The sequence below is a fragment of the Zosterops lateralis genome (assembly GCF_965231275.1).
Source record: "Zosterops lateralis genome assembly, chromosome: 8".
Lineage (NCBI taxonomy): Eukaryota > Metazoa > Chordata > Aves > Passeriformes > Zosteropidae > Zosterops > Zosterops lateralis.
Genome location: NC_139768.1, coordinates 9,244,902 through 9,533,259, shown reverse-complemented (window position 1 = coordinate 9,533,259; position 288,358 = coordinate 9,244,902). Strand labels below are relative to the sequence as shown.

General features: G+C 44.3%; 1 protein-coding gene and 1 long non-coding RNA gene across 11 annotated transcripts; one reads left to right on the top strand and one right to left on the bottom strand.

Annotated features, from left to right (window-relative positions):
- Positions 1-59,329: 59,329 nt before the first annotated feature.
- LOC310912214 lies at positions 59,330-113,004 on the bottom strand. Of its 2 annotated transcripts, none has more exons than XR_014590632.1 (3): positions 112,108-113,004; positions 66,349-66,647; positions 59,330-59,382 (listed from the first exon to the last, which is right to left on the bottom strand). It is a non-coding gene; the product is annotated as an uncharacterized lncRNA (long non-coding RNA). The 2 variants fall into 2 exon arrangements; XR_014590633.1 differs by lacking the exon at positions 112,108-113,004 and adding an exon at positions 71,483-71,542.
- Positions 106,595-209,122, top strand: PAX2 (paired box 2). 9 transcript variants are annotated; one of them, XM_083866571.1, is made up of 13 exons: positions 106,595-106,723; positions 108,175-108,323; positions 120,815-120,925; positions 124,827-124,995; positions 126,359-126,556; positions 154,981-155,066; positions 157,279-157,398; positions 178,493-178,668; positions 180,495-180,621; positions 193,030-193,239; positions 196,930-197,031; positions 202,863-202,949; positions 204,925-209,122. In XM_083866571.1, the coding sequence occupies exons 2-13, from the start codon at positions 108,299-108,301 to the stop codon at positions 205,044-205,046; spliced, it is 1,533 nt and encodes a 510-aa protein (XP_083722697.1). In that variant the 5' UTR covers positions 106,595-106,723; positions 108,175-108,298; the 3' UTR covers positions 205,047-209,122. The 9 variants fall into 9 exon arrangements, with proteins under 9 accessions (XP_083722697.1, XP_083722698.1, XP_083722695.1 ...); XM_083866572.1 differs by lacking the exon at positions 106,595-106,723 and adding an exon at positions 107,716-107,772; XM_083866570.1 differs by lacking the exon at positions 106,595-106,723 and adding an exon at positions 107,893-107,947.
- The last annotated feature ends 79,236 nt before the right edge of the window (positions 209,123-288,358 follow it).

The window sequence follows — 288,358 nt, the reverse complement described above, 5'->3', positions numbered from 1 at the left end:
ATATGGAGCATGTGTGAAAGGGCTGGAGCCCCATTCAAGCTCTTCCTCCACACCAACTCAGGTTGTAGAGAAGAGGGTGCTTCTTGGCCTTGAAGATCCCTCAGAAGACCAGACTCTACTCCTCCAGAGGTGCTGCATATGCAGTGTTGGCAGCATCCACTTTGGGGTACAGAGCTCTACATCCAGCCATCCATGTCAATATACCACAGTTTATCCAGCCCTCTACAAGGAGGGCTGCAATTCTGGTGTCAGGCATGCTACTTAGTTTTCATTTCCATTTTTGTTCAGTCATTCACTGGATATGGTGCTTTTCATCTACTAGTAACAGATGCATTCCTCTCTGGGCTGTGCAGCAGCAATTACCTTTCTCTTTGGAGGATTCATTTTCCCCTTTATTCCCACCCTGTATAAAGTCCTTTATCAAGCATACCTTTTCCAAAGATGCACCATTTGCCAAGTGCATCCTCCAGTGATCTATTCCTATAAAAAGAGGACTTTGCTGCAGGACATAGCCATTTGACATAATCCAGTTTGCCTCCCAAATAAGATCCCCCTCCAAAAAGAACATTCTTCTGCAAGGAACATTTTGTTTACAAGGTTTATTTTGTTAGCAGGTGTATTCCCACTAGTAACTTTTCCGCTGCACCATTTTTTTTTTAAAGGTCTTGTTTGGTAGCCAGATAGCCGAGACTGCCTGTGATAAAGCCAGCACAAGTGATTAATAGCAAAGTCTCTGCCATTTTATTATTAATAGCAGTGTGTTGACTCAATTAAATCCAGCCTGCTTTTTTTGGCAGGCCTTCGCAATTATACATATCATTATGGGCTGCAGCCCAAATGCATCCTGGGAGTAGACCAGAACTCCACATTAACTTTTTCTGGCTCTCTCTTTGCAGGTTGGCCACTGTAACATGTGGGCTATAACCAATCCAGGCTGCTTCAGGGATGGCAGAATAGAGGAAGAAGGACAAATGGTGGAGGTGAGGATCACACCTAGAAAGGGCACAGTACCCTACAGCCATAAACAGCCTGGCAAGGATGGCTTGTATCCACCCCTCCACACTGAGCCTCATAAACACAATGTAATCTGTCTGGACAGTACCTGTTACCAGCAGGGGTGATTTGCCAGCACGCTAAGGGGTGTGTTCAGTAATCCCTTCCAAAACAGACTTGCAAGCAGCTTGGCCTAGCTTGAAGAGTCACTGAACTGAGGTTCAACCCTTTATTTTGAGAAAGGTTGCTGTAGATTGTGTTTCCTGGTGGTGAGAGACTGATCTCCTAGTAAAGCTGGAATAGCCTAAATTCAAAGTACCTCCAAGCATGCAGTAGGCATATTCTAGTGCTGAACATACTTGCTGCTACCTTTTGAAAAATTCCAACTAGACTGTTGGGAGGAAAGCCAGTCACAGAACTAAGACATAACACTAGGACCGAGTTAAATTCTCAGCACTGATACTGACTCCATGTATGATTCCAAGCAATCCTATATATACGAAGTCCTGGGGCATTTTCTTCAAACTCAAGAGATCCATGAGTTATTCAGGTCAGTCATTATTTGGGGGCACCAAATTTGGTGTACCTAAATGGTCAACAGAGATGCACAGATGAGTAGATTGCCTTGCCTTGAATTTTGAAGAGAGCTGGAGTCTGGGGACCCTGAACAGTTGGTGAAATTAAGCCTTGTGGTTTTCTCACAGCCTTTTGAGATAGCCCATTCATAAATCAATGTTCAATTAATGGGAGAAAGCTCCTTTTGGACCTGAATCTCATCAGACTTGTACATAAACACTTAGCACAAAGATAGTTTGATCTGAGTTGTAGGCCTTGCCATCATCCAGATAACAAATCACAGACATGAAGTGCTGGAGGAATAGCCAGGTCTGGCCCCTTCAAAAGCAGCATATGTTGATCAGAAGCACTGACCCATCAGTGTCCTGTGCAGACTGGGTGGGCTTTATCTTTCTGCAACCTGCTAACCAGAACAGGCAACTGCAGTGATACACTCTAGCATGCCTATGGTCTATGATATCTCTCACTATGACTGCTGGACTTTTTCTTCCCAAACCCACTGCTCTTTGCAGCTGTAGATCTGGATTCTTCTCTCCAGTGAAACCTGGAAATATCCCACCTTTCTGTAGGCACCTAGGACATTGCCCTTCATCCTGTGCTGTTAGAGGAGATCTCAACAAGCCACATCTGAAGTCCCACAAAAAATGAGTAGGTCCTGTTTCCCATTACCTGAACTTTGCAGCTTAAGGCTCTTTTCAGCTTGTGCTACTTTCATCTTTCAGAAGCCCATTAAGACAGGAGGGCACACTATGCTTTCCATCCCAGCTTGGCCTGTCTCCATCCCTGTCATCCATCTGGTTTATTTGCTGGCATCAGACAATCCACAGCTGTGGGGCTCTTGCTAACCAGGGTGGAAGAGTTTAAGTGCTTGGCCTACAGTCTCCTCCCAGTGCCTACAATGCAGTTCTGGAAATAATTCTGCTGCTGGGCAAGGAAGTGCAGAGGAGCTATGCTGTCTATATTCCCCTGTACAGCTCTCAGCAGTGCAGAGATGACTTTGTTTGTACCCAGCTTCAGTCAGTGATGGAGCTGTAGCTGCAGAGTGGTGCTGCAGCACTGAATATGGGTAACAGACCACACTCATCCCACAGACCTATAGATCTAACAGATCCTCAAGGAAAATTCCCCTCCCCACTCTGTACAGAGGCTTAGCTCTAGAAGCCATCCCAAACAAGGAACAATCCAGTTGGCCCCCACAACTGAATCTTCCTTTGTGAAGGTGGGCGTGTATTGCTATTTTTACAGAGCCAGATGGTGGTGGCTTCCCACCAACTCCTCCCTTGCTTCTTCCATCCTGGAGGGCCAATTTGCCAACCCAAGGCCAAACTTCGGAAAACTCTCACCTGCTTTTCTGAGGACCAAAGTGGAGCTTATGACAAGTGCTTCCCTGAAGAACCTCAGCAACATAAGCAAAGCCACTTGTGACAACACTGAGTTTAACTACCCTCAGTGTGCCTGGGAAAGAACCCAGGGAATTCTGTCAGATACCATGAGAACCACACTTAGCAGTGGGGAAGGGGGGACCAAGAGGATTGATGGAGATCTTTGAGGGTTGTGTACAAACTTGGTTTCTTCCCAGACAAAAGAGGCTGCAGATCCATGGCTGTGACTTACAGAAGTGCCTGTCCTAGTAGAATGCCTGCTTGGCTAATACCTAAAAGTGTAAGAAAGATAAACATAACTGGATGATGGTGTTCAGAAATTTGCTTTAAAATAATATGCCTTTCATGAACTAGGTGGACACATCCACAAACTGGCTGGGCAATGTCACTTTCTTTAAAAATTACATTAAGAATCTAAGACATTTGTTCTCTTCTTGTTTCAACAAGAAGCACAACGAAGGGCTACAAAGATGGTGAAGAGTTTAGAGGTGAAGCCGTATGAGGAGAAGCTGAGGTCACTTGGTCTGTTCAGCCTGGACAAGAGGAGACCTCACTGCAGCTACAACTTCCTTATGAGGGGAAGAGAATGGGCAGATACTGATCTCTGGTCTGTGGTGACAGTGACAGGACCCAAGGGAATGGCCTGAAGTTGAGTCAGGGGAGGTTTAGATTGGATAGTAGAAAAAGCTTCTACACCTGTAGGGTTATCAGGCACTGGAACAGCTCCTCAGGGAAGTGGTCACAGCACCATCCTGACAGAGTTCAAAAAGTGTTCGGACAGTGCACTTGGGTACAAGGTATAACTTTTGGGGATGTCTTGTGCAGGGCTTTGATAATCCTTGTGGGTCCCTTCCAACTCAGGATATTCAATAATTCTATGGTATATAGTACTGACCATCTTATGAAGCTGGACAGAGGAAACTGACTTTTTATTGCAGGATATTAGAAGCAGTACTCAATTCCCTTCCAAAGACAAATGCTTTCCCTATTGCCCTATAAACCAGATTTGACCCACATCTCAAATATGGCAGAATGGCACACAAGCATTATTCCAGGGAACCCAGCCACCATTCAGTACAAAAAAGTTTAATTATCTAGAACAACAAACATCACATATCCTGTTCTAGAGATGGGACTACTGACTTTCAGGGTGATGTCAGCAGTTCCCTCACTTCTATTTCTATTTCAAGGGTAATCCCAGACATTTAGAGAGGCCAAAATTCTGAAGCCCACTGGTAACAATCCAGCGCTTATTACTTCAGCGACTAAGTGTGCTTTCCTCTGAGATTTCCCTTAACCCCAGGATGAGTGACCACCCCAGAGGAGATGGTGACCTTCTCTCCTGAGAGAGATGATCAGACATTTGTAAGGCTTGTGGCTGTCGCCTCAGGACCAGTTAGTGGGAACTGAGCTGTTATTGCTCCCCTGTTATCAGTTACGGCAGGAGATTCCTTGCCTTGTGGCTGAGACTGCATTGTACCAATGACTCACAGAACATAACTAAACCATGTAAAATGTCATCCTGTGTTTGCCATTAATAAGCTTTCAATTAATAACACAAATTTCCAAGTATACCCCGAGCTTGAAACTCCACACTGTGCTGCCTGGCAGAGCCAATCAGGGTGCTCTCAAAGCCAAGCCTTAATGAAGCAATTTTGCTTTCCAGGAAAGATCACTCCTTGCTGCTGCAGCTGGAAAACCCCAGCTCATGTGCATATACAGACCATACTACCCCATATGGGAAAAAACCATCCTGTTACTTGGAGGATTGCAGGAAAACCTTCAAACTGAGGTGCAAAGCTTTTCTTTTTAAATATCACAAGACCTGATTCTGCTTACTTGCTTATATAAGTTACACCCTGAGGTACATGGGGTTGATCAGCTGTACTACAAGGAAGACAAGAACTGGAGTTGTGTTTAGAGGGCCATAGTCAAAATCACATGTACTAATGTGATGCCAGCTGACACCAGTTTTCCACCACATGTGCAGTTTTTCAATGATCATTGAGTACACAAGAGCTTCTTCCTGTTGCACAAGTACACAGGAAACCATGGTCAGGTTTAGGCTTGTATTAAACACATATCAACCCTTCTGAAGGTAGAACTAAAAGCCTGACACAGTCTGGCTATGCATATGTCCCTCACACAAATAAAGCAAAGACAAGGCATTGCCACCTACCCAGGCCCTGCACCTGTACACAGCTCACCCACCTGGAAGAAAATATTTCTCTTTCTGGAATGCAAAACCACTCAGCATCCCCAAGGGCACTCTCTTTCACTGACACGCAGAGCAAGGCATCTTCCTTATTTCTGCATTATTTGTGCAATTCCTTGCCTGTATCTGCAGTCAGGTACAATCTCTTGCTGTCTGTACACATCTGTGTCCAGAACATACCCTGTTGATACGCAGGCACACAGACAGACAAGCTCGCTCGCTCTCTCTCTCACTCACACACCTCTCTCACCCCCAGGAGGAACTCCAGGTATTGAGAGGTAATCCTCCCAGCTCACAGAGCCTGCTGAATGGAATAATTAATTTTCTGATGAGCATGAATATCACGCAAAGGCAGCCACACGGATATGGTGGAATGCTTCCAGCCAATATCCATGCAATCCGGATATTTGGATTCACCCATCCTCAGCCTCTGCTCTCAGCAGTGCTGACGGCAGCAAAGCTGAGCATGCTGTGCTGATTGGGAAGGCCTCACTGATCTGACTGGCTGGCCTGGGTGGTAGAAGACAGCTGAATTGTCGTGCATAGCCTGCTCCTGCTCACTACCAAAGACAGGGAGACCTTGCCAGCTCCTGTTCCTTAACCTACTGCTCCAACAGGAAGTTGGCACCAACTGCCTACCAACACCCAGCCCCTCTCTGGTCTCTGGGGCAGGGGAGAGAATTGCAGGGGCAGCATCAGTCTGCTCAGACCTGACAGTCCTCCCCAGTGGTAAATTAAGGGCAAATCCCTGATGCAAGGACACTAATTCTCCAGGCTACAGATGAAACTTCTCCCACCTCTAATCTCCACTCATCCTTAAGTCAACTTGTTCTCCTCTGTTTTACAGTTAAGGGTTAAAAATGCTAGTAGTGAGCAAGTGCAGACACTAACTGTAGGGAATAGAGCAACGGGGAGCTTAACGAAGAACAGGGGATGCTAGGCAGAACAGTATTCTTAGACAGCAGTTCAAACTGCACTCAAACCCAGAGGATTCCCAGTTACAGAGCTATGATACTCACAGAAACTAAGATATACAGCTATTTGCTTCTGTGCAAATGTTCAGCAAATGTTTAGATGGGAATTTGCTGAGGATTTTCACAAGAGTTGAAGTCTGAGCTAAACCTCAGTGTGATAAAATCAACTTTCCATTGTGTAGGTTTGGGTTCTATCAACCTTGTGGCTCTGATCCTTCCCAGTACAGCTGGTTATTTGAATTTTTAAATCCATAGTCATGATGCTTAGAAATAGTGCTGGGAAGTGGCAAGTCTAACACTTCTTTGTAGGTATGAGAAATCTTGTTATCTTCTCCAATTTTTCTCTAAGAGGAGCTAGGAGAACAACCTAGGGGAATTATCTTACTGTAAATTTGAGGCTTACAAGTAAAAGCAGAGTCATGAAATGAAAAGGTAAAGGTCCTTAGTCATGCTGAACTTGCTTTTTCAGCTCCCAGGACTGTTGCCCATCCACAAGAGCTCAGTATGTCACTATTTATATTTGCTAATAGGTCCCACAAAAGAGAGAAAGGATTGCTGTGTAAGCCATTGCCCCAGTCCAGAATACACTGGGAAATTCCCACGGATATATGCAATACAGAATCAAACAATGACATCCAAATATCTGCCTAGGAAAAGATGCATCTAGCTTTTCAAAGGGCGACATACCAAAGTGATGAGGAATTAGTCAAAACTCTGGATTAGATATGACTTCAAACTCCACTATCCTCATGCTAACACAATTTCCCAACCTTGTGTGGATGGTCTTGCCCTTCCCAAGACACTAGGATTAAAAACAAAACAAACACAAAAAAAGCCCAAGCAAGCAAGCAAACAAACAAACACACACATACCCACATATTCCCCCAAACCCCACAAAAAAAAAAATCAAAAAAAGAAGGAGGAATAAAACCCCACCAATTAAACAAACGCCACAGAGGTGGAGTTTTCAAGCATACCAAGAGGGCTTAGGAGTGCAAGTCAGTCAGATGCATGCTTCTAAGTCCCTCCACTGCTTTGGAAGACTTCCAGCCCTAGGAGTAAAATAAAAGGCAGGGGATATATATGGCTGCTAGGCTAATGAAGCTTAATTTTATCCAGCTTCTATTTATTCTTTGGTTTCGCTTCAGAGCGTTGATTTCACATTCCTGCACCTTTTACATATGCATATATATTTCATAAATAGGCAAATGTATATACACAGACTTGAGCATGGGAGTATGTTTATACATGTAAAGCAACTGGGTATTTACAAGCTGTTTCTAAGGTTATAATATCCATTGCTATTATGAACTGCTTCATTAACCTGTCAATCAGATTGCTTTCTCCCTTTCAGCCCTCTCCCGTGTTACTCTATGTGTTGGAAGTGAAGCATGTGTGTTTGTGTCAAGTGTATTATTTCAGGCAGTACAGACACACAGACACACATGGACGCACGCCCAGAAATTGATATGGTTTCATTGCTGCCTCCCCAGAAGCCTGGCTCTGGCTGACCCTCTGGACTTTGCCAGCCATGGAGATGCCTCACGCTGTCATTTATCACCCAGCCCCTGGCCAGTGGCACTGGGTCCTGGCTTTGCATCCCCAGGCAGCCTGGCTGCCGTGCAGGAGGAGGGGCATGTCTGCAGCCTGGTTGCAGTTTGGAAGCACTGCTGATGGACTAGTCCCCAATAAACCCCCCAAAAGTGCTGATGTGCTGAAAGCAGCTGACACTGATGGATCTGCTCTCATCTTGCCTTTCAGTCGGCTGCAAGAGAGAAGAGAGAGGGGAAGAGAAACAAAGGCAGAGATTAACTCTTTTGTCACAGAGCTCTGCAGTTTTACAAGGCAAGATAAAGCTGCTGTCCAGGTTGGGTGCAGATGGGACCAGCTCAGCACAGTCTGTCTGATTCTCTATGGACTCCACAGGGGAAAAAACAGCCTGAACTGCACAATGATTTACTGACAGGGCCTGTGCTGCCTAACCGAGCCTTATAACTTTCCTTGCAGTTGCAGCCACATCCAGGGAAACCAGCAGGGATGCCTGGACATGGTCCTGGGCAACTGGCTCTGGGTGGCCCTGCCTGATGAGGGGGGCTGGACAAGATGACCCCAAGAGGTCCCTTCCCACCTCAACCATTCTGTAGTTCAATGATTCTCCCAGACCTGCACACCAGCCATTAAACCAACACTGCTTGCACCAACACTGCTTTAAGCACCACACATCAGCACCAAGTCCACCTGGTGCAGACCCCTGAGGAGTGACACAAGCTGTTCAGCCAGCAAGGCACACTCTTGTGGATGCAAGCTCAATAAACAGAGATATCCAGGGGGATTAATACACTCCTGTGTATGAAATCATGGGGTGGATTTTGTCTGTGATGCCAGGCATTGGAATCCCCAGATCAAGTCTCAAACTGCCACATGTGATACTCCTCACTAGAGCCAGTCAGAATGTTTTCATATAATTTCATTTAATCAAACCAAATTTTACCAAAATCGAGCTGCTTGGGGGGTTGGATCCATTTAGCTTAAGTTTTTCTCGAGAATACTTTGGTTCCAAGGGGCTCAGATATGAACCTCCAGTCTGCATTGCTATGTCATTCAACTGCACAGGAAGAATTTTGAAGATTTCCTTCTTCTATCACTGTGCCAGAAACTTCTACATCTGCCAAGGCACAGGACTTTGAGCTTCCAGATCTCATCTCTGAAGGACTAGCAATGTATCTACATGGATGTGTCTCCACACAGTCATATACAGAGTTTAGTGTAAATACAGGCAGAGGTTCACCCCCCTCTTTCAACACCTTTGCACAGTCGTGTTTAACACTGACAATGTCACAGGTACAGCAGGACCCCAAATTCTCACATGCCCAGCTGTAGGGCCAAATGTCCTCAGAAAGGCAGACTATGCTTCATTAAGCCTAAGCACACAAGGAGATACATTTAATAATACTACTAACAAGAGGGTAACAACAATAATACTAATGCTAATTCTTATTAATAAAAATGTTGATAACATTCTTGTTCATATGCAAATCTCATTTTATTTGTAATCCTAATTTTCCTCGATTTGAAGAGAAGAGGTAGGATCTTTCTCTAGGTAATTCTAAAAACATATTCCTAAACCTATATTGAAAACTTGATAATTTTCCAGTTTTAACAGAAACTTCCAAATAGCTTATTTCAAAACCAAAATTCATATTTTTAATCAAGAAAAAGAAGGACACCTTGTCATGAGAGAGCCATTTTACAACTGGGAAACCGTGCTGACCTCTGACTCTGCACACCACTAATGCTTGCCTGGATTTTTTCAAGCCTGGTTTATCGTGCACTTGTGTGGCAGAGTTCACAGTGTTCCCAGGTAAACCAGCCACCAGGTGAAGTACAAATTACCATGAATAAAGGCAGGAGCCAGCCCCAGCTGGATGTTAAGGTTGTTCCAGGGTTTTTGTCAAGACTGGGGTCTTCTAGTGCTGAGCCCTATGCAGCTTTACAAACACAGAGAGAGAGCCTGTCAGATCTGCAATCCACCATCATAAAGCATATCAGTAAAGACAAGTACATTACACTTGGACATGGACACACTCCGAAACACAGACACATCACCACAGCAAAAACTCCTGCTCTCACATACACTCTGCTGAACATGCAATCCTTCCTGAAATACAAACAAGATCTCCAGCTCAACAAACGGAAAATGTGGGGCTGGGGAAAAGAGTTTTCTCTCTTTTTTTTTTTTTTTCTAATTCCTAGAGAATTAGAGTTTTTCTTTCTAATTCCTAGATAACATTCTAAATTTTTCTTTCTAATTCCCAGAGGAAAAAAAGGGCCTTTTCAAAAAAATTAATAGCAAATGAAATGTTTCCTGAGGAAATCTTGATGTGTTTTTTGCCACATCATTTCAGTTTTTGTCTATTGCCTCCCATTTCCTTTTAATGAAAAACTGTAAAAGCTAAGTCAGACTCCCAGAGTCTAAAATGGGCTCATAGAATACTGTACCTGTCCAGGGGATGATTTAAAATGAAACCTGGAGTAGAGATCTGTTCTAAAGTCTGAAAACAACTTTGAAATTTAAAAGTTTTCCACCACACACAAATAACAATAATAATGTCACCATGCCAAATGCAGACAGTCTTAGAAACAAACCCACCAAGGTATTATCGATCATCTCTTCATATGTCCTTAATAAAATCTTGGTCTAACATCTATCCACAATATGCCATCTGCCACACACTGAGATGAAATATGGTGTGTGCTCTTGGCTCTCTAACACTCTGATGAACCATTTGTGAAATCTCTGCAGAATTTCACATTCTCAGTAGCACACTTTTCTAGAGAACTGATTTTCAACTTTAATTTTATCTGTGTGTTCCTAAAAAAATATATCTGTCTCTGAAGAGCCAAAAAGACAATCTGTAGATTGTTATACAGCTGGTTTGAGCTTGCCTCTCTCAGTAACTTTTGCAGACTCACTTAGGAACAGCTCAATTTCCCCAGGAAGTTCTGTGGACCCTGGAACCAATATTTGGTGCCTTAGGGAAGGCTTACATGGACTGCCTAAATTGAGGTCATGGAGGCTTCCAGTGCCAGGGTTAGCCAGCTCCTGGCTGTAAACACCTCTGAGCAAAATCTGTCTTCTCCTCCATCTCAGAGTGCTGACAGGTGCTGAGAGGTGCTTAAGCAGGACACTTGAGCAAGTCCTTGCTTTCAAGCACCTGAGGACTGCTGGTGGAAATCCTCATATGCTGCAGGTCAGGCACATGCACAGCTGTGGAGAAGTGAAGCCCTTGGCAGCCACCTCAAATCTGCTCCTGCTGGTGAGAGCTGCCCAGGCACCTGAGCTCTGGGTCCAGGGAGTGCATCCAGGCAGGAGAGGACTCAGCCTCCCAGCCCATGCACCCACCTCAGTGCCCTCCACTCCCAGCAAGACCACAAGGGCCCATTTATTCTAAGATATGAAATTCGTGTTGTTTCTTTATTGTTCTTTAATGAAACCCTGTTTATTCTAGGCTTTTAATTCTTTCCATCTATTATGTTTAGACAACTCATTAACAATCATTTGTTATCATTAGACTTCAATTTTAAGCTCCTTTTCCCAGAGGAGGCAAGGCAGTACTTTTAAACATATTTGCATCATAAACAATTTCTGGGCCCCGTGTGCCATCTATTACCCCAGCCTTTCCTCCCTTCTTACTTGTGCTGGAAGGTGCTGAAATAGCCTTAGCAAGATTTTGGCTGAGTCCAAGGTAATTTGTGTTTCCTCCCAGTCCTGGAGGCATGGAGGGTTCTGCAACCCAGTGCATTAATAGCAAACTCTTGAAATCCTAGGTCATGTAATGGTGAGCTGCTCCTTCCACTGGGATTAATGACTACATGCTGCAGCTGAATTCATTAGGGCCTGCTAAAGATAGCATGCTAGCCTGGGATAATGCGTGGGCCTCATTCTGCTCATTTATGGTTGTTCAGCTCCACTGGATTTAGTGAAGTCATTCCTGATTTGCAGCAGGGTCCCTCGTGTGCATGCTAGATAAGCACTACGTCACACTTTGCATTCATTGACAGCTCCCAGTGGGCAAAAATCTGATCCCTGTTATGTCGGTTAAATCCAGATCAACATTCACTGAGGCTGCAAGGCATCCCTTGGATATGAAGTAGCATCAGCATGCATGGAGTGTGGCTCACATGATGTAATTTGCTCTGGTAGAAGGGAGGTCCCTTAAGTTGCACAGAAAGCAGGAAAATAGTTGCTCTTCTCCTCATGGTTTTGCTAAGTTTTGCTTGGTGCTATATTCATCATATACTGGTCAGCAAAAGAGAAATCACTAAGCTGGCATCTTTTAATGTATGTTTTGATCTCCAAAAATCTCATTCCAAATTAAGCTCAAAAAACGTTGGATGTGGCAGCCATGTCTCCTGTTTCCCACATCCCTGTGAGCAAGCCAATGACACATCTGTTCTGAAGAAGTTTAGCTCTTATTAGTAGCATTGCTAGATCATCTCTGTCAGTGCCAAGTCTTGTGCTGGTGCTAATGCATTGTCCTTGTCCTGAAACTCTGGAATGTGGCTTTTAAAGTTCACCTGGTGGTGCTGCCCCAGGCCCAGTAACATGACAGGAATGCACATTTTGGAGCTGCTGTGTTTCACTACAGCCCTTGCACCCTTGAATGGCAGTAAAAAACCAAAATCCACTGTTCAAAGGCTTCAGTTCTGCCCAGCTCTGAGCTTGTGCTCAGCTTTAGAGACTTGGAGGCCTTTCATTCACAGGCCTTTCACTTGTCCAAAAGCCCTTTCACAACACCAAGAGCAAAGGAGGTATTACATGGAGCCAAATTTTGCTGGCTAGAGTACACACACAGGAGAACACCAGGCTGGACCACCACACCTATTACAGCTTTCCATTTGTATGCTTGCAGCTTATAAAAAGATGAAAAAACTTCATACATATTATTGTGGACTGTTCATGGAGTTTTTTACACCTCTGATGAACTCTACAGCCTCTACAGGGCAAGAGATCATGATGATCCTTGCTGCAAGTCTCCACTCTGCATGCTAAGTAAATTCCTGTAATTTTCTATCCTTCCTTTGTTATTCTGATCCAATTAAAGTCACTGCAGCTAAGTGAAAAGTCATGATTGGCTAATTGGATTTGGGAAGGCAGAACACCCATCAGGAGCCAGGTTTAATTTAGGTTTCCTCAAAAATTTTAAGACCACTGGTAGGCTAGAAGAGGCAGCTACACCGTTGATTGGCTGCAGCTCAGAGAAAAGGGATTAGTTGGTTGCTGAGTGAGCTCCTGCTGCCTCGTGTCCATGGAGCTCTCCCATTCCAATGCCTGTGCCAGTCTTTTCTTTTTTTTTAATCCAATGCAATGGTCCTTTATATATCTCTCCCATGCCCCTTCTCAGTCTCTTGTCCCCAGTCTCATCCTGCACCAGTCATTACTCCACACATTAGTGCAGTCCCCTCCCCAAAAATGCACTTCCCTTGGTCCTGAGGGACACTTCTGTGCAAGGCACGTACCTGACCAGACCTGCCCTCCTGCATGTGGTATGGGACATAAACTTCTCTGAAGTCAAGTGGAAGTTTTACCAGTAAGGTTGAAGAGATTCAACACATGGAGAGCTCTAAATACTTCTCTAAACACCAAGTGGCCAACTCCCTCTGGCTGCCCTGGCTGCAGACCCCCTGGGATTCACACAGTGAGATGAATACAAGAAAAGATCCATTTTCATGAGCATTTTTAAGTGACCAGAAGCCTATCTGTGATATTTCTAACACAAGCCATTTAAAAATGGTGTGCCATATCTGCTAAAACCAGAATGTTCACTGAAATTCATTAAAATAATCAATGATATCATGGATTCTGAGTACCTTCTGACTTTTAAGCTTCTAATAAATTCTTAGGTTATTTATTCTGATTTAATGCTCACCTTGGACACAGAAACATTGAAAAGATAACAAACTGAATGGATGACTAATATTGTCATATGCTTACCTGATTCTAAGAGCTTCAGAAACTTCTAGAAACATGTAATAAAAGCAAGAGTTACTAACACTACTACCCAAATGCACAGTAAGCCACTTGCATATGACCAATAAGAGTCAATAAATGTATCCTAACATGCATTATATAAAAATAAACAATATTCAAGGTGGACTCTAAATTCTTGGGTTTGGAACACTTTCAAAATATTTTATATTTTTGGCTTGGCCATTTTGCTTTTCTTTCTTTCTTTCTTTCTCTCTCTCTCTCTTTTTTTTTTTTTTTTTGTGCTTTTTTTTTTTTTTTTTTTTTTTGTGGTTTTTTTTGTGTTTTTTTTTTTTAATAAATTCATGCCTGACAATTTAGAAAATCTCAGGTATTTCCAATCTTGCACCTAAAATACAAGACTAGCAAGGTTGTTACTGGGTTTTTTTGCGGGTTCTTTTTTTTTTAAGGAATCATTATTTTTATTTTGGTTGTCAACTGCAGTGGAAATATTCTCCCTGTTCCACTATTTCTAGCCCCACTGAGGATTTTTCAGGCCCAATTTCAACTGAGACCTTTTTTGCAAGTCTGACCCTTCCCCCCAGTAATGTTGCTACTGAAAAAAAAAAAGTTGTATCATCACTGGTTTTACTTTCCCTATGGTCTTGTCAATTCTGGACCACAAGCTAGAAATTGCCAGGACCTGAGTTCCCAGTCCCTCCAGATCTTGGCACTGACTGCCTTTCAGAATCTGGCCCCTGAGGCTTTGCAGTTGGCTCATAAAAACAAAAAGGGCCCCTCCTTAAAATCACAGTCCGTGCAAGTTTGTGTCTTCCATGAAAATTAGCATGCTGGACAGCAGATGGGACAAACACATGCTAGAGGCCAGATCCTTATGCTGGTTACACCAACATTGTCTGCAAACTTGAGGGAACAAGGGCAAACAACAGAACTAAAGCAATTTACATGAGCAGTAGGTCTGCCTTCCTGCTGGCTAACAGTTACAGTTTGGATTTTTGGGCAGGAGCAGGGAAAAGAAGAGAGAAATAACTACGCTTAACAATATTTCAGCCCACTTCAAAGATGTCCTAAGAGGACCCATGCTGTGACACTTGAGATCTGATTGAAATGGTTTAAAAAACCCAAAGAGCAACACACCACCACACCACTTTGTCAAGCAACAGGCTTCACAACTGCCTTTGGAGAGACAAACAGCCCCCAGGGACACAAAGCTGGCTTAATCTTCTCCCAGTCCCTCACTTACAGCTCTTCAAAATACCTGCTTGTGGTGAAATAATGACAGTGCAGTCTCATGGAAGATTCTGGCAGCATCCTGCAAAAGAGCAAAGCCCATGGTGTTCAGACAGTGCACGGAAGAATGATGTGTAACACTTTGCAAAGCACTACCTCCTTGGAAAATGTTGACCTTTTTGAATTGAAGACCCAGATCCTGAACCAATTTTATTCCCCTGGCCCAACTGTCCACTTGATTCCTGGCCTCATTGATTTGAGGACTCTTTCTTGCTTACCATTCCTCTTTCCTATCCTCTGTCTGGTCACACTCTAGGCCAGAAGGACCATGAAATATTATGGTTCTGCTCGAGTCTTCCGTTTCTGGTAACATTTTCACACATCCTTCTCTTCAGGATACAAAGTTCCTGCCACTAGAGTTACACAGAAGCAGTATTTATTCCATTGTTCTTTTCAAAGGGAATTGGCATTTGACATCCTGAGGATGCTGTGAAAATTCCAGCTGAACCCTAGGAGCAGCAGGGATTGTGAGTATAGTCAGACCTAAAAGATGCTCATGGATTTCTGACAACAGTAAATTTCAGAACGAGCACCTCTGCTTTTGGATCCTTCAGCAAGTATAGCACAAAGATTTCTGTGCTCCCAGGTCAATTGTGTCTCCTTCATGGAAAGCCTTTCTGGACACATCTGGCATGTTATCAGACTAATTTCCACTGGGCTTGATCCAGTGTTCATCAAAGTCAATAGTGACATTTCCTGGGTCATGCCAGAGGTCCAGTAATACTCCATACCTTTCCATATGTAATCATTTAATTACCTCCCACTAATTACTTCTGCAGGGAGCTTTAAGATTTTCAGTTCTGCAACACTTTTTCTGATGGTCTCTGGATCAAGCCTTTGCCCAGGAGAAGGTGACTGACTGACTCATGTTATAGGAAGGACTCTGCAGGCCTCTCTTTGACCCACAAGAGGCTCAACAACAAACAAGGGAAAATATATATTTATCATTACTTCTCTTGAGCAGGATCTATTTCCTGCAGGACTCAGAATCAGGAAAGTCCAGTCACATCTCTGTGTATACACATGCATGTCTGTACATATGTGCAAAGACAACCAACCCAAAAGGTCAAACAGGACTGCCACTCCAAAATACAATAAGGCTCTCAGCTTAACTTCAAGGAAGAGAAAAAGTAAATTATCAGAGAGAGCAAGAAAGCAAGAAAGACAGAGATAAAGAGAAAAAACCAAGGGGAAGATGATTTTCTATCAACAAAACAGCAGGGACAAATTCTAGTTCATCTCATCGGAAACATCTCCTTCGTGTGCAAACACTGCCTGGAGCCAACACTAATCTCCCAGATTAAAGCCTTTTAATAGCAATTAGTCCTCTCTGCACTAACCCACTGGACACTCCACTGCATATTTGGGAAAGGGGGGAGGCTGGAGGGAGTGTCACTAACAATTTAACTCGTAAGTGCCCTGATGTGTCTAAATCCTTATCTTACACACACATTTGTGGACAGGCCAGGACACAGTGGCAGTGAAACCTGCTTGGATTGCAGCAGAGAATGGGACCAGACAGCTAGGTGTGGGTGTTGCATGTGTAAATACTTGGGTGAGTTGGATCAAGCCCAGATCCAGGAGGTGGAATTTCAGAATGGCATTATGGCAAGCCAGAAGCATTAGCCAGCTACAGTCAAAAGCACTGACTTACCACCAGCTCCAAGAGCTATCCCAGTTGGCAACAAGAGACAACCACAGGCAACAAGATGTCCTTAGAGCTACCTTCATGCTACCAGCCTGCTGAACAGCCAGGCTGTACTGCTTCTCCCTGAGACACCTTCCAGCATCCCAAGAGAAAAGGAATAGGAGAGAATTTTTAAAATTGTTTTTGGTTGGTTCATCTCCATATCCCATCAAAAGGTCTTGTGTAATCTCTCTGTGAGTGTTTACAGGAAACACGAGCTGCTGCCCCATCTGGGTCTGGCAGAGGGAGCAGTTCCCACCTCCTGCACAGATTGCTAAACCAAGAAAGGCAGATCCTACAGAAAAGAACATCAGATTGCATACGAGTCCCTATTAACAAAGTGAGCAGCTTGGCTGAAATGGCTGAGAGGGGGAAGAGGAAAGTAGAGGACACTGGTGCGAAACAATAGTCTCTGCACAGAGACTCTGAACTTCCCAAATGGCAAGCCAAGCAGAATTTCTTGGAAGGAGCCACATCAGCTGCCCTTCGAGCTATTAGACCACACAAACAGGACAGAGGAAAACCTTCCATGAGGTGACTGTAGAGAGAGGAGGAAAAACTACTTTGAGTGGCTATTATCCTTTCCCCTTCTATTCCCAGCAGCTGGAGGGAAAACCCCTGCCAAAACCCCTGCACAACCCTGTGGTGCCCCCCACCCTGTAAAACACACACACACACACCATCCACAGGGGTAGTGCAATTACTATTCAGGCTGGGGGCTGAAGATAGTCTCCTGGCCCTTCTTCTAATGTAAGGTTATTGTAATTGATATGAAGGTAATTGATAATGTGTTACGGTGAATAATGTCTTCAATTTTCTGCTAAATCCCATTTTTGTAGCCATCTGGGCTCCTCCAACTGCCCCCCTGGGACGCAGAGTAATAGATAGTAATTATTCTCAAGTCATTTACTTTTTCAAAGTGTTTAGTGCTTATCTGTTTTACAATTAAAATGGAAACGACCCTGATTCACTTCCTTTCTTTTTTATTTAAATAGCATTCACACACACACACACACACACTCTCCTACACGCCCTGCAGCCTGGAGGGTGTGTGCCTGTATGTGCATATTTTTTGTCATGCAGAAACACACACGACAGAGGTATGTACTTCATCATGCACCTTCACTCTGAGGCACTGTGAAAGCACAATCACACAACACTAAGAAATACAAACTGTATTCCTTTCCACCACCACCCCACCCCCCTTGTCCCCATGGTGACGAGCAGAGTGAATGCCTCAAAACACCCCACAGAAACACCCCCAGGGAGTGATGCATCCAGCACACAACAATGCACACCTCAACACACCCAGAAAGTACACACGACACTACACACTTACCTGACCTTATCTGGGAACAAGATATTTCCACAGGATCAGCCAGTGAACAAGAAATCAACTCTAAGTACATCAAAGTGATAGCAATTTACTCCAATACTGGTAATTTGTATGAAGATAAACCTGCAAGTTTTAAAAACACACACACAGTTACACCTAGAAGAACACAGCTAATCATATAAATGCAGGGACACATATTCATATACAGTAGATTCCAGAATGTACATGCAAACAAGGTAATGCAAGCTATTAAGGGCACCACCAATGAAAACCCTACTTTGTGCAGCAGCTAAACCTATTTCAGTATATGATCTGAACCTCCCTAGTGTTAGCCTCTTTGAGCTCTGCCTCAGTTTGTGGTATGCCAGGTGAGACATAAAGGAACAAATCCACAATGTTCACGGGGATCCACTGGGCTACATTTAAGGATTTCTGCAACAGTTGTAGCCTAAGCCTTGGTAACCGATGCACAGGAACATCTGCAGCTACACACTACCTCAGTGAGAGTCTAACAAGGAGGGCTAATAGGAAAATGGTCCAGGAGCTTTCCTGAGGCCAATCTTTGGGTGAGAAAATCCAACTCATCTGAAGCATGCAGAAATAAACCCAGGGGAAATGCTGTTGTTTGTGTGATGGTTTGAGAAGGAACCTGAACCAGTGACTGTGTCAGACCCAGGCAAGTGTGTGCCCTGTAGGGCTTCAGAATGAGATTCTTCAACTAATCTCTGCCAGCCTCTCCCATCACCATCTCTGTCCCCAGCCTACAGGCCACTCTCACTACAGCAAAAATTACCTCACTGCTATCTTAAAGTTTCTGCCTTTGCCCCAGAGTCCTAAAAGGACATGTTCAGGCAGATACAGGCTGACATTGAAGCAGAAGGAAGTGAAGATGGTGAGGATCTTGGGACAACCCTCCACAGTTTTACAGGTTCCAGGTTGCAGGCACTAATCCAGAACTCAAATATGAAGCCTTTTAAAGGTGATTGACCATGTTCAGTCATGATTCAGAACAAATGAGTGGCTGGCCTCTGAAAGAGCCTACCCTTCTATATTTCAATACAAACTCAAAAATTAGGCGACTATTTAGGGAAAACCTTTATGTTACTGAATCTAGATTATAAACCAGATCTTCCCAGAGCAGTCACAACCTTGGAAGGCAAATCTTCCTGGGAGACAGGACAGGAGAACCAGATGCTCCATCCCATTATTTTGCTCCCCAGAAGAGTTGCTAACAGAGGCTGATACTTTCCCACAGCAAACTGGAGGACAGACACTTCCCCCCAGGATGGTATCTTACATATTATTCCCTCTCCAAAAGCCAGGATACCAAGCCAATTTCAGCAGATGGATGGGTCAACCATGTGTAATTAGTTTAATTCTGTATATATATATTTTTCTCCCAATCTGAGCAATCAGCTGACAGCTTTCACAACCAGCCCCACAACCCATATCACCACCATCCCAGCAGAAATACAGCCAAGGCTTTCTTCCATTCTCCCAGTAAGTCACTGGAACACTGCTGTCCTGTGCAGTCAAGGTGAGGGTGGCCCAAGGCTTTGAGCAGAAAGATCCTGATCCTGTTGTTCTTTTGTTCAAGTTTATAACTGTTTGGGGCTGTGTAGGGGTTTTTTTCTCCCTCTTCCGTCTCTTTCTGTTTCCTTTTTAATTCTTTTTAATGACTTTCCTGATGCAATCGGCAGAGGACCACGCAGAGACTGCTTCCCCCTGCTGAGAGGGAAACAAGAGTGAGGGAAAAGGGCACCAAGGGAACTGTTCACATCCTCTATTCATCTCTGCCAGCCTCTTCTCCCTGGTGACTAGCCCTACACAGCTCAGCTGTGTGGAGTTAGCATGGAACAAAGCAGAACCTGAATGAGGAGAATCTCATCCAGCATGACAGGATCTGGCTGTGTCAGCCATGTGAAAGAAATCCGGGGTATCTGACCCATGAGTGTGGCTCATAAGGGCCTACCACAAGGGCAGCAGTGTGGGCTGAAGAGAGGAAAAATGTGTTGTGGTTTCCATGAGTCCAGCAGAAGTCTCCCAGAGAGGGAGAGTGGCTGGAGCCCACTGCTCATCTATCAGGGTACACACATGAGAGCTGCAGCTTGGGAAACCTGCTGCTGGGAAGCCAATGAGCATGAAAGAAGCAAGCTTAAGACTCCTACAGTACTCACAAACTCTCAAGTCCAGGCACTCCCAAGCAATGCCATCCTTTGTTCCAGCAGCTCTCCCGGCTCCAGCCTGGGAATGAGCTCGGTAGAAGCCAGATGGTACTTCCTCCATCTGCTCCCTGGCACTTGGCTGCATATACATCAGGGAGCAGGGTGACTAGCTGGGCAGGCAGGACTGCAAGGTGGAAGCACTTTGCAAGGAAGCAAAGTTTGCTCCAGCTGGTTGCTTTTGGTGAGGACCTACCCCCTCTCCCACAGGCTCCATCTCGGCGAGTTGCAGGGAGGGCCTCACCTTGGCCAGCAGCCTCTGGGCTGCACTGTGTGTGGGACAGCCCTGGAAAAGCAGCTGCTGCCATAGCAGGCTCCCCAGCTTGCCAGGCTGCTGCTAACGAGCCATGCACATTCCAGGGTTGCAGGGAGAGGGGGAGAGTTCTGAGCTGCCAGTGGCCTGGGCTGAAACACCAGGAGCTGGTGGCTGGTGAAAGCATCATGTGTTTACTGTACTACCTCTCTGCAAGAGACACCTGTCCCAAAGCATCTCTCCTCTAGGAGGTGCACGTTTAATCCTTAGTTTTTCCAACACCAAAAAGGAGCTATGACCTCTGTTGCACAGTATAACTGTTGTTTGATAATTAATTACCTTCCAGTAAGGAAATTTCAAAGCATTTTGAGTCCAATAGCTTGTTGCATTGCTTTCTCTTGGGGTAATACACAGCATATGCTTTATTGTTTTCATTGATTTTGGAGGTTTTCCATGGGGAAAAAGGAAAAACCTCAAAGTACAAATTCCTTTGAAGTTCCCACTGCCCTCCCAGTTTTCAGGCAGATGAAATGGATGGAGAGAAATGTACAAATGCAGGCTGGGAAAACTGATGCAATGACCCAGGTACATCCCTGTTGAGACAGACACATCCAGCCCATCCCTGTCTGAGGTATATTCTGCAGCACTTCCAGCCAAGATCCCAGCAGCTGCATGGCGATCTCTGCTGGTGCTTCTATGCTCCGTGAGTTAGCAAAGGCTTTAACTACATCATCTCCTCCATTCTAGGGATACTTGTTTCTTTCTGTTTGTTAGCACGTGGGCACAGAAAATGGCTCTTTACCTGCTCCTTGACATAATTTATTTATACACTGAGAAACTGAGCATTTTGGCACCCATAGTCCTCTCTACTTTCACATAAACCAGCTCCTTAACCTTTCCTCACAGGCTGTGGTTTCCAGCTCTATGGCAGCCTTCACAAGTCTCCACTGCAGTAGGCCAGAGAGCTGCTGGGACCTCTCATGTCTCAGCAGTGACTCTGGCATTGATGAAAAACAGACCCAAACATTTTCTTACTCCAAGGATGCAACATTACTGACTCCCACTCAGTTTGAGATCTGCCCTCCCTCCCCCCTAAACATTGCACTAGTTCCTCCATTCCTTAGTCACACTGAGCCTTTGCATCTACTGAATATTACTCACCTAAATTTAGTTTATTTCTCCAGCACACCAACTTCAATGTTTTGAGTAGTAACCTTAATCTGCAAAAGACTTGCAACCTTCTTCCAGTTTTCTGCCTCTCTGGTTGTTTTTTATTTTACTGTCAAAAAACTCTAAAATATTGATCAGAAGCAGTTTCAGGCCAGTTCCCTGCAAAAATTCCTCTCTTTTCAAGCAATAACTGTATCATAGTTTAGAGCATGTTGTGTCCAGACAGCAGCAACCAGCACAAGTGGAAACATCTCCTGTGCTGGGCCTGACACAACCACACCCCAAATGCAAAGGAGGCATTATAAGGGGAGCGAGCAATGGAAATAAGCTCTGGAAAATCAGAATATAAGTTCAGTCAAGAATGACTGATAGCTGGAAACTGGTCCTAACCTCAAGCTGGGGTAAAAATCTAGGGAAATCCCAGGGCTACACTTCCAGATGAAACACTTGTTGATAGCCATTCTCTTTCTGACCTAATGGACTGGAAGAGAGGAACAGAGAATCTGAAACCCTCAGCAGATTGCTTCCAGGTCTTGCTTTTCTCTTGCAATACACAGTATGTGTGGATGCCAAGCAGCAGCAGGGGAGAATCAGAGTGGTTAGATGATGTGCTTTCCTTCTGCTCTGCCATCCTACAGCAACTCATCCTGGTGAAGGAAACCAAGAAGGAAAAGTTCTGAGGTTGATAAAAGAAGACAAAATAGAAATGGGATATAGAAAAAGCTATATTTCTTGAAATATTTTTGAATAAAAGTTTTCTTAACACTTGAAAAAGACATTGGCTTTATCAGAAGCTCTCTTCACAATTTCTTAATTAATAAACCACATTTTTCATTTTTAAAAGTATTGGAAATTTCAGAGGAATCCTCCATAAAAGCAATTCAGGAACTGCCAGATGTACAGCAAGGAAATACCTTGAAAAAAATTTCAAGTGTGGAACTCTCTCTGCAAAGATAGTTTAACAACTGGGTAGAAATAGCAGCACCACAACAAAACATAGAAGAGTATTTTCAGCAAGTGACTATTTTCTGCTTGCTGCAGTATATTTATCAGTCAGTCTTTTCCTTGATATGTGATGCAATCTCCAGGTCTCCTGCAGGAGTTTCAGGGTTGCAGATTGACAGACTGTTCTAGGTGCAAAGCCAAAACAATTACGTCCAGGTGGACGCTGCACAAACTCAGAGTTGCACAACCCCATGGGCCTGTCCAAAGGAAGCAGAGACAATGGCAGTACAAATGTCCCATGCATAAAGCAGCAGGGAGATCTGGCAGATACTGGGGCAGTGACATGCTGGCTGCTGGCCAGAGGTGAGCCTGGCAGCCCTGGTCTGTGCAGTACAGCAGTGACCACCCACACCCACAGAAGTGCTGAGGCCTTTGAGCCAGAACAAGGCTCTTGGCATAACTGTTGGTCTCAGTGCCCATGAGCAGAAAGTAACACCAAAACCTGAGTGTTCTCAGCCCTGCACCTGGACAAGTCAATCAGGACTGCTGCAGACCACTGCACAGCAACCTTGCCACTTCCAGGTGCTCCAGACCCATCCTAAGTAAAACCATCCCACATCTTTGCTATTCTTTCCACTGGAAATTCCTCTAGTGAGTAACTTCTGTTTTCAGCATGTCACAGACCACAAGGCAGAAGCAAAGTCAAGCTGAGAAGTCAGTGCATGCTTTGACAACTGGATTAACAAGACCCATAGTGGGTACAACAGTGGCTGATCCACCAAAACCCACTTGTCCAACATTACAAAGTCAGAGGCTGAAGGCCAATGGACAAATTTAAATAAGCCTTGGGCCCATGGGTGGAGGTTGCAGGAGTGAATGCTCAGGCTGGTGAAGGCCTACAAATGTACAAAAACCTTTACTAAGGGTAGATACCTTTGCTGAACTTTACCAGGAATTCAGGTGAAACTCAACAAGGATCAAGAAACCTGAAAGAGATTATTTGCTTTCTAGTGGCAAGAGCTGGACCAACAGATATCCACCTTGGAAAGTACAGGGAACTTTCAGAAGCTGTGAATTAATCACAAAATACCACAGCAGTCCCCAAGATGCCTAAGTTTTGGGCACAGTCCCATCTTTTTACCTGTTCTTTGGTTTCCACAGCCTAGCAAATGGGCTGCTACCACTGACTTTAGGGGATGCTGTTAGAGTTCCCCAATCCTGCTTCAGAGAGAAATGAATGGTAACCCCGTGTGCCAAACTGGACCCATACGGCCTAGGAGGGATGAAAATCTTGGCAATGCCACCTGCCCCATTCTGGTGGGAGAGCTGAGGAATAAGGAAAGCTGAGACAAACTGCAGCAGTGAATTTGTGCTCCTGCCATGTCTCATTCCACCCAGGACATCTCCCTTCTGTGTTCCCTGAGAGATGGATTGTCCACTGAAGTACCTTAATGATGAAGGGATGGCAGCATGAACATAAACATGGTCTCTCTTGTTGTTTGTTAAGACCAATGCATTCCTCAGAGTTATGTTCAGCTCTGGAGCAAGATTCAGAGTCCCCCCTTTGGCAGTATGATTCCAACTCTCTCCCTCGGGAGCCTAATGAAGCCCATATTGATGCTGGGAGCACATCCCAGATCCAGCTGCAGGCCACACCTTCAGCCCAGCAGCACCTGATGGAGCAGGGCAGCCGTGGCCAAGAGTCACTGCACTGGGGTCAGCCGAGGTGAGGCAGGAACCGAGACAGAGCAGGGCCCCCTCCCCTGCCAAGGTCTGCAGGCTCTGCTCTCCTCCTGGCAGGGCAGCCCCCAGAGGTCAAGGCGCTCTCTCTCAATCCCTTTTCCCTGACCTCCATCCTCGCACGGCACTGGACAGCGGCAGCGCAGGGTGGGGACGTGGGGACGGGTCCCGCTCCTGCAGCCGGGGAATCCCGCTCCAGCCTGCCCAGTCATGGAGCTCCCGGGGCGGGGGCTGAGGCGTGTCCCCCCAACATGACTTCAGATGCATTCCAGCCAGCCTGGCAACCTCCCGCACACACAAATAAAAGGAAATGAGAAACTTGGCAACAAAGAAACTGGCAGGGAATCCACAGAGGCACACAGGAACGGGAAAAGAGATTAAACACAGGCTCAAGAGCCCCAGCGTGCTGAGCCTTCCTCTCTAAAGCCTCCCTTTAACTCTGATGGGGGGGCACAGGACTCTTCTTTTCACTTGAAAGGGCAAGAGGAGGGGCTGGATAAAAGGGGTCCAGCATTATCCGGAATTGAGAGCACAAGAACGCCGTACAAAGCTTAGAAAAAGAAAAGTGCAGGCACACAGCTTCCCTATATACTTTCCTTGGTGGAAATAAGGAGCTGAGATCTGAATCTGGCAAAAGAAGAGATCAAAGTGGAGATATTACAGGAGGGAGTTTAATAATGCAAAATAGTTTGATGAATGCTCTTCTCAAGTTCCTGCTTTTTTTTTTTTTCCAGCAATACAATAACATGTATTTGAGGCCTTCCAATTTATAATGGCAGACACTGACTTATATTGATACTACATCTAAGAGTCTTAGTATCTTATATTGATACTCCATCTAAGAGTCCATCCCAGTATATTAAACCACATAATTGTGTTTCTTTGCATTAGAATAACTCATAAACCTCCTGTGGTGCTTAGACTTTTGTCTGGTAATGGAACCATTTAAATCAATCCACTGCAACACTGAGACAGAATTCACCTGCAGGTTGTACCCCAGAGGCTACAGGGGACTTTGACATCTGCGTTAAGACCAAGGGAAAAGCCCACGCTTTGTCCATCATGACCTGTGTGGTTTCCTGTATGGAGTATATATGTTGTGACGCTGGCTGATCACAGATCTAACATCTACCTTGCTCTTCAAGTATCATTAAAATTCAGGCACTTAGCTGGATCTGGAGTGGGGAAGAAGACAGCCCTTTCTATCAAATGGATAGAACCTTTCAGCAAGTATATGGGAAACATCCACAAAAGCCCCACACAGCCCCTTCTCTCTGGATGAGAAAGGACACACACTCTCTATGCAGCCACAGCAGTACAGGACAACAGGCAAAGTATTTGTGTCAGACCTGAGAAGAGCTCAAAGCAGTTGTTCCTCCAGACTTAAAGTCTGATTCCTTGGATGAGATAGTTTCCTCTTCTGGAAAACACTGGGATGTCAAAGGATTGTCAGTAGAGAATCAGCTCATTCCTTACAGACACACACACATCACACAGTTGGGAAGATTATCCTTTTTCTTATTCCTTGAACAATCACAGCAGGTAGAAACAAAATGTCAAGGGGATCTATGTGACTCAGAGCCCCTGTCCCACCTGTGAATGATATGGCTGTATAAACTACCCTGGCCTGTGTCACAGGAATCCAGGAGCTACCTTGGAGGGTCTTCTCCCAAGCAGACACCATCCCCCACAGACACACAGAGGTCTTAGTTCAACAGCAGTCCAGCACCCCACGTCCCTGACTGAGCATCCACATACCATGAACCACTAGTAGGTGAGCTGGGATGGCAGTGAGAAAATGGATTAAGATTAAGACAGTAAGCTCCAGTGGGACTTGAATACTGGAAATCTTCTCCACTGTCTGGGTCTGCGAATCAGAACCAGTGCCAAGAAAGTGGGATCCCAGTGCACTGGGAAAAGAGACCCATCCAGGATACCTGCCTGGTGATAAAGTGAACCATGGTGACTGCAAAGTTTAAAGTGCCTGGCCATTCTGCCCAGAGGAATAGAAGGCTGCTCAGATATCCATGTATCCTCTTCTAAAGGTGGATGGCAGGTGCCTGTTCGCACTCCCCATCACAATTGGTTCAGACAACATGTTCAGAGGTCCCATTCTTTTCAAAGTGCTTGAGGTCCAAGCTTCTGCTGAAAAAAAGGGAAAATGAAGCACAGAGAAGCAAATTTTTCAGTGAGGTCTGCAGCATTCAACATCAGCATTCACAAAAAGTTAAGAAGTCCTGCTGCTCTTTTAAATCCATAAACTCTGAAGAGACAGAGGATTTCCTAGTCAAAGGGATGGATTCCTGACTATATAAACACAGTGGTTCCCAAAACATTCTTTAGCTGCATTAAGGGACAAGGAACATTTTCCAAAATAGCCATACATTGGAAAGTTCAAGCAGTGGGACAGTCTTTTTAAGACACTATGAAGCAATCAGAATAAAGCTGAGATATTTTGCCTATTTCAGCTATGGTATTTTAGTACCTCCTCTGGACCTGAATTTCCCCATCTGCAGAATGGAAAATAGGTTCCAGCACTTTAGGCTTGGTCCCTAAGTCTGTTTTGCTCAGATCCCCATGAGAACTTTCATCCCCAGCAAGTGGATGCCAGTGACTCTCCACATTCACACCATATTCCACCAGAACCCATGTGCAGGATGAGTCCACCTCCATGTGGTCCCACCCTCCACACCTATGCCTGAACCTGTGTTCAGGACACCTGAGCAAAGAGGTGGGAGCATAGGACAGAAAAGAGGAGCTGATCCTTACCTCTGGCTTAGGTTTTCTATGAGATGTAGGGACAGGGTTCCAAAATGCCCAGTTTTCCTTTCTGTGGAACAGATGAGCTATATTCTTAGCCTCCTTTTGCCAAGGGGGTAATGATTCCTCTCCCACCACCTCAGTCCCCATGGCATGCACCAGCAGCCAGAGGAGTTGAGAATTGTGACCACCTTGTTCATGGCTTCTGGCTCTCTTCACATCTTACTGAATCTGCAAAAATCCCGACCTAAAGCTGAGCTCCCTGGCCTGGAAAAATGAGGCTATTGGAGCTGCCCTGGCAAGGCTGTGTGGCAGTGCTGTGGCATCACATCCCTGTCCTTATAGGATGTGGGCTGCAAGCTGACTCTGCTTTGAGAGAACATTAACTACACCTCTTTATTATTGAGAAGAAATTTATTGGAGACATCCTTCCCTCTCTCCAGCTTCTCCTTTACCTTCGCAGAAAAGTAAACATTTAATTTTTTTTGTTGTTAATAGATTTAATGTTCATTTGTCGGTAGCCTAGGGGCAGGAACGCATGACATTTCAAATAATTGTTGTTTCGGGGGTATCCTCTGGAGGAAAATGCTGCAAAAGTGTGGAGAAGATTTAAGTAAATTACTGTGTCAGCTTCTATTTATTCCTTACATGATTGCCAGAGGCAGGGCTGCGAGATAACCATTAGACGCCCAGCCATAAAACAGAGAAGCAGAATTTCAAAAAGCCAGAGTGCCATTACTGGAAAGTTAGTGTGTAACATGTTAAATTATCCCCAAAGTAGGGGGATATAGGAGGGGGGAGCCACGTGTCTAAGAGTGTGAGAAAAGAAAAAGAGAAGAAGAGAGACTGTGTAACTGTAGGGAAGGAGTTTCTCCATGAGGAAGGAGTGAAAGATTAGATAGATAGATAGATAGATAGATAGATAGATAGATAGATAGATAGATAAGGGAGGAATGCATAAATGCATACTTGGACAATACTTAAGTCCAGCTCTGAGGGCCTGCCATGGTGCTTAAGGACCTTTGGAGCAAGTGAAATGACTCCTTTTCCAATAGCCAGAATAGGTTGCAGTCAAGGGTGGTGATTGTCTCCCTCTGCTCTGCACTGGTGCAGTCTCACCTTGAACATTGTGGGCAATTTTGGTCACTGCACTATAAGATAGAGATTAAGCTATTAAAAAGTGTTCAAAGGAAAGAAACAAAGCTGGTGAAAGGTCTTGAGGAGGCTTAGGGGAGACCTCACTGCAGTTACCACTTCCTCACGAGGGGAAGAGGAGGGACAGACATTGATCTCTGCCTTAGGATCTTCTCCATGTCAGCCAGAGGATGCCCAGCAGGTAACAGAGGCTGTGGAAGGGAGAGTGTTGGGAATGTCTGGAGCATGCTGGGGTGAGCAGGCCGATGTCCACATGTTGGGGGAATGCACAGGCATGGGACTGAGGGGCTGTGGATCTGACCCCACTGATCTCTACTCTATGGTGACCAGTGACAGGATCCAAGGCAATGGCCTGGAGCTGAGTTAGGGAAGATTTAGGCTGGATATTAGAAAAAGGTTCTTCCCCCAGAGGATGGTCAGGCACTGGAACAGCTCTCCAGGGAAGTGGTGACAGCACCAGCCTGACAGAGTTCAGGAAGTGTTTGGACGACACTCTTGAGCACATGTGTAAATATTGGGCTGTTCTGTGCAGGGTCAGGTGTTGGATTTGTTGGTCCCTTCCAACTCAGCATATTCTGTGATTCTGTGACAGATCCACTACCCAGAACAATCAACTTTAAGTTTTCCCTTATCAGATCCTTTTCACCTCCCTCCTCTCAACTGTGGCACAGTATATCACCCAAAGCACTGGTGAGGACTGGAGGGAGCCCCAGCTCTGCCCAAGACCATGAACACTGCTGCAAGATGATGCTCAGGCTGAAAATTAAGCAAGTCTTGGAAACAAAAGGAAGAAACTCTGTCTGGGAGGAATGGGAAATGCTCAGGTTCTCTCATGGAAGCTAACAGAAAGGGACTTGCCCCCCACACCTAACATTCCTTGTTGTGCACATTTGTGCTGTTCTGGATAGATCCTGTTTGTCCTGTACTAGCTTCTTTATCAACCTCGCTCCACTCCCATTTATTACTCACACTCTACAGCTGAACTCTGCCCTCTGACTCAATGCCCAAAACCTGACACTTCTCCCTTTCTTTCATTGTAATTTATTTACATCATGAAAAACAGTGAAGTTCCAAAAATTCTTATTTATTCCAGAGATCTGGTTCCCAGATTTTATCTTCCCCAGAATCACTCTTTCTTTTTTTTCCTGCCACTGCTACATTTTTCCTCACATTTTTGTCCAAGGAAACCTCGGCTGTGTGGGAGTTAAGGGGCTAACAAAGTTCAGACTCAGGCCCTGTAGCCCTAGCCTCTCCAAGCCAATGTCTCTGCTCCCACCCTCTCACATATGAGGGTGGGAGTCCAACCACATGCTCAACAATAAATAACCAGAGAGATTCTTTTTTTTCTTTCTTTCTTTTTTTTTTTTTTTTTTTTTAATGACTCACAAGGAAGACTTGCTGGTTAAATCATTGCTAACTCTCAACCTCCTCAATATTTCTTTGCTAATAGACTTCAGGTTTAATTGAAGGATCTTCTCTGGACTCTGTCTAAGGCACCATTTTCTCTTTAACCCCACCGCTCACAGCTTCACAAAAGCCAATCCATTAAGGGTCTTCATTAGTTTGAGCACCAGCCAACCACCCAAGCGGCAAAGGTCAAACACAGTCACCTGTCACAACATGGCAGTAAAACTACTAATTGTATGGGAACAAATGAGATAAAAAGATGGTACTATTATGCTATTTGATTTATTTTGTTTCCAAAGAGTCATTTAAGACTAATTTACTTTGCAAGCTATAGAGTGGGCCCTGCGTGGATACAGCTTCTTCTGTGGCCAATGTGGGTACATGCACGTGCACACGTGTGAGTCTCTCTCTCATGGATGTTCACACGTGTGTGCACATACAGAGGTCTGGAATTCAAGTCTAGGGAACCACAGAGTCATGGCACCACAGAGACTTACATTTAACCCTTCACGCAGGCAGAACTCCACGTCACACCAAGACAGCTGTGCACACTGCAGTAGTGGCTCAGCCACATCAGCCCTGCTGCTGGCAGCTCAGCTGCTCAAGCACGATTCCTCAGGATTCCAAGTGCAATGGGAACGGCCAAGGCAGCCAGTGCAGAACCCCATTTTGGAAGGGCACTTGCTTTGGAAACCGTTCTTTACCTTTTTGTGCACAGGAGGAGAAAATGTCCCACATGCCCTCTGGTGGACACGTGTCACGTAGCAGCTCCAGGCTCAAAATGGGAAGCTGGAAGAGGCCATATTTGTAGATACAGAAAGAAGTCTCTCAGAGGTGTTTAAAAGCTTGCTTTCTCTCCAGCTTGTCCTGGGAATCGTGTTCCCAGTACATGTCTGTGGTTGCCAACTGAAAAAATCTGGGCTTTCTGAGACACAAAAAAACACAGCCCAGCCTCACCTCTTTGTTGTAGGTACCAAACCAACATGGCCATCGTCACTACCAGTTCCCCATTTCCAGATGAGGGTGTCATTTTTCCTGGAAGAAGACATAAACAGTACTTCTCCTGGAATAAAGGCCTTATTACTCAAACACAGGACCCAACCTCAGCCTGTGCAGCCACCCTTCAGCACAGCAGACCAAACATCACCCGGGATCAGGACAAAAGTTTTCTGTGGCTCCTACGCATAATGCTGATCACAGCTTTGATATTGAATGTAAAATCACCAAGAATTCTCTAAGTAGAGATGAAACATTCAGGTACTTTTCAAAGAACAGATCTTTACATGCTCAGGCATTAGGGACACTGCCTTGGCTACTTTGTGGTTCGGATCAACTGCTTCAGGGCAATGCAGGGAAGAAAGCAAGCTCTTGCAACATCCAAATGTGGGGAGACATGACCTCCTCACAGGAATGAGATAGCTCCCTCCTGTGCAACCAGCTGTGTGGTGTGATACATGTCCAGACTTGATGGGTGCAGTTGGCCAAGCAGGAATATTTCCATGAAGGCAGAATTGTAATCATTGTCATGTAGATCACCACAATTAATACATGCTATCCCTCTTCTGTTCTGGGTCTCTCAGAGTCCAGAGTTGATATTGTCCTATGTTTTCTATTCCTGCTGAAAACAGGAAGGACTTTGATCATAATTTTGTGTGCCTATGGTGAGCATTTACATTAGCCAATACTATCAGTAGGGACCAGAATTGCACGTCAGCTGTGCTTCTGCTCCCTCTTCGCCTCATCTTTTTTCAGTTTGTCCTCAACCCCTTCCTCTTTGCTCTGGCCTCACTTCACAGCTCTCCCAGTGCTGAGATAGCCATACCAGAGTGCTTGTCTTCAGCAGCCATCAACATGTTACAGAGGATCTCACCAGCCCAAACTCATTAACCCCCAGCTAACGAAGGGCTCATGAGGAAGATGAATTCCCTGAGCCTGTATTTAGAAACAGACATTGCCTGTCGTGGGTGAGAAACAGGCTCCACCAATCTTGTGACACACCATCACAGCCAGCAGGACCCCATAGTGGAGCTGATTTCTGTGTAGAAGGGAAAATCAGAATTTTTTTGCTGGCACTGGGCCATTTGAAGCTTTTAAAGGAATCCAACCAGTTCTAGATTTGCTCTGAGCTGGAAGAAGGGGAAAGGAAGGAAGATGACAAGAGCCTTAAAACTCTTCTCCCTTTTCTTGTTGAAAGAAATTGAAAGATTATATTTCAATTCACCTTTTCTTCCATCAAAATTTGAAAAACAATAAACCCTATAGAGCTTTTTGATATTTTTTCCTCCTGTTCCCCAGATATTCCCATAACATGAGAGGGTAAACAGCATTTAACAGCTCCAGTGGAGTCCAAATTAGTTTTTCTGGCAACAAAACGCAGTGTCTCCTCCACTATGCACACACACACACACACACACACACACACACATCACTGCCTAAAGCATTAACAGATCCTGACCAAAGCACAAAGATAAGGAACCAAAAGGATGCAATGCTTCATAGTGTTAAAGCCCCTAAATACACATTACATTATTTTATCAGCTTCAATTACACAATTTCAACTGTATTTCAAAGGAAATGACTCCTTAATCTAATGCTCAGGATGGTGTTTCCTAAATAAGTGGCTCTGCCCTTATTTTATTTTGTCTTTGCTCACTTAGGTGCTAGGCACTGCACAAACCTTTTTTGAAGACTAAGCTGTACCTTTCTTTCTCCTGTGGTGTTTTTTACTGGTGTTCATGATGAAAGTGGCCAACTGCCTTTCTGAGTTGAACCCACTTTATCTTCCAGAAATGGGATTTGTTTTTTCCATTCTAGAGACAAGAACTAAGTACACAGGAATTAAGATCCAAAGGCATCTGATGAATTTTGGAAACCCTTTATGTTTTCTGTGCACTTAACTCACTCTGCAAGCTCCACAGCTTCCATTATATCCAGCAAGGACATCTGTGACTCAAACCCACACCTCAAGACAAAGCAAGGGAAAGCACAACCCTAAAAATTAGTGAATTATTACTGGGGCAAAGTGACTCATCCAACAGCTCTTTGGAACTCCCATTTCAATAACCATGCAATGAGCATTTCTTCACCAGACCCTGACTCATTGCAGATTTAGTAAGTAAAGAGGCAAAGGCCATAAAGATAAATGTCTTGCACCGTGCTCCCCTCCCCAGCACATCCAGGTTGAGAAGTGTAGAAGCTGGGAGTGTTATTTAAAATGCTTGTGGCAAAAGACTTGTCTATAAGGAATAGACAGATATGCCAGACAGAAGTAATCAGATCTTCACCATATTAATGCTAGCCACATGGGAAAAAATGCTGGTTTGATGCTACTGCAACTTTTTATGTAGGGGGGTGGGGGGAAGACATTCTTAGCTTGCTTTTCCAACACATCTGAAAACTACACACTGTCCCTCCTCAAATCAAACCAAAAGAGAAAAGACCAAGCACAACACTGTCAAGAATAATTTGCTATACAAACACAATTTACGAAGCAGCAGATTTGCAGAAAAGTATCTTGGAGTGATGATGAATCACATCTATGAGTCAACTACATCAAGCTTTTCAGGGAAAAAAAAGCAGTCACCACACCAGGAATATGAACAGCAGTGTCCTTTGCCAGATATGTGAATTATTCTTCCCACAATAATCTATCCCAGAAGGGCCTCCTTAGGTGGGCTGCTTCCAAATAGGGCAATCTAAGCAACATGTAAATTTACTCAGGACTCCAAGCCCTCAGAGTGGGGAACATATGATCAGACATCTGTAAAGATGAGATGGATGACTGAAAGAACAGGAATTGTTTAGTGGGAAGAAAAAGACTGAGGAGAGACATGGCAGCAGTTTACGAGTAGGTGAAAGAGGGAAAGAATAAATTTTTTTCATGTCACTGACAGATACAAAGAGAAGTTATGGACTTAAACTGCAACGAAAAGAGATTTACTCTGGACATTGGCAAGAATGTTAGAGGAGTAAGTACTGCAATAGATTTGCCTGGAGAGAGGAGATGACTTCACTGGAGGTTTCCAAGGATGAATTAGACAAACATCTGTCAGAATTGCTTACATAACTGTGATCTCTCCTTGGGACCAAAGACATAGGCTAAAGATCTCCTAAACAGAGCTCAGCACTCATAAAATTCCAGCACTGTGATCCAGAGCATGGTGTGCTAGCTCTGCTTAGAGAAACATATAATATGAAATTGTTTTTAAAAATGTATTTTACCAGAAGATATAAATTAGTTAGTAAATTTAAAACTTCAACTAAGCACCTAGCCTGCAAGATCTGAGGCCTTAGGGTTAGTGCTTGACAACATCATAAGGAAGAGAAAATAAGGGTTGATAATAAGAAGATTGGGCAGATCCTACCAAAATCTGTTACTTTCAGTCTCCATTGTAGCCCACGAGACTTATACTGATTAAAGAAGCAGTATCTTGGGGAGCTGATGAGAAATTCCTGGAACTACTTCTCACCAAAAAAAGCTGAGATAGGTGAGAACTCCAGTTAGGGGCCAGTTCATCCCAACAATCCCATGAATTCTGACCTGATTTCCCCGTATATCAGTGGCCTGGGGGTCTCTCTCACGGGCTTTTTTATGCTGTGATGTTCCAGACATCGGAAGGCTGACAGGGAGGGCACTCTCCACTCTTTCGCTGTGGCCCCGCGCTGCTGTGGCGAGACAGGACGGGACAGGACGGGATGGGAACGGGACCGAGGCTCGTTCAGCACCGCGGAGAGCGGCCCCGCCAGCAGCCCCGGCAGCCGAGCGCGCCGCATCCCCCGGGGAAAGGGGCCGGGCTCTTCCTCGGGGACACCTCCATCCCAAACCGTCTCCCAGGTTTATTCAGGCTTACTTCTTGTGGCTAAAATCGGTTCCAAGGAGACACCTAAATAGAAACAATGACCAATTCCAAACCAGAATTCTAAGTTATGGTTTAACCTTGCAACGATTTTGGATCTAGAATCATTATATTGAATAAAATTGTTCCTACCAGTCATTGTCTTAGAGAGACAAAAAAAAAAAAAAAAAAAAAAAAAAAAAAAAAAAAAAAAAGAACCACCAGAAAAAACCCAAAACAAACCACAAAGCTCCATACTGCTGAAAGGAAATGTCCTAGTATGATTTTTTTTTTCCCATTGTAAATGGCAGCAGGTCATTAACCAAGCTAGTTAAGTAACTCACCAATTTTCTAGTCACCCTGCCAGCCAGAAAACCAGCCTGTTACTTGGACAATCAGATAATTTCATTTTACATTTTCAAATAACCTTTAACAACTGGGAACTGATTAATGTCCATAACACCTCACTGAGCTAGGAATGTTTACTTCCAACTTACTGATAGGGAAACTGAGGCAAAGATCTTTGTCTTAGAGAGCAAAACTCATCCAGGGCAAAGAAATAGATAGAAAAGCTTCTTTTTTCCAGCCTTGTATCTGCTACATTCCCTTGGAAACATATGAAGGATGCTTTTATCCCTATGATGAAGCTACCAGCAACCACTGAATCATCAACTAAACCATCAGTCAGCCTAATAATTAGCCAAGCAATTAGCAACCACACAAAGCAGATTCATTTACTCAGGGTGCCATCCAATACTGTACTAGCAGGAAAGTTGGACGGCAGAATGTAAAGAAGGAGTGGGACAATAGAGCTTTACCTCACACCAGGCCCTGGCCAGCTCTGGGCTCTGGCATTGCAGCAAAGCTTCTTGGTGGCTGATGCACAGAGGACCACATTCCCATGTCTTGCTGGAGGAGAAGGGGATCCTCTGGCTAGGGAAATGGAAGACTGAAAAGCCAGTTTTGAGTCCCAATAGTATTTTCAGGGGGCCAGGAGCAACGCACACCCTTTGCTGTGTACAGGGAAAAGGCAAAGTTTCAGCTGTACCTTCACAAACTACATCCAAGTGGTTCACTTCCAGTGTTGAGAGCCTGTATAAAAGATATCTATCTTTACTGCACAGGGCTCAGTGTATTCACCATCTTCCTGTTCTAGTGCTTCCTACTAAATCCATTTTCCCACATAGAAACTATCAGATCTACACTGAACTGAGAGGGATATAAGAATATTGAGAGCAGGGAGGGAATCTCCCAACAGAAAATGTGGCAAAGTTGAGGAAAAGTTGAGCACTTGCATTCAGAGTGGCTGGGGAATACCAAGTGCCCAGGATTAGTCATTCAAGCAGTCTGGAGTCAGAAAGCAGCTGCAGTGAAAAATCATAAGGTCTATATCAAATAGAAAGGTTTTCTTTGCAGGTGAAGTCTTTAGTGTGAAGCACCTAGAGATATTTTATTTTTTTTTTCAGGACACAGGACTACTATTTTATTTCTTATTACAATTACTAACCTCTGAACTTACAGAGTAACAAAATTTGTATTTTCAAGACCACTCTATCCATTAGCCAAGAGACCTCAAATGTCCAGCTAAAAATGTTTGAGCCTAGAATGAAGTGAAAAGAAAATAGCAGTTCAATTTATATCTAAAGCCATTTTAGATCCTTAACTCACATCATCAAAGAAAGAAAGACTAATTGGTAGCACCAGGAAAGAAGTTGCTAACCCTGAAAAAAGTGCGTGAAAACTCACAGAATCTTGTCATCACCTTCGTGTAAACTTTTCCTCAGCATTTGAGGGATTTCAGTACAAATTTCTTCCAATAGAGAAAAAAGAAAACTTAAATCACATGGACTTTTGAAAGACTAAGGCCACATCATCAATAAGTCTGCAGGACAGAGCAAGGTATAGGATGTTGCATATTTTCAGCTTCCCCCTCCTGAAAATCAGTGAATTTTTCCAAGTGCTTAATGCAAAAAGATTTTTTACTATGCTAATCAGCTGAATCAAGCAATTGTTTTCCTCCTTTCAAAGCAAGATATTTTATTAAAGCGTTTTGATCAGGCTTGAAGATGTAAGTCCTGGCTCATAAAAAGATGTTGTAACTATGCCCTGACCATTTGCAATGTGTTAGCTGAGCTCTGCAACCCACTTTTAACTCCTGTGAATTGCAGAGGACAGAGACTAAAGGTGGGGTAAGCTGGTTCATTTTGCCTCCTAGCTGAGGCAGGCTGCAAGTGGAGCTGGGAGCAGCTATGTAGGTTTAGCTAATGGGAGATAACTTCTTATATTGTGATGCACTTGCAATAGTGACTCCAAGTATTTGCTTTAGGCTTACCCTCATTCTAATACCATTAAAATGGTGTGGCTCAGCAGTTCCCAAAGGGATTATCATGAGCCTCCGTTTGAGGAGCTCCTCATTTGACCAGCCTCTGAGAATGGGTGTTAGGCTCACCAAGTGCCCAGTGGACTCATCCCCACTCTCCAACTCCTTCAGCCTGTTTTGCAAGAGACAGTGAAAGAAATATTGACACAGATTCTCTCTCCTTTTCGGCATGCAAAACTGCCAGGACTCTCTTGGGAAGCCCAGCAATCTCCCTGCACCTCCAAGGCCCATAGAGCTGTTTGTCCATAGTGCATGAGGAGCAGGCTAGTAGGGAGGCCAAGAACCATGAAGTGGGCTCCTGCAGCAGGAAAACCTGTATGAGGATATGTGAAAAATAACCCTGACTCGCTAATCCTAGCTGTGAGCAAACAATTAGCAGGAAGCAGAGGCAAACAGGAAAGCTGATTTAATTATGTGACACTGATACAGCCAGTGAACTGGAGGGAAGGGAAGGGGGGAGGCAAGGGGGGGCACCGGGGATGTGGGGTCAAAACAGTTTGTAAAAATCTGTTTCACAAAAGCTGTTGTTCCCCTCGGGGCAGAGAGAGATTACCGTGGCTCAGTGTCTATCAAACACGGGAAGAGAATAGGGCCAGGGGCAATGAGACAGCTTCCGAGTATGAAGGGCCCTTCTTCTTCTCCGCAGCAACCAGCAGCCTGCCAAAGAATTCCTGTAAGCTCTCGGCGGCTTTGTGTGCCTGCCTGGGCTGTGGGCAGCTCTGCAGCAGGCCTGCCTATTGTCGGCAGGGCTCAAAGGGAGCAGGGGAGAGAAAAGGGGAGCTGGGGGGAGGAAGAGGGTTTAAGGGGGCTTGTTGTTATCAAAGCCATAGAGGTTATTGTGCTGGAGCAGAACCACGCTGCTTCTGAGCCCCTTCAGTGGGGCTGTTAATGGAGGCGCTGCAGGGAGACAGAGGGTGGGATTTGCTCCGTGTAAACTCGCTGGGGTCTTCCCCTGCATGCACTCTCCTGCCTCACACCTCTGGCTCAGAGCAGGCATGTGTGGACATAGGTGAATGGTCCTGCAGCCTCCTTATCCATACCCACCAGCACCCACAGACACCTGCCAAGGGAGCTGGGCTCACATACACTCCCCCTGACACACCTGTGACAGGCACACACAGGGCACAGAGCAAACACCCCTGCTCTGCACAGATGCACCTACCGGCCACTCGTGGCTTCAGAGATAAATGAACACCTCTTCATACCTGCAAGGGCAACAGTTCATCACTGGGGCAAAGAGAACAACATGTGCAGCATCTACAGCTGGACATACAGATACACCTGATGGCTCAAATACATACCCTCAACATCTGGGTCCTTAACCCAAACACACAGTCACATAAAGGTACACACCAATACAAAGGCATGATTTTCCTGGCAGGCACAAATGAGAAAATCTCGGGGCACTGCCTCAGAGATATGAGCACATGGAAGAGTTAGCACAAGGGATGCTAAACCAGGTTGTTTTAAAAGCTCCATCTGCATCACAGGAAGAGAAGCTGAAGGCCCTTGGGGAGCAAAAGCCTCAGGAAGGAGCATGTGAGCAGGGGTCTGTTGTCAGCAGCTTTGATGCCATGTGTAACAGAATCTCCCAAAACACTGTGCTCAACACAGCCTCCATATTCCATGACCAACCAGAGGAAGGGTCTGATCCTGAGACTGGGACATGCCCCAAGGTACCACAGAGTCAGGGTGAGCAGGATGGAAGAGCTTGGTCCCTTCTCAAACTCTAGTCTGACTTGGATCAGGACAATTGAACCAGGCAGTTCCGAAAGCCTGGCACACTCTTGCAACAGAATCTATGACAGATCTAAACTCCTGCTGAGGGAACCAAGACATCCAACAAGAAATCACAAAAGAAAATTTTAGTGGGAACAAGAGTCTCAATCTCCTTATCTCCTTAAACTTTCAGAGGAGAAGTAGCAATCAAAGTCCTTCCAAGGCACAGAGGGAGGTTTCACATGTGTATCAGACCCACAGCCAAGACCTTGATGAAAATGGGAAATGACAGATGTCTGACCCTTTTCTTAATGTAAGTTTGGCTGTAAAACTTATCCCTCTGGAAAAAAAAAATCAACAAAATATTCTTTCTGCATCAGGAAAGCTTCTTCATGCTCATGTCAACCAGATGGGTAGAAGCTTTACTCCACAGTAGCCAAATCCACACCTGACCACAGCTCAGGTCAGAACAGCCTTCACCTGATGAGTATGGATAGTGGAGAGTTGGTACATTACACAGCAGCCGGACCCTCTCCTATTCCTGGGGTGGCCCCACTCATCAGTCCCAGAGAGACAATTTGTCTTTTTGCAGTTTACGATGTGGGCTGATTCACCACATCGGTGCTAATCCTACCTGCCCAGGCTCACAGAAACGCTCATAGGTAAGAGACCCCTGCACACAAACACAGACATGCATGTGAGGGGTGAGAGTGATTCAGTTGCACCCAGAACCTTCTTCTTCCCTTCTCCTCCCACTTCCACCCCATTGCCCAACAGATGCTGCTGAGCCAGCCCAGAGAGGCAGGAGGGAAGATGGGAAGAGGGATGAAGAGGTACCCCAAGAGGGAGAGCAGCAGCCTCCAACGACCATGGTAGGAAAAGTAGGGGGGCTGAGACTGTGGGGGAGGGGATGGAGGCAAGGCAGGGAGGGCTTCTCATTGTGAGGGAAATTTTATTTTTAACAGATGCTAAGGCAGATGGCACAGAATTAACAGAAAATGGGAGAGGAAAAAAGAGGAAGAACATTACTGGCTCCAGAGAGAGTGGACATTAAAAAAATAAAGAATAAGGGAATGAAAACAAGTTTAAGTACTCTCTCCAGAGGAGGGGGGGAGGGAAAGCGCGAGGCAGAGCAGGGACGAAGCAGCGTGATAATAACCAAAGGCGTGAAATTGCAAAAGTAAAATTTGTGGCACTCGGGAGGGGCTGATAAGGCCCCAGCTTCATTGCAAAACTCACTCAGAAATTACTGATGTGATGTTTTAGCCTTTATCATTAATAATAATCGAGAGTGGGAGCGGGGTGGGGGTGACTGAAACAAAGAGGGAGAGAGATTGCATGAGCATCTGAAACCTGGGGAAGGAGGAAGAGGACACAAGAGGAGAGCTGGGGGAGAGGAGAGGTGGTAGGGGGGAGAAAAAGGAGTCCAAATGAGGGGAAGAAAAGGATGAGAAAGGAAAGTTGAAAAGGAAGCAATACTGGCCAAGGAAAAAAAGGAGGAGGAAAGAGCAAGGTTAAAGGACATGAGGAGAACAAAGGGAGAAGGCAGATAAACAGGAGTTGGAGAAGAAAACACCAAAAAGTGAGAGGGGGACAAAAGCAGTCAGGGGGTGAGAAGAGGGTGAATGAATGGAGAAGTGACAGCAGAGATGAAATAGTGGGAGAAGACAGACTGTAGGACAGGGATTAAGAGAGGGGGAGACAAAGAGATATGGCCCTGCCGCTCTCCTCCCAAATTAATCGAGGATACATCAACCCAAGCCACTAAAACAGAGCTATTATGAATGGGTTAGTCACAGGTGGAGTTAAAGGCCTACAGAGGGATATTAGCCAAAATTGAGTGGCTTTTAATTTCTTTCTAACGAGAGATTGTGGCTGGGGAGCCAGACACTGCCTCGGCTTAGCTAGGCCTGAAGGCAGCTAAACACAGGAGCCGGCAGCTTCCCACAGCCAGGCTAAACCACAGGCGAGCTGACCTGTGCCGTGCATGCAGCGAGCTGGAAAAGGCACACAGGAGCTGACCTGCCTGCCCCGTGTGACAAACGGCAGAGACACACACCACGGCATGGGACACGCACAGCAAACCTGGCAGGGTTTGCTCCAGAGCCTCCTCTGGGCTCTGCTGACAGACACACGGACAAAGTTCCAGCGCCTCCCATCCCATCAGTGAGCTGAGGTGATTCACCCTGCCCGTCAGGGTTTGGATTTCTACTGGAAGATCCCCCGGCACTGCAGCCTCCTCATTGCCCTCCTGGAGAGACCAGGGAGCTTCGACACAAGACCAGGACATCTGGGTTCTATTTCTGGCTCTGCTGCTGGCAATTCACCACATTTCTCCATTTTCCCATCTGCTATCTGGGAATAATGCAGTATTGTTAAAACTGAGCACTTAAAAATGATGAATAAGACCATCCCCTCATCCCAAAATCATGAGATTGGTTAAAAAAAAAAATCATGACTTCTTCTAGAGGGATAGGACCACGTACTTTTGACAGAGTACACATCTTTGGACAACTCAATCTATTACACTCCAGTTTCATAAAAGATTTAGAGAGAGTTTAATTTTTTCCCCTTAGCTTCAAGGTCACAATTCATCAGGACACAATATTGGGGGCAAAAAAATGTTCAGAACTGCTGACACTACGTAACATAATCTTTTCCCCCTATAGCTGTGTTCAGATTTTGTATGAGAACCTCTTGCTTCTCAAAGTATAAGTTCACTAAAACAAAAGGGAGGGGTCAATTTCTAACAACTCTCTCTCTGAAGCAAATTCAGAGGAGACCACAAAAAAAAAGCTGTGGAATCATGGCAACATCCAGCTCTAACATTTTATAAACAAAAACATTTGTTTTATGATTGAAAATTACTTTCATTTTAAAGTTCTAGACCATTTAGGCTTAAAAGTGACTTTCAAATGGTAAAAAGTTGCACTGGGAACAAAATATTTCATATGCTCCAATACAAAATTTTGGGACTAGTGTATAGGAAAAGGGAGATAGGTTCAAGATGAGAATGAAATTATTCCTTTGTGAAAACATTATATTTTTTAGTTCTTATGCCATTTTGGAGCAGAAGTAACTGCAGTTTACTAATTGTCATTGAAAAAAATTTTCCTGCCTAGATACAATTTCCATCTATATGGAGGTGTTCTAAGGGCAGCAGATAGTATATGCTAAGTATTCTTAATTTATGTATTTATTTCATTCATTGCCAATATGTCCCAGCCAAAATAATCCACATACATACCTTCATCTCAGTGCTGTTCAAATACTCACACATCTTCCCCTTTTTTCAATCTAAACCCAGGCTTGCTCATGATGGTTGCGGAATTTACTCAGAAGTGGATGTGCTTCCAGCTGAAACACACAAATCAGATGAGCTGGAAAGTGTGTGTGACCTCTAAGCCAACAAAAACACTTCTGCAGAATATACATGAAGGCATCCCCACAAATCAAGGTGAACTCGCATGACACTGGCTTAGGAGCACAGTGGTACCTGCTATGATACAGGGCGTGCTGTTCATGGAACAGGTATCACATGTGTGCTAAGTCACAAAACACCAGAGAAAGTGCTCTTAGTGCATGGAACTTCCCATGAAACCTGATAACAACAGCCATGTCTAATGAGCAGAAGTCACATCTGGAAATCACCTGCTAATACATCTGAGAATAATTCATAAACTTAAGAGACAAACAATCTTAGTGGTGAGGTAAATCTGCATCTTCCCTGGATCTTACCAATACTGGAATGAAGCAATGTTATCCTTCTCATGAGAGAGCCTGTGAAAGAGAAGGGACAATGTTCACAATGATCATCATGAGGATGTCACTCTCTGCTGGGGCAAAGGACCCAGAGGCAGGGTTGCAGTGTTCTGTGCTTAGCTGATCTTCAGCACTTTGTCTCCAGCTCCACCAGAAAACAGGAGTAGCAGTCAGGTGCCTCTGGTTTGAGTTTTCCTTCATTTGGAATTCTGCAGGCTGGTTTTTCTTTCAAAGACACAAGAGAAAGATCCTGTGCATTCTTCTTTTACTCAAATAGTGAGTTCAGCTGGGAGAAGTCAGCAGTGCTGGAGTCTGGCTTGTCCATCACATCCTTCTTTGCATCTCCAGCTGGAGAATTTCTTATCTGCCCATCAGGGAAACAATCCTGTGGCACAAAGTTTAGTCTTCAGGGATAATTTACTTTCTCACTGAGATTGAGGGGACCTCAATAAGTATCTTTATATCAAAATATCCTAGAGTGAGAATGTTCCAGGGGGCAAAGAAAAGCAGACACAAATGAACAGACAAACATGGAAAGTACACATGAAACATAGAGGAGGGGACAGGGCAGCAGAAATCGAGCATCAAATAATGCCAGTATACATTCTTATTCAGAGACCTCAGACTTTCATGTGAAAGTTTTCCAGCTTTCTCACTCATGCAGGAGCAGTGTCTGAGTTCAGTGTTTCCTGTTGATAATTTTTCTGCCTCGTCTGTCGGCACGGAGCAAGACCATTCCCCGCTGTCGCAAAAGCCTTTTTCAATAGGCACCGTCCCCCCTGGGCTGCCAGCTGAGGCTGCTCCCTGGAGAGCTACACCCCTCTCAGAGTCTATTAAAGCTCAATTACCCAAGGCTGACTGGCCTTGTTGTCTGGCAAAGGGAGGTAGGATGTTCCTCTCCCTCCCAGGTTCGGGGCTGCTTTACTATGGCCCAGCCAGATCACATCTATGTATCAATTTAATAAGATCAAATCAAGTACAAGATGTGAGGGGAGGAAGGCAGTGAAAGGAAAAGCTGTAAGAAGGCAGCTCAGAAAGCCACCAGTGCCTGCCTAGGCAAGACTGGCTGGCCCAGTGATGACAAAGGGCACATTGCTGATTTACGCTGCAGGCACAATGGAGCGTCTTGATTTACATCAGCATGGACCTCCTGGCCTCACCAGGAGGACACCCTGTCCACCAGCATCTTCCTGTGCCAACCCAGCACAGCATCTGAGTCACTGGTGCTTTCTCAGGGACCAAAATCATTCTCTCCTATGTCCCACTTCCATTCTGCTGCCACACTGTTCCCCAGGAGATTTTGCATCTTCAGCAGTCAAGTCCTGGCCTTCCCCACATGCTGGGAAAGAGCTGTCATCAACTTCAGCACAGAAGTTTCTATCAGCGATAAATACCTCCCACCTACACCCTCCCTCTTTGGATGTGTCTTCTGGGGTCTGAGTCCACAGACAGAATTATACAAATAGATCAGTCATACAGATAGCAGTCGTGTTTCATTTATTACTCAGAATCCTTATGGGCAAAGAAAATAAGAGAAGCTGAAAAAATGTAAACCCATTTATTTTGTTCTTCATCCCTTAAGGACCCTTATTTTCCAAAGCCACTTCATTGGCACAGAAGGTGGGGGTGAGGGAAAGGAGGACACAATGATACATGCAAGGTCTAACTTTGGGTTAGCACGTTTCCACCATGGTCCACAGGACTCTGAATGTCACACAGAGATCAAGAGGTAGAAGTCTCAGGAAAGAATCCTTTATCCTCATCACATAGACAAGGAAACTGAGGCAAGGGAGAAGCCTGGCAGCCATTTACAAAACCTCTCAGAGATGTGCCTGAGTAGTGGAGACAGGTGAAGCTGGGTCCCCCAAGCACCAGGCTGCCTGTCTTCTTTGGTACACTGTGACACATGCCACCAACAGAGGAACAGGGGAACAGAAGAGAAGAAACTCATCAAATGCAAACTATTCACAAGTGTCACATAAATTCAGTCCAGGAGAGTCTACACATTATCCCCTCTCCAAACTGCAAATCACCATTTCCCTCCAAGACAAACCTGAGACTTCTGGTAGAAGGCATATATCAAGCACATTGAGTCACAGGGCAAGAGTAGGCCCTGCTAGAACCTCCCTGTTCCCTGTTTCTGGGTAGAAGTCAGAATCTGTGAGAATGCACTCCAGAGCTCCTCGTGAAAACTCATTTCTAATGCTGAGCAGGAAGAGCACCATATAGCAGTGCGTGGAAACACGGATAGCCCGGCCTCTCCAGCCCAGAGGTGCACAGAAGAGCAGGACTGGTGCACTCCTTGTGCATCCACAACACAAGACTTGGGTGCAAAGTTGAGCTGACAAGAAAATGCCTGAACCCCAAAGCTTTTTCCTCTTGCCTTAGCAGTATACCATGCAGCATGAAGCAGTGTCAGGACCTGGCCAGTTTCACAGGGCAGGAAGGGGAAGCCTGTGCCCTGCTACCAGCTGTGCCAAGCTTCCAGCTTTCTGCCTCTTGGCACAACTCCAGAACATCCCTCATTCTTCTGCAGGACTTTCCTCACTGGGACTTTACAAAAACCACTAATTTTCTCACCTAGAACAGTGAAACCATCAAATGTTTCACTTCAGAGGAGGGATGCAGGACAGAGGAGAGATGTGGGTGAACACTTGATCTGGTAAAGAAAGCATGAACTGGATGACTGTCATTGTCCATGAATGGAATGGAACAGATTGAAGAAACAACATATATCCCATGCAAGCTGGGCATCGATGATGGTGGCATCTAATCAATCAGACTCTACTTCCACTGGGATTGTGCCTCCATGATACATTTTCCAGGAGGGCCTGCTGTATATCCAGTTCCCTTCAAGGTAACAGCTTGAGGAGGTGATGGCTGCATGACCACATCTGAGGGAGCAAATGGAGCTGATGTGTGCCCTGCAGTTTGCACAGGCAGTCATGACCAGAGGTGCTGGCAGTTTTCATTCCTTGGCAGCACTGCTGCACTGGGCACCACTACACTCTGTCTCCCAGGCACAGGTACACACAGCCATGAGACCCAAGTGAGACTGCTGTCATCATCCCTCCAGACCTGGGAAAAAGCTGGGTTGCTGTCTGCAGATGCCTGCTTTCCTAGCTTTATTTAGACCTTTTGATACTTGCTGCTTCTCTTCAGACTTCAGCATCTGGAGTCATAACATTTAGGGGATATGAATTTGAAGGGGAAGGGTAGAGGTTAGCCATTCTTTAGTGGAAGAAAACCTAACAGATTCAACAACCTCAAACAGCAAAAAAAAAAAAAAATAATAAAAGAACAATTATAACAAAGCCAATGGGGTTTTATTACATAATTTACTGGCTTTGGCTCAAGACATGCTGAACAAAACCTCCCATCAAAAAATCAACCCAAACTTTGCACCTGCACAAAGAGCATGAAAAATCCCATCTATGCCGAGGCCAGGGACAGTGGAAACATCTTGTTCCCTTTCCATTCAGAACAAGCCCAAAGTGAATCCCTGCAGACCAAGCTCACCCTCAGATACTTCAGTTAAGAGGAATTGTACCAGTCTGGTGATTCAGAGGAAGATAAACCTTCATTTAAGAAGATTTTTGGCTTTGTGCTGTCTATGGCTTAAAAACTTCAGAGCCTCAGAGGTGAAGATGTTCTTGCTGGTAAAAAAGAAGAGATACGGCCAAAAGGAACAGGTCCAGCCTGCCACACAGTGAGGAGGGAGACTTCCAAGGAGACAACATGTACCAACAGAGCTGCCCACTTCAAACAGCCCCATACTTGGTGTGTTGAAACCCTGCTGAAGAGTGCCTCGACCTGCAGTGGACTTGAGCAGTGGCTGGGAAGCTCCAGCAGAACAGCAGTACAAGAACACTCTGCCCCACAGTGCAAGAGGCAGAGTGAAAGACAGATAAAGTGAGGTGAGGTGGCTTAGGCTGCCCAACAAGCTGGTGGAAAAGAAGGACTGAATATTCCCTCATGTGCTGCCCATTCCCATTGCTCCAGCTGCCTCCCACTGAGGAAGCAGGATCTGATGCCACCAAGCACCTTATCCCTGGCATTGACACCTGACAAAATGGGCATCAAATTTATACTCAGCTAAAACCATGGAACAGTGCACTGCTCAGGAAGCCCTGGGTGTCACAGTCCTAGATGGAGCCTAAAGGCAGCCTCTTTCCTAGAGAACCAAGCAAAATTACCCTCCCTGCCCCCATCCCCAGACATCTCTCCCTGGAGCTTTACACCAGGACCACAGACACATGAGGGAGGGATGGGGACACAGAGAGACAATCTCCCACAGAAACTGTGTGGGGAGGACTAAAAAAAAAAAGGAAAAGAAAAAATATGGAAGAGAGGCTGTGAGCAGAGACAGAGAAAGACAAAAAGAAAAAAAGGAGTGGGAAGGGAGAAAGTGAGAAAAAGAGAGAGAGTGAGAAAAATGACAGGAGCTGAATTTTCGGCGCCCTCACTTTAAATCAAGATAAAAGACTGAAATGGAAAATAACAGTCCAGAGAAACCCCTGGACGGCTTTGGGCGTTAATGGAAACACATGGCTGAAGGCTGTAGTGTTGTCAGCTTCCCCGTGCTCTGACATTCCTTTCTGATAATCCGGCCTGCCATAAAATTAGAATAGCAAATACCTCCTGACAAAGATGCATGTTTCCCTCTATTGTGCCATCATAAAAAAAACTCCGCTGGTGACTCGAGGAGCCGCAAACTTCAATTTAAATTTACAGTGCGGCGGAAGGAAAGTGATATGCACTCAAAAATTTTAATAACCTATTAAGTTACGACTTCAATTTCATTTTATGAATATTTTCCTTGGGGAGCAGTGCTATCACAGAGAAAGATAGAAATTTAAAAAAGATAAATAGTGCCATTAATCTCCAACATTTCTCTTCCATTATCCTTGAAAATTAGGAGTTATTTTTGTTCAGATCTTCATGTAATTAGCTCCCTACACTTGATTCACTAGCCAGAAAATGACCATGTTCAGAAAATTAAAAATTTGTCATTAAGTGGAATTTAACATAATATCATTTATCTTTATCTATTCCCCAGCTGACAGCAGGAGCCTTGGAAGTGATACAGGCTTCTGTGTCAGAGAGTAGAGGCAAGTCCTCGACATGAGAGGGAGAGTGCAGGAGTGTGGGGGGAGGCTATAAGGATGTGGGAGAAGGGGAGCGTGTGAGACAAAAAGGAAGCAGGAGCTGGAGTCACAGGAAGAGGGGGAGAAAAGGAGGAGTGGGCCATGGGAGGAGAAGGAAAATGCAGCAAGCAGGCAGAGGAGCAGGGCAGACAGCCAGGCAGGGTGAAGGGTGGAGGAAGGAGCGGGGGGGATGAGGAAGAAGAGAGCAGGGAAGGCAAGGTAGAGCTATCTGCTGAGCTCAGTGGCAGAGCTCAGGAAGTGCCACCATGAAGCCAGCTGGGTGTCACTATGAAAGCAGAATCACTGGCCTGGTGAAATCCGGACCTGGCGGGATCCCTGTGTGTGTGCACTGGATGAATATCAAGGCACTGTTTCCTGCTGATGGCTTTCTCTAGTTCTTCCCCTGCCCAGCTCCCCATGAAACACAGGACAAGACCCAGGAGAAATCCTCATCAAGGTCAGAGGAAGACTTTTGCTGCCAATTAAAGACCTAAAGCCTATCTTGGCAACAAGATCCAAATGAACACTGGCTGTTACCAGACCTCATCCTCTTCAGGTGCTTCAGAGTGATCCACTGAGTACTCTCCACCACATCACTTTCACGTTGTAGGGAAGGCAAACTGAGGCATAAGAACAGGCTTTTGACTTGCCCAAGGTGGTGAGATTTGAAGCAGAGCTGGGATCAGACCTTCTGCTCCAACTCTTACTTTACACTCCCTTCTCTCAACTAATCCTGTGTGCACACCAGAAATGCAACAAGAGCAGCATGGGCTGAACTACAAGAAGCCTCTTCAGCTTCTGAATCCCTCTCAATGTCCGAAAAGCATTAGCCTCCTAACCATCTCATTTAATCTGTCTCTTCTACTCTCAGTGGCGAGATCTGATAAAATACCTCTCTGGAGAAAATGAAAGAGAGTAGGTGGAAGGAAGAAGAACACCATAAAGCAAACACTATGGGCAGGAGCTATTTTAAATAACTGGCTAGCTAAAAAAGCCAAGGACATTAGCTACTCAGCAGTTCCATCACAAGAGCTTGTGCTATTTAAAGCAGATCTCTTTGCCTCTCTATTCTGGGTTAAAGTTTGGGGATTTTTCCACTCGTCTCAGAGAAGTTTTGGAGAGTTTTATTTAGCTGGGTTCCCTTGTCCTATATCTTAATTTTCAAACTTTGTGCATAATTTTGTTCTTACTTTGTCTAAAAAAATACAATAAAGTGTATTGGACAAAAGCCATAAAGATTTGCATTTCTTCAAAAACAAGCTTAATGACATTGTGCTCTCTTCTGTGCTAAACATGAAAAGAATTTTGAACAAGCGTCTACTGGACAGTGTGTAGTATGTCACAGATCTGTACAAGAGGGCATAAAACAGCAAAGGAACCTTCTAGTTCAGACACTTATCATCATGCTTCATGGTTGTGATTTTTTAATGCAACCTAGGGAGTTATATACAAAAAAATCTCCTCACGGGTTTCTGTGAGCCACAGTTGGCAGCTACAAAGTACCAGCCCATGTGCATCAACCTATTCCTTTCTACCTATAAAAGGACTAGATAGATCAGGATGATTGTGCTCATCCTGTAGCAGGACACAGAGGAACTGAAAATACCTTGGGTGCCACAGCAAGCCAACAGCAGATCCAGGCATGGGACCCAACCATCCTGCCTCATTTCTACAGGCAACTGCACACTGACAGCTTTGAAGTTTCCCACTCCCAGCTGGGGGATGCAATGCTGCTTTATACCTCAAGCAACTTCTGTATTCTGGTGCCTGTGTAGCTGGAGTCAACAGCAGGGCTGGATAAGCACAGGTCTGTGTACTGGTTTTTGTGAGGTACTGGGTGTGGCTCTAGATCAGATCTTAGCTCTAGAGTAAAGGAAAATAGCAGCTACTGCAGCACTTGCCCCAGTGAAGTGGAGTGCTGTCTCTAGGGATCTGCTCTGGGACACATTTACTCATCCTAAGTGTACTGCAGCCATGTCTCTGGTCTAAGCACTGACTGGAAGTACTCAGCACTCATCACCTGCCATGTCAACATGGCTGCAGGGTAAACTCTTTCCAACCAGAAATGTCAAGAATCACCTCATCCCTTCAGCAGGCCACATCCACAGTTAGCTGGGACAGTCACCAGGCTGGAGGGCCCAGGGTGAAAAGTAAGGTTCCCTACATTGCCATAGGAGGGAAAAGTTGATCTTTGATCTTTGTGGAGCACCTCCCCATGGCAACACAGATCTGACCCACAGAAAGACCCACAAAGCATTTCCTTCTGTCTGTGTTGGGATGGGTTTCTGACAGATGCAGAAATCAGGAATGTGATTTCCTCTTACTGCCGTGTTGCCCAAACCATTTTGTTGTGCATCCCAGGGCATGTTCTTTCCACCCTGGATCTCAAACAGCCCTTTGAGGGAAAGGTCTCCTCCCTCCCACCCTCCCACTCAGATTCATGTTCCTCCTCTCCCATCCCTCCACACACTCTTTCTTTTGAAGTTCCCCTTCATTTTCTGTCTTTGCTCTGTTTCTGCCCTCTATTCTCCACTACTAGAGCTGTTTGATTCGTGGTGATCTCAAAGCAGAGGAGAAGGCCCCTTCTTCTCTTATCCACTTATATGATTTACTAAAGTGCCTTCAATTTGTTTCCCCACACCTTGACTTAGAAGCTATCCTTGCTGGTCCCCTTAAAATCAGTTATCTTCTTCCCCCCACTGTCTTCCTCTATCCACTTCAACCCTTTTTTATGCCCTTACAGTCTAAGCCTGACTGTTCCCTTCCCCTCTCTCCATACAGACTCTGGCCCATCCCCTCCTACTTCTCCCATTCCTTTCTCATGCTCCCCCTCCTCAGCAGAGCTTCAGCACTGCAGCCTTAAAGCAGGATAAATGGATATGGATATCGTACAATAAAACCTTCAGAATGGAGAGTTTTGTGCAAGTGAACAGCAGCCAAGCCTGAGAGACTGAAAATTGGATAAAGGGATTAAAACAGTAGCACATTAACAGGAGATTTAGAGTGTAATAAACTCATTTCATAATAATATGTGCGTTGGGGCTGGTAATAAATCATCGCGGGATCCCTGCCTTCCGCAGTGCCGGAACGAGGCAGTGACCCGAAAGCAGGGTAGGATTTCAGCGAGATGTGGATTAATTTCACAGGGTTCTTGGCCAGGAATAGAGCGGCTGTGCCATTCCTGTACAGCTGCTGCTGTTACTGCTGGCTTTTGGAAAAAAAAAAAAATCCACAAAAAGCAAACAAATGAAACCAAACAAGAGGACCTGCCAACACTGCCTGGCACACATTTGTGGAGAAGGGTACTCAAGTGGCCTTCACTACCATCACCCCAGAGGCCAAAACACTTCTCAGCCACCTCCCTGGACAATGTCCTGCACCCGTTCCACACAGACCTGTGGGGTGAAGATGATAAAACAGCAACAGGAAAGAAGCCAGCTAGACAGAACTGCTAGGCTAAGTCACCACATTAATGGCCCAAATAACCTTGTCTAAGGCACTGAATTCAAAAAAATCTAATGACCACATGCAGTAGATATTTAAGCCTGTTGGGCAGCCCAAGATGCAACCTTAGGACAGGTGAGGATGGGGAAAGGCTGAGACTCCCATGTCACCTCTGCTGCACAAAGCTCATGAAAATTTACAGAAGTGGTGAAGCCCCAAACCAAGAAAGGTAGGAGAGCAGCATGCTGGAATGTTCCCAGAGAAAGAATACAGATGGAACTATGCCATATTGCCATTAGGTGAGGCAAGGACTTTGCAGCAAGAGGTAATAAAGGAATAAAGAGCAGGAAAATGCAGTACAAGCATCCTGAAACAAAGGACTTGTGGAGGGAACAGTTTGATGGTATCTTAAGAGCAGCTGGGAAGCAAATAAACCTCCCCAAAAGAGAGGTACAGAGAAGTTCACAACAAACAGGGCACTGGACCCAATGACGTGGAATCTGGGCTCTACTTCTTGCCACTGCAGCCATGGATATTGCTTAGAACAGAGAGTGCTCAGGGAAAGTTCTGCCTTGCTTTACCATAAGAAATAGGAATGTGGCCCAATGTGTTTGAGAAAAATATGAATTGGTTGACATCTAATACAACATTGACACTGTTTAATATAATTGTACATGAAAACAATGATCTGTATTGAATAAAATATAGGATGGGCCAATCTCCAAGGAAATTCTCTAAACATAAACCAAGATTAGACTGGCATGAAGATGGGGAGGGTAAATTTAGGTGAGCAATATGGAACACTGTGAAGATTGAAGTGAATCACCAGCAGTGCAAAACTCAAATCTCAAAAGCAGACTTAAGGGCTTGGAGACCTACAGATTCACAGAGATTTCTTTGCTGCTATTGCTAGGTCAGAACGACAGTGCTTATTTAATCAAGGCCAAAGTCACAACTCTGGACTTCAGAGAAAATATTAACCTCTATCCTATACTATCCAAAGGCAGTGGTAACAAAAAGTCATCAGTTCACAAATCAGCCATCTGCCTTCATGAGCAGATGAAGGATGCTCAAACCAAACAAGCCATATAATTGTTCCTCAAATGAAAGCTTAAGCCTTGCAAGAGGCCTGGGTCTGAGGAAGAATGCTACCTTCATAGACAAGTTTTATTTACCATGTCTATAGTGGCTACTGACAACCCACCTTCTATGCACAAATCCCTCAAGAAACTTTGTTTCTTCATCAAATGGAGTTCTGCAGTACATACAGAATCATACACCTATATTCAGAAGACACAGCAAATACCTACAGCTTTTACAGACCAGATTGGAAAGTAGGCTAAACTGGCATGTTTGGATTTTAAAACAATTATTTGACATCACATTGAAGGGTGGATTAAGAGGAAATTCAAAACAATGAGAAAGGCAAGACTTCAGTAAACCAGGAAATGAGACTCAGTAAGATAGAAGGGCTGAATGTCTCAGATCTCCTTGAGATTCATTTGGTCATGGGACAAGGAAGGGTCCCCAACACTGTTTGGAAATCCATGTCCACAGGTCTACAAGAAGAAAGGACCAGAAAGGAATGACAAAACATCAGGTCCCAGCAGAATGTGTCCCAAACTCCCAAAGTACTTCCTAGGAAAATAAACTACCAGGTTTACAAAATGTTCCAAGGTTTGGAGAAAAGCAAAACATTTCATAGTCTTTACAGTGCAGAGCAGCACAGGTAGCCATTACCAGGTCACAGGCCCAGCTCTAACCTCATCATGACTTCTGGACAAGGGACCTGCACAAGGCAAATATTCCAACCTCACCTTGGGCCAACCACTAGTCACTGACACAGGCTGGAACAGGTCTAACAGAAGTGATCTGTGTCTCCACACTGGCTAAAGTGTCCACTTGAGATGGAGGAGGTACGTAGCCTTGTTCATCTTCTGAATCCCTCTGTGCAAAGACTGAGTTTGACTCTACCCTTGGCCTCTAAGTTCCCAGAGCACAGATTTATTAACCATACCAGGTCACATTCTGTCCTGCTAGTTTAAATCAGGCAGCTTAACTTCCACTCAGGAAATTCTCATCATATGGTTGGAGACTCTCCTGTGCTTCCACCAAGCATTTTGATGTCACTGAAACTACTTGTGTTTCAAGGAAAAAGATTCACAAACAGTATTCAGGCCAGTCCAGTCCTCCCAATGCCCTGCTTTACACTGTGCTAAGGGCTAAGGGGAACTGTTGGACAGCCCATTTTTGTCATGACCTGCTGTTCTGCACAGCACTGAGCTCAGAGGTTCAGCCAACACCCCAGACAGTCTGAGGTCTCAAGACCTACAGCTGAGGTCTTTGCTGTCTTTACTTCTCCCACTCTAAGCAATTCTGACATATGGTAGAGGTTGACTTCTTACACTTCAGCACTAGATGTGACAGACAACAGAACACCACTCAAAGGTAAAATGTGCATTAGCAAACAGTTGGGGGGGGGTTCCTCAAAAGAAAAAGAACTGATTTTAAAACACCTTTTGTAAAAACATATTTCAGAGATCACTTCCAGGCTATAAAGGCTATTTTTGGCTAATAAACACAGAACGAGTACATCTATGTTCTGAAAACGCATTGGTTAAAACAATTCTAGCAAGTCCCTTGAAAATAAAAAGCAACCAATTTGAAGAAAAGTCTTAAGAAACCAAAATTTTAACTCAAAATTTATTTTATTTTTTATAAATACTGGGAAACATGATCAAACCCCCCCAGCAGGTTAGCTTGACTGTCAACCTTAGTAGTGGGGAAAAGGGAAAACAGGAAGGAAAATTTCACTCTGCTATTTCTTTTCCCCTGGTAGTAAGGGATGACCCCAGCTCAGCAACACCACACAGTAAAATAGTGGGAACCCCAAAATGCCACTCAATGAGGTCAAACAATGCACACCAAGCTACCAGTGGTACATCAGTGTCACAGAGAGTCACTGAGAAGTGACAGTCCTGGAGAGAAGAGTGCAGAACCTTTCTGATGTACCAGCACAGGGTGTGGCACTCGTGGTGTTTGAGCCAGCTAGGAGGGTGTCACAGTGGTAGCAGCAGCAGCAGCACTGCTGCTCACCTAAGCTGGCTTTCCCTCATTACCACAGCTCTTGCCACACCACTGAAGTGTAAATTCACTCAGTAAATCACACCAGCTTCACCGTTGCAAGACAGTACTCAAGAAGCACTAATAAAGAGGGAAAATTGGATTTGCATCGAAGTCAACCTTAAACTTCATCTGTCAGTCACTGCCAATCAAGGCCTGTAAGCTCCAGCCAGAGTTCCCTGGTAGTAAACTGGCCATGGAGACTTGGGGAGCCAAGGCACAGAAGGGAATATACTCAGCACAGGGCCTTCATATTCTTTCACCCCACAAGAACCAACAAGACCAAGCCCTTTCTAATAAAAGGTGGTGGACAGCGAACCACAACAGTAAGTTACCCTGAGTAGTGAACTAGAGAGCCAAGGGACTGTAAAGTGCCTTGATTTCTCTCCTGCTGAATTCGAGGGAGGTATTTCTTCCCACTACCCCTACTAGGTGATATTTAAGAATAAGAAGAAAATTCCATAAACCCTCCAATCAATTTGACAGACCATTTCAGCTGGAAAATACAGGTAGCTCTGAAATAGCTCTAAAAATGCTGGAGGACCCAAATTCAGTGTCCTCCAAACACTACATCACAGCTATCAGTCAAAACTATTTCTTTTGTGTGAAAAAAGGACAAATGAAAAAAAAAAAAAAAAAAGGCTGAACATGGCTAAAACAAAATATGTCTTTTTTTTTTTTTTTTTTTTTTTGCTAAATACAAAGGCTTGGGTTGTCCCAAAATGACATTTTCATGAGAAAGAAAAAGAATGAGAGAGATAATAATAGAAGAAAATTCTTTTTTTTTCTTTTTTTTCTTTTTTTTTTTTTTTTTTTTTTCTTTTTTTTTTTTAATAAAAAACATTTTTAAAAGGGAAGAGCGAAGAAAAGCATAAGGGATTTTTCTACATGAAAGATTGTGTCTGTTTCACAACATCCCCCTTCTTTACTAAGATGAAAAATGAAATTAAAGCCATCTGATTCATTTCCCCTCAACTGGTGCATAGTTCCACTGACCTGCAATAGTTTTAGGTCTGTGCTGCTGCAGAGGACCACCACCTTCCAAGGCACACTGCGGGTATATGGCTGGTAAGTTAAAGCATGCTGTTGATTTTTTATTTGTCACAAAATGTCATTGCAATGTGGTTGCATGATATTGTGCTGACCAGAAATCACCTTCAAGACAGTTTAGTGGTATGACATGCTACACTGTCAACAGTAAATCTGGGCTGGAAGGCACTAGCCCATTCCAATGCTGATCATTGAAGGCACCAGAAATAATTAAATGCCTACTGTTAATCATGCTACCTGGCTTACAGGCAAACCACCTTGTTCTGTAACCTTCTATGATTTTATTAGCTCAAGAAGCTCATATTAGGTTGGTGTTTTGATAGGAGACCTGCAAAGACCATGCAATGCTGGCAGAAGTGGCATGGCTGTAGTGAAATACTGATGCTATTCACAATAGATGGACCCTGAGCAGTTCTAGTGAAGGCTGATCAGGTGAGCCCTAAGCTCAAATATGATCTTTATAGTCATAACACTTCCTATTGGAAGGACCAGTCACACTTACCAACATTTCCAAGTTCTGGACAGATGATTCCTCCCTATTTAAATTCCAACTGGGCAGCAGAAGTGTCTTCTTCAATTCCACTGCAAAGGAGTTATTTAACATTTCCTTGGATGTAAATAAATGCAGACAAAAAAAGTCACCTCACTTTGGCAGAATAATCGATAGCACAAATATGAGATCAAGAACAGTAAGTGAGGCAAAAATTCTGCAGAAAAAGCTCAAATCGATCCAGAGTCATCAGTGTAAAGCAAACCAAATTCACTCTGGACACTTTCAAAGAGAAACACAGATGATCAGGTATGTCAGATGTCTCTGTGTCCATGGAATTTCAGATGGAACATTAAATTTAGGCCTGGATCCCAGATCCAAGAGAGATGGTGGCAAATAAGAGCCCTTCATGGAGATAAGTATGACTGATTCAAGACCTAGAAAGCATGACCTGCAAAGGTAAAAATAAATGAAAATGTTCAGTCTAGAGATGTGAAGGCTTAGGAGAAACACCTTTCTAGCAGGTAAAATACTGAACAAAAAGGAATTTAATTAGCCATTTTCCATGCCAACATGGAAAAGAAAACAAGACTTAAATTGCAGCAAGATCCAGATTAGACACGAAGACCAAGTGTCTAGTGCTGTGAACTAGTGCTACAGGCTAGTGAAGTACTGAAACAGATTGCTGAAGGAAAGATGGGATGTCTCCATCACTGAAAGCTTTTAAAGACAAAATTAGCTAGAAAGTTATAAAATACTCATCTGAGGTAGAATGGGTCTTGCCCTAGGGTAGGGAGATGGATTGGATCATCTCATGATGCCAATTCCAGGCTTAATTTTTCTGATAATCATATTCAAATTAAAGAAACTAATTCACAGTGTAGCTGATTGATATGTCCAGTGCCATATATTAGACCAGTAGCAAGAGAGTATTAAGATCACCAGTGACTGGTATATGCACATCAGTGACATTTGCTTCAATACTAGCTGCAAAAAAATTTGAGAAGAAAATGGTGAGAAGAGTAATTTACTGTGATTTCCCTTCCTCATGTTCAAAAATATTACCAAAATAGCCTAACCAAAAGGCTGTAATATGTATATCTATATTTCCATAAGTAGAAAAATTCTCTATTAAAATTGAATTATTTTTTCTTTAAGTTCGAGGGTGGGTTAATGTTAAGCATTAAAATTATCATACTTTTCATTAAGTAATGCAGGCATTTTGTTAAAAATAAGAGAAGTACAGAATTTAGATTTGTTCAGAACTTTTTTCCCTGAGAAAATGCAATGAAAGGCAAATGTTTTTCAGATCATTCCATATCTACCTTGCCTTCAGAAAGAAAAACAAAATGTTTTAAGCAAATTACTTCCCTGCTTTGGCATTTTTGAGTCCAGATTTCATAATCAATTGAAGCACATTTGTGTTGCTGTCTTATGGAAGGTAGCAGCAAGAATTTGGTGTTCCTTAGATATGTAGAGACATAGTGTCAATGGTCTTGATGACTTTTTGGTCAAGGAGCAGCAACACTGGTGATTAGGAAGTTTGCCTGGTTACCCTGGGGTTTGACTCTGATACTTTCCCTAAGCAGGTCCCTGTGCTGCCTTCCCATAACAAGATAACTCCTGAACTGCATGTGCAGAGCCATGTTTTGGGGAAGGGACCAGGACACCCCAGTGCCCCAACTCATCCTGCTGAACTCATTCCTTATATAACAACAACAACTTTACATAGTACAGTGTATTTTGTATGCTGTTTGACAGATCCCAACTTGGCCCATGTGCTCACTCCCTGTCACTCCACTTCCAGAGTCACACATCACAAAATTAGTTCCTTCTCCACCTGAAATTGCAGAATCTGTTTATCCTTCTCTCACAGGGCTAAAGACTCTGCTGGTAGAATTTAGTGGGATCCAGTGCTTTTCACTCATGCTGCCAGTTGTTCTGCATGTTCCTGTTACATTGACAGATTTTATTTATTGTATGCAGCTGGTATAATATACCCAAATCTACGTGGCTATTTCCCAGGACTGTGTAACCAGGACAGCAGAATAATTGTTTCAGAGCATGGACAGAGTCCACCCAGATTCTTCCACCAGATCATGAGCAATGGTCTATAGTGGACTGCCAGTGGCATAAAGAGAAATTACATAAACCGAGTCATTAAACTGACAGCCTCCTTTCAAAGGGTGAAATGCACACATGTTCATCCAAACACAACATATATGCTTCACTACAAATGGGACTTATGCAGGGTAAACTTTACTTCTGTGTAGGACCAGTTGTCTCTTCTGGGCCACATTCTTACCTCATGTAACTTGGTGTCCACATTATTCTCCCAAAGCCCTGTTGAGCTGAAATCTCACCTCCTCACCGCCCCCCCCCCCGCCCCCCCCCCCCCCCCCCCCCCCCCCCGAGCTACAGATCTGGAGCTTTCCATCCAGTGACAAAAATTTCACATTTTTAGTACTGCTTCGTTGCTATCATCACCAAATAAGAGTCTGTTCATCACATGGCCTGCCCTGTATTTTTGTCTAAATAGAAATACAATCACTCTCATCTCTCTCAAAGGTCCTGTGAATAGGGTTCTTGCTGTGAAGTAGGGAATATAGTTTGTCTGAATTTCACTTGAGTATTGGTCATTTTCAATATGTTTCTGTTGCATTAGTGGAAAAATATGGGAGCCCTCCTGGTGGTAAAAATAATACCTTTAATTTCCCACAGATAATAACCAGAGTCTGTAACCTAGCAGACAAAGTGCCTACTTCAGCTTTCAAAGGTGCAGCTGTGAGTTCAGAACTGTATTTTCAGTACCTTTTCTGTTCACTTTTTTCTACTCATGCAGTTTTAATTTAATACTCATTGATTAAGCAGAACCATAAAAATCATAACAACAGGTACCATCACCAGCAGGTCAAATTCAGACATGCAGTAGGGTGTGCAAATGCTGTAGGAGGAAGGACGCATGAAAGGATGAAAACTTGGGGCTTGTGTTAAAGAAGAAAAATCAAGGTATCAATACATCTTTTTTTACCAGGGGTCAAGCATACCTGATCACATTCAGCTGACATAATGAAAGCCTCAGCTTCAAAGAAAAGCTTTATTCCTGATAGGAACAGTTTGAAAAGCTATGAATGTCCAACACTGAACTTCTATCAGCTGTGAAGACAGGAATGTAAAGAAACACCTCATTAGATTCATTCGAGTCTATTTCTTAATGGTTCTGGCTGTCTCCCCCCATAAGTTTCAACTGTAAAACCACACAATTATCCAAAAAATAGTATCCTGGAAATGGGGAGAAGAAGGAAGAAGGATCAGTCTGACAAGTATTATCTTGGTAGAATGAAAAAAATGAAGAGTTTCACAGCAAACAGAATGCACAGTTTCACTCCAAGCTAGTCCGTGTGATACAGTATTAGATTTTTCTTTCTACTACTTTTTAGAGTTGCATTTAAATTTCAAAATAATCAATGTAATGTGAAAATGAAAGCTTATTTTGCTCCTAAATGTTAGGGGAAAAAAATCCTGAGTTTCCCCACATCATTGTTTTTGGTTAAAAATTTAGTTTTCAGCCAAAACAAAATTTACCAATAATGACAGTCACGGAGTCAGTGGTAAGAGGCAAAAGAAGGTATCATACAGCAGAGGTGTAAAACCAGTATTGGGATTTACTGCTTTATTTGGCTACATATGTGGAACTGAATGTGAAACACTCACAGAGCTGCCTCAAAACCTTTCCTCTGATGTTCATAACTGCACCTGAAAGGCACAGAGAGATCCCTGTGATACCAACACATCATTTCCTCATTTGGGAGACAAACCAGCTGTCTTCTTTCATCACCTGAAATAAAGCAGAGACCAGGATGTTGGCAGTGGGGAATTCTCCAGAACTGGCCACCCCACCCTGCAGGTACCTGCAATAAAGGGCACAGGAGAAGCTCATGGTCGTGGCTTGGCCAGGCCACATCACAGTCCCACAGACCTGCAGTGCTAGAGCACAGCTTTCCTGCTGATTGCTCCTTCCTGGCAGATGTCAGTCCATAACACCACAGAGCAGGGTACATAACACAGCCCATGATCAGATGATCATCCATCACATTTACATCTCCCTGTTTCTGATCACAAGGACCAAAATCTCTGAGCCAGGACCCAGCCTCACATCATGCAGCACATCTTCCTCACTGGTTTCACTTTTGAGTTAGTAATAGTTACAACTACAAGCTACAGCTGTAGCTCAGAAATCCTTTAGCACTTTGTCCTGGGCAATGCAGGAAAAGAAAAGGTACTTTGGGCCAAATCCAAGAGTAATAGATGCTCTGGGAAATCCTATTCGCAAAAATAAGAGGCTCATCTAAAGCACAGAAGGGTTAAAGATTTTCTTTACCCAGCATAGAAGCTCACAGTTCAGAAAGCATGCTCTGAGAGACAGACTTGCCCCCTCAGACATGCAAGGACCTCTCATCAGGAAAACAGAAGGCAAGATCCACAGTGCAGATCTGAGAGCAGAAAACAGCAGTGGCCCTGTGCGGCAGCTGTTCTTCCCGCTAGTAAATGGGCTCAGCTCACCCTGACTATCTTCAGAGCCAGTTGCCTGATGCAAACACCGTAATGTTTTGCATTAAGGTCTTGCTTCTGTACTGTTCACAGTGCTGGAAAAGGAGCTTTCCAGTTCCCCTCTAGTCTTTTCTATCTGTGCATTAAGCACAGAAGAAAACAGAGTAAAAGATGCTGAGAGAATTTTTAGGATGCATATGCCACTTTATGAATTTTCTTTTAAATACTCCCTTTGTCAAGTGGTATCTTGGATGGGAAGATCAGGCTTTCCACCTGTCCAGACATCACCTGTTAGGTATCTGAGATAAAAGTTGTCTTCTTTAGACTTCAGAATTAATGTGTCTTTGAGATGAAAACAGTTCACAGCTATATGATACATTAGAAATCATCATTCTACTTTTGTGTTATTCTGGATTTACAAGCCTGGAAAAAAAATTAACATTATTAGAAGAGGACTCTCCAAAAGAAAAAGATATATAAATGGCCTAGAGTTCATAGCGAATTTTCAAACACCATCTTGCATAATCAAGAGTGTAGCCCAGGAACCAGTGCAAGGTAAAGCAAAGAAGAAATTTGCCCTACACACTATTACATTGTAGATAGTCTTATTCATGGAAAATGCTCCCAGAGCCAGTCATGAATCACATCCAGTCCTCATCTGACTCTCCATGGATGGGACAGAGCTGTGAGTTTGCTATCTTCAATCTTAAACCACATGCAAAATGTTTCAGAAACAATCTGGGCTTCCCTCTTTCAATCTCAAAGACAGATTTCCTCAAAACTGGCATCAGTGTTGACCAAAAGGCAGCAGCAGAGAAGGAAAATATTTCTGAGGAAGCAAGATCTCTAGCTCACACAAAAAAATCTTGTGCTGATTTCATCTTCCTCAGATCCAGCCCCACATTTGGAAAGCCATTTTTAATAGCAGTGCTTTTAAGCTAATCAGATGAACACTACACATGCTGCTGCTTAAGAGCAGTCAAGCAGAGCATGAACTTCAGAGTTTTGTGCTATCTACCCTACAGCATCACCTGCTAGCACTGGGCAAACACAGAGAGGGCCTGTCCACAGGGAAGACCCTTGACACTGACTGCATGTGGGCATGGGTTCTCTCCACTCCTCATGGTGCTTGAGAAAAATGTGACCAGCTGTAAGGACAATGCCAAGTATAAGCAGAACTTCTTGTGAGCAAATTAGCTGTCTCCCCTTCAGAAGTTCAGATCTCTCAAAATCCTTATTTATCAGAATTTAAGAAAAAAAAATCAGATGCAAACAAGTGTCTCTGTGTCAACTTTTGGCACTGGAAATGGGAAGACTAACCACAAGTTTTCCTCTCCACTTTATTTCCTTCTGTGACCGTCAAGCCAACGACACAATGACCTAAATCAACATGTCCCTGGTTCCATCCTTTCTGTCATTCTACAATCATGTCTATCATTGGGATCCTCTATTTCTATTATGTCCACATAATGGCTTTATCCATTTGGAAGATTTCTATGGGTGGCTGTGTAGCTTTGAGAGTACTTGCCAGTAATGAGAATAATGTCCAGCTTCCAGTGCTTGTCCCAAACCTCATCTTTAAAGCCCCACAGAAATAGCAGGAGACCACTAGAAAGCAGCTGTGTTGTTCAAAGACTGTACTCTATTGTTTCCTAAAGGCTTCCAGCAAACACACTCTTCTGGATCTCTCAAACATGCTAGAAGATTATCATCCATGTTTGTAACGACCCAATATTCCAGCTAGGGATTTATTTTGTTCTCCCATCTCCCTTCTGTGTTTTTTTTTAAAAAACAGCATCACAACATAGCAGCCACCACTGCTGCAGCAGCCCTGTGCAAGTCACATCAATTCCATTCCCAGGGGTGCAAACCAATTTCTCTTGTTTTTCCGCCCGTCTCTCTGGCTGAACCTCCAGCAGCCTTCAATCCCATTAATCCAAGCACTGCTGGCGATGACGAAGACTGATTTCACCGGCAAACGATCAATTTGTATCTCCCCCCCTTTTTTCTTTTTTCCCCTTTTTTTTTTCTTTTTTTTTGGTGCGATGTACAAAATATCATGAAAAAGGCGTTAGTGGTGATAGTTCCACAACAGTGAAATAATAGAGTAATAAGGCAATCCACTTTTGACCTTGCAGGACAGCTAATTCATCTACCCATCTATCTTAATTATTCCCTGGGTTACAAAAGAGAAACTGTACAATTCATTCATTCCACGGTGACAATTCCATTTTCCACCCCCAGTAAAGCACCATCCTTTCTCTGCAGTGATCCTGCCATAGACCACATCCCTTCTCAGCCTACTCACACCAGCCCTCATGCAAACAGTCACTAAAGGCCTGATCCAAAGCCTGTTGAAGTTGGCCAAGTCAGGCCCTTGTTGGCCCCAGTGCACTCCAGTCCATGCCCTGCCATACTTGCATCTCATTTCTAAGCAAACAAGGAGTCAGCCACCTTCACAAGCCATATTAAAAGTGGGATTTCTGGCAGAATAGACAGGTGTGCAGACAGGCTAACTTTGCCCTGGGAGAGTGATCTTTTCAAATCTTCTCTCATGTTTCTGGAAAGAAGGTATCTCAAATGTACATATTGTCTCAGAAAAGTCTGTCTGCATTGGATGAGAGCAATATAGGACCTCTGAATTTGGAGGGCACATTATGATGAGTGTACAGAGAAGACACAGGCCAGACAGTGGAGAAGAGTCAAAGAGCATTTTCTGATGGCACTGTTTTAAGTTTTGCTTTGCACCATTTGTTGAATATTAATTTGTCTTGCAATCTAGTATCTGAGTCTTAAATACCTTACAACCTGATTTTCCAGCTGCTTCCCCTCAGAGGCTGAATACAACTTGACCACTTTTAGACATGGCATATACAAGTAGACTGCACACGACTCTCCAACCAGCAGGGAGAGTCTGGTGTGACTCCTATGTCTCCTACCATGCTCTGAAAAAGCCAAAGTTAGTCTTCACCTCCAATAGGAAAAGGGGTCTGCCGGCAATTGCAATGCCAAAGTTTGACAACATCCCTCACAGCCTAACAGTTGCTAGGAAGAAAGTGGAAAACTGTCCACAAAAGGAGGTAAGGAGGATGGTGCTTCAAAGGGAGTTGGAGTAACTGAGACAAATCCCACTGACTCTTGGTTGTTCCTCCTGTGAGTAAAGTTTAAAAAAAAAAAAAAAAAAAAAAAAAAAAAAAAAAAAAAGCAGAGAAAATACCCATAAGGGAAGCTGTTTCCAGCCAGGTTTGTCCTGCTGAGAATAGTCTTGACTGAGGATATATCCTTGAAGACTTGCACTTTCCTAGCATCTGACTTCCCTGTTTTTAAAGTAATCTTTAGAGTACAGCTCACTGTTATTCTACTTAGCATCTTCATATTCCCTTTGGACTTTGTAGCAAACCAGACTCCTTTCCTCTCCTCACCCTCATCTGTCCCCCTTCCCTCACTTTACTCTCTTCTTACTGCTCAAGCCTGTATCTCTGCTTGTCTTTCCAATACCCAATTCTCCTTATCTACCATATTCACTCCTTTCTTCCTTAAAGCCACTAAACTCAGCACTTCATTTCCTCTGTCTGTAACAGGTCTTTTTAGCTTCATTTCCTTTGCTGCCTGATTTCTCCACTTCTGTCACATTGGTCTCCCTACCAACTGGCTGCCCTACTGTAACAAATTCATTCTCTTTTTCACATCCCCCCTCTCACCTCTTGGACTCCTCCACTTGTCCCACATAGTCCATCTACACTTTTGATTCACATTAGTAAAGCAACTTAAACTTCCACAAACTTCCCTCTGCTGATACTTCCTCTGCTCCCTTCTATCTTTTCCCACTCTTACCTTCATTTCCCCTTATTATTGTTTTTTATACTTACTATGGTCCTTGACCCACTGTCTCACCAACCTACTCTGCTTCCTCCTCCCCATAAACTTTTACAAGAGTGCATAACCTGTTTTCCCCTTCATCACATCTAATCTGAGATTGTACTCTCTTAAGAGAAGTAGGCACATCTTCTTATGTGACATTTATACAACACCTTGTCAATGTGCAGTGCTTTGAATGACTATTATTAATACATTAGTAATATAAAGACACCACCTTGGGGTCAGGTATGCCAGAGACACAGATTGCTCCAAGCATCTAAGTACATCAGGGTAGTATTAGGGCTGCTTTCCCCTTTCTTACAGTTTTACCCTAAACCTGCCCCAGCAGTTCTTGTCAGGAACAAGATCCTGGGCTAGAGCGTAAACTGAGAGGAAAGAAAATACCCTACATCCCAGAGAGCAGAATTGAGGCCTAAAGTCCAGTGTTCACAGGGTTAGCAGAAAAATCCACCCCAATGACAATAAATACCCAGGACATTGCATAGATGTCTTCAAATCCCTTAGTGAAGAGGTGCCTACTGACATCAGATCCTCTGAAGACCCAAAGTCAGTTGATAGGAGCCTGGTACACAAATGTGGGCAGAACTTAGGCCAGCTGAATACAGACCTGGACACCACTGAGCAGTGAAAACAGCAAAGCAGAAGGCAAAGCCTGGACCAGTGATGCTGCTTCACTGCCACATGAATGCCATTGTGCTCTGTACCTCAATGTGACTTTCAACAGAACCTGCATAATAAGTCCAGGCTTTTTGGAAGCAGCAAGTGGATGCAAAGATGTGGTCTACAGTGTTACAATGTTATAGCAGGACATAGACCATGTATGAGTGACACAGGTTGCTGCAAGCTGATACACTGGAAACAGCCTATACCATAACTATTCCAAGTCCCACCAGAGAAGCTGTACAGTATCACAGTGCAGATAACACAGAACTGCTTTTCCAGTTAAGACATTGACTGAGGAGGATGGATTTCAGTCACTGACTGACGCAGGTAAGGTACTCTTAGTTGGCCAGCTTCTCTCTGTTAACATATTTACAGGATGATAACAGTGATGGCCCATGAGCCATAATGCTATTTTTTTCAACAACTCGGAATTCATACAGGATAAGTATCATGCTCCCCTCAAGAATTAACCTTTCTGCACCTCCTGCCACGCTGGTACTTGTGGTATGCAGGAACATTTCCCACCTCAGGCATAGTTACTACTCTCCTTCTTGGCATTGGATATGGAGTACAGATAGACAGCTGAATGCTTTGATCTTCTTGATGGCTGGTGCACATATAAAGCTTTTGGAGCCATATACTTCCTTGTTCCCCAGGAGAGCAAAGTTTCTTGCTCAGCTGAAAATTAACTTCTGGAGTTTGTACTTGCTCACTTCCTCTTAAATGGCCTGCAAAGGAGCTCTGAAAGCCAAGTATTGCATTCCTGGGATCCCACGACTGCCTTTTCCCAGGCACTCTTCAAAACAAAAGAAAGGGAGAAAGGTGAACAGAATATTAAGAAGAACACTGATGCTGGCCAAAGAAGTTTCAGAGGAGAGAAAAGAAAATGGAACGAGAAGAGAGTGAAGGAGAGAAAAAGGAATGGAGGGAGAGAGGGAGCAGCAATAATAAGGTCATTTGTTACAGGAGCTACTCCTAGTCTGTGTGTATGTAACACAATTTGAGCTAATTGTATTGCCCTCACTTTGGGGACGTTGCTGTCTGTCTCTGAAGCTTTTTCTAATTTCCCCCCTTAATGTACGATTTCAGAATCTTTCATTCTAATGATTTTAATGCAATCAGCAAAACTATGCATGTAATTGTCTTTGGCACAGCACTCGCTGGAGTGGCACTCAGGGACAGCTCCCTGAACCCAGGACTCCGACAGGAGAATGCAAAACAGGCCTGTTTTCAATCACCGCGGCAGAAGGCAGCCGGCAACGTCTGCGAAAGGCTGCCGAAAAAAAACATTTGTCGGAAGACAATGACAAAAAAGGGGGTCTCAGCTCGGTGCTATTCAGAGACAATTTGTAAGCACGGCTGTTGAAGTCGATCCAAAGGCTCCGGAACAGCTGGAGCTTTGCAGTGATTGATAAGTGCGCCCAGGAGAACTTCATTTCTGCCTGAATGAAGACAAAAGCCCCGCGATGCTGGGCGGATGGGTAATGTCACTATCATTAAGTAGTGAGAGTGGATATGCCAGACCTTCAGATGGGGACACAGTCAGGGCTATGAGGAGAGGTCAGGGCACCCTCCCTTCCTTCCCATCACCGCCAGCTCTCTCCCCTCCCTGGCTCCCCCACTCCTCTCACACACACTTTCTGGACAAACACCCCCTCTATTAATTGTATATAATGCCCATATAATAGAAGTTCCCCCAGCTTATAAGTACAGACCATAGGTCTCTCTTCTCTTCATAACTACTCTGCACACACTCCTTCCAGACCTTTAGAGCTGATTCAGACTGAAAGTGCTCCAGGCCATCCACGTGCACCTTTTCCATGTATAATGTCACTGTTGTTCATGATCTCACACTCAGAAGACACCACCCTTGAGAGCCATCTTCAGTACCCAAACTTGGGTGACTCCCATCAGAGGCTGCTTGTCTCCTTCGTCCCTGTATTCCTCACCAGTATCTTCTGAAATCCAAAGTCAGCATTTCTAAAATCAAGTCCAAATGTTTGGGGAACCCTGTGAAAACAGAGCATCAGCACATGAGAAGAAAGCATGTAAAATGCAAAGCTGATCACAATGGAATTGAACTGGCACCTATGTGCTCTGCACTGAATCTCAGCTGCTTAAGGTTTATCTGATTTGGGATGTTTGCTGACACAGTCTCTTTTTCCCTGCAGAGTTACCACATCTCACATGCAGTCATTATGAAGAGCACTGGAGACAAGTAAATAAACTAAAACCTCAGCTTTCACTTTGTGCTCTTCTCACGGTGAAGAAAAAGCTTGAAGATACAATACAAGTTGTTCTGAAACAAGCACCAATATTAAAGGACCCTTTGCATATCAAATTACCTTTGGTGCTGCCCAGAACTACCCAAATTCAAGAGCTGGCTCCTCAGTTTCTACATATTCTGTAACCAGGATGTTGGACACCTCTGAAACTCTGCAGTACAGCTGGGAATCAGCAGGGCAACACAGAAGCCATCAGAAAACAGTACACAGCAAGGGTGGCATTGCTACAGGAAGGGGAACAAACTGCCTGAATTTTCTCTAAGCCTGGGTCCAACAAATCCCCCGAGAATTTAACAACCTACTCAAACACTTGCTTCTTTCTCTTCCAAATAGTGAATCCAGCTCTTTTCTCCTGCTGTCAATGGCCAGAGCCTAGGTAATGCTAGAGAGAAGACAAAGACCTCTTCCAAAAACCCTACAGTCTTTCCTTCAGCAAGAAATATTTGTCTGTCACCTTTTGGGGTGGTTTAAGGAATGTGAAGGCAAAAGAAATAGAACTGGAGAAAAAAGGTTCTGATGGGCAGACAGCCCATCACTATTATACTTCTTGCTGATATTTTAGGCCACCTCTCTCAGACATAATGCAGTTAACTGCTATTTAGATGACACAACCTAAGAACACTACACTGAGCTACAATTGCTCAGTGGGGATCCCGGTACAGGATACTCTCACCCAGCCACAGCTGAGTGACTAATCACCAAGGGAGATGAACCTGAAGAAAGATGAGAAGCTTAGAGTCAGGAGGTCTGGGACTGTTTCCAAACTCTATTACTGACCTGGACCAAATCACACCCACTCTGTAGCATCTTTTTTCCCCGCACTTTTCTGCTCAAGAGTTCTGCAGTACAGGATCCAGGCTGCTGTTCAGCTGTACAGTAACTACAGCAACAACATCCCACCCTGAGCTGAAACTATAACCTGCCTCAACAATAACTTTTCCAAAAATCCCAATCTACCAGCACCCAGCATATCCCTGCCTTGTTGCCACCATGTCAGAGGCCATAAACCAAAGTTACTCAGGGAAAGCAAAAACATCAGCTATCAGATTATCACTTCCCCTCTGCAGTGCAGCTCAGATCCATTTGAACCTTCTGTGAGCACCACTACCATCACTCTCTTTATTCCCACACCCTTCACAGGTATTGTGCTGCCCTAAGGGAGGGAGCTGAGAGATCCAGAGATGCCCTTTGCCAGAAATGATCACTAGTTGTTCAGTTTTGTCAATTAACTCTTTAGAGCCCAGGAGGCATAAACTCACTATTCTCCTACTCATTCAATGATACTATGTCATCAATCCCATGCCACCTCAGACTGTTAGTTCTTTGGGCAAGGGAAATCTCTGTACAAAGCCTACCATATGCCCAGGCCTCTATACCACCACAGGAAGCAGCAGCAGCCCATACAGCTCCAGCACACACACAGAGATGCCAGCCACCCCTCTGTGCCTTCTGTGGGTGGTGAAAGAAAGGTCAGCTGACATTACTCTCAGTCTTCCTCCACTTTCCAAATTCTAGAAACCTCTTGCTGAAGCAACATGGGGGGAGGGGGAGTTTACTGTCTTACACCCAGCCAATATCTTGCACTCTCTGCAAGATGATGGAATAGCACAGGCCAGTGATCAGCAGGAAAGCCAGTTCCCACTGGCCTGCAGAGGAGCACCAGCCCCACTGCTATTTGTACATGTCCTCTGGAATCTCCACATTCAGCACTGTTCTTGCCAAAGCCACCAGGAAAATGTGCACATCATTCCCTAACCTCACTGTCCCCAGAGCTGGCACTGGCTGCTTGTTCTGCTGGCTGGTTGGACAGCTAAATAGTTATGCAGAGCACTGCAGTGCTGGGGGATCCCAGGCCTTTGGCATAAGATTTGGAGGGCCCCTTGTGGACATCCTTCCTGAGCTGGCACCCCACCTTGGCTGCAGCAGAAGAACATCTCTTGTAGCCTTTCTGGAGCAGGGAAGTCACCACAGACCCTTTCTGGAAAGGGAAATAGAGGCACTCAAACAGCTTAGTGATCCTTGTCAACTAGGGAAAGAACAGAATCCCAAAGGCTCATTGGCTTACAGCTGCTGTCTTCCCCTGAGCAATGCTATTTCAGTTTCTGTACCTCCACTCTGCAGGCAGTTGTGACAATACAGAACCTACTTCTGCAGGCAAAGGTGTCTTTTCAGGGCCTGCACATCCAACACGAATGCTACCAGAGCAAAACTTTAGCAGTGTGAAGAAGCAAGACACCCAGGTTTAATGAACTAATCTAGACCAGCAGAGACTTTATTACAACTAAGACCTTCAAAATCTCCACTCAAGCTCAGTCAGTTCTAAGCTTCCAGAAAAGTGACTTGCCATTGCAGTAATATATTCCCCACAAGACACTCCATTTGTCATAGCTACCAGGTTCCAGCTTCTGGCAGAAAAAATTGCCCAAGCATCTCACTGCTGTAAGGCTTCCCATTCCTGATTTTTGTTCCCAGAAAAGGATTTGGCAAAGTTTTCAATTATATTTTCCCAGATTCTTACACCAGTCTGGCATGTCTGTTTAGCCTGATCCTCCCAGTGACTGTCATTCACCTTTCAGTTGTCACCTGTAGCATGACTGACAATACTGTCAGGTCCAATATAATCTTCACATGCAGGTAGAGCAACAGTGAGCATTAAAATCCTCAGATATGTTCATGCAGTCAGGTACAAGACTCCAAGGTCACTCCTTGGAAGTGCATAGCCTGCATCACATCTTTTTGAGCATAGGGTAGCCAAGAGCAGCAGCCACAGGAGGTCATGGCCACGCAGACCAAGACAAGCTGTTTGCAGCCCACACACAAGGCATTTAGAGGGAGAGTCAGGAGGTGGTCTGTCCTTTCAGACCTGTACAGATACACCCTCTATTACCACCATGAGAACACATGGCAGAACCAAAAGCAGACCACTCTTGTCCCCACTCTGATCTGTGAAGTAATAAATAGTGATAAATCTTGACAGAGAGCATCCAAGTGTCTGGCATGCTGTGGAGGGTGAGGGCAAGGCAGCTTCTGCTACAGGAGATGATCTCTGGCCTGCCTCTCTTGATGACCCCAGAGAATTCACACCGCCCTGCTCCCTCCTCTTGAAAGGTGATAACAAAGGTGTGAGTTTCTAAGCCTGACTGGCTCATGGAGTTAAAACCCAGTGAACCTGACCAGATCAGTGATAAAGCCAGAGCTCTGCTGAATTGGTCATTCTCTTGCTCTCTCCTTCTCTTTCCTGACCCCTCTTTTGCATGGTTCATAGAATCGGCAAAACTCCCTGACACAGAAACTGGAAGACACTCGATCTGTCGGTAACAATTTCCAGCAGCTCTGACAGGAACAGGCAGAGCACAGGAAGAATAAAAAAAGGGAAAAGAAAAAAAAAAAAAAAAGATAATTCTGTCTGCCTAGCATTCTCCCTTTTGTTTTTCCTTTGGCTACCTCTCTTTCCTTGTGCTGTGTGTCTCCTTTCCTTTGTCTGCAGCTGGACAGATGAAGACAGTCCATGGGCTGCAGGAAGCATCCCAACTAGAGCCACAAAAGAGAGTAACTCATCCCAGAGGAAAGACTACATAGAGAAGGATAGATTAAACCTCTCTTACTTTAAGCCCCCTCAGCACCTGCAGCATGGTGGTTCCCTGTCCTGGTTGCCCACACTGGCAGGGAGGCTTGGAACAGGTAAGGAACATCAGTGAGGAAGATGAGGCTGGCAGTGATTTATATGCACACAATATTTACATTTTTCAGGTCACCTTTGCTGGGGCTGAGGGGATGCTTTCATTAATTTTATCTTGCAGAGTTAAGTGTGGCCTGAAACCATCAGTGTGTTTTTACCCACTAGATGCATGCCTCTGTCTTTGATCCTTCCTTCTCTTGTCACTGTGGCTTCAAGCCTGATCCACAGTAGGCTCCACAGAGTATTGGGGGTCTGGGAGAAGTCAAGGCACACAGACTGAGATTTCTGCAGCCCCTTCTGAGCTGTACATCTGACTCACAGACTGACGCTGTCACTAAGGAGACTGGAGTCTGAAACCCAGGTAGTTCTTGCCCATGCTGGAGTTCTGATGTCCTTCACTAAGCAAAAGTCATCCTGGCTAAGTGTCTAGGGAGAGGCAAGTGTGATGTCTACAGTATGATGCCTACCTTTTTAGACAACACCCATCCTCCTAGCCAAACATTAGATCAATGAAAGTTATAGATAGTGGAATCTGTGTTGTATCTTCAGAGCTGCATTTTCCCCCTCTCCCATCGAGAGAGGTTTTCCAGAACAGGTGATCTTTTGAAGGAGGTATGTGAGATGATAGGAAGGAAAAACCATTGCTCTGATGGGCCAAAGGCCTAGAAACAATAGTATTTATTACAGGACTAATCTCTACTATGATAGAGTCAGACTATCATATCATCATACAACCTGCACCTTCAGAAAATACACACCCTTGGAAGAGTCTGGCTTGAAAATAAGACCTTACATGATACAAGTCACCTGTATGGAGGGAGGAAGGGAGAGCACTGGAGGAGAAATAGAATGGGTGACAAGCAAAAACGCACAGAACATACCTGATTACCAAAAGTCATAGCAAGTCAGGATTTCACATTTAGCCCAGGCACCACTAGTGATGTACCAGCAGGACACGACACAGGCTGATATCACCAGCAGGGTGTTACACAACATGAAGCTCTTTCCTCTAAAAGAAAAAGCCCATCTGGCTCAGAACCTACACAGTATTTCGTGGCCTAGGTGACACTGGGTCCATGAGTCCAAGTCACACATATTGATTTATTTTTAACTCCTGACACAGGCAGAAATTCAGAATAAAAGATTTACTCCTTCCTCTCTGGTAGAAACATCATCTGTGTCTATCGAATTGGTCCCAGAGTTGAAGAGAAGACTGAAATCTAACTTTGGAAGTGATCAGTACTTGGATTCTCCCCAAAGGCAAGAATTTGACTCCCTGTCTAGCTCTTTTCTGTGCCAGGATCAAGCTTTTGTGGTGCCCAGCCTCAGTTGCTCTGATTATCATGGCACATCAACGAAAGGTAACCCAACATATGAAGTTTCAATTGCCTTTCCTGTCCAAAACAGCTGATCAGAGCTGTGCCAAAGGCTGGTGCTTGTTTCCTTCTCAAGAGATAATTACAGCATCTAGAAAACACCATTTGCCATGTTGCTTTTAATTCATATCAAGAGAACAGACAGCCACTGCTACACTCACTCAGGGACTGCAGGTAGAAGTCTGGGAAGGATGGAGGTGTTCCAGCCTCAGCTGCAGAGGGCTGGGAGACTTTCAGCTCTCACTGTTGTCACCCTTTGCTTTGACCCACAGTCCCCTCTGCTGTGTCTGCTCCACAAACCATTTAGGCAGCTGTAGTCAGAGGTTGAACCCACTGCTGTGAAGGGAAGGGTGACCTTGTGCTTGAGACGCAGGTGCTGCCTGGAAGAAAAGGAGTTCAGGTCTGCTGCAAGCTCCCTGACCATGTCCTGGGGAAGTTGTAAAAACTCCACAGGCTTTTGGTGTTTACTTCCCCTCAGGTAGCCAGAGAAGTTACCATAACCTGGCTGGTGAGGCAGGTGCTGCAAACTGACTGAATGCTCCAGAAACTGCTAACAGGGGTATTGGTGAAATCTGGGGCAGGAGGGACAAGGGATGGATGTCACACACCACAGGCTAGAAGCACATGCTGCTTGCAGGTGTGACCAAGGGAATCCCAGAAGTGGGATACACAGATTAAACAGCTGAATAAAAGAAAGAAGAGAGGCAAATTAGACACCTCATAGGAGTGAGCAGGAGGACACTGTAATAGCCCCCACTTGAGAAAACCAGAACCCTCCTTGCAAGCCTGACAGCCATGTCCTTTTAGACTAAACAGCCCTCAGAGCAGCTGTTGCCTCCCACTGTACTTTACACAGCACCCACCACCACAACCCCAGCTGAGATTTGGCCACCAGGCCATGAGGAGCAGCAATGAAAATAGAACAGACAGACTCAGTTCATGGAACATCCCTCAAGCACAAAGCACACACAGTGAGCCACAAGTGCCTCTAGTGAATCTGAAAGCAGGTCCTCTTTAAGGTCAGAATTGGCCCAAATTGCCTATAATTTTACAAACTGATGAAAAGCCTGAGTGACTCAAAACCTAGGGAATCTCAGCCATAGAAAATCAGGGCAGGGAAAGTGAGGAGGCAAATCAAGCCCTCCTGGTACAGCTGCAACCTCTTGCAAGTCAGCACCCAGTGGGTTCTTTAAAATTCTATCCACCACAACCACACCAAATTCAGACTGTGCCAGCATGGCAGTTTGGAGTAAAACAGTCAAGTAGCTGGATACCAAGGATAAATAAGATTTCGGCTAATCCTGCTTTCACAGCAGGATACTAGAAAATTTAGCTGACCTTTGTTAAATAAGCTCAATGGGTCCCTTGAGAGATGGTGAATTACTGTGAGTGAGCAAAGAATGTCTGCCCTGGGCTATAGCCTGCAGAGAGAGTTTTTTCTTACACATGAGGCTGCAATCCACTCCCCCTCCCCTGGGGATGCTACAGGGGATAGGCCACCCCAAGCTACTGCAAGGCAAGCCAGGTGTGCCACATCTGTAGAACATCTCTCAGTAGCATAGGAGACACTGTACCACACAGCTTTTCAGCTGCAGCACTGGCAACTCTCACCAGGAAAGCTGAGCTGCCAACAGAGCACTTCTTGCCCCAGAATGTCACTGCCATGGCTGCTTGTTTCCCTGCTCACAGGTTTGCCCTCTGGACTGCCAGCATGTGCACCTTCTAGGGCCCTCAGGAGGACAGGCAGCAGTTTGGAGACAAGCCCATCATAGATTTCAGTGGCACAGGGTCCATTTACTAACATACTATGAATCCATTGGCACAATATGGACCAAAATAGTACCACAGCCAGATGCAACCAGACTAAAATTTCATTGCTACACACACACTTCCTTTGGGAAATAAAAAAAATTTAACACCTGTCCACCTGTTCCAGCTTGACTAGCTGGGATTTAGACCACCTTATCTGACTGGCTGAGGAAGCAGATAAGGCAGAGCAAGGTAACATGAAGCTTTTTCATCTGTGTTCTGGCTGAAGCAGATTTGATGAGACACAGAGGTCACAAAGGGTGACATCAGTTGGGACATTAACATGCTACAGCAGGAACTGCAGACTATTTCCTTTCCAGGCATAATAAGACAGGAAACAGTATTACAAACCTGCATCTAACAGCTGGATCAGAAAAACAATCTGGGCCAACCTCTTTAGAGTGAACTAAACTAGGAAAAATCCCACCTAGAAAAGGTATGTCCAGAACTATGTATGATTTCTGGGAATCCACAATTCCTCCAGGTGCCACTACTTTTTCCTTTCACAACCTCAAGTAATAAGAAGGAGTAGGGATGGGAGAATTGCAATCAAACTATTTTTTTTCTGTTTCTCATTCTTTAAGCAACCCCTGGGTACCTGGATCGACAAATACATGGACTACTCACTCATGGTAAATTAAAAACAAAAAGTATGCTTCAGATTGTTGACCTCCCTTTATTTCACTCTCTCTCATGTCCTCCCAACTCTGACCTCTCTAAAGTTCTCAGCTGAAAGAGATCACAGATTCCAGTGTCCATAAAAACAGGAACATTTTTATTTTAGTTTTGAAGCCTATTTCAGTGACCCTGCTAAGGTGGGGGTGGGGGGAAGGGGGTAAGGAAACAGGATCATTCATCGTGGTTGAGCAGTACAATTCCATTTGCCAGGCTCTGAAATGAGAGACACTGCTGATGAAGTCAAAAAAGGAAAATGCTCCCCTGTGTCATTTTTCTCCTTTTCCCCACCTCAAGTCTTATATGTCTTCCCCCCTCTCAACCCCCACAGTCTCCCAGCAGACTCTCTGGAGATAAAGGGGGAGAGAAGCAGAAAGATTGGTATCTCAAGGGAAGCCCACACCTCTCAATATTCAGAATATTGAATATGAAATGTCAGAGGAGTTATCAATCTTACTTTGAAGGCACGGGGAGCTTAATTTGTTAGTGCAGGATGCAAAAGGGGCCTTCCAGAGCCATTCACTGACTCTTCAAAGCACGTTTCACTACTGGAGGTTTTGTGATTGCTCACTCTACACAGTGTCCAAGTAGGAAAGGGAGACTCATTCAATCCTGCCAATCCTAAGCTGCAAGGGAAGGTGCAGACAAGTAGAAGAATAAACAATGGTAGCAGTGTTGTGCAGAGGAGCAGCATGAGGTGAGAGCTGGTGGAAAGTCATATGCTACTTCAATCAGCCTCTAAGATATGATCATGCAGCTCAAAACACATAAGGGAATTAAGCAAACTCTCTGCTGATACCAATGACCACGGCAACTCTGAAACCAGTTAAGCCTAATCCTTTCCCTCAACCATAGGCTCATCCTTTGTCATCATCAAGATATCAGCACTCTTCCTTACCTCTTCTCTAACGTAACTGCATGCAGGCAGAAGCCTCAGTGAGGACCAGAGAGAGCCTGAGATATGACAAATAGCCCCAACTACAAAGCAGTATGGAGAACAGGATGCTGTCTGCCTGACAGCAGAGCAGAGGGAGAATGGGGTTTAGGCTCCAGTGAGATCAGTAGAAAACAATACTGGTAGGACATCTCCCAAAAAAGAGATGTGTATTTATATACACACACTGTCAGTACAAAGTTTCCAACTGAAAGACAGACCAGCTCCATGACAAGCAAAGACAGGGCAGGACTGTTCACTGGTGAAGAAAGATAACGCTGGGGCCATGGACTGCAGGTTATGTGTTTTGGTCTGTCTGGCTTCCCATCTCCTTGTCAGCCCCACAGCTCAGGAGGCTGACATCCCTAACCATCACCTATTTTCTACATTGTGTGTGATCCACAGCCTTCAAGTCTGCACACCATCCCTCTTCAGGGCAACCAGTAGGGAGAAGTTTCAGTCTTCCCTTAATTCATCTCTCCGAGTACTCCCTGACTTTATTCCGAAACATCAGTGGTTGTATATGAACCAGATAATATGTGACCCAGTTCTCTCTTCACTTGCTACCAAATTGTAGACAAATCAGGTATGTGCTAGCTCCAGGGACCTACAAGAGATCATGTGTGTTGTTCTCTGACCAACATTTTCAAGCCTTGAAAATAAAGGTTGGATTCGTAGTTGTACATTCTCTTACTACTAAGAATGCTCTGCTGCTCAAAAGTCAGTGTAAAGTAGCACACCCATTCAGGGAATGGGATAGGAAACCTGGGCACCCCACAATGTTCAGTGCATCCTGTTTAAGAACCAGCTTGGGGAAACGAGTACAACTCCCTTGATTCCTGAGGAGCTACACTGATTTAAGCTGAATAAATGTTTGGACCCTAAGTTCCATACAGGAAAGTTTAAAAATGCTGGACGGCTGCTGTTTCTTGCAGAGCCAGCATGTGGAAATGAGGTGCTGTTGTTTATGACAGACCACTGTGCAGAAAAAAAATCTCCTGGTCTCAAACGTGACCTTTGCATCAGAGGTCACCAAAAAGTCATCAGTGATTTCATCAGATATCAACCAACTCAATTGCCCTTACGTGCACACACAGCAGTAGCAACGTACAGGTCACACTCATTTCCTTGTGTGAGTCAGTCACTCTGAGCCCAAGGCCACCAGTTAGAAGAAAGAAAGATCGTCTGAGATCCTGAATTAGATTTCTGCTCTTGGCTCAGATCTCATTCTCAGAAATATGCCTACTGAGTGATTACAGGAATAATACAACCAGTTTAGTGTTACAGGAGGGTGTCCTAGGGACAAGGGGGCTGCACAATGGCATCTACCAACACCCCAACTCAGCTGTGGATGTGCTCTGGCGTATTTACTCAGTGGATTTGTGTGGCTGTTGCCCAATGTTAGTTGGGAAAGACAATAAAGAGATGAAAGAATAATACAGACATGAGGGTGACTATTTTCCAAAGAGGAAACACTTGCTCTAGCTGTCAATGATTTACAGGGTCATGTTGTTCATTGTTGACATATTTTATTGTCATTATTTATCACGCTCACTGCAGGAGCCCTAAGGAGCCCTGCACAGGAACTTGGGCCATGTAGCGCAAGGTGATGTACAAATACAGAAAACTGCTGGGGGGGGGGAAGGCACCGGAGTCCTGCCAGCTGCTGCCACTGCAGAAGATACTGCAGATTCACAGCAGGACATAAAAGAGGCAGTAGGAGGAAGATGGCAGGTGTCCAGAGTGCCAGAGTATTTCTCAGCTCAGCACAGAACAAAAAGATTCTCTTCACTCCATCAAGTTTATAGAGTTAAGTTCACAAATGCTAAATGCTTGCATCATTTTTAATGCTTTCTTGCTGGCCACAAGGCTGTCAAAATGCAGAGTAACTGCCTGCACAGTCAGAATCCTGAACAGGAGATTACCCTATCATAATAATTATTATTGGTATTATTACTACAGATTTATATCTCTATCATGATCTCTCTATCAAGAGAGACGTTGTACTCTCCTTGTGAAATAACATTTGCTTTGCTCTTCACAGAAGAATCAGAGGCTTTACAGGCAAAAATACACTGGCAAGTTACTCCAAAAGCACTCCAAGAAGGCAGAGGTCTACATCAAATATGTACATTTGCACCTGCTTAGTCTATGATCACTTTCGTAGTGGTGTAAATCAGGAGCAATGCTCCAGACACTCCACTAATACACATCAGTGCAGTTCACTGATTTCATATAAAAACCCCGCAGACATTAGACATGGAGAGAGTGCAATCAGACCCTGTCCGAGATCACCCCGTGTCCATATGCTGTTATTCATTACAAAGTATGATCTCAGTGCCTAGGGGCTCCTAGGAAGGCCAAAGTCCCCTCCACTACATTCTGCACTGATCAGTAATGACATACAGCACCTGCTTCAACAATTTGCAGTGAAAGGAGACAGAAACCAGGTATATTCTGGATACATTCTCAGATGATGAAAATACTGCCAAGTCTTGCAATTACATGGTGAGCCCATACAAGTCACAATTTTTCTTCAAGCCTCAGCTCCCAGTCTAGGGAGTTGATGAGATCTTGGAGAAAAAGGCTACTCTTTTATTTAGAGAAGCCTCACAACTCAGACCTTCAGGCTGGCCTTTCTGCCCATTTATGATTTCCAACTGCATCTTCAGTGCATGGCTGAGTTGGCTCTCAATTCTATTTATGCTAAATCAGTCTAGGAGGAACAAGAAGTCCAAAGAACAAAACAATGGGATAGAAAGTGGTTAACAAATGCCACTACAACCCTTGTGAGTCAAAACTGACACAAACTTTCCAAACTGAATTTTCAATGTGCCTGAACTTGAGTCAGAATTTCCATTTCAACCTGCATATTGATTTTACTTACTTATTATTCAGATCTAAAGAAATCATTTATCTTTGTCAAAAAAGAAAAAAAAAAAAAAAAAAAAAAAAAAAGAAAAGTGAAATACCTAGACACACTAGGAAAGAAAAGAAACACACCACTGCTTCAAGACAGTTGTGGGAGCTATGCAGAGCTGGCAGCCACAACCCTATGAGAAACAGTGTGGCTCCTCCCTGCTCTGGTGAGTTCTGTGCTGTGTTATTTTAGTTAAAGAGAGTAACCCGAGTGTCCCAAAGAGCAGCTGCTGCTCTTACCCATACACAGAGCTACTAACAAAATAAGAAATTACATAAAACCTACACAGGATAAGAGAATGTGGTAATCCTCCAGAGGGCACAGTACCTGCAGTCCAGATGGGAGGAAAGCCATGGCTGTTAGCAGACAGCCCAAAGGCCTCCCTGAAGTACAGCATCCTTCTTGGACCATCCTACAGGTCCCAGAGACGTTCACAACTCCACAGCACTGCCAAGCTCCCCACATCAAAAGACTTTCAGGGGGTTACTGGGAGACTGCTTTGGAACCCTGTCCCATAGTGCCTGTACCAGAAGAAGAACCCCCTTTCAGGACCTTTTTCCAACTCAGCATGAAATCACTGACTAGCTGAGGTCAGATGGAGTTACAGAGATTGGTCATATTTGGCCATCCTGTCCAAACCAAGTTCAACAAGAGGAGGTTGCTCAGGGCTGTGTCCAGTCAATTTTAAATATCTCCACAGATGGAGACCCCACAAGCTCTCTGTGAAACCTATTCCAGTGTTTGACCTACAGCAATTATTGGTACAGGGCTCACACGTGGAGATAGTCATCTCCTAACCTGATTTTTTCACTATGCACCAGAAATTAGATAAAATAACTCCACTGTCCCTAGTCAGCATGTTACTAGTAGTTTAAGAAACCCATTGCACTTGCACTTGGAGCCCAGCTGGAGTTTGGGGGCCCGTATGTTACATCTGTCACAGCATGAACAGACCAGACACAGAAAGAAAGAAGAAACAGGTTATAGAGAAGTGGCGTGGTTCAGCTCAGCTCATACAATAGACAGGACTAAACCCAGGGTCTCTGAATCCTCTGTTCACTTCACAGCATCAGGAGAACCATGCTAACATATCCACATTAAAGCATTTATGTTCTGCTTCACCACCAACGTTGGTGGCATTTTTCATAATAAGTACAAGCTGTTACAAGTTTAGCCTTTACCTTTTCCCATTCATAGATCCAAAAAAGGTTTTCTAGAAGACTGTTTCTTGTTTGAGTATTCCATACATAAGAACATGCTCAAATCTCAATTGCAACGTTTCCCCTTTAGAAGAACTTTCATTCCTATGTAAGACATCTGAGGTCACTAAAGATATCTGCCCTTACTACTACAACCATGGAAGGAACAAAAATAGCCACACAGCAGGAATTTTCTTATGGACCAAGAGATACACGTGTCTAGAAGCCTTTTAGAAGGCCATAGGTCTTCTTCTCATTAAAACTGCCAGGTGCAAACACATATCCCCTGTGCCATGGTCTGTGATCTCACTGTAGGGCTGTGCAACTTTTCTGTCCAGGGCAGGGATACATCTGCTCTGAGAAGCACCATTTTTCACATTTGTTGCCTTCTGCCAGCACTTTTCTGGTTAAAGGCAAAGCTGAGAGAAAGTTAAAAAGCAGCAACAGCTGCTCCGGTGTCTTCCCCAGATGTTCAGCTATGTTCAGCCAGTTAACTGTTTGAGAAATCATTCGTCAGCAAAGGTTTTGCTGCCTTGCAGGCTTCTCTCTGAAACAGCATGGTACTTACAGAAAAACTCACTCTCACCCTGCCACAATTAGCACCTAAAAACCCCTTGTCATTTCTTGACCCACCACACTCTCTTTGAGTTGTAGAAATTGTTCGGTGCCTTGATGGACAGAGATGTGAAGAAGCGCCCACCCAGTAAAGACTATCTGCATGCATTCACAAAGGTTAATATGAATGTTTCATGAATTTTAAAAGTTCACCCAGTTTTTCTAAATCCTGTGCTTCAGCATGTCTCCCTGGTAGAGTGCTTTCTTCTGCTGATTATCATTCAATTACTGTTATGATTCTCTATTACAGGGATTGATTGCAGAGGTCAGTGAAAGGAAGATTACAAGGAGTGTTAATGTTGAGATTAGGGTTTGGTGGAGATCAGGGTGGGGCAGAGTGGCTCATGTCCAAAGTTACAGCAGGTCAAATTACGAACAGCAAAGGGCAGTTTGAGAAGGCCAGTGTTAGGATCTCTTAACTCCAGGTATCAAGGACTTGGAAGTGACCCACAGTGACAAGAGCTAATTGCCAGCAGGATACAGTCAGGACAAATTACAAGTGTTAACTGCCAATTAAAATGACAGGGCCAATATCAGGGCCACTACAAAGATCAATTATGGGATTACAGCAAAGGTCCACAAGTACATAGGAACAATGCCCACCTGCAGCCACACAGAGAAACTCAGATGAGGAGCTTCCAAAAGTGGGAGAAGACTTTTTTTTGCCTTAGGCAGCTGAAAGACAGAGGCTCAGTTGCTCACAACTGCAGTTCAGGGAAGTTCAGGAAACAATGCTGGTTTACTTCAGCTGGGGTTTCAGCTGTGAGGTCTTTATTGGTGGTAGGAGTAAGATATGACTTATCTTCATGGTGTTAACAGCCTTATGGTTGTAAAAGTCCTACCAAGAGGGGCAGGAGACAGATGTCTTTACAAAAGGCTCACTGGAAAAAGAGTACAGCTCTATCAGCCTGAGGGACCAGCCAGGTGTGAAAAGCAGACCTGCTGTACTGCTTCTTTGCTAATGGTGACACCAGTGAATCTGGGATCAGAGGTTTTAAACTCACCCTTGCTCTTTCTGTGCTTAATTAACTGCCCGTCCATAGGCACATTATGTAGTGTGTGAAAGGGCTCCTCAGACCTCTGCTGCACACTCCAGTCATTTCAGAGCAACAGACAGAGCTTTATGAATAACTATAGAGATTTTTTCTCCCTCTGTTTGCAGAATGGTCTCATTGCACTTAGGACCTGGCCCATATTCTGAACTCACATAGACTTTTTCACCCCCTTTGAAGGCATCTAGACATAGCTATTGCTCAGTCAGGTCAGGGGTATAAAAATGCCATCTCTTCTTAGCCCTCCAAAGCCATCTAGGTGAGGACTGAGGACAGAGCATAATGTGGGTAGGTAGAGAAGCCACATTGAGCTGGAGGAATATATGTGTAGATTTCCCTCCAGCCTGAACTTCGATTTGTTCAAAGAACGATACACTCGTTCAGGCTTATTCCAATTGCAAAACTCTGTTCCAGGTTTGCTCTCGCCTTGTATCAACCCACCAACACCTCAATGATCCCAGCTTGGAACAAAATTGCTTAGTGCAGAAACTGACCACATCCACCTTTGGGGCAGGACACGCCACTCCAGAATCTTTCACATGTAGAGGAGACAGTGATTCTCTGCACACCAGTCCTAGAAAGGTCAAATTACACAGCCCTAAATACCACAGAAGCTGCCCAGATTTCTCTGGAGCTGCAGGATCCACGCAGAATTTAACTGCAACCCAAGAGCACACCTGCCTTTGCAGCATAACCAAGATGACACAAAACCCCATCCCAAAAAGCCTGGTGTTCTTATCCAAGCCTTGCACCTGCCCTTACACTGCCCAGCTCCCAAATTACACTGGAGCACCATCTGCCCAGGCTACCAAACAGTGTCCCTTTTACTGCCTGGACAAGATCCCCTCGGTCCTGTGCTGTGCAGAGGCAGCCAGTCAGAACTGCCCTGCCTCCTCAGCTCACCTCCAAGATGCTGCTGTAAATCCAAAGAGAGATTATCTTACCTGCCACAGTGTTACCTCCTTGACTGCCAGCAACGGCAAAGGGACTGGTGAAAAATGCTGTAAATTAATTAACATCAGACCTCTTGTAGCTGTTTGTTACTGTAAACAAACATTTTAATATGCAGTAATTAATTAAATCTGCCATGCTGTCCCCCTCCTCCCATTGATCTTTCTTCAGCTTTTCTTCTGCTCTGCCTCATCTTTTTCGCTTGGTGAAACAGATCACTTGCAAACAGAGACACAGCTTTCCCAGTGGTCCAACAGCAGCGACCCAATTCAAAGAGATCACTTTCCTCTTCTTAATCAAATGTTGGGCTCTTTTTTGCCCACACATCTGGGGTTTTCTCTCCCAGAGAAAAGAATGTCTGCACATTCTTTTCTCTCTCTGACACTTTCCTTCCCACTATCAAATGCAAATACAAAATTATTTTTTTAAATAAAAATTTAAACAACATCCCAACACTTATCAGTTTTTCCTCAGACAAAAAAAAGAAAATACATATATATATAAATCAGATTATGTATCTTGACACAATGCATTTCCCTTCATCAGAATCTTTCCAGCCCCCTCCTATTACAGCTCAGCTTTTTTCTTCTCTCAGCTCTAAACTGAGCCCTAAGTTTTCTCTTAAGCTCTAGGCAAGCTGTACTAGGCACTGCTCAGAAAAAAACATGTCTTCCAGTTAAGTTTTCCTGTTAGCTCCAGCTAACACTCTGGCAAACCAGCAGAAAGCTCAAGCCCAGCATTCCAGTCAAAATGGGTGGAAAAACATCAAAAAGCAGGAAGAGCAGGGCTGCTCCATGACAGAATATAAACCAAGACTGAGCAGCAGCAACACTCACCAGTTAGAGTGCAGTTTCACAATATCTAGACAGGACTGCCAGAACAGCATCCATGAGCATTCCCTCGCACAAGGCGTGAATTCACACTTTACAAAAACCTGGGTATTGGGTGTGAAACAATCTGCTTACTCTGGGTTGGCATTGGGCTGTTTCAGGGGCACACAAACCCCTGGCACCACCATGGCACAGGAAGGTGGCAGCTAAAGTAGGGACATGGAAACACAATAGAGATGTGATGGGAGGGACTCCAAGGACACTTAGGCCAGTGCCCTTTTACACTATCACAGCAAATACCATTTGAACTGTGCCTAGCCCAGTCTAAGTTCCATTTGGCATGTTCATGTCACTGCCACAACCCAAAAATTACAGTAATATTTGAATAGTCAGAGTGCATAGGTTTGTTGGATGAGGACTGGGATTTAGGAGCATCTCTGCATGTGCATACAGATGGAGGTAAGCATATGATAATGAAGTTACAGAAAGGTGTGCTCAATGAAGTTACAGAAAGGTGTGTTCATATAATAAATGTTATGGCAATGCATGCTCTTTGTGGAATGAACACTCTCATTGATAGGTTGTAGCAGCTTCATATTCAGACAACATTTCCAAGACACTCAACAAAATTTTATTCCCATGGGAAAAAAACTGCTGGTGTGTGTGGAGCTAAGGCAGCAGTATTTGAAGTGGGAGGCAGATGGAGCAGAAAGGAACTACAGCTCCTTACCAACACTGGTTTATACTGCTACTGAGAGAAGTTGCCCTTCCTGGCAACCACAACTACCCAAAGAACTGAGCTAGGGTCAGGAACTGTGAGCCACTTTGTGCTATCCTGATCATTTGATGTAATCCCTAATCTTTCCAGAGAACAGATTTTCTGCAGACCAGGCAGGTCTGCCAGGCAGGAGACCACCAGCTCTGTTCCACTGCAGGGGCAGAGTGCCCTAACCTCCACAAGGCTGCCAGGGTGTGCAGGTCCTAAGGTGGCCTTATACTTTTAAAATTGCAGGCTTCACCACAAAAGCTGGCTCCAGTGAAGCCAACCACAGTCATGAGTACCGAGCCCCTCTAAGGAGCAGGCCTTGTATTTGCAGTTTTATTATCCATTTTTCTTTTAATGTCCTGCACACTTGAGAAACCCTGTGTGAGAGTCAGAATGAGAGAGGGAGAAAGAGAGAGAGCTCATCATGCCCATAAAAGGGACAGATTCTGATTAGCTGAAGTTATAAAAATGATTTATACTTGCAAACATTATTTCTACTTGTATTGTTTGCCTGCAAGCGTTAACATCACGTCATGGACACTGTAGCCAGACTCAGTCATCCCTTGAGACAGGACAGATGGCTAACGTCCCCTTCCTATCAAAGAAACCCCAGAATGCAGAATTGGGGTGACCAGAAGAAAGACTTTGCTCTGGCTCTTGGCACTTCCGAGCCTCATGGGAACATTCATCCTCATGCAGCCAAAACAGAGTCCCAGGCATCAAGAAGAGCAATCCTGATGTCAGCTCCTTCTCTGTGCTTGGCATTTCTCAAACAGGAGAAGCATGCTGAGTCCTGCCTATATTGTGTGCTTTCCCCGCCTCCTGCCAGCCCAGATCTGGGTTTATTTCCTCATCCGTGATTATTGTAAAGAGGAGCAGAATGAAATGCAGATGCAAAACATGCTCGTAAGAATTTCCTCTCTCTCTCTCCCCCATCTGCCAGAGAATAGATTTTAATCTTTAATCCATGAGCAATCAGCGAACACTAGCGAATTGCAAATTACAGATGTTTTACTGTCTTTGGCATTTTTAGCTTCCTCGCTTCCCCACTGCCACTCAGTGTCTTTCTCACATCCTCCCCTCTTCTGCATTCATCGAATGCCACGCGCCATCACCAAAACCATATGACACTGTCATCATTTGGTAATTAAACCTTTACTCACTTTAAATACGCAAAGCTGGCTGGGGTAAGCAGCACTTAACCCTTTCCTGACAGGCTTTATTCATGTCTGGAATGAAGGGAAGGGGAGGATGGTGGACAGAACAGTAAGCAAGAGGAAGCCCAAAGTTTGAAACCGTGTCCTAGTGCTGATGGCTTTCTCTGAGAGCATCCCTGGTCTAAGAGAGGCCAGAAGAGATGGCAAAGGTCTCTGCTTGTTTCCATTTACCTTCCATCTGGACTGTGTGGTCCCACTGACAGAGGGGAGCACAGGCACCTCTGTAAAACAAACCCCATGAGCTGCTTGAAGACATGAGGCTCCTGGTAAAGGACCTGCTCACCACAGCTATAACCCTGCACTACACTTTCATACTAAGCAATTACAGGCTCAGCCCTGGCTGCTTCGTTTATTAGCATAAACTGTCCCAGTCTGAGGTTCTTGGTTTGATTCTTTGCTGCCTCAATGGAGATTTCTAAGGAAAATCAAGTGCAAGGACAACAGGCAGATACAGAACAGATATAGAAGCACAGGCAATCCCTCAAGAGGAGTAAAGAGTAGGTGTGTAATCACCCTTCCTGGAAGTACATTTCAGCTATGAAGGACAAGGAAGAACTTTTATACTGCCTCAGTTGCAAGCTTATGGAGAAAAGACAGAATATGGTATAAATGCTTTCAGCACAATCTGCTGCACTGGCCTGGGTCTCTTGTCTTAGGGTGGCTTCCAGCAGGGCTCACAGCAAGGTCCCAAGCACAACTGAGCACTCAGCCCTACTAGTCTGTGAGAGATCTGAATTCTCAGTGGAGGTTAAATCACAATTCATTATCAAAGGAGTCCAAGGTAAATCAGAGCTGGAGAGAGTAAGACATGGCAAGAAGGGAGGGAGGGAGGAAGGAAGGGAGGAAAACGTTGCTGCAATTATTTTGCTGTAGATTGGCAGGGACTGCTTTCCCTGTAAGAAGACTGCAACATTTGGGGAAACATAAATAACAGTTGACAAGAGACTGCACCTTAGAGACAGGCAGTAATTGTTTCACCTCCCTCTGTGCCCTGTCCACTGTAGGCTCCCAAGGAACTACCTTTGTATCTTAGCTTGAGGCAGCAGCTCAGGGCCCCTCTGGACTAGGAACAGCCAGAGCCTTAATCATTTTCTACAAGTTTGTCAATTTAACAAGTGTTTGCCCAAGGGGCATCTGTCTTCCTGCCTTCCTTTATTTCTCTCCCTGCTTGTTTGTTTGTGAGCTGGTGCATTCTGGCCGCTATCACCAGCTTCACATGAGCCTGGCTCTAAGCAGGATGTGGCCCTCACTGGAAGCAATATGGTTAACCCTAGTTTCAGAGGTTACTAAATGGTATCCTCTCCACTTTCTGCGTTCACTTATTATTTCCTCTGTCTTTCCTTCCTCTCTGTGTGGGGTGCAGCAGTCACACAGTGATCCTTCTCTCCTGCCTCCCTTGCACTAGAGACTGACTTTACCCCATGGCAGCTGGAATTAAATTCATCAAAAAGCTGAGCACTGGCTGTTCTTGAAAGCAGTGTCCTTCATCCTACAGGCTGTGGGGCAGCCCCCAGGGAGCTCAAGTTCATCAAGGCATTTTAGAATGGGATCCAGCTGATGGGTGCCTAAGCTGAAGGTCCAGCTGTGTCAGGTGAGGAAGAGGAGGAAGGTAGGAGTGAAGACTGCTGATGGGAAGGGGGTGCGCTCCCCTCCCAGTGCCAGGTCCCCAGGCCCTCTCAAATCATGACAGATTGAAACACAGAACTTGGGAATTTTCACAATACTTTGGACAACTGAAAAACAGAATTGTTTCTCTTTGTCTTTGAATGAAGCAATTAGAAAAAAAAAATACCATAAGAAAGTTTTCAGCACCTGATTTTAAATGTATAAATTTGTTTCAGATTTCTAAGGGTGGGGTCACTTTCAGACACTGTTCCTATTAGCCATAACTCTCAATATCATCGTAACATGCCATTAGAACAACTTGGCATTATATTAAGAAAGCAATTTACTCTCTCTCACATTACTCTAAGCTTCTGTTCTCAGAGCATTCAGCTTTGGTGCCCATGATTACCAAGATCTGGTCTTAACCTTAGCCCAAATCCCAAGCTTCAGGGTCAAGCCACCCATCTCTGCAGTAAAGTAGAATGAAGGACACAGAAATCCAAAAGCACCAGATCACTTCCTTGTCATAAAGGCCCAGCAGATTCTGATAAAAAGAGTAGAGTGCTCAACCAAACAAGTGATAGCCAGAACTGTCATCCTGCAGTAAGAGAGAACAAAGTCTTGATGAGAACCAAACATCTCTCTAAGGATAACAACCCTAAAGAACATATTTATTTTGAATTCCTCAACCTAAAACTTCACTTGAATTCAGTCAAGAAAAATTTAAGACTCAGCAGCTGTGAAAATTCTGTAATGGTTCTAGTCTTTTGGACAGAGATGAACCTCCAGGCTATATTATTGGCTGCAATCAGACTTCTGTTCTAGTTTGGCTATGGTACTACAAAGATTGAATCTTCCAGCTCGATGCCCCATAGGGCTGCTATCTACATCTATATAGTGCTGTGCCACTCTCTCTTCAACAGAGGGCTGTGTTTGTCTGGAACTTTTACAGTATTTTTTCCTGAATCACTTTTATGGATTTGATTGTTCTAGTATTTCAGTACCAAGACATTTTGGAGATCTTGCACAGTATCTCCAGGACAGTTATTGCTGTCTTAAGGACAGGGTAAAAACACAGCATAAATTCAGCCAGTATCTCCTACAACACTCAGTTAAACCACAAATAGGAATACGCAGGAGATTTGGATCCCATCCTAGATTTAATTCTAAGTATTAAATATGTGACCAAATTGTTTAAAGGAGTCATTAAAGATGGGGGTGAAAGGAAACTGCTGGCAATTACTCCCCTGTGAGATGGAACAGGGAAGAAAGGATTGACTGCAAAACACATGTGTTCCAGACATGGCTTTTATAATGGAACTGGATGATAAGAGCTCAGGCAACATGACATTACTGCAGGCAGGCAGTACAGCAGTCCCAGGAAACCTCCCTGCCACTCATCTGTCAGTATTTATTTTTTTACAGGGGGGGCTGGCCTTGAGCTTTGTACTTAGGTCAGACTAACTGATTACAAGGGAAGACTTGACCATGATCCCTTTGAGAAAGGTGAGCAAAAGAACATCCACTTAAACACTTAGATTCATGGCACATTGCATCTCACATAAACCATATGAGAGGCAAAAAGTCTCAAGTTCAATGAGAACTCTACCAGGATGCTCACTTGTTGGCTTTTCTTGATCTTTGAGACAGCAAAGAAAGGCTTCACAAGAGCCAGAAGTACCACAAGAACTATTGCTGGGATTGTCACCTCCAAGAAGGTATCAGTGGGGATAACTATGAACTACAGATTGCAGTGTTTCACTTCAGCTGCAAGAAACCTACAGCTGACAGCAGAATTAGTCTCTGGAAGCTGCCCTGTGTTCTCTGTATGCTTGGAACTGCATCACACCTTCTTTAAGGCTTGCTGCCCACAGGCCCTTCACATGCCTGCAGTGGTTTATTATCTCAGTCTCTTTACCACTGACAGGCAAATCTTTAAGGAAAAATGGGTGAAAAACCCAGGAAATGTGTGTCCTTATTAATCACTGTTAGGGCTGACAAGGGGGAAGCAAGTCCTGGACCGCATCTGGATACAGGAAGGAGAACTGGAAAGACCACTTCCCAAACAGTAAACAAGGCCCCAGAGGCAGAGCCCAAAATTACTCAGATGCAATCAGAGATGCTGGAATATGTTTACAGGTACTCTTCAATCTGACATGAAGATGGACAGGACCAAAGCAGACACACCAGGGCACTTTCCACCTGCCACTTTGATCACGAAACGTCTCTTCTGCCCTCCCCACCCACTTCTTGGTGATAAACATCTCCCTAGATCACTTATAATGAAGATGATGGATTTAAGAAGAGATGAGCAAAACCACAATACATGGAGCATTTGCCAAGTCCTGATAATAGGCCAGAGAGGCAGAAACAAAGCCAGCCTTCCAATCAGTCTCAACTCCTTCTTCAGTGGCTATTGCTACAGTCTGTTAGGTGCCGGAATGTTTTCCTCTGTGGCACACTTCTCTGCATGGCATTGTTTAATATTAGAGACCCCAGGCAAGACAGAACAGAGATGGGATATGCACTTGCTCAGCACTGACCACTGTGGAATTAACAGGGAGATCAGTGAGGAGTTTCTAGGAAAGAGATCTGATTGCCCATGGTCTGTGCTCCCCACCTCCCTTCCACAGCTTTGTCTGACTCACTGTCATGGTTCCCTTAAGTCTTCTCCAGCCCCTCCACTCATCTACCCTAGGCACCTCACTGGCACACAGTCAGAACTGCTCCAGAAAGGAACTTGAATCCTAGGTCAGATCTTAGGTTGCCTGACTACATCTCTGGCTCTGCTAGCAATAGAAGTAGCCTCAAATATCCAGCATTCTGGGTGAAAAGATCCAACAAGACATTTTGCTGGGGTGGGGCAAAGAGCTGCAGAATAAAAAAGGAGTGGGAGTGAGTGCAGCAGAACATAAATGCACTGTACTTAGAGGGATAAATGATGACACGGGAGAGGTGAAACTAAAATACCACCAAACTTCAGAGAATCAGTATTGACATATACCAGTCACAGTGTTGGGGGGGCCTCATCTGTACTGCCATCAGTTTCCCCAAGCCAAACTGGAAAGTATGTCACTTCCTGTTTGATACCAGAAGGTAATTGGAGTTTTTCAAACTTGCAGGTTACTGTGCATCTATACCCTCCCCTCCAACACACTAAAAGATCATGTGAAATAATACAGCTTCCTCTTAGCATAGTGCCCAATAATACTCACAGAGCAGCCTGCACTATGAACTGCAAGGAGAGATGGAGACTTTAGGAGATTACATGGACATGCAGTCCAGATGACTGCCATGGAAACAACTTGGCTAGCCTGGCTCCATCAGGAGAAATACCTGCCCAAGGCCAGCAACCCAGCAGGAATACTGCTCTGTTGAAGAGAATAGGAGCCCGTTTCCAGATAATTTCTTCCATTCCTCCTGCCAACATCAGCTGTTCCCCTATTGTCAGGCTTTGGCCAGGTGCTTTCCATCAAAGTATTCTCACGATCTGCTTTCCATTTTCCCTAGGCCAAAGAAGCTGAAATTACATAGGAAGATCCCAGAGTAGACAACATATTGTTAAAGAGCTTCAGAAAGCAATGGAAGTATTTTATTCTGGAGTACTTGATTGAAAAGAAGCAAGGTAGGAAAATGTTTGGAAGTATTTAACCTGGCCTTCTAGCAAACAAAGATGAGAAACTCTTAATCAGAGAATGTTAGGGGAAGCAATACAAGCCTCTTCCATTCTCAGTGCCTGTTTTTATCTCTTCTCAACTTTTCCCCTCCAGCCACACTCACCTCAGTGCTTTTAGACACATGCTCTGCCTCTACCACACCTTGCACACAGCCCTTGGCCTTACTGTGGTAACAGTGACAAACTCCCTTGGCAGACAGTCTACTGGAGAAGCTGGGAAAGATCTGGGGCACAAATGAACTTGTATCAATACAGGAAAAGAGAGTGAGAAGTCCAGCAGTATTGTCATAGCCTTAAGAAAAGGGCCTGGCAAAACCCTAGTAGGAAAGCAACACCAGATGGGCTTGCACAGAGCATCATCACATGGACAGAAACCTGGCTGATGGCCCATAAAACAAAGGTATGGTAACATAATAATGATCAGCATGAGGAAGGGAATAGCTGAGTTTCATGTCAGGCCAATTCACAGGTTTGTTAATAACATAGAGCAAAGGATATCAAATTTAGTAGATGATACCAAGTGTTCTCCTTTGTCAGCTCAGCAATGAAGACAAGGCCGAGTGAAGACTCTCATTTTATGCCTATGGCCTAACACAAGTTCTCCTGCCACAGTTATGGTCACAGCATCCACCCTGTGATGATCACTTCCCTTGTAAGAATGAAATAAACCCCACTCTGTTCAGCGTCCAAAAGGAAAAGAGATCAGTCTGCCTAGCAAAGCTGGAGGCAAGCTGATGTGCTGGGGGTTACCTGAATGCTTGATGGTTGAGTTACACTATACTTCATCATGATAAAAACTCAATATGAAAGCAGACAAGATGTGAACACCAGCTATATAAAACAACTACCCACAGGTGCCTTCCAAGACCTAGGAAATTCATAGTGGCTTAGACTTTTTTTTTTTTTCTTTTTTTTTTTTTTTTTTTTTTTTCTTTTTTTTTTTTTTTTTTGTGAGAAGCATTAAGAAATAAGGAATGTTTGTTCTGGATGACTTTGCCCTCATATGGAGTGCTGCAGGACAAGGACCTGCACAGAACCTGCCTGAAATATGCAACAGTCAAGGCATTCCCAAGGTCATTTCACCCCATGGTAATCAGTTTGGTTGAATCTAAAGCAGCTACAGATGAGAATTTCTTGTTTCCTGTTACTCTCTGAGAACATTTGAACACCATGGCAGTTGCTCTAAGAAAGTAACTATCAGGCTGGTGGTGAGGATCTGTGCAATCAGCACTTTAATTAGTTTGGCTATAGGTCTGTGGTACACACATGCCAGTCACAGAGCAGGCAGATACCCTCCCACACCACTCTGGTATCATTAGAGAATCCAACTAGAAAGAAAAAAAAAGGAGAAAGGTGGCTTTTCAGCAAAGTAAATGAGAAAATCATGTTAGAAAAGACAGTGAGCTGGCCCTCAGCTGCAATAGACAAAGCTCATAAGCAAAAGAGGAGGTTTGTTCATGAATGAGAGAAGGAAGAAGCAGTACTTCTATAGAGCACCACAGATAGAGGAGATCTCACTAAACGTAATGGAAATGAAGCAAGCAAAAGTCAACTTGCACATTATATGGAAGTGCCCCAAGAGACAGGATGAAAGCATCAGGTTTATTTAGGTCACTTGAAACTTTCGTGGATAAGGAATCCAATCACACGGTGTGAAGAAAAACTTCTGCTCACTGCCTGAGGAGGGATACCCAAAGGACCAACCCATATTCCCTATGTTTCCACCAGAACACGACTGGTGAAGCATCCAGCTATCCCAGAGCATTACCCAGTGGTTAGTATTGTAGCCAAATGCAGGCAGAGCAATACTGAGGGCTCCTTGCAGGCTCCCGAAACAGTATTGGGAAGTTTGGCTCATCATCAGCCCCTGATGCGAGTTCCTTCCTTTGCCCAAGCAGACTGCTGATTAACTAGGAATTAAGCTGGCATGAGACAAGAGCTTGTTGATGTCTCTATAAAGCTTCAGCTGATAGACAAAAATAACTTTCATGTTGTCTATTCTGCTTCATCTTCTGTAATCATGCCTGGTTCTGCCAGACTGTCAGCCAAGGTCCTCCCCATACTGCAGTTTTCTGCCTGTACTCAAGAGGAGGAGATGTGCAGGTCGCCTGTGCTCCCTTACCCACACATCCATGTTCAGCCATGTGCAGGCTCACATTCACTGTGCCCCACACATTCCCACCCATGACTCAAGCACCTGCACATGTGTTCACATATAAGAATCCCCAGGCTGCCTGCATGTGGGTGTCCACCAAGTGTTCCAGGACACACAGGGGAACTGACATCATCACATAGGCACACACATTTTGTCACCTCACTCTCAGGCATATTGTATCCATTTAAATGTGTGTGCATGTTTGACAATGCCTTCACCTGCAGAGATACATTCCATCTCCTATTCCTTTACCACCCAAGCATTCACCACAGCACAGATACCATATGCAAAGCCCATACCTTTTAGACATGCCAAGGCAAATTAATACTTACTCACATACAAGACATGCATGCAACATGCACATTTGAACATGCTTGCAGAGACTGCAAATACACTGCAAACCTACAGAAAGAAATAGTTTTAAGTCATGTTCATTTATATGTGCACAAAGCAACCTCACTGAGAAATGAATTGCTGACATTTCTATAAGGGGAAGAGTTGCTCTCTACTAAAGATTAAGCTCTTTTTCTCTTTACAGTTCATCACTGGCTTAGAAATATGGAGCAGTCCTAAACTGCAGATATTTGTTACCATAATTAATATTAAAGATTTCACACAAACCAGTTTAAGAGAAAAAAATTCTGCCCTATTCCCTGTGCCCACCTACTACTTGTACTACAGCAGTACCAGGTCCCAGGCAAGGGCTCAGGAGCCCACAGTGAGCTGTACAGAGTGACCTTACAGCCAGTATCTGAATTCCTTCCATGCAGCATGATAGATGATGCCTGGATGAGCACTACCTGCTTCCACTCTGTCCCCTTTCCCACCCTGCACAGCTCTATGCCTCCAGCTCCCTGGCACACACACAGGGCTTTCCTCTCTGGAGTCACCAGCAGGCACCCAGGTGAGAACCAGCCCCTGCAGAGAGTGACGGGATCCATGCAAGCACTACAACAGGCAGCCAGGCAGCTGTGACAGGGTGAGGACATAATGGTCTCTGACACACACATTGACATTGTCAACACAAGCATGGATTTGAAGGTGAATTCTCACCTGCATGGAAGAATGTTTTCCTTCCTCCAAAGGTGCTAGTTCATCACTGATCTTTCCAATGTGGATTTTTTTTTTTTTTTTGAAAGTGTATTTTCTTCACTCAGTGATCTGCTAGTAATAGAAAAGATGCATGTATGAACTTACTTGTTTCAGAATTATGTCTTTTCTTCTCTTTTCCCTAACTCTACCCCCAAGAAGTATGAGGTCCTAAGTCCAAAACTGCCAGCACTTACACAGAAGACCCTTTGGCATATCTGTCTCCAAATCACTTCAGCAATCATAAGCTAGCTTCAAATTGTGTACAAACTTTTTCAGAAGAGAAGCAGTGAGTTTAAAGAAAAAGAAAATAATTATGAGGAAAAACTCTGCTGTATTTTTATTGTTAAAATGAAAAAAATCAAGTTAAATTTGTTTCACATCCAAAGCAAACACGTGGGGGCTACCAAATGTAAGCACACCAAATGTAAGTCAAGGCTTGCAAATTTTTATATGGTTTTTTGGCCATAAGGGCTCACACAAGAGCAAACATAGTCATATCAGAAAAACATCTCCCAATACATTCTTGGAGTATTTTCAAAAGCTTAAGGATAAAAAGGTACTGGCACTAAGATTTCCTAACACAGAGGTTAAGTACAAGAAGAGGTAGTAAAAAGAAGCTTAAAGTCTCTATAAGGAAGAATCAGAGACTACAAAGGTTTTGAGCTGAAAAAAGTATCCAAACTGTAAAGGGAAGAAGAAGGGGAAAGGAAATGTTTTAAATCTCTCCATCAAATTTTGTCTGACCAGGAATCCTTCACTGATCCTAGGAAAGGGTTTTGAATATTGATTTCACAGACAACAGAAGAGGGACACACCTTAACTGCCAACATTTCCCAAAATATTAAACTCTTACCTTGCAAGTATTTATTGAGCTCTCATGATGAAAAACACTGAGGAGTATAGGCTTTTAGATAATCTTTCTAATTCTTGACTGCAGCCAGGATACAAACAAACAAACAAACAGTATCAAGAACCTCAAGTAATCCCTTGATGAAACCTTCAGGCCTCTGTTTGCAACATCAACTCTCAAAAAAAATGCAAACCTCCAGAGGAAGCATAGAGGTCTGCAATAGCTCTGTGGGATAAGCAAGGACATCTGCAAGGGAAGAACAAGGGCCAGCTGTGCACTCAGGGGGAACAAGCCAGAGGCTGAGGGCAGCCCCAGCACAGGCACACACTGGTGGGGCAGCGTTGCACAGTGCCTGAGCACAGCAGGCACGGTCAGGAGCTGCCAGCAGCCTCCACAGACAGGGTCAGACAGGACTGGGAAAAACCTGCAACATGGGCCTAAAGACCATGCAAAACTCACAGACATAACTGGAGGCAAACTGTAAGATGTGTAAGAGGAACAGCTAGGAAAAAACTACCTACAATGCAAGGCTAAAATCTATACAATGGGGCAGGAAAACAGATCCACCTACTGCATAAACAAAGCAAGGCTCAGGTCTGAGCTTAAATAGACCTCCTGGGCCCCAGCCCATGGGATGGAGGGTGTGGGGCATGTGGAGGCTGCAGGTGAGGTTGGTCAGAGCATTAAAGTCCGCGGGGACATTGGACACCATTTCTCAGGAAAAGGCACTTTGTCCCAGTAGGGTGCAAGCAGCCCAACATCCAAGCCCTGCTCAGAACAGGCTCTACAGCCTGTGCCACTCCACAGACATCCCAAGAAAGAGCGCCCCAGAACTGCCAGAGTGCTTCTGCCAAGAGGAGCTGCTTCTATATGGGATTCAGGAAATCTGGTGTGACCTGCTGATCTCTAAACAAGAGAAAATCAAACTTGGTCTTGATTTTGCCCAAGCCTGAGGAGGCAACTTAAACACTTTGTTTAATAGTTCTTTGCTGCATTAGCAATAATCTGGTTCCCAGATCTGCTACCCTTTTCCTCTATACCATCCATCTATTTTTGCCTTTGCTTCTTATCAATAGCACAGAAACATTGTATCTGTTTTTCCTACTTACCTGTTCTAGGCTAACTTTAAAAAGCATTTATGAAAAGCATCACATAAGGTTCTCAGATAGGTGCTTTGAAGAAAAATTCTTTCCCAAATGAAGATTTTAGAGCAAAGACTAGTCTGTATCTTTGCCTTCCAAGGTGACACCTGAGTATTAAGTAGCTAAATAATGACATTTCTGTTAAAATAATCTAGCTTACCCGAACCATTTTATTTTTGAAGAGAAGCTTGCATCTATTGGACTTGTTCACCTTAAAAAATAAATAAATTTTAAAAGGAATAGTATAACTGAAAAATAGTTTTTAAAAATTAGGGAGTTATTATTTGTGTGTTTTGGTTTCAGGTTTTTCTTTAACACTGCACCATATGAATTTATGTGTTTACCCAGCTGTAGACTTCTAAGAGAAAAATTATACTCAGAAATTACTAGTAATCTTGTTGTGTGTTTTTAAAGAAGAAAAATATTTTGATTCATAAAATACACAAGATTCTCACTGTCATCCCCAAACCCTATATCAGTCATGAAGCAGTTTAGCTTGAGATACAAACAAATTTACAAACTTTTTACATCCTTTTCATTTTATTGCTAAGGTTTGAGCTGGACTTTTCCTCACAACTGTATTAGTTGAAAATACATCAAAGCTGAGAGTTGCATTTAAGCACTTGACTCCAGGAGATGGGACTGAGCCAAATTGCTGTGAGGGTGGTCATTGGGACAGTATTCCAAGAGCTGCCAGGGCAGCTTCTGAAGGTAGCTAAGGCTGAGAGGCAGCCCTCACATACACACTGCAACGAATACAGAAACTCCTCCAATATTTCATTGACACAAGACTCAGGCTGAGCCTTAGACAAAGTTCTTAAATGCTAGCAACCAAGGGAAACAACTGCATCCAGCCCTTGTTCAAAATGCAGCCCCTCAGCTAACAGGCACTCAGTTCATTGGTACTGCATGAATCCTTTTTCTGCTGGTTGGTGATCATTTCTGCTTGCAAGTCTGATTAATTTTTATTGGTATCTAGAAGTTGGAGAGCTTGTGGGGGCGAGCGGGAGGTGATTTCCAGCTTTATTTACATCCAAAAGGATTTATTTCATTAGAAGACCATCTGAGTGCATTTTCTGAATATGCTAGATGCATCTCAGACTACTCAGCAAAACAGCCAGGACTTGGGCACCTCCAGCCCAGCTGAGGTCAACAGAAACCAGAGAGCCAGTCGAGCTCAACTGACTGACACCAGCAGGACTTGCTCTAAAAGCTGCTGCTCTGTGGAGCATCTCAATCAAACCACAGAGAGAATTATGGTATAAGAGGGAAAATAAGTGCCTAACTTTCCCTTCTTGTGGACAGCCCTGAGAAGGCCTCCTGCTCACACCTGCTGCACTGCCAGCTTCCAGGCTGTCAGCAGGATACAGCAGCAAAGGAGGGCATGGGGGACAGAGGGAGCAGAGCTGGGCAGGCTGTAGCCCCATCCCCAGTGAAGTGACCAGGGCTGGGTGATGACCACCCCTGGCCCATCTCCAGCTCTGCCAGAGGCACACCCAAGGAGCAGGGCAGGGGGCAGGGGCTGGGGACTCCCGAGGCATCACCCCCTCCCCGAAAAGGGAAACTGAAATAAAAGGCAGAGGGAGCCTTGTGTGTGTTTTTATTATTATTATTTCTGATTAAAGAGGAATTCATTTCATCTTTGCCTCCTGCCAGGGGCTGAGGTGCCGCCATTGAGGTTAACGGTGCGGAAGAATACAAAAAAATTTCATTGAGGAGGATTATAAAAGTTACTAGCTGGAACATTAACAGAAGAGTAACTTGTAAAAAATGCAATATTACAATATTCACAAGGACGGTAGAGCGTGGTAAAGCTATAAAATTCAACATTAAAATCTTCTACAGCCTAGATAACCTAGTTAACAAACATTGTATTGGAACTACTTTTTTTTTTTTTTTTCTTTTTTTTTTCTTTTTTTTTTTTTTGCCGAGGTGTGCGGGGCCGGGGCTGGGGCTGGGGCCGGGGCAGAGCCGCTCCCCGAGCGCCCGCAGCGCATCCGCGCAGGGGATGCACCAAGGCGTGCAGCCGGCGCCGCTCCAGCCCCTGATTCAGCACTGATGAACTTTATGTCATTAGCAAAGCGTGGGAAGTGATTTGTCTCATCCAAAGCCGCAAAACAGGAAGCACGGATTCGTGTCATTTGTCAGCAGCACCTAGTGCCCCACACAAATAGCAGGCAGTATCTTTCCCTGCGCTGATGGAATTCTGCAAGGGGGAAAACACCAAACCAAAAACAAACACCCCCCCCCTCCCCATCAACCACACAAAAAATAACCCCAAAAAGATCCTCACAAAATCCAAAAAAACCAAACCCCAGAAAAAAAACCAGAAACTCCCACCAAACTGCCCAGGATCAGAGATCATTATTACTATCACTATCCCTATCACTATTACTATTACTATTATTACTAATATTCTGCTCCTAATAATGGTCTCATGCAAAGACATCAACCTCAAAGATAACCCGATGCCATTCTCCCAAAATCAGCAGAGAGAGTTTTTTATCTCTAGAGTCTCCCGCATCAGGCGAAACTTATTTCTCTTGCAAGAAGTAGGGACGCATTTCCCCTTGTTGTGTGTTATTTTAATGTTGTTTGTCGCCGCATCCTTCTCCCCCCACCCCCTTCCCTCTGCGTCCTCGCTCCCTCTGTTCTGGGGGCTGCGGAGTCGAGAGAAGCAGATACTGTGAAAGGGCCGGGAGAGAGGGAGAGGGAGCGAGAATTGCTCTGAGCGACTGCGGAGTGGAATTCAGTTCCCTGGGGAGTTAGCAGACAGTTTGTGGAGATGTTACTCCAGAGTTTCAGACTATGATAAATATGATAATTTGTATAAAATTTGAATGGGTTCTTGTTTTCAGGGAGAATGCCTCCGATGATGAATGTTCATGATTTTCAGATAGATGGCTGATAAAAAGTGTATTGAATTGTTGAAAGCGATTTTAATTTTAATTCTCTACCTGCAGATGTCTGATAATAATAATGTCTCCTAATAAAATAGGAAGGTGTCAGTTTAAGCAGCAGTATTTCGCTTCACTTCATCCTTCCCATCCCCAGACTGTGGCAACATTAACCTCTTCTTATAAAAAGGCACATAAAATTATTATAATTACAGAGTTATTAATTTTAAAAAGAGGGTTAGCAGGATTTTTTATTATTATTAATAGAGCTCGCAGAGAACCCCTGCAAGTAAATCCCCGTGTGAAATGATGGATCCGATTGCTAATTCTATTATTAGGTATTGCCTAGGAATTGCCTTTCGGGTTTTTAATTAGAGTAATTGAAACTAGAAGAGGCGGGGTTGATTATTTTTATTTTTCCCCTTTGTTATTATTTAAAAGTCATTGATAATGCTCCCTGCATTCAGATATCGTCTTCAGAAAGAGACTTACAACAAAGCAACAAAGGGAAAACAGACAGACCCGCGGGTCTGGAGCTTGGAACTCCCAAGCCAGCAGTGTGCGTGTATTAGGTTAATTGGGTTTTGCGGGTCTGGGGGATCTCTGAGACTCTCCCCAACCCAGCTCTTACTGCCTCCGAGCTGGGCTGATATTTCATGTGTGGAAAAAAAAAAAAAAAAAAAAAAAAAAAAAAAAAAAAAAAAAAAAAGGAAATAAGAAAAACCAACCAACAACAACAACTCTGGTAACATGAAATCAATGACCTGGCAGTTACACTCTAATTAGCGCCTCCTGCGAAGCCGCCCAAAGCCAGCGCAGGCACAGCGCGCACAGGCACAGGCACCGCACGCCGGGGAGCGGACGGAGCGGGCGCGTCCTCGCCGGGCTGCGCCTCCCGGGGCCGGGGGCAGCCTGAGGAGCTCCCGGCCGAGCCTTCCCGAAGCGTCCCCCACCCGCGGATCCCCCACCCGCGGCCGAGAATCGGGACCGGCTCCCTGCGGGGCAGCCGCCCATCAGCCCCCGGCTTCGCTCTCCTTTGCTTGCCCGAGCTATTTTTCTCTCGCCCTGAAAAGAGCAGACAATATTGTCCATTCATCAGAAAGGCAGGAATTTGGTGCTTCTGGTTGACTCCGAGACGGGTAATTCAGGGAGAAATGAAAGCTGGATAAATGACTCGGTAGTGTGAATTAGTACGGAGGGTGCAAGGCGCCTGGCAGAGAAGTGCGATTTTATAAACAACGGCATCATCTGGCAAAAGGGTAAAGAACTGTGCAGGGCTCGCAGCTTTTCTAAAGCATCGCATTGATATTTTATAAATGGAGAAGAGGGGGGAGAGAGATACATGTGAAATATGTCCATAAGCACAGGCTGTGCAAGCACAAGGGAACATTCCCGCTCAGATCCCCACGCAGGTGCCTCTCGCCATGTGCTAAATGCTCCCTTGCTGTCTCCAAAAGAAATAGTTATATGCAATAAAATACATATAAATTAAAGTCTCCTCGTTTTGATATAAAGATTCGGGTTTCTATTATACATTTCTTATATATTGCCACGCATTCCTCTCCACAGACGAATCTATTTCAGATATGCGCGAATATCAGATATAGTTGTGAACATAACATATATACTTATAGTTACACGGGGAATCTGAGAGTTGGCAATACGTCTGGCAACGAGAGCGCTCGTTATGTATATTCTTGCATAAAGGATCGTGTGCAGTTACATTAAGTCTCATTAAGACAGTGAATAGTCGGTCCACACCGTTTCGCACACAAAATTACAATTCCAAATTCCTGATAAAGAGCAGGAGGGAACTGTCAGGAGCTGGGCTGGTCCGGTCCCCCGGCCTGGTGCCTGCACCTCCTTCCCACTGGGGTGCCACTGGACGCAGGAAACTGGAGATGGGGAGAAAAGTATTTATTCAGGGCAATTAGAAAGCAGGTACCGCTTCAAAAAATGGATTTATTAAGGGGAAAAATAAGTCGAAATTATTGTTTAAAAATGCGCATAAACGAGTCTAACAAAGTAGGGAAGCAGAAGCATATTGGCGTGTAAGGTATCACAGTGGAACTGCTTCCACTTCAGACCTCGGGATTAATCAAAGAAATCGGTGCGGCTGATGAGGAGTTATTCAGCAGCTGAGCTCTGGAAAACTGCATCCCTGCTTTCTTTATACATTTTATTATTTTCAATTGGTTTGAAAAATTAGAAGTGTTTAGAAAAAAGAAATACACATTTCTTCTTCCACCGGGCTGGAAAGCTTTGATTTTATCCCCCTCCATCCCTTCTCTCTTATCTTTTCTTCCCTTTTTATTTTTTCCTTCCTCTCAAGTTTGTGATGGGGACGGCAGGGAAGGATGCTTTTGAGAAAGAAATTGGAGAGCCTTTTTGGAGGGCACGGCTCTCCTTCGCCCCACCCTCAGCATTCCCAACTCCTGTTTTTACGGACAATGCCAGCCCTGGAAGGCAGCAGCCCGGGCGTTCTGTAACCCCCGACGCCAGGCAGGGAAGAGACAGATCAGGGCTTTCTCTGATGGTTTTCCCTTCATTGTGCTTTTAAACCTCCCCCAGGCAGGGCTCGGCAAACGCTCTTTGTCCGCTTAGGAGTGGCCGGGGCAGGGAAAGGCGAGTTCTCCCCCTCTACACGGACACCCCTCGATGCCAAAACTTTCTTAGGAAACTTGGAGGAAGACTCGGCTCAGCTTCTCACAATCGGGTAGAGATGACAAGTGCCAGAGATGCCTGTGACCATCAGCTTTAACTTTCTCTGCTTTCAGAACAGATGGGAGGGAAAACGCCTCTTTTCAGAACGGCCATCTCCTCCATCGAGTACTCTTAAGTGCAAATATTTAATGCTGTTGAATCAGAACCTCTGTCTCTTGGCTTGGCTCGCAGGCAAAGTTAAGACAAGCTGAGGGGACGGTGGGGAGCGAAAGTTCCTGACTCGAGTGGGACAAGTGGCCGCTCCCCTCCGCACTCCCTCGCTGGGCTGTCACCCCTGGCCCTGTCCAGGCACACACGGACCGCTCGGGAAATAATCCCCGGAGAGCGATTCCCATTGATCCCCGGGCGAAGGGCAGCGGATCCCATCTCTCCCCTGACGGCCGGCGGCGTGTGACGGCTGAGGGTACAGGGCGGGGGGGGAAGGGGCGGAGGGAAACAGGGGAAGAGTGGAAGAAGGACTTCTTGGGCCAATTTATCAGTTATTAAAGGACCTTTCCTGGACCTACAGAGCCCAGGGGCATTTCTCATCTCAACTCCAAATAGAAAAAAAAAAAATTTAGTCAGCTATCTTTAATCATTGACTCGAGGGCACATTTCACATCATCTCTCAAATCTGCATTTTTTATGAAGTGGCCAAAACGTGTGCTGTGTGCCTAATTTTCTCTCCCTTACAGGCGTTAAGAAGAGTAATGAGAAATCGGCTGGAAATTAACTTGCTTCTGCCCCTGCAGCCTTCTCCCCTCATGAGAGACTGGAACTTTTATCCCACTCACACACACTTTTATATCAACTGGTTCAGAGCCCGGGGGCTGCCGGGGCTGCGGGACAAGGAGGGGAGGCGGGGGGAGCTGCCCGCAGCAGAGTTGGGAGCCAGACCTGCAAAGTTCCCTTTTCTCTCCAGCTCCCAGACCAGAACAGAGATTCTTGTCACAAGGACAATGGTTGTGTTCCCGGGAAAAGGTGAAAGGCACACGAGTTACATCTCCCCCGGCTTTTACCCTTACACTCAATGTTCCTCTCTCAAACCTACTCCAAAATACTGAAAACTCAGCGCGTTCAAGAGATCCGGGGACCAGGGAGGCAGCGGATGTAGGAGGATATTTATTTTCTACGCTTTAATATACGGAAACACATTATCATTGTTGTCATTATTGCTCCTCTTATCATTACTAGTGCCTGGAGTCTTGGAGTTTTCCACCGAGGTTTGGAGTTTTCCACCGACGTGGAATACAGCGTGTAAGGGCAGGCTGTGGGGGAAAGGAGGAACCACTGCTGCCTCATTTCTTGCACCTCGAGGTGTATTTTTTGTTGCTCCCCAACAAGGCAGCTCAGCCGTGCGGCCGCTCGCTCCCTCCCCGTCCTGGGGAAAGCCGTGCCCCGGGGAAAAGCGGCTTCTTCCCTTCCCTTCCCTTCCCTCGACGTGCCGGGGAACTGTTGCTCCGGCCCACAGCGGTGCCTGGGAGCCGCTCCTGCTGCTGCCCCCGGGCTGCCGAGGGTGGAGGGGCTGCAGGGCCGGGAGTGGCAATGGAAACTGGAAGTGAACCTAAAAAAGAAAAGGGCGGCGGAAAAATAATTCTTACAGCTCAAAACAGCGTAAAGCTGAGATTTAGGAGCTCCATAAAATGCCAATGGGGAAATCACCTCGGCGCAGGCTGCCATAAATGTTTCAGCTTTTCTGTTCTAATTTTCATGTCTACCAAGTGTTTGACGGCTCTTAAAAACCACTTTACTCTTTACTTATTTTCCTTCCTTTTCTTTTCCTTTTCCTTTTATCCTTTCCTCTCTTATCCTTTCTCTTCCTCTGCCCCCTCATTCACTACTTCTGTCCACAAACGCTAGAAAGGTGTGTGTGTGGGGGGGGGGGGGGGGGGGGGGGGGGGTGGTGTTTCCCTCTTCCCATATTTTCTATTTTTCTCCCATCCTCTCCATTTATCCATCCATCCATCCATCCCCCTTTCATCATCAAATTAAACGTCCCTTTCTTTATTCAGACTTTTTTTTTTCTCTCTAATATTAGTAAAGATCAATGTCTGTCTCTCTGTCTGCCCATTTATCCCGATTTCCACCTTCTCACTTAGTTCTGTGCTTCTTTTATTTTCCCCTTCTTTGGCACATTGGCACAGGGCGTGTTCTGCTGCCGCAGTCTCTCATGGGTTTTTACGTGATCTTCCATTTTTCCTTTCCTTTTCTCCAATTCTGGCAGCGGCGAGGGGAATTCTCCCTCCTACGTGTCCCAATCCAGGCTGGGACTCCCCAGATTCCCCAAACCCTCCAGATCGCCCGGGCCCTGCAAACCCAGGCTGTCCCTAAGCACAGTGAGCCCGCAGGCCCTTTAGCTGTCGGAACCCCTTCCTTGAGATAGAAACTTGTGTTGAACTGCCTGGAGAAGGAATAAAAGGTCACAGCGACGTCTCCCCAGCTCTGGGGAGAGCATTGCCGCCCGCCCGCCTCCAGCCCCGGGGAGATTCTGGTTTTGCCACCGCCTCCAAGCGGGACCACCAGCCGGGGGCCGTGGAAACATTCTGGGAAGCGCTTTTGAGTATCTAGACGTCACCACGGGGCAGCGAGGGATGAACATTTCCGGGCTCCGGGGCTGGGGCAGCACCCCCGGGCGGGCCCGGTGCCCTGTGCCCGGCACGGCCGATCTGCACTGCCCCCTCTGGCGGGCCGGGAACGGGCCGGGCCGGGAGCCCCGAGGCAGCGGCACCGCGCCCTCCCGCCGGCTGCCCCCGAGCCGCTGCAGGGGCTCCCGGCCAGGTCTCGGCGGGGGATCTGGCTTCCCGCAGCCGGCCTGGTTTTGTGCACCGGGGCGCCACCGGAGCGCCCGCCCAGCCCGCTCGTCCCGGCGCCGCGTCCCGGTCGGTAACTGCACGCCAAGGCCCTGCACCGATGTCCCCTGGGGCAGCAAGCCCTGTGTCCATCCCTCCCAGCCCCGGCAGCACCCGGGCACCCCGTCGGACAGACCCGAAGGCAGCGAGAGCCCCTGTGGTTGCGTCCCGCGGGAGGCCGGGAGGATCCCATCCCAGGACAGCCCCAACCCACCGCCCCCAGGCATTCACCCCACCCACCCCAAACTGCTCGCAAACCCCTTCCCACTCCGCTGCTCTGACACCAGCTCAGCCACGGGAAAGGCAGCCTTTCCCCGTGCCAGCAGCATCCCTGCAACTTTGGCAGTTCAGAGAACTCCTGCTCATCTCACAGGCTGTACGGACAGCCCCGGAACAGGGGAGAGGCTCACTCCTTGTCCTGCTCCTCTCACCTCTCCCTTTGTCCTCCCCCGTTCCGCCAACACCATGAAAAAGCACCAGGTGGCCACTGGCACTAAGGGGACAGTGCGGGGCAGAGCGGCAGCGGCACGGGCATCCCGCAACTCTGGAGTCACCCCCAAACTCCCGGGAAAGGGCTGGATCTGCCTGGGCACTGCTGCGGCCGGACGGACCGCAGGGCCGGGGTCCAGCCTCTGTCCTTGCCTCTCCCCTGCCCGCTCCTCCACAGGTCCTCTTTTTTAATACCCTCTCCACCCTTCTGCCTCAGAGACGGGGAAAGGAGACCTTGGACAAGGGAAAGGCACCCATTTCCTTACAATGCTCTCAAGACAAACAGGCGAGCGATGCGCATTTCCCCCGCCACTGGAAATCGGCCCTGCTCCCCGTGTGGCTGCTGCCTGCCCTGTTACCTGTTGCACCACTTTCTGTCTCGGACTATGGGGAAAGAGCCTGTCAGTCTCCCTTTTGCACACCACAGCCCCATCAGGAGTTTATTCCTTAAACCCCTCCGTCCTGGTTTCTTTCCTAAAGGTGCGGGCAGGCAGAGCCCGAGCCCAGGGAGGAGCGGGGAGGTTTTCCCGAGGGGTACGAGCGGCCCCGGCCGGGGGGAAGAGGCGGCCGGGGCTGGCTGGGAACAGGGAGAGCCGCGCTCCCTCTGCCTCCGCATTTCCCTGGGAACTTTCTGTTACGGAGTTAACTATTAACCGCAGGAAAGCGGGCAATTTTCTCCGGAATGCCAACTATTTCCTTTATCCAGCAGATAGATGTTTGAGGTGATTGATTAATATGGAAATTGATATTAAAATATGTGTCGCAGAACACTTTCCCCGTAGCCACAGCCGCACGGAGGAACGGGCGTCCAGGGCAAACACCGCACCGAGCTGCTGCTGCCCAGGGTTCTCCTGGTCGGCCGAGAAATGTTTTAATTGTGAAATACATGCGGCTATAGTTACAATAGCTCGCGTTAATACATTTAAACTGAGTGAAAGGGCGCACAGCAGCATTCATGGGGGGGAAGACACGCCGGGGGTCCCACCACAGAAGGGGAAGGTGTTAGGATAAGGCTTGGGGCTCCCCTCGGGAGCAAAAGCCAGGGTGGGAGACCAACGTGTGGGAGGGTAAAGAGCACCTATACAGAGATTGTGTAGAGCCAAACAGGTACGCTGTAACCATTCGTGGAGCACCAGTTTGCTGCAAGGAGAAAAACAAGAAATGTTAACGGGGACGTCTGTAATTCTAGACTCGCGCTAGGTTGTACTCCAGCACAGCTTTAATGTGTCGTGTGTCCATTGAGGTGCCCGTAATTGTTCACTCTTTTTACCCTTAGCAGCACCTGCGCTCCTTGGTGAAGGGTCGCAGCCAGGAGCGCTGGCACCGAAGAGGACTGTCACACACCGGGAGACCGGGAAAAGTCCGCTTCCCGTTTATCCCCCCGGCCCCACCGCGTGCTGCTGTTCTCCCCCGGCCAGCCTCGTGCTAATTAACCTGTGCCCCTTTTAATTAAGAGAGAAGTCTCTCGGCGGTGCCCCCCGCTCTGGCTCTGCCCGACGGCGCCCCCGCCGCCCTTGCAGGGGCTGAACCCCCCGGGCAGCCCCGGCTCCGTCCCCTGGCCCGCCCCAAACTCCCAGCCCGCCCCAAACCCCCGGGCCGCCCCAAAGCCCCGGGCCGCCCGCCGAGCCGCCCCACAGCCCGCAGGGGTGGCTGCCATGGGCACCTGCCCTTCCCGGCCCGCTCGCCTCAGCCTCCTGATGATATTTTTCATCCCTCGCCCCCCCTCTTCTTCTCTCCGCCGATTCACACAAACATTTTATACAGGGAAGGGGGAATTTCCCAGTCTTTTGCTGCTTTTCCCCCCCCTCTTTCCTGGGTTTGCCCCTCTCCCCCTTGCTCCTTTCCCTTTCTGTTTCCCTGCCCCTCGCCCCCCCACCGCCGCTTGTTTGTCCCAATGCCCGGCCGATGATCGCGGTGTATGAAGTTCTAACTGGTTTGTGTCAGGCAGCGCTCTCTAAGCAGTCTGGCGTGACGGATTAAACATCAACTAGTTAAATAAAAATTAATATCAACTGCCTCCTAACTTCTAATGTCATGTTGTTTATAACTAATGAACTGATTAGGGGATAAACACATCAGGAAGACATTTCTGCTTCCCTGCTCTTTCGAGAGAGATTTGCAGAATTCAAAGTAAATCTCCCAGAGTCCTTTCTGGGTTTCTCCCGCACCAGGCTGGGGAGGGAGGACGGGGATTCCGTGGGGTTTGTTGGGGTAAGGTCGGGGGAATCCGGTGCATCTGTCAGGGTTAGCTGGACTTATTTAAACATCTCACCGAGGAAGCATTTCAGCGCGGCTGCGAGCAGGGCTCGGGCTGCAGGAGGTGAGGAAACAACCCCAGACAGATCCGGCGGCTGCTGCACACCAGGCTGGGGACGGCATCCGAGACAAATCCTCCTTGCTGCAATTATTGACTTTTGGTGCCCTGTTTTAATATTTAAAATGAAACTTTTTTTTCCTCTTTGCTTGAAGTGGCAATCGATGATTTTTTAAGTGATATGAAGGAAAGCGTTCTCTCCGCCTTCCTTATTTTTCCAGTTCTCCACTTGTCTGGGGCGTGCTTTTCGCCAGTCCGCGTTGTTAACATTTTCCTAAACACTTTAGAAAAAGAAACACATGCACACACATAACCCCCAACAGCCTCATCTTGGAGAGGTCCCAAGCTTTTAAATACTGTTTGCCCAGCACCGCCGGCTCTGACAAGACAATAATAACAGGGGAAGCTTTTTAAAACCAATTTAGCAAATGCAGAAATGTAATTTTAATGAAGAATCGATAGCAGAATGGTTCATTTTTCCTGGGACTCCTTGTTGGAGCTGAGAGAGACTTTCAATCAATGGGGAGATAGAAGGGGGGGAGTAGAAAGAGAGAAAGAAAAATATTCGTTCAGTGATGTCTTTAGCACTGGGAATTTTTCTTCTTTTCTTTAGATCTTTGTTCTATTTATTATTTATTTCTTCTCAGTCGCAAAGCCTTTATCAAAACGTGGCCGTAAGAGCAAGAAAAGAGACGAGTGGACAGATAAATGGATGGATGGATGGATGGATGGATGGATGGATGGATGGATGGATGGATAAATAATCTCTCAGAGGCGAAAAGCTAGGCTCTCACAGAGGTAAACTTCACAGGGTTGCCTTCTGTCTCCTCCAAACTAAACGGCGGGATCCCCGTCCCCCGCCACCCCACCTGGAGCGTGCCCGGAGCCCGAGGTGGGCGCTCCCGGCTCCCGGGTGGGCTGCGCCACCATCCACACCAATCCCCCGCCCCTCCCCAGCCTGAGCCCACCGCCTCCCTTTTCAACTTGGAGGAAGTTCCTCCTCTGTCCCGCGTCCCCCTCTCCCTTGCCAGCCCCACTCCGAGAACATTTTTATGGTAATAAGACAACAAATTAATCTGCTGTTGCAACAAGGCTTCCCTACAGGTAGCCAGCTCGAGGGAGGGGGGCAAGGGGAAGCAGATTCAAAGTGCAGGCGTTGTCCCCCCCTCCCGCAGGATCCCCCCCAGCCCCTTTCCTCCCTTCCTGCACAGCCCTGGTAAACTGGAGCAGGTGAGCCCCTCTCCAATTTTATAAGCAGCAGCGCTGCATTTGCTTTGATTGTTGTTTATTTTCCCCTCCTTTTAGCTTGTCCCGGCTCAGTAGAGCGGCGTTTCTTTCTCTGTGGCTTTTTTTTTTTTTTTTTTTTTTTTTTTTGGTGGTGGTGGTGGTGGTGCTCTGGTGTGTGTGTGTGTGTGTGTTGTTATCTAAACCGTTTAGTTTTGGGTGGTTGCGCCTAGATCTCGAAAGTCAGCGGGGGAAAGCAAGACACCCAAGCGGGGAGGAGAGAAACGAAGAAAAGGCCGCGGCGGATCTACTGGCTCGCAGCCGTCCCGGGGAGACGGGCCATTAGGCAGAGGAGCCATGGCTCAGAGCTCAGGGAGAGCAGGTAAGGCGGGGGGGCGCTGAATATTCAGCAGGGAGGGATGAGACCGTCACCCCCAACTCCCTCCTTTGGCAGGAGGCAGCCTGTTCCTGCTCTCCTCCGCGCACCCTCCTCGCCTTGCCAGGTCCCCCTCTAACGCTTGCCATCTCACCTGCTAAATGCCCCTTTTCCTTACGGGTGTCCGCTCTAGCACCCCTTGACAGGCCGAGTTCCCGCCGTGTTTGCCGCGGGAGCTTCGCCAGGAGCCGCAGCGGGGCCCCCAGACTCGAGTGAGAGCCGGGCCAAGCCTCGGTCCCTTCTCTTCCCTTCCCTCCCCTCCCGGCCCGGCCCGGGGGCTTTGCCTCGCCGCCCTCCAGGCGCCCGAACCGGCCCCTCCATCGGCCTTTGTCTATTTGCCCCAACCCCGGGGGTCCCTCCCGTCCGCAGAAAGTTCAGGGCATTGCTTAAACTCTCGACTCCCTCCCCACCTCGGGAAACTTTGCTGGCCGTGCCGGCTCTGGATGCCCCTCGGGCAGCCCCGAGCCGTGCCCGGGCTCTGAGGGGACCAAGCCCGGGCTCTGAGGGGACCAAGCCCGGGCTCTGAGGGGACGAAGCCCGGGCTCTGAGGGGACCAAGCCCGGGCTCTGAGGGGATGAAGCCCGGGCTCTGAGGGGACGAGGCCCGGGCTCTGAGGGGATGAAGCCCGGGCTCTGAGGGGATAAAGCGCGGGGCTGAGGCGGGCGGGGGCCGGGGCTGAGGCGGGCGGGGGCCGGGGCCGAGGCGGGCGGGGGCCGGGGCCGCCCCTGAGCCCCCCAAACCTGCCCCGCCGACGGACGCGGCTCCGGATCGCCCCCGTCTCCCAGACAGCGATTTTATGATTTGCAAACAAAGCTTCAAACAAACCCCACCGGAGAGGGTTTTTTCCTCGGCGCTGCCGCTCGCGGTAAAAGCACAATTACGCGGTTTGGTTCCCTCGAATTAAGTATATAAACAGAGCTTTTAATTTAGGGATTTTTTTTTTTTTTTTTTTTTTTTTTTTTTTTTTTTTTTTTTTGGGTGGGGGGGAAAGGATACAGAGGTTTAAAATACAAAGCTCACCGAGTGCCAGCACAGAGCCGTGCTGTGGCCCCGGCCGCCAGGCGTTTGCTGCAGGGGAGGCTTGGAAAAGAAAAGCTGCGGCGGGCGCTGGGAAGCGAGGCTGGGAACCGGAGCGAATAGCGCTGCTTTTCCTTTGTCATTTCTGCTGGAGTCGCAGGGTGAAATATCCCCCACCTAGAGAGGGTTTCAAGTGCACAAAAACAGAGAGACACGTACGGGAGGCAAATAAAAATATTCGCCCTTCAGAAAAGCACATCTCTCCTGTCGATAGTTTCCCCGTGTATAAATGTGTGCGCACCACCTCTGTAAATCTCAATATTAAACACGTTGTGTGGGAATGTATATATATGCATATACACGTGCAAGCTTATGTTTTCATAATCGAACCAATTAAATCTATTATATATGCTGTATGCTACATATAAATATGACAAAGATTCACTAAAACGTAAAAGAAAATTACAAAGGCAACGAAAAAGGCCTCCTAAACGAAAAGGCCACAGAGGCAGGTTTTTGCTATTCTGCACCGAAAATCTTCTAAGTCAAAACCGAAAAAAAAAAACCTTCAGAAAGTTTGCAAACCCCTCTGTTCCTTTTCCCTTCTGTGTTTTTAAAGGATCTGCCGAAGTCCCTTTGCATCTGAGGTTTAAATAGGGAGATCAATAGAAAACAGTTGTAATGATCTAATTAATTATGGCAAAATTAAAAGCGAGTAGAAAATCAATCTCTGATGGTGTTGAAGATGGAATTAAATTGATAGTCCATCTGTTCACCTCCTAGACCGTATAAATATGCAACCCAAGGACGGAGCTAATGGGATCGAGCTGCCTGGGAGACTCTCTCATTCCCTCTCTCTTGTTTTTTACTCCATTCCTTGCCCAAGTTGAGCCCCGTAGCCCCCGTGTTCCCGCTGTTCCCCCTCTCGCTGGAGACACGCAAAACGCTGCTCGTGTCGGGCAACTCAAACCGGCGGCAGCAGCAGCAAACCTGAGGCTACAAAGCTCTGTGGTTGGGAGGGAGAAAAAAGGCAAGCTGAGGAGGACAGCGTTCAGTGAGTGTGTGCTCCCTTAACGGGCTCTTTTTAAATCGAACGGACAAGATGATGATGACGGTGACAACGGAGTAGTTTGAGGATGTTCTCCTCCTTCTAAGCGGCTTTTTTACATTGGTCGTGGGTTCGGGAAAGTCAGCCCTTTCTGTAGCCGGATTTCTATGAAATACTCTGTGTGTTCTGTCAGGGAGAGGCGACACATTGAATTAGTTTTGTTTATCCGGTTTTCCTGACTGTGAAGCTCTAAGGGCAGAGACCCAACGGGAGGCCGGCGGTGCCGCCCTGTCCCAGCTCTGTCCCCCTTCCCCACCCCTGCCCTGTCCCCGCCGGGCCAACTTTCCCCAAGTGTGGCATCCTGGGGCTGCCACCCGCCTGCCCAGCACGGTGACACTCTGCTGAACGACCAGCGCCACTTGAAAATAAAGGAGAATCGGTGTAATTGCTAAATTACATTACTGAGTAATGTAAGAGGCATTGCTGTATTTTCCCTTAAAAAAAAAAAAATAGTAATAAATCCCCTCTTTCCCCTCTTTCCGCGGTAATTTGTAGGTGCAGAGCTAACAGCAGGGAGAGCTAGGGCGAGCTGTCAGCCTTGGAGGAGTTCCCCGCCATCCCGGCCGCTTTTTAATTGTGAAAAATTAAAGCTAGGTGCTGCGGTTCCGTTGGAAAATAACCAATGAAACCCATGATAGCATTGCCCGGCTTAGAGCTGCGTGGGGTGGGACGGTGGGGGAGGGCCGCTTAAATAAGTGAAGCTTAAATATAAATCAACTAAGACAGGGGGTCTCGGGCCCAGATCTAACCGCGTGTGCACACCCCCAGCGCGGGGGGCGAAAAGAATTGACCGCATCTCACCAAGTTGTGTCAATTTAGCTCTGCCAAACCTCGAGAGCCCACGGAGGGAGTCCCGCCGGCTTCGCCCGCCGCCCCCAGCGCCGCGCCCAGGCTGGAGCCGGTCCCGGAGCCCCGAGAGGGGGAGAAGGGGAGGGGGAAAGGGCGGGTCGGGTCGGGCTCTGCCTGCGGGGACTTCCCTCCCAAAGTTTGCCTTCCCCTCACACTTCCCCATCCGGCCAAAAAGAGTGCCCCGGGGGCGGGGGGGGTGAGCAGCCCGCAGTACCAATCGGATTTATTAATTGATGTATTGAAAAGAAAGATTGATTGACATCTCCTAATGGAAATTACAACCTGACTTCCCTGCTGCACGCTGCCCTCCCGGCTATCCCTTCATAAGGAAACCCTTGAGGCGAAAGGTAGATTTTCATTTAAAGTGCCCCAGTCCTCAATTTCACAGATTAGATACATTTTAAACACAGACGCGCATATTGCAAATTAGAAGCTAATTTAATTATAAATCAAAACTGGGCATAAATCTGCACTCACCACAAAGGATCCATTTAGCAAAACGCAACCACCTCCCCTAACCCTGGAAAACTGCCTTGCAGAAATAACACTACATATACATTGCCAAAGTTATGGATTGTGCACGGTTTAAAAACATCCACGGGACATATTTTTTTCCCCAAGCTGGGGGAGGGGTAAAGCCCCGTGTGTCAGAAATCAGCCCTTCACATGGTGACAATTTCCTTTTCTCCTAGAGACAGGAATTCTCCGACAAATAAAAGTTTGCATAGATGTAGAAGGTTGTAATTCTGAACTTACAGGCTGGGAGGGAGTCGGAAGAGGCAGATTTTTGAAGTCCAGCAGGTCAGGATCAACAGCCACGCTCACACACGCACACACACACACACACACACACAGAGCCGGGGCTCGGATTGATTGGTGACGTTTGGTTTGCAAACCTCAGAGAGGAGAGGAAGGAGGAAAGTACCAGGGTCCGAGTGAGGAGGAGGAAAGGCAGGCACCCGGGAACAACGCTCCGCGCTCGGGAAACCTCCCTCCCTGTGTCCGTCCCTCCATCCCGGATCCGCCCGTCCTCTCTCCTCTCCCGGGCTCTCCCTGACTCCGCATCCCGCCCGAGCTGCCCAGATGAGGCAGCCAGGGAAACTGGAGGGATTTGGTGTCCGCTCACAGTTCAGTCCTTCCCCGCCCCCTCCACCTTCCAGCTCCTTTTTATAAGTTAGAATTCTCCATTTCCCCCACTCTTCCTTCAATCTCTCTTTCTTTTCCTCCACTACGCTGAGAGACCCCCTCAGTTCTTTCAGCCCCTCCGTTTCCCCGCACACTTCATCCCTCTGCCTCTCCCTGTGTGTTTTCCTCCTCAGAGGCAGTAAACTCCGAGGTCATTAACAGCTGATGTTAAAGAGCTATGAGTCTTCCTGCCACTTTTTTAATTAGTCGCCTAACTTGAGTTTTGGCGGCTCCCAGCCAGGGGAAGGGAAGGAGCGAGCCCGTCTTTGCGAACGGCACAGGAGGAGAGAGAGCTAAATTCGCCCGTTTTCCCGGCTTTCCCACAAAGAGGGGAAAGGAGGAAGAAAAGTTTCCCCACCAACTTACGACCAGTTCCTCCTGAAGCCCTGCAGACTCGCATTTTCCCTCCCGCCGCCGACTGAAGCCCCGGTCCGCAGGCAGGACCCCCCGCGTCCGGCCGGGCGAGCCCCAGCCCTCACCTGCGGCTCTCGCACGGGGCCGAGGGGCCGCGCCAGGTCCTTTGTTGGTGCGTTTCCAGCCTTTGTTTAGCGGTGGAAACGAGCCTGCCTTCCCCAACCCAGCTCCCGGCGCATCCCATCCGACCGGAGAGCCTTTCCGTGGCGGAGAGAAGCGTGGGGCAGGGGCAGGGCTCGCAACAGGGCTTGGGAACCACTGCCAGAAACGCGACCGCAGCAACTTTCTCTGGAGAGCTGCGTTTGTGTGTGTATAGAAATTGCTCGGGCTCAGCTTGGCTGGGAAGGAGAAGAAGGAAAAGAAGGAAAAGAAGGAAAAAAAGGAAAAGAAGGAAGGGAGGGAGGAAGGGAGAAGGAGGAAGAGAGAGAAGGAGGAAGGGAAGGGAGGGAAGGAGGAAGGGAAGCGAGGGAAGGAGGGAGGGAAGGAGGGAAGGAGGGAAGGAGGGAAGGAGGGAAGGAGGGAAGGAGGGAAGGAAGGAAGGAAGGAAGGAAGGAAGGAAGGAAGGAAGGAAGGAAGGAAGGAAGGAAGGAAGGAAGGAAGGAAGGAAGGAAGGAAGGAAGGAAGGAAGGAAGGAAGGAAGGAAGGAAGGAAGGAAGGAAGGAAGGAAGGAAGGAAGGAGGGAAGGAGGGAAGGAGGGAAGGAGGGAAGGAGGGAAGGAAGGAAGGAAGGAAGGAAGGAAGGAAGGAAGGAAGGAAGGAAGGAAGGAAGGAAGGAAGGAAGGAAGGAAGGAAGGAAGGAAGGAAGGAAGGAAGGAAGGAAGGAAGGAAGGAAGGAAGGAAGTCCCGAGGCACATCTATCACTCTCTAGTGCATGTATGAAGAAGTCTGCTTCCAGCTTCCCCCACCGGCCCTACGGAGGGAGTGGAGCGAAGCGGTCGCCCCTCTCCCCGGCGGGTCTTTTTGTGCGATCATTTTTGGAGATGTGAATCCCAGGCAGTCATTACCACACTTTGGCCCCTCTGACTGCTGGAATTACCCTTTCCGGGGACTTTAATGGGCAAGCCATAGGGTTTTTCGCTGATCCGCAGCAGTTTTCGCTGCCTCCCCGTTTTTATGGGTGTATTATAGTTAGGGGTTATATAAATGTTTTTGCGTGTGATAACTGTAAATCCTAACATTTGCAAATCGCCCTGAGGCAAACTAACCTTGGACGGGCAGATAGAGGGAGGGAGGATCTCCCACCACTGCTGATTAAAAGGAGACTTTAATAAGCGTCTAATTCACTCATCGGGAGTTTTATGGAGAAATTAGAGGACAAAAAAAGAAGACATCTCCAGCGTGGGGGGGAGGAGGCAATAGAGGGGGGCTCCCACGCCTCTACCCCAGCGGCAGCCCAGGGCAAAAGCAAGAGACAGCTGGGCCTTGCCAGTGGCACAGTCTCCTGTCACCAAGGAGGGAAGGTTCATCTGGGCCAGCTCGGTTTTGGGTCAGAGGGGCAGCACGAAACCCCCCCCTGCCCTCAGCCCCGCTCCGGGGCACAGAAATGAGCAGGCAGACGAGCGGAGGGGCTCTGGGACTGCGGGACAGACAAAAGGAGAGGTGGGTGCCAGGAGTTTTGTGGCGAGCGGGTGAAGCCGGCCCGCGGAGGCCGCCCCGACAGGAGACAGGTCTGGGGATCCCACCTGCGGCGGGGGCTCCTCCAGCCCGCACTGGTGCGATGTTCTGGGGCAGGGATGGACTGAGGATCCAGCTCTGTGCCAGGAGCCGTGTGCCCCCTCTCTGCCTGTCTCCTTAGGGTGGGAAGGGCAGCCTGGGGAGGCCTGTGCCTGTCCCCATGTGTCTGTGGCCCGGGAGGTTTGGGGACTCGCCCCAGCTCCGGCCGTCCCGGTGCGCTTAGAGGCGGCTTTGTTGCACAAGTGTCTCTTCACATTGTTGGCTCTCCCCCCCCTCACTCTTTTTTTTTTTTTTTTTTTTTTTTTTTTTTTTTTTTTTTTTTTTTTTTTTTCTTTCCTTTTTATTTTTTTTTTCTTTTTCTTTTTCTTTTTCTTTTTCTTTTTTTTTTTTCTTTTCCCTCAATGAGGCTGCAAAAGGTCTTCGGCTTGTCTCGTTTTTGTGGCAAACGCTCTCTTGTAAAGAGGAGAGGTTAAAGTGTCGGTGACTGAATAAAGAGCAGCACACGTGGGCTATTACCATTCAGGGCAAACAAATGCAGAGAAGGGAAAAGCCAGCAGCAGGCAGGGCGAGGGGGGAGCGCAGCCCCCCCGGTACACACACGCAGCCGCCCCGCTGGCAGGGCCCGGCCGCCGGCCTCCTCTCGGCCCTGGCGTCCCCCAGACATGCAACCCACCCATGGCTCACAAAAGAGCCAGAGAAAGAGAGAGGGGGAGACATGAGGGGGTCTTAGATGGGAAAAAAAGAAAGTAGCTTTAGGGGGAATGTGCTGTGGAGTGTGAAATTGCAGCCCGTGGTGCTCCATATTGTACCAGAAGCTCTCCAAAAACTCATCCTCCAACGTGACCAGAGGTGCTTAGAGGGGGAGAGAGAGGGAGAGGGGAAGAGGGGCTCGGAGACACAGGGGGAGGGGAATGATGGGGGTCTTTTATTCTTTTCGCGCCCTCTTTCTTGTTAATTGTTCGTTTAAAACCTAACTTTATGTTTATTTGTTAAACTCGGTGACCAAGAGCAGTCCTCTTGGCAGAGCAGCTGGGGGGACGGGGAGGAGCAGCTGGACTCTGGCTGCCTCCCCCCCCCCCTGCCCGGCCCTGCCCGGCCCTGTGCACCCCCCAGAAACCTCCCACAGCCTCTGTCCTGCACATCTCCACTACTGCCCGGCACCTCCGCCTGCCCCATCACCCGCTATCCTCTGCTGTGACCAGACCACAGCACCCCTGCAGCGGAGATGTGGATATTCCCTTCATCTGGGTGCTGGTTGGCGAGAGGCAGCAAGAAATCTCAGGGCAGAGATCATTCTGTCCTCAGACAAACCACCCCAAAAGCCGTCCAAGAATGTTTTATCAAAGCGTCCCCTAACTTGAAGGTCCCTGTGACACTCACACACATGCCGATCCTTCCCTTAAATGCTCACATCTTTGTGTGGTGTGTGTGTGTGAGGGGGGTGTTATCATTTTTCCCCTCGGTCTTTTCACAGACGGGGATTTCGCCACCAACTTTCTCATGCTGAAAGTTAAATTAGTTGACGCAGAAACAACGCGTCAGAAAAATACAACTATAAAGTCAGCGTAGATTTATTCTGTGAATTCATAAATATGGTGCTGAGAATATTTAAGGTTGAGCTAAACCACCTCCAAAGTACCAACATTTAGGCTGCAAGCGTTTGTGCACTTGACAGGGGGAAAAACACAGGGTGTGGAGCCGAGAACTGAGCGACATCTCTCTGGTGTATAAACCCAAAACTTCTGCACCGTCCTGCATCTTATAGTCACAGACCGCGTTTAGCTGTTTTCCAGCATAATTGGCTACAGACGACACACAGAAAACAGGGAACCAAGGTGGACGCAAGTCCCGGCTCTGGTTCCCTCCAGGCCGGAGCCCTCCCAGGGGCTCCCCCGCCCGACCCCCTTTGTCCCCGGGCACGGAGCCCTTCCCGGGCGGGCAGAGGAGCAGGGAGCGGCTCCGGGAGCAGCGCCTGTAGAGCCCGCTTCCCAAGGACGAGGACAGGCGGCAAGTTAGGGCAGCCAAGGCAGCAGGGAAGAACTCAAAGGACTTGGAAGGGAAGCTGACGGGGCCCTCGAGGTTGTGTGTATTGGAACCAAGGGTGGGAAACAGGATCAATGGAGGAGATTTCGACCTGATCAGCTGGAGAAAGCCGGCTAATGAAGCAGATCGAAAGATGGCTATCATTGCAACTCCCCCCAAAAAGTTTATTTTTCTTGAAATTTCCGCAGAGAGGCGGCCGCCTCTTTTGAAGTGTAAATGTTTCTAGCTTGGGGGAAGGCGGCGCGGGGAGGGGGGGGAAGGCTGGGTTAAAGAAGAAGGGGGAGATTCTCAGATTCTCTTTGAGAAAAAGAAATAAAAGCAGGAGAGAAAAAAGGAAAAGGAAAGCAAAGCAAAGCAAAGATTAATCTAAAGTGGGAGAGGGAAATAAGGACACAGGGCTCGTGAAGTGGAATAGACGCAAAGCCATGGGAGTGGAAAGAGGCCCGTGGTGTTGGCCTCGCCTGGCCCCTCAGGGCACACGGCAGTGCCCGGGGAGGGCGGACAGCTCGGGATTCTTAATTTGGGCTGGCAGAAATTGTTCAGTGGATTTAAATGTTGACAAAGTAATACTTCCAGGAAGCCTGGTGTGGGAAGGCGCACCAGGTGATATTGTGGGATGTGTGGTGGAGGAAGGGGACAACAAACAGAGAGCCTTCCCTTCCCTTCCCTTCCCTTCCCTTCCCTTCCCTTCCCTTCCCTTCCCTTCCCTTCCCTTCCCTTCCCTTCCCTTCCCTTCCCTTCCCTTCCCTTCCCTTCCCTTCCCTTCCCTTCCCTTCCCTTCCCTTCCCTTCCCTTCCCTTCCCTTCCCTTCCCTTCCCTTCCCTTCCCTTCCCTTCCCTTCCCTTCCCTTCCCTTCCCTTCCCTTCCCTTCCCTTCCCTTCCCTTCCCTTCCCTTCCCTTCCCTCTCCTTAGAAGGCTGCCTTGTTCTCCCAGCTCAGGGCTCCCCGGGTTACTCGGGTTACTTCCGCGCCGTGGGATTGAGGCTTCGTGTCGCAGGGCGCTCATTTTGTGTATTTCTCGAGCCTGCTACTCCTGTATTTCTTCTCAGTCATATGAGAAAATAGTGAAGAAACTAAGGCAAGATACATTATTGGGAGGAGGTTTGGGATTCGCCGGCTGCCCCAGCACCAAACAGTTTTTTCCTAACCGTACAACTGGCCACAAAGGCTCAGAGCATCTCTGAGAGAGGGTCCATGAGCTCACCAAGTGTTAGTGCAGGTCAGGGAGTTCCCTTCCACCCGGCACTGCCGGGGGCTCCGGCCCGCACCTCCCGCTCTGCCCTCGGGCTGGGCTGTGCCCGAGCCCGGCCCCAGCGCGGGGGCAACCGGGGCTGCCTGGGGCGGGCGGGAGGCCGGGGGAGACCGCTGGAAGACCAGAAGCGACCTAGAGCGGTCAGTGACGGGGAGTTGTAACAGGGAGCTGTAAGAGGGACCTTTCCAGGCACGGGCAACGGGAGTGGCGGGAGGGGCTCCCGGCAGCGGCCACAAGCGGCATCCCGGCCCCGCCGTTGTCCCAGCGTTGCCGTGCCGTGCCGTGCCGGGCCGTGCCGTGCCGTGCCGTGCCGTGCCGTGCCGGGCCGTGCCGTGCCGTGCCGGGCCGTGCCGTGCCGGGCCGTGCCGTGCCGTGCCGGGCCGTGCCGTGCCGTGCCGTGCCGTGCCGTGCCGGGCCGTGCCGTGCCGTGCCGGGCCGTGCCGTGCCGTGCCGTGCCGTGCCGTGCCCGGTATCCCGGCGGGATGGCGGCACTCCGGGCCCGCCGCCGGCCCCGCTCCGCTCCGCCAGGCGACCGGAGGGCTCCATCTAGAGGCCGCGGCGGGGAGCGCGGCCGCCCCGCACCTGAGCCCGGGGCCCTGAGCGCTGCGCGGGGCGGTCCCGCCGCGGCCGGGCCGGGCTCGGGGCTCGGGGCGGGAGCGCCGATGAGGGATGAGGGACCGGCCGGCTGGGCCAGCTCAGAGCCATAGAGCGCCCACGGTGAGCGGGGCACCCGGGCGGGCAGGGGCAGCCCCTCAGCTCGGCGTGCGGGGAGAGTTCCCGGGAGAGACGGGCGGCAGCGCGGATCCCGAGCGGGCAGCGCAGAGCCCCCCGAGCCCCTGGAAAATTCACCGTGTGCGGGAGCTGCTGCCAGGGCCGGCCAGGGCCGCCTCAGCCGTGCCCGCCGCTCCTGTCCAGCCCCGCAGCCACCGAGCACTCACTTCTATGGAGTCCCGGTGGTGTAACAAAAAAAAATTATTTTTCCAAATCATCTTTTTTTTTTTTTTTTTTTTTTTTTTTTTTTTTTTTCACACAAGGGAAAGAGCGAGAGAGAGGAGAGAGAAAGATAAAACATCAGCTGAAGTGCCAAAATGATTTATGAGACAGTGGAAAATATTTCATAAAGATCTCTCAGACATTCTTTACTTAAAGCGGTTAGAAGAAAAAAAAGGGGGGGGGGGGGATGTTTTGTGGTAGATAAGCAGAGGGATGGGGAAGGATGAAGGAAGAAAAGAGAAGGAAATACATTTCAGGTGATGGTAAACTCCCAAGTCTGAAAATCAAAATTGAACTCATAGCGATTTCTGTCCTGCCTTTTTGCCCCTGGTTATTACCCTAAGAAGGTGATTCTTACTTGCTCTATATTGCTCTGCTAGGTCAAAGCCATGTCTATTTTAGCAGTAGACTTATTCATAAAATACTTTTAAAATCCTGCTCTAGCATAAGCGAGGAAAAAAAAAAAAAAAGGAAGAAAAACGCCAAAAAAAAAAAAAAAAAAAAAAAAAAAAAAGACAGAGAGAGAGAGAGAGAGAGAGAAGCAGCACAGATGTGGAAAGTGTGAGGTTGGATTTGCTGCTATTTCCCCAAATGTATGTGAGGGAAAACTTTGCAGTGACTGAAGTGGGCCTAATCTCTTGGTGTGAAGAGGTGCGAGAAGCTTTGCTTGCGCTTTCCTTCTCCCTCTGTCTCGTTCTTTCGTTCTCTCCGTCTGGCTTCTATTTACTTTTCTTTCTTTTCCTTCTTTATACATTCCTCCCTTGATCTCTCTCTCCTCTGGCTGCCTCTCTCCTTTTTCTTTTCCTTCTCCTCTCTCCCTCACCTCCTTTTTTCCTTTCTCCCACACTAAGCCTCACACCACGGGAGCCTTGATGTGTATCGAATCCCCCTCCCGTCCCGCTTTACCCCGAGTAAAGTCTCCGCTTAAAAAAAAAAAAACAAAAAAAACGCGGAGCGTGAGAAGGAAGGCGAAACTAGCAAGGCGTGTGTGCCTGTGCTAAATAAGGGAGTTGAGGATCCCGAGTGACAACAAAGCGGGGCTGCGGTGTGTTCCCGCGGGCCGGGCCGGGCAGGGCCGCACACACGGCCCGGGGCGCTCCGGGAGCGGGGCCGGGGCTCCCCCGCGCCGGGTCCCGCAGGCAGCGCCCCCCCCGCGCCGAGCGCCGCCGGCCCGGCCCTCCTCTCTCTCCTCTCCTCTCCTCTCCTCTCCCCTCTCCTCTCCTCTCCTGGCCGCGCTCGGCTCGGCGCGCTGGCGAATCAGAGAGTGTCGGAATCTATTGCCTTTGTCTGACAAGTCATCCATCTCCGGGGAGGCGGGCGGGGGGCTGAGGGCGCTGCGGCTTTTAGAGAGACACACACCGGGAGCGGAGGCTCCAGTCTCCGGCCCCGGCTTCTCGCAAGCACTTCCCACCTCGGGCGAAAGTCCGCCGGGCGCCGGATCCGCCGCCCGGCCGAGAGGAGGGGTCGCGCCCGCCCGCCGCTCGCCGCTTTCCCGGGGATTGCTACTCCGCTTTGAACTTAAATGAACTAACCCCGGATCGCGGGAGGAGGAGGAGGAGGAGGAGGAGGGAGAGCCGCGTCCTCCCGCGCCTTGTGCCGCCTGCCCGCCGGCCGCACCTTGCTCCGGCACCCCCTCCCCGCCGCCGGGGATGCTCTGAGCCCTCCCAGCCATGACAGCCACCTGCCCCCCGCCGCCGCCAGCCCCTCGCTCCCGCGGACTCTGCTGACTCCCCCAAGGCCGGCTCAGCCCTCCCGCCCCCCGGAAAGTACTTGGCTGCCCGCTCCGCCGGGCCGGGGGCCCCGCGCATCCCGCCGCTTCCCTCCCCTCTCCTCCTCGTGTGCTTTTTTTGTTTTGTTTTGTTTTCCTTTTTTTTTTTTTTTTTTTAATTTTTTTCTCCCCTAAGTCTTGAAGTTGAGTTTTAGAGGCGACACGGCGGCTTCAGCCGATTTCTTCCCCTTCCTTTGCCTCCCCATGGATATGCACTGCAAAGCAGACCCCTTCTCAGCAATGCACCGTGAGTACTGGAGCCCGGCTCCTTCCGCTGCTCTCCCTTTCTCATCCCTCCATTCCTCCTTCCCCAACCATCCTTCCTTACCTGATCCTCCTTCAGGTCCACCTTTTCCCCTGGCCGATGCGGGGTTTAGAGAGGCGTTCAGAAGGCAGGAGGGACGCTGCAGCAGGGCAGGGTGAGGATGCCGGGCAGGCTGAGCGGAGCAGAGCCCCGAGCCCGCAGCGGGGCCGGGAGCCCCAGCCCGAGGGCAGGGGACAGGGACAGGCTGTGCCCTGAGCGCGCCAGAGAAACCCCCCTCCGAACCAGAGCTCCGCCAATACACCTTCCCCGCCGCCCCTGAGACAACAAGAGTTTATTCTGACTCGTGTTAACCCCTTTCCCTGTCCGTGCCCAGCCGGGCCGGGACTGGCCGCAGCCCCCGAGGCTTTAACCCCTCACATTTCCCCGCCACCCCACGCTGTTTGCGCTTTGATTTCGGTGGCAGAGAGGGAAGACGCCAGTTTCGAATTAATGGCGGGTTAGTCCTGGTGGCTGTTCCGTGAGTGGTTTTGGTTTGGCGAAAGGTTGGACTGCGGGGAAAAAAATAGGACAATTGTATGGCTGGGAGATGAAGTGGCTCCCGAGAAGTCACGATCCCCCCTGGTTTATTTACCAGATACCCCGTGTGAATTTTAAATACTTTCCTGGCACAGAGGAAAGGGCATTCGGGCTACATTTTCAATTTTAAAAGGCTTTCTTAAGAGGGGGACGAAGGAAGGCGAAAAGCCCCCTTTACCAGGGATTGTAAGAAGGAATTTTCAATGATTTTAATTAAACCGCAGGAGAGAAAATAATTCCGAGATTTAAATTGAAGAAGAAAAAAATACAAATAGAAAACCGAGATTGAGAGTATGTTGAGTCAGGAAATGAATAATTAAGAGCAATTTGTAACTTTTGACACCGAAACTTTTTGAGGACACGCCCTGCCTGCTGCATAAAACACAAATCGAAAAGATAGAAAATGGAAATTCTCGAAGTTTAAAAAAAATCCCTGTTTTGCCTTGAGAAGGAAGGCGCAGAAATATAAACCCAGGATTAAATCCCCAAACGCGGGTGTAGGCAATGCCTGTTTCCTGGTAACTGATTTCCAGAATACATTGCTTAAAATGTCTTAAAGCTTCCAGAGAGCTTTAGCATCAAACCCTCCTTTACATTAGACATTATTTTTAGTTTTCGGCGGTGCGATCTGTTTCCAGGCGCGATGTCAGTAATTCCGGCTCCAGCACGATCCCAAACATGTCAGCAGATGAAAGAGGCATTTCACTGTCGATGATTTAAAAAAAAAAAAAAAAAAAAAAAAAAAAACAACTCCAGGGAGATTCCTGACCAATTTTTGGCTTCCGATTCGGGAAAAAAATAATAATAATAATAAAACAACAAACCAAAAAAACCTTAAAAAAAAAAAAAAAATAAAAAAAGCCACCAAATCTAAACAAAACAAAAGACCTCACCAACATTTGATTCGTTTCATAAAGTGTATTTCTAGAGCTGCAGAGCTGGATTTTATTCAGCAATTATACAGATGCGGGAAGGGGCTCCTGACACACAGACACACAGACAGACAGACAGACAGACACTCACGATGGGTACGACAGCGGCACGACCGAGTCTGTGCAGATACAGATGCCGGCACTTTACACGCAGATAAATAGACCTAAATATCTGACTGCTCCGATAGAAAGAATCTTAGAAAACCACGGGGCAGAACAAAACAAACTCGTGTGAAAAAAAAAAAAAATAAAATAAAAATAGCCGGACCGCAATAATTTGAATTATTAATTTTTAATCTCTTTGCATCTGTTGCCTTTTAATACTTTGTAAGGCGAGTTATAATAGGTGCTCTGAATTATTTATCGTGGAGTTGCCGGAGAAATTGCTGTCTTGTAACTTTAGAGGCAACATGTGCAGAAGGGGTTCTGAACAAATGAAGGGAGAACACAACAAAATACCCGCGGGTTTTAGTAGAGGAAGATAAATATCCCCCGTCCCCTCTGAAACCTTAAATATGTTTTTTAAAAGAGTAAGAAAAGAATAAATAAAAAAAAAAAATAAGCCCGGTTCAGCGGGGAACGAGGAGAAAGGCAGCGGGCGCCCCGGCCGATGGGGCTGGGAGGGGACGTGTGAAGGTGTTACTGGAGGGGTGGGGGAGATGGGAAAAACTCTATTTGTGCGAAAGGACTTGGATCGATCGCAGGGCAATGAGAGTTTCCACTAAGTTCAGAGCCAATAAGTCAGTGTCAGAAGCAGGAGAGAGAAAAAAAAAACCTCAACGAAAATACAAACAGATCATTTTTCAGCAAACAGCGAAACGAACTAAGATCTCTCGGCGAGGAAAACACGGGAGGTTGGGGTTATGTGAAAGGAAAGCTTTAATACAGAGTGACTCCACAGCTCTATCAGCGGGGTATTCCGGGGACAGGGGCGCTCAGGTAGCAGCGGGGCTGTGACCGCCTGCGAGCGGCATCTCCCCGTGCCCTGGCAACGGGAGCTGCTCTCGGCTCCAACGCAGACCTTTGATTCACCACCAACTGTCTCGTTGCGTCCCAAAAGGAGATATTTCCCTTTATCCCCGTCATTCCGTTTCTCGTGCCCACACTTAGCAGGTGCATACTTTTTTTTTTTTTTTTTTTCGCCCTAAGTTATTTCTAGAAATGGAGAAAGACAGATCCGGGTTTAAAAAGCGATCCTAGCAGTACTATATGAGAGAGAGAAGGTTTTTTGCCTGGTAAAGGGGTAACAGAGGAAAATGGAGAATTTAAATTGTCCCTGATTTAGATTTGTGTGGTGGGGAAAAAACCCAACCCGGAACAGTTCTAGTCTGTGGGTTCGGGTTTTTTTGGTTTTTTTTTTTCCCTGGAAAATTTTTCTTGTAAAGATCGAAAGCTAATGAGAGAGAGGCTCTGCCTGTAAAGGAGCACCAGCTGCAGCACTCAAAATATTTTCTTTCTCTCTGTCTGTCTCTCCATTTCTTCCCCTTTCTCTTTTTCTCTGCGAGTCCTTTCAACTCGCATCCCCAAATAACGGGCTGGGGCTGCTCGCATGGGGGACACGCCGCGGGGCGAGGAGGGCGGAGTTCGCCACGAACTGTAATTGACAACGCGATAGAAAATCCTGGAAAGAAAATGAGAGAAAAAGCCCAGGGGTAAAGAGAAGGGGGACTGCGGCAGAGTCCGCCCGGAGCCTCGAAGAGGTCGAGCTCTGGAGTTTGGGAGCGCATCCCTGCCTCGCTCTGGGGAGAGCAGCGGGCGCTCGTTCCGTGTTCGGCCCATCACAATGGCCCCGAGAATCCTCCGCTCCGGCATCCCCCAGACCGGCACCGCGGGGCCACAGCGGCGCGGGGAGGGAGGGACACAGCCCACGGGAAGGTGGAGAACAACCTCGGGAAAAATCATTCTGCCTTCCCTTTCCATTCTTTCTCTTTCTCTCCATTTCTTTCTTTCCATTTCTTTCTTTCCATTTCTTTCTTTCTTTCTTTCTTTCTTTCTTTCTTTCTTTCTTTCTTTCTTTCTTTCTTTCTTTCTTTCTTTCTCTCTCTCTCTCTTTCTCTCTTTCTCTCTTTCTCTCTTTCTCTCTTTCTCTCTTTCTCTCTTTCTCTCTTTCTCTCTCTCTTGTTACCTCTTTCTCCCATTTTCTCGTTCTCCCTGTTTTTAGTTCCTTCTTTCCCCCTTTCTCCCTGTTTCTCTTCTCTCGCTTCCCCACGTCCTGTTCCCCCACTCTCGACCCCCCGCCATCCCCTCCATCCATCTGTAATGACTGGAGATTTTTTGCAGTGCGAGCGGTAAAGAATCCACGACTAACGGTGTGTTTCTGGTGTGCGTGGGTTGTTGTGTGTGTGTTTTGTTGTTTTTTTTTTCTCTTTCCCCAGCAGGGCACGGGGGTGTGAACCAGCTCGGGGGGGTGTTTGTGAACGGCAGGCCCCTACCTGACGTGGTGAGACAAAGGATAGTGGAGCTGGCTCACCAGGGGGTGCGACCCTGTGACATTTCCAGGCAGCTGCGGGTCAGCCACGGTTGTGTCAGCAAGATCTTGGGCAGGTAAGGAAAAAGAGGCAGCTCCTTCCCCTCCCCTGAGACCGCAGCGTTGCATCCTTTCCCCATTCCAGTGTGACCTCCCGCCCTCCCCGCGGCACCGGGCTCTCCCCCCACGACCCCGGGGCACCTCGGCTCAGGGGGAGCCGCGCTGAGCAGGGCCCCCTCCTCCAGCTGCCAAGGACGTGCTTCTCCCCCGCCTCCCCCCTTCCCTCACCGCCCGTGTTTGAAAACTCCTGGGAAGACAAAATATTTTGAGAAGGGTGGGTAGGAGGGCGGGAAAGAGAAAGAACGGGAGAAAGAAAACGAAAGAACGACCAAAAAAAAAAAAAAAACCCAAAAAACCAATCCAGCAAGAACCGAAAAAAAAAATCCTAACTCACAACAAGCCGTAAGCAGCCTTACCAAATACACGAGTAAATAAACAAACAACAGGGCAAATAAATAAATAAATAAATAAATAAACAACTGCCCGCGGTAAGCGATCATCGCCAAATGAGGTGTGCAATACCCCCAGGGGCTGCTCGGGGATACCGGGCCCTGGCCCGGCCGCTGGGATGCGGAGCGGGGTGAGCGGCCGCAGAGCCCCCGCGGAGCCGCCGGTGGGTGCAATCCGCGCTGCCGGGCCCGCAGAGGCCGGGACAGAAACCGGCAGCGCAGCTCATGCACAGCGGGGAGGGGGCTGCGGCCGCCCTGAACGAGCACCCGCTTTGGAGAGACCCCGGGGATAACCCGTTCTCCGGCATCCGCCAGCGCCCCGATGGGGGAGCGGCGGGCTGGGAGATCCGGGCGGGGAGTGCGAGCCCGACACTGCCCCTTCCCCACGGCCCCTCCCCGCCCGCCCGGGCCCATCCCGCGCTCGGCGGGCTTCGCCTCCCCGGCTGCACCGGGGACAGGGTTTCTGTTCTATTTCCCGACCCCAGGGCCTAAAAGAACTGTGTGCACGTAAAGCGGGGGAAGGGGGAGGCAGCGCCCCTCGTTTCTAGCACACATACATACACCAAAAAAAAAAAAAAAAAAAAAAAAAAAAAGGGGGGGCGGGAAAAAAATTAAAGAAAAAGAAACAACAACAACAACAACAACCACCAAAAAAAAAAAAAAAAAAAAAAAAAAAAAAAAAAAAAACCCAAACGAAAAGGGAGAGCGAGCCCTAGAGAGGCGAAGGGATGCCTTAGCCCCAGGTCAGGCCGCCCGGCGCCCCGTGGAGCGGTGAATGCAGCGCCCGAGCGGGCACGGCCCGATGCCGATGCCGAGAACCCGCGGGCCGAAGGCGAGGTGGGCACGGGGCAGGGCCCGAGGGGAGCTCTGAGCGACACTGGGGCTCTGAGTGCTCCGGGCACGGCAGGCCACTGACCATCTTTTTTTGCAGGTATTACGAGACGGGAAGCATCAAGCCCGGCGTGATCGGAGGCTCCAAACCCAAAGTGGCCACCCCCAAAGTAGTGGATAAAATCGCCGAGTACAAGAGACAAAACCCGACAATGTTCGCCTGGGAGATCCGGGACAGGTTATTGGCCGAGGGCATCTGCGACAACGACACGGTCCCCAGCGTCTCCTCCATAAACAGGTAAGAGCAGCCCCGCAGCTCGCGGCCCAGTCGCATCTTTACGGCCCCATAAAACCCCGTTCTAACAGGGAGGACGGCCTAATCCTCCCTCGGTCAGGGTGGATCCAGCTTTTTCCCTTCCCGTGCCCGCGGTGGGACCCGCCAGTCCCCGGGCCGGTGCAGCGGGCTCTCCCCATCCCCGCCGTGACCTCCGAGCGCGGCTCCGGGCAGCGGTACCCAAACCAGCCGCCGGTTCCCGCAGCGCCCGCGGGGTCTGTCCCGGGGCTGGCCGCAGTCTGTGCCCGCCGCCCGGCCCGGGGGCAGCCGGGGGCCGGGGCAGGGCTGCAGAGAACCCCTGATTTCCCGCCGAGCAGCCGGCACTGCAGCGAGGTCTGGGCGCTGTTCAGGCTGCAGGGTGGACGCGCTGCGGAGCCGGGGGTTCCCCGTGTCACTCCAACTCCCCTACAGGGGTGTAGATGACCTCCAGCCTTGCCGGGGTGTCAGAGCTCTGAGCCGAAAGGCTGCCGTTCTTCCCCTGCCAAGCCGGGCTCACAGCGGCTGAGCGCGGGAGGAAGGATTCCCTTGCCCCACTCCCCCGGCTCGCTCCCCATCCTCAGCCTGTGGGAAGGGCTGAATTTGCCCGGCGGTTCTTTACCCGGCTGCTCTCCGCGGTGCCCGTGGCCCCGGCTCGCTCTGAGCCCTGCCCTGGCAGCATCAATTTCGCACTAGCGAAAGCCATTTCCCCCCTCCTCCGCCTTCCCCATTTCCCCACGTCTTCCCCCGGCTGCCAGAGCGCAGATTTGGTTGATTTTGTTGTTGGAGGGACTCAGATTTGGTCTCAGGTTTGAGGTGGCAAAAATAACTGTATGACAGGCAAAAAAAACCCCGGGATCGATGCAGGAGAAAAGGGGATAGATGTAATCAAATACTGACAGACGTCAAAGCAGGCAGACTGTTCACATGCCTGCACGTTCAAACACAACGCACAGCACATCTTCACACTTTGGCAATACAACACTCTTGTGCACACAGTAAAAGTAATTACACTGTTTTAGTGTTATGTATGTACAGATACCCTGAGTGTGCCCACAGAAATAGAACCTCTAGGAACAGAGCAACACAAAGATATTCGCAAAAGGTACATGCATAGGCGTGAAATACCTCACCAACAGAGTAAAAATACATGAAATTTTGGATGCGATTCCAAATTTATGGCTCTTCCCAATCAAATAAACATACACAGGGTATGGGTAAATAACCATGCAGGCTTTTGTAGTGTCTACTTAGATAAAATGCACAAATCAGTATACTGGCCCTTTTGATATATAGCAAATTTAGCCAGACTGAAAAAAAAAACCAAACCCAAAACCTGGTGTATTTATAGCAAGGGAAGCAAAAAATAAATAGCAAGGAAAACACGGTGGTATTTTTTTGTCTTGCACTTTTCATGGCAGATTTATCAAAATATGCCTAATAACTCAGACTGTGTATTTCTAAATCTGGCATCCTATATAAATGGGTTTTAATATTTTGCAAATGATATGGAATTATCCCAAATCATCTTGAAAACAGCAGGTAGAATTAGCTAGTGGAATGTACCTTGGCTAAGAAAGATTCCCTCAGACACACTGTCTCTGTAATATACTGCTAGGCTACCCTAGGAAATTATCCCTGTGTGTGCCATCTGTATTAAAATGGTTATTAAGTTATGAACAGGGTAACATAATACTGATCGGCTAATTATACACCCTCCTAAAAAACCTCCAGGTCTCTGTTACTCTCTCAGTCAGGTATTGAAATAATAACAGTTTGACATTCAGACACCTTACAAAGGCAGCTGTGGAAGGACAGACAGCTATCCCTGTAAGGAACTGAGTAGGTGGTATGGAAGTCCAGAGGAATGGCCACAGGCTCTTTGGAGAAATAGCCTGTATGGACCCAACCTATATTTATACTTCAGCTAGCTTAAGGACTCTCAGCATCCAAAAGTCACTGAAATCTCAGTCTTACGTTTTCTGAATCCAGTGCCTCACATCTGGGTTGTGATGCCCTGGGCAGAAAGCTGAGCACCAGACCTGCCTCCCACCACTCTGCGGCAGGGTTTGGGGAGTTTTGTACCTCAGTTTCCCCATGCTGGAAATGAAAACTGATTTTTCTCAGAAGGAGGTGGAAATAGATGTCAGTTAGATTGTGCTTATAAAATACTTTGAGGACAAGTATTTTGTAGCTGCTAAGTATTATTATACTAGAGAGGCTATATTATTATACTGTGACCCACCATGGCAATGGCATTTGAGTGTGTAGTCCCCAAGGCTCAAGAATGTTTTAGCTTTGTAAGATTCAGTCTTTTCCCATTCCTTTTAAAAATTCAGACCCAACTTCTCACTGTTCACCTTTGTATGAGGTTCCTCAAAACTCACATCTGTGAGGAAGTGAGCCCATAACACAAGTAATAAAATTTGAAAGTCAGTCCTAGACAAGAACAGGACAGCGAACAGGGAAAAATTGCAGAGAAATAAGAAGTACTGAGTATATTAGGGGCCCAATCCTGGTGCTATGGAGAGCAGAGTGAACTTCATCACTCCAGTGACTTTCATGACTCTAGAATTCACAAAACACAAAGAAGCTCAAAATTTAAATATACATTTTTCTCTCCCTCATTATAAAAATTCACATTGGGTGAATTCTTTGTAACAGATTCGGGTCAGTCCTTTGTAACAGCAAATCCCTTACCTGCAGTAAATTGTCATCTCTCTGAAGCTGCTCAGAGACTAAGTGTTAGATTAACTCCAATTTGTGATTGGTGATCAGAGAGATTTTAATTTTAAAACCTAGCCATCAATAAATATCTGTCCTCTTACTTCTGCAAAATGTGGAGTTTCCAATGCAAAATCTGGTTTTGTCCAACGTCTAGAACAGTTAGAGCTACATCCAGGACCGTTTTAACATCTTAAGGCAACTAGCATCTACATAAAAAGAAGTTACCTATATCCTTAGATAGGATGTGAATACTGTGCTTCAAAATGGAGATGTCCTCGTACACAAAAAAAACCCCCAAATTTTGGTTATGATAAGATATTTTTAAAATGTATTAATTACATTTTATTTTCTTTCTGAGAATTAGTCTAACATCAAAGTCTAACAGTAAAGGTCTTTGGGCAAGACACTACAGAACAACTACTTCAATTCAGTTTTAAAAGTCTCCATCAACACTTTAAAAATCCTTTTTTTCTTTTTTTTTTTTTAATTCTTTGTGCCTACATTGCGCTAATCTGTCACTATTTCACTGAGAATAGGACACATTTGGGACATGTTATTTAGTTCTGAGTTTTATCAGAAACTTTTTTGTACCAAACTCATGCAGGCAAAGGGTAAATACAAACTCTAGTCAAAAAAACATGACTTAACTACCCTATCAGGATTCAGGAAAAAATACTAAAGTGTCCTGCTATGCAGTAGATTTCTTTTAAATAGGGAAAAAATCTAGACAGAGTATGAGTTAATAAGCAAAGTGCACCAGAAATTACAGGATTGAGATCAGTTATCTCTATGCTAACAGTTTTCCTGTTCCCACTTCGTACAGTAAGTACTATGCAGTAAAAACCAATTGTGTATGTGTAGGTACACACACACACATACATACAAACGTGTATATATAATGCATGTATGTAAACTCACACAGGTATATACAGTGCATGTAATTGAGAAGTAGGCAAATGACAGATGCTAATTCTTCAGTAAGCAATTAATGCTTTAAGTTGCTTCAGCACCTTGCTGCCAGCCCAAACTTTTCCATCTATCGTATGACTATAAACCAGTTATCTTTGGTCATTTCAGGTTAGACTATTTCAATTGAACTTAGACACTGCTAAATTTAGATGCTCCTTGTGGCAATCTCCTAAAAATGAACTCGGAGGCAGATGTTAGTGAGAACTTTTCCTTTGTTTAGCAGAACATACAGTTTACCTAAGAACATAGGTTTCATGAGATAATAATCATCCCAGAGAAATTTTCTGAATTAGACAGTGTACATTAGCAGGAACAGGATGGAGCATACCACGGACATGCTTACCGTAAGGCAAGTTATGCAATGGACATTGTTGTTTAAGAGCTATTTCCTGCTTCTCTTAAATTAATGAATTATCTTGGATTAATGAATGAGGTCCAGAAAGGCAAAGTAAAACAACCTCCCCCTGATTTGTACCTCTATCCCAGTTCTTGGGTGGCCAGGTTCAGCAGTGGGAACTCCCAGTTAGCTCTTAGCCAAGGCATGCCAAAGGTAAAGATTTCAGAGTTCAGTCAGTCTTCCGGATACACTTTGGACCCTGAGTTCCTGAGAGCTGACCTAACTAATATCCCATGGCAGAGAACAGAGCTTAGTGGATATATTACCTCAGTCAAACTGCTGGATGCTTTTTCAATCTTTTTTTGGTATTGGGCATCTATTAATTTCTAGTGTTAAGCATATGGTTTAGGGAAATGTTTCCATTTTCACGATATAGCAATTGGCTAATGATGCCTAGTTAAAGTCTCCAATTATGATGCGCTTTTAAAAAATACATATGGAAAGACACATACATTGACTTGGGTTAAAAAGACCAGTGAATATACTTGTACATTGAGATATTATTGAGCATATGGCCAATTTCAGTGGCTGCAGGCAGACCTGTAGTTTAGAGCAAAGAATGGCATATTCAAAGATCAGATTCCTCTTACCAGTTCAGACATTAATTTTCTGACTGATCTTAGGCAGGTCACACGGACTCCTTAGAAGGCTATTTTGCCATCTGTAAAATGAAAATAACAGCTTTTAGTTACTTTTGTAAAACTCAGTATGATCTTCCACAAAAAATGTCCATTGAGTTCAACACATAACGAGAAAAAGTTCCAAACTGGAGCTAGGTTGTTTTACATCAGCTGAGGCTTTAGCTTGTGCAAGTTGGCGTACATAAGGTTTTGAGACAATCAACTGTCAGGCAAGAAACAGGCACATTAGGGCAGGGGCTGCATTCTATGCAGAAGAAATCAGTATTACGCAAACAGAGCTTTCTGAGCCACCCTCGCTAGCTGGCAGCACTTGAGAATTTCCCAAAGGACATCCCAGCCAAAGTCACTGTGAATCTCTTCTTGTTTTTCCTCCCGAGCAAATCTGGAATTCTTGGAAGACAGGTAACGAGCCTAGGGAGAAGCTGGAAGAGTACAGAGTACCTCTAATGGCAGCTTGTTCATAGTGATCAAAAGCAGCGACAACTGCATTGTCTGCAGTGAACTCAGGGTGAACTGCCCGAGTTTTAACCTGCAAGTGTGTGGGGGGGATGTGTGTGTCACAAAAACCTATCATCACTGCTGGTATTTAGTAGGCACAAGTCGGTCTTCTCAAGATAGAGACCAAAGAGTTGACTTGTCATATAGATTGGATTTGCCTCTGTCTGACATTGCTTTGGTGCAAGGGAGGGGTGAAGAAAACTTGTCCAGTGGTACTCAACGGATATTACCAGGACCTGGCACTTCCTAGCGCACACAGAAGAAACTCAGGGATCTAGCAGGAATCTTCTCTCCCAGCTGATGCTGAGTCTAAGGATCCTATGCAGTTTCCTGCATCAGGGCATGCTCCCAAGGTAAAAGACTTCTACTGCCAGTTACTTTCAGCTGAGCAAAGAATGTAATCGGGTCACACAGGGCTTCATTACAGGGAATATACTCCTTTAAATTCAGACTCTTTTCCATCAGACACAAACCTGGTATTATCTTCTTTTTATCATTGCAAATAAAGGACAGGCTCATAAAGCAGAGGTTACAGACAATGCTACTGCAGCTGAAAGAGTAAATGAATGCTCACCACATTTCTCTTTGTCTTATTCATCCTATCTGGCCATTGGAAGGTTGTATGGGGGGGAATACAATAAGCTAGCTGCATTTTTTCTAATTTTCATATTGCAGAGATATTAGCTCAACAGAGCCAGTCAGCAAGTAGAATTGGTTGTGCCTGGGAAGTTTTGAACTCCCTCTTGTGTGAACCTTGAAGTTCAGAACCGTATCGGCCCCTTTATCACCAAAAAATCCCAGCCCTTCCTTTTTTTATAGATGTATAAAAAGCTTGATTTTTGCTGGAAGTTAAGTATTTTCAAGATTTTGCAACTGCTGAATTATTGCTGCATTCTGCCATAGAGGTAGCTGCACTTCTGCGCTGGGTGAGTGAGTCCTATGGAGCTAAACCTCATTTACCAGAATCAGTATTATGTGAAAAAAAACTCATTTGACTTTGGGAGAAAAGAGGAGAAAATATAAATGGCTTGGCCAAGAAATGATGAAGGGGTGAGAACAATATAGTGATCTGAAGGGCACAGTCCTTCCAACAGGAAAGGAATTATTCACATTTAAACAAAGCACTATAGGCAGGAATGAAGGGAGGGAAATAAGAAAGGAAACATTTAAATGGTAGCAGAAGGTATCCCCTGATAGGGAGGTCCATTAAAACGTGGAATTGCATCCCATAGGAATTCCTGATTTCTTGGAATATATATAAATAGGTGGCATTAATAACAAGCAAATATACAATAAGAAATAATCTTGTGTTGGCTAAAGAGGCAGATAATGGTCTAGCAGGCCAGCTGGACCTTTTATGACATGACATGGTGCATACAAAACAAAGTCATGTTTTCAGACATATATCAAATGTCGAAAACTCCCATCTCTAACCCCAAAGCCTATTAAAAAAAAAAAAAAAAAATCATATTACACTATAACACTATATTAGTTCAAAACAGTTGAACAAGGTTGAGCTTCACTTAGATTCCATTGCCCTTAATTAAGGCATGGTGAAATTCAAATGGAATTTAGGCTCTCCACTTAAAATCAGCAAAATATTTAGAGATCACACTTTTGGTATTGGTCTCTATAAATGGAAACCTAGAAATTTCTAAAAGCATTTGCCATTGGTCTGACATACACATAGCTCACTGGAGGTTTAGGAAATCCCATCTGTGTGTAGATGACTCAAACAATTATTACTACTCATGAAAGCATCAGCAAGGTTTGAGTTCTTTTCCCAAATGATTATTTTTTTTAAACTGAGACTAACAGGAATGAGGATTTCCCCCCACTGTAATCCAAACTAATTTATTGGAGCCTATAGCTGCATTGCCATATTTATCAGTCCCAACTGTTTAAAAATGCCAAGGCAGAGCCTAAACTGTGTAATTGGCATAAGAATCATGAGCACTTGTAATACAATGTAGGTTTGTTTTCACTTGTTTTCTCTTTTCTACTCTAAATTTTAAAGGGGATTTAGATATCTGACTCCTATTAAACAACTTTAAAAACATCTTAACAATGCAGTCCTTTGAGTCTTCTGAGAGCTGACAGGTCCCTTTTCAAGCCCCCAAAGCACTGGCAACATCATTTATTAAATGAGAACTGAAATTCTCATGCTACCACTTGACTAGAGGAGCTGGAAAACCCAAAAAAACACAGTTAGGCTTGTGATGAAATACTAGACATTATGATATTCAGCACTAGCCTCCAATGTTTTATATTGCCAGTAACTGAGGGCTGATTTTGCAGCACTTACATGGCTATCTACCCAGCTGAAAATCACAAATCTAATCACTTGGTTTCCAAACTCCTCAGGGCGCACTTACAAATATTCATTTCCAATCAATTTACACCTGCTAATATTTCTCAACGCTCACATCATGATCACAGAGTCAGAATTAATGCCAGTGCATACTGTATCTATTGCAATAGCATAAAGAGGCTCTGTGCATAGATCACAAACCATTGTCCAAAACAAGCACAGTATAAATAGGAATTTCTTTCAAGATGCACTTTTAGAAAATCAGTATATACACATGTCTTGGCTTACACCAGACCCTTAGCTTCTGCTAGGCTCATAATTCAGACAGTCCTCAAGGTTTCAGGGGTCCTGAAACAAACATCTTTGTCTGTCATAGGAAATGAGATATGTGGGAAGGGCTCACTCATCAAGTCCAAGTCTGGGTAAAAAGCAGAGTAAAAGTGGAGAGTCCTTTTCTATGGGCTCATATTTGACAAGACGGAGGCTGAACACCAGCTAGGCTGAAAGAGCCTCCCCCCTCTTCCATGATAAGTAGGCATATAAATAAATAAATAAATGGCATCCTAACTGCACTGAGAACTCAATAAAACAATCACATCAAATATGGGGAGGTATAAATCTCATGTCTGCACAGGTAACCCACTCAATTGCTTTTATTATGGCTCAGCCTGGCTCCATTTATTACCATCCGTGGCCTGGGTGAAGGATGTTTGCATGGAGGGTGGTCTCCTGGTGAAATCCTATCCCTGGAGCAGTGACAATCTGCCCATACAGAGGTGGATTTTGGTGGGGAGACCAAAGGCAGATCCATCTGTCTGCATGAAAACTAATCAATAACCCTGTAACTAGACCCCTTGTCACTGGGAAATGGACAACACAATAGTTCAATCCTGGAGCCATAGGAGAGGAATAGCTGTGGTTGGGGTATGAAGAATGACAGGATATATGCATGAAATGTTTGAGACATATGGAGAGAATATGTCTGTCCATACAGACATTGAGGAGGAGTGACGGTATAGAAGGAGTGTAGAGGGCACATTAGTCATATGGTAGGCAAATTTGAAAGGTTGACGTACTCAGAGGTGGGTATGCGGAACAAAAATGCTGAACTATACTGCATTTTTTTTGTACAGGACATTTATATAGGGACTCAAAGTGCAAGGCAGATAGGTACCTTTGGTGAAATGTGCCTGCTGGTTGGATATTACATATTGGTGTATGGTAGAGAACACATCTCTGAGCAGGCATGGAGAATGGAGATGGTGGCACAAAATGCAGGTACAAAAAAGGAAGCATATGCAGGACTTCAATGCAGTCGGGGAAGGATATTCCTTTGTCCTTTGTCTGCCTTGGGATTTATGTGTATACTAGTTTTGACAGAGAGGAGGAAGAGTGATGTGCCAAAAGCCTGAGCTAACGGACTGTGAGTACACAGATGCACTTCCCAGAAAATGTTATATAGGAAACATTTACCCAAACTTCACTGTTGATTCAGGAAGGGAGATTTTGGTGGCTTGTCTCTGTCTCTATGAAAAACAGAAATAGGAAATTTCTTGCTTTTGTCATCTCCTAGCTCTGCAGTTCCTGTAGAATTTCTAAAACCTGCACAACATGTTGTTCCCTAGGCTTCTACCAACTCCCTAACACATGCATACATACACACACAGGTAGGATGGAGTTTGTCTCTAATAATTGTTCTCTCCTGGAGGCAAATTTACTATTCCTACATTTAGCTCCATTTTCAACATATCCTCCTCCTCCCAAGGTAAGAATTCTTCCCTCTCTGTATGGGTCCAAGGCATAAGGGTTAAATAACCATCTCTGCTTGGAAGACAAACTGCTTCAAGATCAGTGATCAGCTCTGCTCAAAATGCCCATCGCTGTATTTCATTTGAGAAGGGTGGTACCCATGTTTTGCAAGGCAGGCTGATGTCTGATTGATAGTTTACACAAGGAAAATCAGAGACTGCAACTAGACAACAAAGTCACAAAAGAAACCCTCACATATCTGTTAGATAGGATGCCCTATACCACCTCTAGTTCCAGGGTAATTTGCATAGTTCCAGCAACAAAAAGAGTACTCATTTCATTGGTTAGGAAGGATTAATATCCTAGCCTTTTAAGTCCCAAAACCAATCCTCATTTGTTCTAAGCTGGGCCAAAATACAACAGCAACCTCATTACCCCACTGCCCACTTTCAAGCTCTCACTTTAAAACTGCACTGGATTCTTTGAGCACTAAGATTTGGGCTCTTCTTAAAGGGATTTCTATATTTCAATATACTCATGTTTCTCTAAAAATTCTTTTAAGAACAAGTTTCGGTCATCTGTCTCTAAAAAGAAAGACCACAGCACGACGAAGCTAGGTAATAGTGCCTGCTGTTAATATTTGCCTAAATTTAGGCCACTTCTTGGTTGTTTAACTGCAGACTTTTAAACTTGAAAAATTAAATATCTATACACAGACATACACAAAAATACATATTCATTTATAAAATCAATGTGAACAGAGGAGATGTATAAGAGAAGAGAAAAGGAAGGAATAATGTTTTTGAAGAAAAAGATATCATGTTTCCAAACTGAGTGTATGGGGAAGTGTATTTCAGGGATAGCTACGTACAAGCATGCCAAGCCAGTGCAAGCAGAGGCAGAGTGGAAAATGTGCAATGTCCCAAATTCCCTTTCTCTATGGAACAAAAGGCAAATTTAGAGTTTAAAAGAGACAATGTCTGTAGTGCTGACTCTGACAGATGAGCCACAACATCAAGTTTCCAGAATAGGAAGAGACCACAGTCGGGTGGGCTTGGATAAGGAAAGGGCAAGAGATAAGGATGGAGTGAAAGGCTAAAGCAGATTTAAATTGTGTACTGTCAAAATCAGACCTGCTGTGGCTTTACAGAAGGCAGTTTGGGCCACTGTGCCAAATAAGATGCCGAGTCATTCAGTATTAACATCCAACTCCCTTATGTGGCTTTAACAATTTCAGGCTACATGTGTGCCCAAGTTTAGGGTCTGTGAACATGAAGGCAGACAGGATGGGGACAGAGTAAGTGGGTCTGACTGTGCGCAGATTCTTGTGAGGGGTGCAGGCCAGAGAGCAGAGAGGAACTGCATGGATGAGTTTGTATTGTTTGCACATGAGAAAGCGCATACATATTTGTAAAAAGATGAGTGCTATGATTCTAAAGCCCCTTTGCAGTTTACATGAGTTCTTGTGACCTGCAAATATTTAAAGAAAAATACATGCCTATGGCATACCTATGGCTCTTCATGCCCCACAAACAGAATTGGGAGAGCTGGTGGCACAGGGAGACATGAAATGGGAGTGTGGCCCATTTCAGGAGGGTGTGTATACAAGGAAATGCCCCTGGCATAGTGAAAGACAAGGGATAAAGTGATCCTGGGGAACACAGTCTTTTGAAGCATGCATGCATGAGGAGGATGCCAGCCCTGTAAATGGAGCCTTAGCACTGTTCAGAGCACTATCTACCAAAATGAAAGCACTTTCTGCACCACTTGAATATGCTCCAGGATCACTCTGTGCACAGTGAAGTAATTTGAGCATGGAAACCTGGGTGCATTTGTGCAGATAAACCTTTGAGTCTCTATTGTTCCACTAGACAATCTTCTCTGTAATGGATATTTGGGCGAGACATGCCCTATACCCCACGACATGTGTACAAGGAGGAGCATGGGCATATCACTAGGGCAACATGTCCAGCTGGGAGTATAGACTTTTAGCAAGCATGTATTATTGGTCTGTGTAAGAACTAAGAATAGTCTTATCCATGGAAACAACGTCACAACTCTGCAGTTACATGCAGGGAGTCACAGTGGTGAGCAAAGGCACAGCAATACGTGGGACTCTGCACGGGATTCTGTGCCACTGCTTCCCAAGGGCCAGAGAGTCTTGTAAATGCACTGATGAGCTATGGCTCTAAGCAGATGCAGGAGAGAGTCCTAACAGGGCTCATATCTTTGCCAGAATACTTTTGGACAGATGTGGGGATAAGGTGCTTTGGCAGCCATACCAGTGTGCTGAAGAAACACAGCTGGGGAGATGGGCAGCATCAGTAACACAAACGTGTGCAAGCGTGTGTATGACAAAGTGGCATCTGCTGAGATGTGTGAACACAAAACATGTATGGCAGGGCAAATATGTATATACAAAAAATGTCATGCACAAATGTAGGGACATGTGCCTGTTGTGGGTACCAAGTGCAACCGAGGGAATTAGGGGCATATATGGCATGATATATTTGTCAGGGACCGGATGTGTGGTAGCTCACCTGATACATGATGCAAGAAGAGGATACCTGGGGATAACGGGGGCAGAGAAAATTACACCAAAGGAGATATTTCTAATAATAGCTATAGTTTAATGCACTGGACTCTGCCCTTCTCTCCTGTCCCCTCCCCTTGCACTCTTTTCCTCATTACCCAGGTTATCTTGTTTGGGTTAAGAGGCCAATTTCAACAGACTATAATTGAAGAGTGAAGAGAATCTGATAAGATAAGGAAAGGACATCATTCCTCAAGGGATCAATAGAGGTTTCATGTTCCTCCTTCCCCTGCTGTGTCCCTAACAGGCTAACACTCTGTGTCCATGGGCCTGGTTTATTTACTCTGCTTGTCTGCAAGACTGGAAAGGAAGTGTGGGAGTAGAGGGGGGCTGTAGCCCGTCTGTCACACAGCCAGAGCAGGGAAGGGGGCATAAGGAAAGGACCATAGTCTCCTCTGGGACTCATGAAGAGAGAGGGAGGTGACAAGCCTGATACCCTTCTCACTCTGGTAGGGGCACAGATTAACAGGGGAGGTGTTCACCTTTGGCCTTTTATCTCATTGTTGTGCTCTGCAAGGAAAGGATATTGATAATTTTTCTTGATTTAAACTTGCTTTCCCTAACATCCATGTGCAGACAAGCTCAAGCTTTTTATAAGCACTCACAGGGCAACCTCTCAGGGCCCCTCAGGGTGACTGAGGCATAATTACCCCTTCCACAAGGAGGGCTGGTAGCTGCTCCTGAGTAGGTTTATGTTTATAGCATCTGAAGTTCAAGCTTGACAGACCCAGTATCCCACAAGCTGTTCTTAGTCATTTTTGGACCAAACTGGCCTGCAAGGATCCCCTTAAGAAACATGAAGCTGTCTCAGCAGTAGATACAGGTCCTCATGGCAGGGCTGCGGGGGTTCCCACACTGCAAAGGCAGAGTTTGTTCCACTCCTGACTCAGGCTCTTTGGCAGGAAGATGCATATCTCACAGAAGCGATGGGAGATCCATAGGAAGCCGTGCCCATGTGAGATGTATATGAATGTGCAGGCAGCAGGGGCACTGTAAAGAAGTCCCTCCAGGAGGCCCAGTCTCTCACATCAGGCAAGCTCTGTGGATGTTCCCCTGTCCCTGCAGCCAGAACAGGAATGCTGAGGCACAGGGAGATGAGCTGAGAGGTCAGCACAGTACAGGATACAATCCAGATCCCATACAACAGGGCTGGGCAAGTTGCTGGAGAGACTGAGACATGGAAGGGTCTGGGGCTGAGATATCTTCTTCCAGCTGATTTCTCTTTTATTTTTAACACCCAGAGAAACAGACGCTGAGAGCAAGTCAGTCATGCAGTGAGCATGTGGCAGAGTTGGGAATACAACCCAGATCCCCTGACTCCCAACCTCAGGCTTTAACCACTAGACCATGCTTCCCTCTAAGCCACCTTGAACTTTCCTCAGTGAGGATGGGGGCTACTAAGCCTATGTGGGCTGCAGTTTACCAAGCTGTCAGGAGTGTGCTCACTGGACCGCCTCACCAGAGACAGCCTTCCTCACGCATGCTAAAAAAGTTGAAAAGAAATTCATTTCATGGCCGGTGGTTGCTTAAAAAAGGCGATTCCAGCATATGTATGTGATAAATGTTAACTGTGCATTAATCGCATTAAAGAGGACCCTATAAACTTTTCATTTCTAATTAAATTCTGGCCGGTGATTCTGGCGAAGCCAGCTCACTCCGGGCCTTTGTTTATGTGGAAAATTAAAATGCAAATACAATGGAATTTATTTCCATTACTAGAGTGATATGCTGGGCTCCTCTGTTTAACAGCCTCCAATTATTTTTCAAACAGGTCTCTCTCCCTCTTTCCCTCCCTCTCTCCCTTCCTCACTCCCTCATTTTTTTCTCTTCTCCCTATTACCCTGATGCTGCTACCCCAGTCTGAGGGGTGAAATCTGGTAAAGGAGTGGGTGGGCTAAGGATCATGTAATCTTTCAAGGTCAAATTCAGACCAGAACACAGAGGAGAAAGTGGGGAAAAGAGTGTGAGAGCACAAACAAGGGAGCAAGGGAAGTAACAAGGCTTGAGCTAATGCAAGGATGAGTAAGGAGTTACCTGTTAGCAACTTCACTGAAAAATATAATCTAAATAGCTTATATAAGCTTATATATTTAACAAGCTTCACTATAAGCTTGCTGAATTCCAGCCATACTGTTGGCCTGACAGAGAGGTCATAGACCTTTCCCTGATGAGATATTTTGATGAGAGGGTACAAATGACAACTCTCTCTGCAAGTTTTCTGGATCTTTCACAGCCTTTTTCATGGACTTTGTGAGTGCTGCTGGGCTAAATCCTGATGGCTGAGGAAGGATAGAACAGGCCCAATGCCAGACACATTGCCTGTGCAGAGCAAATAAATTCATGCAGCAATGACACATAATCATCAGCTGAAAAATAACTGAACTCTCCTGTTCATTTCCAAGGGACCAAATGTGGCCACATTGTCTTAAAGCATTATTGCACAATACCCGCACAAGTCAGAAGCCATTGCACCAACCCAGAGATTCATTGTACGTTTAAAATTTCTTAACACATATATTTACTGCTAAATGCTGCTGACACAGAATCCCATTCTTTCTTACATATATGAGAGACCCAGGTCAGTTCAGACTGGGGAACATTGCTAGTCAGTCACACACAGATCAGAGGCATCTGTTAACTGACACAGATGCCCTTCTATGCATTAATGTAGAAAGTCATACAAGAAGACCCTTGCAAAGGCAAGCGTGCACTTCACTGAAAACACGTAGTAATTTATAGATCCTTTCACAGACTCAGTCAAATCCATTTGAAACTGCACAGAATTGTCTTGCAGTAATTGTGAAGAACCTTGTCCAAAAATGTAACTAAAAGGTCTCAGCAAAATCCTTAAGTACACCAGAAGACACACACACACCTTGAAGCATGCAGCTGGGAACCACCTCATGTGTCACACATGCACAAGAGACATACCTTCAGCATGCCCCGTGGGCAGGGAGAGCCTGTGAGCCAAAGGGATATACTTTTAGTGCATGTGAGCATCTTAAGGAATCACCTAGTGTAAATGATCCTGCCCCAGCCGAGACAGGGAAACAGGAGAAGGACACATTCACTTACAACACTGAAAAGAGGCCATTACCCAGTCAAACAACCCAATCCCTGACATCATTATTCAATACACAGGAGCCCTGAAATGCACACTAACTCAATCACACGATTACAAAATAATACTGATGGAATCAATGAGACAGACATGCGGTCATACAAAGCACACCCAGCCTGGTGTTAACACACAATAACAGCCGCCCAACAAGCGAATACAAAACAGCCATTCACGACCACAGGGCAAAACACCAAAACATGGGGCCACATTCTCAAAGGAGTCTTGAAAACTCTGGTAACAAAACCCACCCTTGCCAGAGGGGTCTTAGGGTATGGGCAAAATCTGGCAGATGTCAGTCTAGTGAACAGCAAATAGTAAAAGCCTTGTTGAGCAGCACAACTGAGCACATTCATGTCCTAGTGAGGATGGTGGACTCCCAGCGCACTCAGAACCATTCAGGATTGCACCCACAGCCTTGAAATAGACTGGTCTAGTGAAGTAACACCTGCTCAATGACCAAAAGTAACATGCAGGCACTCTTAACACAAGAAGGGGTGCATGACATTCAAGCCTCACCAAAACACAAGCCATTAGAAGAAAGGAAACCCTACAGAATATCACAAACAAAACAAATTACACTGTGGACAGATAAAAATACTGTTCAGCACCCAAAGCCACAGAACCATCTCACAGATGTGCCTCTGCAACACAGCCAAATCACAATGGCATCCCCAAGCCTAACACACAGCACTAGTGTCTTTCCTCTTTAGAGAGGAAAAAAGCAAAGTGACACATAGAACAGGCTCATAACAGCACAAATAATCAACCTTCCTTGTGCCTTGCAGATTGTGCCAGACCATGCTAACCCAAGGGCCCAACACACTGCCCAAACAGCCAGCTTTTGCAAATCCTGCATGATCTTCTTGGGAGGGAGATGGGGGAAGTGGACTGCAAGTCCTTTCCCTGGCACAGCAGGCAGCAGCTCGTAGCAGGCTGCATGCACAAGAATATGCTGTTATTGAAAGAGCCAGTGAGGCTGGGGGAAGGCTACTGTTGGTTGTGTATGCCTGCGTGTGTTGTGTGTACAGGAATTCCCCTTCCTCTACCCACTGCCGCTGCTTGTAGCCATTAAAAAGCCCAGGTCCTCATGCTGGATGTTCAGTGAGTATTGATTTGGTCTGCAAGCAATTTTAATATTTCTTCAGGGACTTTCCAGCAACAGCACAAGTCATTAATTCACCCTCCCAAATTGCTTATTCAATAGAAGGAACATGGCTCCTGAATAAAGTCCCAGAATTTATGTGACTCACATGAGTCAGGAGGTCAAACAACTGTTATGGAGCGAAGTTAAAAATCCAAATAAAATATTGACACTTTTTTGGGAGTGAGAGGAGGGGGAAGGGGGAAGGGAAAGAAAAGGTATTTAAAATAGGGTTTTGTTGCAATGCCCTCAGGATAAAGAATGGAAAGAGATTGAAGACAAACTGGAGTTTGTAAAATCAATGGGATTTATTGCATATCCGCTTGGCATTTAATAACTCCTTCCTTTCCATCTTCCCCTGCTCTGTTTATACATGGGGAAGATAAAAACTGCAAATACCCAGCCACAAAGTGCACAGATGGTCACCCCAAACACAAACACACAAAGGCAGGTACATGCAGGGATGAATGTTACTGGGAGGCAGTGGCATAGCATCAGAAGGTCCTCTCAGGACTCAGTATCTTGACTGAACTAGATTTGGCCATTCACACAGGGAATTACATTATACCCATATAGTAGCAAGGAGTGTGTGTCCACAGTCTCAGTTTAAAAAAGACTGGGAGGGAAAACTGAGGCACAGAGTGAATTAAAAGACTGTTCTCACTCACAGAGCTCATCGACAGGGATCCAGATCTCCTGATGCCCAGTTTGTGTTTTTGCTGCTGAGTGATGGTGCCTTTTACAGGAATGAAAACACTCACAGTGACCGAGATCAGGCCTCAGGAAGGAATCCATCTCACAGGAGGGACACACAAACCACACAAAGAAACAGATCTACAGACACCATGCAAGCCCATCCATATGCAGATAGATGCACACACAGATACAAATATATACATGCTTTTACTAAGCTCATTGATATTCAGAAAGCAGCGCAGCCAGATCACATACAGAAGTAGGAGCACACCTGCAGACAGACAGACCTGCAACACTCTGTGTGTACAAACCCACAAGCACACACATACACACACTGACACATCAGTACAGCCCTGTAGGGCAACACAGTCACACTGAAAGTCACTGCTTCTTGCAAGCCTAGATTTTACTCACAGCAGTATCCTCTTAGCTAGCTGCACATAAATGGATGCCCACATACACTGGAGCGCATTCTGCACAAGCATATTAATATATAGGACTGTCTCCTGATTGCATTATACCGTGGCTCTTTCAGTGAGACCATGCTAATTTTCTACCACTCAAAGATCTGAGACTGCTGTAGACATTGAACAACACTATTCATAAGCAATAATTCCATTAAAAACAGGACAAAAAATACTGCCAATCCATCTAATCAAACAGTACTGGATAGCTTGGGACATTTAAGTGGCTTTCTTTGGTTTCTTTGGGGGTTTTCTTTATGGTTTTGGTCTGTTTGGGTTGTTTGTTTGTTTGTTTTTGTCTGGTTGACTTTTTAGCAAAATCTTAGGACAGGTGCTTTCTGAGATAAGATTTTCCAAAAGGCAAATTTTCAAGGGCTTTTTTTGCATTTTGATAAAGATATCTGACAGCATTTCCTTTCTAAGCTATCTTTTGACCAAACACATAGTATGTTTTAAAATTAAGGAAGGTAATGAAAATTTTGAAATTTCTATAATGATACTCTAAAAATATTAATATCCTTGCATTAAAATACGCTTCTGTCTTATTTCTAAGGTTGTTTTGTTCATGACTGATTTTGCAACTGTCTTTTAAAAATGACATGATAGAATCTTTGGTTCACCTTATGCTACCTCCTGTCTTCTTAGGCTACAATACATTCAAGAAAAATCGTAAAGGGAGTATAGTTTTTTTAAATGCCATTGCCTACGTCTCCTCTATATTCCTCTGCCTAAGAATCCTGATTGCATCTGATCTTGTTGAATCTCAGTTAGATTTAAAAAATTAAATACATGCTGATTTATGCTGGCAGCATTCTGATTTATTAGGTGAACAAGTACTTAATTCAGATTAAGGGGACCATGTTTTTAAATAATGGAACTGAATAGAATAACTAAAATTCTCTAGAATATCATGATTTGCAGAAATAATATATCGTAATTTGCAATATTGTATTACACTGCAAAATCCTAAACTGCGAAATTAGAATAATTCAATATTTATAACTCAGGCCTTCAGATAGTGCTAAACAATTGCTGCATCTCTTCTGTGTTTACCCCCAGCTAGTGCCTGGTTCAGCGAGTCAAGCTCTAGACAAATCAGTCTTAGAGATCACTAAAGCTCACTGGGAGAAAAGTTGCCTGCATGGGGATGTAGGGATAAGGAAACACTTGTGCGTGTGGGAGGATCATTTAAACTGCTCCTCTTGGGAGGTTGGTTGTCAATTCAGAGTTGTTGAAGGAGTCTCAGCTGAGATGGTTTCATTGAGAGGGAAGAGAAAACAGGCTTGTTTACAAAGGGGCAAACAGGAAAATTAATCAGAATTAACTTTGCAAGTACATTGGTTAAAAGCATTAAAACATTGTTCAGGTGCTCATTCAAAATTTGAGTGTCCTAAATTGAATTTAGTTCACTTCATTTCCAAAGTGAATTAAGCTAAACTAAATTAAAGCTGCCTTAATTCTAAACAAGGGAGTCAGAGGTGTAATGCAGTTTAACTAGACCACTTTAATTTCACACATGCAGTTAATTCAAATTATTTTGCAGAGCCTTATGTAGACAAACCCTTAATCTGCTAACTCCTAGGGAGAGAGACTCTACTTATCCAGGAGGCAGGAAAAGGGGATCCAGTGGCTCAGGGTACTCTACCAGCCACTGCAATTGTAACAGAAAAGGATGGATATAATAGGTTGGTACAGGCTCACAGAAACCCACAGTTCTGCAGTTAATCAGATGGAAGCCAGATATGTTTGGTTTTTTTTTTAAGAACAGAGCAGTTCTGCATTCACAAAACTTACACAATTATGCAAATGTACACACAGGTATGGGCCTTACAATACAGCAAGGTTCTACATAAGTTATGGATCAGTATTCAGATATGTTAGATATTACATCATAGATATTATAGCCTTATTAAAGACTAGTGCTAGGTGGTTGTGACTTATTATTGTAATAAGTGCGTGCTGTACAAAAACATCCATATAGACAACTGATGATAGTTACAAGTCACACATCTGAATATTTTCCCATAAAACTCTGTTAAAACGTGAAATGGTTGAAAAAATATTTTTTAATTCTTTGTGGGACCTGAATATATAATATGTGACCCAAATGTCTAACTCCATGTAGCCACAGTTATAAATGCAGACCTATGAGTAAAAATAAACAACTCTGCTGGCTGTGTATTGCAAGTATGCTGTGTGGTGAATTAAAACATACCACGAGACAACCACTAATGCATTTGCCAACACGATATGGACACATAAACATACAGCTTGTATCTCTAAACACTAGACCTGACAGTGAGCCAAACAGACTGGTTACAGATTTATCTTTTCACTATATAAAACTGGCTTTGTCCTGTAAATATGAAAACTAGACAATTTTCTACAGAGACAGGTACCAACTTGATGCTGGGTGTCTATGTAGCACCCACACCCTGAAGTGCTCACTTGTGCCCAACTGCTTTGGGTGACATGATAAAGCAAGGAATAAATTATACCAAGAACAAAAAGGACTAGAACAGGAAGGGAAAGATTCTGGTTCTCTGTGAATATTTTCTATGTGTTTTGGAATCAGAACTTTATTAAAATTCTACATTTCAGTATAGTTGGAACTTGCTTTTCCAATAAAATTGAAACATATTATTTTTATTTTTCAGCATAGTCACCAATTTACCTGAAAATGGTGATTTTAACGGGAAACCTCAATTTTTTTCCATTTTAATAAGACTTACATTCTTCTTACAATTTTGTTGATTTCTTTAAAAGCTGAGGTAAAAATAACATTAGATTAAATAGACACATGTGGGGTTTTTTATTTTGGCAAAAATCTTCTAATGGTAAAGGGTCCACTCTGAAAATTCTCCCCAGTGCTGAAGAGTGCAAGGGAGGCATACAAAATGACATCCCTGTAAAGGGAAACATTTACTTATCCAACACATGCAAGCACATACTGCAGTGCAGCACTCTGCAGGATACAGAGATAATACACAGCTAATACACAATGCTGCCAAAACCAAAAGTTAAAAAGTCCAGAGTCAATACCCTCCAAAATGAAGAGACTGGCATAACATTCCCAATGCTGTATATAGCATATAAAAGATTTTTTTTCCCTTTGCTTCCAGTTCTGGCCTCTTGGGAGGCAGCCAGGTCCCACTTCCACCTGGTCCTTGCAGTTATAAAAGCTAGAAATACCTTGGTATTAAATGAAAGCTGACCTAATTGTTTATCTTCAAGATCTGAGGCTTTACCCAAAATACCAGGTATGGCATAACTTGCAAGAGGGCTGAGAATGTTATCTACATTTATCTGATTCCTCCCAGTTCAAGACTCCCTTCCTAGCACACACATGTCTTCTGTTAATCAAAATGAATGTCCACAAGGAATTCAGCACAGACTCCTGAATTTTAATAACTGGAAATGGGCTCAAAGCAAAGCTTTCAATTAAAAGTTCCCATACTCCAGATTAAGATATTTAACCTTGGCAAGCCCATGTGTTTCTGTAGGTCTTCTTAACTCTCCTGCTGGCACAGCCGCTGTTGTGACAGCTCCGGCCCGCGCTGCGTGGCAGTCCCTGTGTGCTGGCAGCTCGTGGGGCTGTGCCCTATGCCAGCTCCATGCTGCTGCAGCAACACTGCTGGCAGCACTTGAGCTGGCCAGTCTAGAGGTAACAGAAGATGACACCCTGAACTGCAGAGCTGACACTCTGAACTACACATCGTTGCAGTGTAGGTGTAATCAGAAAACAATTCTTAATTCCTAAGAGGTCAAAAATAGCTGGGCCTTTTCACGGCAGAAATGTCTTCCTAGTGAAAGGGACTTCAGCAATCAGTGATGCTTTTCTCCTGTTCTCTTCCTGTGGCTTGTTGGTTTTATAGCTTTTGGTCTTCTGTTGCAGAGATTATGAATTTGTTGAGGGAAAGGTAGATCTGCAGTTGCTTTGATGGATCCTTTGATGGATGCTCTGAGTTGAATGTCTGCTCCATGGTTGCTTATGGTATTAAAAATTGGACTCAATGACCTAGGTCCTGTGTTTCTACATCCAAGACCAGTAGAACTCTTTTTGTCATTTAAGATTTCCTTAATTCACCTTAAAACCAGGATGTCAAAATCCAGTATCAAGTATGCTTACAATATTTTGGTAACTATATGATATCTTCTAAATGTTTGGATTTTAATGAATTTCTGGAAGAAAGACTTCCAGACATGAACTGAGCATAATAAAAGTAGAAACATCTGCCTGAGGACAGTTCTACATTGCAGTCACTGCTTCAGTGCAGCTTGTGTAGACATACTTCAGCCACCTTTAAGCCAGCCAGCCTGGGTCCTGATGGCCCTGGAGCCACAGCTTTGCATAACACAGCAAATATTCAAGCATACCTGTTTCCAGATGGGCAAATGGTTCCTACAGCCTCATGCAACAATTCATTCTAGGAGGTCAGGCTAGGCAACCTATACACGTGGGGCTGACCGTTGTCAATCATCAGTACCAGGGGCATGATGTTGCATGTTAGTGCTCAGCAGAACGAGGTGGTAAGCCAGCCTCCTGCCTGGCACAGCTACTCTCAGAAGGCAGACATCTTCCCCTTTCTTTCCTTGTACCCCTCTTCCTTATCTCTGCACTTGTACCATGTAGCACAGCAGAGCTGGAATGGGTAGAGATCTGCTAGAAGCTGAACGTTAATGCTCTGCTCAAATTAAATTAAATAAAACCATATGGTGTCATCATGGGTCACTGATTTAAAAAAAAAAAAAAAAAACAAAAAAAAAATCCTGGCTCCATGCTAAGCCCTTCAGATAGTAAAACTGATGCTGTGAATTGTGCGTCTTCTTAGAGGGCAGTCAAGAAATGCAGTGAGAGAAATGGGCACGATTGGGCTTTCTCTTGTGTGCATAGTGAGCAGGCTAACCTGGAAAAAAGTGATACATTTTCCCCATGTCTGCAGGCATGGTGTCAGTCTAGCCCCAGTGAAATTGATGGACCTACACAGATTAACAGCAGATACAGAGTCAATTCTCCTCAAAGAGGGCTGGGATTGTGTTTTGAGATATGTAAGGCATCTCCATTTTGACCTCTCATCTATTTGGAAGCTTTGGGAAAACAGAAGCACCTTTCAGGACTATCAATCTAATCAATCTAATTAACACATATACTAACATAGTACGTGATCACCCCTTTTCTCTCTCCTTTTCCAAAAGGTAGGGAGAAGAAAATGCAATTTTCACTATAGAAGCAAGTTTGAATGTGTGAATATTGCTTGTGGCCCCTGAATATGGCAGAGTTTGAAGGCATTCTGCTGTCTTGGCAGGGAGTGCCAGAGCCCCAGGCCAGCTAGCGAGGAAGCTGCTCCTGCCAATGTCAGCTGTTTTTCTGAGGGTTCTAAGTGTGGCAGTAGATTTTGAGAGCAGTAGCTTCTACTGCTCCCACCCTACTTCCTATGAGAAATTATGTTGTGGCTTTTATGTAGCAACTGCAGCTCTGATCTTCCCAATTACATCTGCTGTTGGAAATTCAGACACCACCACGGAAGCTTGTGCAGCTGAAATAGAATTCCTGTTGCCTTTGCCCATTTCCCTTCACATACAGCCACTGTCAGCAGGGTACATGTCACTTCTGCTTCAAGCGGGAGAACGAAGCCAATACTGTGCTACAGCTCGCTGAAGCACTCACTTGGCCCCTGTTTATTAGAGAGTCTGAGCCCTTCACTCCTCCTTCCAGCTGTCCTCACTGTGCCCCAGGTGGCACGGCAATGCTCCTATCTTCACACTTCAGGCAGGAAACAGAGCACAGAGAGAAATGCCATTTGTCCAAACTCTTGATGAGAGAGGTCCATGACAGAGCAAGAACTGAAGCCCTTCCCTAAATCGGATTAGGCTCTAACTATCAGACTTTTCTATTTCCTTTCCTTCACCCCCAAATCCCTTGGCTGTTTTTCCTCACCATGTTACAAAGCTTGTTTTCCATTTTGAACTTTGGGCAAACAAGATTTTTCCCTCCCCCCTTCTTTTTCTCAACCGTGAATTCAGCTGCGTCTCAACCTATGCACAGAACCATAGGGATTGTCTCCTATTTGAACCTAAGCCACCTTCAGAGAGCTCTTCATGCCCCTGCAGCACCAATATGCAGGTGGGATATTGTTGGCTCCAATGGGGGCTTTCACCAAAAGACCCCACAGCTGCCTCTTCTCATCCCGTGTTGTCCCTCTTCACCAGCATCACTGGGATGGCCACAAGCCCTGTTGTAGGAAGGCATATGATGCAGGCAGAGGAGGGTTCTCTGTCTCGCTCGGCCCCGCTGCCGCTGTGTCTCGGCACTACAGCCCGGCGCTAATTAAGCAGCGCGGCACAGCAGGGTGTGTGTGCCTTGGCCATCACAGCCTCCCCTGGACACAGCGCACAGAAAAGGCTGAGGCTTCACAATGTTAGCCTTCCAAGAACCGCTTTAATTGCCCAGTAATGCACACCCTGGGGTCTTGTAATGTGCTTCTAATATGGAGCATTTAAAATATGAATACTCCAAAACAATTACAAGGAGTTTGGTGCTCTGCTGAGTGTATCCTTCCACTCTCAAAAATAATCCACGACAAAGGAATATGATCAAAGCGAGGATACCAATGCTTTCTGAAATCTGTCAGGGTCTTCTTGAGGCAGGAGGACACACCAATCTTTCCTTCAATTCAACTTCACTCTGTCCTTCCAGGATTAAAAGAATGGCTAGACTGTAATCCCAGATTCTCCAGTGCTACCATATCTCCCTCTGATCAGCCCTAGTATGATTTTTTCATTTGAGATGCTGTCAAAGTACTCTGCCTGCCATAGTAAGAGAGAAGAAACCACAGAGTATGTTAGGCTATAAGAGAGTTTGGATAGAAATGTCAGAGAAGCAAAGCGAGTTTTCTATGATCTGTTGTTCTTTTAGCAGTTAATTTCTGGACAAGTTTAGAAGTGATTTTCTACATGCTTATTTACAAGGAGTGAAAGTTCTTCTCAGAAAGCACTCTGACTCAGCTAATTTTAACTTCTAATATTTCTTGTTACATATCTAGATTGGAGCTTCTTAAATTGTAATGCTAGAAGAGAAGATTTTTGTCTGTCCATCTGTATTCAGAATCAGGAAAAGGAATGCCATTAAAACTGACAAAAATAATGAAATAGAAATCAAACATCAGAAATTGATGATCTAATGTTGAACATTTAAGAAAGTCAAAGGTATTTGGAAATAAGCAGTTGGTTTCAGCTGGTGCTGTATGTAATATTAAGTCTACAAGGAGTTACTACAAGCCAACTATGGCAACTCATGAATTCCAGGATGGATGTATAATTCACAGTATGATACTATTTACTGTAATGACATTATATGCCATCACTTAACATAATATTGCATATTAAATTCAGATTGTGAAATGAAGTTCAGTTGCTTTACTGCAATCAAAGATCTGTAAATGTCCTGTTGCTGAAACTTCAGAAGGTTATGTATTAAATCTGTTTATATTATCCAAAATTCAAAGTAGTCAACTTGTGCAAAAATCTCCCACTGGAAAATGAAAAATGGGAATTTACAATAAGTGCCAGTTTATGTTCCTAATTAAATACAAATGTTGTTATTGGAGTCACTGATTGTAATGGAATTAGAGCAGGAATGAATTTAGTCCAAAGGGTCAATTTCTCTTGGAAAAAGATGTTTGAAAATATTGGCATTTATCTCAAGAAATCAGCACTGCTACCTGGTGTGCCAAGACTTATGTCCCTTCTGGTTTTGGGAAGGGCTGAGGATGTAATCTGCAAGACTTGTCTTTCTCCAGTGTCTGAAGGCAAGAACAAGCCTTCAAAGACACCAGGAGGTGATGGAGGTTTTGTGACCTCTTATACAGCCCTAATCCAGAAATCCTAGATTTCAGGCAGCAGAGCTGGCTTAATGCGTATTTCCATCCCTGGTAAGGGTGAGAAGCTTTCAGCAACACTGAAGTTTAAAGACAGCATTATTATGCTGCATTTGTTGCTACGGGGCCAGGTCAGCTCTGTTCATCTTTCATCTGCTGTTTCATTAGGTGGTCTTGTGTAGGACAGACTCACTTGAAGCCTCTCAAAGCAGCAGCAGTGCTGCTTAAACAGCTATTCTGCTGTTTATCACTGTCCCTAAGTGAATCGACCCAGGGGGATGCACTGCTATATTCTGTACTGAGCATTAGGATCCTGAATTTTCCCCTCTTTCCTTAAAACACTGGAGTTCAGTCATGACTTTAGGGCAAAGGAACACTGCTGGGGAGAGTTTTTTCAAGACCTGCCTCTTCTTTTGGCTATAGAAAATATGTTCTACCAGATATCTATTTAGGTTCACTGTGCATTTGATGCCAAAAATTATTTGACCCAAGCCACTGGAGGCAGCACAACCAGAACTGCTCCCCTCTGCTCACAGTTTCCGGACACTTTCTTTTGACATAAAACCAGTTTCATTCTTGGGAAAGGAATGTTTTTGAACAGAGCCTTTCACCTCTAGGTCACTAGCAGAAATCTGGCCCTGCTTGGTAGTGACCGAAAATCATTACCAGCTGACAGCTACTTGGTGCAATGAGCTGGTGAGTCTCATTCCAGTTCCTAATGGACACATCTCAGTAAACACAGTCACAACTGGCACTAACTGGTGTTCTCAGCCAAGAGACCTCAAACTGAATGAGGAAGGAAATTGAACCTTCCTCTTCATCCCCTGCCTGGGTTTTGGAATATTATGGACAGGCATTTTATACCTGCAGTGTTTCACAGGCTGTTTTTACTCTAAATGGGTTTTTGAAACTTTGCAATTTTCATGCAGCATGATTCAGCACAGCCTGATCTGCCATCTCAGTATAATTAGACTCATCTTATGGTTCTCCACAGTAGAAGCTGAGCTGTCTGGTGCCATCTCCCAGTACAAATGGTAAATCTGATGTCATATCTCAGTATGAATGGAACCATCTGATGTCACCTCAGTGCTAACAGGACATTTTATAATATGTCATCTAAGGCTGTGGGGGAAATCTTCTAATCCATTCACTATGCTACACTACAATAGAACATAACACAGTATAATGTGTAGGTTAACTTAGACACCCTCAGGCAGATTTTGGATAGACGGATAGATGGATGGATAGAAACATTTATACAAAGTATACATATATTATATCACTCTATTGATTTTAAAAAAGTTCCAGGACTGCCTAGCTATAATGAGATTTTTGAACTTTGTGTTGCGATCAATGAGGGGAATATTATTGGCGTGGAGAATTGATATACCTGCTCTCTGTGGCTTGTTCTGCTCCTGGACTGCCCCTGCCCCCAAGGTGTACGATTCCATCAGACACTTAACCTCTTTTACAGTGTCATCAGGCTAAAAGGAATCTAATAGTGACACGGGACTTGTGCTCAGCACTCTGGCACTATTGCTTTCCTGTCACAAATAATTTATAGCTTTCTATTTCCATCCCTTTGCCTGCACCCCATCCCCTTTTTCTGTTTCTCTGGGCTGGGGGAAATCAATAAACTCACACAACCAGAGTGGCACTTCAGGGGGCTTTAGGGGGAATGTGAGACAAGAGGGGAAAAAAGAAGAAAACAGAAAAGAAGAAAAAAAAAAGTTATATAATTTGCTGTAGCACACTTTTCAGATCAGCTCTTCACCTAGTACGAATAGTGTGACCTCAGAATCTGGCCCTGAGGCCTTTAGACACTTTTTGTAGAAGTTCTCAGCAACTACAGATTAGGGCATCTAGTACCACTGATCTATATGGAGCGAGGATCTGGATCTCCATCCTCAGCTAGAACTTTGATATTCTCTGTCTCCAGCTATGTCCCAAGCACTCCAGCTACTGGTCAGACTTTATCAAGCACGTAGCAGAGTTTTCTAACTTGCTGAGGTGAGATGTTCTCTTTCTTTTCCTAAGAAGACTTCACTCTCAGAAGCTGTGGTTTTTAAAAATTGCCCTCACAATATCTCTGCCTATCTCTATCTATGCCATACCACCCACTAGCCACACATTTGCTCTTTGAAGTTTTGCCAACTTATTCTTTAGAATAAATTTTTAAAGGAAGCTCTCAAGTGGGCAGGAAAAATCTATTTGCTTTCACTTTCTGGAGAGATTTTTGGGTAGAAAATAAAGCTAATATAATGCAGGGCTCAGAAGTTCCAGAAGTTCAGACTGAAGAGAATCTGCAGCCTACACCCTAACTGGAGTGGCTGAAGAGAGGAGAGGCTAGTTCAAATCTCAGAAAGGAAGTTGGTCTCCATGGCCTTCACAGGTCATGGCTTATTTACTGAGTTCCTTGGTGGAACAGCTGTTCCCAACACACAGATACCCAATATCTTCCAGTAGTCAGGGACCTTGCCAGGCAGGTACTAGGTACTAGTGATTTTCTTTCACCACTGACCTCAGCTGGATTTAAACCAGTGACCTAGAGGTAAAAGATTTCATGTAACAAGAAACAGAGCACTGACAATTACAGTTCAGTTTGTTGTTATTCTGAGCTACATTATAAGCTTTGTGATGTCTTTTTGACTTACCATGCTGTGTTCATTCACCACCTGACACAACAATTTTTGCCCTGTTTGATGGACCTTTTTCCCTGGTGATCTATATCCCACCACCATTCCCTACAGATGCCTTCTGCTTTCACCTCATTTATGAAGGACAAGGGCTTTGGGCAAGCCTTCCACACTACAAAGCATTTAGTTGGTCAGAAGGGTATTTTTCAAGGGTAGACAACAAAATTAAAGCTACACCATTTGTAAATTCAGCAATGTCTCCATTAGCTGCAAAGACTGCATTGTGATTATGTTCACAAATCATACCAGAAGTGACAATGCAGCTGTTAACACACAGAAGATCTTAGCTTGCTCACTGAACACCATCCTTATGCAGTGAATACCCAAATTTGGAATAAAGATGACAGAGCAGAAATTGGATGGTTCTCTGAGAGCTGGACTATTAAAGCAGTAGAATCAGGACCACAAGGCAAATGAAGCCCCTCTGCTGCACCAAGAGCCCAGATCAAGCCTTCAGATTCTGATAACTGGGACTGTGGGTCTGCAAAGAAGGTGCATTTCTGAGTTCTGAAAGTGTTTCAATCTTTTCCAGGATCATCAGAACCAAAGTTCAGCAACCTTTTCACCCAACACCAGATGGGAGTGGGACAGGTGTGACTGCACCAGGACATACTATTGGTAAGTAGACTGACATGAGGGGTGGTGACAGGTCAAGTGGAAATGGGGATGAAGCTTAGTTGAGGGAACAAAGTCTGACAAGCAGATGCTAAGCACAGCAAAAGGGAGGGGGGGGGGGGGGGAAAGAAGCCTCCATGGAAATCAGAGTTTTCTATTCTTCGTCTCCCCTGTTGCATTGCAGAGAAGTGAATCACACAGAAACTAGCCCAAAATAGGGGTTTGCCCAAGTGATTCTGCCTTAACGTCCATTTCACATTCATGCTCTCTCCTTCATCTCCCTATAGAGAAGTATTTACTGCTGTCCTGTCTAAGCATCAGTCTTCACCTTTTCTCTTGTTCTTACTCTGACTCTCTTTCCCCTCTTACCAATTCTTCTTCTCTCTCTTTGCTGGAACTGGTCCATTTCATACTGCTAGTAATACACAAACATGGGTAAGATATTCCAGCTGCCTCACAACAAAGTTCTTCATTGGTCTAGCTCTGCAGTCAGGTATCCCATGGATGTATTTTCGTTGAGAAAATGTTTTGGGTGGTTTTTTTGTTTGTTTGTTTTTTGGGTTTTTTTGGTTTGGTTTGTTTTTGTTTTGTTTTTGTTTTGTTTTTGTTTGGTTTGGTTTGGTTTTGGTTTTGGGGTTTGTTTTTTTTTTTGGTTTGGTTTGGTTTGGTTTGGTTTGGTTTGGGGTGGGTTTTTTTGGTTTTTTGTTTTGTTTTGTTTTTGTTTTTCCTGGGGGAGTTGTTTTGCTGGTTTGTTGAGGTGAGCAGAAGATGGAGGCTGTAATACAGTGACCAAATGCCTCCTAGTCTCTTTAAAGGTACTGTGTTAAATGTGTGATGACATACTTTTTAATCTGTGGGCTGTGTGGTAGATATGTCTGCTCTTGCTAGCATAGCTTTAGTGATAAATTAGAGCAGGAAAACCCTGCAGTAGTCAGGGATACTGTGAAATACAGTGGCTTCTTTGTGGCCTAAGACTTTCTTAGATTCTGTTGGTTATTGAGAATCTGCTGCTACTCAAGGATTAACCAGAAAATGCTCATCTACATGGGACACAGCTGGTAGACATAATCCTGTACACAAACTGTATTCAGGAGTACAATGGGCCAATATGGAAGAGCATTTCTGGATGCCCTTTTCATATGGACCTGCTCACTGGACTGGCAATCACTGATCACAACAGATGGAGCTGGCAGATATTCCTTCTTGGAACAGTAGTGTCATGTCTAGGGAATGCAATGGCTGAGCTGGGATACTGATTGTGAGTGCTTCTAGTGGAGTCTCTCATTGTCTGTCTTTCACTGGGAAGTGTGGGTCTACATTGGAGAGTGTTGCAAGGTTCTGTTCCACCCTGAAAGGCTTGAGTTGGACATATTGATCGCTTCAGGTCAGTGCTTTACGAGCTGAATAGTGGCCTGTAAGAGAACTGGGATATTCTTTTCATTACTGGGACACAATAGATATGCCTGCTGGATGCACAGGTCTATCTGTTCTACTTTCTAAAGACCTGATTACCATGAAGGCATCATTTCTAACCTGGATTTCTTGTCACTTTTGGTATTTTGGAAATTCATGAGCAATCTTGGACAGCCAAATGGCCAGAGCATTCTGTCTATTGATATCAGTCAGTACAAAAGGAAGGCACTAGATTTTCATTAATCTGGGTGGTACCTTGTATCACCAACCAGTCATTCCAGTAGGGAACTGAGTTTATTAGTGCAGCACTGAAGTGCTTCTAACCTATGCTGAGAAGGTAGTTTTTCACTAAGTGTTTAGGGTGGGCATGTAAGAAGCTAGTCTGCCTAAGACAGAACATGTGCACTCCCGGTGAAAAAAATAGTGAGGAAATGATCTAGTAAAATATGGATGGACTATGAAGTCACTAGAGAATGTGGCCTATACAGTACTTCACTCGATTACCTTGAAAGCCTGCTCTGAACTGGGATGTAACAACCTTTAGCTTCTTGATGGAAAACACTTGCTATCAATGGCCCTGTACTGGAAGGCTGCGAAGCTTCAGTATAGAAGTTGACATGCAAAGCTGGGATGCATCTTTGTTGGGATACAGTAGAGTAAGTCCTTCAGCGTGAGGGACTGGGAATCTGCTTAGTGCCCAGGCTTTCCTGTTAGACTGGTGGCATGCATAGCTTTCAGCTGGGGATCCCTGAGTGCTGTGCTGCTCTCCTGATGGCCCTTTTTCCCTTTTCCTTTCGTCCAGTACCCAGCACAGCATCCCCTCCTGTCTCCAGTGCCTCCAATGATCCAGTGGGCTCTTACTCCATTAACGGGATCCTGGGGATTCCTCGGTCGAATGGCGAGAAGAGGAAACGTGATGAAGGTAGGGGGAGGGGAGAAGCTCATCCTCCCTTTTATATTCTTTGTCCCCATGTACAGGCTCCAATTTCAGGCCAAGGTTTGCAGCTGCTCCAGGGGCTAGATCAGTTTTAGCAACAGAGACCAGTTCCCCACCACTGCCCTGCTGGCTTGGAATGCTCTTCTTCCGAGGCCCTTTCATGACAGGCTGCGTCTCCAGACATCTGCTCAGCAGGCAGAGAGCCGTCTCCATTGCTGGAGCTGATCCCGAGTTCATTCACTGCTGGAAATGGCTGGAACTGAACTCCCCAGGTGCCAGCAGGTGCCCGGACTTTGAACTGTGGGTAAACACGGTTTCCCTGACTCACTCGATTTCAAACTAAATGCCATCTTGGAGAAGCAATGTGGGAGTTGTCTTTCATTCCCCTTGCAAACAAGCTCCTGCCCTGTGATGTGCCATGAGCTACATTAGCTGGTGATCACAAGGGCTCAGTTTTCAATGAGTAGCATCTACCACAGCAGAACTGTCATGCTTACAACAGTCTGAAAGCAGAACAGGAGGTCTTCTGAGTACTGTGATCCTAAGGTTGTTTCTAACCCTTTCACTAAAGCTGTAAGGAAATAGGATTGAGCTGTCTCCTTTTGCTTCCTACTTGCTGTGAAGTATTCAGGGCAAAGATCCTGAAATTAATCAAAAGCTGGAGTTTCAGGTCTAAATAGACTGAGTCAGGAGAGGTGGGCAAGGTCTTGGTGTTCTTATGGTGGCTTTCAAACACTTTTCCTTAAATCTGTCCCTTTTAATCTGATTTGTTCTAAAATTTGGGTCAGGAGGTGAACTTTTTTAAGAATACTGACTGACCAGTTTGTTGGGTTCAGCACTGACTTCAGTATGTTGTGTTGCTAGTTGGATGGAAAGACCTCTTAGGACAGGTGGCTCAGTGTGCTGTGTGTGCTGTAACCCCAAGGCTGTGTAGTGCAAGAGAACATGAGAGTTCTCTGTGATATGAGGTGAGAAGAGAAAGCTCTCCTGAGATAGATGCTGTATTTTGAGGTTTTGTTAGTAATTTTCTCAGCATTGATTCTGGTGAGGTTCACATCTGTAAGTTTTTGATCCAAATAAGAATAAATCCCTTTCTCCCTAATACAAAGTAAAACTAGATGCAAGGACCCAATCCAGCTTCTGTTAAAGCAAATGGGAAGATTTTTGCTGATGTCATTGGAAATTGGATCGGGCCCCAGAGGAAGATCCATTTCCCAGCTAGATGGCAGTAGGGCCCAGCTAAGAGAAAAGTGTAGCAATGGAAGGGCTGAGTCAATGCCTCAAAGTCAAAAAATGTCAGGAATAAATATTGCAAACCTTTCCAGCATTTGCCATCATATACAGGAAATAGTGACATTTCAATCTGAATGACACGTCTCTCTAATGGTTGTGCAGATCTCCTGGCAGTTATTTGGGGATTTTGTGAATCCCTGTTCTCATACAGTCCAACGTGGTGATCACCAGCTCTCAACATGGTGCCTCCACATCTCATTAGAAATGAAGCTCTTCAATCTGGCTTTAGCTACTATTCAGGCTATACCTGGAAAGATCATCACACTTTAGATGCAGCCACATAGCCACTTCCAGCCTCAGAACTTGAGGTTTTTTTGGAACAGTACAATTCAGCACAGAAAAACAGAGCAGCCATCTAAGAGCATGACACTTCATAATGATATCTTGACAGTAAGAACTATTCTTTGTGTCTGTCCTTAATTCCTTGCAGACTTGATTTAGGCAAGTGACACAATGCAGCTCCTTGCTTTTGGCCAAGTGCCCACATATCCTAGTAGGAATCAAAAAGGTACCAACCAGACAATCCTGCAGATGTTTCTTGTCTTTAGCTCTCAGAGTTTTGGGTGGCAGTTACATGACATGGTTGCAACTGCCTTAGATGCCTTAATCCTGCCATCCCAGATATCTGCTGCAGGGACACATTGTGCTCCTGATCCAGAGAAAGCTCACATGGGGCCCCCAGCTGGCTGCTGAACATCTCTAACCATGAGTTGAGTTATCTGGGCTCACATTGGCCTTCAGAAATGCTGAAAAATATTGTCCCTTTGTAGGGCTGGGTCCTAAGGTTAGAAGGGGAAGTTTTGCAAAGCCAGTAACCTGCACTCATTCCTAGGCAGTCTCCTCTTAGCTCTGAACATTCTGATTGTTTCTAGTTGAGATGGGAAGTAGGAAAAGTTTGTCGAGAGATACAATGTGAGTATTTCTTTCACGTTCATGCTGGATGCATATACCTTCTCAGTATTTCCCAGAGCTTCTGAACACTTTGTTTTAGTTTCTTTCTTAACTTCAGGTTTTATTCTCACATCGAAAAGCCCTTGTGAGCTTTGCACATCTACTTTCCAAGCATTTAGGGAGTGGTTCTTCCCTAAAGAAGGCAGAAGAAGCAGCACTGCTCTCTTTCTTTCCGCTCTGTTGGACCAGCTCTGCTGCAAGGATTCCTCTGTGAGGAATGCAGTTCAACAGAAAGGGGAAATACCAAGCTATTCCTGAATCACTAGTTCTGAAAACCTTGTTAGCAAACTCTGTGATGGCTGGGGGGAACAGGGTGGGAGACAGACAGAGAAGCTTCTATGTGAGCACACCCCCTCCCCCAGGTCCTCCTTGCTGCAGCTGGTGCCTACATTAGACAGTAGCACAGATGATTAAGAAGAGGAGAGATAATTATGTGTCAAGATGATGTAGCAGAACTCCCGAGTTGGACAGAAGGAGCCAGACGGATGCATGAGGTGAGCTCAGAGATGGACACTGACAGCCAGGTGTGTCCCTCACAGAGAGTTAGAGGGAAGAGTGGGAATCCCAACCTACCAAATACACTGGTTGCAAGTGCAAGGGTGGCCTGGGAAATGTATGGCATTGAGAGACAGCTAGCTGGGAAGGAGGTCTGAGTGTCTACTAGTTACAACAAGGAAGTCTGGCCATGAGTCTTTCCTCAAAACACAGTATGTCTTCCTCAGGTGAATGCCAAGAATGGATGGTCAGGATTTGCCTTGTTAAAGACCACATCACCCTTTTGTTTCAGTTTATAACCAGGGATTGCAAAACTTCTGACTTCTGTGATAGAGTTAGTCTCCTGCGATTTTGAAAATAATTTGACTAAAAAAGTTCACCACCATTTGTGTAACACACTGTGTGCCATTTCTTGTGGACTGTGGGCATTGCCAGTGGAGCTGTAACTTCCCTCTGATCATACACCTACCATCTTCCAAAGGCAGAGGTGACCCTGCAGCATGTAATGACTTTCTCAAAACCAGTGAGGGTCTTACACTATCAGGTTGCATCAGAAAACATGAATTCCTAGCTCTTTATGGTTTGAGTGTTGTCATACTCTGTGATGGCAGGGCAACCATGCTCAGCAGGGTCATTGCCACACTAAGAAGCAACAATATAATGTCCAGAAGTACAAAGGGGAAAAATATGCAACTATTTCTGCTGTTTTATAATCCCTTAATTGACAGCTAAAAGAATGAGAACTGGGGTGACCCAGAGGCACTAAGAAAAATTTTGTATCACTCACATTGTAGTCTTGAGCACTGTACAAGGAGAAAAAAGAAGAAATGCAGAGAAAGCCAAACATGAGATAGACAGATAGATAGATAGACATAGATAGATAATTAGATAACAGGAAAAGAGTATATCAAGCTGCTGCTAGCATACCACAACATCTTCAGCTGAGTGAAACTTTGGCGATTTTTACAAAACCATTCTTATGAGACATGGCCCTTTCTTTCCATAACAGGCTGCAAACAGACTTCCTGTCTAAACCCAAATTCTCATTTGGGATTCCTATTCCAGTGAGGTTGGAGCTGTAACATTCTCAGCATTATTAATCTTGGTCCTTGACAGTATCTGTAGTATTTGACAGCATTACTGGCAATAACATCTGCAGTGCTGACAATGGCAGAGATAATATCCCCCAGTATTATCGGCATTAGCGGGGATCATATCTGCAGCCTCTTATTGGTGGGAGCAGACGTAATGTGTCCACTATTATTAGTATCAGTAGTAATAAAACCCAAAGGCTTGTTAGGGTAATCAGTGCTAATATCAGCACTAGGTTTGTGGGAGAGGAGGGGACGGAGTGATTGCTACCGTAAATGGCAATAATACTCAGGCTGTTTGCAGTAAAGGAATCCCCAGCAGAGATGGGGGAGCAAACCTGAGAAGGCAGAAGTGTCTCCTTCCCTTTCTTCACTTGTCATTTTGATGATTAGAGTGAGTTACATTGATGCCTAAGTAATGCAGGGCTGTGTCAGTGCAGGGGGACAGTAAAGAGTCACCAAGATTTCTACAGATCTGGTGGTGTTTTCCAAGAAGTGTTAGCTGTATCAGTGCAGATGGTTGACCATACTCTTCAAATGGGATTGAGCTGTGCCAAACAGGGTGCTGCCCAGTGTCTGTAGGAGCATCTGCACTGTTAATCCTGTAGCTATAGGATAGGTAGCATCACTGCCCTTCTCTTTAGTGGAGCTCATATAATTTTCTGACTGTTATTGCCTCAACACCCTCTACTGAAAAATCAGCGCTTTTGTTACAAGTGGTTTTGTCTTTCCTCACTCCAAATGGGAGGACTCAGAGTGCAAAGCAGGGTCTTGACAGTGTTTAGCATGGGACTTTTCCTACCTTGCCATAATCTCATTTTTGTATTGGGAAATTACAAATGCCTCCTTCTGGTGGAGTGTGAGGCAGGGATATCAGTCCCAGTACTGATTTTTTTATTTATTATTTTTTTATTTATTTTTTTTTTTAATATTGCCCCAGGACATAAACTGTTTTAAAGACTTGAGTTCAAATTTTCTTTAAGTGGAAAGCAGCATAGAGTGGAGAGGTGTGTAATGTGTCTAAGTTTTTGAGGAGATATACAGTATCTGAGTATGCCACTGCAAGTATGATCCCATTTGTGTTGCTCAGAGTGGCAGGAATAATATAATTTGAGAGACGTAGCTCTCAAAATGTCTCAATGACATTTCAGATGACTGTCATTGTCACTGGCACACAGTATGTGTTTGCAGGCTGTTTGTGGTTATCCTGTTGCAACTATCACTATAGGTTGTGGGTTTGTGACAGTAATGATGAGATTAACTGTATCACTACTTGCTCTGCTGCCCCATTACACTCAAGGCCATTACACTCTTCACAGAAGCAGCTGTGAATTGTTTCTTGTGGTACATTTGCATTATGGCATGCAGTAAGGTTGTTTCAACATGGTAATTGTTGGTTCACTGGTGCAGTTTCCACTGTGCTGTCACTGCAATTCATAGAGTTGTTACTGCAGCTGATGTAACGTGTTGGTTGAAAACAGAGTGTTGTCTGGCCATGACAGTGAAGTCGATATGTCACTGCAGCACCATGCTCAGAATGGTGTGTTTTCATGAAGTATGATATTGGTGCTCCACAGCATACTGGGGTCGTTTCAGAACATACAGTGTGCTTATGCTGTCATTTGCAGTATGGTGATGCTTTGCTTGTTCTGGAGTTGTACCAGAGCAGAGGTCTAGCCCGGAACTGTCCTGTGGGGAAATGCATTCATTCATTTTTCTATTATGCTGCCTGCATATGTTTGCAAAGAATATGAGTGAGTCGTTCAACTTGACTGTGTCATGGCCTGATGTACGCTAATCTCTGAGCATATTAGGTATATTTCTGTTCTCCTCAAACCCTAATAATTGTTGAAGACAACAGGGTGTGTTTGGACCCCTGCAGGTGATGGAGCAGCACTACTGTCTGTGGCAAGCCTGCATTGTTTCATAGTGTGATTTTTTTGTCACCACAGCTGACTTGTTTGTGTTATTCTATATGACTGCTTTATTGCGGGTCAGCAATAGTCTTAATGACACTGGAGACACATGCAGTTATATTGCCTCAGGTGCTAACCCCATGTTCCAACCATCACACAGAGTTGTGGGGAGTACACACAGCAGTTTATGGCTGTGCAGATGGGCTGAGCAGATTCTGGAGTTTTTCACACTCTCACAATGTCTTTCTCCTACTTTCCCTGGGACTGTGTTGTTTTATGCAGCACAGCTGAGTTTCCAGTGCCTGGCAGCTTGCAGCAATGCTGTATCTCTTCAAACAGGTGCAGTCACAGGGGCCAGGCTCACTGTGTTTATATACACAAGTCTAGGTAACACTCCCTGCCATTCTAGACAAAAATATAAATTGAAGAGGGAGTTTATACTAGGTAATCACCCACTTCTCCCTCCTGAAGGTCTTTGGCTAGTGAGACCCCTGGAAGGACATAAGAAAAGCACCTGCTACTCATCCTGCACCTCTGTAAATAAACTGCAGGAGGATGTCAGAAAAGGGAGAGTATCTATGGGAAAAGAGAGGAGGGAGAAACTGGATGAAGCAGAAGACAATGAATAAGCAGCACAGCACTGGCAGAAATGTGGGCTGCTGCACCAGGAATCTGGAGGTCAGTCTATAAGCAGGAGAAAGAGGAAATGTGTTTGTGTGAGTGTGTCTGCACTCACACTGGGAGTTTGGGGAGTATGCATTGCTCAGGAGGAAGTCAGGTAAGGGAGAGTTAACAGCTTACATCACAGAAAGCGGTTTGGACAGAATGCCCTGCTTCTAGAGCTTATAGTGCTGCTTAGTTTGGCAGGGGTTGGTATTCTCTGAAGACAAGCTGGTCTGGCTTCAGTTGCATTTGTGTGCATATCTGATTGTGTATTTGTGTCTCTAGGAATGCATGCCTGTTGTTTTTTTGTATCTCTGTGTTAGGATCGCTGGTTTCTACTTATCTGTGCTTATGTACTGGGGTGAGTGGCAGGTTGGACCCGTATTTTTGTGCATGCCTATGGAGACCTGGAAAATATGTATGTTAAGCTGTGTATAATATTGCCTAGTAGGAGGGTGCATACTGTGGATCATATGGATGTCTGGGCATGTATGGCTCAGTATTAGTGCTATGTATTTCTATGAATGTGAGGTATCTGTATTCACATTTTGAGCATATATGTGAATGTTGTATATTTGTATGTATATTCTGAGTGTATGTGTTGTTACATACTTGGATACATCACTATATCTTTGTGGTTGCTGGATATGAATATGTAGCCTGCTAGTGCTGTGCACTTCTGTATATAGCATGTACAGATGTGTATTTGCATTGAGGTTATGTATTTGTGTGTATGTTATAAATACATTTATATATACACATATTGTTTGTTCTTGCCTGTACAAAGGCTGTTTATGTAGATATTTTGTATTTGTTTACATTATTTGATTCTGTACATGTTAACTTAAGGAAATTACTTTGAGTTACAGGTTTTTACTTAGTTAGTGTACATATACTTTTGTAAGTTATTTGTTTATTCAGAAATTACATTTAATTGACATGCACTTGCATTAGTGCCTCTATGTGTCCCAGTTTGCATTCTTGTGTCTTTAATATTCATTTGCTACGCTTTGTGGGTGCTACTTATGAGCTTTTCTTTACATTTATTTGTGTATCACAAGCGTCTGCTTTTCTGATTGTTTATTATGGACATTTAGTTTGTGGTTAGACATTTTTCCACTTTTTGATTCATTCTTGGGAGGGGTTGTAGCAGCTAATGTGTCAACAGGAGTCAGGCAGCTACAACTCCTCCCAGCATCTCTGCCTCCTACATGATCTACCTGTGCAAAGGCTGCTCCCCAGTTTTGTTAGATGCCTACTTCTCTGGATCTTCTTGTTCACTTGTTCACTTTAGATGAGTTTTACATTAGGTCTGCCTGCAGTTATGGAGGTGACTGTTCCATGTTTTCATGGCTGTAAAGAGTATGGGAGTCAGAGGGAGCATGGTGTCTGAGTCCATGAGGATCCCAGGTTAATGCACAGTGAATGACAGAATCAATGGCAAAAGGAATCAGAAATAGCTGGCACTGTGCAGGCAAATGGGATTTTAGAGGGTTGTTGGTATAACATTGGATGAGGATGCCATGACAGTGAGAGATAACACTAGTTTGAGGTCAAGTGACATGGCAATGAGTCATAAGGGCAATACTACTGTGGAATCAAGGTGACATGGCACTGAGACAAAACATGGGTCACAGTGACATGCCAATGACCCAGGCTGATGTGTCAGAACAGGGAGAGCTGGAATCTGTCCATCAGCTGAATAAGGCAAGGGAAAACAGGAGGAGGAGGGTGAAGAAGATCAGTGGCAAATCAACAGAGCAGTACCTGGGCTGGAGGACACAGGTCACCAGCAATGTGGGACATGCAGTGTCTCCACAGGATCAGTTGTGTCCTGGTGTGAAGGGCTAGAGCAGTCTGTTAGCAGTGGCTGTTTGCTCACAGTGGTGTAGAGCAGGGAAAACACAGTGATGACATCAGGTGGTGGCCATATCCTGTAAAGGTAGCCATGGACCATGGGGACTGTGTGAGCAGGGGCATTATTCCCAGTTGCTGGAAAAACAAAGAACCTAACAGGCAGTAAAACAAAAACAAAGGAGACTTGGAAGCACCTGACAGCCCTAATTCATCACAGCCCAAGATTTTTTTCCCCCCTCATGTTCCCATTATATTTGTTTGTAAAAGTGGAAATCAATTTTGAAGGTAATTTTCTGGAAAGAATGGAAGGGAGGTGGGAGGGCTGGATAAGGCAGAGATGGCAAGAGGAAAAAAAAAATTTAGGCCAGGCACAGCCCAGGGGCAGCTCTTGGCAAGGTGAAAGAAAATTGCATATTCAATCTCCATCCATGAATCTCCCTTGCTGCTGCCCGCCTCCTGCTCGAAAACAATGAAGGCTTTCTCCCCTACGCTGCACAACGCCTGAGTATCAGCGCTCACTTTAACTTCAGGGTCATTAATTCACCTGATTATTGCAGGAGAGGAGAGGGTTGCAGAGGCATCCATTCTAAAGAGCCCTCCCTTAGCTCATCCTTTGATTAGTTCAGGGTGGGGGGAGTTGAGATAATGTGTTGTCTTGGACACAGTTTAAAATGGGAGGGGTTGAAGAGGGGGTGGAAGGAGGTAGAGGTAGAAAGGGAAAGATGTGGCCCAGCTTGTTGTGGAAGGGAGGGTTGGAAAGCAGTCATTCTTGCATCTCTCTGCTGTGGTGTTACTGCAAATTAAAAGTAGCATGTTCCACTTCGTAGCTATCTTTCAGGGAGGGGAGGGGCATGGGTATATGTCGGCATGGGGATGGGGGGGATCTTATCATTGCTTCCTCAGCAGCCCAGCGTAGTGTCACCCTGTGAGGTGACATTTGAATTTACAATTCCGCAGAGAAAAGCCATTAATTCACAAATTAACATTTCTCCCTCTCTCTCTCTCTCTAGCTCTTTCTCTCTTCCTCTCTCTCTCTCTCTATCTCACATGGATGTGCAAGCAATTGAAAAGACAAAGGAAATAGCCTTAAGGAAGAGACTTTACTGCTACTCTGTCTGTGCAGAGATTGCTACTACTGCTTCTAGATAGATAAACCAATTACCTGAGCTGCTCTTGTTCATGGCAGCCTGCTATTACTTCCTTTTGTAGAGCTGATTCCATTGCTGGATTACACTGTGTGTATCTCATTAATGTAAACCAGCATGATACTGGGCACTGTTTCTGACCCTTCTTGCCATAGCCCCTTGCTCTGCAGGGGAAGAGAAAACTGGGAGAGGAGTTGAAGAGAGGTGACAGTAGGCACAATGTACTTCCTAGTGCAGGCTATGCACAGAGCTTGTTAGAATAACTGTGCTAAGCTTGGGGAGATGGAGGGTTCCCTTCTATGGAGCAGATTGCATGACATTAACCCTGATCTCTTCCATGTCTCAGTGAGGACTGAGGGTGCTGTGCAAGAGGCCTTGTGTATGGGCACTGGCTATGGGCAGTCTCTTGCATTCTCAGCTCTACATAAGTTTTCAACAGGTGTAGAAATGTGTGTGGCAAGCAGACAGAGGTGTGAGTACAAAAGCTGTATCCATAGCTTTAGCACAGGAGTGACTGCACCAGGAGCTGACTAACTCACAGAGGTAGTACACAACAGAGTAAGAAGCAAGAGTATGCGCTTCAACTTACAGATTGAGAGGGCCAGATTTCTCTGTAGTGCAACTCCATTAAAAGCAAGTAAAGAATGCCTGCGCAGATGTTCTTGTCTAAGACAAACAGTACTTCTACAGAGCCCTGTTGTCTTCTAAATCCCTCTTGTTGCTCTTTCCTGCCACAGTCTTTCTCACATACTTCCTCCTGCTATCACTGCTGCTGTGGCTGCTGGGACAGCACATGTACAATATAGACACACACACACGTAGGCACTCAGCCACACACTGGTGCCACCCCAGGCACAGATCTGTGCCACTGGCAGCCTGGCTATGCAAACTCATACCTCTGCAGACACAGCTCCTCCCCACCTGCTCTGCTGAGGTCTCTTCAGTGGCTCCAAGCCCACCTGCTGCGGGGCACACTGGCAGTCAGCTTTCTGAGCAGCTTTCTTCTGGAGCTCTATGCAGACAGCCTTGTAGGAACATGCTGGCTACCCTGCCTTTTAGCCTGGTCACACAGCTATGTGTGTTTGGGGAGCAAATGTCCAAGCAGTGTTGTTTACATAAAGACTTGCACATACTAATGTGCACTTATCCAGGTAAAAGAAAAATGGATCAGAACAGCTATTTCTAGAAACCTGGTCTCCACATGCTCAGTGGTTGGAGCATGTGCCTTTCTTCAGCACTGTCTTGGGTCCTTAAATCTTCCTAAAAACTTATCCTTTTAACAAGAGCATCTGCCTCTCTGACATTCCCTGTGCCCCACAGGGTGCACAGCACATGGCTGGGGAGCATCATCCTGCAGCTGGTGCTGGAAGACAGATCATGATCAGCGGAGGAATCGGCAGGCAGTGCCAGTAATTCAAACCATCCTGACCGTTCAGTGAACCTGAACCTGCTGACCTTGACAGCACTAGGCAGCCGCGGCCTCAGGAATCCCAACCTTTAGAGAGGCGTTGGCTAGAGGATGACTCCTGCTCTCTCCCCTTCTTTCTCTCTTTCTCTTCGTGATCACATCCAGCAGCCAAAGGGGCCCAACAGTCAATCCCCAGTGCACCAATTAGCTCCTAATTTGACTATCTCTGCACTCCCAAGTCTACATCAATGTAATGTTAAGCATTGCTTGCTGTTCATAGATGTAAATCATTCCTATAGAGGAGTGTCTTCTTGTGCTAAAGGAAAACACTAAGCACCTTGTTCTCAGTCAGGGCCACAGAAACTCCTCCTCCCAAAATGGGAGCTGCTGCTGCTGCTGTTTGGAAGGAAAGCAGAAGCTCTTTACTTCCCTAAGTAATAGTATCAGATCCTCTATACTTGTTTCACTGGATCCCAGGGGAAAAACAAGATCTCACCAAGCAATTAGCCTGTGAGAATCTTGGCTGGATAGATAAGGGGCAAGGAGGCAATTTCATTGGAGGGGAGAAAGAAAGAAAAAACAGTGTGTTTAATTTTGTCAACAGACCTTCCATTAATAAAAATGCAGTTTGTGAACATTTTATGATGCTTTCAGGACTTTCAGGACTCCAGCCATCTCTGTAGCTGCCAAGCAAGACCTGAAAAAACAGCATTTTGTGTTGGCCTGCAGAGGCTATGCTAAACTCTAGGATATTGCATATGAAGGACAAGTCTGTTAGAAGAAGATGGCTAGAAAGAAGCAGTTATAGATACATATTTGTATCTATCTACTAACACACCAAAAATGTTCTGTCTTCTGTCTGTCTCCATCCATAGCTCTTTGAAGCTGATTTTTCCAAGCATCAAGCAGAAATAAAGGATGCATTAAACAGGTGTCAAATGCAATTCATGCCCATCTTAAGGCCCTTTAAAATGTCAGAGTTTTGTTAAGAGGCCTAAGAATAATGCCTAAATCCACATTCCCCTTTCACTTTTCCTTCATTCATCCAGGCATCCTACTGCTTACATCCCAAAAGGTTCTAGGTACAAAGGCCTCTTCCCACAGAGGTCAACAGCTACAGGAAAACACAGATGAGTACAGTGCCAGAACAGGAGCTAGGTCATGGGTATCACGGTTTCCATTTGGATGTGCAAAGGTTTGACTTTCCAAGAAGATCAGAACTGTTCTAGAGTCTGAGACAACTTTATGAAATCCCAGCAAATGAAAATCAATACTCCACTAGCTAATCCTTAAAGATACATATGGCTCTTTTCTGCAGAGACATCACTTCTTTGTGAAACTGATTGCTGCCCATGGCTGGGCCCTCTCTTGTTTGGAGACTACTTCTTACAATTTGGAACACATCTGCAATATACATTTTAGAGGTCACATCAGTATAGGTTCCTTCATGAACCTATAATGGCCTTCATATGACAGTGCAGAATGATGCCAAATTATTATACTAATGGTTTACCATTATTATAGGAATGAGGATTCAAAAAGATATATTTTGCATGGTGACATTTGAAGCAGATTGCTGCCTATTGCAAGCCTGTAGCTCTTTTATTACATGGCATTTCACAATTATCCATCCTGTATCATATGTTGTTTATTAACCTTCCCATTCTTAAGATCTCATTTTCTACTGAAATGTGGCTGACTCTCAGGTGGACCATGGCAGATGTTGAACAATACAGAGCATCAACTGTGAAATTTTGCTGTGCCATGTCCAAATGAAACCACAGGAGAATTAAGATATGCTGTGGGTAATCACTCAGGCTGGATTTTGTTCAGGACAGCCAGGTTAATGTCTGCACTCTTGCAAAAAAATGCCATGGGAATTTTAATGACTCTGAGTGATTGGAGCCTTTGTTTTATGGCACGTCAAAAATGGCAGCTCTAAAAACACTCTGCTTGAATACTGGTTTAGTGCTGACTCAGAAGAGCTTCCTATAACATGATTCACAAGAATCTGCCTCAGGGGCAGGTACAGACTCCTTTGACTGGTGAGGTTAAGGTAAAAGTGTGCATGAGGGGAAAATAGGTGGAATGAAAGGAAGGGAAGTCCAGAGCAAGGGAAACAGAAGGAAAGGTTGTATTAGGAGGTATATTAGTGGGGGACTAAGATAATGGAACCAAGAAGTCTAAAGAGGAATTCATGTTTTCTAGACTGTGCATTAGAGGTGTCCATGGTCTGACCCAGATCCGCTGAGTCTTTATGCTGGTGTCCTCTCAGTGCTCTCCATTGGAATCTCAGGGATTCCCAGAAACTGGGAGGTGGAACTGAATGGTGACAGTCCAGCTCTGGGCTCTCTGCCTTGTGTCTAGCAGTCCTGATAGCAGTGTTGATTTGCATGTCAGGCAAAGAACTGCTTGAGGAAAAAAAAAAAACCTCCAAGTGTGGCAGTGTCAGCGCTCGCTGTTGTTCGACAGTGTAAAATTAAATTAATAAAGCCCCCAACACAGGAAAACATAACAGGAAATTAATGGCCTTTACTGTCGCTCTGATGCAGTCATTTGCAACCCTGCTTTCCGCACCAAAGACTTCATAAATGCAAGCAGTTTCTCTAAACAAGCATAGTTAGGGCTGCATGCGATGTAATTTTTTGTGTTGCTTCTGTCCTTTGGAGCTAACAAAAGCCACCCTTTTTTATATGCTCACCAAGGGTGATCCTGCCAAGAAGTAGCTCCCCAACAAACATCCTTAGGAAGATGAGAGAAGAGAGTTAAGGCATGCCAATGATGCTAAGAGCATCATCTTCTCTGGCAGAGGGAAAGCACAGCTTCTGGAGTTCTGCTTCCCTGCAGCAGCAGCTGTCCCTGAGGGCACTGCACTAAAGGCAATGTTGTGGACACCACAACAGCATAAATCAGGATAACCCTTCTGATGACTTTTAGGATGTGTAAATCAGTATAACCACAGAATGCAAGAGACTTACAGATTTACATTGACCAGAAGATTTGGCTCACTGTGTGAGAGTGCCAATTGCTACTCTCTCAACATAAACAAAGCCAGTGTGCTGGATCCTAGAGGCAGATGCATTTCTATTTGTCTAACAGTCAAGCCTAATAGCACTAGTAAGAGATGCTGGACCTGGGAAACTACTACCTAGGCTAAAACCCCTCACCTGCACACCCACACATGCTGTACTACATGTTGTATACACATCTGAAACAGCTGCTTGGATCCTAACACCTGGAAAGACTTTTGCTGGCATTTTCAGTAAGGCTGGATGTGCTGATTATTACTATCCAACACAGACTTAGTTTCCCAGATGCTTTTGTCCAAATTTGCAATCATACACTTAGATATAGTAGAAAATACATATGATTTTCATATGCATATACACACTCACTTCCTTAAATACATCTTGCATGCTCCCATGATAATCCAAGACAGATCTGAGCACACACTTCATTACACATTTGCACACACAATTCATTACATTTACATTCTCATTGAGCACTGCCATTTTTGCTCATGTAAACCCTGTATTAAAGCTGCACTGCCCATCCCTGCTCCATCTAGGGTACTCACTCATACACAACCCCTGTGTTAAAAGCACTGCTGACAGGCACCACCACACATCTCACTCTTCCTCAGGCAGGCACACTCACTTCCCTGCATGAGCAGCCTTCCTTACTCACCAATTCCTCATGTGAGCTGTATCCTCATTTCAAAACATAAAATCCTTCATTTCTAAGCCTTTCTGCTTTAAGCCTGAGCATGTAAGAAAGAAATACACACAGTCTATGTGTTGCTGACACACTTAAATTAGAGACACATGAACCAGCACAGTACTCTCAATTAGCATACTGAAATTCAGGTTTGTGGATTCCCTTGAGGCAAATGGACACAGGAATCTGAACAACTGTGGAGCTCATAAAGGCTGATGGTCTTCCTTGAGGTGATAATCCTCCAATATTTATGTCCCACTATCCCTATTTCTGCAGAACACTGTTCATAACCTGAACTTTTACTGTATCTTCTTTCACCATGGCAGCGTAGATCCCTGATAACATTCCTTCTCCATGCATTTCCAAACCTTGCCAGCCCCTCCATCATCTCTATTCTGCACTCAGGATCCTTCCCATCTGAATTTGAGGTTCATCTTTCTCCCCACCAGTTATCACAAACAAAGCACTCAAAATTCTTGCAACACTACTGCATGCTGAAACGCAGAACTGACCCATCTAGAGATGACATCTTCTTTCACACTGTCTAAAAGATAACAAAAATTGTCGTAGAAGGAAATGTAATCCCAAATTTACAGCCTGCCTTTTCCAAACCTCTAACTAGTTTCCAAACCTCTAACTAGTAGGGCAAGAAAGTTACATAGGTGAAAAGATCACCAGATTAGGACTGCCAGTCCTTGCACTTGTCCTTACTGGGGGGAATACAGTATTAGTTTAATAATTATTGAGGATGCAAACAGTGTCTCTAGAAACACTGTGACAGCTAGACTGGATCAGCTTGCATAGATCAGGACATCACCACCAGACAATGCTGGCCATCTGAAAACGTGCGACCCACTACCTCAGGACAAGATCTTTGTCCTTGACTCTCTTGGCTGGGGGTCAGTTCAGACACAGATGTGGGAGGTCTGCTATTCCCAGAGGGAGTTTGAGCCCAGGGTTTGGAGGCAGCTGGGCAGTGCTGGGCCCTTGGCGGCCGGCGGTGGATGCACCGCCAGGGCCCGCGCAGGGCCGGCTGCCGTGAATGACAAGCACGGGCTATCGATCGCGTTCTGAACTCGGCCCAGCCGATAGAAGGTAATTAATGACTCCATTTGCCTCAGGACCGAGGAGAACAATTGAGTTTGAAACTGCAACAACTGGCAGTGTGGGGAAAGGCCCCCGGGGATGGATGGGAAAGCTGCCTGACAGGCCCAGGCTGCGTGGGGACACAGGAACACATCAGAGGGGGAAAAAGGAGAAGAGAAATCGGGAAAAAAAAGGGAAGGAGCAGTCTTAACATAAAAGTGTGATTTGGGAAGGGGCAGCACATGTAGCCACAAATGCTGAGGGAGTGGGAGAGGGCTGCTCTGAATTGAGCACCCGGGCAGGGATGGTGCAGGAAGCTGCAGGAGAGGACGGGGCCGGTCACTGGTGCAGAGGGACAGCATTGCAGCAGCCAGCTCAGCACCACTGCAGCACACAATTGTGCTTCCCTCGCAGCCTCTGGCAATTAGATGGGTTCTGCTGTGTCACCTGGCTGGCACTTCTCATGCCAGTCACATTCACTTTGATTATGACTGTGGTTTTTATTGGTAGAGCTGCAAGGGCCCAGCTGAGATCAGGGCCCCACGGTGCAGGCAGACATGCCATAGGGATAACAGCCCCTTCCCTAAAAGAAACCAGTATCTCCATGTTTGTGTGGTAGCTGCACAGCTTCTCATGACCTTCTTAGATGTTTCTGTGCCACAAAGTTCTCCCTATGTCAGCAATAATTCTGAGTTATTTGTTGAGATGGTCCTGTCCCACCCTGAGCAGGAGTTCTGTCTGTCTCTTGTAGCCAGGGAAGTAATGAATTCTGCTACTTTGTGCTACTTGTACATTGTGGTGTCCTTGTGCCTTCCAGACCTGAGAATGTCTCTTTGTTTTGGAATTATTTAATGGGTATATTGCCTTGTGTTAGATGTAGTTAAGGTTGTTCTGTTGTTCTTTGGCACACCGTTTCCTTATTATCTGTCAGAATACTTCTGCGACACCTGTGGAGTATCTCTGTGTCTTGTGCTGAGGGTTTACTCTGAACATTCACTGTATGTACTCCCTTGGCTGTCCCTCAGAGGAGAGATATTTCCTGTCACATGCGCAGGGCCTGATCACACTGACAGCAATGTGTGCCTTTGTGAGGGACACAGTGACTGAGGCCATGGTTTGCCTCAAGCTATTTGTTAAGGTTCCTATGATTTAAAAGAGAGGTTTCCCTTGCCACTAAAAGGGAACTGGGAAAGGTGATGGTGCTGCTTCTCATTTGGTACAGTTATCACAGTTACCCAGGTGGCATCCTCAGACTCATCCTGCAGCTGAACCCTTCCTTTACCCCCTTGAACAGGACCCCTTCCAATATCTGCTTTCTTGGTAAATCCCTGTCCCTTAAGCTTTTATTCCTGGCACTATTCATCAGCTGAAGTGACTGCTGCCCAGCACAATGCCATTCTTTATGGGATCTGCTAGTCTTTCCCAATTCAAATTTTCCCCGTAAGCTCTTTCTTCACTACCACCCACAGCCCTTTGATGGACTCTGTCTCTTCCCCAAAGTCCTCTCTGGTCTTGCCTCATACCCACACGGCTGTCAGCTCTCATGCTTTGTGTATTACACTATTTGAAGCTTCTCCTGATACTCCAGCTTACAGAGTCATACGCTTAGATGAGAATTGCAACTTTGATCTAAAACCAGATACAAGTGTCTAGCCCTTGCAGTTTCAGAGAGAAAATGAAAACACATCCTCTAGGTTTTGACACCAGAAGGCAAACACTGGGGACTTACAATCATTTGGTTTTGAAGAAAATAAAACAATCTGTGACTGTGAATGTCTCAACATTAGCAACAAAAGATATACAAATCTGTCTTTCAGGATCACTTCTGTGAAACCTTCTCTGCTTCATAAGTAAAATATATATGCACAATTCATATAATTGCTCTGTGAAGTTTGAGATTCATGCATCCTAATATTAAGCAAAATATTACTGAAAGCTGTTATGCCAAGATCCACCTCGAGGTACCCTACAGGCCTCTGTTAAAAGTTTCTTTGCTTTTGCAGATTTTAAAGCATATGCTAGGGCAGAGTGGCCTATCCTTCCTCCCTCTCCACTCCAGGAATTTCCACCTAAACTAAAGCATTGTCTTTTTCCTTACAACTTTTGCACCCCTCTCTATCCATTTGCTTGCTTTGATCATTCTTTTTTCTTATTTAACCCCATTCTTTATCCTTCTCTTTCCTTCATCCTTGTCTTTCACTTCCCCTAGACTATACAGATCCTCTTTCATCAGCTGCTCCTGGGTTTCCCAAACACACATACACGCTTATGTGTGCTCGTGCACACGCACACACTCTGACATAAATAAATAAATAAATAGAAAGGTCAGTGAGCAGAGCAGCAATAACCCCTAAAACAGTACTATCAGAGGGACATGATTGATCAATTGAATTCCATAGCGGCTCAAAAATGTGGGATTAAGTAGTGTATTATACGCACAATGAGTTGAGGCATGATGTTCATTTCAAGTTCATTTCGCCAGCCCTCTGCCACCAGATCAGGCAATCAATAGGGGCAGCAGATATCATATATCACCTCTCTCCGTGCTAGGCAGAGAGCACCATAATCTCTCGCAAATTTAGAGTGACAGATTTGTCAAGATCTGAAGGGCCCCTGAATAAATGAAGGAAAAGAGGCTCTTACAGTGACTCGGGAAAGCTGTGATTTCAGCTTCTTCACACAAAGGCATGGCCTGTGCACACACGGAAGGCACATGTGCACAGGGCTCTGAAGGCAGACAGAATTGCAAATACCTGTGCAAGTGTGCACAAATCTGTGTTACTACTCAGGGCAACTCACCAAGGGTAAAATCTAGATTAATGACATCAGTGAAAGTTTTATTGTACATCCATCCACTCACACTAAACACGATGCAGAGTACAGAGCTGCCATCCTTGAAAATCAGGTACAGCCAAAACCAGCAGCCACAGACAAATGCCCGGTCAGCCATGTACTGTGATGCAGAATCTAAAGAATAACAGAATAATTATCTACTGCAAAAATACCCATGTGTATTAGCGTCATGGTGTGTACAATCACACACACTACTGACTGATAGGTGGAAAAATCCTCAAAGGCAATGAACTTCACAGGCTGCAGACAGGTTGAGGCTGATACAGAAACTTTTTTTTTTCTATGTCTGGACCCACGAGTTCTGTGCCAGCTTTCTGCAGGGAAGACCAGAGTTCTAGTCCTCCTGCAAGTCACCACTTGCAGAAAGAGCCCAGTCCATTTAAAACATGCAACCTGTGCCGACCCACACAGTGTGCAGTCCACCAAGCCTGATCCTTGCTTTGTTTTCTTAGTCAAATCTGTCATGAGCTCCAGATTTCAGGAAATTGATAACTTTCTCTTGGGCAAATAAGCCTGGGGAGAGGAGAAGACTCCAGGGATCAGTGCCAGTAAACAGCCCTGCTCTGGCTTGGGGTGGAAAAGAAAGAGAGAGGAGGCTGCTCGAGGGAAGGCTGCTGGCAGGGACAAATCAATATGTAATATTTTCTATGGTCTTGTGAGTGGTACTGTACTACGCTACTGTATATAATGTACTATTGATTATATCATATCGTATAATCACCTATAAACGGATATATCTCATAGCCAGAAGGCAGCAGGCTCAGTCATAACTCTGGGCCACCAGCTGGGCATTAACTGTGCCAGGAAAATACCATCTTGGCACTATCTGTGAGCTAAAAGAGGAAGCAGCAGAGTGGCATTGTTCTGGATGCTGCACAGTGAATGTCACTCCAGGCTCCTGGGAGTGTCATGTGTCCGTGACCACCTCACAATTGCATGGAGGGTCTATACAGAACCCTCGACCAATTTCTTGACAGACAGCAGGTTTCTGAGATTCACAGAGTGCAGGCCACCAAGAAAGGCTTAAGTATGAGGCATATTAGTGAAAAACCAGGAAGATAATTGCAGCACAAGAGGGAGAACCTGATCCATGGTCAGTCAGGGTGATAAGGCAGTCAGATGTGTGTCTGATGAAGCACAGTAGGTAAGGATTCAGCACAGAGAGTATGGAGGTATATCAGCATGGACAAAGCAGGGGATTATAACCAGGCACACCAAAGTTAGGCTGAGATGTGACAGCAGAAAGATACTCAGCACAGTTGGAGGAGATTATAATGAGAATACTTGCCTCAGATGAGATGAGGGATTGTGACAGAGGAAGATTCACTTCAGCTGGGACAGGAGGTTATAACAGACAGACTCACCTTGGATATGACAGATGCTAATAGCAGGACACTCACTCGAGATAAAAAGGGGTTGTAACAGAGAAAAATGCACCTCATTTGAGTTGGGGGATAACAGGGAACAAACAAAACAAAACAAAAACAAAACAAACCTAAACCCAGGTAGGTGATCAGATGGTTTATCACACAAAAAAAATTTCACTTTTGATGATGGGGCAGGGCATTTATAATAGACTCACAGCAGAGGGGATGAGTGGGCTGTAAGAGATATGGGATGGCGCAACAGAAATAGAGATACCCTGGAGCATGGCAGGAAGCACTGCTGTGAGATTGGACTGTGTCAGAGGGCTGTTGTAGGGATAGAGATGCACTTCTGGGGAAGCTTCTACTAGAAGGCAGCTATATTCCTAGTAAGAACAAAGTAACACCAGGAAGGCTGATTCCCACTGAGGAGGACTAGGCTTTGTAATACAATAATTTATTTTTGGTAAGAAGGAAGACTGGCAGACATAAAGATTCATCTCATTTTGCAGGGAGTTTTATAACAGAGATATGGATCATGATAAATCACAAGGCACACACAGTTGAATGGGACAGAAACCAACATATGTTGGATGGGACAGTTGCCCCACAGGGAGGGATTTGTCTCTGGTGAAACATGGAGTCAGAAACCAGATTTCCCTGTTATCTAAGGGGGATGAAACACTCATCTAGGATATGATCAGATGAAAACAAAATTATAACAGCTGCCCATAGGACTGGGGAGCTACAACAGAGATCAGCTCCCCTCCAAACTGTAAGACAGCCTTTTTCTCATTGCAGGCTCCCTCAGTCCTCTCCAGTACAGCCCATCCTCAGCACTCTTGTTTCTCTCTGGACTGACTCTCCAGTGGTCTTCTAGCGATGCTAATCGCTGTGCTTTGCTCCCATTTTATGCTCAGCAGTGGAGATTTGGCAATTTTTAACACTGAAAATCAGCGGAACCGAAACTCATCTCTGAGCTAAGCACCATTCTCCACAGCCTCACTCATCCTGGGCAGGAGAATCCCACAGAACCCACTGGAGCAGCCTGGCCACTCCATCAGAGAGGAGGGGGCTCCTCTTAGACCCCTGCAGCCTCCTCTTCCCTCGAGAGTGGCACAGCTACCTGGGTGGAGGCACAGAGCCTCGCTCTTTCCCACTCTTGTCCTTGTCCTGCATCCATTACCAATCCAAGCCAGGGTGGTGCTAACTCCCTGTTTTCTCTGTCTGTGCCCTGCAGATGTATCCGAGGGCTCAGTTCCCAATGGAGATTCCCAGAGCAGCGTGGACAGTTTGCGGAAGCACCTTCGTGGCGACACTTTCACCCAGCAGCAGCTGGAAGCTTTAGATCGAGTTTTTGAGCGTCCTTCTTACCCTGACGTCTTTCAAACATCAGAGCACATCAAATCTGAGCAGGTGAGGGCCTGGCCTGGTAATGGGAACCCACTGAGAGGCACTGAGAGAATGATGGCAGGGAGATTCCCTCACCAAAATCCCTCTCCCCTCTCTCTGTCCCTTGTTCTGACACTGTTATTGCACGTACCTTTTACAGTCCTGTCTAGTTGTAACTGTGTCACTGTGCTGATGCTCATGTATACTCAAACTTTACCTCCTCTTGTGAACTTGCCAAACACATGCACACAGTGCTCTCCCTATGTCCCCATGACTGCTTTTCCCTCTGTATGCCAGATGTTCTTGCCATGAACATGCCTATACCCCCATCCATGTTCACTGGCAGGCAGCACTGCACAGAAGCACCTGCACCCTGAGATCACACTGGTGACCAGTGAGCCACAGGGTTGGGTTTTAATAGATCATTTTCCTTCATGGCCCAAAGCTGAGACTTGACTCCCGTCTCCAACACAGTTTTCCACACTTCCGCAGCTCTGCCCACCTTTCCTTTACTCCCCCGCTCTCCCGGCCTTTTATCCCAAAAGCTGTTTGTCTTAATAAAATGAAAATCAAAAGTCTTTTTAAACCGCCCCAAGCCATAAACCAACAAAGGAAGAGAAGGAGAGGCTGGCTGTGGACTCCCTTCATCCCAGAGTCCCTGGGTTTATTACAATGAATAACCTTTATTTACTTTCATTAGACTATTAAGCACCAGCACAGTCATTTTTCCCCCTGAAACTCTGAGCAGGGCCCATAAAGCAAATCCAAAGCCTAATTGAGTTCATTTTAATTTCTCTCCGATCACAGCGAATTACTCTGGTGATAAATCAGGGGGCAGGCTCACCCCCAGTAGAAGGCCTAATTTGCAGCTAATTACAAAACTGATTTCTACAGGAAGATCAATACAAGAAGGAATTGGAAATGACTAGGCAGTCCTAGCCAAGCAGGGACAGGGGCGGGGAGGGGGCAGCATGCGTTGAACCTGCTGGAGGAGGGGAAGATGTGGGGAGGGGGTTGGGGAAGTGCATGGAAAAAAACGGAGGAGAAAGAGCAGAAAATCAGTTTTAATTTAACGTAATATTAATCAGAGCAACTTTTCCTGCTGTTTTGTAGCCTTCCTGGTTTCTCCAGCTCCTGCGTCTGGTCTGGAGGCTGCCACAATAAAAAGGCAATTACCAGAGCCTTTCGGACAGGACACCCTTTCAGATTCAATGGCTCTCCCCCTCCCACCCTTCTGTTAGCCATGTGGCTCCCCCCTCCCCAATTTCATACCCCAATGCACAGAGTGACAGAGGCAGGGGATGAGGCTTCTTTGTTTTTAAAAGCTAGGACAGAGGTAACAGTGGAGGGGAGGCAGGCGACCCAGGCAGAGACCCTGGTGACAGTGGGCCAACACTGGCTGCTTCCTACAGCCTGCCTGTCCTAGTCATGTCATTGTAGTCCTATGCCCCAGCTGTCCTTGTCACCAGGGCAAACACCTCCCACCTTCACTCAGCTAAGAGGAGGGGATGTGGATTTCACCTTTCTTTTCCCCTGGGCTAGCATGCACAGACATCCACATCCCCACAGCACCAAACGAAGGCTCAGCCATACCATAGATAACAGTCCAGACCCCTCACCTCCCTTCCCTTTCACAGCATCAAGCAGGCAGGTGGGATAGTTCATCCTAGGATCCCCCCGCTGCCATCCACCTCAACCCTCTTGTCACTTTATCTTCTCCAATTCCTCCTCCTCCTCCTCTTCCATCTGTGCAGGGGTTTGCATCTCTCCTTTTCCTCCCCCCCATCTGTACACCCTTCCCTTTCTCCCATCGCATCAATAGCGAGCTGTCTTTCTCCTCTCTTCCCCAGGGTAATGAGTACTCCCTCCCAGCTCTGACCCCTGGTCTCGATGAAGTCAAATCAAGTCTATCCACCTCTGCTAACCCAGACCTGGGGACAAATGTGTCAGGACCCCAGACGTACCCTGTGGTGACCGGTAAGCTGCCTGACCAAACAGCAGAACCAAGCTTTTTATTTATTTCCTTCATCACCATTAGCTTCTGCTTTTTCTGCTAATGCAAGATACCCCTCTGTGGCAAACAAGGAAAGAGACAGAAAGACTGTGGACAACATAAGGGTTCAATAGAAGTTTGAAATTCAGAGTGTTGGCAGTTTTGGGTACACTTAGATATGTCCGGGTGTGACTCAAAGACAGGCAAACCCAGATGTGAATCACAAACTTGCGTGCCTAGATGGGGCTTAAGATTGGGATGTTGGTGGAGGACAAATATGTCCAAATATGCACTGTGATTTTTTTCCTTTGTATCTGAGAACAGGGTCATGGCTTACCCATGATTTCCACTTGGTTTTCTTTTGGAGAAATAATAGTTTAAGTTTTATTCAGCTCTGGCATTTGGAAGGGGTATTTGCAAATTAACTACTGAGATCTGCTGAACTGCAACTGCTAAACTCCCTCCTCATTAAGCCCATGAATCTCTTAGGAAAGCTGGCAAAACAAATTGTTCCTAGCCTTTCCTCATGTGTGGGCGCATTAAACTCAGGTGTGTCTGGGAGAGTAGAAATTGTGAGCAAGGCCATGAAAGCAGACAAACCAGGACACAGAGAAATAGGAGGCAATCTCTGTAGCAGATGCTTCACTGAAACTTCCTTTTTGCTGGTGACACGTACAGAACCTGAGTGGCACAGGTTGGCCTGGGGCCACAGGTCACTCCCACACTGTCCTGATCCTGGTATTAGATTGCCTGTCCCGTGTGTGTCAAGAGCCATAAGGAAGTATTCTGGTGCCACAGCCCTTCTTCTCAAGGCTTTGGTTGCCATCAGTGGCTGCTCACAGAGCTACCAGACTTGCACATCTCCTCCTGGGTACCCAAAGTGGCTGCAAGGCTCAAGTGACTTGACCTTGTTTGATATATCCCCCTTTCTCAACAACTTTTGTAGCCCCTCTAGAAACCTCAAGGCAGAAGTTGAGAAACAGCTCATGACAAGGTGGTCTAAGTCCTGTTAGCAAGGGAAGAAGCTTCTTGCTCCTTGACCAAAAAGTTGTCCACTGATGGCACAGAATCAAGAACATTTGCAGAAGCCCCAGCTAATAACCCCTGATGTCAAAGCAGCCCATGGCTGAGGCAGGCAGTCATTACTTGTTCAGCAAACACTGAGCAAAGGCATATTGTTGCATGAAACTTTTGGCTACCAAGCACTTTGGGACCAGGCAGGATTAGTAACAGTTGATTCAAACACAGAGAATATCCAGTGTGAGGTCTGCAAAATCTCATGGAGAACATGGGAGATGAGCTATATTATTCAGGAAGTGTCTAGAAAGCATGACATCCCAGACCTTTTTCATGGCTTTTACATCCCAGACCTTTTTCACGGCTTTTACAGCTATCAGGCTTGATTCAGAATCCTTGTAGCCATGCAGTTTCTTAGCCAACCAGAAAAAAAAAAAAGGCTTAGCTGTGGCAAAAGTGTTCTACCTTTCTTTGTATGTGCAAAACTCAGCTGGCATTCATCTACTGTTTAGCAGATCCACATCTCTCACAGGAAACATCTTCTTGTCTTTGAGGGGCAAAGCCAGTAGAAGAGCAAGGCAAATCTCCACAGCTAAATGTAAAGGTGACATGTCTACAATCAGAGTTTAAGATTCAAAGACACCATGAAAAACATTCTTTTTAGTCCTCCTGCCCAAGTGAAGATGGTATATTCCAGCCTGTTAATGTGAGAGGAGGCTTCCTGAAGGCTGGGACACTACACAAGCCTTGGACATGACTCTCACAAGGGCACAGCAGGAGACAGATTTGGTCTCACAGAAAAGACTATAGGCTGAGGAAAAAAAATTTCTTCATGTCCCTCCCACCCTGTGCTACTCCTACTCTGTTCCCTGCCACACTCCCAGCTCAGCTTGAGAACATCCCCATCTGATCCATCTGGATTCAAGAGTGAGAAAAGTTCATTTCACACCCAGCTTGACATTCCCAGGTGGCAACTTAGCACTAACATCTCAATCTGTATGCGACATTTCAATCAGTGCAGAGTAACAAAAGCAGAACTATTAGCACTGGGAGCTGTTCACTGGTGGTAATGATGGAGAAACTTAGAAACTGGAAATGAAAAGGGGAAGAAAAAGCCCCTCAACACCCTGAAAGGCATCAGGGGAAGAGGGGCAGAGAATTTTTCCTGTACATTTAGGCCAGGATCCAATGTTTGGATTAATGGTGCCATTACCCAAGAAAGGACTTCAGATAATGCTCATTCTTAAAATGTTTTTGCTGGCAATTAAATGGTTGCAGGTATTGATCTTCATTGATCTGATGTTCTCAATTTGCATAATCTATTAAAGATGAATGATTCATGATATGTTTGCTATGGGGCTGGGCAATGCTTCTAGGAAGAACCAGAGAGGTGAGGAACTCAATGCTGCCTCCTGATCTACCCCAGCTAGGAGATTCAGGAAGAGGCATGCAGATTTCTTTGGTATCACCCAGGTCCTGCTCCCAGGAAGGGATATTGGAGTAATAGTGAGTATTGAATTGCTGGCTGCCTCTTTTGCTGCTATGGTATCATCCTTGAAATGCCTCATACTTTTGTCCCAGGGCAGTCTGTGAATTCAGGTGATTCCTGAAACAAATGTGAAACAAGTCTATCCCTTCAGGGTACAAATTCTGTGTAGAGTCACTTCACAGTATGATATAGAGAGCTTCAGTCTACAAGCAAGCCTCCCCAGCTTAGTCTTCCCAGACAGAAATAAGTATTGCTGGGTTTTTCCAAACCACAGCTGTATGATACCAGATCCTTGTCTTTTCTAAAGACTTAAGAGAACGCCCTTCTCTCTGGCTCATGACTTGCTGTCCTCAGCAAGCTCTTTCAGCTCACACCATTCTGAGACTATACCCCTCCAAAAGCCATCAAAACTTCAATAATATGTAGCTATCTAAGATCTTGAAATGTAATGAGATAATTAAGGAACAGTGTTGCTTAAATCCCTTTATCTGTCTGGGAGCTTCTTGGAACTGAAGAGATGGAAGTTCTGTAAAACAGGCAGCCACCTCTTCAACGTGCCAAAGGCCTTCCTCAAAGTCTTGGGCATCTATTCAAAGACACAGTCTAGCACCACAACTATGTACAGCCCAGCCTTACCTAGTACTGCCAATATCAAACACTCCCTTTCAGACAATGATTCTACTAACACATCTTAGATGGCTCATTTATTACTCAAATCTCTGAAAGCAAGTAAACAAAACCTTTTTTTTTTTTTTTACTATGGAGCAGACAGGTCATCCTTATTTCTCCCTATTAAGTATGTGCAAGGAATTTTCATGAATGAGTTGTCCCTTAGGGACTAGCTGGACACTATGCTAGGAAACATATCCTCATATCCTGCTGTCCTTCATATGGAACAGACAATGCAGAAATTTTCAACCTCCTTGTGAAGATTCAGAGACAAAAAGCTCTTAAGGGTTGCTTGAGAACACCTCACCTCTTTTTGCACACACAGACCAGCAGGCAAGCAACATCTTGCCTTGATGCTACATGCCTCTCATAGCTGGAATGGTGTAGATCCCTCTCAGTTTCTTGGACAATACCTTTGGACACCAATCAGAATTCCTAGAAGCAAAGATCCAAGCTCAAACATACCATGATAAGGCAAGTATGTGCAGTTGAACACTGTTACAAGAATTCTGTTGTTCAGAGTTGTTCTACTTCAATCCCTTCTATTGAAGGCAAACAGGAAAAGCAGATGAGTATAAACCTGTACAGGGCTAGGTAAACACAGAAAATCTCAATTGCTTTCTTTTATTCACTCGTTTCCATGGATCTTTGAGTTTGGAAGGTACTCAATAGCTAGGTAAGTACTCAACAGCCAAGAGGTGAGTGGAGATTTTGGCACTAGCAACAGCAGTACTTTAAAAGCACAAGGATGTTCACAGAAGCCTTGAATCAAGAAGAGAACAAAGGTTAAGATCCATCTTTAAGCACCACCAGAAGTCACAGCTGTTGGAATAGTCATGCAAGGAAGTGAGATGTCTTCAAAGCAAGTTATGAGTTCTGGGGACTTAGATTAATAGTTTGGGAACAGAGCCCTCTCCAACTCAATTATCTAGCCCGGGAGTTGCTCAACAGAGAGGCAGTACTAGAGCACAGTGGACTTTCCATGTATGGCTTGAAAATTGTTAACAGACTGCTAAGGGGGAGGATTTACCTACTGGATGGATCATAAATCGACAGCAAAACTGAAGAAAATTTTCCCTTAGTTGAATCACAGCAGTTTTAACTGTTAGACCTTGTTTTCCAGTCCATTATAATCCATGAGATGCAAAAAGAAAAAGAAAAACTAAAAGACAAGATGAAAAAAAAAAATTAAAATAAATCACTCCAAGAACTTCTACTGTGACTGAAATGGGAATATGTGCCCCCTTCTCTTCCTGTGAGGAAGTTTATGAGTGCTTCTCTGCTGCAGTTAGCACCTATTAACAGGAATAGAGAACTTTTAAAGTCATCACTGCCCACCAAAACAGCTATCATGTCCTACATGGAAAATGTTTCCTTCTCTCTGGGAAATATTTTTTTTTCCCTAAACCAACAAATATCATCCAAGGTGAAAAATCTTGATGACAACTCATGATGTCTTGAACAAATGCACCACAAAAACAAAAAGTTCATGGATTTTACTTTCTTGCAGACCTCCTCTCTCTGGCATAGGATCAGAATTTTTTTCAGTTTATTTTTTTTAATTCATAATTCATAATTCATACATGAATGCATGCAACAAAAAGCTGGAATTACTGACAAAAAAGGATACTTACTATGCTTGAAGGACATAAAAAAGTAGTACTCAAACAGCATCTGATTTCTATGAAAGTTTTCAGGAAAGTTGTGATGCTAGTCATGGATAAATCGCTGGCTAGACACTTGGAAAAATTTTCTGAAATGCTAAACAATCATTTGAGAATTTTAGCCTCCTGCAAGGTGAAAAGATACAATTTCCTTAATTTCAAATTAGTGAGTGAACCAAAGAGAATTTTGTTCATTTCAATAACCTGGTCATTTAAAATCAAGAAACAAACTAGGATTTGAAAAAGCAGGAACATTTGTTTTCCTCAAATTAAGTGAATTAGACTTGGAATGAGAGGATGAAATCTATTAGCTTTAAAATAGGGTTCTTAAACCCAGTCCAAATTCCTCCTTATGGCTATCCTTTCCTCCAGTTAATAAATATTTTTTTAATGCAAATCCTGCTTAGAAAAGCTTGCTTCTTCTGTTCTAATATATTTAGGAAGTCAGAGAACTTATGGTCATTTTATTTAATTAGCATGAATAATTACAAATACTGTTTTTAATTTAATTCTAATTTCCATCCAAATATAACTTGACACAGATAACAAGTAAAAAGTTAATAATCTAATAAAATAATAATATGGACACATCGTTCACTATTTTGCCATGTAATAATATGTGAAGACAAATTATATTAAACAACATAATTGCTTAGATAAATGTGCAGTTCATCTACTTAGCAAAAACTGAAATAACGGTGTTTAGGGTGAATTTTATACTTGTCAAAATATTTGTTACCTCTCATAAAATTCAAGCTTGTAGAAAACAGCCTCACAGTAGAAATGTAAAACTAGTTGATGCAGCTTGCTGTTTTAAATCATGACAAAAACTGACCATTATATTCAGTTGTACTTATAATGTTACAGTGAGAAGGAAAGTATTTCCTTCCCCTTTTCCTTGTTTGTACTGGTGAAAAATTCCTGTCTTACTCCAGGCTACTTTAGCCTCTGATACCAGAGAGCAATGGCCCTGGCCAGGGCTTGACCCATATGGCTTAAAAAAACCTGTTTAGCAAACTGCTAGGGGGGCCAAGTTGGCTTTGGTGATGGCAGATCCCACAGATTCAGCAGCCCAGCAGCGTGGCTGCAGTCACCAGCAGGCAAACAGCCTCCTGGGCACATCTCTGGATGCTCCAATGCCATGAAAATGGAATATGATAATCATTCATGCATCTGCTACAAGGTTGTTACTATCCTATGTCACTTACATGAAAGTAGCATTTTCTGTGAGCAAGTTTTTATATTTAAGATGAGGAACTGGCAAAGGCAGAAGTCCACAGGACCTCCAAGTTTAATCAACTGTTTCCCCTCCTTAAGAAGAGATACTATCTTCTTATCTAGTCAAGGAATTTGTAAAAGCAAAAGGTGTTACTATTCTTCTCTGAGACCAAATGGCTGAGAGTGATAGATGATCAGATGAATGATCCCTGAAACAGACAGGAATGGAGTGGAGGAGAAGGAATCACATAAACTGTTTATATGTATTCAGTGGAATTTTCACTGGCAGTAACTTTATGATGCTGAAGAAAGCAGCTGGTGGGCTTTAAAGGCATATTCAATTGAAGAACAAGGAAATGGATGAGCCCAAAAGAAATAATATCTTTGCTTTCTTTAAATTAGCATTTAAGTGAACAATAGCAGTGAATGAAAATAATGTCATATAATGACAATAGGAGTGAATTTGCATTCCCAGTCAAATTTTCTTCAGCAAAACGACAGCATTGCAGGCTGCCACACTCAATGCTGCTGGACAAAAGGGGACTTTTTTAGAGAAAATAATTGTATTATATTATCTTTCCAGCAATTCAAGTTTTGCCCTTTCTTCTGAGGTTAAATGAAGGATTCAATGAGTATGATTTTGATAAAAATTCTTACAATGTAGACATTTCCCCAGTGTAGCAAAGACTGTGCCTTATACTGGAGTTAAGCAGACATTAATAACTTTTGGTGTCCATCAGCTGTACTTGATTTAATCAGGCCCACTTCTTGTGTGACCAATATTGCCCACTTCAGTCTTTCAGAGAAATTGAGAGCTTAGAGTAATCTTTACCCCATCTTTTTAAGTTTACAACTGCTGTGGGCTACCAAGGAAGAACTATCCTATCTTGTGACCAGTAAAATGCCATTATGATGAAACTTTGGAGTTACCTATAATGAGGACTGTGTGCAAAACTAACAGGTTCTAATTGCATCACCCAGTATATATTTCAAAAGCAGCCTGTTTAAGAGGTAACACTCAAGTTGCAAAACGAGGAATAAGCATATGTGACTTTTCAAGACAGGTAGAACTTGCCAAATCCAATGGGCTGGGACTCCAGAGAGGGGACAATATAAATTCCACTGAAGTTCTCTGTTTGTCAAGTGCACAAGTTTCATGCACATAACTGTCCCCTCCACCCAGGACTCCAAAGCATATCTTCCTTCTTCCACTCCATCTTTAAACAAATGTACTGAGAGCCACATGAAATAGACTTCAGTGGAGTTCTCAAGTGATTAATCAGTATTCCAGTAGCTTCAAAGAGTAATTCCAGATCACAGGTCTACTGGAACCTCCATGTTTTACTCTATAAGAAGAGTATAAAATACAAAAAACATACAGAGTTAGTAGGTCTGTTTACTTGGAAAGCAGCAGTTTATCAGATCAGACATAAAATCTAGACCTATAACATTCAGTTTAATGAAAAAAAAATATGGCAAATAGATTACAGAATCTGACATGGGATGTGATGTCACAACAGCTTTGACTCTTAGGGGAAAGCAGCCCAAGGTTGTTTCTTTAAATATGTACTCAAGAATGTAATGGGCTAAGAATATGGATAAATGTGTGCAGAAACAGAAAATAAACCTGAACACACAAGGCTCACTCTCCAGTCAGTAGGAAGACAAGAAAGGTATACTGAGAAGCAGGTTAATCTTGGCACATCTATAAGTTCTTCTAGCAGAGGTCTGTTATGATTAGAGAAGAAAAATAAACAGGACAGAATTTATTTTCAGTGCCACTTGCAAAATACTCTTGCAACAGAAAACCTAGGAAACTAAGAATAGAAAAAGTGGTTCTTCTGATATGACACTAAGCAAAAACAAACAATATGCTGTGAGTCCTATCTGGTCTTTTGTATGGCCTTTGGAATTGGAGGCAAGATTCCCACATGTGAGAAAGTGATGTAGCTCCTCTGCCTGTACTGTAAACTCACCAGTCCATGAGTTCTGAGGACCCAGCCCCATTCTGCTTACTACAATGAAACTTTTCTAAGGAATAGAGAACATAAACACAGAAAAAGATGCTTCAAAGGTGGGTACAAGGATAGAATTCAAAACACCTGAGATAAATTCAGTTTTGCTACAGGGTTCCTACACGAACTTGAGTATTGTTCGCTGGGGTCAGTTCCTCACAGATAAAAGAGTGATCCCTTAGCAATGCTGTAAGGATATGTGTTGTGAAGGGTGGGGCACTGGGGTCATACAAATATTTGATAGAGACCTCAAGAAAAGACAAAGAACAGGAAACATTGTCAAGATGGTAAGCAGTGTTGAGTGATGTAAAAGTCATCCCTCATGCATGGATGTGCTATCTTGGTATTCTTTGTGTACTATAAAGAAAAGGAGCACTGGATGCAGAGAGCTCATCCTCCAGGAAGACAGCAATGAAAAACAAGCAGCTTATCTAGTCCTGCAACCAACACTCCCCACCCCCCTCGTTTCCCTTTCCTTCAGCGGGAGAGACCATGATAAAAGCTGAGATGAGTCTCTGTAGGAACCCAAAGCTGTGAATCTTCCTCTCACTCTGTCTGGCCAAAATCCCTTCATTCGCAGTAGGAATTTAGGCTGGAGATCACCAGTTCTTGCTCTCCGCCAAAATAACAGAGGAGAGGGTTAGAATGGAAGAAAAACAACCATAACTCAGAAAGTACAGTCAGAGAGGAGTAGGTGATTCCCAAAATGTTGTCCTCTGCTGTTTCCAGCTGCATCCTCAACCTGCTGACTTTCAAGTTTCCCCCACCATGATAGTGGGCGATTTTTTTTTTTTGCCACCTATAAACAAGGATACCATTTGCCTTCTAGAAGAAAAAATGAGACAGGGGCAGGAATAGATTTCTGCTGCATTGGAAAGGGGTTGCAAACTCATTCCACTCCCTTACCATTTGATTACAGGTTGGTATTCCAGCCTTAGGAACAAGATATACCTTGGGATTTGCTGAAGGAGCCTTACTGAGGAACATTCCCATCAAAATATAAGCAAGCCAAAATGGCACTGCTCCACAGCTTGCTGGCAGTAGTGGGACTTAGGATAGGCAGGGGCAAGTTCTCCATCACAAATATGAAAGAATTAGAGAATGGAAAAAAATCAAAATTGAAAACATAAAAGATGCAGTTGAAGTTTGAGGTGGTTAAAATGAAAAATGGGACTATGCCATTTGCAGGTGGATAGATAGATCAATCAGTTGATTTCGTATACAGTGATATGCTTCGGAGCTATAATTCACTGCTGGGGCAATTATTTCAGCAAAGCAGTGGCAGCAGTTATACCAGAGACAGAATTCAGGAGCTTTTAGTCAGTGGAGAGTTGGACAACAAAGGAGTAAAGAATGGTAAATGCCATCCATCAGTATAGATACATGGGATATAAATTATGTCTGTGCAGTTGCAGAGTGTGGAGGGAAAGATAGACAGACAGATAAATAGACACATAAAAGTCTGAGTTTTGGTTGTGCAATCATTCGCTGTCTGACCTTATCCTCGCCTCCTTCCCACTATTCTTAGAGAGAAGAGTGTTTAGCATTATTGTGTTCAAGTCTCTTAGCCATGTTACTGTTGACTTCTTTATCCCCGCACACACTGAGTAAGTGGCGATGCCTCTGGAAGGTGCGAGGAATTTTTCTTCATAAGCCTTGATGTGTTCAAGAGAGGGCTGGGCTCATCTCCACTGTGAGTCTGACAGGGGTTTTAACAGCCTCACAACATTGGGACAAATAGCTCCTGGTCCCTTAACCCTTCCCAGCTTTGCAAGGCAAGGCCTAGCACTGTTGTTCCCATTCCAAGGGCTTTACACAGTCTTTCAGGCTGAAATCCTCTCTGTGGTGGCTGGGCAGAGCGGAAATCCAGGGGCTGGATCAGATTGGCCTAATGCTACAGCAGCTTAAGCAGTCTGTTTTACCAGAGATTATGGTTTCACTTACACAGAGCGCCTGAAAAATGCTGCGGTTTAGGAAGGATTATAGCTGAAAATTCCATGCTTTAAAAGAGAAATAAAGCAGGGGAGGGACTAGGAAACCCAACGTGCCTGGGGGCTGTGCAAACAGGATTAACCCCTGCCCATAGCACCTCTTGCTTCTGCCCACCCACGCTTCCATGTCCACCTTATTCTCTGCCCTTTCCTCCTCAGCAGCTCCCTGCACCTGCTGTGTCCTGTATAGTAAAGAAAAGGGAGTATGGAAAATGCTCAGGACCAAAGCGTCCCTAGTTTATTTATGTATCACTGTCAAATGGCTTCCTTGAAAAATATCACTTCACTCACAGCCTTTGAAAGCCTAGGGAGCATTTGGCCCTCTGCCTGCAGATAGGTCTATTCATCCAAATTATCCTGCATCAACATTATTTGGATAAAGGCTTCAGGCACTCCCAGAATGCTAGTGGTGACTCTGCCTGTTTGGTCTGAAAGTAAATCTGTGAATTCTTTGCCATCTGATGACAGAGAATGCAGGAGAAAAATAGCTTGGGGGGGGTTCTTGATCTACAGAGACTGCCTCTGGCACATGAAGGCTCACTAGTGGGATAGTAGGACAGTGTATAGTTGCAAAAAGCAGAAGCTGGGTGCTGATGTGCTGCCTACTCTGAAGACTTTAATTATCTGTAAAACAAAATCCAGATACTCCAACTTCCATTCCCCATATCCTCCACAAAAGGTCCTTGCCAAACAGAACTTCCTAGCAAAAAGGGAAAAGAAATTACGATCCTCACTTAGCATACCTGTGATTTCACTTAGTAAACTAAATGAAGTGTATCCCTTTTGGCCAAGACTGATCCTTCCCAATTATCTGAAATGAGCATATGTCTTTGCTGCAAAATATCTTGGTGATGAGAGACCTTTGCTGGCCACCCACGTTAGAAGTACTCAGAGGAGAACACAGCTGGCAAACTATCATTTTTTGCCAGGTAGCAAATCTTTAGGAAACAAATATCTCAGGATAAACAGCATTCACAGAGAGAAATTGTCCAGCCCTTTATTGTCTAGGTGAGCACTACAGCCTTGGAACAAGGTGCCTAAAGTTAATTAAGCCAGTTCTACATTAATGAAGTCAGATTTACGACCTAATTATATGTCACATTTCTATTTCTCTGTATAAATCAAAACCACCAGAACTAACTTATTTCATAGGCCATTGGCAATAGTTGCCATCACAGCAGAGAGATGGCTTTCATTTATTGGCTTGAATTTGTTTACCTGAGGATGGATGGTTTGGTAGATAATTTGGATGGGATCTGATCACATTGTCCATGCTTTGCTTTCAAGTGTCCAAATACAGGACTCTATTACTGCTGACCCAACAGCAGTGGATGTTCTGGAGAACCCATGCTTTAGGTCACAGAGTTCTCCAATTCCCAAATATCCTACTTGGCAGCCAAGTTAGGAGCAGTGTCAAAGCTGAATCAATTGTGCCTGTGAAAATCTGCACTTCAGAAATGGAGGCCCAATGCAAACAACAATGAAAATTAGACTTTTTATAAGTGTCCCACATTTCCTCTCTTCCATTATGTCTCTATGTCAAGGTATCTATCTGGCAAAACTACACTCTGGGAACAATCAGAGTCAGCCCTGACCACTTTTATGTTTAAATCTCCAAAATGTGCCACTGTGAACAAGATCAATTGATTGATCCATCTGTCTATCCACCTATTACTTGCACAGTCCCATTTGTATTTTAACCTCAAACTCCAGCCATATCATTTTTGTCAAGCTTTTATGAAATTTGGCTAGAGAAGATTTGGCCATTACACCCAGCGATCTGTTTAATAGATGCTTATAGCAAGGCTACTTTCCTGAGGAAGGTTATCTTGGGTTTGAAGAGAAAAAGTGGTGCAAATCCTTGGGCCAAAGTGCATAAGTGTAGCATCTTCATATGCCCTTGGCCAGCCAGAAAAAGCTGCAGGAAAGGGAGCACAAAAGCTTCAGAGCATTCTTCTTCCCAATCCTATGCTTGTTCCTGTCCTTCCCCTCCTGCATGTTCCCTCCCTCACCTCTCCTCTTCTTGCCTCCCATTCCCCCCCTCTGCCACTGCACTCCATTCCCCTCATCTCCTGCTGCCCCGCAGAGGCTTTCCTGCAGTCCGAGCCTAGCCCCCAGGCACATTTACTGCTGTTGTCTCAGCACTGGCTCCTCTGATCTACTCCTAGCCTTTTTATTTTTATTTTTGTTTTAAAATTAATTTCCCTGTAGATTTTAACCACTCCATTTTCATTTACCCATTTTGTTCTTCCTCTCCTCCCTTCCCCACCCTCCTCTTCCTTCCCCTGTTCCCTTTGTCTGTCTGTGTCCATCCCTTACCCTACCACAGAAAACCTCTCCTCTCCCCTCAGTATAAAGCAAGAGCCTCATGGAGCCTCTCTCACCCCTTTCACCCCCACCACGCCGGTCGGCTCTGGGCAGGCTGATCTTCAGCCCTTCCACATGGCCCTTTCAGACGATGCGTCCACGCCTTGCTACAGTGCCTTCCTTCATCATGGTGCCCACTTTGGGCAGTCCAGCAGCCAGCCTCTGATAGCAGGTAACCGGCCTTGGCCACAAACTGAGTGGGGATGCTGTAGGCAAGGGGTTCAGTTTCGTCTGATGGGGAGGCCGCTAAATGCTGCAAGCTCTTTGAATGCATGTGGGAACCAGAGCAACCACGTTCCAGGTCTGCACCTGCAGCATATGTTCTCAGCTCCATGAAGAATCAAAAAAAGTTTTCATGCCTGTCCTTCATTTTTTTAAATAAAATGGGAAAAGAAGCTGTAACTACCTAGAAGTGACTGGGTGTCCCAGTTGGATTGGGTTTGGGACTTAATAAAGAAATATGCATACAGCAAAGTCCTGTGTTGCCTCAATGCCATAATATCCCTGAGTACTGCAGGCACAGAATACGGCGTGCTAGCCTAAGGTAGATGACAGCAGCATCAAGATCCCTGCCAGCTCTAGGCCTGCCTGGGTGGTTCAGCATGGGTTGCAGCCACTAAGTCAGATAGACACAGGCAGTTGGTGAGCGCTGCCATAGCTATGCTGTGAGCAGTATTTGAGTCACCTGGCTTGGGAGTGCCAATGTGAGCTGGTGCCTTCACACCAGGTGGTGCAGACCAAGCAGTTAAGAAACCCAGCATCATGTCTGAATGTCAAGAGCAGGAAGGATGTGTGAGAGAAAATGTTTTACAGACAAAGGAATACAGAGCTGAGGTAGGTGGCCTTTAAGGGAAGAGCAGAAGTGAAGAAATAGGTTGCAGAAGATGGCAGCATTTATGAGCAGCAGGCAGGAAGGAAAGACAAGAGGGAAGGTCAAGTTTCAGGTAGGTACTAAGAGAAACTCCTGAGCAAGATGGCAGAAGCAATATTGCTGCAGAACCTCAGGGATTACTTGGGTGAAATAGTGGGTATCATCTTGGGTGACCACTGACCAATTTTCAAAGGATGTAACCTGGACTTTTTCAGAACAGACAAGTCTTAGTGTAGACCACAGTTCCTAATACTCGAGAAACATATCTTACCTCTGCCTCCTTCATGCTCCAATATTATTTTTCTTTTTTGACTTAATATCCTTTGTCTCACCATGTGAGATTTCCATTTCTAAACCTCCATGTAGGAAAACAGCAAGTAACAGCAGAGAAGACTTGTGTTCATAAGATTATCTTGGTCCTACCTCAGCCAGTAAGAGCCTCTGAGTTCTGAGCACTTCCTAAGCCAAGAAGTCTCCTGGCCCTCCAACAGTACAGATATCTGGGGATACTGTTATATATGACCATCTTCTAGCCTAGAAGGCACTGTATTTCTTGAGAGACATGTGCTTTAGGAGTTTTATAGGGAATTACACATGGACAAAGCATTCAAAACTGCAAACAATATCACAGTGATTCCGGTGTTGTTCCTCACTCAGAAGGTTCTTGCAGGAGGAAGAATGGCTGCAGTTGGAAGCATGTTATGAGTTAGCTTTGCCATAGCCCTGCCATACAAGAATTTAATAATCCTGTCTAGCTGTTTGTAATGAGAGGAGGTTATGGAAAGGGCCTGTTTGTATGTTACATCATTTTAAGAGTTTCTCTGTGAGACTCTTACTTATGTTACTGATACAGTACTTGTTTGTTATCTTCTTTTCAAAACTGAGATTTTGACAGATGATCACTTCCCAACAAATTTTCCATGCTCACTTTTGAACATCCACCTCTGTGTGCTCATGTCTGAATAAAAACACAGGGGCATATGTGCACACATCAAGTAGCAGAGTGAGTGTATATGTGATCCCACCTGAATGAAAGTGTCAAAATGAATTAATTTTGCCTGCAGCTACATAATGTAATCTCTAACTTTACAGTGACACTGTTTTCTCACTCATCACTTGTTGTTATTTCTCAGGCTAGTCAATAACTGAAACTTAAACCAAGAATTTTAAGCATAAAAATTTCTTGCCTTAAACCAAAGTGAGAAAAAGAATTACTACATCTACTAGGTGTAATTCATACCATTTAACGTACAGCTTCAAGTCACTAAAGGAATGATGGTGACAAAAGACTAAAAGAGTGTAGAATATTAATCCCTGGTATGTTACGTATTTATTTTATCAGTATTGAGGAGTGGCTGGAAAATGGCTCAGCTGTTGTCTAAGAGGACATAAACTAGGAACATCAGCCACTGATCAGGAACCTCTTCAGGGAGAAAGAATGAACTTGCATTTCTGTTTTCTTGAGTAAATCACCTCAGTAATCTTTACTCAAGAGCTGTGAAAGCAATGACACTGGTTTAGCCTACCTCATCCCAGAGAAACTTCCTCCCTTCAGGTTAATGTTCCATGCTTATTAGTTTTTGCTTTGCCTTGTAACTGTTAATTATTTCTGATTCCCCAGCCAAGGTTCATGCTTGTTCCAGGGCCTGGTTTTATCAGTTATCATTCTGCTGGTAGTAGAGCTAAACCAACACTGCTTTTCTTCTCTCATTGGCATATCCCAGCACGGTTCCAGTGACTCTGGTGGTGTTAATGGGCTATACTGAACCTGTCACTCCTAAGGGCAAATCAGGCTCTTACCCTCCAGTTAGAACAGACAGGAGAGGCAAAATTTAACAAAAGAACAACAAATAGCACAAACTTCTTGGTGAGCTACAGTTCACCTAGGGAATGTGAAAGGCTTTTGATGCCTGGAACGGGCTGACATCTCAGTAGGCAGTGTTGGAGGTTGAGCTGTAAATCTCTCAGCAGCTGTGGGGGAAAGATTATCTTAATTTATTTAGCTTTTTGTTTTGTTTTGTTTTTCTTTGTTTGTTTTGTTTTGCTTTGGCTTGAAACTCCCAGCAGCTTCTGAGATTATTTTAGTTCATTTAAATGCAATAAGCACTAACAGCAAATGCCCTTCTGGCTGGCCCATTTTCAGGCTAACCAGTCCAAATGAGGAAATGCCTCTGGCATCAACCAAGAAGCCCCCAGCTGCACTTCCTAAGAGAGAAAAAATAAACTACAATCATACACCCAGTCCACACCCCTCTCTACTTCTTTGCTGGTGAAAAGAAATCACAACTTAAAGTATTATAAACAAAAAACTTGTACCTTTGATAAAAATGAAGTGAGACTTAAACTAATTTGCATGATCCTCTTATTATATATAGTACATCAGAACCTGGGCAGAGTCCAACCAGTATTGGTCTCATGCTAAGCACTGTGCAAATGTACTAAAAGTGTGCCCTTGCACCAAAGAGTTTGCAGCATAAAAAGAAGCACAGAGAGGTAAAGTGACTTGCCTAAAACCATCAGCAGGTGAATGGCCAAGGTGGGAAGAGAGACAAGCACAGAAAACTCTTGGATCACTTCCCAGTGCCTTGCACATTGATCACGCCCTAAAGCAACATCACCACAGTTTTGGAACTGCATCCACTGCATATAGACAGGACCTCAGCTACTCTGGCAATGAATATGCTTCCATTCTCTGAGCAGATCAGGGTCATTTTGATTTAGCTAAAAAAGATCCAAAATCTACAATGAAACAAACTAAATTATTTTGAGCCTCATCAAAGCTAAGTTTTAAAATCCATCCTTACAGGATGAAAACAAAAGTTCCCCAATCTTCACCCAGAATTTTCAGTGGGTGGACAGAATTCATGTAAGAGAAGGCTGTGCAGTAGTTGCCTATCAAGTCATGTGACATCAGGGCAAGAGGTGATACCAAATCAGTATTGAAAGATCTTATCTATATTGATCACCTGTCCTGGTTCTCTCCCTTTCCAGGTCGTGATATGGCAAGCACCACCTTGCCTGGCTACCCACCCCATGTTCCCCCAACTGGACAAGGCAGCTACCCAACATCAACTCTTGCAGGAATGGTTCCTGGTAAGTCAGCTGCCAACCCTCAATAATGGTGCACAGTTTGAATGGTTACCAGCATTGTGAGAGCTTTCACAGCTGGCTTGGCTATTGCTTTGGTGACATGAAGAGCTAGTCTTTTCATAAAGAAACCATCAGGTGCCTACAACCAACGTATCTAACAACCCTTTTTGTAATGTATCTCTTTCTCCCCAGTAACTGATTCACTGATGCTATGGGCAGCTAGCTGGCTATAACCTGTGGCAATTAATTGGTAATTAATTAACCCTAGTATTCATTAACTAATGTAATTATTTTCCGATGACCCATGCAGATTATTATGTACTGTTCATGGCTCAAGATACTCACCTATCCACTAACTAAGGGTGACAACTCACCTTCTGTTTAAAGCCATGGCATCAAGCTGAAAATTATCAATGGTAATGTAGTACCTGCAGTATTTGAAGATCTACTGTTTATATAGTCTAAATTTACTAAGAATTCAGAAATCATTAACAGCATTTCACGAGAAAGTAACTATTCACTCTTAACAACCAACTACTTAACCACCTCCTCTTTGTAAAATAGTGCCTCCAATCCAAGAAACTATGAACCAAATCCTGACTCCAAAGACAAACTCTTTCTTTGATACTCAATGCTTTGGAGAAATACCTTATCTCAGCATATGGATTCTCCCACTCTTTTGGAAGAGAGAGAACCATTTACTTTAGGACAATTGAAGAGTTTATTACCTCAGGCTCTATTACCTACTCTCCTCTGATGACAGTTGTCCCCAATAGATAAATGAAGAGGCAGGCTTTTCTTTTCTCAGACCCAGAACTCATCTGCCACTGATTTCTGCTTTTTATGGCCCATGGTTGTGAGTTGTGATGATTAAGGGGCAGGCACACAGCCCATTCTGCAACCTCTGCTTCTGAAGAGATGAGTCCAGAACCGAAGCAGCAAAAAGTTGAGGACAGAAAGCTCTTAAATTAGTATCACATGATTTGCCAGGGCTTATGAGTGGAAAGCCTAACTTAACCCTCATCCCTCACCCTCAGATCTGGGACCAGTCAGCTAAATGAACATTAACTTCAATGAGGACAGTGAAAATATAACTGTTAGGAAATTTTTTCAGGTCAAAGTCTTAACATTTTTAAGTGACAAATCATAGCATGGCCTGAGTTGAAAGGGACCTTGGAGGTCACCTAGTTCCAACCACCCTGTCATGGGTGGACATCCTTACAGTTGTGCAAAGCCCCATCCAGCCTGACCTTGAACACTTTCAGAGATTGTGTATCCACAACTACTCTGGGCAACCTGTTCCAGTGACAAATTTTAGGGCATGTCCTACGCTAAATTATTCAGGAAGATGGCTTGGCTCCAGAATCAGATAATCACTAAGAAAATATAAAATCAATTAACACCCCTCACACAACTGCCCCCAGTTACAGTAGGTAAATTCAGTCGACAATATTTAGATCATTTATGGTCAAAACTTATAGGCGGTCACAGCATATAGAAATTATTAATAATATCAAAATAGCTGGCTCTTTGAGTAGAAACTGGTCAGTGATTGCTATGTAAGTTTAATGTCCTCATGACAAGGATGATACTGACTTCTAAACTGGGACAAAAAATTAAGACCACTAAAATAAGGGATCAATTCTCCAAGAATAGGGTGTTTCAGTTCCTTGATGTGGAGGCTGCATATAAGACAGCAGTGTCCCCAGAAAACCCCCCACCAGAAATATTCCCCAAAAGAAAAGGAACAGAATTATACAGAAAAAAGTTAAGTTATACTTCAAAGTAAAAAAAAAAAATAAAATATTCTGGTCAAATGAATATCTTTACATTAAATCTGATGTCAACATTCAATCAGAGGGCCTTTTTTCCAGTGGTCTACTTGGGCATCCTGCAGGTTACTGCATCTTTCAACAGAACATCAGGTTCTGGCTGTTTCAGTCATACCCCACTGGTCAGACCCAGCCGGGAAGCCCTTTTCTTCCTGTTTTCTAGTGTGACTGAAGCCAACAAGATGGAGATAAAGAGGCTTCCTGGGAAGAAACAGAAGACTTCGCTTTAATGGGTCACTCTGCAGATCTCTGCAGACACTACTTTTTTTCAGGGGCCAACAGGGGAAATATGAGGAAGGGTTTAAGAGAAAGCATGTATTGGTACTTTCTCGAAAGATCTCCCAGCCTCCATGTTGCAGCTAAGAGACTTTCTAAGCTAGACTTAGTATAGTTCTATTTAATATTAAACCCTTGATAGGTTTTCCTTCTACAAATATAAAAAAAGTCTCCTGAACCCATATAACCCTTTAACACGCATAAAAACCTTTTGCAAGAAGTTCTGTAGCTAAACTACATATTTTGTGAAAACTATATCCCTTATTTGTTCTGAACCTGCCACCTGCTAGGCTCACTTCATGCCTCATCGTTTCTGTATTAGAGGACTAAACCAATAAGATTTAAATACAGATGCCAAGAAATAGTGTTGGTAAAGATTCCCTGAGCACAGATTGCACAGAATAGAGGCCTCCTGAGATCAATCCTCTGTGCTGACTTGCAACCTCTGTTAGGAGTCCAGTTTGAACAATCAAATACAATGGTGCCAATGGTTTGTTATGTGTCCTCAGGCTAAGAAAGTTCAGGGGTCAGTGCTTTAACTACACTGGAAACAAGAAGCCAGCAAGATGACTACTCAGGAAGTATCTTTAAGAAACATACTAACATGCAAACAAACCTATTGTTTAGATGTGAGAAAACACGGGAAAGAGGCTCTGTCTTCTCTAAACAAAGGTCCAGAGCTAAACACACAACTGTTCAGAAACCAGATTTCTAACCTATTCAAAATTCTGATTCCTTGGTATTTGTTTTCATCTGGCATTGGTATGAGGAGTCAGAACCTTGCAACAGTTCAATTTGCAAACATCAGGATGAAACATTTCGGTAACATCAACATGTTCTCGATGTCAAGACATATTAAAATAATGAAAGAACTGAAAGGAAATTAAATGAATTGAGAAAGGCAAAATGAAACAAAACAAGAAAGTTGAAACATAAAAATTTGTTTCAATTTGCAATAACTTCAGAACTTTGCTTTCCAAATCTCTATTGAAGCTGACAAGCTCGAGCAAAACATTTCCATTTCAATGAGACAGTATTTTCCAGTGGAAAACTGTTTCTGAGAAGATTGTTTAACCAGTGCTAATCAAAGCTTCTATGTTCTACCCACAACAACCTTTCACTAGACTTCTACTCGCATAGTCTAGAGAAAAGCTTGTCTCCTGTAGCACTACATTCATGCAACATGGCAGGCAAATGCAAATGTCTCTGACATTTATGCACATGATATGACAAGATACATATTCCTGCATTGGCCCTTCCTTTAACTTCAGGTCCCAGGCTGTAAACATGGACAAAAGCCAGTGGTCCTGAGCACACACTTGGAAAAGCAGGGGTTAGTCACTCACAGAAAGATGAATCAGGTATTGGGCTGCTATTAACCTACATATCTGAGAGATGTTTCCTAAAAAGGTAACAGAATACCTTTGATCCCTGTCTCAATTCCTCTTCCCCAGAAAGGACGTCAAGTTTCTCCAAAGTGTTTCAATGAAGTGAGCATGCACTGAAGGAACTGAAGTTTACACAGAGCAATGCAGAGCCTGCAGAGGGCTGGAGGGCTGGGGACAGCAGCAGCAGGGAGTCGTTAAACAGAATCCAATGTTGATGAGGAAATTACACTTGTTTCATTAGTGATCGGGGAAGGCGATAGCTCAGTTCCTCTTGGTCACAGTTGAGCTCAAAAGCTCATTATCCTGCTGCATGCATGCTTTCACTCCTCGTCAATAAACAGTGTTTCCAGTGGCTGCCCTCCCTCCTCCCCACACTCCATAGCTGTGGTTCTTTCTCCTGTGCTTAACCCGTGCTTTAGCAATGCTATAAACAGTTTAGGGTGTCAGCTCAGCAGGGAGTGAGAGAAAAATCTTGAAATATCAGAACGATTTCTCTCCGTACAGTGAAGTTCTGTCATATGAAGCACTTCAAAAGCAGAAATTCTCATGAGGATAGTTTTTTCTCCTTCTTTGGGAAGCAAACTCATTCTAGTATATTCCATAAATAAGTCAATTCAGTAGAGAAAAATCTGGACTTTGCATTGCATGGTCACCTTCACAGGTTTCACCTATTCTTTCCCAGCTAGGTATCAGATTTTCCATGCATGATGTTTCTAGTTATGGAATTATGCTGAGTTATTATCATTAAAACAGTAGTTAGCAAGATCTCTCACACAAAAGGATGTTTCATGCTGAAACTAAAAGCTACTGTGACTAAAATACCTTTGTATGATGATTTGGGTTGATTCATACTCATTTTTGCACTGACTACTTTGGTTATCACCCTGAGTACCTCTAAAAACCTTGCTGAAGAGATCCTTCTCAAGTTTAAACCAGTACAAATCCCCTAACTTGAACAGACTTCATTTCCACCATCTGAGAATCTGTGGGTTTGGCTTTAACGCTCCAGTGAGAGGAGATTTGCAGAGATTATGCCATAATTAATTGACATTCTGTGGTAATTGTATTACAGGCATCCATCCCATCTTGCATTACCTTCTTTTCCTGTTCCATGGTATCTAGCAGGAACTGCCAGGTGCTTTTCTGTTGTAACAATTCCACCTCTGCCTTTGAGTAGACCACAAGCTAATACCCACACCATTCTTCCACTGCCTTTTAAGCACATAAGGACTTTCAGATGGTGTTAATTGTCTACAGTCTGTTGTTACTACATTAAATTGAGCTTATGATCAGATCATGCCATGATTTTCCATAATAGAATGATAGATGTTTAAGTTTGGGGAGATTTGTTTATTTTGAACGCAGCACCATACCCCTTCAGTTACCAAATACCCTGGGCAGCCTTCTAGGAAACAGGGAGAGTCAGCTCCTTCTGCACAATAAAAGGGAATGTTTAAGAAGATTCTGCATCATTCAGATCTTGGTTCAGAGTCTTACTAGATCACACAGCTTGGTTTGGGCCCATTTTCCTGATGTGAAAAGTGGAGTTGTAGCACAGCTTGTCTTTCAGATTCAGCACAGTACCTAAAGTGCTAATCATTAGAAAATTATTTTCCAGAGCTAGAATGCAGCAAGTATTCTCTATAACTAAGCATAATATGTTAATAATGTATGAATCACTTTTCTGACTAACACCATCATCCAGAGTAAGAAAGAGAGTGATTCATGTGTTTTCCTTTTTGTTTTGTATTTAAGCATAGCAAACTCAGAACATTTTCAAAAATGAATGATAGTCTTCTACACAAATACACCATCACCCTCAGTACTCTAATAAAAAAAACTTAGCAAGACATATCAACATCAACAGTACTGCTAGTTCCAAAGAGTTTCTTGTGAGCTTCTCCCATCAACCTTCCATGCCTGCTGTCTCAACACTACTGGAGAACCTTCAATGTTATTCATAAGAAGGCTGATAATTAAGTGCATAAAAGCTTGCATATGCAGTCCTACTGCAGCTTGAGAATTGGAAGACAGAAGGCAATAAAAAAAAAGGAAACAAAACATCCCTACTTTAACAATTTATTTGTATTATTGAATTTGGACTGATTTCTTGATTGTGAAGAAGTCAATCTTGTGATGCTTAATGGTATGGGTAAGCAACTTTGCAATGAACAGGCACTGCAGTGACTTGAAGGGAAGAGTTCCAGCTAGACGAGGAAGCTACATGCACCAGTTTTCCTGCTGGCAAACAGATTCAGCATGAACACTGGTCTGACAGAATAGCAGCCGTAAATCTTTATCCCTAACTGTGTTTCACACCTTCCTTGGTTTCTTCCAGGGAGCGAGTTCTCAGGGAACCCCTACAGCCACCCTCAGTACACCACCTACAATGAGGCCTGGCGGTTCAGCAACCCTGCATTACTAAGTGAGTACCTCTTTCCCACAGCACGCCCCCAGCCTCGCGCTCCTTCTGTTTGTCTCTTCGTTTTCTTTTCTTTTTTTTTTTTTTTTGTTTGTTTGTTTCTGAAGAGGGTTTTCAAGTATTTGTGTAGGTGAGAGGCCTTTTTCCTCACTCTCCAGTCCAGTTTGAAACGGGTGTATACTTCATGCATGTTTTGTATCAGTTCTGAAGCCGATTCCTCTTTCGTGAGACAGTTCAGAACTCCAGTTCAGCTCTGGCTTCTCCATGGGCTGCAACCACAATTTATTCCAGATTATATCAAAAGTTAAATTTAGGTTCTGCTACTCTTAGGCCACAACCAGCATAATTTCAAGATCTGGTTAAAAATTCAGATAAGGTTTCACTCCTCTCCCAGGCTAAATTCAGAGTCAGTTCCTGGGAAATTTTTAAATCCTATGGAATTTCTTCCAACTGGACCAGTTGGACTAATGCCTAAAGTGGGAGACAGGCTGCATCACAAGATTTAGAATAGCCAGTATAGTTCTCTTGCAGGGATATATATCCATCTCCAGTCACTGATATGCTCAGAAATAGTCAGGGTTTTTTCAGAGGGGAAAAAAACTCCTATGAGACTTCAGCTTCTAATACAACATTATTTTGCAGGGGAATAGGAAGAGATTTATTATATGTAAAATAAATCATGTGTGATTATTACCTATGTATTTACTGAGGTTTAACAACTGGATAGTACATGCACATTTTATTCCACTGCTGTTAAACTTCAGTAAATGTGATCCTTATAATCAATCATTATTTAACATGTATTCGATAACCATCTAAAGAGCATTCATGCCAAAAGTGACCCAAATCCCAAGTAGTAAACCACTGTAAATTTGTTTCTTCTCCCCTCCTGGTTTTAAAGTGACCCATTACACTTTGTCAAGTACACTCAGAACATCTGGCCCTGACACTTCCTTTGTGGCTACGGACCAGGTGTGGCATATTTGTGCTGAAATGTTTGTTGTGGTTTAGCCCCAGGCATTAGCCAAGCCCCGTGCAGCCACTCCTTCATTCCCCCACCAGGAGGATCAGAGAGAGAATTGGAAGGATAAAAACTAGAAAACTCCTGGACGGAGAAATAGACATAATAGGGAAAGCAAAAGCCACACACACAAGCAAAGCAAAACAAGGAATTAATTCACTGCTTTCCATGGGCAGGCAAGTGTTCAGCCATCTCCAGGAGAGCAGAGCCCCATTCTGCACAATGGTTACTTCAGAAGACAAACAGTGTCACTCCAAACATCTCCCCTTCCTCCTTCCATCCCTGCCTTCACATACTGACCATGATGTTATCTGGTCTGGAATATCCCTTTGGCCAGTTCAGGTCATCTGTCACAGCTGTGTCTCCTCCCAGCCTCCCATGTACTCCCAGACTCCTCACTGACATGGCATATGACAAGCAAAAAAGCCTGGGCTCTGTGCAAGCCCTGCTCAGCAGTAAAAAGAACATCTCTTTATTATCAATCCTGTGCTCAGCACCAATCCAAAACACAGCCCCCTGCCAGCCACTGTGAATAAAACTAACTCTACTTCAGCCAAAACCAGCACAAATGCTCAAGGGCTTACTTATTGATTGTCAGAGGATATAAAAGTATTTCCTTCCCGTAGAGGGGCATCCTATCCGGAGCCCACAGTAGCCTCTACTGACTGAAGTGTGGGGCACAGTTGGCTTCCACTGATTGTCCTTCCCTAATCCCATTAGGACCTCCGTCTCCAAGTTCTTCTTTTGGTTCTTTTGCTTTTCTTTCTTTCTTTCTACCTTTCTTTTTGTTTTCAGTTGTCCTTTATTTCTTTTCTTAGTTTGATTGTTTCTGTTTTTTGTTTTGTTTTGGTTTTGGTTTTTTTTCATTTTGTTTTGTTTTGTTTTGTTTACTGTTTGTCCTTTCAACCAGTCCATTCTTCTCCTGTGTTAACTTTCAGGTTCCCCTTATTATTATAGTGCCACATCCCGGGGCTCCGCACCTCCCACTGCTGCCGCTGCCTATGACCGCCACTAGTTACCATGGAAACCACATGAAACTGCAGGGCGACAGCTTAGGCCTCCACATTGTACCTGTCTGATCACCTCCCTCCATCCCTGGGAAGGGTGAAGAGACCTTCTCCGTTCCTCCCCACATTCCAGTTCCTTCCTCTTCGCCACGAAGGCGCCGGACCAAGCGCTCACCACATGAGACTGAGACCCCCTCGTTCCCCCTGCCCTTCGCCCCGACCGTTCCCCCAGTGCCAGGAACAGCCTGCGGCAAAGTGGCTTCCCCTGCAGGAGCCCTCCAACATCCCTGGGGAAAGCTCAGCCATGCAAAGTCCCCTCGGCTTCCAGGACTCCAGGGGGACTGGGAAGCAATGCAGCTGGCAACCATTGCCTTACAGGACCCCTTTCTGGGAGCGGTAAGGGCCAGGGAAACAGGGGAGAATGCTGCTCGTGAACCACTGTTCCCCAAAGATTTACTCTTCTGTGGTGGACTCTTGAGTGTGTGTAACCTGTGATGCTCACCCTGTTTCCCAGGACAGAGGGAACAGTCTGGCTAGAGCAGAGATGGCAGCACAGAGACCTGGCCCATCTGGCAATGAAGAAAGGACCAAGTAAAGATCTGCACCCCATGAGGGGTTCTCTGTGCACCTCATCCCCACTTTCCAGCATGGATTCCCCCAGAGTTGGTTGCACCTCATGGGTGGTGACTTTGCAGGCCAGAGTTGGGAGGAACCTCACACATACACCCTCAATTTCTGTGACACACAATCAGCTCAGACAGGAGGATGGAGCAACATTTACAAACAAACCGACGAAATGAAGAAATATATAAATAGATATATAAATATAACTGTGTTTTTATGCTTTGTCATGAAGGTCTGTAAAAAGGAACAAAAAAAATCCCCAATTTTCTAAAAAACCCAAGCAAACAAAACCAACAAAAAAACCAAAATAATAATTAAAAAACCCTACAAAAATAAAACTCCAAGCCCCATCTCTCCCCACCACCTGAATGGCAGACGAGTTCCTCTGATGTTTGATGCTCCTCTTTCACTCTAGGGTTTTGTTTCCTTTCTGTTTTGCACTACAATGGGATGATGGTATTGGAGAGGATTGGATGCCAGCTCCACCCGGTCGCCTCCTCCTCCCCCTCCTTTCCCAAATCCTGTCTCTGGGGAGCAGTGTGGACAAGTCACATCTGACAAAGTTACCAATACATCAGCCGACAAAAAAAAAGCACTCTGAGGCAACAAACGTTTTCCATGTCACTGGCTGGCAAACAAAGAAAACAAGCCCAGCTGCGCTCTCACTGCGCTGTGTGGTGGAAAGTGTGGGGCTTCATGTGGGCCCATCTGATTGCCCTCTGGACAGCTGAGACTGAGATGGACAAATTCAGGATTGGCTGGGATAATTGCTTGGTTCCCTAGCCCTTAGCCTTCAGTCCTTTTACCTTAAACTCTGTACCTGTGACGACTTCAGTTCACCCACATCCCAACTTTTGCAATTTTAGATATGCCCAACACCCATTCTCCAGATCTCCACTGCTGGTGACAACCACCTCATCATCTGTGCCCAACACCTAATTTCCTAACCATTATAGCCCTGCTATATGGGCCCCCCTTTGATTCCCCACCCATCTGCTCATACACCTACTAATTTATAGGCCCCCATTCAAATCCATATGCTTGCATCCTACCAGCCAGACCCAATATACAGCCCCATCTTTTCATCTTCAATCCTGTATTGTGCACCCTAATATTTACCCCTTATCCCAAATGCTCACCTGATGATTCTCTAGGGATTCTCTGCTCATTTTGGTTCCCAAGTGATGGACAAACACTGTTCTGCAAAAGGCTAACTGTCAATAGAAATGCTTATTACTCCTGTATTGTCAGCAAACTCATAAACTGTTCCTTGCACTGACACTTCCTCAAAATTACTCAAAGAAAACATGAAGGCAGCTATAGCCTGTCCCCAGGGCACCGAGTCTGCCAAAGTAGATCCTTGTTGTTTTAGAGAGGTTTCAGATAAAACTCGTGGACTATTGTCCATGGACAAAGACAGGATTGAGAATAAAACCCCCGAAGGGCATAAAAGTGAACAGTGGAGCAATCTGTACAGCCAACATCATGTATAAAATCCAAAGTTCCAAACCTCTGAGGAGATATGGTAGTGGACTTGGTATTCTGTCTCCAAGTTTAACTTGTATGTATAAAATCCACCATCAGTAAACAGCTGTGTTGATCCCAAAGGCCCCTTTCACCTAACTTTTTCAGCCTTTGCATGGCTTTAGCTGATTATAGGTCTGTGTCTTCTTTAATGGGGTGCCCAAATGATAAGGGTATTTGGGGGGACATTTACATAGAAGATAAAGAGCTAAAATCTGTTCCTGTACAGAATAAAATCATAGAGGTTACTCCTGATCTATTAAAAGTGTCATCCTGCACATCTTACCTCTGAGTAACCTGCTGCAAATAGCAGAGTTGTTACACTGTCACCAAGACCAGAATTTAGCCTGTTGTCTGATCTTACTCAACAAGAGAAGAAAATTCTGTTCCATTTCTAAAAATATGCTTTCACCACTCCTTCTGTTTTCTTTCACAGACACCAGATAGATGCTGAACCCTGATAGAATGGTCTCTCTTTCAGTCTCTCAGTACAACCTCTGGTCTACTTGTGCATCACCCAGAGTCACTCAGCAGGTAGTCAGTGCAGAGGCAAGAAATCCCAGGACCAGCAAAGAGAAACCCCTGAGGAAGCTAGAGAAAAAGAGGCTGTCACACCTCACACTTGGCCACCTGCAGCCCAGGGCCCAGGTCAAGAGAAGCCAGCAGCTCAGAAATGCTTATTCCTATAATGGTGTTACACTAAACTTGAGGACATGAGCTAGAATCTGAATGCAGGATTTAGTTGTCTCACTCGTGGCTGGCTTGATTTGACCCATAGAGGGTCAAATCTATTGTTGGTTTAACTCCACTGGTAAAAGAGGATTTCCACCAGGCATTGGATTGGTCTGGAAAGTTCATAAGTACAGGATGTAGTTTCACCAGGAAAATTCAAAGGAAAACAGAATTATGCAAAGGACTGGGCAGTCTAATCCTCTTCCACCACCATCTGTAGACCCTCATGCGAATGTACTGAATTACATTTGCCAAAGAGTTTCTTGTGTTGGTTGTTTTGATTTACAGTCGGTGGATGCATTGTAAAACAGTATTATAGCCCAAGTCTAGTAGTTGACATGGGGATTTATGTGGTGATATTATGCAGAAGAAAACCATCAATATTCATCTAGATTCCATTAGACTGGACTATGCAGGAAACGCAGAAATTCTACCAATTATTTAATATTATGTTATTTGCAAAAAACAATTGCTGCTTTGTAGGAAGATAATGTGTGTAATGTGAAGGCAATTCCTCTTGTATATAAGTTCATCTCCATCTTCATCATGGTAGTTATTAAAACAGCCTCGTCTCATCCTGTAGATAAGGAACACGCGGTGTGTACTGTGCAAGTCTCGTTGTGCTCACTGAAAACAAAACAATGTGTTCAATAAAGCACAGCACAAATCCAGAACCTGAGGGAACAGCCAAACCTTGTAAGGACCCTTTCCCCAACAGGCCAACAGCTGCTTTGTTATAGGTGGGGGGTTTAAATTATTTTTCCTTTAAAAAAATGTTACAGGAAAAAATGGAAAAGGATTGGAGGAAGAAATAATTTTGCAAAATCCAGTGAAGTCTATAACACAAACCTCTCCTCCATTCTGCTGTCTCTTACTTTTCTCACATTTCTTTCTCATACCCTCTTTCCACTAAATTTCTATCCCTCCCTTTTATTTCCCATTCCCAATGCACTTTTCTATCCAGGGAGGGAAAAGCACTACTGATATGAGAGCAGGTATCTGGGACCTCAAACCCTAGTTCTCCTTGTGGCTCTAGAAAACCTTTGTCAAGTCCAATTTCCCCACACACCTCAATTCCAACACTCTGTAAAATGGGAATAACAACAGTTTCTAGTTCACAGGGGGATTGCACGGCTGAATTAATTAGCACTGGCTCAGTGCTTTGAGATTCTGGATAGAAAATTCTATCAAAATGTTAAGCATTATTGTGAATAATAATTAATGTTTCCATGACATTTCTCTCTCCTTTTTTTTTTTTTTTTTTTTTTTTTTTTTTTTTTTTTTTTTCATAAATCATTCTTTGTTTCCTTTTTCTTCTTCTTTAGCTCTCCCTTCACCTCTTTCTTCTCAGGTCATTCTTACTTTTGTTGCTATGTTTGCTTTATCTAATGGACCAAGCAGAAATATTGTAAGACTGGGTCTCCTCTGTTTCTCCTCAATCATGGGGGAGGAATCTCACTAAATCTCAAATGCTGTGCTTGGCTGGAAACAACAGGGACCATGGCATTCAAAACTGGGCAGTACCTTTGAGTCCTGCTCTCTGAAGCTCTCACATCCTTTTGGCCCAATGGGATGTGGGGAGGATTGCATGAGGTGGATGCAGTAAAGCTGACACTTAATGGCCTGTAAATCTGTTGGGGAGAGTTGGTGGCAATGAGCCCTGCTGTGGAAACAGGGACAAGTTTGCATGCTTTCTGACCCATCAGTAGCGATGAATCAAGCTCAGAGTAAGACTTTGGAATTAATCACAACATAAATGTGAGGATGTTAAACAAGAAAAGGAAAACAAAAAGCCCTGCACCTCTTTCTTCTCTTGAGTATAAAATTATATATGCTTATTCACATTTTCCTAAAGGAATTTTTGTTTTGCTGAACTGTTGGAAAAACTCCACCCTCTTGTCCCTAAGGAAAAGCACCCCTCTGGAAAAAGAAATAAGAATCATAGCTGAGCTGCCCCCTTTGGCACTGACAGAGTGAGGGCTTCTGAGGGACCCACAAACACCACAGTGTCCTCCTTGGCTGAGCCCAGGATGGTGGCAGACTTGCAAAGCAGGAAGGAGGGACCAAACTGACAATTACAGAACTGATAACAAATGTACAGCAGCTCTGCTGATGATCTCCAGGCTAAGCTAGACATGAGACCAGGGAGGGAGGGGGCCAGTGCCAGGTGCAGGGTCACATCCATTCTAGGCTTCTGCAGCCCCTCTTGGCTTTTCCTCATCACTTCAGTTCTGTTTGACTCTTTTCTTTTCTCTTTTTGTGCACATGAGAAATAAAAGCAAAATTTTTTTTTCTATGTCATTTTTGTGGCTTCTGGCTTGTTTCTCTTTCCCTGTCCTTCTCTCTCTCTTCCCCCACTTCCCCAACACTTCACTCTCCAATGGATTCCCCTTGAGGTCTCTGGGATGTTACATTTGTTGCACCTGGCACCCTTTGGGCACCGTGTAAACAATATTATGATTGTTGACAACCAGCACGCTGTGTGATGGACGGCACTGCACATGCTTGCAACACCCCACAGGTACAATCCAGCCTCTGAGCCCCCAGCAGCCACCACACGCTCCTCTGCATTGCCAGCAGGACTCCCTCTTCTATTGACCTCACTCAATTGATTCCCAATGATCCATAACGCATCAGGTACCCCCAGGTAGTTCAGAGAATCAAAATGCTATTGGGTAGCCACAACATCAGAAAGATATGGGGTAAAGCCCAGAGTCTCCTTCCCCTTTAAGCTCGTTCCCTCACAGCCCCAGCTGGGAGAGACTCTGACTAGGTCAACTGAGGAGCCAAACCCAATGTAGAGTCATAAATATCCCATTCTCCAAGCTATTAATCACCCACCTAACAAACAGCTGGGCATTATGTTCAGGTTATATAATTATATAAACATACCAAATACTGAGATATTTATCAATTTCTTCTCAGTTAAGCATTAGTTCTCCAGGAAGTCCTATGCAGTTTACGGTCAGAGAGGCAGACTAAAATTGTAGCAAGAAGTCAGGCTAGACCAAACCAATTTTGTTCCTACAATTTTTAGTCATTATAAAATACTTTCACAACACCTCATGAAAGTGAGTGGGCCCCATTTTCTGCCAATGCATGTGTATCTTAAGGAAAGCCTGTGCATAAGTGCTGTCATGAAATCAAATACTTTTGTTCATCAGAGAATTAAAGCATTTCCTTTTGTTTATTTTCTATTTTTCCATTGCAGTATTAATTGCATAGGCTGAAAATCCCCCAAAAGGACATTTTCTGTGAGTGAAAGTCAATTTGTTGAAATCCAAACAGACTGTAAAAGCAGTTCAGTTTTCACAACTCTACAGCAAAACTGCCTGGCAACTCTGCTGAAGTTGGAGGTCTCAAGTTCCCAGGGTTTGCTGCCGGCAAGACAGGTCTGGGATGTGATGTAGGGATAGACTTGCACTCAAAATTGGAATAAAACTGGATTCCCCAATTCTGACACTTTTTATACATCAGAATTTTCTTTCTCTACCAATGTTTAGGTGATAAGAATCAAACAGCAAATTGATAGACGAATCCTAGATGTTAAATTGACAGGAATCAAAGGAAATTATTATTGTACATTCACTGTCAGAGGTGAAAGACAGGCTAGGAATCACCAGATAGATGTGTCAGACAAATGCAAAATGGATTTTTCAAAATTCATCCTGATAAAATAATCTTAAAAGAACGATTTAGAAACTAGTATGATTATCTCATTTGTATCACAAAATACAGCCCAGAGATCTTCACCCTGACATTCCTGTGTAAGTCTCCATAACGGGCAGCAGAACTACAGCAAAACTTCTGCAACTTTCAAGAACTTACATATCTTGCAAAAATAAATACTTGCATGAAAGAGCTACTTCCATCATTCAAACCAGTATTATATTCCTTTAATAATCCTGCATAATCAATGGGAGTTCTCAGTGTGAAAATGTTATGCGATAAAACTAAAAAGAGCACCACAGTCTATCTCCTAATGAGGAAAATTATATTGTGAAGGTTTATACAACACTAAGTAAAGATATCCTCTTTATGATTACTCTGACAAAAAAAAAAAAAAAAAAAAAAAAAAAAAAAAAAAAAAAAAAGAGCATTCTGAGATGATTACAACCTTCTTTAAATACACTCTTCAATGGGTGTAGGCAAGAAAAGACAATACACATTCCTAGGTATTCATTTAGGTAGCAGATTAATTTACTGGACACACAATCAGTACTGAAAAACTGACCTGGGGAGTGGCAAAAATGGAAGAGCAGCAAACATAATACCAATGTTTTAAAGGAAAAACATTAATCCTTAAACCTATAATCTAGTAAATCTATACAATGATGTCTGTGTCCAAAGAAAAATGCTTTAAAATATTAATGGAAGGATCCACTCACTGAAAAAAAGTAGCAGTTAATGAAGATATGCCTAGTAAACAATCTGTATATTAATTTTTCTCTGCCTTAGAAAAAGCTGGGAACATTTTCAGGACAGTTAACTTACATAATTCAGGCACTGAGGTCTGCAGTGAAGTAAAGAATGTTTGTGTTGTCAGCACCTCATATTTAAAAATCATGATCCAAGTACAAGCAAAAATCACAAGATACATTAGAAACAATGTAATTTGTATATAACACCATTTTGTATATATGTATATTTATATACATGTATATAAAATAAATACAAAAGAACTTTTATTTGACTTCTAATTCCAGTGTTCTCAAGATATCTACAGCTATGTTATTAATGGTGCATCTTCCTCTCTAAGAGTCAGAAATTTACTTCTAGTGAAAAGGGAAGCATCTCACTACATCACAGGGACCTCGTAGCTGAGTGCTTCTGGAAACAGCCCAAATGTCACAAGACCTGGAAATGGCCCAGTAACTCCTGGCAAGGCTGACAGGGCTGATCTGATACCAAAGCTTATCAAAGGCTTGGGGTTTTCTCCCGTTTTCTACTGTGTGACATTTTGGTGGAAGATGCCATCCAAGGCAAATTTGATAATTTCCAGTTCAAAATTCTACCTGGAAATTCATTCTGTAGTAGCAGCTTGGAAAGGACTCTTTTCCACTGGTTCTTCTCCATGTAGCAGGAGAATCCCTCTTTTCAACCTTGGCTACTTCTTGCAGGCCCTGTCTCCTGCCATGCCCTTCCTTCAAAATCCCTTTCCATGCCTTCCCAGTTGTGCCCCAGGCATGTTGACCCCTGATACTGCCCTTGATGAGGAAAACACGGATTGTCTGTAAACACCCTTCCTTCTTCTCTGCCTCCTACCCTCCCAGGTATAGCCCCCCACACGTGTCTCATACACACTGGGGAGAGCATCCAGCACCCGACATTCCATACTCAGGTACTACTGGCTTCTCCACACTACTCCCTTTCCTCCACACATCCAAAGGACCTTCTCTATCCTTACTGTTGTCACTGTTCTCCACAGCCTCCTTTAGTAAGAACAGCAGGTTTCAGGAAGGAGGCAACATTCATCTTTACTACAGGCATCCTAGTTTTCTGCTGCCAGAGCTTGTGAGCAAATGCTGACCCACTGAAACCACAACCATCTGTGGCTTCTGATCATGGAGAGAAAAGCTGTAAGGCACTGTTTTGAGGGGGTTGGTTTGGAGTTTGGGGGAGTTTTTTTCTAACAGAAAGAAGATGGATTTAGATTAGATTAGATTAGATTAGGTTAGATTTTAGGAAGCAATTCTTGACTGTGAGGGTGATGATACATTAGAACAGCTTGCCCAGAGAAGTTATGGATGTCCCATCCCTAAAGTGCTCAAGAGCAGGTTGGATGGGGCTCTCAGCAACCTGGTCTAGAGGGTGACATCATTGCCCATTGCAGGGCAGTTGGACTGAGACAATATTTAAGGTTCCTTCCAACCCAAAACACTCCATGACTCTGTAATGACTTTTAACCTGAGACTAATTTCAAACACATCCTGTTCAACACCCACAAAAGGAAGACAAACAAAGCCTACTCAGAAAACTCAAATGGACTGAACAGGGTGAAACTTCACACAGAAAAGAGAACCCGTCTGCACAGAAGAAAGAAGCAATTTTTTTCCCATGTCAACATCCATGGGAATCCTGTTTTAACCACAGAGCTGAATTTAGAACCTCCTTAATATACCACCAAAGGTTAGTTACACTGCCTAGATAATCAGACAGTTTCCACATATATACTTCACAGACTCATATATGAAAGTCAAATCATTACCAAGCAAATAAATTCAAAGCCCCTGTTTTCATGCTGCTTTCTCTAACATCAAGACCAGTAGTTTTTAGTGTATGCTTTTAAAATGACTAGTTAATTTTTAAGGAAAATGCTTTTAATGTAACTGGGAAAGGTGAGCTTATGGGCATAGATGCACTGCACAGGCAAATATTCTTCTACTGATTGTTTTTTGTTCTTACTGTTTGCTAATTGAAAAAGATTGAAAATAATTTCTCTAGATATGCTTCAAATCTCAGAACCTGACATAAAATTCAGGAACACAATTTTTAACCAGCAACATCTAGCTAACAGTTAGCTGTCTAACCCATCAATAAAGTTTATATATCCTATCCCCTGTCAAAACTGAGTAGAAATAGGATAATAGCTTGCTAATGCTACCAGTTGAGCCAAGCCTTTATCTCAAGCAGATACAGTTCACATTCAGAAAGTTCCAGATAGACTCTGCACAGAATTATTCTCCTTACAATGTCATGAATTGCCTGTTTGAACTCGAAAAGTCTCAGAGAAAAAAAAAAATAAAAGCCAAAAAAGAACTGAGCCAAAGCTACAAAGCTGGATACTCAAAACTTAGCAAGTGCCAGAATACAGGAAGCCTGGACAGAACTCTGCAGGCAATGTGCCAGAGGGAACAGGAGAGAAATTAAATCAACTTGTCATACTTTTTGCTCTCTAACTTGGTAGTCTATTAGTAACAGAGTAAGATTAGCACAAGAGGTTTGCACCATCCTGAACAGAAACTCCTTGTACATTCCCTACCATCCACCTTTGTCCAGCAACCCATTAACATCAAGCAAGTATAATATGCTAGCAGGTTAAATTTTCTAATAAACCAGGATGTGAGCATGTTATAGCTACTTAGTATTCAGTTTGCTCTTTTATAAATGATTTGGTAGAGAATCAGGCCCTCCTCTCCCTCTCTAGCTGACTCTCATCTGATTCTAATTCAATTTCTCTGCCTATTGTTTATTTCACCGCTCCCCTGTGAAGTGTCAAATGCTGATGTTCCGTCAGCCCAGAACTGTCGTTTATATTTGTCATTCAGTCCTTGTTAAAAAATAAAACAGGACTGCGCCTGCCTTGGAGCGCTCTGCCTGGGAATTCCCTGTGGTAAAATTAGTCCATTTAGATGGAAAGTTTTGTGTCACTCCCCTGTCTAAATTGGCAGATCTGGCTCTTTTGCAAAAACCAATAAACTGTGAACCTTGATGCATCTGTCAATCAAACTCATCTTTCGTGAGCAAAGCCAGATGACAACAAAAGCTGGGCAGGCTCCTCTGATTGGTTCTTCTCATTTAGGCATATCAGGAGGCACCTGTCACTCCTCTGGCTCAGCATCATGCTCAGAGGGACTCGATTCCCAGAGAGATGAAGCCTTATTGGGGGCTGGGTTGGGGCTGGGATGGGAAAGGAGAAAGGGGGAGTTCACCATTCTCACTTTCAGTACAATCTGCAGCTTGGCTCCTTCTTCATAGCACTGGTGGGAGGCAAGGAACTGGCATCACCTTTTGTTCTGGAAATGCTTTTTCCACATCTTAAGCAAGCTCTTTGATTTCTCAAACTGCAGTTTTTCTGGTGGCCAAAAGGATGTAGAAGGAGCAGTAAATGTGACATGCCATATCCCTGGGGCTCTGGGAACTAACCCACAATACCACAGAGGAGAGACAGGACATATTCTAAACCCTTCTCCCAAGCTGCTATGTCACCATGCCTATCTGGTCACCCACTGAGGGGAAGCAGAGAAGGTATTTCTACCTGTCTGCTAGGAAAGAAGGGGATTGCAAACTGTTTGCATGTCAAAGGAAGTATTTCATATAAAGGCATAAAAGAGGGAATAAAATGGCAGCAAAGATCAATAGCTCACACCACGGGACTTGAGAGGAGCTGGCACATAGGAGCTGATGATACTCTGGGAACAATCTCCAGAGAGAGGAGAACTTCATAGGACATCTCCACTTGTCCAGTTTTCGCTGGAAAATTCTCAACCCTGCTGTCTGCCCAAAAAAGGGGCAGAATTTTTTTTGCTTTTGCTTTCCAACAACTGATTTGAAATTATTTTTTCAAGTGTTCTCATTTGCATACTTTCTTTAGGTTGCCATTGAACCAATCAAGAAACTTTTTTCCTTCACAGAGCTCTTGCTTGATGGTGGATTTATGTTGCCTCTTAGGCACCTCATCACAAATCTCATCTCAGGTATCTATATTTCCTCTTTCTACTTTGTTTTGCTCAGAACAGCTCTGCCTTCATATGTCACTTACACTGTTTGCAGGTATCATTGTAATTATCTTGGCAGTGCAGTAGCCAAGCAGTTCTCTCAAAATCAGAATAGGGTACATGACTGTTTCCCATAGCTACAAGTCTCATCAAAGTTTTGTGCTTTTGCTCCAAGAAGGATATGTGATAAAAGACTGAAAGCTCAGCCTCTCTAAAACAGTTGTGAGTTATTTTGTCAATTACTCAAAAACGAAAGAAAAAAACTTAATAATCAAACTGCAAAAAAGCTCTCTACAACATTAAAGCTCATGTCATTATTCTGAGTGTTTGAGACTTGACAAACCGGACATACAAAGTATAGATTTTCATGTGAGATGAATCTGGTAAAATATTGACCAGGTGATACTAGTTAGCTTTCACATACACATCTACTGGGCTACACATATAAGGTCAAAATATAATCTGTACATCAGTGCCTGAGGTCTTGAACAGACTGCTAAAAGATTGCTTTTAGCAGGCAGGTTACAGGGTACTGAGTGAGTACACAAAGTAGCATAGCCAAAGGCTGCAGTCTTGAAAAGGCACATTACAAACTGTGACTATGAACCATATTAATATCACCTGCAGATACCAAGACAATGACTCTGTGCATTACGTACTGTACACAGCAAGACATCATTCCTGTCCTGACCAGCTTACTTATTACCAGACAAAACTGAAAGGGAAAGTGACTCATTCACTCACCTGATCATTGACAGCAAAGGAACAACACAAAAATCTCACCAGCTCTGCCAGCACACTGGATCCTCCTGCCCTTTATGCAGGTATGGATAAAAGCAAAGGGAGCCATCATCAATCAGCCTAGCTTTTTTTTTTTTTTTTTTTTTTTTTTTTTTTAATTTTTTTAAAAAACAGATTCTTGAGAAAGTAAATGAAAGAAAATGTAATGAATCTTTAATGTGGGTTTTCTACCTGCTGCATCATTTTCTGGAAGGGGAATACATTCATGTAACACACAAAATGTCTAACCAAATGAATTGGAAAACACTGGGACAAAATAAAAAACTTTATAATGCTGCATTGTGGAAATAAAGTGCTAACAGAGAGGTCACAGAAGCACATCAATAGGCCAAAGAATGGCCATAAAGTTTTTAATTAATTTCAAATTTTTGAGAGACACTCGGCCAAGATTCCCAAAAGCAGCTCTGTAGAATGTAGCTCATACTCAAGGATCTAACCAAACAGCATAGGTTTCCCAGAATCACCAATAGCCTGGCACACTCCCTGTTCATGAGCATCTTTTCTATCTATGGATGCATGCAGGAATTGAATTCCCTCCATGATTTCTTCCCATCCCAGGACTCCACTTTGAAGGTTCACTGCCCAACAACTGTAAGAAACTGGCCAGTATTCTGGCCAACAATCTTTTGTTATTTGGTTTCACCTTTGTCAAAATATTCCAGAGTCTCAGTCTCTGCAGTTATGATCAGTTTTTCTAAAGGATCCAAATGTGAGCTCAGTATGTAAATATGTACAGCTCAGTATTTTTACCACAAGACTTAGAAAAGTCTTTTACAGACACTCAGTTGCACATTATATGCTGAGTTTTAGGGGGTTTGATTTTTTTTGTTAAAGATCTCTTAAAATCTATCCATTATTTTCATCTCTATCTATTCAGAACTTAGATTTAATTTATTCATTTATTTTTAATTTGCTCTTCTCTGAAAATTCTGGGGTTTAGGTTGATTAGGAAAATCTCGCCCTGTTCTTCTACCAACTAGATTACATATTCACCATTCAACTTCCTTTTAGATCTTAGTATAAATCAAAACAAACTTAAATTATACCCTGTGCTCCAACTATTTCATTGTTCTCCCCCTTCTGTCTGTATCATCTGATCACTCTCACTAGATTTAGATATTACTGCCTGCAGCTGAAATTCTCTTGCTGCTTTGTGTTTGCACAGCAGGCACAATACTGGGCTCCTGGCCCCCTCCAGAAGTCTCAAAGAGTTCCCACAAAGTAAACTTTGAACAGCAAAATATTTTTGGGGAAAAGGCCACAAAATAAGTGTGAAAATGCCACCATTGTTGTGAAACATCCAGCTGATGTTGAACATATCTTCTCCTTGGAGGTGAATTTTCTGAAACTGCCATCCTGGAAACTCCTGCTCTGGGTCATAGTGCCAGATGCGATGTTTCCACCAAAAGAGGGGACAGAGAGTGGAAACAAAACTAAAAGTAACTCAGAACAGTCTTTGATTCTGAAAAGTTGTCGTGGTATTTATCAATATCTCCAATATTGTCAAATGTGCCCCTCTAGTTCTGTCTTTGAGTATAGATTGTCTATTTTGACTCATTATTGTTTGTTTATTTATGTATTTTACATCTTCATTTGTATTTTGCTTGGATAATACAACAGAACTTTAAAAAAAAAAAGAAATAACATTTTTATTTGCTCTGAGACCTGTTTGCATTCCCAAGCTGAGCCTGAGCACAGGTATCACCTGTTCCCTCAGAAGAGAGGGAGACACCAGAACATTTGAGACCCATGGTGAAGAGTCTGCAGGGAAAGGAAGATGTTTCCAAGGTCATATCACAGGGCTGGGGCCTCATCATTTTTGTGTTCCATTCTAAGGTGACTGGAAGGCTTTTGGAGTCTTTCCTTCTAAGTGAGTCATACATTGGCAAGGGTACTAGGCTTTTTGTCATCTCTGAACTGCAAAGGTTTTCATTCAGGAAAATCAAAGCTTTGGTGTATCTCTTCCCTTGCACAGCCACTCAGAACACAGAAAAGTTGAGCCTGAATTATTTGGTTGCTTATGCACCAAACATATTTTTTGTGCAATATGTATCTATGTATGTTAATAGCAAACATCAGAGCCCATGTTTAATGGCCAACCAAAAGCCTCAGAAGGCAGCTGAAAGCTTAATGAGTTTGGTTTATGCTCCAGAATAGTTCTTAATTTGCCAGAACAGACACTCAGTTTGAAATACCCCATTGTGCTACCAGAGGAGATACATACTGACAACAATCATAGAGATGCAAGAATTTCCTTATGCTCTTTTCCCTTCAGACATAAGTGTTGTGATTACAGGTCCTCTCACTTTGTCCCATTAACCCTATTTCAAAGCATGGTAAATCTGCAAGCCACTGATCATCTGGTTTGCTTAGCAAAGACAGAAATCATTTTTCCTGACACTGCTTCTCCTTTGGCACCCAAAACTAGTGGGCAGTCTGTTAATATGGTTTGCCCCTAAACTGATCAACCTTGGGGAAAAAAAGCAGGATTCTAGTTTTGGTTAGCAGAGACAAAATAACAACAACATATTGTTTCTGCCATCTATCCCTATTGTATTATATTTTTCCCTCAAAATGAGCTATTGGCAACCTCTTATTTAAATGCTCAGCAAGTCACAAGATACAGCCCAGACTGAAGAAGCCAAAGTGAGAAGAAAAGAGTCATTAAAAGGAGGAGGGGAAAGAGTTTAAAACCAAAAGCACCAGCCACACCTCCATCATGGAGTACTTCATGTCCCTTGAATAAACACAGTGCTAAAGAACTCCTTTGTGTTGCCCTCTGGGCTGCCAAAGTAACAGAGTGCTACTCACAGAAGTTTCTGCTGCAAATTCAGGCATGACTCCAGTGTTTGAAAATACATGATATTGATAGCAACCAACTTCTATATACAATCAGTTCTGGTTCTCAGCTTGAACAATGAGATTTTGGGTGGTTTTTTGTCTTTTCTGTACCTTTTCTTAATCCTGCAGGATGTTCATCTATATGGTGGTTGACTCACTCAGACTCATTGGAGAGTTCCTATCACTGTTCCTAACAGTGTTAGTTAACACTGTAATATTGGTACATGTCCTAGGGTGACAAACTGACAAATCACCTGTGCTGTGCTAAAAAGAGAGGTTGACTCTACAAATGTCAGTGAGAATCTGTCAGTTCTGCTCCTGACTGAGTATCTGCCTGGCCATGAGGTTAGTCCCCTGAATTTTGTTTTACTACCCATAAACAGAGTTGCTTAAACACAAATTACTATGCAGACCACTGCCATCTCCTGCTTGAATCACAAGCACACCAGAAGGCACTCAGGGATCTCTTATCTTCAGGTAACCACAATAATTCTCTCTTACAAGTCACACATGAATAAAACCCTCTTGTTTCTGATTAGACCATCTACAACTTTCTGTAAGCCTCCATTCCAGATTAGTCACTACATAAATGAGGCATAGCATTGTTATTACTTCCTCCACCAAGTATACAAGAATCTTTACATAGTTCTTCAAGGCTCCAGGCAGAAATCTTAGCTACACAATTCATTCAAAAACCCTTCCAAATTCAAATTCTTTTCATGTCTTCAGGAATTTTCTGTTCAAATTTATAATTGTGACATTTTCTTACCTTTATCTGTGCTCCACATGGTCTGCTGCTGTACTGCTCAGGGCATTCTTTGACCTCTGCATCCCCTGGTGTCAGAAAGACTCTTAATTGGAATTCATTAAAATGGTTCCTGAACACTCCCCAGAAGATAAGCCACAGGCTTCCTTAGCAGAACCAGACTCTTTAGGCCACAAGAACACAAGAAAAATATGGCAATTGATTAAATTACAAAGTAGCAAATTAAAAGCTGATTAAAATTTTTCCCCACTAGTTTGTATTTTGACCAACAGAATTTGTAACCACAGGAAGTTACCAAGATTCCAGAAAAGACTGGACAGTTTTATAAACAGAAAAAAAAATCCAGGCTTATGAGCACTCAACAAGCATTCTGCAGATTATCTGAGCTCACAACAAAGTGCAGGAGATTCATTTTGTCTGCCCATTGCACTGTTCTACCTTCCTGTAAAGATCATGCTGAAACTACTGCTTGAGATGGTTGACCAGGCAAAACATGAGCCTGTCTTACAAATCCTGTACTTTTAAATCCACAAAAATACCACTAAAAGAGGAAACAGCCTGCAACTTTGGCTAGCATTTAATTGTGGGGCATGCTGCAGGAGCTGCATATTGAATCATTTTAAGTAATTTGTCTTGCTGCTTTAGCTACATATTATATCCTTGTTAGCTCTAAATGCAACCCCCTTGGAGGTTATTTTGGTTCATTTTGTCTCCACTATTTTATAGAGAGTTCAGTTTTGAATCATTGCCTCTTCAGCAACAGAAGTTTTTTCATCTGTATTTCACAATGAAGAAAGATCTGTATTTTTTCAGGTTTTATTCTCTTTTCAATTTTTAAGGGTAATTTTTTAATAAAATTGTTTGTGTACCTGTTCCAAGATTCAGTGTTATAGCAGAAAATTTGCCTGTTTACTCCTTTAATGTGTCCTATGTCATGTTCACCTCACTGGCTCAGGACAGCTTGATCATAACCATTTTTCTCAGAAGCTTGATTTGCCTTCTGTATCCACCACTGTCACTCAGCCTTCTGAAGTCAAAAGAGTAACATACATGTAAACAGTGTGCAAGTGAAACTGGAATCAGGCATTGACTTTTAAGATAGCTGTTTTCAAGTTCATTGCCACAGCTACCCCAGAGGAGACTCCTACTGCACTGTGATCATCTTGTCTGGCCTCTGATATGAGATACCCATAGGGCAGCTCTGAATTAATTCCTGCTGTGGGTCCAATAGCTGAAGTTGAAGTAGGAGAATCTGTTTTTCTGAGGAACATTTGCTATCAACTGTAAAGGTTCAAGTGCTGGAAAATACAGTGAACCCTAACTGTTATATTTTGACAGCTGATTACCTGCACTGTTGGAAATATGCACATTTTTTCTGGTTGAATTTACCTGGTATCTACTTGGAGGTGCTGGAGCTTCTCAGATATGAAACTGTGATTGAACTATGTTGCAGAGTTCTTTGCTACCAAACTATATGTCCTTCATTTTTGTTCATATTTATAAACTGTAATGCTACTAATCTTATTTTTAAGGAGGAAAAAAAATCCCTTTATAAACAATGTGAATTTAGACTTTATTTAGAGTGGAGTTACTCTAAATAAGAGATAACTCCTATGTTCTTTCCTGTACACTTGGTCTAAGCACAATAATTTTAAATGTCTTTCTAACTGACAGAAAACTTGGGGGCTCCACAAAAAGACTGTCTAAAATCCTTTGCAGTTTTACTATGATAGCTGCTGGCTTCCTATATCTCCTCACCCAATCTACTATGTTTTAGCACCCGAGGAGTTCTGATGCTCATGTGTTGTCCAGCAGAATGCAGGCTAGAGGCTTGACTCAACCCAGGGTAAAAAAAGCAATGTAAAGACAGCCATAAACAAGCATTTGGTCTCCTCGAAGCTCAGTTGGATAGTTTTTACCAGATGAGAATTATATTTGCATTTGTATTTAATATGACTGAACGAAATAAGAGCGACACCATCTACTATACACACTGTAGTAAAACTCTGTTGTGTTTTACCACCCCCAGCTTGAGGCTTGCCACTCAAATTCACTTCTGTCTCCAGGCTGTTTATGATATGGGCACTCATTTTGACAGCTGGACTGATGAAACCTTGGTTCCCAAGGCAAAGATGATGACTGAATGCTGGTACACTGAGCCACAGTGGTCCAAAACCAAGTCAGGCCCCACTAGCCTGCAGCTAGAAGCTCTGGATGGCCATTCCAGAAATGCTGAGCTCTGACTTAATGCTGCTTGCAATGAGATGAACAGGAAAGCTACTCTTTCCACTGATCTCAGCATTGAGTATTTTGATACATCCCACTTGCAGTGGAGAGAAGTTCACAGGAGATTGAGGTGAAGATGAAGATAATGAAGCCTGTCCTCTACCCATGTATACAACCAACATTTCACAGACCTATCTCCCCATGACCAAGTCTGTAGTACAGCTCTTTTGGACATTCAGAGATTTCTAGAAGATATATAATTTAAAAATCCATTTAATGTTTATGCAAATACTTTTGTGGCACAAAATTAATTTTTTTTCTGTCTTTGGTTGGTTTTAACCTTATCCATAATGTGCATGCATACCTACTCTACTGCATTGAGAAGGTGTGAAGTAAAAAGCACTAAAATTATCATCTACATTGCTCTGACTAGAAACTGAATCCATATGCCAGAGTCATGACATTTTAATGAAAATGTAATGATTATGTCATTTTAATTATATTGGGAAGTCCTGCATTGTCTCAATCTTGGACAATGTGAAATGATGTAACACCTGGGATCATAAGTGGCATATATGGGACCAGGCACCCTTTTCTGACCCAGAGAGAAAACTGGGAACCCAAATCACGGAATTTGTTTTGCAAGATGTGATTCCTTCTTGAATGTCCCTGACAACGACAGATACCAATGCATCACAAGGTGCTAGACATCACTCAGTACCTACTGAAACAGTATCTGGGCACCTATCAGGGTTTTGAGGGTTAACCAGATGTGTCCCTAACTTCCCATTTCGGTATGAGGGAAAAATAAAGATGTAGGCATTACAGGTGGAGGCTTCTGGCTGAGCCCCAGAGACACCACAAAACAACTATGAGCTTTCGTTGTTGGGGTTTTTCTTCCTTTTTTTTCCTCCCAAGCCATGGTGCTATTTGTGGAAAAGCAGCATCATGACTCCCATTACAAGACAAGTGGCACTCACTTCCTCTCCCTTTCTTCTCCCAACCCTTCTCGTGCATTATCCATTGCACTGAGTGGTAATGAAGAGTGCCAAAAAGGAATAGGATTTTTCTTCTGTCTTTCATTTTATTTTTTTAAGCAATCCCCTCCTCCACCTCTTCTTTCTTCTACTCCTCCTCTTCTTCATCCTCCCACCCACCCCCATCCTGTCCATCTCCCCTCACACACCACTCCCCCCCTTTACCAGTATCCAACACTGTCAACCCAAACACATGATAAATTGCCCTGTCAACAGAATTCATTCAGGGACCAATTAATTCCACAGAAATGAACCAGGAGCCATCAGTTGCTGAAAAACTCCAAGCGCAGGGAGCGAGGAAGCTAGCTTTGTGTGTGTGTGTGTGAGAGAGAGAGAGAGGCTTGGGAAGTTAGTCTGACAGAAATTGGTCATTTAATGCTTAAGTGCACCGTAGACAGCCCTGTCATAGCAGCCGGCATGGCAAAAACTCCCCCAGTGCTTTATTTATTAATTATGTGGAGCAGCACGGGGGTCACTTCACTGTCTTGATACAGACTCATCAACTTTACTTCTTGTCACTGGAAGAGATCCCACAGCATGTGAGAGAGAGGGCCAGGCCTTTTTCTGGCTCTGTCTCCTGCCATCCTGCTGCAATGCAGGGAAGAATCAAGTTTGGAAGAGGACCACTGGTGCCCTCAGTGAGAGTGGGCAGTGGCAGGTGGGGACACAAGAACAGTCAGAGGTGGGAGGCATACCATTATCCTGCTGCTGCCCAGCTCTGGAGCAGGGATGGTCAGAGCCTGGAGATTTCATTTGCAAAGCTTCCTCATTATCCTCCTTCAAACTCTCCTTAGCCATGATGCCTGCAAAAATCTGACAGCAGTTAGGCTGCTGATGTATTATGAGTACTGCCTATCTTGCTGATCAATAGCGTCTCATCGCTCCTTACTCTATTCCCTCAGCTGTCCATACTAACCATTGCTTCTTGGCTCACATTTTTAAGCTCTCTGAGGGCAAGACCATCCTTCTCTAACACACAAGTACAGTACCAGTCAATGCCTGATCTCTGAGAAGTGCTCCTCAAATGGTAGTAACAGAAATAATAATAACAAAAGCAATAATTCTATCCTTTCACAGAATTACCGAAAATAAAGCTGAAGTTGACCTTAGGAGATTGGTAAGACCATGCCTTTGCCAAGGCAGGATCAACGATCATTACAGTACTAAACTTTATTGTCTGGCCTATTTTTAAGAACAACAACAAAGGCTATACAACCTCCCAATACAGTCCATCTCAGTGCTCCACCACCTCATTTTGCTCTTCACCTTGCTATGGCTTTAGGATTTTAAAACATCAATTCTCTCATGAAAAAACCATCAAGCCAGACCCTGAAACACATCTCCATCTTTAAGTAGGATACAGAAATATGTTTCTATCACATGGTATGGATTTACAGCTGATGCATGGGCTGCTCTTTGCATTTTCTTGGCTGTTTATAAAACAACAGGATGCATTCCAGTTTAAACTAACAGAACATGCATTTTCCAAATTGGGCCAGTAGAACCAAATTTTCATCCTCCATTAGAAAGCTTTAAGACATGAAAAAATCCCAAGAGTGGTGATACTGCACTAACATTGCAGATTTTAGACCTCTCACTAGCAGCTCTGCTCTTTCAAGTACCCCACTGAAGAAGAAAAAACTTTTCCTTCACACTTGATGTCCAGTGAAGAACTGCACTGTTGGACCCTTCCAGTTGACCCTGAAATTAGCTCAGCTGGTTAGAGCAAGGTGCCAAGGTTGTGGCTTCAGTCTCTGTATGGGCCATTCACTCAAGAGTTGGACTTGATGATCATTGTGGGTCCTTTCCAAGCCAGACTATTCTCCAATATTATTTCATCTGATGCCTGAAGAAACAGAGCTATACTTCAAAGTTTTGGATTCCTGGTCTTGATTTTCCTAACTTTGGGGAATATTCAAGAACAAGGCTTAGGTGCATTTCTTCTGCAGACATCTCTCCAAATAAACACGTCTCTTCATTTTTATCAACGCAATAGGGACACCACAGCAAAAGTCTGAGTTGGTGAACTACTGCAGTTGTATCTTGGCAAAAAGCTGTTGCTTTTACCTCTCCCAACCCCACCATGGTTCAGTTAAAAGAGGCCAGAAATCCTTGTCCTGCCTATCACAGTACACAGTTCCTTAATTCCATGTAAGAAAATAAAAAGAATCTTTTAATTCATCTAATGAGTAATTTATATGGGCAAAGATGATTTCAGCTGATCTGCAGGATGTACAGTCTGCAATAATCTTTACCACTGACTCTTAGGTAGCTGCCTGTGGGGCAAGTATTAGCATGCATGCAGAAATATGACCACTCCTTCACTTTTTATAATCATTACAATATAGTATCAGTCAAAAACACCTAGTCATTTTCCAATGAGAAAAAAAACAAATCTCAGGGATTGCTTCTAGTTCTGTTAATTTCTTCCCTGGGCTTTATCTGAAATGTGATGGGGACCACAATTATTTTCAAAAAGTGAAACTTCAATATACAATTGTCATTTGTTTGCCTTCAAAAACCTTATATTTCAAGTATTCTGAAAAGGGATCATATTACAAACTAATTCTCTTAAGTTGAAGATAATATTCAGAATGGAGCATCTGACAAACAATTTTCAGTAGATTATGGCTTCTTTGTATCAGAAATCATGAATTCCTTGAAACCACAAGTACTGCTGATGTCACTCAGATATTGTAGTGATACTATAAATAACAAAAGCAACAGAAAAATAAATATTTTAAAATAATCCTACTTGGTACCAGAAATAAATTACCCTTTCACAGAGCAGGCATGATAGAAGAAATCAGATAGGAAATAGTCTTGATAGTGGACGACCTGATAACAATCAGGACAGAAAATTTACTTTTGTCTTGGACAGACTTTCTTATGGAGATTCTGATTGCCCGCGTTGTCTAGAAAGATAACCACTAACGATTTCATTCCATGAATGAAAAAATATTTTGGACTTCCATTTACTTACTCCAAGAGACATCTCCATTATAGGAGCATCCTGTATTTTGCTGCTAGAAGTTTGCTTGATACTTTGGCCTCAAGGAACTCTCTGCTGATCAAAAAATTCAGTTATTGTGTCCCTGCACTGCAGCTTTGCTGTAGATGTCGTTCTGCATAGCCACTTCCTCTTCTGAAGTGCATGTTATGTCCTCAAAGTGTCTTCTAGTCCTCTGTGGCAACTTACCTGCCTAAGCTAAAACACAACAGGTCATTATTCCTAGTGTGAAAATTTCAAACCACTTCACTCTCTATCGGGGAATTACAGTGCGATGCAGCTGATAACGATTTATGAGGAGTCTGGGGGTTTCAGAGGGTACAGACAATCGTCATCCACACTTATGCACACAAAAGATACAGACTTTGCAATATAACTAATACTGACAATCAGGGAAAAAAATCCTGTGATTCTGGGAGATCAGTGTGGACTATCATGAGCACTACTATTGCTAATACCTTTTCTTGTAAGAACAGCCTGACTCTTCAGGCTGTTAACTTAGTCAACAACAGAGGATGAAAAGTGGTATTTGGTTGATAAGCTTCGTAATAATGGGGCTTGCTACTTGCAAGTGTTCAGCAAGTCAGAAAACAGCCTGAAAAGTCCAAAAGCAAAAAAGAGGGATGACTGAGTGCTTCCATCTTCCTTTTAACCTTTTCACCTTTCAGTTACATGGCCAGTAAAGCTACATTCTAAAGGGTAAGTTACTTTTTAGGGTAATGATTTTTCTCCTGCTGTTGACATTTGAAAGAAAACATGCAACTAAAATATTAGAAAGACATCGTAGTTTGTAATGCTGGAGTCATCCCAGCCTTGGATATGCAGAGGGCTTAATAGGCAGAAAGCAATATGAAGTCTGAATATAGTCCCTCCTTATAAGACAGCTACATCTGCCCACGACACCAAAACAGCTCTTCTAATACAAGGAGTTCTGGACTAGTCCCCAGAAGAAGTTGTTGTTTGTAGCTTTAAGGACAGCAGAGAGCTCTGACTCCATCTCATTCTTCTCAGGCCATTTTTTCTATTTTAAGCTGCTGTGTGCTGCTGCTCTCAGAGTGTGGGGGCCAGTGCCAGGGCCCAATTAGTTCAACAGAATGTTTGCAGCATCCCAGCACAGAAGATCACACGCTGCCCTTGCCCTCCTGGAAATCTCAAGTTTTTGTTATCTTGTATTTTTTTAGGCTGAACTGAATGTTCTTCTCACTTATACAGCTGGAAGCACTCAACACCATCCAGGTGGGTTTGCCAGTAGCTGTTCTTAAGCACCTGTATCTCCACATGCAAAACACACTGGACAAGGCAGGATCAGGACTGCAAGGCTGGGCTGAATTAGGTGCAAAGTACCTACTGAAGCCTCCAAGGACTCAGGGCCCACACTTTTGAGACATATATGTAAAAACCTGGTGTAACAGGAGGAGAGAACTCTGCCATAAAGGTGGGAGGAGCTGCTGTCATTTTGTGAGCAGAGGAACCTTGGTTTGGCCCTGGAGCTTACAATGAGTACTTGTTTTCCAGCAGGTAAAGCCAAGCTGCCTTCACTTTCTGCATGATGAAAAATTTCAAAGAGCATCTGAATAATTCAGGGAGGCTTTGATCTGAGTGCAGATGGACACAGGCATAAACTGTTTCCAGAGCCAGCTGGGAAGCAGTATTCCTGGCACTTCTCACCTCCTGCCAGTTCTCCTTGACATCCGATCCTAGGCCAGCAGCTCTCCCAGCTCCCATTGTATTGGCAGCTCAGTGACATGTTTGGTGTCAGTGGAGATCCCACAGCCTCTCTCTGTCCTACTCATTTACCACTTGAGAAGCATGGTGGGGCATGAGACTGCACGCTGCTGCTCAGGTCTCCTTTCAAGGATGGATGAGATTGTCCTTGGGGAGCAGAGGTCAGTATGTCCACTTCACTGCTTGGCTGAGACTGCCCCTGATCCAGAGGCAAAGGTCTCTGCAAGGGATGCTTGGGGTGTATTTTTGGGACAGTCCAAGTAGGGGTAGATGTTTTGTGTGCAGCCATGAGAGAAGGTGATGAAACGAGCTTTTACCAAGTCTCTGTGGTCTCCCTGTTACTTCCTTCCTTTTCCAGGTAATTCTGCATCCTGATCACGCTTTATTCAGCCTATCAGGGTTCACCCTGACCTGCAAAAGATCATCTGTGATATACATCAGTCCAACGAGGAAAAGAATCTAGTCCTTTACTGTTAAAAAAGCATATGCCTTTCATAGTGTATTTACAGTTTCTGGTGTAACAATGACTTGATGCTATCACTGCTAATCAAGCAGTGACTTGATTTTGCTCAAGTACATGGAAAATATACACTGAAAATTATTTTATTCCTGTTGGCTTTAACAGAACAATTCTGGATTTAGAGTTGTAAGTCCACAAGGAAAGTGAGAATCATACAGTGTGAGCTGATGTATCCAGCAAGATAGAATTTTTTATTTGTTTTTTTGGGAGATTTTTTACAGTCACTTTCCTATGATCACTCTTTAAACATGCCTTTTGTCTCTTCTCTCTCTGACTAAACTACTAAATTTAATATAAGACATGAAAGTTTTTCTGATTTCACTGTATCTCCCTATACTGCTTTGTGGGGCTGGACCTCCACTACGTTAATGAGCCAATCTGCAATTCTACCTTCCTGTCAATTCTACTGAACTGTTTGTATGTTCTGACACAAAAGGATGGGGATGAACAGGAAAAAAAAAGCACAAGTTAATATAACTAGAGGGTCCCTATGCAGTCCTGGTTTCATATAAAAGCATTGCTCTGTCATATGAACAAGACACAATATAATTCTTTCCACTCTCAGTAACTGCCTTTGTAGCAGCTTTCTAAGGACATGTTTGAATGGATCCCACCACCACAGTTTCTCAGTTCTCCGCAAGCACTGCTCACTTTGACTCCAGACTAACACAGGACTTCCCAGGAATTCAGAACCTTGCCCATTTTACAGCTGGGGACCTGAGGCATAGGAATTAATTACTGTGTGCATGGTCACACTGCAACTCATAGCTCAGCAGAGAATCGAAGTAATGTCATTTAGATGCCATTTAATGTCACTTATTATTTGACTCGCTAGACTGTTCTTCCCACAGCTGATCACTTTTGTATGTAAATCAGCCACTCGAGCTGGGGGAAAGGCACTGTAAACTTAGATATCGAGAGAGGTAAAGAAGCTGATGAAAAAAATGTAAACAGAGAACTATCTGGCAGGGGTGACAAAGGGGAAGATCATGCTGTGATTAGCAGCAGAATGTGCAGAAGTATGGAAACTTTCTTTTGTAATGCTGATGGCTCCACTGCCTAGAATTTTCTATCACCTTTCAGCCAAGCAGTGACATGTATCTGTGAGTTCAGAAATGCACCCTGTGTCCCAAGATCAACTGAATGTCCTTCAGAATGAGGACTATATTCTGTTGTGTGTTATTGCTTATGCAGTGTGCTCTGGTCCTTGCTTTTTCAGGAACACCAGAAGTGATAACTTGGTGGACAGGCTGCATACACCCAGTCCTGCAGTTCCCCAGGCTGTTTTCTGCTTGTGGATTTACCTGACATGGAATTACAAGTTTCATAGCACAAGGGCAAGAATTAGAATCTGTGCCCTGAGAAGAAAGGAAAGGTTATGACTAGGACTTAAGGGATGAAATGAAAGAAAATAAACAGTCCTGGAGTGCAAAGATGCAGGCAGACCATATTATCTCGATGTGTTGACCCAATCAAGCCCATAAGTCTATTCAAAGGAGTACTTTGTGCACAGACAGTGTTTGCAAACTCAGGCCACGATTAAACAGCTACATGACATGTAGCAGCCTATGAAGGAAAGCAGCGGGTGCTAAAATGCTTGGCTGTTTTTCTTTTGAGAAATCAAGTGTGCTTCAAAGATAACAGGCCATGAAGATTAAACTGCTAAAGCACCAAAGGAGGAAAGCAGATGGAGCCACCAGCACTGCCACAGATGAGTACACAGAGATGTTTAAAGGCTGGAGATTTTATCAGCCCCTGCTCAAGGAGGACTGTAGGTTTCAGCTGTGGAAGCTGCAGAGACGCAAAGAGGAAAAGAAGGGGAGGAACATGAAGTAGAAGGATTTCATTAATTAAAAGTGATTAATTAGCACCATAAAAGCAGGCACCATGGATTACAGCAACTGTCAGCAAAGAGCAGTGACAGCTGCAGCAGAGCTGGCCAGCCACTCCCATCCCCAGCCACTGGCCACCTCCACACCTCAACCCTTGGGGCAGTAAAGCCAGGCAGCCCAGGTGTCAGAGCGCTCCCAAAGTCAGGGGTAACTTGGAGGGTGGATCTCAACCGGACAATGGAATGAGCTGGTGCTGGCTTTTTGCACATTCCATATCACCTTGAGCAAATCACTGATCTTGCTATGCTCCAGTTCCTGAAATAGGGAGATAATTCTTCTGAACTGCCAATTTAAATTGTAAGACCTTTGGGGCAGAGAGTAGAGCACACCTTCTATTATATTTATACAGGATCAGTAAGCATTAAAGAAGTGCTGCAGTAAAGAGCTGGTTAGCTGGTAACCAGAGTCCAGATACACAAAGCTAAAGTTAGAAAAAATGTTCATGCGCTCTCCCTTCACCCCTCAATATATCTTTCAAATCAATAAATTATTTCATAATTTAACTAAGCCAAAGAAAATTTTAACTATGAACCTGAAAGCAAATATTAGCATTTTTTTTTCTGACAAATGTTTGTACTTCTATTAAAAACATTTTCACTTTAAATATTTTCTCCTATTTGTAAAACACCAAAATACAGAAAGGCTCTAAAATTAATATAATCTTAATTTTGCCAAAGTGAAGCATTTACATTGCTATTAAAATTGCTTCATTCTTGTTTAGCCAAACTTCTCAAACTGTTACAGATCACAGAATACTTTTGATTCCCAAGAAACTCTCTATTTATAGCCTTCATTATGACTACCTCCAGCTTGTTCCACTGCAGCACCTCGAGTAACACATACTGTTCACATGTGAAGCATTTTAATATTTGCTATTCAGCATCTTTTAGTCTTGTAAAAAGATAATAGTTTTGAAGCCAAATAGAGTGTGTAAGTTCAATTCCGTACATGCACAGCACTGGAGGACTTGATCTCCACTAACAGCCCCATTTGTTCCTTAAAACCACAGCGTGTTCCTCTGTGTATGTCAGAAACAGGCTAGAAATGTGCAGAGTGTGGGGAGCTCTGGAGAGGCTCTTACTCCCAGCTTTCTAACTCTCAAGGCACAGAAGAGTCCTTGCAGACACTGACTAACTTCCCATTTGCCTCAATTTCTCCACATACAAACTGAAGATATTACTTAATACAGCTTCATAATATGTTGTGGGGCAAATGTATTTGTCTTTGCCTCTGGAGCAACAGAAACAACTGGTAGCTCCTAGTACAGAAATACAGAGTTCCTCTTCAAAACCCTGAACAACCTGGGCAGACTTTAAGAATCTTTAAAGACAGAAAACTAAACTCCACTAATAAGTTGGTTTTTTTCCTGTGCTCTCAGATGTCATTGCAAGTCACACACATCATTTGGGGGAATGTCCCACACACACTCCAGCTTGGGGGAACAAGAATGTGAAAACTGCAGATACATTGCTGTTCACCCTACCATTTGGATTGCAACTTGTGTGGGACTCATTCTTGGCTCCAAGCATAGGGGCAAGAACTAAAATATGAAGCTGTAGATTTTAGTATGTGACACTGGGTGAATCACTTCTTTTTCCCTTGTCTCAGTTTCCCCATTAGCAAGAAAAAGGAGAGAGGTAAAAGACATACTGCCTGGAACCACTAGAATGACACAGTTCACCCTCATCCCAAGCACACAGTGTCTCCAAAAAGAGGCATCATATGCTGATTCTGACCTGAACTCTCTGCTATCCATGAGATCTCTCTGCTCCTTTAGGATGCTGAAGCCAGCAATCCTGTAAAGCTCTGTACCTGCCTGCTGTGCACACAGCAGCCATCTCAGCACAGAGTGTCAGACTCTGGGCTGCTCCAGTCTATTTTATCACAATTTACTTGGTAACAGGTTACAAATGTGGCATCTGATGAAAATAATGAGCCTTGATGTCACTTAGTGCACGAGGCTCCCTGCGTGTGTGCAGGGAATAGCAAACAACAGCCAGCCTGGCCTCCTCACAGGTGCCAGCACAATTGGTCCCATGGCAGCAACCTCTTTCTGTGCTCTGCCTCAGCAAACCTTGCCCCAAACCAGCCACATTCAGGCACCATCAAAAACTCACTGCAGCATCAAGGTCAAGCCGAAGGCAACCCAGAGCAGGACTACTCTCTACTGTGACAGGTCAATGTTCTTTGGAAACTCACCAGTGGCCAGATCTCAAGGACACGAGTTATGCCCTCAAGTGCATCTGTGTCCCACTTCCAGAGGCATAGGTCAGTCAGGTGCAGGAAGCAGCCCACTGCAAGGAAATGATCCCTCTTTTCACCTTACCATTCCTTCTATGATGGAAAAATTTTCAGTGAAGAAAAATCCCACTAAAAATCTAGAGGAAGGTTATTCAGCTCTTAAGCACCTAAGTACCCTTGGTCTTGGAGGCTAGTCAAACCAAGTGAACACTTGCTAGGTGGCTCCTGCCCAAGTCCCTTTGCTCTTCTGAGTCTTGTTTTTCTTCTGTTGCCGAATGGAGACAAAAGTGCTCCTTATACTCCATGGGATGGCCTTGAGGGTAAATCTGAGAAAGAACAATTTGGGGCTATGGACAAAGATAAATGTCTTTTCAGCTGTTGGGAAGGGTACAAGCAGCTGTGATACAGAGCAGAGAGAGACACATCAGAGAAGAGGGATAACCATAGAAAAGATCGTGGACCAAATGCTAAAGCAGATATAGGAATGGAAAATAAAAAATTAAAAAGGTAAAGGTTGTGGAACAAAGCCATAATACAGCTCTTAATTCACACTCTGTCGTTTTGCCTTTTTCTTTTCTTTTGAGTTGGGATTTCCCAGAGATTTTTCAAAGTTTTTATTTTTTAAAAAAACCACAAAACCCAAAACAAACCCACGCCAAAAAAATACCCCCCAAAACCCCAAACAACACATGCCTTTAGATGGAGAAGTAGGACTGTAATTTTGGATGCTTTGGCTGGGTATCTAGACTGATGCCTGACTGACACTGTGCCTGGAAGGGGCCAGGTTTAAATGCTTGAAAAACCCCTAGAGAAGCCACCTGATCAGAGGAAAGGAGCCTTGTAGCCCCTCACATTTACTATAACCACTATCAGAGTTTCATTTCACTGTATAAAAATATACCACGACTACATACAGATGTATGTACATACATACATTCTTTTGGAAATAGGAGACAGTATAGAAAAACACCATCTTACTCTTTTCTATATTCAAATACCAATATAAAAGTTGTCCAAGTTGCAGAAGGGTCTTGCAATACCTGTGCTGGACTAACAGGCAAGACTGCATTGCAGTTCTCATTTTGCTCCCCTCTGTGGTTCAAAATCCACATACTTGATTTTCCTATGTGTGAGGATACAGTCTTCCCAAATTCCAGATCAGTTGGATTACAAAGCCAAATTATTATCTGCTTGCCTTTTTTTTTTTTTTTTTTTTTTAACAAGAGACAAATCCTATCATGACAGGGGCTCTGATCTCACGAGAGCCTTTCATTGCTATTGTAATATAAACACTAACCCCACTCCTCTCATTAAAATCTCATCTTCTTCCCCAGAGCTTCAACACTGCTCGTAGTCAGGTCACTGAACATAGCCCATGTGTAAAGGGAAATGGCAGCAGGACAAGAGAGGGTGGATGAGGACATGCTGAATACTTATGTTTGTTGAGCTGGTCACAGTGACACCTAGCTTTTTTTTCCTGAGTTGACAGCATAAAGCATACAAGAAATGTAAATCACAGCTTTGGGTGTGCATAATCTTGCACTGAGTCTAACACAGAAGTATCTGAACAGAGAAAAAACAATGTATATAAGGGCTTTTTTTTTAGTCTAGCAGAGAAAAAGCTTAACAAAAAAACAGTAGTTTAGAAGATAGAACACAAATTCAGATGAAAAATACACCCCTCTGTTTTAATTTACTGTGATTAGCTATTGAAACAAAGTGTCAACTGAAATAGTGATTTCTCTACTTCTTTAATGTAAACTGTACAATATGTGTTTCAGGAGGTCAAAGTAGATTATTTCAGGATTCCTTCTATGTGCAAATCTATTTTTTCTGTTACCTCCTTGTCCACTGCCCACATGATCCTTATTGTCTTTCCTGATCTTGATCAGCATGCCAAACTTGGTCACACCTGCAAGTTCCTCTTACATATGTTTATTACTTTTTCAGATCATTAACAAATGTATTAACCAATTTTGGCATTGTTAGAGATTGCTTGTTTTGCCTGAATACTTCTTTCAGCAATATGAGAATCACCATACCCCCTGCCAGTCTGCTTCCTAATGGATTCTCATATTTGGAGAATTTTTTTTTTCTACTATCACTTCAGTGTGTGTGAGTCTCCAGGATATGTTAGCCAAGGCATTTTCTGTAAATTTCTGTCCAGAGTAATTTGAGAGTGCCCCACCTGTGAAGAAGTCTGAGCATTCCTATTTTGCAGATGTACAAGTATGCCACAGCAGACCTACATCCAGATGCACAAAGCATTTAAATGTCTAGTTCTCACTGAACTCTTATCCCTTATGGATAATATCTCAAATGACTATGGGGAGAGCACTCCACTTAAAAATCTTACATCTTAGGCAAAATGCTTTAGAAATACAAAAACAGACTCCTAGCTCCAGAGGCCTCCATGCTCACCTGCACACCACATTGCAGAGTCAAGAGACAGACACACTAAAGCCAACATGTGAAGTAGTTACTGTGCTGCTCCATCAGCTCTAGTCTCCAGTTGTGAAACCAACAGCCATGAGCCACTGGGAACAGCTCTCCAGATCAGGTGGATCAGCTACTGAGAACCTGGAAAGTCCTGGCCAGTGTGATGGTCTGTTCAAGCAACTGGAGCAGGGCTGCAGCCTCAGCAGCGGGGGAGACTGGCATGAGGAGACAGCTACTGCTCAGGCTGTGTCTGAGCCCAACAGCTGGACTAGCCACCTTTTACATGTGTGGGAGTGTCCCTGCCAACAACACAGAGGGCAAAACTAGGTGATCTCTAGGATCCCTTCCAGCCCAAACCATTCTATGATACTCCTCAAAACACCTGCATAACCAAGGCCAGCTCAACTCTGCCCAGAGAACTCTCTGTCTTTCCACACTAGAACCCCTAACCCCTGGGGCCTGCTGACTGCGACAGACAGAAAAGCTCTCTGCAGCAGTGTCTGCTGGAATGTTTTTTAATTATCTCTGGAAAGTATGGACTGTGTATCATCATTAACTGGACTAAACACTGACGGTCAGTGAGTCAGGTACCAGTAAACGGTGCAATTAACAGCCAGAGGAGAGAAGTGTATTCAATCTGAAAGCTTTCTTTCTCAATCCATCTCCACTCATCACCCAAAGTGCTGAGCAGCGGACTTTTACTTTCAATTACATTAATCAGGTTAATTCCAAGTTAAAGTCAACATTTTAATCAAGAGGCAGGGAAGTAGAGGGCTGAGGGGAAGAAAGGGAGGAAAAGAAGGGCAAGAAGAAGGAGGAGGGAAGGAAAGATGCAGAGAAAGAAAGCAGGACATTAAAGTGACAGGCACCACTGAAAAAATAAAATTAAATATATAAGGAATAAGCTTCTATGCTGGACCTCTAAATTAAAGGGGTTAGCATTTACCTCCTGTGTAACTTTGGTATACTGGGCTGTTGCAGGGGGAAACTGGAATATATCAGAGCAGTTTCAGGAATGCTGTATTTTACGGAAAGAACTGTCCATAGAAATATCTCTTCAAAAGAGTCTGTAATGACCCAAGTCACAGACCCATCACACCATGACTTCTGTTTGCCCAGGCATAGCTCTCCTGTAAAGCTGAAAAACACTGCATGCCTAAAAAAACTACCAAGGGCTCCATCACACTGAAGAGAAGTTCCACCTGTACCCACAGCTGAAATAATCACATTAGCATTACTGGGAGATCCAGTATTGCAGAGATCAGGTACTAATGGCTACAGCAATACAGCATTAAGTCTCTCAAAGAAACCTGCTCTGATAAGCCCATTGTATGTCCCTGCCAGAGATTTTTTTAACTAAGTGAATTTAGTTAGAGATGCCCACCTTCCACTGGATTTCAAAAGGATCTGGGAGCCCAATTTCCTTGATGTCCTTTACTGAACACATTCACAGATGATCCAGATTTGTAAAGGAAACCACAGAAAGGACACTGAAAGGTTCACCTGGGCTGACGGTCCTCACTCTTGCCAGGTGAAACAATGTGTGTGGGGTAAGAGGCAGAGATTTAAGAGTTTTGGTTTTGGCCCATCACACCTTTTCTTTCACAGTTGCATTAGTTTACAGAGAAATTCAAGGTGCAGCTGCTGTTCTACAGAGCCCTACTGAAGCCTGAGTCCAGAGGAGCAGCCTCACTGGCTCTGTGTTTCATGACTATCTCCTGGACAGTGAACCTGCAAGTGCTTAGACTGAATCACTCATTTTGGACCTGAGCAAAGTCTACTAATCCTTGGCTCACAGCACAATGCCAGTTTCTTCTCTTGGAGTCTTGAACAAAAATCAGAGGGAGATTCAGTACATGGGAAAACAAAAGCTGGAGGAAAAGAAACTTTCCATAGGAAGGAAGCATATGATAGAACAGATGGACTACCAGGAACACTTATTCACCTCCTGACCCTAGTACAAACCTCACCATGACCTTGGGTGAGTCGTTTCTCCCAGACACAATTTAAGCATGCAATGGAGACAGCAGTGCCTCTGCTGGTACCTTTCCAAAGCAATTTGACAAAAAAAAGCTGTAATTTGGCATTATTGCTGTTACATTTTATTATTAATGACAATTTTAAATTAAAATCCTCTCAGGACCATGTCACGCCTTTGAGCCAGCTAGATCATATCTTTGACATCTCTAAAGAAAATCAGAATAATCATACATTAGTAATTCAGAGCAACAAAACTGTGCACAGGGATTGAGAAGCACACAAGGGAAAGATATACATAAAGTGAGGAAAAGCTCACAATGTGAGGATGTCTGTATGTGTTACCTACTAAAATTCAAGCTTAGGGGTCTTTGAAACAGCAGCAGTCATTGTGGTTCTGTTCCCATGCACGTGAGGTTTGATAGCATAATAAGAACCCCATGCCCCAAATGAGCAGAATGGTATCTGCTTTTGGAAGGGAGTGAGACAATGAAAATGTTCCCAAGAGCCATCAGGAGCAGAGCTCCAGGACTTTCTCCCCAGCAGGAACTCAGTTCCAGCACTTCTGAATTTAAATTTTAAAAAGTGACTCGCTGTTTCACTTGAATAAGGAAACAAATCATGCAAAAATAGACTGGAGTAAATAAAACAAGAGCAAGCAGCTAATTAGTGGGTCTGATCAAGAATGCCCTGCCATGCTCATTCTTCCTCCAGCTTTCTCCACTCTCACTCTGTACTCAGTGCTCTGCTCAGACCTGCACTGCAGCAGTAGAGGCCCCTGTGCTGCCTGCTCCCCTCACCTCAGCTCACCAGTTCAGCTCTGCGGCACAGCTGGAGCTGAAACATCTCCCTCTGCCACCGTAACCAGCACTCCTGAACACCAGTCTCCCTAGAAACATCCACTTCTTTTCCCTCTCTCTTCTCACTATCATGGCCAGAAAGCACAATAGGTTTCAGCAGTGGCAGGAAACACCTCTTTCATTAGGAGTAGGAAGAAAGGCAGGAATGTGATGATGTAACATATTAATTTGGGATCCCAACAGATTGTGCACTGACAAGGAAAGATCAGGTCAGTGGAAATGGCAAATACCCTTTGCCTGAAAGCAAACTCCTGAATATGAGACTCAATGCTAAAGTCAGCCAGGGCCACCAGAAGTGTGGATTTTGTCACATGAGGGCTGTAGCTCTGGGCACATGATTCTGCTCCTGAACACACCACTGAACTGTTTGTAACCACGGCTCAGTCACTCCACCACACCTGTAACCTTTCCTAGGCTGCCCACCTCTAACAGAGCAGCTCTGCCAAGAAGGATTTAAACCCTGATAAATAGATGGTTGGCAGAACCACACCTGAAGATCAATAATAATAGCAAAAAGTGGAGTTATAGCCATAATTGGTTTCACTTGGATTCACTACAGAGCTCAGTAAAGCTCTTCTGTTGTGGTTGGAAAACTGGTACATCATCCTGGTGTTTCTACATCATTAAAATCTCTGCATGTACATATGGCTTTACCACATGCCTGCAGACAGTCCAATCCTTGACAGACTGGTTCTATAGACTATTGAAATGCTACTAAAAACAGGGCACCTTCCTAAATAAAAAATAACCCATACCCTGAGTGCTGAGGAACTTCCATGTCCACCTCCATCTGACTTGGCAGTCTGACACATTCTAAATTGCAGGTAAGGAAATCAAAACATGGAACAGGAAAGAGTGATTTTCATTAAAAGGCTCAACTCTCATGATCTCTTCTTTCTATTCAGCAGCCCTATCCCTCAGGATCCTCAAAACAAGGTTAGGCTACTGTGTTCACTAACCTAATTCACTGCCAACTGTGTTGAATTTCACATTCCACACTATGGCCTTCTTGGGGCTGAAATCTCCATCTTTTGCCCTGCACATACACCTGGTGTCTTACACACCTATCTTACTGTGTGCTTTGAAATTGGATCCATACTGCCATGATTCCTGCTGATTCCCCTCATCCTGAGGCTCTGGGAAGTGATGTGGAGTGGAAAGCAGAATTAGTGGTCCTGAACCCACTGGAAGAGTTCCCATTTCAACACAGTCCAAGAAAAAACTGTAAATCATAGCTCCTAGGGATGGAAAATGTCCAGGAGGTCACTTTCTCCTGAAAATATTGCACCTGCTGAAGTCTTAAGGGTCCCCAAAACCCTGCTCTCCTCCGTGGTGTGGGAAGTTCTAGGGAGAAAAAAGGAGAGCCTCCTGTTCCATTCCGTTTTCTTTGCCAAGAGGCTCTTGTTGAAGGATGGGATATTGATTCTTCTCCCTCCAGCCTCTCCAGCAGTACAAGGTCTTGGCCGGATGGAGTCAGACTCAATCATAATTGCATTTGCATAATACATTTTACCTTTCTCTCCTCCGCTGTAGTTTTCTGAACTTGCCAAGTTGCAAGCTGACCCCGTGAGCCAAGGTGTGATTAACTGAGAAATTCACAGCAGCGCCACTTTAATCAAAGGGGACAGAGGTTACAACAGCTCAATATTAGTGATAACCAGCCTTTGATCCACAGAGCTAGGCCAAGCCTGGCAGGCAAGCTGTGAGGAAATGCACCGTCAGGGCTTTTGTGGGGAAATAATACCTTATTAACCCCTTAATTTAACCTGCTGTGGGTGAGCAGAGAGAATCACCAGAAAAAAACTCTCTTCCAGAGTCTTAATTACAGCCCACAAAGCTTCTGCTTCCTAAAACTGTACCTAAAGGTGTTAAATTCCAGAAAAGAACCACCTCTATCTCACAAGACCTGTAGACTGATTTGTAAGGGCAATGACAGCTTCTAAACACTCCTGCTCCCACTCTAGACTGACCACCAATGTCAAGCCCAGCAATGGGCTGACAGAAACACAGCCCAGGCTATCAGCTCTTAGCAATTCCCTACATGTCCACACACATGGGCAATGTTTCCAAGTCCACTCCCCGCTGCTGCAAAGTCCTGGCCAAGACACTCAACCCTCCCTTTCCCTCGCCTCTGCTCTTTTGCCTGAGAAAATGCAATTTCTTAACATGGGGTTCCAGTAGGGGCTAACATAATGTACCTAATCAGATCAAAACCTAATGTGGACTTCAACAAATAATTAGAGATCGTTCTCATAATCAGGTTGCACCAAAGATAATATGAAGTCTAAACAGCGGGAGAAGTACTATTTGATAAGAAATGTATTAAATTCAATATGTAGTCCTGAAACAGAAAACAGATTCAGAATCCCAAGGGAGAAGAAAGTCCCAGTTTTGGTAACTATAGAGAAATTGAAAATTCTCGTTTTCTAAAAAACTTCCAATTTTGAAATTTGTGGAAATAATCCACACAAAAAGAAATCTATAACAGAATACATTTCCCAGCAAAAGCATATTTGGGTCAATCAAAATGTTTTATTTCAATAAAATAAAAAAAAATAAATCTCATTTAAAAACTCCTATGAATATTACAGAATCAAATATATTTTTTGAAAAAAACAATTTCAAAGTGAAAACCACCTTTTGCTTTTGAAGGAATGAAATGGAAGGTGACAGTTCTACCAACAGGCTTCTGTCAAAAACTTTTGTGAAACTAAACATCAGTGAAACTGACATTTCAGTGATAAATTTCTCTTTTCAGTTAAACAGGCTTCTCTGGTAGGAAACACTCTTTTAAAACCAATCCATTCTTTCAATTATCTTTTCTTTAGACGACACAGAAAAAGGAAGTGACATCTTCCTGAATGCTTTTTATTTCCCCACTCTTACCCCCTCAAATGAAGACCTGGCCAGAGAACCAGGGAGAAGTCTCACCTGTGCTGCACAGACTAAAAGGACAGAAAGTTTTCCAATTAAGACTTTGGCCCAACATTCTTTAAGTGAGGGAAGAGCTGTCCTTAAATGGGGCCAGCGAGGGGGAAGAAATTAGCTCAATACTCCCCAAGCAATGCATTGTGGAGTCCAAGTACTCTGCCACTGAAAATCAGACTGTCCAGTACAGTCACATTACAGCTGTGGGTCATGACTTTAAAAAAAATTTACTTGACCCCATTTTTGAAGGATTGTCTCTAGATGCCTCCAGAAGTCTTCATTTTTGAAAAGCAAGGGTCAGAGAACCACATATTTTTCCCAAACTGTTATTATGACTACGGAATTCTGGAGGCAATTGTTTTGTTTAACATGTGACTAAAGCTCAGCAGACCCTCTTGCAAAGGCACACCTTAGCTGGAGGAAGTCAACTCTCATCCTGTGGATCTCAGTTCCACAGGTCTCAGCTCCTCCCACACAACTTTCTCCTCATCACTTCTTGATGGACCATCCTCTGCTACCCCCACCACATCTACTTACCTTCTTTCTCTTCAACACACTGGTTTTTTGTCTTATTCACCCCTGCATGAAATGTTTTTAGAAACATGGAAGGAAGCAACAGGAAATCTCATTCTGACAGAAGGAAAGGCACTTCAGCAAAGGCATGATATATACCAAAAGCCTGCACTGCAGTTTCTAATCTTTCCCCTGTACCTCAGTAAAATAAACATTCAGTTACCTGTAACATGAACCAACCCTCTGACCCAGAAAGTGCAGGATGCATCCCACTGCTAGAAGGTGACAGCAGATACCACACCAAGTCCACTCAGCACAGTGACCTCTGCTTGCCTGTCTGCTAGCAGGAGCCTTCAGCCACTTGCCTCCCCCATTCTTCTCTACCCCCCTGCACATCCAACCATTAATTGATCCCTGATCATCTCAAAAATATATTTCCCTCTCTCCCCAGGGCAGGTCCACCCGCTTTTCCCTGTTCTCTGCCATTAACATGGGTCTCACATCACCATGCACAGCGGCACACGCACAGCTCCAAACACCTCAGGGCAGGCACATCATTTCCAATTGTGAGCAAATGCTGTTGGTTTTCATTAATCTGCAGACACTATATTTGCCAATTTCTCCAACTTTTCTTTCTCACTCTCTCTTTCTGCTTCAAGGCAGGTGAGTGCATCAATTTTCTTCTCATCTGTGGCAGTTAAATTAAATGGAATCGGCCTGATTGCTGAAAATCAAAGAGAAGGCTGATAAAGCAATTAAATCCCTCTAATTCCTCCCCTTGAAAAGGTGCAGCTTGGCTCAGAAGCTAATTAACTTCATAATGAAAATCCTTCTTCACCTTTTTAGGCTTTCTTTCATTCTTGTTTTTGGTAGAGGTGGTAGGTTGCCTATAGAAGAGGGATGTTACAAGCATGGCTCCCTTGAACGTGGCAGACAACCAAGTGCATGCATCACATCAGAGTCTTTCCAAGGGCCTAATGTGAGCCAGTTCTGCTAGGCAGGACTGGAATGTGCTGTGGTGTTTGCTCTGCAGTTGTACAAAAGCTCTCAGGATAACCTGTTTGTCACTACCTTTCAGGTCGACCCTGTGCCCAGCCCATGAAAACTATCAAAGCCTAATCCCCTTGTAACAGCAACTGCAAGTTTCATCTCTGGGAGTCATTAAATTTCTCATATGACAAAACAGCAGCTTCACATTAGACTATTAATCTTAATTGTTACAGTCATAAAAGACAGGTAGGCACAGATCATTAGAACTCTGCACTCCATCTTCCCTACTCCACTTCTACTTAGCATTTGGATGTTTGCTCCTTCCCACTTTCATTTTGTTGGGAGTTAGAAGGCTCTCTCAGATTTTAATAGATATCTTTCAATTCTCTTACAAGGAAGAGAATTTTCAGCCCATGCTCTGTTTTTCTCTATCATGCTCTCCTGGTACCAAAGTACCCCATATTCTACATCCAGTCACAATCCAGAGTATGTGTGGGATCAACTCCTTGTGCTCCAGGACAATCCACCCTAGTCATGAAGCTCATACAAGTGATGTATTTCAATTTGCATCTGCCAGGACCTATACAAAGGAACACTGTTGCAGCAGTATTCTGCCATGCTGAATCTCTAGGCAAAGCCTGGTCCTTCACCAAACCTTACTTCCTTTAATTTGTCAACCTGGCAGTCAGTGAAAACTTAAGGGGGCAAATCCCTTTCAGTATAAGGCCACTTTAACTGTATAGAAAATATTACAAATGTATTATAATACAAATATACAAGGGGAAGACAACTGGTGTTAATGACATATTGCTGTATGCCCTGGCATCTAACTTTTCACCAGGCAAACCTGTATCAATGCTTGTACTTTCAGCATTATTCCTGCTATTAAAAATCTGTGCTTCAGGTTAAATTGACATCCCCTCTTGTTATAAAATCAGCTTCAGTTTTCCAGGTCAAGTAACTCTTTGCTACCTCTTGCTAATTTTTGCCAAACACATAATTAATGTATTCTGTGTAATACCATTCACCAAAATTTTGCCAAATATGAAAGGAAGTATATTCTACTAATATTAATGGAAATATCACCCCTGGGAAAGGTTAATTTTGCTGTTACTTTTCTCTTTTGTTCAGAACTGAAGAGGGAATTTTGCTTCCTAAAAATAATTAACTGACCTGTCACCTGTCCCTGATGAAACTTGCCATGGGGTTTTTAATTACCACAAATGTTCTGATCAATGCTGCTGTACCACATGCAGAGAGCAGTTCTCTTAAAATAATGTAGAATGTCCAGCAAAGCCTTGAGACCATCTTTTGTCTATACTGAAAAGCCTCCTTTTAGCACTGTATTTGGGAGCATCTGATTTATAGGGAAGAAATGATTTAAAGCATAGAGTTTAGACTAATACTAGTTTTTACTTAGGCTACTATTTGCCAGGACTTCACAACATTGTATTAAGAAATATATTGTGCACACTGTGCTAACTCCTCAGCACTCTCCTCTCTACTCTCTGGAGGAACTCTTTCTGAATGAACTCAGGCTAAATCCCAGAACTTCTATCCATCCTGCTTGGTTTGTGAGGTATAACCAGGTCACATCCCAAGGAGGTGTGGCCTCAAGCTGTTGGCATCCCTGTGTTATCCTTGCTTTGACAAATGGTTTATTTTTGCTGCAGCAGTAAATCTAACAGCCATTGTTTACTCCTCTGTCTCTGCACTCGTCAGCAGGAATGTGCACAGCTCTGCAAACCCCAAGCCCCTGGCTAACAAATGGCTGTGCACTCCATTAGTGCTCCTCCTCCACCATGGAAATCCCTGTTGCAGGCATTAGAAGACATGCAGGGAGAGCCTCTGACCCTGTGGTCAACGTCTGGGGACAGAAACTTGGGTTCACAAAGCCCAACTCATTGAGGAGTGCAGCATCCGCTGCCTATTGTCCAGTCAGGGGAACAAACCTTTTCAGCTGGATCCATGTAAGACCCGTGTTTTACTGACAGCCAGGATTTTGCTTTTAACATCCCAGAGATTCTCTCTTACCTAAGGGAAATCCATTAAATGCTTAAGGATGTATTGTGTGTTTGGTTATCAGGAATGCTAATATTGCTAAAGAGTGAATACTTTGTGATTGCCAGTACCACTTTACTCCAGGGTTCTCAAAATATGTGAGCAATGTCAGCCCTCTGGCATCCCTGTAAGGTCATCCACTATGGCTTGCCCTTCCTGCAAATGAAGAAGGCATAAACACACAGTAATTTTTCAAGGTCACATAGAAACCAGTGTCAAAGTAAAGATTCAGGTGTCTTGATTCTAAGCATTTGTGCTAATGAGAAGATAAAACAGTTACACATTTGGTCCACAACAAGTTGAATCAGTATGGAAGACAGAGGAACCTTAAGTAGTTATTCCTCAGTAAGGGTGCTGAAAAGGGAGACTAACAGACTCATCTACAAGCACACGTGTACAACTCTATCTAATGCACAGTTTCACTTGTTCTATATATATGATTTTTGCAACTACTTTCCCTAGAAAATCTTCCACTGACTTTGACAGTAAAGGACCAGATCTGTTTATCATTGGAAAAAAACATATGGTGTGCTTTAGAAAGAGCTGCATCCCACTAAATACATACTGAAAGTTTATTTCCATCTCCCTGTAATTTTTTCCTTCCTTATTAACAAGGCACCCTTTAGGTTCATCTAAAGTTCCAGAGTTCCTTTCTGGGCTATTCTGCTCCAAGCAGCATGCAAGAAACAGACACTGTCAATCACCTGCCTGTGAACTGCAGGAATGTGTCACACCAAGGGGAAACGTGCAACATAATGAGACCTTTGCACACTCTTCAGTACTGGTAAGCAGGAGGCTTATGAAAGCATGCTCACTGGAATACATATACACATCTGAGAGGCATAAATACACACAAACATTGGCTGCATAAAGACAGGCACAGGCAGAAGCATCCTTTAAACCCAATACATCAAACACACAGAAACAAGATGTGAACACATGGGTGGATACACACAGGTAAACAGGAACACACAAACTCAAACCTCATGAGCACAGATTCTCACAGCATGGGAGACACAGAGAAATGGAAAGTGCCTGCATTCACACACACACATACACAACCAGAGCCACATCCAGATAGTGCCCCAGACACAGACTAAAGAAGTCACAATACAGCACAGGAGGAAATACACTGCCACTTGCACTATTTAGCAATAATGGTCTTTTTCATCTTTCCCTTCACTCCTGAAAGGAGCAGTACATGGGATGTAGGACCCAGGCTATAGTGAAGGCAGAGGTGTGACATCATTCAGCTTGGGCATCCTCAGCCAGGGCACAGAGCACTGAGGGTATCTTAGCCTAGGTTAGGCATTAGGGAACATGCCTAGGATGACTGAGCAGGAGCAGGTTTGTATTTCAATAAACCAGGGGCTGTAACAATCTCTGAACTGAACAGCTTAAAGCCTTGTTAAAAGCAGTGGTGCAGCATTCTAACCGGAGGGGCCGTGTTGTCATACAAATGAGATGAGTTTATTTTCTGAGCCGTACCATTTGTTCTGACAGGCAGGGCGGCTGTAAAAGCTGGCGAGGGCACAGCAGGGAGCCCGGCTCTGCGCACAGCGAGAGACCGAGGAGAGGAGAGGCAGAGCTGCACCAGAGCTTGGACCCAGACCAAGTCCCTGCCTCTACCTTCTGTAAGCAACAGCCTTGCAAAGAGACTAAGAGATGAACCAGCCGGCTGTAATACTGTGGAACAAATGTATTCTAATGAGAGGTGCCTGGCAGCCCCAAGGGCACTCAACACTCGCCCATCTCCTCCTGCCCTCACCACCTCTTGCCTGGCTGCTCCAACGCTGCCCAGATCTGGTTTCCAGCAGCCAAAGATGCTGCACAGGGCACTGGGACACACACAGTGGGGAGCACACTCAAGTGCTCTCCTCCTGTGTTGCTCCAAGCCAAGTTGCTATGAAATGTTTTCCAAGGTGTCACCTGTGTCTCCCTGCTGGAATGAGACAGGGAAATCTCCTGGATGCTGCCTGTGTCATCTGGGCTGTTGGTGATCCTGTGGTGGGTTTCCTGCATCCATTGCCCGTCTCTCCGTGAAGGTGTTGGAAGTCCCCTTCCACTTCAGGCCAAGAAAACACTTTGCAAAGAGCAACAGTAACTTTATCCCTGTTTCTCTGTAGAGAAAATAACCTGCATAAAGCAATGTGACTAGGTTGAAATCTGGTAATAAGCCAGAAAGTCAGGTGTCTCTTACTAAAACACTAGAAAACAGAGATTCCTTACTCTGGGATTACGTCAACCTGGCAGCAGTGGGGCTAGTACAGGGTATACCACAGAAACTGCCAACAGAGACCTGGAAAACACAGCCACAAGCATTCCAGAGCAGTTGCTACAGCCCAGAAATCAACAGCAGGCATAGGGATAGCAGTTTTATTTGCTGGATGCCATTTGTATTGAAACTATCGACATTAACCCCTTGATAGGTACCAGGCATGTTTTATCACTTCCCCTCTGACCACCTTGCCAATTTTCTATAGCAAAGCTTCTCCTTACAATGACAAAAGGATGCCATTTTCTTTTGGCTGCTGGGGCACCACGACAACCAAATTGTGACCACTTTCTCCTGGTCACCAACAACAGATACAGGAAAGACAGGGAAGCCAGCCATTGTGGTTTGGGGTTTTTTTGTCACCAAAGCAACAGTTTGCTGGTTAAGAACAGAGAATATGTTCCTCCAGATCTGGAAAGAAACAGTGTCCATCGGTCTCCTTGATCCAGAGCTTAGTCCATCCTCTGTCACTTTTAGAAAAGTGTTTACTCTTTTGTCATTTGTACAGGTCAAAAAACTACCTTCAGCTTCCACATCTTTATTTCTTGCACTTTCCCAGTTAGGCTGCAGAAATCCAGAACTTCTGTTCACTGGCATTAGCAGCCAATGATAAAAAGCAAAAGATTTCCTAGCCCACCACCAGTTCCAAGAGGCATTTAGTCACCCACAGTAAGAAGCAGGCAATAGGAGATCAGGGATGATATTTCCCATTTAGCATATATTTTCTCTGAACTCTTTTAAATGGGTTGGGAGCCTCTCAAGGACAGAATTTTTAAGTTCTGCCTTCACAAAATGATCCAAGTATTTTCTAGGTATGTATAATGAGAGCAAAGAGACTGAACTAAATTCTCAGGAGTTGAAGCACTATGAGGATAACCTGACTGTTGAAAGTAGCACGGTAGGGATAACACCCTGGAGAATCACCATGAGATGGAAGCACCTCATCCAAACAACTCTAGACATCTGTGGTCAGACTAGGACGAAGCCAAAGGTAGGTAGGCATGCCTTCTTGGTTCCTGTAGGAGTCTCATACCAAACTTTCAGAGTCTGTTTTCAATACCCCATTAAATAGCAACAATTAGGCATTCTTACTTTGACCCTTTTAACTAACTGCCTAGCATCTAAATGTGAATTAAAGCAAGCAAAATAAATGTAAGAAAGGCTTCTTGCTCCTATTGGTATTAATTTCCCATGCATCTTCTGCAGTACAAATAAATGTAGATGTGGAACTTAGGAATCCAGCTTGGTAGTGAACTTGGCAGTGCCAGGTTAATCATAGGACTCAGTCTTGGAAATCTCCAACTTAAACAAGCTCATGATTCTACTCAGCAGACTTCCCAGTTCTGCTCCAATGAGGAGTTAATACAGCCCTAGCTCTATATTCTTTGTGAAGTGATAGCAGCATCATTCTGATCAGCAGTTTGGATCAGGCCTCCCTGATGGAAAAATAAGTGAACTGACCATTTGGTTGCACTCAGCTGAGTTCAAAGGAGGGAAAGGTTTTGGATCATTTCCTCATTATCAGTCCCTGGCTGCTCCACCTCCTCAGTGTGCCAACATAACTAATTCCAAGGCTTGTTGGGGTAGGGGAGAAAGGGAGAACAAGGCAGACAGCCAGAGGATGGTCTCAGTCCTAAGGTGCTAAAGTGTGACAGCCCTGTTTGGCCAATACCCTAGAAAATGAATTCAGGATGTTCAGGCTAACAGCATCCAGTTCAACTCTGACACTCCACACATTGGGTACAGTGGGGATTTAACATGCATTCATCTCCTGGATACACAACAGTACCTGTAATTCCTGTCCAACACTGGCCAAAGGTCACATGTACCTTTGAGTACATGTGGCATCACATGTTGAGACGCCAAAGCTGTGGTGGTGCTGAGACAGACCTAGGGCTCATAGATAATATTTTTATATATCTCTGACACTCACAAAGGACTCTTGACACTCCTGTTAGCATTGAACACCTGCAACATCAAGCAGGAGAGCAGCTTATTTCCAGGAGCAACCCCCGCCAATCCCTACATACTCATGGGGTCTATTTTCAAAGAGAGATAAATGGTGCTTTTAATTAGCACCTTCCATTTTCATTTGAGCCTCGGGGTTTTTGGAGCGGGTCCCAAGAGGGAGACCAGGAATCTGAGGAAAATCAATCTTAATTCAAACCAGTAATAAAAAGCAGAACACTTGCTTCAGAGGGCTTTCAAAGAATGTCTTCAGCATAAACTCTCCTTTCATAACCTTTGGCCTCCTAATGCAGTGAGGAAGAGACTCTAAGAAGTGCTTTCGTTCTTGTTTCATTCTACTTTCTTAACATTTCCCATCTGAACTGGTAAAAATAGAGAGCAGAAGCCCATCTGGGCAGTGAAAACTTCAGGAGGAAACCTGAAAAAGTGAAAAAATAGTCCAGAGGCCTCTAAACAAATCAGCAGCCAAGCTATCTATGATATTGTTTTCCCAAGATGATGATGGAAATACTGTATTCTTCATTGTCTAACCATTGTCCAGGAAAAGCCAAGAGATAGCTGGAGGTAACGTAGCTTAAGCAACCTAAACATGGCTTTGGAGGAAAATAACACAAATGAAGTTTCATAAGGCTTATCAGAATAATCTAAACCCCTTTCCACTTGTATAGGGCCAAATGCCAGAAGGTCACAGAACACTGACAGGTAAATACTCCACAGACACCTCCTCTGCTCCTCTCCTGCCTCTTCCACAATGCAGAATCTTAGCCCGTTATCCCATTCACTGTCTAACCCTGCAGTCATTTCACTATGCAATGCTGCCATTTCCACTTTACCTATGACGAACTGAGACTCAGAGGGACTCATCTCACCAGGTTTCTGCCACACAAAAACCAGCTATAGTTTCATCTATGCAGGCCCTCTATAGACAATGGAGAGAGCAGTAACACATCCAAGTAGTAACTTACTGTGTAATTACAGGTGGTAACTACTGTGTAGGTAAGAATCCTAGAATAAGATGGCTCCCAGACATTTAAAGCAAGGTGAGAAAAACCCTACCTTAAGTGGTTTTGTCAGAATTACATAAGAAGTCTGTGCTCAAATAAAGAATTGCTTCTCCTCCTGAAGACATCCTAGCTACATAAAATATGCTGTGGTTGCCCAGCATGCAGTGGAAGGTGCCAAGAGTTACAGAATTTTAGTCTCTGCATTCTGATTCCATCTTTCTGGATGTCACTAATTAGACAGACCTTCCCAACACCCTCAGCAGTGCCTTCACCAGCCAGACTACTTGAACCTGTCCAAACTATTACTGGACATGCCTGCAACATCCCTCTGCCATCTTTCCCACAGTGCCTTCCAGGTGCAAGAAGCAGACACAGCCAAGCTCTCTCTCTATGTCCAGTCTTCTTGATGCCAAGGGAGGTGAACAAGTAAAATCATGCCATTTCAGGGTGAGTAAAACCCCTGCTTAGCCATCTCAAATGAATTTTAATCTATAAATAGTACAAGATGAAAGCCACCAGGAAAGACTGACAGGCCTCCCAGAAACCCACTAGTTAAGAGCTCCTTGTTAATCTGAATGCCTCATTAGGTCAACTGTGCAACAAATACCACCAAAAAGTAAGTTACAAATCTCAGAAGGAGTATTTATTCTCAGGTGTAACACTGGCATCAGTGTACCAGGGAAAGCCAGACCTGGGGAGCAAAGATACTACTAAGACAATGAAAAAAATTTCCACACTGATCCTGTTCCAGAAGATTCAGAGCTCTGCAGCTGGGAAGGAGCATTCAGACAACAGGTAGAGCTGTAGATCTGATTCTTCAGACAAGAAGAGAGGATGGAGTTGGTATTATTCCCCATGCTGAAAATGTGAAAGGTCCCCAGATACAAGAACAGACACTCTGAACTTGTTGATCAACAAGTTCAAAAGTGAAACAAACAAGTGAAAAAAGAGGATACCACTGAGACCTCAGCCTGGAACCTTTCCCGAGCACTAGCCCTAAGCGGCCACAAGCTCCCAGACTGCTGGCTCCAGAACCTGCTTAGGATGCCAGAATCCTGGCTGTGCAACCTGCCACATGCTTGCAGAAACCTGCTTCTCTAATTTACTGCAAGCTTGTAGTGTTTTGTTTCTGGAACCTATCCTGAGCAGCAGCTAGAAACTGCAGTGGGGCTGGTCCCCGGCTCTGCAATAGTATTGTCTCACTGCACATTCCAGCATGACCATACACCAGCAGCATCCTGGTTCTCGAGCCCACGGTGGATGCAGTCAGAATGCAGTCTGTTGGGAAATGTGGAAACACTGATCAGATTCTGCTTGTGAAGTTCTGGATCAGTAAATCCCTCCAGAACAACCAAGGACACCTACATTGATTAAAAGCATTATTTTGGAACCCACCCTCAAACATTTGCAAGATTTTTTAGAAGGCTGCAATGCACAGCAGCATTTATTTTTTTTTTTTCCACAAAGGTTATTGCTAGAGTGCAAAACCTGAAAACATAGAGATGCAGTGATGCTTTCTTCAGTGAATTCCAGCTGAGGTCCAGAGGGCAGAGCCTCACATCCATACCTGCATCTGCCTCTTTAAAATTGCTTCAAAAGAGAATAGAACAGCAGACAGCACTGGTTTGGGATGCTCCTGGCTGGACAGCCCTTGGGACCTCTTCAACAGGCTTTAGAGTCCAAGTGAAGTATAAGTTTATGCAAAAAGATCCTGTGCACAGATCAGAAATTTTCCACAGATTGTGGCCTATCCCTCTGGGGCACTGTTTCTCTCCAGAGGAGGATCATGAGAAAGAAAAGACAAAAAGAAAAAAATATCTTCAAAGAGATCTTATTGCATCTCTACATCAGGACTCCAAACACTCTTTTCTCCTGCATACCCTGTCAGTCCAAACACCAGTTATAAGAAGTCCTACACTCCATTCCATATGGACTCCCCATCAAGCAATACTTCCATCCAAGCCTGAGGAGCACAACAAATGGGGATAACTTCCAAATTTTGGTCACATTGTACACACAGTATGCAGCAATGCCACTTAAAAATAAATAAGGATAATAAAAAGGGAAGGAAAACATGGACAAAAAAAAAAAAAAAAAAAAAAAAAAAAAAAAAAAAAAAAAAAAAAAAAAAAAAGACTACATGACACAGTTGAACATCCTAGACAGGAGAGAGGACTTTTTTCTTCCTTTCTCTGGACATTTTTCCCCAGGCCATCTCTATAGCCTTTACAGTTTCCTGCTGTTGCAGCATTTGGGAGAAGGCTGAGGGCAGCTACAGCCAACACAGCTAAAGTGCTTCAGAGACTGAGCACTAGGGCTGGTTGAACTTGCTGACAGGGAGGTAAAAGGGTACAGTAGCTGAGAGGTATTTGAGAGAGACAGACTATTAAGGATGCAGCAATACTGTGGTACATGACAGTGGCCTGGCTAGAGAGAGCTCCACAGCTACAAAGGACACACAATGCCAGCCCAGCAGGCAACAAAAGATTGCCTTGGTAAGAGGTAAAGTGTCCTCTGTGTCAGCTCCTGTGTGGTCACTGGCCTCATCACAGGCACAAAAAGGGCATCACAGGCATCATCATGCCAGAAAGCATGGGAATAGGGCAGTGCTGAGCACCAGGCAGTGTTGCCTCATAAAGCCAAACAATAATTTCCTGACTGCTGATTAGGTCTCAAAATCTGTGCTTCTTCTGCAAAGTCACGTTCTCATTTTGGGAAATTTTCCTCAGTCAAAAGGGACATGGGGCTCTTCATCGAAATCAGAACCAGGGTGAAAACTGAACTGAAAGTGGCACGTCACTGCAGAGTATTTCCACTTCATCTTATTTCAAGAAAATTACATTTCAAAAGCACCTGGCAGAAGAAGCCAGGCCAAAGCTGGCAAAACACGGAGACTGCTCCAGGTAATTCCATGACTGGGGTGGTGCAACCAGAAAGGTTTACAGCCACCTTTACCCTTCCATCCTGAGCTTCAGCTGAAGCAGCTTGGATGCAACCCAGGATAAACGCCTATTCTCTCCCCGTCTATCTCCCTCTTTACCCTCCCTCCTCTCTCAGTAAATCCCAGAGGGCACATTTCCGTGCCAGAATAAGCGTCTTTGTGAGGAGCGAAGGGAATGCACAGAGCCGCTAATGAGAACAAAACTGGAAAGGAAAACCTCGGGGCTGGGGGGAACCTTCCTCCTCCTCATCATCATCATCCTCCTCCTCCTCCTCAGCACCCTGGGCGGCTTTGCCAGGGGCGGAGGGCTCGGGGCTGGGTGCCCTGACCTCTCTGCCTCTCCTTCCCGTCTGCTCCCAACTTCCCTGCCTTTTCAAGGCAGGCTGCAGAAAAGGCAGCAGAACAGCCTTTATCATGCAAATAACAAGAGTAAATGGGCAAATTCCCCGGTGGGCACTTGAGTGAAATGCAGAGCTTCTGGCAGCGGGGAGGGGGGGGGGGGGGGGGTAGGGGAGGGGAGGGGGTGCTTTATTTGCGGGTCTCTGTTCTAATTTAACTGCAATGGCAGCTAAAGGAGACACCAGGGACCTGCTCTCATCCTTGGCACTTCCCGTCGCCTGCCAGGGCCACAGGCAGGGAGCGGGAAGGGGAAGGAGGGTGAGAGATGCCCCGCGAGGCTCCCAGGGCGGGATGATGCCCCGGCTGGCGGGCACCTCCCCGAGCCCCAGGGAATCCTGGAAAAACAGCAGGGAGGAGCCTGAGCCACGGCTCTGGAGGGAGACGCATCTGATCTGCGCTTTCCCAAGGCTCCAGGGAGTGCCAGCTCCATCCCGTCTCTGTCCGGGCGGGGTGTCCGCCCAGCTCCCCCGCAGCACCTGCACCCCAAAGGGGAGGGGGCTGAGAGACGTGCAGGGTCGGACCAGGAGCCACCCACCCATGGCAGCAAAACCCCACAGCTACAGCAGGGTCAGCGCTCACCGCCGGCACCACCCGCAGGAACGCGGGTCCAGGGCAGGGGAGCAGCCAGCCCAACACAGGATGTGACACAGGGAACCGGCCTGGATTCCGGGATCATACAGCTGATAACCCACCTGCCGGGGCTGGTGACACCGCAGTGAGCTTACAGCTTTACAGGAGTGAGTGAGAAGTGTGTGTTGAATCACTGCTTTTGGGCAGAGACCAGAGGAGAATAATGGACCCAGGCCGTTTTGTGCAGTGCTTCCTTCTGTAAAGTGGGAATAGTAGTCACTAAGTGAGCAGACACAGCTGCAGGAGCTGGGTGGGCAGTGAAGCCTGTACCAGCTTAAAAAAAAAAAAAAAAAAAAAAAAAAAAACACCAACAGCAACCACCACCACTTGGGGAGAACACCAGCCTACTCAGATACTCAGAGAACAGTGAAGGGGAGACATGTACAGCAGGATGAATGCAAATAAAAAGCAGCTGATGTAGTCAGAGCCAAAGGGAAGATATGGTGTCAGGAAAAACCCACAATTCCAAACTTTTCCTGCAGATTAAAAACAAGCCCTACCATGACTGCATTTGAACTCTAAATCATCCTCAGTTGTTTTCAAAGGATGTTTGAGAGTTATCCAGTCCATCAGCTGCAAAGCCCAGAACATGAGAAGCATCCCCACTTCTCCAAAAGCTGTTGATGTCTTTTCCTATCCTGGTTCTCATCAAGTCTGCTCAAATCAAGGATCTCAAAACATTTTGCATCAGCTTTCAGTGTGAACCTCACAGCTGCATGAGAATGGTGGGGAAATTGCTCTTCCGTCCTTCAGATAATGCAAGAAACTGAGATGAACAGAAACTAAGTGACTGAACCAAGACAATGTGACAGATCAGTGGCAGAGCCAAACTTAAAAGGTGTTTTTCCTTGCATGAAGCCTTCCCTTATGATCCAAGCTACAAAACTCTTCTTTCTTAGGGGACCTAACCTTCTCCTTTCTCTCTCCCCATACGCAAGAAGTTAAAACAGTGGAGTCACTGTCCTGCACACAGCACCTCCCAGTTGCAGAGCTGGCAGAGTCGGGAGCAGGGGAGGATGCCCGGCTGGCTGTCCCTGAGCAGCCCCAGCACGGCTGAGGGTCCCGCTCGGTGGCCTCGGGGAGCGCGGGGGACAAGGCGACAGCCACGACTCATTTGGCATTCCGAGAGGCTGGTGCGCAGCATCCCCATGCCGGCAGGGGGTAAATGAGAGCTCAGACATGAGTTATTGGAGCACTTACGTTCCCAGATTCTCCAAAACGTTGGGGAAAGGACAAACTGTTTAGTTGTAAAGAGCCTGGGGGGTGTGAACGGGGGTGGGGGTGGGGTAAGGGAGAAGAAGGGAGCTGTGTCAAAGTAGTTTGTGGAGACTGAAATCGAACATATGAGACAGGGAGGGAAAGGAGGGAAACCAATCTCCAAGCTCCAGAGTTTACCCCGGAACCCATAAGCCTCCAATGTGGATTCTGACAGCAAACTTGGGACTTACCCAGCAGCTGGTCACCACCAGAGCCAGCACAGTCCACACCCAGCTGCTGCTACACACCTGCCTGCTGGGCTGCAGTGTTTGGGAGGCAGCTTCAGTTGTTCAGGAGAAGAAAAAAGGAAAGCTGGGCAGAAGGGGCAGCACTAATTTTTGTCAGAAAGAGATGGTTTGTAGGTACCACGGATATTAGAGTCACCCCAACCTTTTGATAGACATGAGCCACATCTAGACTTAACTTCAGTAAGTCTCAATCAAACAAGAAGTCTTAAACTAATTGGTACTAAGCTAAGTGGTTGAACAGTGTGGAGGTCCCAGCCATAGCTCCATGAAGTAATGTTGAGAAGAAATAGTGAAACTGCAGGCTCAGTACTCCCAAGTGTGCACAGGACATCTCAGAAGAAACTTGGACCTAATTCAATTTCTATAGCTAGATCCTCCATTAATTAGAGATGTACAACAGTAGGGTAGAAGGATCCAACTTTCCCATAAAAGAGCTATAAACTCCCCAGCACCTAGTCCTCTTCACCACCCCAAGTATGGTGTGAATCACATTCAGGTCAACTGCTGGACTGATCAACACAGTGTGATGAGCAGAACCAGCCTGGCATTTCTCTACTGAACAGGGCTCAGAAAAGAATACAAAAAAAAAAAAAAGGGGAAGAGGTACTAGAGGAAGCTTGCCTAAATTGTGATAAATTTCTTGTTGTCTTCAACTTTTTATTTGTATCTATGCTGAGACATGTATCTTGCCATGATAAAATTTCATTGGCAGCATACTTCTCAGAATCACAGGAAATATATTTCCCCCAGCCTTATTGACCAATTCTTTGGATTCAGTAAGGATTTTGGTGAGTGCTTTTTTCTTTTTTTTTTTTTCCCTTTTCATTCTGCACTATAAGCAATGAGGATGCTGATATGCCAGGAAAAATGTCTTATCAAAAAGTTTGTATTCAGCTTCATTTGACTTCTAACTTCTCAGTCTTGCCAGATCATATCATTTCCATCCTATTGAGGATTATTTCCTGGTCACTGAAGCAGCATCTTTCAAAGGTTGCCTCTTCTGTGTTCTCCTTGCCACATGCCAAAGAAAATCCCCATCCCAGAGTGAATATATGAAGGCACATTGGATGTGCCTTACAGAACTGCCCTGTTCACTGGCTGATAGGCAAATTTACAGTTCTAATAATTTTGCAAGACCATACCATGGATGAAAAAACATTCAAAGTGAAGGTCCAGCCTTCTCACAACTTTTGGGAAAGCTAAGTTGAAGAAAGCAATTACTCAGTCAGAAGACTGTAATATACAGTAATTGTGCCAGATACTCCCACAAACTTGGTGACAAAGTCATCTGCCATGGGAATTTGGTCATCATTGTGGTGTTGCCCTTCTCAAGGCACCTCTTCTCAGGAGTTCCACATTGATAACAGCATAGGAAAAACAAGTTGCATCAGGTATGTTTCCTGTGACTTTGTTCCTGGGCCCTTTGAAGGGTCCAGTCAGTCAATCTGTTCCCTTGGTTTTGCACTTACTTCACTTGTTTGTAGATTACTTTTGAATACACTTCATAAAACTCTGCTACTATCTCCACCTTGTCTACTTCTCTCCTTTCCTCTTGGCACCATTCTCTTTACATTTTCATGCCTTTTCTCTCCACAGATTCTCTCTCAAATTCTCCCCACTAAATTCCTTGTTTCATCTCTTAGATGCTCTTAAAATAGCACATCCCAATTTCTTTTGCCCTAGCCCTCCCTTCCCCATTTTACCACCCCCCAATTCCATCTCCCAAGAACGTTCCCCTGGCTGTACCTTCAAAACCTCCTCTTCCCACACATGTACCCCACCCTGCTTCCTCATTCATTTTCCATCTGCATCTCTCTCCTCCTGGATTCTTCTCTAAGTCTCGGTGATAAAAGTGCCAGATTGGAGTTGCTGTGTAAAGAGGGTTCATTTGCCATTTGCCACCATATGGGCCCAAAAGCAAAATCGTCAGCTAAGCGATTAAATCAAGTATGTCGAACAAAATGTTATGAACTGACATTATGGGTATATAATTTTATGCCATTTGTTGCCATCTGTTTATCTAAACAGCCACCATTCCACACAAACACACAGAAGTCTCTGCCACGCTCACAAGGCTTCGGTGCAGGGGTCACAGTGCCTCCCTTTTCCTCCTTTCCTCTTTCTGTTATTCTGCCCTTCCATCCTCTCTGCACTCACCATGGACTTGGAGTCTGGCCACAGACAAATCTTTCACTGCACTTCAGCACAGATTCAAAGGAAGTGACCTCACAATAATCAAGGAGTTTGCCTTGGAGAATAAGCTGTGCTGTCTTGCCTAAAGACTCTTGTCAAGTACATTTCTATACAAGAAAATGAAGTATCTGACCAGAAGGAGAGAGAGAGAGAAGGGAAAAAGTGGTGGTCAGCAAACAGCTATTATTTGTTGATCCTCATCTGGGACAGAGAAGGAAAAAGATAAGAATAAGCTCTACCAGCCTTCCTTGCTCAGCCAAGCTTTTTCTCTGCTTCATTTTACATTTTCCTGTGTCTCAAAGTGTATCAAAGTCTATTTCAAGGTTAGGTGGTGGTTGTGACAGATTGCAGGCTGACCTGGTGACCCTGTAGCCATCCTGTTTTCTGTGAGAATGTGAAGGCACCTACTACTCTAGAAGACACTTATTAACCACAGCACAGGATGAAACCATAAGCAGCTCCCCATCCTATGGGTTGAATTTATTCCTCAGTTTTAAGATTGTTTTGAGGAAACTAGAGATAAATATCAAAGAGATTTTATCTATATAAAGATTAACTGGTTGTTTAGAAGCTACTTCTTCCACCAAAACCAGCCAGAACAGAGAGAAGATCCAGCATGATAGTTTATCTCAAGTTCTTAGAAACAGAATTCACCCATTTGCACAGCTTTTTGAACCCAAGTTTCCATCACCCACATTACTGGTCATGCAGATGATGGAGTGGGCCTTCATGATGACCACTGGGAAGACAAGGCAGTAACTAGGTCTGAGCCAAGTACATCTCAATGTATCAAGTCTGTTCTTGAGGGCTACCTCTTGAGTTTAAGAGAGTTGGCAACCAAGTAAGAAAAATATCTTCAACCAATTACCAGTGTGTCTGGTTAACACTTTTAAAGAACTTTATTACTATCTTTTTTTAAATGAATTGTTCTGATAGGGTGTTCTTCCTTTCCAGATGTCCTTAGTCTTTGAGAGAAGTACCATATCAGTAATTGTCCCTGTAGCTCTGAATGTGACAAGGTAGGTGAGAACATTTAACTTTCCTCCTACCTGAACAAAACCCAACTCACTATATACCCTGTAAAGAGACCCAACTCCCCTCTGTGAGCCCCTCTTTCTCTTCCACATAATTTCAGTCAGTTTGAGGATTCTTTGGGGGACGGTGTTGATGAAGAAAATGGAAATCTCTCACCATTTAAGTCTCCCGTCCTCATTCATGGAGCTACTGAGCTGAGCATATGTATCTCAGCATGATGTAAATGGGAAGGTATTATGACTCTTACCAATGAAAAACAGTGACCGGACATTTTTCAAGTGTCTGGAGCACAGGTTTTGCTCAGAAGCCAGCACTTGGCCTCAAAAGTGCATGTATTTCCCAGGCAGTGGGTACGTTTAGCTACAAAATGATTTGGCCATGAAGCATCTCTTTATCTTGGTTTTGTTCACCACTGACAGTTCTATATTCAACACCTCGGGGCCATCTGACCACTGTATTCTGGAGCCACCCTGGCACACAGCACAGCTCAGATCTGCAGTGCACACTGGAACCTGGAAAGCACTAGTGCTGCTCCCCAGGGAAACTTGGCAGGCACAGGGAAAATTAAACACCTACTTTAAAAAGCTCAAAAGATTCCTACAGTCCCAGTGGATTTTGGATAAGGCCCCAAATGCTGGGAGTTCACAAATGATTACACAGCAAGACCATACTAATAAATAGGAGCTCCTTCCTTTCCAAGGCCATTGCTGATCTTCAGCCAAGGAAGTACAAATACACAGCACTACCAAGGAAGTTCTCAGCACTTGGCAGCAGCAAGTGCTCTACACTGAGCTGCCCTGCTGGAAGCACAGAGTACTGTTCAGTTCAGGACAGCTCCAGTCTGAAAGCAGGCAGCTGTCTGCCTAGCTATTAATGCAGCTTTGCAGTGTGCGTGCATGGCTTCTGTTTCCTTCCTGCTAGGACAGAAACAGTGAAACACCCCAAAGACCCCTGGAGAGCCTCAGCTAGTCCAGAGACAGCAAGTCACCTGCTTAGAAGAGCAACCTGGCATAAGCACAGCCCACCTGTCCTCTGGGTACTGTACCAGCTTCCCATCTGCTCCCAAGTGCATCTGAAGGTGGCTATTTTAATCTAATAAACATTTGATTACTCCTATTCTAAAAGGCCACCTCTCTGCCAGCACATCCCCAACTACTGCCTTCATCAGATAGGCCCCTTCTTACAGGTTTTGTGCCTGCTGGGTATGGCTGTCACCAGAGTTGTAGTAGGCAGCTGGTGCTCTTTGCCTTAAAGTTTGATTTCCACCAAGGGTTAGAAGGAGAGAGAAGAGTGAATGGCAAAGTAGCTGGTCACCACTGCTTCCCAGTACAAGCAAGAGTCTTGCCATGTTGCATTAGACAGGCACAACCATTCTGCTGCTGCAATGAGCTCTATCACCCCTGCTTGTCAGCAGGTAATACCCGGCCTCCCACCCAAAGCCAGGTTTCAGGCCACCTCTCATAGCACAGAACCACTGTGTGACTCTGGATTAGTCCTTGCAGCAGATAAAGCAGTCACCAGCAACAGGCGGGGACAGGAAGGTACCACCAGAGCCCTCCAAATTCCTCCAAGGTGGTATGGACACAATGATGTTTAAGATGAATGCTTTACCAGCTTCAGAACAATTGAGATATTTGATAGTCTTCAGCTGGACACATGAGCTTAAGCCAATAGATTATCAAAATGACCATAAATAACTCCTTTAAAGGCCAAAATAAGAGACGGGGGGAAAGCAAAGGCAGGTTAATATAGAAGAATCATAAATTGGGAAAAATACAACTTTCAATATTCATTGCAACAACACCAAGGAAAAAAGTACACGATAACATACAAAGAAGTACAGTCTTGGATATTACACAGCAAATATATTAATTGGAGAGCCAGGAAGCCAAACTACCAAAGAAGAGTCAAATATCTATTACAAGGAGTCAGAGTGAGCACAGTAAGTAATACAAGTGGAAAAGCTGTGCTGTCTCAAATTCTACAACTGCTAAATCAAAAGCTAAAATTAACTATGAATCATAATGTAACTGGAAGAATCATCAAAATGAGGAAACTCCTTGACTTTTGTGGTACAAGGATGAAGAATCTTTTACTACTGTAGAGACCTAACTGGTAATTAACAATGTAAAAAGGAATAGATTTTCTTGTCTGCAAGAGGAAAAGTATTGCAGAAAGAAAAAAAATTGACAATCTACAGTAGATACATCAGCAGTATTCAAAAAACAGCGCTCTCATTTGTGCAGACTGCACACTCCTTTAGAGAAATGCTGTTTCTGCAGACTGCCATTTGGGCTGTTACTAGAACAACAAACTGTTGATGGCATGGATACAGATGGCATTTTAAGCTGGGGTAAAACAGCAGAAGAAAATGATCAAAGGCTCAAGGCAATTGTGAAGAGAGCAAAAGCTGCTGGGCTGAATGAGCATGAAATATGTAAATCCCATTTAAGAGAGACAACATACCCTCCAGCAAAAGCAGAAAAGCATGCAGGTAGATCATGATGAAGTTGAAATCACCATCAATATTCATCCTTCAGCATACAAAGGGGGTGCCAACAAAGGGTAAACTGCAAGGATTACATTCCCAAATGAGCTATATGAACAAGCACCCTACAGCACCACTCTGCAGAACTGTCCAAGGAACATAAAATAAAAATCTCAATAAAATAGCGTGAAAATAAAAGCGCTAAAGGCAATACCCCTGTAGGCATTAGGACAATAAGCACAGAATTAATATGTCAGTGGCAATTTCAAAAAGGGTAGTGACATTGTCATTTTACAGCATAACATTTAATATTGAAAAGAGCAGCATATGCCTCTTTGGCACAACAAAAATTAGATGGATGCAACAATATGATGATAGGACAAGGTGCACTTTTTTTTAATTCTTTCTTTTTCTAATAGATGTTCTCTGAAGTAACCAATAATTCCATTTTGCCATTGCCCCAACAAACGCTTTAAAATAAAGACATACTTTAAATGAAGCAGTATAGCAGTACTAGCTCTGCTGGCCACTGAGCCAGTCTCCAGGGCATTTAATAGATGCCCAGAGCCAAACTGTGTATATCTCAGCCTCATTTTAAAATTAATAACTTTGTCTCAAATTCTAGACAATGATGTCCTGAAGGAAAGACCACATTTTGATATTATTAACACAGAGTTTGGGAATACATGATTCCAACCACGAGCACAGTTTAAGGTAAAGCACTTTTGTCACTAAAGGAGATTCTCTAAAATTGGTGCCCAAGATACTGTGCTGTCTTAGTACCATCAGAATTGTATTGTTCATTTGGGAGCTGAGAAATCTTAAAGGCATCTCTAAATTATTTTATATAGGCCACAGGTGAACAGAATTCCAGTGGGGGGAAAAAGAAAGTGCTATGACAAGCAGTAATGTGGAAGATATGGAATAACATAACCACCTTGTAAAAAACATCATGTGTTTGAGACCAAACATTTCCTCTTCCCACACTTAGTTTTATGAGAATGTACTAAAGCTAAACACTCATGTCATAAGTAATTTTTCTAATCCTGGTGTACCTGATATAGTAACATCTGACAGTGAGCTGGCACTCACTGACAAGGGATCACAAGAATTCAAGCACTATGAGGTAAAGTACACAGTGCATAGCTCTCCTCAAGCCCAGTCCCAGGATACTGGTAAACATCAACCTGATCAACAACCTGAAAAAAAGCAAAGTGACAGATGACTGGTAAACACTCATTTTACCTCCTGACATTTTTTGCAGAAAAAGCCTTAAGAAAAGGAATTATGAAATTGATAGTACAGGACCTCAAAATCACAGATGTGTGAAATACATACATAATTAATCTGAAACCCAGTATAATTTCCATAGAGATGGTTTTCATTAAATTAAATTTTTTATAATTTGAAAGCAATTGCAATAATAATTTCAGTCAAAATGTGAACAACAGCTCCCGCTAAGATGCTGATAGTATTGGCAATGCATTGTGAAATGCATTGGGTTTGTTCAGCAAGCAGTTGAAAAATCAATAAATGGGAAGTCTGATTGACACTATCAGATGTCTTCTTCAGACAAACAGCAGATCACAATGAATACCAGCTCATACTCAGTGGATTTTAGGATTTTACCCCAGGCCAACAAACAAGGACAGCTTTTCTTCATTATTAGCTGTTTCAGATCTTTGGAGAAAACCCAGTTAACAGTAAAGCATTGATCATGTACTTCAAGGGAATTTTCCCCAGACAGAGCATTTTATAAGATCTCTGGGACTAGGCTATCTTTTATTTTTCTTCTACACATTACTGTGCTAGGAAACTCATGGCCATGGCCTTACAAATCAATCACCCTTTCATGGCAGTGTAGGTGAGAATTGGGAAAGCATTTTCTGAAGACTCACCAAAGGCTTCTCTTCTATACACTGCATCCAAATTACACCTGTTCACTTGTAGAGGCCAAAATTCCTTTCTCCAAATTTCTGCTTTCTGACATGAGGTGACTCATACACCTCCATTTTACTGGTTGTGACCTAACTGCAAATGCCACAGTCACATTGTAAATGCTTCAAGTGAGATGCAAGCAAACTGTCAACCCTTTCCTAGGGCCAGGTAAGATCTGAACAACTTGTGAGCTCTGGAATTCTATAGAGATGGATGGATGGATGGATGGATGGATGGATGGATGGATGGATGGATGGATGAGCAGGTACTCCCATTCTAAAGATCCATCAGGGATCTGATAAAGTCATCAGATGCAGTAAATGTCCTATCTTACTCAATACAGTCTAGGTGTTGTGTATGTCCCACCTTTACTAGGAAACACAGGCAGAATCTTTTGGATCTGATATCATGAACCATTTTTGAATACATGCATGGATACCCTGGGCTAAACTCTTATTTTGAAAACAAGCAAATAGCTGGTAGCTCTAAAAGTCTTGCTTCTACTTCAATCCTAGCAGTAATTGCAGGGACTAAAACTCAGATTTTCAATTGTAAGTTAGCATCAAATTAGAATGAAATGAGAGTGAGATAGGAGCTAAGTTTAGAAAAGGGAACAAATCATTTGCCACTCTGATAGGCAAACTGTTAGAAGCCTTCAAAAGACAAGTTTGAGAGATGTCTGCCCATTCCAGAGCTGAATGGAGCTCAGAAAAATGAGAAAGAACTGAGTGGTGAATCTAGATCTTTTTTATCCCTTGGTCTCTCTTGTAAAACAATGCAGGGCACATGACACTACAACTGATGAGTGTATTATTTCACTGCAAATAGACCTTTCAGTCTGCTTCCTGCATATTGGACTGAAGTTGTGCCAATCAAACCACTCCTGATTTCAGCAAGAATTACAGCCATGTTCTTCCTTATGTGCCATGGGCTGACACTGGGAAAATGAACCATGCTGAAAAGGACTACACATGAAGCTTCTCATCAAGGCTGTAGGGGTAGAACAAAGAGCTTGGATTGACATCTCGGAGAAAGCTGTTCACACAGCAGCAACTGAAAAATACTAGCTGCATGTAGAGACAACAAAATAAGGGAAACTAAGTCAGTACTCAGATGGGACCTAGCCACTGCTACGTACAGGATTAGGCCTTAACACAGCAGGAGTAAATAGATCTAGAACAATCTCTAGAGACGTGAGCTGCAGGCAAGACCTCTTGCAGTGCCTTTGGAAGACGAAGCCTTGCTCCTCCAGCTCAGCAGAAGGAAGAATTCTACCCCTTAGCCTTCCTCCAGATAAGCAAGCATCTCCATTGTTGTTTTACAGATGTCAAATGATTCTCATGCTTTTGTCCCTCTCTCTTTCCATTAGGAACAAATTTGGACCCTAATCTGATAGGAACCCTAAGTGGAAGGAGAAAGGGTCTAGTGGGACAGATGGATGAGCAGAGATGTAATTCCAGAGAAAAGCTGCTGTCATCCCATTAAAGATGAGGTTAAAGGTAGCTGCAATGAAAGAGTGGGAGATATTTCACTGGGGGAAATGGAGTGGCACTGAGCTTTGAAATTGCACTGCGTGAGAATATTAATAAAAAAGTTAATGACGCAATGTGCTTTTTGCTCCACATTAATTACACTTTTACATTCCAGTTTTTAATGCATTTTACACAAGACTTTATTTTACATTCCAGGAAGGGGAAAATATAATTGCTGCTTTAATTTCTATAGCCAAACCCTGATAAGATCACAGCTGTGAAAATCTCATAAAAAGCTTTAAATTAAGTTAAAAAAACAACACTTCCCTTCCCTCCTCCCCTTACTTTTCTTCCTGCATGAGATGCTATCAGTAGAGATGGCAAAAGTGTTGGTTCAAGGCAATGTTCTTCCCCTGTTCAAGACTGAGAAGATCACACTGCTACAGACTGTGAACTGAGGCTTGGTGAAATAACTGGTTTACATGAGATAAATGAGAAAGTCTATGTGAATGACAGGAATTGCAAATTATTGTTTGAATCTTGTCAGAGATGACTCCCATCACTGCAGAAATAGATCAGATAGGCTGTCGTGAAAGTGAAGTAGCCTGCTGCAATTTTCTTTCTTACTTTGCAAGGGACAGGTTCTGGGTCTGTCCACAGAGTGTCTTTGCAGACAGCCACTCCTCTGTTGCTATAGATTGTGTCAAGTCCTAAGGAATCACTCCAAATGTGCCCCTGCCTTGGACTCAGACTTCTCTTTCACTCAGAAATCCCACAGATCTTAGGATCCATTACAGGCATTGCACAAAATCACAGCAGGACTACATTCCTCTATCACAACCATCCATTTCCTTTAGGAATATGAAGAGAGGGCAATTCATGACTGTGCCTATAGCCCCTAGTGCAACTAAAGCAAGACAGTCACACTGTGCCTGCATGGCACTCATACTCTGTTGGGACACTGGCTGTATAACAGCTTATACAAGTCTGTATGTACTCAAAGCAGTCTGCTGATATCCCCCTACCAGGAAACTGATCTTGCTATGGAAATGAATTGACACTTCACTTGCCATTGGACAAAAGCAAAGGGGAATCAGACCTTCACCTATTCTTAATAGCAGTCACCTACAATTTGAAATATTCAAGCAGACCCTTCCATCCATTTCCTCTTTCTTATTCATGCTGTGGATCCTGCCACATTACTTTGATTCTCCAGATCCTCATTCCAGGAACTCCAGGATAAGCCAGTGTCTTCATCATATACAAAAAACTGTCTCTTCCAATGTGATGTCAGTGTTCTTGAGATCCCAGTCTCAAGATCCTTAACATAAGCTTATCGTAAAAGTGAGAGATCAGATAATCCATCCTCCTGGCCTTGAAAGGATCACTTATACAACAATCTTCCTTGGCATATACCCCTATATGGACCTGAGTCACTTCCGTGAGAAGCCTGTGACCTTGCTGAACCATTTCTTCTTGGACTGACTCCAATGCCCAAACTTGATATCCCTGATTTTTTTTTTTCCTGAATTCAAACCCAGTCCTCTAGTTTGACTAGTCTCTGTATGCCTACCCACCATTGCCACCTATGACTTTCTCGTGACTTCATTGGATAAAGATGAAATCTCACCTGTTTCTGCAGTAAAAGGAGGTACTCAGAATACCCCATTCCAAAATCCCATGCAGACTGAACAACAGAGCTAAAGAAAGATTCACCTCTCCATAAAGGTTTTGTTGATCCTTTTGATCTCCTTCTCCTGGCTAAGTTCCCCATTTACACTTCTATAAACAAAAGCAGAATCCATCACTCACATGCATATTATTTTCCTTGATTATTCCCTACATGCAAAAAGCAGAAGAGGAATGTGCTTTCACAAGTGAAAAAGAGAGGGAGTGAAGTAAGGAGGGATTGAGAGAAAGGAAGAGAGAGAGGCTCTAAAACCTCATTTTCCTGGTAATTTACTCTTCTATTCAGTTGAGTCCTGCTGCTCGTAAGCCTATTCCTGTTACAATATTAGATATAAACAAGTAAACTGTGTAATGGATCACATTAAGCAGGCCCTGCATCTTGAGGCAGGATTTAATTTGCATGGCAGATTATCTTGTCTGCAGTAGGAGAGGCACCCTGGGGCACTGACTGCATTAATAGGATCTAGTTTCTTAAAATCCATTAAGTCAATTGAGTGGACCAGTCTATAATCTCATTTCAAATCCAGCGTGAAAATGCTTAAACACTAGCCCTATGACACCAACAGCAGAGAAGTGACTAAAGGGACACTGGAGACCTCACTCTGCCATATTGCCTGCCTGCTGGGAGCAGGGAGGAGAAGAGAAAGGGGTAGGGCTCATTCTCTTCCAGCGAAGAAATCTATTCACAAAGACGCTGACAGCAGGAGTGAGGCAAGGTGAGGAGTCAGAAGCTGTGTGAGAGGGAAACCTAGACTTTCTCCCAAGTAATGAGAGTGAGATGTTAAACAGTGTCAATTGGCTGATGATGTTTTGGGTGCCTCATTCCTCTGACAGTCTGAAATAAGAGATTGTGAAGGGAGGATGCCTTTACGGGGGTGTTCTACATATGAGTCACAGGAATCAAGATTTTCAAACCATCCAGAAAAATAGAATGAGTCTGGTAAATGTGGTGTTGCAGCTAAAATACAGGACTGGAATAGGAGAACATCACAGCTGTGGAATCCTAGGCCTGTGACCCCTCACTCTGGGCTGCCACCAGCAGGCAATGGTCTTGAACTCAGATACATTTGCACAAGGTTATTTTTGGCCTAGCTGATCTGAGTAAACTTTTCCCATTTGCCCCATGACAGAAAATTAGATAAAGGCTCAATTTATCTTTATCCTGTCCACAAAGTCCCCTAGGTAATAACTCTTGGTTTGGATACATGTAAACTATTTAACATAAAAGATCTCCAGTCTTGGGTACCTTGACCGCATTACATTAAGACTGTAACCACAAATAGCAACAATAGTAGAAGGGGAAGCACAAAGCCAGATATATTGAAAGCAGACAGATAGAAACTCAAAAGGAAGAAAAAAGACATAATAACATGACTTAAAAATTGAAATAATAAGAAACCTCCAGGACCAGATGGCATTTATGCAAACAACCTAAAAAAAAATCAAAGTTCATAGAAGTTACTAACAAAATCATTCAATTTATCATTAAAAACAGCCACTCTCCCATCAGGCTGGAGTGGAGCCAAAACTCTGCACTTCTTTTAAAAGAGGTGCTAAGGGCAATCATGGGAATTACAGACCTCAGTGAGCCTTACGCCAGTACCAGAAAAAATAGCTGAGAAAATCATTAAAGACAGAGTTATAAAGCACCAGGCTGGACGAGTGTAAATGTTGTAAAGAAGCAGCTCAGCTTCTCCAAGCTGACTTTCTGACCTGCTAGTGTTCCTTGGAAATGTCAGCAGCTCTGAAAAAGCAATGATAAGTAGGAGTCACCTGGCTATTAAGGATTTAACAAAAAACACATTCAAAAATTTTAGGGCTCCACTCCTTACTCACATGTAAACCCTGAGGGTGGGATTTTACAGCACACCACTGATTAAAAAAAAAAAAAAAAGTTGTACTAAGTTCTTGTAAGAATCCCATTCTCTAACTCTGGCAATGCCTCAAGAAGGCATCAGACTCTGGTTTTAGTGCCTAAGACAGGCTTTTCTCACACAAGCTACAGGTGAGCTGTGGCAAATGGCTCCAGCAAGCTGCTGCAGTGCCTGGTTCCTGAGCCACACGCAGTACAATACAACGTGTCCTGTACCTGCAGTGGATGTCAGACAACCATACCAGGTATGTCCTCAATGCTGAATGTTGGGAGCAGGCTACTGCTGAAAGGGCTGCAGCAGTACTGGTCAAGGGCCCACTACTGCAGATCCTGACCTTGGCAGAGAAAAAGAAGCCAGAACCATCACAGCAGAACATTGCCCAGACTCATCCTAAGCTGCTGTGAGTGAGGCCACCTCATGAGACCACAGAATACAAGAGGTGAGAGAGAAATTGGTCAGGTTCTTAAACACTGACAGAAAATAAATATAGCATCTATAAGGAATACCTGTTCCACAGCCAATAGATCACCCACTTTCAGTCTCACAGTTGTGTGGCTTTGTTCTGATGTATTTATAGTTTCTTGGATCTAGTAGATTTACATGTTTTCACTTCTTATTCCTTCCCAGCTGGAATCTCCCAGTTTGGCATGCCTGGCAGTGCTTACAATGTTACAGGTCTCAGCACTAGTTCCTCCCCTACCAACACAGCTTCTCCTTCTTAGCTTTCAAATGCTGTCAGACTTGCTGCCCAAGGCAATTGTGTCAGGGGTGCCCTGACACAAGGGGACTGATATTAATCCAGAGGTGAATACTAGTCATGAGTCTAATATATTCTCCATTTCAAAAAATCTCTCAGCTCTGACTTCTAGATACCATATAGCAGAGAGTTCACTATATATCCATCCTGTTCTTATTCCCTTCCTTAAATATTCACTTTGTAGGGAAACCAGATCACTTGGAAGTTGGGTATTTAGTTAGTCTGGTGCACCAAATTTTTATATTCTAAGCACTGGAGTGCTGCACATCATTTCTTCACGAAATTGTAGAGGCACAAGCACAGCTCCACTCTTTTGCTTCAGAGCTGTGTACTCTGAGTGCCACTCTCCCCAGATGGACACAAACATTCACACAGCAGTCCCTGCTCAAACTCAACATTTTCTCAGCAGTCCTTACCCAAACTGCTGAACATAACCTCCAGGGTCATTACAGATAATGGCAGTCATGCTCCTTTGAACTCTAAACTTGCAGTAGGCAGTGCCTCAGGACCCCTGATGGGGTAGGTGCCCATGGACAAATATCTCTTCTACAGACAAATCAGTGTAAGAAGGGGGAGCACTTTTGCCTGGGGTGAACAACTGCTATGTGCCCTGGAGAGATGCAGAAGGAAATTTTCAGCTCATGGGGTTTTATTGCTGGTTTTGGGCCATTCCCTGCTGTCCCTAAAGGAGGCTTGTGGTTTAAAGACACAACCAACAGTGTCACCTTTTCTTAAAATTATACCATTACACTGGTGAACTGCAGCTTGCAGAGCAAACCACATCATACTGTGTGCTCCCAACTGGTCACATGATGTCCTGCATCATCACACACCAACACTAGTTTTCCTCTTTGAAGGAAAGGGAGAACTGGCTGTTTGCAAACCACAGCATCATCTACCTCTCCCACACAAACCACAGATCAAAGGTCTCCACTTTCTAAACCACAGGGGGGTCCCAGGGGCTCCAAGGAGCAGATGTCTAGCAGTGTACTTTCTGCTAGACAACAAGACTGTGCAGCCTCTGCAATATGTGGTAGAAGGGAAAACATTTCCCATTAGATACCCTACATATATATCCAAAAGATATAAAAAAACCCAGCCACTCATACCTGGCTGTAGGAGGCACAGCAAAAACTGAGGAGAGCAGGTAAGATTGTTACACAGAGCTAGTGATACACAGCTCCAACCTGGAGTGCTGACTCATAAATGGGGTACAAACAGCACAGCAAGGAGGAGAAATGGGCTTCTGTACCTTGAAATTACAGCAGGATACACCAGGAATCAATTTGACACCTCCCTTCTGCTCTTCATATATGAACATACATGAAAGATTGAATGTGTACCCTTTCTGAAGCCATTGGTATCTGCTCAAGCCTGACAAGATATTGAAACAACAGTTCCAAGAAGCACAAACTACCCCATTCATCTCCCTGAGTGGCTCACTTGCCTCCTGATGACAATCTGCTAAATATCTTCACTTAATTAGTCCGCTGTTCTTTGAAGCAAGTAAAAATGCCATGTGACGATAGTGCTAGGACTATCTTTATATAAGCTACTCAAAAGAGACAGTTCATTTTGTTGAAAAGAGCTGGCAGTTTTGTGGGATGCCTCAACTTATCTTTCCCTCATCAAGAATGACTCAGATTCAACAGGCACAAAAAAAAAAAAAAAAAAAAAAAAAAAAAAAAAAAAAAAAAAAAAAAAAAAAAAACCCAAGAGAGACAAAGCAAAGGAAGTTCCAAGGTTCTTCAAGGTGCCCTCCAGAGCCTACATTGTGACTCAGAGGATGCTGTGGGCTTCTGGTCTGCTTCAGAAAAGGGTCTGCCAACATTTGGCTGGGAGAAAGGTCATGAATTGCCCTTATGTGAGGATGTGGGGAAATCACACAGCTTTAGGAAACTAATATGAACATTAGCAAAGTCTCTGGTTTGAAGAATTGAGGGAGAGATATTAAAGCAAAGCCAGTCTCTTGTGTCAAATTTAAGTGTATGTGTGCATATATATATATATAAACAGAAAGAATTAAAATTAAGCATCAACACAAGAATTCAAAAATCTTTGAAAATAAGTCACATATGTCAGCACAACAACTTTATCCAGGACTGACAATATGGTGCAAGTGTGCATGCAGTGAAGAATGTGAACATAGACAGTAGGATTTGGCACCATGGCAGGAGCTTTATTTAACATGAAAAGAAAGATAGGTTTCCATGAGCCTCACCAGTCAGAGATGAAAGAGGAGCTTCCATCCCATAACAAATTCATTAATTTTTCTTATCAAATATGCTGAGCCAAGACATATTCCCCTACTGGGAAAAACTAGGACCTGCCATCTCCTGGAGTGTACACTGGGTGAGCTGCAGAAAATCACTAAAGCCTGACAAGGGTATATCTGCTGAAGACTAATGACTGAATGATCAGAAATCCAATCCTCTCTTTGGCAGCCCTCTGTACTGCCAAAAAACTGATATGAAAGCTGAAGAATATGGGCCAGGCTCATCCCTTGGTAGGTCCACAAATTTAACTGCCTTATCAGAAATGGCTTTTGTCCAGCATGTCTGTGACAGTCAATAGTAGGCATGGTCCACAATAAACTTTGGCTTAAACACTGAATGAAGATCATCTAGAGTGCCTGCAACTAAAATTAACATGAAGACTATCAGCTTCAGTGAGTGCAAAAAAAAGACCTCAGCCAAAAGGAGAAATAAAATTGTTAGGAAAAGTCACTTGCAAGTCATCCTTCATATTCTTGGTTTAACCAGAGCATTTGTTCTTTCCAAATCTATGCTACTGCTTTAGTAAGAGAGTTGCTTGCTCCCATGTATACATTTCTTTGCATCCTATCACACAGAGTAGTCTCCTTATTCTCCCAAGCATTTGAAAAGCTAGCTTTACATAGTGGATATTTTATTTTAAAGAGAGGGTTCTCCTTAAACCTTCTCTTTCTATGTAGAGTGGCCTAAAAAGGTAGTATAAAAGCAACTTAGAGATTGGTTTTATTCACTTTGTTATGCGGGCATTTTTGCATGTACTAACCTTTTTATGTACTCCCAAGCTCAGCAGTGGAGTCTCAGAGAACATCCTGTTGTAGACTAAGATGTGCTCACCCAAGAGCTCCAGCACTTCTGGGTTTGTACCTAGGAAATGTAAAGGGCCCATTTGCATCAAGGGATCCAGGCACCAGGCTTTATGCTGAGGAAAATTAAAGCAAACATTTGTTAGCAACTGGTGAGGGAATTATTATTCCTTTTAATAAGAGGGAACCTCTTATTCCTTCCCCTAGGAGCTGTGTCTATATATCCTATTCTGTGTTCTCTACAATGGAAGTCTGAAGTCTTCACTCTTCCCTGCTCACCAGGTAACACACCCTGGGGGTCGCAGACTCACAGGAAAAAGGACTCTCAATCTGTGGCAATGCAGCAGCTGAAGGTGGTCAAGCTGTTTGTGTTCTCAGTGCTGCAGGAATTTCCCAACTGATTTCTGAACTCCAGAAGAAATGACAAGGATGGAGGGGAGGAGGGGAATTAGAGGAAACCACGGCTTCATCATTCAACAGGAGTTTGTGAGAAAGCAGGTTGTGTTGGGGGACCACCAAACGCGACGTCTTTCATTGCCCCACCTCCCACAATGCAAAGGTGCACTGTTACCTCTCCTCCCGCCCCCATCTCATCTACCCCCAGACAAAGTATTCCCCAGCTCACCATATAATGTAGTTTTTCATGGCATGCCTGCTTATCAGGACTCTGAAACTATGTGAGACATGCATGCAGACAATGGGCCTGTCTCTCAGCCACGGAGGGCTCTGAAGGGATCCCTTTCAGCGCTCACAGATTGCTCTGTGTTCCCTTAATTGACAGACCCGGCCAAGTCTGACAGCAGTGGCGTGCAGCTGGTGCAGCCTGCTCTGTCTCAGGTAGGCCACCTTTCAGCAGGGAAATTGCTTTTGATTGGCTTTATTGGAAGTAGCTTCTCCTATTCTGCTGGCAAAATACTCTTGTAGTTAATGGCTGACAGTTTAGGACCAAACTGTCTTTCCCAGAGGGTTACTACTTTTTCCCCTAGGCCTAAATAAGCTATCTTGAACAGGACTGGACCTCAGCCACAAGGTACAACCTTATTTGGTCAGAACTGCCAAGGCTCTGAGATTTTCTGGAGCTTAGTTTCTTTTATCTCTCAAATCTCCAAGATCTGGCTATGGCCTGAAAAAATTAAGATCCCAAAGCAAGATCAGAATAGCTGACAAAAACTAAGAGGAATTCCTTGACTTTAGTGCTTGCTCTAGACCTTCTGAGAGTCTAGGCTGCCATATGCAAGAAAGCCTGCAGGAGTTGGTCTCTACCTTTTCTTAGTAGTTGGTGAAGGATGGACATGAAGTTCCACTCAGACTATTTTCAGCCTTGGGGATCTGTGACATCGATTATTTACAAAAGTCATTAGTGTGCAAATGAACACTTCTTGGGAGGATGGGGGGGGAGGGAGGGGAAATAAATTTTGAAAAGAGAGTGATGAGACTGGTATGCTCTCCTGTAAGTTGTTAGCCTGAACCTGGCTATCCTGTCCTTCACTCTCTGGTATGCTAGATGAGGATGGCCCATACTTCATGGGCTGCCAAATGCAGTCCTAGTTCTTTTCTGCAGTCAGGGAGAACTGAACTGAGCTTCAGCTTTACCAGAGGAAAGTGTAAAAGTAATCACAGCATCACAGTAAAAAGTAATAAAAGTAATCTGCAATGCCTTCCACAGTTTTTTTTTTCCAAAGTTCTGTTGGCCTTAAGATATTTTTTAATTATTTCTATTTTATATATATATATGTATTTGCACTCAGCTTTCCATTGCATTTTATTATAACACTTCTGGCAGGCTTTGCTTAACAACAGATAGAATCAGGTTCAATCTTTAGGGGTCATTAGTAAAGATCACTTTGAGAACCCACTCAGAAACCTGGGAAAAATTAAACTACTTTGGCACTCAGTGAGCTATGCTTCTCCAGAAATGATTGCTTCAATGACCTAACCAACTAGTTCTTCAATGAAAGGATAAAAGGAAGAGGAATTGAAAAAAACATGAGTTCAAGTAATTACCAACTGCACCTTTCCCCAAGTATAGTAAGAAGCATTTAAAGCTCTCCTTTCAGATTTCCTGGTGCAGAACAGCTGGGACAGTGAGCAGCTTCCTCCTCCCTGCAGTAACATGCAATCTAGCATGTCTGTGCCAAGTCCATTTCTATTCTTCTGGGCTCCATCCTTCCGTCTCCTTCTAGGAAACACTTTTTCTCTTCAGGTATCAAACTACTAGAAATGGGATCTCTCAGTTCCTGCCTGTTCAAGAGATGGAGGGGCTCCAGAGGAAGGTACAGGTGCTGCTGCTGTAGACTCCTTGCTTAGGAGTCATTTCCCACTTTTGGCAGCTGTGCCTCAGCTGGAGCCTCTACAAGCAGTGGGTACAGGTGAGGACTGAGGGGACTGACACCCACCATCAAATCCCATGACTGCAGGTTCATTAGCCTCACCCTGGTCAGTTGTTAGCATGAACACCAAAGCAAAAGGGAAGCTTGTTACGTGATTGAAACACTGAACCAGATGTGGGGGAATCTGTATTCTCTTTTAAAAGTGCCATAAGAGGCTCTAAGTTACTTTTCAAAAATTCCAGACATTTCCCTGAAAAGTACCAGCCACATTTGCTATAGGACTTAAAGTTTCTGGTGCTGCTTCTCAGCTATGTAGGTTATTTCAAAACTGTGGTGTTTAATCCTTTATATATTATTGATAACAGAGAGAACAGAAATCTCTAGCAGAAGGTCAAGAGATTAACTCTAAGAAATATCACTGTGTTATGCAAATCATCATCACAGGTTGTTCCTATAAACACTATAGGGCATTTTCTGTGTGACGCCAGTGAAATCCTTCTCTCTCTCTCTCTCCTGCATACATCTCTGTAGGAGATACTGCTTCCTATTGCTTGATGATTTATATTATGCTGGTCTGTACTTTCCTGTGTTTAATGTTATCTGAAGTGGTTGCTTGAACAGAAGCTGTAAAATCACAGGGAGGTATTTTTCACAGAAGATTGTATTGTAGGATTTCCTAAAGATGCTCAGAAACTGAGTTTGTTTGCTTCCTGAAGTCAGTTCTCCTTTTCAATGAAAGATCTGCTGCATTCCCACCTCTACCATGTTATGTTCCTATAAGCTCCAATATACTCGTTGCCAGCTGAAAATTCTGACCTTTAAAGTAGGTAAGTCTTAGACCTCAGGAACAAATCACTATGGCTGAGATCCTCTTCCTGAAGACAGTGTCAATTAGACACAGTCAGGGCAGGCCACAGGCTCTACTGCACACTGTAGAAGTGCAGGGCAAATGGTAGGGTTCCCACCCTAACCTCCAGGGAATTCAGCTCTGTGTGCACTACGTGATACAGGAGGACACAGAGGTTCTGCTAGGCATAAACTGATGAGTCTGATTTTCCATTTTTTCAAGCAGAGAAGAATTTAGACGTTTCGTTAGGTGGACTGACATGCAATAGGCTGGGACAGACAACATGGGCATACCTACACTATCCCAGAAGTTGTCCTGATACTTAACATCACCCCTTTGGCAACCACAGGCTTATATTTTGATTTATAACCTAGTGATCTTTTTATAACTCTTTCAGTACATGATTACACATTCAGTCCAACTAAGGCCCTTTCTCTAGGGCTGTTGGGACAAACTAAAATAGAGTGGCCTGAGAAGCACTGAGAAAGACAACAGTGGCACAAATTCCCATTGAAGAGGGGTCAGTCTGCAAGGCTTTTTTTGCTCCATGTGAAAGCTCTTCACTGGGAAAGTCTCCAAGCCAAACAGGAGAGGCCCAGAGGGAGGGAAGGTTAAGAGGCCCTGAGGGCAGCCAGCAAAAGAGGTTTCTGACTCTGCTAGGTGACACCTGGATAAATAGAAAACACTGTTGCTCCTTGATGCTACCTGGGTTAGGGGGGTGACCAACCACTAAAGGTCTGTAGGGCCTTCAAGTTACTGCACTGCCAAGCCCAACATTTCCATCATGACCACTCCAGTGGGAGTTTCATCATGACCACTCCAAGGGGGATGAAGTCCAGGGGATAAGGCTCATGAGCAGAGGCTCTGGGCCTCTCTCAGTCACTGGGAGCAGAGAAAAGGAGAGGCTATGAAGGGGCACAAGGGGTGGCGGGGAAGAAAGATGTTACAGAGCTACATGAAATGACTGCCATGGGGACAAGCACATAGTCAGGGCTCACAAGCAACCCTTAAAAGGTAACGTCCGTCATTTTCACTGGTGGGGGAGGTGAGGGAGAGAACCAGGGGAGTAGCTCAGCTGCAGCAAAGCCACACAAAGTTGGTCTGTTCGGCCGCCTTTGTGGCACTGTTGTATTTATTGAAGGCAGCAGCAGTTTGTTCTGTCCTTTCAGTTACTGTACGGGACCCGATCAGGGTGCAGATGGGACTACAAAGCAGCCCTTGTTGTCAGTAATGTGACTCACATGTCAGGCTCTTATTTGCTGTCAGTGGCTTTATTAAAGTCTACAGTTTCAGACCCTAGACCCTTGCCTATTGTATCCCCTGGCCCCAGAGATTCTCTTAGGGAGCGCTCACAATTACCAACTCTCTCACAAGAGCACACAAACACACTGAGCTGGCAGAGCAACTGTGCACTCAGGGCTGCTGCCCAGGCTAAAGCCAAGCTGGAGCACTTCTCATCTTTGGAGCCAACACATGTACAGAAATGAATGGAACAGAGAAGATGCCGTGCCTGGCACAGGATCTCTCCATCTGAGATCATCTGGTAAAACACACGTTTCACTTACATACATTTATTTATATGTTCTGCACTTACTAATACCTGCACTCGTGCTCACATATGCATTCATGGCTATGATTTCCCTGTGCTCACATACACATTCACATCTGTGCTTCACTCAGATGTTTGTGCAATCACACTCGTGCACCAATATCAATACACAGATGGCTGAACCTTTGCACAATGCACACCACACATCACACCACAGGTACCAGCAGCCTCAGTGTCACACAGGCAGACACACTTACTCTCACCACTGCATTCTCACACTCAGCTACACGCAGCCCACAGATCATAGTCTCACCCTGATGTATACATTCTCACAGACTCAGCAGGCACTACTGTGGCTGCACAGTCACTGCTACACATATATGAGAATTTCCGCAAAGGCACCCACATCCCTTCACTTTGAGTAAAACAAAATTCCAATTTCAGAAAATCAACTGAAGTTAAAGGCTTATTTCCTAGGCAAGTATTGCTGTAAAGACTCAAGCTCTGACCTCTATATAAATGTAGAGCAATTTCTCTAACTTTACTACATGCTAGTGTTGCTGAGCTTAGAATTTTCACTTCGTTCTGACACAAAGTTATTCTTCAATGTCATGGTTGTTCCTTACCACCAAAAGGTTCTCTTTCTAACCTTAAACTAGAAAGCAGGACACTTGCCACCAGCCCTGCTGCAGTTCACAAAGTCTGTCCCCCTGAATCAGCCAGCTACAGAAGAAATCATGAAACAGGCTATCAAGATTACTAAAAACTGTTAGAGTAAGAATGCAATTTTAAAAAGGACATAAGCAGCCCAGAAAAAAAATCTTTCATAAAGAGAAAAACACTACAAACCAGAAATTCGAAACTAAAACCACACTAGTTTGATAATGAGAATGCAAACACTATGATAACAAAGGAGGACTGGCTTGAACATCTTGTGGTGTCAGTGAGAGTCCTTGCACAGACTTCTCTATTGGATTGGACATGGTGTCTCACTGTTTCTTTTCAAGAATTACTTTCAGAGCAACAAAATAATCATCACAGATACACATGCTATGCACTCCAAGTCAAAAAAGTCATATAAGCCCAAGCTTATTCTAATTTCTGTTTAAAAAGAGCCTATACCTATGCATAGCATTAAGAGCAAGCTAACTTCAATGAGAACCAATTCCATGATTCCCTGCATAAGCCTCTATATTTTAAAATGACCATGATATAAATACATTTTTTCTCCAGGTCACAGAACAGTCCTACTGGGTCCTCTTTGAGTGACTTAAGCATAAAACCAGCCTCCATTCTACACAAGCCTGAATTTCCCATAAGCACAACAAAACTTGTGAGCTCTGATCTGCAATGGCAAACCTGACCATCTGTGGGCTTTACGGATCTTGGACACCACACAAGGATTGTGATGTTGGAGCACTGGATTCTTCACACTCCAGCACAAACCACAATAGCCAGCCACTTAAGCAGCTCTGAATGATTCACTAGGCTTCAGTATTTTTTATTGCCTGCTGTTAAAATTCTGTGTCGTTTGTGTAGTGGTGCATGCTGATACATATAGCTGTCCCAAAGAGAGGTGAATCTGAATGACCAGGTGATGTCAGAAATGCTTTAGATGTGAACCACAGAAATACAGAATATGCTGAGTTGGAAGGGACCCACAGGGATCATCAAGTCCAACTATTAGCCCTGCACAGGACACCCCTAAGAGTTACACCATGTGCCTAAAAGCATTGTCCAAACACTTCTTGAACTCCATCTGACTGATGCTGTCACCACTTTCCTGGGAAGCCTGTTCCAGCATCTGACCACCTCTGGGTAAAAAAACCTTTTCCTGATATCCAGCCTAAATCTCCCCTGATTCAGCTTTGTGCTGCTTCTTTGAGTCCTGTCCCTGGTCACAAGAGTGAAAAGACCAATACCTGCACCTCCACTTCTCATGAGGATGTTAGGGACTACAGTGAGGTCTCACCTCAGTCTCCTCTTCTCCAGGCTGATTAAACCAAATGGCCTCAACTGCTCCTCATACATCTTCCCTTACAGACCCTTCAGCATTCTCATGGCTCCCTTTGGACACTCTAGTAGTTAGTGGTTTTTATATTGTGGTGCCCAAAACTGCCCCCAGCACTGGAGGTGAGGTGGCCCCAGGGCTGGGCAGAGGGGACAGTCCCCTCCCTTGCCTGGCTGGTGATGCTGTCCCTGATGCCCCCAGGACATGGTTGGCTCTCCTGGCTGCCAGGGCTCTGCTGACACATGTTTGACTTGCCACAGACCAGGGCCCCCAGGTCCCTTTTCAGAGCCCTGTTCTCCAGCCTGTCCCTCCCCTGTCTGTGCACACAACCAGGGTTGTGCTGCTGTAGGTGCAGAATCTGGCACTTGCTCTTGTTACACTTCATACCACTGGTGATTGCCCCAATTAGTGATTATCGAGGTCTCTCTGCAGGGCCTCTCTGCCCTCAAAGGAGTCGACAGTTCCTCCCAAATTAGTGTTGTTGGCAAACTTACTAGTATTCCTTCAAGTCCTGTGTCCAAGTTGTAGATGAAGATGTTGAAGAGCACAGGGCCTGAGATGGAGCCCTGTGGAACCCCACTAGTGACAGGTCATCAGCCTAATGTCACCCCATTAACTATAACTCTATGCCAAACCTATCACATAAAATGATTTTTCAGCTGTATGCTGGACATTTTGTCCAGAAGGATACTTAAAATTTGCCCGTTAATACCGCAGTTGTCATTATTGTTTCAGCTTTAATCTCATAAGAGAAATCCCTTTACTGCAGAAGTCACATAAGGTATTTCAAACCAAAATACCCTGTATTTACAACTCTGGAAATAGATATGAAGAAAACAAGTCCAGAAGAACACATATATTGATTAGTAAGGCCTCTGGATCCACACAGATTTATTTCTGCAATTTATTTTATATGTCCAGGCAATTATTTTGAAATCAAACTAAACACATTAAAAAAAAATCTTTTCAGGATTGGAGGCAATAAATATATACCAGGGACCTGATTTCTCAGAAAAGGTCTGCTTCTTAAAGAATCCAAGTCTGAGTTTCTAAACAATACAAATCTTGTCCAGAAATAACCCCCGAAATAGGAAATAGAGAGAAAACAGAACTGTACCAAAATACAAGATGAACAGCTTTTGGGTGCTACAAGCCTATTTTTGCTATTTAATATCATGCAGAGTGAACCACAGATCACATTATTATAAAACACAAGGATACTTTAAATCATCTAAATAAAGAAATGCTTCTATATATTTGACTCATATGTGTACTTATTTGCTTTCAGACTGACAATACAAATGCTGGTATTTCTGTTTCTTTCTGGAATTCTGCATACTTCAGAACAGCCCCACTTGTCACAGGGAAAGCTGCATGCGAGCAAGTCTGGACTATTAAGAATGCCTCTATATTTTTGACAGCATTAAGGAAGGTGCTTGTAAATGAAAAAGGTTTGTAATAGGAGACCAAGGCTGGCAGTAAGTGCAAAATATCAAAGTAATGTAAATGTATAATTGCACTTTTTCTATTAGAGGGTTTCAATATGCTTTACAAGTTATTATTGTTCTGCATTTGTTGCATGTGATGGTAGCCCCAGTGACCTTGATCAGTATCTCCCCAAACTGGGCATAACAATGATGCTTCCCTTAGACTCTGTATCCCAGAGGTTATAATCTGATCATGCTGGAAGCCACTTAAAAACTGTAGTTTTTTTAAACACAGTAGATCCTGAGATGCTGCACTTTACTCCCTTAGTGGCATGCCTTTATCCCCAATTGAATAATTTGATTACATGCTCCTTTGGAAGGGCCTTTGAAGATCACTTTTACCCTACTTAGTTGACTTTCAAAGTAGTTTGGCTGCAATTTTAAGCTCTTGACTATGCAGATTTTATTCAGGTAATACTAAATTATAAGAGAAGCTAAAACAGAGTATGAAGGCAGGGTCTCTATATCCAAGGCATAGTTATAACTATGCAGTCCACATAACCACTAGGTTTCATAACCATCATGTCTCTGACCTGGAAATTTGCTGCACCTTTCTGCTATGCTGCTGCACAGCTGACCTTCCCAGCCTGCCTGTTAGTAGGACTGCCCTCCTTCCTACCTCTCCACTGCTTTTTCTTTCCTTAATGCAGCAATCAGAAGGTGCTTGTATTCCCTCTCAGGGACCTTTACTGATATCTGTACTCAATATCTCTTATTTTAGGCAAGAAAAGAGATCCCCCCCATCTTAACCACCTCTATTCCCACACCCACTGTTAATTCCTAGATCTCCAAATCTGTGTCCTTGTGCCCTTCACAGGTTTTACAAAGGAATGGAGTTCCTTATAAATGTCCCTTGCTTGTTTCATTGGTGTTCATCACAAGTCCATCTGCAAGATCCTTTATAATGACATTTTCAAAAACAATTTTGTACCATTTGTTTATGCTGCTACTGCTACTTCAGACAACCTCTATACATTCCCTAAGCCATGTCTAGTTCTCATCCCCATTGCCTTTTCTCTTACAGTTCCTCTCTGAATCTATAGAGCAAAGACTGTTTCTTCTCTGTTTTCAGCAGCTATTCAAGCAAAACACCAAGAGCTTAGGGAATCACCTTAGAAATAAGGACTTCACCATTGGTTTCCGACTCTGTTCTTTCACTTGGTAACCTTTGCCTTTGCTTTCCTCTCCAGTAATGGGTCTGCTTACCTCCACAAGCATTTATCACACATGCAAAGCAGTAGGAATTAAAGATCAGGTCCCACAGGTCTGATCCAGTTTACACTCAAGCAAAATTCCCACTACCATCAGAGAACACCCCAGTGTGTGATTTAGCCCAACAATTACACTCAGATTATTACTCAAGAGAATCAGGTTGCTTATTTGGATTCTTATACCTCCACTATCACCATGTAACCAAACCAGAGCAGCAGATTACAGATGCTGGTGTACTTCAAAGCCCCTTGGGGCAGCTATCTGACCATCTCTGGTGGGAAATGAACAAAACACTAAAGGTCATCAGCCAGTTAAAACCTCTACTTAAAAAGCTCCCTCCATCTTCTAACTCAGGAATTAAAATTTCCAAGACTGAACATTGGCAGATGACAAAACATCCTCAGCATGGCATTATATCAGCTGCATTGAATTGTGTTTGTGGAAGTGCAGGAACTGCAGGGTATTGAAGTGACTAGGAAAATGTAACAGCATTTCCCTTAATTCAGGCACATGGCCCAGTCCTGTAGATATTTTGCCTTAAGGGTTTTTATCAACTGACATGGCTTAGAACTGTGCTGGCTCTCTCTTTAACTTTCTATCTGCTGGCCCTGCTTGCTAGATAAATAGCTATGCTCATATAGAAAAACCTGCACTAATAAAAACATAGACAGCCAGAAATCTGCTGCCAACAAGCAAAATATCCTATATTTCACTGCTCTGCCATGGGAGAGTCATATCTCACTGAACAAATATTCATTCCTAAACACTGTGCTAATGCATAAAAGAGTCTCCAACATATCTTGGAAAATTTATGGAAAAGCCAGGCAGTCTAAGCTTCAGATTCTCTGGGCTTTGTTTTGCCTCTCCTCTTTTCCTTCATATACTTGAGACCATTTGAAGAGAAGATGGTTTTAGATTTTTCCATATGCTTTTGTTCTTTAACCCTTCCCTCTCTATAAATAGGTCAAGTAGATCAATGCTTTGGCCTGGGGGGGGGGGATGGGTATTGTCGTTGGGGAGTTTTGCTGTTATTGTTTTGTTAGTTTTTTGTGGGGTTTTTTATTTGTTTGTTTTGTTGGCTTGGGGTTTTTTAGTCAAGTTGAAGCAGAAGCATTGACTTCTCTGGTGTCAATTATAATGATTTGACCATATCACAATCTTCTGTCTTAGATTGCTAGAGTTCCCAAGCACGGAATCATCTTTTATTTGTTCTGCATTCATATGTTGTCTGGCATAGGAATGCCTTCATAGGTAATATGGATCCTTGGCATTCCAGCAATACAAATATATACTAGCAAGTGAGGCTTGCAGAAGTAAGTGTGTGGGTTCCTTGATTTAAGTTATTTGTCTACAAGTCACACTTGGGCTTAAAGTTCTCTGGGACTGTATTTTGTGATTGCCAGGCCCATAAGCACAAGTACATCCCCCAGTATAAATGAAGACTTGGAAACAATTCAACTTGTGGATTGTCAAGAATCAGGAAGCTATCTCTATGAAATAAAGATGCCATATCCTTAGATAATTTTTATAGCTTGGGGCAAGCAAAAACTTTTATTTAAGAATGATCAAGTTGCACGGCAACTATCTTCCTAAATTCCTTTTTTGATCTATAACAAATGGGGGATTTTTCCCTGCTTGCTCACAAAAACATTTGTGTAGTGCTATTGCAAACTCTTAAGCAAGTTCCACCTTCTAGGCCAACAGAAGCTACATTTCTTAAGAAGAGTCTTACAGTATTTACTGACAACACAGTCATATGTTTGCATTTGCTCTCATAATTCGGATGACTGTGTGCTTTGAGATCCTTCAGAATGACAGGCATGACTGGTAATGTAATTAGTTATTATATGACAGCATTTTAGGAAAGATACTGACTCAAACATTGCTTGTTTTAGCTTCATATCTGGAAAGCATGAGCAAAGAAAGCAAATAAAACTTTTCTTAAAAAGCATCGCTATCCTATCACTTTCAAGACTCAAGCTCCTGGCTGTGTAGAGCTTTGGTAGGTGTCATTACACTAAATAAAAAATTAGGGGGAAAAAAGTATGAACAGGATTGCCTGATATCTAATAGAAAAGAAAGGATATTACACTGTTGGGAGTAGGAAAGAAACACACTGCTTGCCTGTACCTGCCTCAGCTCCTCACTGGGGCCCCACAGACCTCAAACTCACCTGAACACGGCAGTTAAGGACAGCAATATAATACAGCTTCTCTGAACACAACCTCAGCTCACCTCAGCCTCTGTATGCAGCTGACATTTACATACTTTGGGCAACATTAAGAAGGTTGATTCTGGCTTCATTAGCTATGTGCATAGTAAATAGGATAGAGACCAATCTTGGACACATTAAAAGTAATATCAAAAATCACTGGGAAAGAATGAAAAAGTTCCTTTTCATGATTCAGGTTTTCTAGTTGGAGTTAAAGATGAAAATCAAGTTCTCTTCCAGTCCCAAACATAATTCCACTAAGAAACACGTTTCACATCAACAAACGCTAATAGAAAATGTTCCCCACTGCTCACATGAAACTGTTATGCAGATGAAACATGTTTCCTGCCAGTAACAATGAGTTACCTGCAGTTAAAACAGCAGCTAATCAGCTTTACTCACCATTAACGTGAAATGAACATGATGCTAAGTCTACAAAATGTTGGCTCAAAGCAGCCATGGTGGTAAGTTGGCAATACCAAGTGAGAGGTCCTTACCACGTTCTCTAAGCACTGCATAAGCACAAGTCTTTAAGACTGCTTTGTTACACACAGACATCACTGTTGGGAGATGCTTATTCACAGTATAAGGTAGGAAAAGAATTATCTGTGGTTTTTACTTGCTCTCCAACTTAAAATGCATGTTATTTTACCTTCAAGTAATACCAGCTGCTCACAGGGTTGCCCTATCCAGAACCTGCTGGTGACCAACAGCCTCTCCCACTCAACCCTGACTGCCTCCTTGAAAACAAAGTGAAAGTCACTTTACTCCCCAAAAGTTAACAAACAAATTCATGTCCAGTTCACTTTCTTAATTCAGCATTGTGATCCAAAATTAATGTACATCAGGTGGCATTTTTCCAAGAAAGATGACATTTAATCACATAAATTAACACAAAAGTCATCCTCTATAAAATCTAACTCCAGTGCCCCAGGTTCCTTACTATGGCCATTCATGTCACAAATGTAATTAGCAGCAGTGGAACAGGTCATGATCTAAAAAGCCAATACCACTATATTCAATATTGAATTAAAAATAGGGAGACTTGCAGCTGTTCTTGCAACCACCATGACTCCCACCATATTCTCCAGCTGCTATTCCCATGTTCTAGTTCACACCTTCTGGCCAGAATAAAGCATATACAAGCCTAGAGAGGCACAGGATATAGCCAACAGCACATACTGTTTATAGACCATTCTTGATTTTTACTCAGCAACGCTCTATACACATTTTGTTATAAAAGCACAGGGATCATTTAAACCACAAAGCAGCATTAGGTACTTTCTGTTGCAAAGAGTTGTATGTACCAGACCAGAACTATAAGCTAGCATAAATCAGCCTCAGCTCCTCTTGCATACATAGAAATTAAATTATTTATTCACCACTCAAGGTGTGAAATCACTTATTTTTGGAAAACGGAAGTTTCAGTTCTTTGTAGCCAAATCGCTGAATACACAGATTATCCATACCAGAGCACTCTAGTGTCAGTAGACTCAAATGTCTTATTCCTGATTCTGAAGAAAGAAAAAATGTTTGGTCTGTAATAAAGACCAGTGGTTTATTGTTAGGAACAAAATTAAAGAGATATAGACAGAGAGCTGGATATTTGCTGAATTCTGCAAAATCAAATAAGGCTAGAACAAGTAGATTCAAGTCTGGTGACAATGCGAGTACAGTGTGTAATGCTGGTAGGTTGGGATTTGGGTTATGCTTAGGGACAGTAGGATCTGTAAAAAACCAAATTTACTACTGACCACTGTCAGACCTGTAGAGAAAAGCCAAGAGAATGACAATGCCAAATTCTGGGTTTCTAAGCTGTCATCAAAAATAGGATTAGAGTTGGGGATAGAGTCTGAAACAAGAGAGATTAGAGGGGTAAATTAATTGTCTAAATCTTTAAGACTCACAAAACTGGATGAAAGTTAATGTTGCAATAGTCAAATATTTATTCTTTATTTTTCACTGATGGCAAGCATCTGGGCAGAGGTCAAATCAGGGTTAGGATTACAATTAGGCTCTAGCTTAGCATTCCAGAAATGAGGCTCTGCTAAATAATTTTTGTTGCTCAATTCTGCCAAACCTGCTCAGGGATAAGTAGATTAAAATGTATCATTTTTAATTGTCAGACAGAATGGGGTTGCTGAGCCATGATCAATGTTGGAACCAGAATGGTATCATTGCTTGAGGTAAGATAAGTGGTAAAATCAGTATCAGCATATTTAAACATCTTCTGATTAACTTCTGGACATAGCTGGATTTCTAGGCCATCACTTGTGCCAGGAATAAAGTGAGGACTAAAACTACAATTTAGTGTAGATTTACTGATGAATTCTGTCCAGCCTGCAGCAGGACGGCAGCCTGCCTCAGTGGATTTGAATTTTTCATAGTTAATGTTCACAGATCAACAGGTTCTTTAGCCATAAATGATACTGCAAGTAGTCCACATTTAGGGCTTGAGACAGGAGGCTCTGCAGCATCATATCTCCATTGCAGAACTCTCCCAGGTCCTCAGTGGTAAGATAAGAGGCTGATAGCTGCAAACACATTTAATTTCTCTGCAGCACTGAGTCCTTGTGTTAAAATGATCAGTAAGGTTAGGGCATGACTTTGTTGCAGGAAGTTTTGGTGTTTATTTGTCTGGTCTTTGAAGAAAAGTTAAATGTAGCTGTCCAAATGTTTAAATTTGTTATGCTGAATTATTAGGGAGCCATGGATACCTTAGCTCTGGACAACCCTAGGGTTAGAGATGGCATTAGTTTTTGGATTTGGAGTTGAAGGCCATGCATAGACAAGTTTATTGCAAAAATTTCCTACATTTTTAGACTAAAAAAAGAAGAGCTAGTATGTGTAAATTCATACACCTCACCCCTAAATTTCAGAGACAACTAAATTCCCACAGTACCATAAAATAATTTTGGTTGGAGAAGACCCTTAAAATAATTAAGTCCTGCCTACTCTATCAGTGTTTGGGAAAGCTTCAATAGAGGACTTTGGACAGGCAGCTGTGCAAAACAAGCCTTGTGACAGGAGCATCAGTGGTCTACTGCTTCAGTATGTTTAGCCTAAGAAAGTGAGTGGTGATGTCAGATTATTTAAGCCTAATTTCCAAGCTACAAGGGCTATGAAAACCACTACTAGGGGTTTCACGTGAATTACTGTTTGGGATAGGTGCTCAGCAGTACACAGGAAAATATTAAATTCTATCCTGTCTGTTGTAGCAATTTCACAGTGAAATACAGAAATCTGCTGTTTAAAAACATAAAACAAAAACCTGTCTTTTCCTGGTCCCCACACCAATCATTTGGTTATATTTGTTAAAATTTCTGCCATTTTCTTTGGAGATACATTTCTGTTTACCCCTTTCATCTCCTCCTTCACCATCACTTCACAAAGCCACTGCTCATTACAACATAAGCATATATTCGTGCCTCTGTATTCTCTTCTTCAGTGTACAGCTGTTGCATTTGACACTTTGTGAAGGTCTTGTGAAGGTTTCACACATTTTACTCTGATGAAGACTAGGGAACTGATCTGTGCAGGGATCTGTAACAGTCTGGCTTACCACTAGTGTAGACCTTGTCTTGTTGAGCCCTAGAACTCATTTTTATCTCACATCCTGAGCTTTGTTGGTGTTCAGGTTAGGCTTTTCTTCCTGAGCATCTTGGAAGTGATGCATCGTGAGTTAGTGCAGGTGTAGGGTCTGGGCCAAGCACAGGCGCTCCTCTGGCTGAGCTGCACTTGGCACGTCGTACCTGGTTGTGAGTGGAAACCCCCGATGGGCAGCATGCCCAACAGCCGCGCTCCATCCATCCATCCATCTATCCATCCGTCCATCCATCCACCCGTCCATCCATCTGTCCATCCATCCGTCCATCCATGCATTCATCCGTCCTTTCATCCATCCATCCGTCCGTCCGTCCGTCCATCCATCCATCCATCCATCCATCCGTCTGTCCATCCATCCATCCATCCATCCATCCATCCGTCCTTTCATCCATCCATCCATCTATCCATGCATCCGTCCATCCGTCCATCCATGCATCTGTCCATCCATGCATCCATGCATCCATCCATGCATCCATCCCTCCGTCCATCCATGCATCCATCCATCCTTTCATCCATTCATCCATCCATCCATCCATGCATCCATGCATCCATCCATCCACCTATCCATCCATCCACCCGTCCGTCCATCCGTCCATCCATCCATCCATCCATGCATCCGTCCATCCATCCATCCGTCCATCCATCCATCCATCCATGCATCCATCCATCCATCCATGCATCTATCCATCCGTCCATCCATCCATCCGTCCTTTCATCCATGCATCCATCCATCCATCCTTT

Excerpts from the sequence above, each read along its gene's own strand:
- PAX2 (XM_083866568.1), top strand. Across the intron at positions 155,067-157,278 it reads TGCACCAGGACATACTATTG|TACCCAGCACAGCATCCCCT; the intron begins GTAAGTAGACTG and ends CCTTTCGTCCAG. Across the intron at positions 178,669-180,494 it reads AGCACATCAAATCTGAGCAG|GGTAATGAGTACTCCCTCCC; the intron begins GTGAGGGCCTGG and ends TCTCTTCCCCAG.